This window comes from Dermacentor albipictus, chromosome 6 (assembly GCF_038994185.2).
Source record: "Dermacentor albipictus isolate Rhodes 1998 colony chromosome 6, USDA_Dalb.pri_finalv2, whole genome shotgun sequence".
Classification (NCBI taxonomy): Eukaryota; Metazoa; Arthropoda; class Arachnida; order Ixodida; family Ixodidae; genus Dermacentor; species Dermacentor albipictus.
Window position 1 is genome coordinate 86,720,853 of NC_091826.1, and position 216,565 is coordinate 86,937,417.

Genomic DNA, 216,565 nt, shown 5'->3' on the forward strand with positions numbered 1-216,565 from the left:
GTAATCTGGATGATGCCTCCATCACCCACCTGACAGATTATATCAATGACTGCTGGCGTAATGGTGCCATTCCGCCAGCCTGGAAAACAGCAAAGGTCATCCTTATTCCCAAACCTGGCAAACCTTCTAGCCTCGATCATCTTCGTCCCATCTCACTAACCTCATGTGTGGGAAAGGTTATGGAGCATGCCTTCCTCACGCGAATTAACACCCATCTGGAAGACACTGCAGTGTATCCTCACTCTGTCATTGGCTTCCGGGCCCACCTTTCAACCCAAGACATCATGCTACAACTTAAGCACCATATACTAGAAGATAGAACACGTAGTACTAAAGCTATACTCGACCTCGACCTCGAAAAAGCATTTGACAGCATAGCCCATTCCACCATTCTTGACCGCATCTCACGCCTTAATATCGGTGCGCGCGCTTATAATTACGTCAGAGACTTTCTCTCTAATCACACGGCCTTCCTTTCGGTGGGGGATCTCCACTCTGACGCCTAGACTTTGGGCAGCGCGGGAACTCCCCAGGGCTCCGTTATCTCCCCAATGCTTTTTAATTTTGTCATGATCGATCTTGCCAGGGAGTTGCAGCAAGTGGACGGTGTCACCCACACCATATACGCTGACGATATAACCACCTGGGCCCACAAAGGCAGTGACGGCGAAATAGAAACGGCACTACAATCCGCCATTGAAACAGTCGAGACCTATATCCATCGCACGGGCCTTCGCTGCTCCCCTGCGAAGTCCGAACTCCTTCTCTACAGGCCTACTCTCCGTGGCCGCCGTCCAGAATACTCCACCGCTAAATGCCATTACGAAGACATTGCGCTTCATCTCACGGATGGCAGCCCCATACCCCTCGTCACCAATATCCGTGTGCTCGGCTTGTTCATAGAGGCGAACCGAGCGAATGGCATGGCCCTCGCCAAAATCAAGAGGAATACAGCCAACACCATGAGACTTTTGAAGTGGGTCTCCAACCGCCGTGGGGGTATGAAAGAGGAGAATCTGCTCCGATTAATCCAGTCATTCGTAATTTGCCACATCACCTACATTGCTGCGTATCTAAACTGGTACAAGGCTGAACAAACCAAGCTCAACATCCTCCTACGCGGTGTCTATTGGCCTCGAGCTCCACCACTGGAAAAGCTGGCGCCACCGTCGGCGTGACGTGCTAGGAGGGATCACGTGGACATAGCAGCCGCGTCGGCTGCTTCGGGCGCGCCGAAGCGAGCTGAAAACGAGTTTAAATTCCCTCGTACGCTGCGGTTTTCATTTAGTGGCGAAATTTTCCCTCTTCGAGTGTCTCCTTTACAACGCTTGAAAGCACTACAATAGGTAGTGGCTGCCTTTGAAGGCGCGCAACAGGGTAGGCTACTGCTCAGTGCCGCAGGACCGGACGCACGTGACGGAGTCCGGTGTCGGCCTTATTCACACGTAGCCGCAGGACAAGAAGCTGTGTGAAGCTTGGCTCGCGAAACATAAAACCGGCAGTCATCGGCTACAACTCGGGTATGCAGCAAGCACAGACGCGAGGAAGATTTCTGCTACGGCGCCCGGTCTGCGATGTTCTGAAAACGCGCACTGAGACGCTCGCCTGAGTCCGCTGCCTGACGGTCATGACGGTTTGGTCTATGAACTTGTCGATACTATAGAGACTGCCAAGTTCAGTGGAGTGGAAAGGCAGCGGTGAGAAGCACATTTAAAGAATGCATAGCATATAGTCATGTTTGTGTCATGAATCAATGCACTGGATTACAAAAAAGGAGCAGCGGGAAATTGCACGCTGAGAACGCCGATAAACATACAGTGCGACGCAACTCGAAAAATAGTATTGAAAGGTCAAAGAATTTAGAAGAAAAAAAAAGATTGCATCGTCGCGACGGCACATCACAGTCCCCGTAGGCGTCGAAGTCTCTACAATGAAATTATTTTTGAACAGCTCTGATAGCGCCCACGCAACAATGGTTGCCTGTATACTGTCAAATGCTCATATTCTGCGGCCTAAAGCTCATGGCACGGTGCGAAAACGCGCGCGCGGAGAAAGCGAAACAGTGCGCGGACAAGCATGCAGACGCGCAGTCGGTCGCTGCGAATCTGCGCGATCGCTGCATTGAGGCTTCATTCTATTACGCTCCATTTAGTTATACAAACACTATAAGAACATATTTCACATAGTTTGCTCTCGGCGTTTACCTACCTTTCACGCAAGAAGCCGGTTCGGGAGACTCCACCGCGGCGACCGCGCGCAGTGGCGTTCACTGTACGTATTCGGTAAAGAGATAGCGACTGTAAACGATTGTGTGCTTTCAGCTTGCCCAAGATTATTATTTAGACAGTAAGAAACTTCTCTCGTTTCGAAAGTACTTACAGAAATGTCCGGGATAGCTCGCGCGTGGTGTTTTCAATGAGCGCTGACAGCAAAACCTATGAGGAGCGCGTCACGTGATCCCTCATACTACGGCATCGAGGCGCTTCCGATAGAGGGCGACTCCGTAACTCCTCGCCGCCAATAAACAAGCCCTCGGCCTCCCCGGTTGCACCAGCACTGACCTCCTCCTTCAACTAGGCGTCCATAACACACTGGACGAGCTCATTGAGGCCCAACGTCGCTCTCAGCTGGAGAGACTCACTCTCACAGCCACGGGTCGCCATATCCTCACCTCGCACGGCATCACCTACCACCATTAACACGGCCATAAGCACCAGATCCCCTCCACCATACGAGCTTGGATTCACGCCGATCTTATCCCCAGAAACATGCACCCCGAATACAACCACGCACGTCGCACAGCACGTGCCACGGTTCTCACCAAATCCCTTACTCGCAACGACGGTGTGAGATTCGTCGACGCTGCCGAATATCCCCACGGTACCTGCTTTGCAGCCGTCCCCATGCGTGGAGGGTCTCTCCAACATGCTATCAGCCTAGTAACCCCACACGCTGAGGAAGCTGAAGAAGTGGTCATCGCGCTAGCCACACTAGACCCAACATGCCATACCATCGTCTCTGACTCCCGCTCCGCCGTTATCAACTATATCAACGGCCGTATTTCACACCAAGCCTTGCGCATCTTGCAACAAGCGCCCCGCTCAACCGACCATCAGGTTACACTCGTCTGGTTCCCGGCTCATGCAGGCACCGTCCACCCGCACCTCCCCAACCTTAACGAGGTTACCCACTCCCTAGCGCGAGGCCTAGTTGACCGTGCGGGAGAAGGGGAGGCTGCCCCCACTGGTAGGGATCGCCTGACACGCTACAATGATCTTGTGAAGTCCTTCTACTTAGAGCGTAGAACCTTCCCCGGTCCACACAACAAACTATCCCGAGCGCAGGCTACAACTTTTCGCCTGCTACAAACCAATACTTACCCCTCGTTACAACTTTATAACAAGATCTACCCAGACATTTACCCCAGTCCCACGTGCCATATCTGCAAGACACAGCCAGCCACACTTCCACACATGCTTTGGGACTGTACACACCAATAACCCGACACTAACCCCACGACCCTCTCGTCGAGATGGCACGCTGCCCTGCGTAGCCCCAACCTTGACGACCAACTCTGGGCGACCCAGCAGGCCTGTGAGGCGGCGAAGAGGCAACACCTCGACGTCCCCACGTGGGAGGCCTAGGCCCAGCCACCATCTCTTGCTGGTTTCAATAAAGTTTATTCAGTCAGTGAACGGAGGACCCGCTTTCGCACAACGTTCGTCTGTTCGCCTTCAGGAGTCCCACCTTCCATGGCGGTCAGCTCAGGTAAAAATCAAGCACAGCCGTAGCACCGGGAGCACGTAACAAAAGGTCAAATTTCCAGAGCCGTGTTGACGTCACGTGAGTCACTAGTGATCACCACATTCAACTTTGCGATAATGAGGAGGTTCTTGCTCTTTAAAAGTAATGTCGTTTGATATGCATGTCGGCAGGTTAGGAGAGTGCATGGTTGGGTGAGAATCGTGATGACGTCATGGGAGTCACTAGTGATCACCTCATTGGCTGGGTGATAGTGAGCCGGTCATTACCCTTTATAAGCCACTTCGTTTGATATGCATGGCGGCAGTTTAGGATAGTGCATGCGTGATAAGCGTGGTGACGTCACGCGAGTCACTAGTGATCACGTCACTTGAGTCAGTGATAGGGAGCAGGTTTTTAAGCTTTGAAAGCTATTTCCTTTGATATGTTAGTAGGCAGGTTAGGAGAGGTGCGATGGCGGTAAAGTCGAGTAGGTCACTATAGTGACCTAATCATGTCACTCAAGAACAAGCTGTTACATTCTCAGAACCATTTCGTTTGATATGCATGTCGGAAGCATAAGAGTGCTTGCATAAATACAAGATTAGTGAGCTATATTGAATCGTTTAGTGATGGCACCAAGTGCCTGAGTAATGGTGTGCAAGTTCTTACCCTTGCAAACGATGTCGATCGATTTGCAAGGCGATAGGGAAGGAAATCGCATGTCATGATCGCAACACAAGTCGCGTAATATCCGTCACGATTCTGCCTCGCTCATGTCTCTTGTCACTCGGAAATGCGACTCGAAAAGGAGGAAATGAGCGAGCAGTGTAACACACGTAAGTGTTTCTGTAACAACCATGACAACACCGGTAGCGGGGAAACTGTGCTTCTGTAGTGCTGACGCCAATATAGTGATCACATCAATGAATAGACGGCATTCATGACGCCTGTTACGAGCTCTTCTGCAAGAATTATTTGTTTCTCGATCAATTTCCAACAGGATTAAATTGACTGGCACTGGGATTAAAATGTGTGGCACTTGGATTAAAATGGCTGGCGCAAGGATTAAATGAGTTGGCACGCGGATTAATTCGGATGGTGCTGGGATTAAATTGTTGGCACTGGGATTAAAAATGCTGGCGCTCAGATTAAATTGGCTGGCACCTGGATTATTTTCAATCGCGTTTGGATTAAACTGAGCGGGAAAACCTGTAGATAAATACACTCCTCAAAGGGTGTATTTTGATTGAAAAATACTTCTTGCAAACTATCGTACATTTCTCACAACAATCGCTAGTTTTGTCATGGCAGTGCGAACAAGTTGCTTGTTTGTCCTGAAAAATCCCGATGTAGTCGAATCAGCCAAGTCATTTGTTGTGTTTTCAACAAATGCTATTGGCCCTTTGCGTGCAGTGACTTATAAAAATAACTCTTTTTGTATGTGGTTGCTACAGGACTTTTGAAATGCCAGCAGGCCAACTTTATAACGTCCCACTATGTACTTCACGCATGCTTTGTTGAGAGACACATCAAAAAGGTATGCAAGTGCAAAGAGTACCGACGAATTATTAATTAGAGCGTGCATTAGAGAAGGTTGTCTCATAGTGTGAAAAATGGCAAAATGTCTCTAAATATTCAAAAAAATGTGCAAATGAAAATTAGCTGTAGTAGTGTTCCCCCATTCTTGCCGAAGTGACAGAATATAAGTAGTTAGGACCTTCGATAATAAGCGTTCTCGGGCAGAATAAATGCATTGGTCGTGTATCAGGCAACAGCACCCGGCGTAAGCCATTCTTCCTTCGTAGAGCACCGAAATTATCTACTCCAGCAGTTCGTCGGCTTGCATATTATCTAATCACAACCATGTAAAGTCAAGGAAAGCATAGGGAAAATTAACCCTGGTTGAAATTGAAGCGTAGGAAATAATGAGGAAAAAAATCAGTGCCATTCCACTCTCTGAAGGTGGGTGACCAACGAAACTGTTTAGCGCACGACACATAAGTAACCCAGAATAATGAACAAAGGTACAGACATACTGTCCTAACCTGTGGTCATCGTGGCGGTATAGATACGCACACATATTCGCGTATCACTGTTATTAAATCTGTCTGTCACGTGAGACAACGAATGGCTGATATCCTCTGAACCTATTAAGGGCCAAGAAAAATCTACCGGTTACATATCGTTGATTTTTTGTGTCAGACGACCTTTTCACACTGTAAATACATTGTGAAAGTCTTGCGAGTGGCGCTTTATAAAGTACGCTGGGCCTTTATGGCAGCAAAACCTGGTGTAGCTCACGAAATGTATGTGCTATATCTTGGAGCTTCCAAGAACAAAAAGGCTTGCGGCGAAGAGTCAAAGGAAATTTTCTGCAAGCCCACATAACCTTTTGGTAGAAAAATTAGCATTTTAGTTGGAAATAGTGTTGGTTATGGAGGTGTGTTTACTTATCACGTGTGTAACACGACTTCATCACATAACAAGGAAAGGCTTTGCTGCTGCTTCAGAGGTGCGAGCAATGCAAATATATTATTGACGCAGATCTAGACGCGATAATTGGTGATGAATGCAGGCATTCAAAACTAACACACTCGGCATCTAGTTCAGTGGTAATTAAAAGATTTCAAGAGACTGGTGACATCTCCTCCAGTGACAGTTAGTTCTTGCATTACAATCCTGTTGTGTGATTGCTAGGTGTCATTTTCGTTAGAATTTTCTGTCACTTCGATAGGTTGGGTCTACGTCTGGTTCACCAATCTGGGTAGCCCTACTTTTATTGCATAACTCATCTTGGTTGGCATAGGAATATACATATACTATAGTCTTTGTTTTCTGTTCCCTCCCACTCATTTTCCAATTTGTAATAAAGGATGCATGAATCATCTTTCTTTTTAAATATTCTTTATATGATATCTGAGTGGCTTATATCCATCTAAATTTACTCTAACACTGCTCGTTATTTTATTGACTGACAAGAGCATCATCGTCTTTGTCGGTAGCAAGAAAGGAACCAGAAAGAATAATAGCAATATTGATGTAATTCTAAATACATTTCTTTCCTGCAACACTCTCTGAAGTTCTTGTAGCCAGCAAAAAATATTTTGAGGAAATACATGTAAAAAACCATCCTGTGTGCTTCAAGATCAAGCACACTCCTCTAGCAAACACATAGGCCCAGAGTACTTTACAAAGTACACCTGCATTCAATTTCTTGCGACGGTATTTGGAATGCCAGGCGTTCATTGTCTACACCCTTCTTTTCTAAAATTTCCCAAAAATTTCAGCATCGACAAGTGTATGCTGTGCTTCACAAAAAATAAAGAAGCTGCATGTAGAGCAGCACCTGCTATGTTGACCACTTTTCCAAGTTTGGCGATGAATAGATCAAACACATTATGCAGGTGACAAAAAACGACAATGCTGCCGTCTTCGCAGGACCCTTCTTAGCAAAACAGCGTGCTAAAGGGACACTGTGTGTTTTGTCTTTAATTATTTACACATGAAAATGGTGCTTAACTTTTAAAAGTACGCTGGGTGCTAATGGGTTAAGCAATGGTTCATAACCCTGTAAACACGGCCTGCCCATTACGATGACGGAAGTGAAATTCTACGCTGGAATGATTAAGCGGCAACGGAGCCTTCTTTGGAAGACGACGACGACGAATGCGTCAGCAAACACGCTAGTGCCATTAATGATGATGATGATGCCAAACTCATCAAGGACATCATCATCATCATCATCACTAATGGCACTAGCTCATTTGCGCGATTGGTGGCAAGAACTGGTTAAGCCCTTTTTGATAAAGTTCTACAAGAAATTTTTTTTTTTCAAAAACGTTAATTTGTTCTTACCCTTTTGCTTGTGACCTCTTTGGGTCCCACGTGTGACAACGATAGTACAAGGGCGCGTTACAGGTCCCCGAGCCCACAGGGGTGCGTGCCATTGAGCTTGGACCCTTTGTGCACTATCACCGCAGGATCACATGACGATTTAGTTTTGCCAACATCTCGGACACTTTTCCAGATCCTACCCATAGGCAGCTTCGCTGCAAAAGGAAAATCGAAGTGGACGAAAAGTTAACATGCCGCCAGTGGGATCCAAACCCACGACCTCCGGGTTACGTGTGCATTGCACTGCCTGGTAGCCTTGATGCAACCAGCTAGGTATAGCATATGTGGGTTTATTAGCCACGTGCCTTCACCCGAAGTTTGCCTACCACGCGACGCCGTCGGGCAAGAGAAGTAAAATCCACATCTACCCACCTCGGCTGCGAGTGACGCTGGCTAACACTGCCAGGGCTAGATCTAGCACGCATAAATACCCAAGATGGTGACCGTGGTGCAAAAAGTTGTAGGTAACCCCAGCCAATTTCCCCCAGTGCTTTCCTTGGCATCAATCTCTGTTGGCTTTACATGGTTATTTTACCTACAGAGCTAATATATGGGACCCAGTCACGAAAAGTAATATGTATTGAAAAGCTAGAAGAGATTCAAAATAGAGCGGCTCTTTATTTACTATTGCTATGACCGCACATCAGTAAATGACCCGATAACAACAACACACTTGCAAGCTTTATCAAACGAAAATCGTTACTCACCCTTAAAATTCTTGTATCAGGCATTACCAGGCCATCTTAGAATGGATCCAGTTATTTCTTTTTCCTCAGATTACAATACAGGACAACGGTATGGACCCAACTCTAGCGCCATACCAAATGCATGGTAATTGTAAATACTGTTTTCTTTTCAAGAACGCTCAGGTATCAGAATTAACTAATGAGCAGGTATTGCAACCTGCTTTACCAAAGTTAATGTCGAGGTTGTTGGTATGACTGCCATATGCTTCAAATTTAGCAAACCCAATTTTTTTTTACGCACGTGTAATGTGTGTGTGTTTATTATGTCACAAAATTTCACCTTGTTTTCTTGTTTGCCAAATGCCTCACGAGTGCATTTGTTGTATTTTCTATGCAAACTCTGTGTAATGATCATGTATCCGACTCATTTCCACTCTATTAAAATCCAGAACGGAGATTGTAGTGTTCATAATAAGCAAATAAGAACAGTGTTGCTCTCAAGGTTTTCTCAATTGTAGCAGGCCTCTCAATGTAGTGTGCTGTGGGAACTGAAGTAGTTTAATGCAAGTTTTTTTTTTTTTTCTGGTTAACACCAGCCACTTCACAAAAAAGGACTTGAGTGAGTGCATGCACCAGAATGAAGTTTGGCAATAAAACAAGATGCTTTTCCAGGTTCAGACAAATGGCCAAGGAACGTGAGACATACATATGTCCTTAGCTTACAGTGCTACTACTGTGGTCCGTCTGCCAACAACAGGAGATTACCTTTTGCCTTTCACAATTTACGAGGAAGAGAATTAAATCGAAAGAAAACAAAACAACAAGTAACTAGATCTTCATACTGACTCCAATATAGCTGTCTTCAGAGTATGAAATGGGATGATCTTTTGATGCTTAATACTTTAGAAATATTAATTATTTGTGCAGGTTGCTGAACAAAGCTACAGTGGCTGACTGACAGGCGTCAGCTGCTTAGTTACCATGGCTAAAATTACGGCTTGTGGAGTCTTCCCTCTTGGTATCCTGCCACCATTTACAACGTGAATTCTCAAAGTTGTACGGAAACAAACAGCACTAAAACTGATGAATGTGGTGTATATTTGAGTCACCACAGACAAATCACGCAAGAATGTTGCAGACTGAAACAAAATTTTATTACAAAAGTTAAACCCTTCCACCCCCCACCCCCCTTCTGTCAACTGTCAGCTCTGCGATTCTCAATGCAGCCTTTGTTTTCATATTTAAGCAAGGCTGGTCTTTCACTTTCTTTCTTGCTACGTAGATCATATGCACAAACTCGTACTGTAAAGCAAACAAGAACAATAGACACGTCCAGTTTGATAAACACTCTAAACATTATCCACAAGAGGAACAAGCAAGCACAGTCAGAAATAATTAAACTTGCATGCCTATTAAAGGTGCACTAGAGTTTGAACTGCTTGAAACATTGTAAGGAACATGCATCAGTGCAGCACAGATTTTGCACATAGGCCATAAGCAACAGACATTTTTTCAACTGTGCAAGTGAAAACAGCATCCGCCACATTATTGTTTCAAGAAGGCTCTTGCCTGGCAGGTGAGAAGGTGGCAGAAGAGACATGGTTTTATGCACAGGGACAATATTTTTCATCCCGACCTTTAGGCTACCCTCTTCCTTTCTTAATGATGCCTACACAAAACATGGGCACCCTCAGAAGGGCATTTAGGCAAGTTTGTATTATTTGCTGCATTGTTTTGAACAGCCAGTTGGTTGTGGTGCTTGTGTGTACATGTGATCACTCATGTACATCTCCTGCAAGCCATTCAAGAGAATGGCTGCCCTCAAGCTAAAACTATTCTAGCGACCTTTAATTTCATTAGCCTTGTGTAAGCAGGTTTGACATCACCTCATCCGAACTTCCACAAGCTCCCAAACAGAAATTAAGTTCAGTTTTTCTAGCACATACTCTGTAAGAAACCATGCAAGTGGAAATTCAAAATTCCATTGTCATTTAGGTAAGGATATACTGCTGACAAATGAAGGAGCGCTAGATGGACGAAAGACAGTAACAAGAAGCCTACAACATGAGTGCTCCGTTTTGTTCTTCGGGTTCCATCTTTCTAGCACTCCTTTACTTATCGTGCATTACCAGCTCGCCCAGCCGTCTATCCTCCTCAGTTTCATTACTCTTTCTCGTGTTATACGCTAAGCACTCACGCTGTCGCCTTCCTGCTCCCATCTTTCATCGATCTAGCGCTCCTTTAGTTATCATTCATTTAGGTCAACAAGAAATGCTACAGTGAAAGTCTTGGGCAATCATTTTGTTCAAGTTGCTAGGCCAGAACGCGCTGTTAAATTTCTGGGCTCCTAAATTTTGCCCTTAATTGCTAACTGAGGAACTAAATTTCACATCAGAAAAATGGCAACACTCAGTCAAAGCAACTTGCGCTTTGCCTGACACGTTTGCAAAGCTGTTTTGCAGCTTGAGGATTAGTCACAACAATGCCAGGCAGGCAAGACGACTGCAGAGCCTTTCACATCTGGCAGCCCGAGACAGAAGGCTGTAGTTAATTAAACTTGCTATAAAAACAATACATCTCGTTTTGTGCACATTTTGTATAGACCAGTCCACAGCACGCCCATTTCCCTCCCGTTAACAAGAGATTGGGAGCAACTGCTGTCCAATGAAAGCAAACAGGCCTGAGTCACAGTGCAATAGTTCAGTACAGTACACCGTACTAACATCTGGTTGCACGTCCAAATGGCTTCTGGGCAATACGCACAAAAACGATACAAATATTTTTACACACGAACGCAGCTGACAAGAAATGTTACACTGCAAACAGCACATTTCAGAGCGCCAGCAGGCAACAGTGCTGCTGCAAGTCAACTCCGACGGCTGTTGCGTACAAAAAGCTAAAGCACTGTCCAGTCCCTTCTTAAGCGATATGGCCAGAGCTTGCCTTGAAGATATGCATGTTTTCCAGTAGACTGCCTACATTTATGAAGGTGACTCGACTCACAGGCTGCCTAGAAAGAAAGAAGGCCGTGGCAGTGTCAAGGAGTAAAAGTGAAACCACTCGGCCATGGACAGGTCACATCACGTGACACACTTTCAGAAGATGAGAACCGAAGGATGGTTTTTATGTCGCAACCATTAACAAGTGAGGGTTGCTTGAAAGAACAATGAGCCATGACATCGCTAACAGAAAAACATCCTAAAAAAAGTAGTAGTAGTACCTGCCCAACCTGATACGAGATACGGACACTTCCCCTGCGAACAGTCAGCTCTGCCTATGATTAGCAGATCTTACCAACTTCACCGATTAGAATGCACCTTTAGAGAACGTTTTTACAGTTTAAAAAATATAGGAGAAGCACCAAACACAGGCATCAGTGAGAGGACGTATTGAGAAATGTAGGATCCATGACAATACAGTCCACGAAAAGAGAGCAGCAAATGGTGTTCACCAATTAAAAATGATGTCATTGATGAGAGATCGAAGGCTGTGTTGGAAAGGAAACAGACGACGGAACCGCAGGCAACACCATGGAGATCTCGGTTGGCATAGTTCATCACGCAGAGCAGCCTTAGCATAGCTGCCCCCCCCCGGACAAAAGTGTCCCGACGTGACTTCAGTGGCAGTCACCGTTACGGGGTCACTAAAGAGAAACAACAAACGACTTTAGAGCGACAACATATTCTTCGAAAACTCTATTTCCATTAATTTTGTGATAATAGGCCAGTTATTAAAAGAGAAAAGGAAGGTCAAAATTCAATATCTTTTTATTTCGTGCCAATACACTGGCACCGGTGCGTCAGCGCGATGTCACGAATTTCAAATTACTTTTTCATACTTGGGCCTCGCTGGCTCAGTAAAAGTTCACAAAACTTGCCAGGTGCAATCTTTATCGCCTTTACGCAGTATATTTTTGCAGACAAACGATTAACCAGGTTCGAGCAGACACTATCAAAATCTATGATGTCACAATCAGCTAGTGCAGGAACTTCAAGGTGGTGTCGCCACCTGTCTTTTGCTTTCGCGGCCTTTCTGGCTTACCTCAGCTGACGGTAAGGATGGCTTTCTTATTTTTTATTGTAGAAGGGTAATTTACTAATACGGATGGAATGATTTTTCTCTTTAGAGTCTCTTCAGATCTTACAAATACATAGCGTGCAAGATCATGACGACATGGCAAAGTGAATTCCTCAACAATGCAGCACATTTTGTCAAATTCATAAACCCAGTTCAGTTCCACGTGCAAATGTATCACTCGCTATCTTTGAATGATCGCACTTGTCAGGTGCCTGCAGTTCCACATGCTGCTTCTGTCCGTGTGAATACAAAGGGACACAACACGCACTTCCGTTGCACGAGTTTCCAAGTAGTGAGCCTCTCCTGTGACAGGCACTAAGTATCTTAATAGGAAGGTTACAGAAAAGGAATAAACGCAACAGCACCACTGCTAAGCAGTCCCACAAGTCATGGGCGAGCAGAAGTCCGATCTCCTTCAAGTGCAGACGCCCCCGCAGAACTAGGACACCAAGTGAGTCGTGCATGTGGACGACCACAACGCTACGAAGAAGGTTTACACGCTACGCTCCACATCGAAGCGCAGGGATGCCGTCATGATGAGCCCTAGAGAATACAAAAATAGTCAAACAGCTAAGCACATAGATAGAGCCTACGGCAAAGTGACGGGCCCGTAAGCCTCGACGGTAGGCTACCGTCCTCACAAAGCATTTTCTGCCAGAAGAAAAAGAAAAGATTTAGCACAAATCGAAGCAAAGCAAAGTTTTAAAAATGCACGACTAAACCAAAAGCGGTACGTGCTTCTAAAACGGTCCGTGGGAGCCCTAGTTTGTCAGTCATTTTTGTCCAGGGAACGAAGAACAAAACAAATAAACTCCACTGTGTCACATCTCTTCAAACAAAGGCTGCCCTCGCAAAGCCTGCTATTGTAAAAATAAAAATAAAAAATACGCAAGCAGACCTGTTGCAAGAGATAAGGCATCACTTAAAAAGCGCTAGCACACAAAAGTAATGCGAAAACGCAACTCGCACACACACAATTGCAACTCATGTTCACATTGGTTCGGAGCACACAATGCACGCACAAGTTTGCGCACTTCAGCACGCCAGCGACGAAAGTGGTCAGCCGGGCACACGTCAGTTTGTCGCAGCTCACTGAAGAATGTATGGCAGCGAATGGCAGCGGCAGCGGCACCGGAGGTCACAGCCGTGGCCGTCAGGGGGGGGGTCCGAGCCCCACTCTCCAGAACGCACATGGAACATCACCGCTGTCGTGACGCTGACGGGTGAAGGAGAGAGAGAGACATCTTTCATTTTCGTCCTCTTCCTGGGGGACGACTAGAGTAGGGGAGTTGGTGGCAGCACTGAAGAAGGCCGTACCATGCACTGACGCATCCAGAGAGACAGAGGCCGGGGAAGAGGAAAGCTTGGCAGCCCAGTCTCATTACTTGCAAACACTTCAACCACTGCTCGGGTGTCTCTCGACAACACTGCACGCCTTAAATGACTTTACCATTAAGCCTCGTCATAACGAAACCACACACAATGCAATATATCTGACATTCATTATATGCATACACTACCGGCGGGCAAAAATTGGCAGTTCTTCACATTACTTTTGTTACCTCTGATAGTTCATTCTGTCTGTGTTTATTAGATCCAGATTTCACTGAACCATGCAAGGCTGGTGCACGCTGAAGGCAGTTTCAGAGGCGAAGGCGAGCTGGTCTGCTTACAAATTTGTGCCAGCAAAGTTCACTCACTCTGAACACTGCTACGCTGGGAAACTGTTGCAATGGAAATCGGAACAGGTTTGTGCCTTGGTACATGGAAAGCTTAGCTTGCAAAAGAGAAATCTGGCCAACTGAGCGGAGATAAACCTGCGACCGTGACAGGAGATACCGAGAAGGTTTGAATCTGCACTTCTGCCTTTCTTTCCAAATACTAAAACAACAGCTTACGACTACTAAAATAATTCAAGCAGGCCAAAAAGAGATTATCACGCAAAAAGAATAAGATATTTGCACTTGCTTTAATTATGAGACTGCATAAAATGTCAAGGGGCAGCACAATACGCTGTGCCCTAACTGTAATCGTATGTTATCCCCAAGCCAATAAAAGGTTTACATAAAAGTAAATAATGCAAGTAGCTCGGGAAGAATGTCGCACCCCCCACTGTAATAAGCAATGCCATGCCGCTGCAGAAGTAGATGTAGGGAGCTGACAGAGGAGCTGTCAATTCCTAGCAATGTGTGCTCAGCGACGCCCAGGTTTCAGCAACAAAAGCCACCATGGCTTGTGAAGGTTGCATGTTGAAAACATAGCTCTGTTTTGAAACGCCATAATATTAAGAAAAAGAAAGAGGAATTCCTTGGTCGGTGTAGAGAGGCACCAGAGCAGTGGTTGTGCAATAAGCACGGTAAAGAGTATGCCCTCAAGGGCACAAGCAAGGCCAGGGAGATGACACGAAGCCTGGCTGGTTGAAAGAAAACAGGAGGGTACTAGTTGTCCGAGGCAGTTGGCAGGCCTGTGGACATCTGGAGAAGATGTCCTGTGTCCACATCTGGACACAGGAAGATGGTCACTCCCAGATGCCTTGCTGTTGCCACAAAACTCGTGGTGCAATAAGCGGCTCCAGTGCATACAAGCCCCACCGGTGTGTCCGTTACTTCAGTTAAACTTCAGGCATGCATCTGGAAGCAGAGCTGATTGTCCGCTGTCTCGCCGGCACTGCAGGAACTTGAAGGATACGTTGACCTGTGGACCAGCCGGCCTACGGAGCCCCTGTCGGTTGCAGCAGTTGGAACAGGACTTGACGTCCTCGCTACGAATGGCCACCTACAGAGGTGGTACGTGTCTGCGAGTGTGGCCAGCAGGGGTAACTGTCAGCACCGCGCGGTGACAGCGGAACAGTCTGCCCAGATGCACCGTGAAAACGGAATGGCAGTTGCAGCAAGGCCAGTGGTGGGAGTCGCGCATGTCGCGCCTTTCTCTCTCTCTCTCTGCAGCATGTCTCTCAGTAGATGGGCGGCGTGGTTATCGCCTGTGGCTGGCAGCATAGCCCGCCACCAGAACGTCAGTAGGCCATGGCGGCCTCCTTGTACTCCGAACCCTCCATGGTAAAGAAGTCCTCGAGCTTCCACTGCAGAGTCTCAAAAGTAGGCCGCTTCATTGGGTCCTTGTGCCATGTCTCCAGCATGATCTCGTACAGCGCCGGAGGACAGCCTGGAGGGCAGGGCATCCGGTAGCCGTGCTCAACCTAAGGGGGTAAAGATTTGATTTGATTGATTTTATTTACCACACACAAGGTACAAAAGAAAATTGCACATGAAATGTGGTTGGAAAAGTGGGAAAAAAGTTATGCAGATTCCCTGCACAGTAAAGGTGTTGTGCGAAGCATTTTGCAAGTAGCTGGTTATCCAGCATTACTTGGTAATTCGCAAAGCATTACCAGGTGGACAAATACGTTTGTGTAAAGCGAGCAACTGTTTGCGTGAGTGAGCATGTGCGTGACGATAGCAGAAAGATGACAACGATACTATGACAGCAATGTAACAATGCCCAATTTTCTTGTACTCCACTGAAGAAGTGTTACAACCTTTTCTGTTACAACCTGAGGCAATCCCAAAGCCGGTACACTATGGCACAGTGTCTAAAGCACTACCTGTTACGAGGAAAGAACTGGGGTATAGGTAGAGATAGCATCAGGCTGCTCCTCTTAAGGATGCAGGATGGAAGCCAATGGTACAGCCCGGGTGAGGGAGTGGGGGGGGGGGGGGGGGGCATACTGGGCACCAGGCTGCGTGCTGGCAATAGTGTCTTGAATGAACGTTTGATGTCTAATGGCACAAGGGTGGCAATAGTGTCTTCTGAGCAGGCTTCTTCATCTGATGAATCACTAATTTCGAAGTCATTGCTATCGCTTTCACTTCCAGAAACGAAGTAAACTTTGGTGTCTCAATAATTATCATCCAAAGAGTTGGACGACGTCGGAAGGCTCCTTTTCTGCGATGACAGACCAGCAACACACGTGTCGCCTCCACCGGACGCCATTTATTGAAATAGAAGTTGCCCCCCCCCCCCCCTCAATGAAATGCGAAACGATGGTTAAAGAAGAAGAAATTACCTGCAAAGTGCTGCCATCTGCGAAGCGATGCACGAACTAGCCCACAAACGACCGTGTCTCATTCACCCTATCTAATTTTCCACTGTCCTCGACTGTGCTTCCCTTTTGTTGACACCCATTCTGTAATTCTAGCGGCCCACTGGTTATCTGCCCTACGCATTACAAGGCCTACCAGCTCTATCTTTTTTTTCTCTTAATGTCTTTTTCGTAATAGGACCCTTTCATAGTGCATGTGGATTATCTTCGACTCGTGTTTTCTCTCCTTCACTACTTCTCTCTGCATGCAAGGTAGAAAACTTGACAAAGTCTGGTAAAATTTCCAGTCTTTCTTTCATCCCTTCCCTCACTCTCTTGTGCTAGGCCCTCAAAAACACAAAATCGGTGTTTCCTTCTCCTTTCCTTCGCAAGGCATGAAAGGAGAAAGGTTTTGAAACACACATGGAAAGTGGACAGGACAGGGAGCCACTGTGCAAGGACAACCATTTTCTGTAACCAAACAACATCAGTTAATCATGTTTCCTTGAAAGGTACACCACTGCACCTGCTTTTGCTTTACCACTAAAACAGGGCAGAAAATATGCAATCTTGAGCCAAAAGAGGCGGGGCTCTGTCAAGGAAACGATCAGTACAGCTATGTGCACTGAGTGATGTTTACTGGACTGAAGCTTTAGCTCAGTGGGAGGCAGTGACAATTCAGTAGGACACATTATATGTCTGTTCATCTGAATAGCTTGTTCAAGTGATGTCCCATTGCCCTGAGGGTACCATTACAGTCTTGTACTTTGGGAACGTCTGTATATTTTCTATGCTGATTAACCTCAAATGTAATAATAATAAAAATCGATTGCTTGATTGAGTGATGTTTAGTCAGATGATATTGCACCAAAAAATTAACCAAACACTCCACCCTTCCGCTCCTGCTTACCTGGTGAAGAACCTCGGCGTTGGTCATGCCTGGGTAAGGAATGCGTCCATAGGTGACCAGCTCGGTGAGCAGAATACCGAAAGACCAGACATCCGATTTGATTGAGAACTTGGAGTAGTTGGCCGCCTCGGGGGCCGTCCACTTGATGGGGAAGCGGGCCCCTACACGAGCCTCGTACTCATCCTCTGCAAACAGCGCAACAATAGAGCTCAGTGAGTAACAGAACGTTTTAAAGGGTCCCTGAAATGATTTTGACAATTTTGCATAAACATACTGTGTCATTAGGGCAGGTCCTACCGCTCATTAAATGACACATCTAAGTGCTCCACGTAAATATGTAATTTATTATAAGGCTATAAAAATGTACATCACTGCCGATCGCAGCATGCCACTCGACTGAGTTTTCAGCTGCCCCTGACCATGTGATGCAAGGTGAGTATATGACGCCAGTAGGGCGTGTCATCGATAATTTTTCCAACTTCATGGCGGACAAATTTTGTTTGTAACAGTTGAAATGTTAGTTAATTTGTTTCCATAAGAAAGAAAGTAACAGAAAGAGAATTCACAAGGACAATTTATCACTACACTCAAGACTTCCGGCATGCAGCAACTGTCATCTGCTTGTGTTACAATGTGCTCCGTGTTGACGAGAGCTCTGCGGTCAGTGTTGGTCTCAATCTTTCTTTTCACGAGCAACATGGTTCTTCCTTGTTACGCTGTGGGCAGCAAACGTAGCAACTGGCAACATGTCAAACTGCAACATCGTGTCCCTCTGCAAGACAGCAGACAAGCGGAGTGGCTGCAGCGCATCAGACTGTCGGTATCCGATTGGCGCGAGGATTTGCATGTTTGTGCCCATCACTACTTTAAGCCAGAGGATTACTGCCACAATAGTGTTTCACATGTCTGGTATTCGGGTAAACACAAGCCCGAGCGGACTGGGCTTGTGCGTTTCGCGGGATGAACGGACGTGCAAACATGAACGGTTTGCACGGTGCAAACATGAATGGCCTGCACGGTGCAGCCACATGATGGCACATGAAAAGCGCCTGCAGTGGGGGAGCAGACAAAGCGTCTGCTCCCCACTGGCTCTGGCTCCAACGGGTCACCGAAACTCTCGATTACACAACCTTCAATACTAAATGTGCGGGAAGACTGCTTACATGATGCCACGCCATCTCGGCATGCTCACTCTTTGCATATGTGGCAGATTACCTCTCAAGCAGGGTGCGCAGCTGCGTGTGCGCTCAGCCGCGGTTACAGCCATGCACAGCCACGGCCGAGATGCATGTCAACCTAATCAATCGAATTACAACAAATTAATCAGTCGATCAATTAATTGACTGACTAACCAATCAATTAGCTAATTAAAATTGAGTGTGCTGTAGGTTTGCATTACTCATGTTACCTATATAACTGTGTAATTAGATAAATAATCATTTTTATTAATTAGTTTTGCTATCTGCAATCGAGTATTGATCCTGGGAGTTTTAGAAATTAAGTAGCCAGTCTCTTTATAGAATGTCCATAAATTGTTTGAGCGATATCTACATACGAAGGAGTAGGTTTTCACTGATAAATTTTTCCATGCGTGACATGTAATTGCAAGGATCACATGTGCATTTCCACAGTTGTTAATTTTTTGCAGCCTAACAATGTATAGGCAACACATGTGACTTCTACGGCTAACTATTGTATAACACTTGATTTCATACTGCCAAATTTTATGAAACGAGTTGGCTCACTTTCGTTTTCAATATGTTTAGCCTTTCTTAGACCCCCTCAAGCAATACTCCACCTCAGAGCATGTGAGGACCCTGAATAAAAAAAAATTTAAGCTACAAACATTCACAAGTGCAATCAGAACAACGAGCCCTTCTTGCAGACCCTGTGTTGTGTCGGGGGAGGGGGACATGGTGGTTTCCATACAGCCCATGCTGAAGTGGTGCCACCTGGTGATGTCTACGAAAGGAGCCTCAGCCACGTGCCCTCCCTGAACACACTACCCCCTTCTAATACACTGTGCCCCCACCCCTGACGCGCACTTGATCGCATTACCATGAGCTCACTCTCCTCCCCTCTTTATCTTTGCATGCGTGGGAAAGCAACACTCTTTAAGCCACCATCTTTCTTGTCTCACCCTCGTACACTTTCACTCGCACCTAAAGCACAAAGTGCGAGGGGCAAGATAGGCTCTTATCGCACTTGGACTTCATATGGAACATGATGGAGCTCCATTTTAGGGGTCGCTCTTGTCTGCCACATTAGATTTGAGAGGTGTGTTTTCAAGCAGCTGCTTGCAATTCAATCATTTGACCATCTGAGTCTGCCGAAGTTTCCATTGCAGCGGAAGCAAACTCTTGTTATATTTAAATCGCATACAAACACGTTTCATTATATTTAGGTTTTGAATACATGGCGTTTATGGACAAGAGATTATGAAAAGTTTAATACTTCGTTATATTGAGAATCTCGTTGGATTGAAGTTTGTTATATCGAGGTTTAACTGTACCAATGCAATTTCTTAAATACATACGTGAAACGTCTTTAACATGATGAGAGGGGGTCACTTGCCAAAACCAATGTAACAAAACATTTCACAGTAAACTCTCAGTTGTACGAATGTCGGTTTAGCGAATATTTCAGAATAATGAAGTGCCGCGATTGAAAACGAACAAGAGACAACACCTTGAGCAAGATGGCGGAACAGCCTGTTGAAAAACTACCCAACCGAAGACGTCTTCTTCATCTCTAAATTCCCCCAGTCCTACCACACGCAGTCCGTTAAAGCACATATCCTCATTGTCGTCTACACGTCTACATAGAACATGCATCATTTTCCCCTCTCTAAAAGAGCGCCGCCCCGATGCTAAGCAATAAAGTTCGCTTGGCGAAAAGGCAAGTCCGTCTACATCCGTCGTAAATGCATCGTACATGCGTCGTGCAGTCACTCGCTGACATAGGGCTTCATGCACACTAGGTGCAGAAGTTCAGAACGGTGTTGGCGGCACCTTGTGCAGTAAGGGCTATCCTTTATAAAATCCCTGACAGTTTTCCTATGCATTCAATGCAAACGTTTTTCAGTGAAACCAATTTCTGAATAGTGAATATTTCAGTTGAGCGAACTTGATCAGTGGACCCGGGCTCATTTCTGAAATCTGTTCAATGAAGTTTTGCGCTCTGCAGTGCTGGCGTAGCCGATGCCCGCCAGCCCCAGCAGCGGCCATGTGCAGTGTGACAGTCGGCTGGTTACCTGTGCTGAACTATCAGATCTGGAAATTGTTTCCAGTGTTCGTGCTGAAGAAGAAGAGTGTGACGAGGAAGATGCAATGGCAGAGGCAGATGAAATCCTGTAATTGTAGCCAAGGCTGTAGGATGCGCTGGAAAGTTGTGCGACTTCATGTCTCAGCAACAAGCTGTGCCAGAGGAAGGGCACAAAAAAAGACTCTCTGAACAGCTTTGTCACTTTTTGTGCTTTAAAAGCACTAGTACAAATGAAAATTACAGATTTCTTTTTTTTTCAATATGAGATAGGCTGCAACGTAACTGTCACTAACTTTGTATATACTGATGTACCTAACTCCATGAATTGCATTTCACACTTTTGACTCGACGTCTGCTGTGCCCTATGCTGTTCCGTATTCTAGTTCTAGTAGTTAGTTAGTATTCTAGTTAAGTGAACTATTTCCTTGGGTCCCTTGAAGTTTGCTCAAGTGAGAGTTCACTGTGTAGCATTGTCGCTTATATCTTTGCAACCACACTATCCATGCACATTACTTTGGTGTGGCTGCATTGTAGAGGAGAGAAGCCATTACTAAATCATGCATGTATCGCGTGCACAAATGGCACCACTGTCATGCCAAGCATGACAAAAATCATAGCAAAATCTAGCTTCTAACTCAGTGTTCAGGAAGGCATAGCTTGACAGTACGTTTGTTTATCCGAGCAGGAGTGGTCGCTTTTGAGAAAGCTGACTCAGCCATAGTAGGCATAATATATCAAATTCAAATCTGCTCGTCGGGAGTTATGAGGCCTGCAAATATCTCCTTCGTTGCGGAAATTTCACCTTTGCTCAGTTATGTCCAAAAATAGCACGAAGACTTGGGCAGCAAGACAATAGGGATATGTAACCCCCTTCGACCACAGTGGAACATGCCCATCTCCATAGCAAGTGCAAGGGTAGGAGACTGAGGCAAGCACATGACCCCCAACCATCAACGAGTGCGGCAGGATCGAGCACCACCGGTAAAGGGGTCATTTTTTTTTCACCATAGTGCGCGAACACCCTCTGCAAAAACAAGCAGGTGCACTACAAGTAGGGAGTGAGCACGATTACAAAATTAAACTGGAACACCTCCGCTAGCTATAAGTTAGATATGCAACCTTTCCAATGCATGAATAAATGTAACTTATGCATTTGGCTATGTCATATCTGAAGCCTAGTGCCCATATGCCGTCTGTAGCACACACAAAATCTTTCATGTACCCTGCTGCGGCTGCGTACTTGATACAGCTAACTAAAATCTTTTTCTTCCATCTTTCTCAACCCATCCTTTTACAGTTGTCAAGAATGGCGAGCCGCTGAGCAGGATTGCCACCTTGCCACCCGATTACGACAAGGGGTGCAAGACGCGCACCTCTCCTTCTCCGTCGCTGCAGCTGCGAGGCGTTCAAAGAAGCGACCTTTGCGCTGGAATCCGCCGCCTTCCTCCAGCCCCTTCGACATTGTGACGGAACTGGTTTGGTGCGTGAACAATGATTCCGGAGTTCCCCAACGCGGAGCTGATTTGACACGCATGGACAAACTGCCGTGGGGACGACGTATTTTGGTGTGTCTCACGTTTTGGCGTGGCACGGAACAACGAGCGACCCTCGATCGGCGTCGATAGTTCCCGGAACGGCACCCTGACAACGTCGTCGTCGGACATCAGAGCGCGGTTGCCTTTGTGTACGTAAACTGGTCTGCAGAGCAGCGGCGCGTTGGTGATGAGTAAACGAACAGTCGCCGCGTCGTAGGACCGGCGGATCGAGTGTATAAAAACTGTGGTTATGCGAATGCTGAGAACACTTCTCTTGAGCAGTCATGTTAGACTGAGTCACTTCTCTCATGCAGTCATGTTGGACTGTTACTCTTTTTCTCAAGCAGTCATGTTAGACTGATTTAATTTCTGTAAATAAACCCTTTTCCTCGTTCTCGATGAGAAACAGTTCTTCACTTCATCAACGATCTCAGCGTAAATAAGTTGGACGACGGCATGGGCCAGCTACCTTCGAATTCATGCCGTACTCCAATCTTGGCAAAGGACCACGGACGATGGGATTGAGCCCCCAATCCTGACAACTGGCTGACAGCGGTGGGATGGACTTTGCGACATGGTGCTGTATCTGCGGTGAGTGCTTGGTTTTTGCTTTGACTCTCTAGGCTTCATTTTGTGGTTGTTCTGTTTAGAACAGTAGGGAAGCTAGATTGTTGTGTGTTAGCTAGGTTGTGTTTTCCTAGCTAGATTTAGAGAGCAGAATCAAGGCAGTAAAGCAGCAGTCATGGAGTTAAGGACACTGCTGAGAGACGAGTTGTTGATTGTTGGTGAGGAACTGGGCCTAGAGGTACGCAAGGAAATGCTCAAATCGGAATTATTGGAGCTAATTTCCGAAAAGGCCAGAGAGGAAGAAATTGAAATGGGGTTTGAACTTCTGAAAAAGAGAGAAGAACGAGAGAGAAAAGAACAAGAGAGAGAGGAACGCGATAAAGATCGCAAGTTAAGAAAAATGCAACTGGAACTTGAAAGCAAATGTTTGGAGATGTCTCAAGGAAGTGAAGGCGCTCTGGGACGATCAAGTGAGGCAGAATCGTACCGCATGGACAGGCTATTAAAGCCATTTGAGGTCGGGACCGACATAGGCTTGTTCCTAAGCAATTTTGAAAGGACTTGCGAAAAGATGAACTTCGGCCCGAGTACATGGCCACAGCGGTTGCTGTCTATGTTGCCGTGTGAGGCGGCGGAAGTAATCGCCAGACTGAGTGTGCAGGATGCATATGATTATGCAAAAGTTAAGGCTAGTCTCCTGAGGAAATACCGCCTTTCAGCCGAAGCTTTTCGGCAAAGGTTTAGGAGCACAGGCAAGAAAGATAGCGAGGGCTATCCGGAGTTTGCATATAGCTTAAAGGCCAACCTAGTCGAGTGGCTTAAAAGCGCGGAAGCGTACGACAGCAGAGACATGATCATTGAATGCATGTGTCTAGAGCAGTTTTACAAAACCATCCCCCAAGCTGTGAAACTGTGGGTGCAAGACAGAGGTAATGTAAACACTGTGGAAAGGGCGGCTGAATTAGCCGAAGAGTACGCAACCCGTAGAAAATTGAACGCCGAGGAGGGAAACTGGGACGGTCGAAATGGACCGCGGAAACCATTTCCGTTCAAAAAGGGTGCGCAAACTAGACGATCCGAGCCTGTAGACATGGCGGAAAATCCCGCAGAAAAGAGCGAGGAGAAACTTAACGGAGAAACCGCACAAAAAGAACAGAAAAGAAAATTCGAATCTGTTAGACCAATTCGCTGTTACAAATGCCACAAACTGGGACATATAGCTGTAAACTGCGAGAAGTCTAGCGTAGTTTTTTCCTACGTGGAGGAAAAAGATGAGAATATGGAACTTTTAAGTCCATATCTCCACGACCTGCAAGTTAATGGAAAACCATGCCGAGTGCTAAGAGACAGTGCCGCCACACTGGACATTGTCCATCCGTCTTACGTGATGGTAGATGACTTCACCGGAGAAGTAGCATGGATAAAACAGGTTGTAGAAGAACACAGCGTGTGTCTGCCCATGGCCAAAGTCAAAATCAGTGGACCATTCGGGGAGCTAGAGACTGAGGCTGCAGTTTCCAAATTTTTGTCACTGCAGTATCCCTACATCTTTTCGAATCGTTCGAATCAGTTACTGCGTGACAGAGGGCTCAAACTGGGAGAGGGCATAGTACAGGCATTGACCCGAGGCCAAGCTCGTAAGATCGCGGCGCTTTCGGCTGAAAATGCTCAAGCTCCTCCAGCTGAAGCAGAAAAGGGGATAGCTTCAATACCCGAATCCGAGCTAGGCCCGAGGGACAAAAGAACAGTTGAGGAGAGCCTGCCAGTTGACCAGCTCAATGAGAGCGTAGCACTAGAGTGTCAGAGTTCTAGCCTGCAGGAAGAGCAAGCAGACGCGCTCACAAGCGAGACAGGGTCGTTATTATCACCGGCCTCAAAGAACTTTGATCAACTCTTACGCGTGGATAGAGAGTCACTGGCAGCTGAGCAAAAGAATGATGAGAGCTTAGCTAAATTACGTGACACAGCTAAAGAAGGCATTGCTAGGCGCAACGTAACGATACATGAGAGAGGAGGATTGTTGTATTGGCATTACAGAGATCGAAAGGGTAAGATTTTAGATCAGTTAGTCATACCTACTAAGTATAGGGAGGACCTTTTGAGTCTTTGTCATGGAAATGGGTGGTCCGGCCACCTAGGCATAAACAAATCAAAGGAAAGATTGCTTATGGAATACTACTGGCCTGGCTGTTTCAAGGATGTAGAAAACTTTGTAAGATCATGCGACGCCTGCCAGCGTTCTGGTAAACCAGGAGAGACATGGAAAGCTCCACTGAAGGTAGTGCCCTTAATAACAGAGCCTTTCAGACGACTGGTAATAGACACGGTAGGGCCTCTTCCAAAAACAAAATCAGGCTACAGGTACTTGTTTACCATGCTGTGTCCGGCTACCAAGTTTCCAGAAGCAATCCCTTTGAAAGAGCTCAGCTCCACCGAAGTAGTAGACGCGCTTTTGACAGTGTTTGCACGAGTTGGGTTTCCAGCCGAAATTCAGGCAGATCAAGGGTCAGTATTCACGAGCGCACTGACTTCCACATTCTTGCAAAAGTGCGGGGTAAAGTTAATACACAGTTCTGTCTATCACCCTCAGTCAAACAGTGTAGAGAGGTGGCATTCGGTGCTTAAGCGAGTTTTGTGTGCACTCTGTTACGAGCACAAGGAGGACTGGGAGAACTGTCTGCCGGCAACTTTGTTTGCTTTGCGAACGGTTCCACATGAGGCGACAGGGTTCTCACCAGCAGAACTAGTGTATGGGAGGACACTCCGGTCTCCACTGAGAATGTTAAGAGAGATGTGGGAGGAAAGAGGGGAGAGTCCAACCGTGGTTGAATACGTGCTAAATTTACTGGAACGGCTAAGCGCAACCCAAGAACTAGTCGGAAAGAACATGGCACTAGCTCAAAAGAACGCCAAATTCTATTACGACAGGAATGCGAGGCTTCGTACGTTTAACGCCGGAGACCAGGTAATGATCCTCAAACCTTCAAGAAAGAACAAGCTTGAAGTTCACTGGGACGGGCCCGTTAAAGTGTTGCACAAACTTTCAGAAACTAACTATGCTTTGAGAATGCCCGGTCGCAGGAAGGAAGTGAGGATATATCACTGAAATTTGATGAAGCCGTATGTAGAGCGGAGCGGAGTCGTTAACTATACTGTCAAAGAGCCGGATGGCATTGGTACCAAGTTTAAGGAGTATAGGGCAACCTCCAACTCTGAAATCGGCCTAGAAGAAGTAGTAGAACACTCGGTAAGCTCGCATGCTCTAAGACCCGAGCAGCTAGATGAGCTAAAAGGGGTGTTAGGGGAATATCTCGACAGATTCAGCGATCGGCCGGGTAGAACCGAACTGATAACGCATGAAATTGAGCTGACCTCTACCGAACCAGTAAGATCAAAACCTTACAGGGTGTCTCCAAGACAGAGAGAGATTATGGAGGCAGAGATACAGCGCATGCTAGAGTTGGGAGTTATTGAGCCCGCTGAGAGTGACTACACGTCACCGCTAATACTCGTAGAAACCCCTAACAAGGACCCTCGTCCGTGTGTTGACTACAGGAAGTTAAATGCCATCACTAGGGATCAGCTGTACCCGATACCCAACATTGAGGAACGAATTGAAATAGTTAGCGCTGCTAAATACATTTCAACTATAGATCTCGTGCGGGGGTACTGGCAAGTTCCCCTTTCAGAAAGTGCCAGCCGCTATGCTGCATTCATCTCGCCTGTAGGCACTTTTCGCCCTCTCGCACTCAGCTTCGGGCTGAAGAACGCGCCGTTTAGCTTCTCTAAGTTAATGGATATTGTCCTAAAAGACTTGCAGGAGTTCGCCTCACCTTATCTTGATGATGTAGCCATTTTTTCGGACAGCTGGGAACAACACGTATCGCACCTCAAACAGGTGTTCTCACGGTTGAGGGAAGCCGGCTTAACGATGAAAGCGGAAAAGTGTAGGTTTGGTTGTTCGCAGGTTACTTATCTGGGCCATGTTGTTGGTCAGGGCATGAGACGGCCGGCTGAGCTGAAAATAGTGACGATTGGAGATTTTTCTCAGCCGCGCACGAAAACGGACGTTCGTTCATTTTTGGGACTTGTGGGGTACTATCAACGGTACATTCCGAATTACTCGCAATTGGCAAGTCCATTAACAGACGCCCTCCGAAAGGGAGCACCGAGTAACGTACACTGGGATAAGGACAAAGAGAACGCTTTCCAAAGTTTGAAAACGCTATTGGTTTCTCGCCCTGTGCTTCGCGCGCCAGACTACACAAAGGAATTCATAGTTCAATGCGACGCAAGCGACAGAGGTATGGGCGTGGTACTTAGTCAAGTCGGCGACGATAACGAGGAGCATCCTATCCTCTACGCCAGCCGTAAACTAAATGTAAAACGGCCGCTTGCTCCGATGGAGCCTCACTCTCCAAGAGTACAACTTCTCCGTTAGATATAAGAAGGGAAAGTTGCATAGCAATGCGGATGGTTTGAGCAGGCTAATTTGAATTCTGCGTTTGGGGGTCCCGCCTAAATTTGAGGGTTACTAGTGTTAATTTTATTAAGCGAAGAAGATCCCCTCTCATTTGGCAGGATTCCCTCCATGGTTGCTGAATGTGTCAGCAGGAATTTGCTTCAGAAATTGGCATAGCGAAATGCAGCATTTTTTGTTTGCTTCTGCACTTATGTTGTTGTTGTTTTTTTTGAAGCCTAGCGAGTCTAAAGTGATAGCCAATGCACGCCATCTCGGCGCAGAGCCGTGTTGTGGGGTTCATTTTGCAGTTGCCTGTCCTTGTTGGATGTTTTGGGGCGGTGACATCAATGCACAAGTGGTCGCTGCGAGCCAAGACATCAATCCCCCCCTGACCAGCAGCCGTTCTCTTCCTGCCTAGCGGTTGTCTGCGCTAGACAGTCGAGATTTTTCGGGCCATGGAGGCGCTGTCAAGAATGGCGAGCCGCTGAGCAGGATTGCCACCTTGCCACCCGATTACGACAAGGGGTGCAAGACGCGCACCTCTCCCTCTCCGTCGCTGCAGCTGCGAGGCGTTCAAAGAAGCGACCTTTGCGCTGGAATCCGCCGCCTTCCTCCAGCCCCTTCAACATTGTGACGGAACTGGTTCGGTGCGTGAACAATGATTCCGGAGTTCCCCAACGCGGAGCTGATTTGACACGCATGGACAAACTGCCGTGGGGACGACGTATTTTGGTGCGTCTCACGTTTTGGCGTGGCACGGAACAACGAGCGACCCTCGATCGGCGTCGATAGTTCCCGGAACGGCACCCTGACAACGTCGTCGTCGGACATCAGAGCGCGGTTGCCTTTGTGTACGTAAACTGGTCTGAAGAGCAGCGGCGCGTTGGTGATGAGTAAACGAACAGTCGCCGCGTCGTAGGACCGGCGGATCGAGTGTATAAAAACTGTGGTTATGCGAATGCTGAGAACACTTCTCTTGAGCAGTCATGTTAGACTGAGTCACTTCTCTCATGCAGTCATGTTGGACTGTTACTCTTTTTCTCAAGCAGTCATGTTAGACTGATTTAATTTCTGTAAATAAACCCTTTTCCTCGTTCTCGATGAGAAACAGTTCTTCACTTCATCAACGATCTCAGCGTAAATAAGTTGGACGACGGCATGGGCCAGATACCTTCGAATTCATGCCGTACTCCAATCTTGGCAAAGGACCACGGACGATGGGAGTGAGCCCCCAATCCTGACACAGTAGAACCCCGCTGTTACGTTCCTCACTGCTGCGTTTTCCCGGCTGCTATGTCGTTTTCATCCGGTCCCAGCATAGCTTCCATAGGATCCAATGTATAAGAAACCCCGCTGTTACGTAGTAGCTGTGAAAACGTTCCCACATGATACGTCGCAACTTAGCACCACGAACCCGCATGGGCGAAGGTAGGCAACGCGCTCCAACCGCCATTTTGGCTTTTGACGAGTTTTGGCTGGGCTTGGCTGGGCTTGGCTATGTAACTGGCTGCAAGCCGCACACCAGTTCGAGAGGCAGCCATTAAGTGGCCATTCGTGAAAAATGCTCTCACTATCATCACTGCGATTACGGTCACCGCATGGTTGTTGGACGGGTCAACTCACGGAGGAAGAAAACTCAGGAGAGGCCCTGACATCACTTTTTGTGAAGCTAAAGTGAAACCGGAAGTTGGCGTTGCTCGTGGCGTTGCTCCGCCTATCGGGCCTGCTCTTCTCTCTTGTTTGCATTTCTCCCACGCCGCGCTGCGCGCAACCGGGCTGCTCGGACGAGCGCGCTCCGCAGCAATACTAAACAATCGTTAGCACGTTAGCATGATTACGTCAAAGAGGGCAAAATTTCCCGCGGATATTCCTTCGTCCGTTGCCATTGCTGTGGCGCGGTGACGACGAGGAGCACGAGCCGCATGATGCCGGGGAGTTGCCGAATCCTAGCTTTGGAGAAGCCGTCGCGACTCTGGACCTTTTCCGCAGGTACGTCGCACCTTACAGTGACGCTGACAGCAATGCGGCCTTCCAGGCCATTGAGAAACGTGTGGCGATTTCTAGCGAGCGAAAGAAACGGAAAGCCACCATTCTGGACTTTTTTAAAATCCTCAGCACTTTGTGGAAATAAATTGTCTATAGTGAAGCTGCACTTTTTTCATTCATTTTCGGAGCTTTCCTCACTGTTGCGTTTTCCCGGCTGTTACATTTTTTTCCTTCGGTCCGGTGAGAAGCATATGAACGGGGTTCCACTGTACACCTTTAAACCATTTCTGCAAACAGAAGCTATATTTTGTAACACTTGCTGCAACACTCGTGAAATCGTAGGACGAGCACAAATGTGTAAGCTTAACAACGAATTCTGGAGATTTGGCAGGTATTGATATTATCATTTTTCTTTTCTTCAAACTGTCCTCCCATGGGAGAAGAACTGTACAACCTGGGCGGGCAAATGGTATGATGGGACCGCCGTCCTCATCCCCAACGTCTACAGATGTGCGCACGACGCATCTTAGCGTGCCGAGATGAGCACCCCGAGGGTGGGAGGCCGAGCCGGAAAAGTGCGAGAGAGAGAGCGGGGGGACGAACAGGAGGAGCCGTGCCTTGTGAGCCCAGCGGCCGCAGTTGGCAGCAGCAGAGAAGAAGAGGTGAGGAGAGAGAGAGGAGGAAAGCGGCCCACTCACGCCCACCTTTGATGAGCCGCGCGAGACCGAAGTCCGCTATCTTGACCACGTTGGCATCCCCGACGAGGATGTTGCGCGCGGCTAGGTCGCGGTGGATGTAGTTCTGTGCCTCGAGGTAGGCCATGCCGGCCGCAATCTGTGCGGCCATGTCGATGAGCTGGGGCAGCTGCAGCGAGCGGCCCTTGCCCTGCAGGAACTCGAGCAGCGAGCCGTGCTTCATAAGCTCGGTGATGATGTAGATGGGCTCCTCCAGGGTGCACACCGCGTACAGCTGCACCAACTTCTGGTGACGCAACTTCTTCATGATCTGCGCCTCTGCCAGGAAGTCCTGCGCAAGCACGATTGTTACGCCCTTAGAGATGACAAAGATTTCGTTTGCACTGCGTGCCAACCTGCGAACTTTAAAAACTCTTAAAACTCCTGCCACGGTACCAGAGAGGAGGAAAGTGAAGGGAGTGCACAGTACACAGCTTTAAAGAGTTTTCCCTCAGCACACATGTTTGGTGGGATACAAACGCACTTTACTAGCCTCTTATATACTATGACAAATTGCACAAAAACTGATGAAAAGTGTGCTTAGAGTTTTCCCTCAGCACACGTGTTTGGTGGGATACAAACGCACTTTACTAGCCTCTTATATACTATGACAAATTGCACAAAAACTGATGAAAAGTGTGCATTATTTTTTTATACCTGCATTTTCTTGCAATATTTTTCTACAAAGTATGATACCGGGAATGCCTATATCACTTCTGCTGCTTTTGTCAAAGAGAATAGCAACATAAATTGTGTATTAATTATTTGTGTCTCAGAATTACAAGGTAATGCAACCCTTGTCATGACAAGTTAATTTGTCATCAGCAGTTGAGGGCTTAACAGCGATTTACATTTAGAAGCAGCCCACAAGGTGCAGCAAATTTGTAACAACAAAGACTGACGAGCAACATATTGCTTATATTGGTCACACTGACTTCTTCAGTGACTCTGCAGCTGCCAATTTTTCCTGCTACAGATAAGTTGGCTGAATACGCTATGCTTCAAGCAAGTACCCTCCTGTGTCCTTTCACCATCTCCCGAGGCTGTGGTCGGACACCGGCTACCTAAACGTTTTTGGCAAGCGATACCTAATATTCATAAAATAGTAAAATAATCCTGAATTTATAATGCTTATAAAAGATTCAGCAGGTATGCTTTTTCTTGGACAAGTGGGTGCTTAGGTTTGCTTGACAAACTTGGCACAGCATAAAGAGCATGAAAACGAGGAAATAGCACACACACATTGCCTTAAGTAGAATAACATACAGCGAACATAGCGTAGCCTTTAGAAATCCTCACTGTCTTCCATTGTCTTTCGCAAGGCGCGGGCCTCATTCAAACAACTATGCTCTACCCGGTGCGCCACTTCTGTCATTACAGGAAAAGAAAGCACAGCGTTCGCATCACCTCAGCGAAAAACGAAACCAGTTCCACTGAAATCTTTAAGGCAAAGAGTATTTTATGAAAAAGGGAGCTGCCACCCACCCAAAACCAGCACTAAGCTGCAAATGAAGCTCATACAGGTTTGTCAGAAATAAAGCTTCATAGCTGAAGAAAAATTTTGTGTTTGTCTGGGGACTGGGCTCGGTGTTGCTGCCTTTTCAGGGCAGTTGTACTGCGAAGTAAGCTAAGCAGGAGAACAGCAGTTAGTAAGGCGGAAGTGAATCCATCGACGACTTGAAACTTAAGGACACTATACTCCTTTTCATACATAGCAGGCAACGCTAAAAAGGCTAGAGAGAATTCTCTCGCTGCTCAGGCCTGAGAACAAAAAACATAGTGAGGCACATATGAAAGATAGTTACATAAGTATGTGCCGCGATTCTATGCGAAATTAAGTCTCATGCCCACACGTCACAAAATATGACGTACTTGTTACTCAAAAGGTGTCGGATATCTGATCCTATCTACCACCAAGTGAGTGAAGTGACAAGTTTGTGCAACCAGCAGCCACCTACCCTACCCTAACCTACCCTCGTGACCCAAAATGTAGTCTGTTGTCTATGCTGTAAGCGCAAACGTGCGCAAGTAATACAGGGCTCGTCCAAAAAGTAATGCCAGTGATTACATTGTGAAGCAACTACAAGTCGCAGCGCACTAGGACCAGTTGGGATTGGTGGAGTGACAAGTTAGCTTACGCATGCCCGGCCACTCTGTCGTCTGCTACCATCTGGAGAGTAAGGACAGGCTTTTCCGTGAAATTCGTTTTCAATTTCCCGAGCAAGCCATAATACAGCGCTTGTTGGAACAAGGAATTGCCATCAAGTTTTGTGTGAAACTCAGCAAGTCCACAGTGGAAGCAACTTTTTCTATGATAAAGACAACCTTTGGTGACAATTGTTTGTCGGTACGTCGAGTCTACCGGTGGCACAAGGCCTTTTAAAAGGTAGTGAAGGGGTGAGCAATGAAGCCCATGCTGGACGGCAGTCAATGACCATAACCAATGAAAATGTGATGCATGTGAGAGACCATTTGAACTAAGACCGCCGTTTTAATGTCCATTTAGTGGCACGTTCAGAAGATTTTTATGAATAATCTGCAGATGCAAAAAGGGTGCGCCAAGATTGTGCCCAAAGTGCTAACAGATGACAAAAAATGTGCCAGGAACTTTGGGACTTATGTGAAAGTAACCCCCACTTTTTAGACAATGTCACCACAGGTGACTAGTCTTGGGTGTTTGAATACAACCCTGAAATAAAACAACAAAATGCCGAGTGTCCCAGCTCAGCATCCCCTCGGCCAAGAAGGCCAGAATGAGAAAGTCAAATATCAAGACCATGCTCACAGTGTTCTTTGACATCAGGGGGCTGGTCCACCATGAGTTTGTACCACATGGTACAACTGTCAATGCCAAATTTTTCGTGGAAGTGCTCAAGAGACTCAAATAAAGGGTTCATCGTATCCGGCCTGACATTGCGGGAGATTGGGAACTTCATGACAAAACGCCAGTCCACACCACTTTCCTCAAGACCCGCTTTCTGGTTGATTCAAAGGTGCCAACGGTTCCCCAGCCGCCCTACAGTCCTGCCGTGGCCCCCCCAGACTTCTTTTTGTTTCTGAGCTTGAAAACTCCCCTTAAATGACGTCATTTCAGGACAGTTGATAAAGTCAAAAAGGCTTGCACCAAGGATCTGAAGGGTCTTCCAGAGGAGGCCTACCATGATGCCTTTGATGCCTGGAAATCTCGCTGGAAGCGATGTATCGACGCAAGAGGAGCCTATTTTGAAACCTTTTAATGCGTCGTATTCATCTGATCAATAATTTTTTTTAATCGACTCATTAACATTACTTTTCGGACATACCCTGATTGTGATCCGACATAAAATTGCGTCTACAAGTAGCTGCAATTAACCAGTAGCAGTAAAGTAACAAGTAATTTCCCCTATGTTGTCCTTGATGTCATTGTTTGTTGGCTTCTTATGATATGATTAATAAAAGTGGGGCCCCTCGGTTAACCCCTTCCTGCTTGTTAATTACATAACGCGAGTCTTGAATCTGGCAACACTGATGCCTTCAGGTAGCATGCGCGGGTTTACTGACCAGTCGCCTTCACCCAAAAAGATCCCGTGCTCGTGATGCATGCGGCAGAAAGGATGTTCCACATCCGCCGTCAAGGTTTGTGGGTGGTGGCGCTGGTTAACACTCCCAGGGTTAGTTCTAGTAATAGAACATAAATACTCAAAAAAGTGGATGGGAGAATGGCGCCGTGGTAGCTCAATTTGGCAGAGCATTGCATGCGTAATGCGAAGATGTGGGATCATTCCCCAACTGCGGCAAGTTGTTTCTTCATCCCCTTTCATTTCCATTAATTTATCATTTCTTTAACTCAATTAGTAAGTACAAGTAATTTCCCCTATGTTGTCCTTAGTATCACTGTTTGCTGGCTTTTTATGCCACAAGTACCAGATGTAATAGAGTAGACATCCATTTATCCGATTACATTTAATTAGATTTTTCAGTTAATTTCATCCTGACTGAAGGTCCCAGTCAACGCTTATGCATTCCTATGGGCCAGAAGTTTCGTTACTTCGATCCTAAAATTGGCCTGTGCCAGATAAGCTGAACTTGGCCAGTGAGCATGCATAATCATGAGCCCTATGGTGACCTCTTTGGGGGCAGCATGTCTCTGCAGAGCTGAGACATGCCATTGAAAACGCCTATTTTCAGCCTGCTCTTGGAAGATTTATAAGCAGTAACGGCAGCTCGCAATGTCTGATTATGGTATTTACCCGATTCTAATATGTATCTGTCTTTCTTTGTGAGAAATTAGGCCGAAAATCGCCCATGCTGTGCAATCGGACAGAAAATCGAAACTGTGTTTGCAATGTTTGTATGCTTTGCCGCACAGCGCAACTGTACTGCGGCAAAGCAGACTTTAAAAAACCATGCGGCGAAGCTGACTTTAGGAAAAACCAGCAACCATTAGATTTCACATTTTTCTTGCTAAAATAACAGGTTCACACTCGATTTATACTTTGTTTAGGAGCTTTAGTGTCAGTTATACGTAAGTTTTCAACTTTAGACGCGTAGAAGGGAAGGGCACATCTGGCTTGGAGCTGTGTTAGGATTGGGAAAATCTACTGCCAAATGAGTTAGCAGTGCATTTTGGCATGTTTCTGTAACTTGTTTAATTTGATCCATCAGATAACTTGATCAACCTCATTGGTCCCATCATGGCCACATTAACTGAATTCAAGTGTATACAAAGTGGGTATTTTGTTAAAAAAAAAAAAGGCTGCAGATCAAATACAACCGCATTGGGAAGCGCACGCAGTGAGACCTCTGTGGCCACATTACTCGCAAAACTCTTACACTGTTGCCAATTGTGTATGAAATGAAATATAAAAGCAAGTGGGTTCTACAGGATTCATAAATGATAAGGCCTTGTAGCTTTATGCTGCTATTCAAACTCCTCAGTGAACACAGCAGAAGAATGTCCAAATAAGCAGCAGTAAACAGCAGTGACATATCATTCAGACCTTGCAATTTGTGTGCAATGACAAATTGATAGCCTAGATCATCAATTGTTGCTTACTAACATCGCAATTTGCTCAAGCACTCGGGAATCTGGTTAGATAGGGTGTAAGGCAAGAACTGTCACCTGGATGGGAGGTAGGGCTTTCAAAAAAGTGATGTGCCTGGCACAAAGCCCAGATTCAAGCTTGCCTATGTGCAGCAACCACGTTGTTCTTATTCTTCTAATTATTATTATTGGCACCCCATTCCAAACCTCTCTAACAATGCAAACATTGGACGAGACCGGACGGCAAGCCTGAATTATGCAACTTCCTACACCAATTCTTTTTTACCCCTCCTAATTTGCCTTTTCCAATGGCAAGTCAACTGAGACTCATTGATGATAATAGGTTGCAACACTATCAACAATGCCTTGTGGGGATGCTTGGCTTTCTTGCATCCCCCGATGCTGCTTTCACTGCACGTCCCTCACGTATGCAGAAATCTGACATCTCCGCTAGCGCAGTAGTATGGAAGATGGTGCGAGTGTTCCAAGTCTAGCGCCACCTGACAGCGTGGATGCTCCAGCACAATAGGAACTTGTGTCCTCCTCTCTGGCTGTGGGAGACATTCGCGAGATTTCACCCATGAACTATTTAGGCAGTGGCCCCCTTGCAGGGGTGAACATTAGTCAGCGTGTCCCATTGGCATGTCCCATTCGTTATGTAATTTGGCTAGATGGTTTATTGTACGAAAGGTGCAATAAATGCCCTTTTGTTTTTCAGCAATACCGCTTACTATGTCCTTTGTGCACAGAGCAACTAAGAACTTACAGAATAGAAAGAGAATTGCACAAACCACACCAACCCTGCACTTCTCTTCTCGAGTGAGGTCATAAATAGACAGAAGGCAGATGCCCCCTCAAACATGCCGGCAAACTGCCTTACACTCTGGCCAATAAAGGAACAGTGCACACACCTTCGGGTCCATAGTCCCTGGCTTGAGCGTCTTGATGGCGACGGGCGTGGTGTTGTTCCACAGGCCTTCCCAGACCTCGCCAAACTGTCCCTGGCCGAGCTTGCGGACGAACTTAAGCGAGCTCCGTTCAATCTCCCATTGGTCGCGCGTGGAATGCGACAGGCCACTGGTCATCGGCTTCTCCACCTGCAGCAGACACGGCAAACGCGGCTCAGGGCGCTGATTGCAAAGCGCTAGGGAAACAATCTTGAAAGCACCAACGCTACCAGTGCATCGAATTGCGGTCACACATTTCGCAGCCCTTTGCTAAAAAGTAGATCCTGTCAGATGGGAAGCCTGCCTTACAAAATCATGATCAAACAAAAAAGTATATGTAAGCTACCCCATTGTTACCTGCTTTACAGTGTATAATGAGTTTTGCAATTTTATTGGCGGTTGCCCAATACTAAGTGTCATGCCCAAGTTTAAACAACTTGATGCGCATGGACAACACTCCAATATCAATCCAATACCCTCCACTACAAAGTGGCCTCCTGGTAGAGATAAAGATTCTGAAAGATATTCAGAAGCTGGTCGTCTGCCTTTCATGTCCTTTTAGGCTGCCAATACTGCTAAAGGAAAAGTGCCAAGGGACAGAATCCTATTGACCCTTTTTGCGGAGCAGTTTGTTTAAGAGAAACAAGATAGTGCTTCCGGGGGTGCACCCAGCGTCGCCTCAGCAGCAGTGCACAAATGCGAACCCATTACCGCTTCCACCTTGTTTCTGGAGGTTCAGCTGTCGGAAATGCAACTCAGTTTTCGCTAATGCACTGCGCTTCAATCATGCTGGATTCAATCACGTGGATTGGAGGCGTGTGCAGTAGTTGACTGCAAGAATAGTGACTGGCATATTAAGGAATGGAATGAATCTGCGTAGCCAAGTTTGCGGACTGTTGCTGCAACTGTCTGTACATGTTATTGGCACTTTGATATGTACGGCTTTATTCGAGAATACAGAAATTTGCTCATCCACCAGCATTGTATCGCTAACCTTCAAAGAAAGTGCCTCAGCCCAGGAACGTCGGCAAGAGTGAGTGCCGCTCGTTAAACAACGACAAAGGAAATAGCGCCGCTTCCTGTCGTAGTAAGTTTCACGCACAGTATCTACACACATCTACCCCAACTGGCACGGAATCTTAAGCCCACTCTATCGCCAACATGTCAACAAGTGAATGGGCGCACACTTAAATATATGTGCACCATATATGTGCAATAAATGACGGACTACACTGATAGCACATGAATGGTCGAAGGTGAATGTTTCATGATGGTCCACAAGGGTAAGCGAGTTACCAGCGATAATACATCATTGCTACAAGGTACTACAAGGTACAAAGCAGCTATGTTTCTAGCCTTGCATGCAGCAAGAACAAATCTATCGGAAGTGAGCACACCCACAAGTGATTAGGCTGAAAACAATAAGATAGTGACCACACCGAGGAAGTCAGAAATGTAACAAGCCGCTGCTTCAAAATATTTGCCAAATAAACAACGAAGAGCAAAACACATTAATCCTCATTCAATTCATGAGCAGAAAGTTTGGATAGCTTGGAATACATATCTAGCGTCGCCTTTAAAACAAGCACCATATACGCTGCTCGCATGATTTGGACATAGCCTAATCAGCTTCCAAAACGCTTCCGCATGTTCCCTAACACTGTGGCTAAAGCTTCGGGTCGTCCACCCAGTCACCGTCTACGATATATTCCGAAACAGAGGTTTGCTAAGCCGCACTGCTGTCCTACACACCCACTGTAATTGCAGAGGCAACGTCTCCGAGACAGTTGAGGCAAGCAATGGATGCGTCACCACATGATAAAACATGGCAGTGCCCACGGCATCGCCGCGAAAAGGGTCAATAAGTAATTTTCATGTCATAATCTGAGCATTTCTCAATCTGTTAAGATCCAAACAGTGACTTCTTCAACCGAGTATGCTGTTACAAATGTAAAATAGCCTAACAAGTTCGTACACATTTGTCTTTAGAAAGCAATGCTGCAGATGATGAAGGAACACAAAGACAATGCTATGGGTTTGACTCCCAGCTGCGTCAGTTGCATTCCACTGGTGCCAATATGCAGGAAATGCTCATTTGCTGTGCCTACGATGCACATAAAGGCACCCTCTGTGGTCAAGATTAATCCAAAACAGGGCACTACGTTGTCCCTCATAGTCAGTGTTGCTTTGGAATATTAAAACCAGTTAATCACTGAATCAAATATAATCAATCAAAAATAACATCTGCGTTCATGTTCCGTCATGTCCTCCAATGCCTATAGCACTGCTTTCTAACAACGAAAACACACCATAACAGCGTTCTGTTAATTCTGAGACCATGCTTAGTGTCTGCCCCATCAAACGATACAAACCTGCAAAACGAGCTCATTTCGCGCATCTCAAAGTGGACGAGCAGCTCACAAAACGATGCAGGACCAGACGCAACAACATGCGGTTAGCACACACAGGTGTAGTCTAAAGATAAAAACTTCAGCAGAAGTTGATTTCCCTCGTTCTATAACAAAATAAGCACAATGTGCACTCTTTAGAGCATCGACAATGATGGAGGTGCTCCCGAGATGAGACAGGACCAACGACAGGATGCAAGTGTGAAAGCGTCCATAACGAGTGCAACATTGAAGGACAGTTCATAAAAAGGTGGGCTGTGTAATTAAAGAAAAAGAAAGCAGACATGCTCGAATAGCCAGTGCACTTGCAAGACTTCCTCTATGCCAGATCACAAAGTGGCCTCACTAAAACTCTTGAATATGTTTTTAATGAGAATGCGGGAATGGAACACGGGACTACCTGAAAACAGTTGACTTGAACATGCTGTTCGGACAATAGGCACTGGGCGTCAGTGACGTTATTAATTAACCAGAAAAGTGCACTGGCAATGAATGCATTAGTGAGAATGTGTTGTGCCGTCTTCGTGCAACAAATTCAGTTGTTTTAGTTAGCCTCATCTCAGCTTCATGTAATACCTTTTTCTTGATAAGCTAGTCAAGATGAGCAGGTTCAGTGCCATGGACCAGTTTCAAATAAGCTTTGCCATAAAGACAGAGCTAAAGAGCAAGAACATATGGCTGAAACATATGGTTGGGCTATATGGCCCGTTATAGCTGACTATAATGCTATAGTTACAGTTATCAATTAACTACAGTTGGCAGGTGGCTGTCAACTGAGGGACTTTACAGGATCATGGCAATAATCTCCTTTTATCCGTCGTTATGCAATGTTACATTTCGTGACACAGTTTTAAGTGCTATTAGTTACCAAGCCAGTGTGAAAATCGCAAACAACTTGTCGCCACATGTATCCTCATCTTTTGTTCTCAGCAACATTGGGCCCGCAGTGCACACTAGAACGGCCAAGTGAGGGCACAAGGTCAAGCACCCTAGCGTTCACTCCCTACCACGGGTAAATACACCACACTGCAACAAAGGGCATGTGCAAATGGCAAGTATAGTTCAAAGCTGCAGACACAGATATAAAAAAGTAAAACTTATCTGATACTACAGTCATATTTTGATTTCACAAAACCGACCTGACAAATATGTTGTTTTTTTTATTGAACGAAGTGCTTTCAATTCACCCGCACATCAAGCCTGCACTAATGCATTCAATAGCTCGAAGCAAAGAAATAATGCAATGGCCTGCCTGATTCAGCAAGGTTTTTGAAGAAAATATTAATAAAGGAACAGGCCACGATAAACCTGGTGTCATCAAGATACTCTGAAATTTATTTACGTATGGCTACGGTAGACACATCGCAAACCAGTTTGAGAGGGGCCATTTTCCTTTTATCAAGCTCCCTGCAACATTGCAGTGGACGGCACTCAGCTTAACCTGGGCTCTACTAGATGAAGCCAGCTTCTCCGTTGCAGCTGAGTCGAAGTGTGCGTTGACTACTCTGTGCAGTCTAGTCCACAATGCCTTAGTCTGACAAAGCGAATGGAGGCAGAAACTGTATACATTTGTTTTTCTCTTGAACATTATGTTAAATTATTTACATCAGTGTTTTAGAATTAACAAAGTTTTGAATTTAACACTATTTCTTGCGTCTTATTGACTTCGTTATGAAGGTTTAACTGCTTGTGCACAAACTTGCATTCTTCGTTGGTTTTGCTATGCAGGTAGTCTGTCTACACCTTGGCCCTACAAACTTATAAAATACCTATGCTAACATATTTAATGGTTTGCTGAATTAGTGTTCGTTATGCGATGGTTTAAAATTAAATCTAGCAATGGCTCACTGCCATCCCAAGAACCACCATGTGCACAGCAAGCTCACAATGAAATGATGCAGCATAAATACAAACAGGTTCTAGGTGGCAGAACGGCAAGTATGAGCTCCCGAGTATCTTGAAACAACGATGAAGTTACAAACTGATGCTCATCAGGACAGGGCTAAAGTACTGCAAAATAAAGTTTTGGGAAAAAAAATTCGCACAGCAGTTTTGCGAGACCCACTGCAGCCCTTCAATATCCCAACTATATTAGGTCCTTCCAGAGGTACATGAACTCAGAGATGGTTAAAGTGGCCGTCACAAAGCAGCAGTGAGTCATTAATTATACATCAATCTGGCTGAAAAGTTTGAGTAGAAAGGAAAGGAAGAGAGAAAATGAAATTTCTATTTCAGGAATTGCTGTGCGCATGAAATAATGCAGGAGAATATCTCTAATATCCAGAGTAAGGCACAAAACAGGACAAGGGCCAATGCAAATCAGAAAGATCAACCAGGAGTTGACAAAACAAGGTACCACAATAATTAAGTTTGTTGGGCAACAAAAAAATCAGAAATCCAAGCCATTTCACTGGCTTCACTGGGTGCGTGTCCACGATGACCTCGACAGTGGCTTCTTATTACCAGACCTTCATTTCCTTGCTTCTTTCTTGGAAATTAACTGTGTGAGACATTAAAGAAGTCTTAAAACTACTCGCAAGCTTCAGAAAACCCCTCTCAAAAGCCCTACTTGCCGTCAGGGAAGTGAGAAGGCAGTCACGTGAGGTTGCCTCGACGAGCTTCAGGCAAACATACAACACAGTGAAGTTAGTAAAGGCGTGAAGCAGCGTGCCGCAATGGCAGTGAGAGAGAGAGAAAGCGGCAGAGAGTCAAACGTGTGCTTCGAGGCCAATGAGAAGACAAGGCGATTCATGCAAGCTACTGGGATCTATGGGAAGGCTTCTCGATGGTGCTGGCATGCGCCAAACGCAGCAGACGATGCGCAAACACAGAGCGGTGAGGAAAGCCAATTGTAAATGGAAAGACTACCTGCAAGACGCCTCGATAGAGGGTCCCCTGTTCGGAGAGGAGAGAGAGAGAAAATGAGCGGAGAGTGGTAACAGGAGGCGCAGCACTGAAAGGAGAAAGAAGGCTCAACGGCATTTTCCAACACTGCAAGCACCTCGGCACGCCATGACTAGACCCCGGAACAAACAAATCAATCTGAGACAAAGTCTTGCACTTGCAAGGTGGTGTGCCTAGATTACAGAAAGATAAACACACACAGTATATACAAACAGGAATGTAATCTTGCTGGGATGTGACAGGATAATCACCACAGCAACTGCTTTAATTCCTTTGCTTTAAATCAAACAGCAGCAGCTTCAGTTTGTTGACAAGTACGAACCTCGAAGGACCATTTAATTGTCCCAGCTTTGCCGTGAGGGACACTACAGAGTTTGAGGAGAATAATGGGGTGGTTCTGAATTGTTTTCTATCATCTAGGGTTCTTATGACTGATAAATTTTCATCACTGAAATCGGAGCACTTGAACGTTGTGTCATTTTGCCCTTGCTGGAAAATGCAGGCACGGTGGCAGAGACTAAACCGATTTCCCCACTTTCGGAGCAAATGCGTGAGGGTCCTGCCAGCACCGTCATAACAATGGTCCTCTCCATCTTCCCGCTGTACACACACAAACCAAGTTCAAGGCGACATGAAAGGGAATGTCGAGGGCAATGCCAGTGGCCAATGTGGATTTCTCTAGTGAATTTTAGGGGGCAGTAGAGGTGCGTGTGCGTGTGTCTCCTCAACATCACTCTTATTGTATAACTTTTTATGCTCACCTCCCTGCCTTTTGGCGTTGTTGGCTAAGTTGGTTTGTCATGGTTCAAGCACAACACGTGTCTCACCGCAAAAGCTGTCACAGCCCACTATGGGCTGCTGCTACCGGCACGCTTTGTAACGGCAGTGGCATAGTGAAACTCATAGAGAAATTGGTCTGCTGGACCTCTGAGCTTGTGCTCAGCAGCCAAATGCCACAGCCACAAGTGATGCTCACTTACTATCTGATTAACTAATTTTCTTGCAGCTGACAAGGCTTGGTTGACTGCCACTGCAGTCAAACCTCAATATAATAAACATGGACATATAACAAATTCTAAGATATAAAGACGTAAATTTCAAGTATGTGTCACTGATATCAGTGTGCAACAGTTATATGCTTATAACATATATTGTATATAGGAAAGCTATTTTTGCGTTCAAAATGACTTCGTATGACTACCGAACATATCTGATAGGTTTGACTGTATTAAGTCAAAACCTGAAAGGTTGATTTAAGAAAGGAAAGAGTCTTCCCTCTCTATGAACAGCAAATATGTAAAGCACATTTTTAAGCTATTCATAGGGCTGCTCTGTTCACACATACCATGCATCATGATTTAGCATGAAGCAGGTCACAAATGGCTTTATTGTATTTGAAGCTGAAGACAGAAACAGTAATGGGCTTGCGCTGGTACTCGTGAGTGCACAATCTAGCCCCACAATTTTGATCAGAGCGTAAAAATTTGGTGAACAGCTAACTGAGCTACTCAATACTAGTAGTTCCATCTTGACCACAATTTGAAACAAGTAACCACATAGGATCGGCATTGTTTTCTTGGACTTTCCCTGTGTGCTCCCATTGCTTTTTCACAGTTGCTACAAGAGTTTACCAAGATTATGAAACATATGGTAAACAAACATGTCAGGCATGTAAAAATGCTTCGATTTGGGCACTGTTATCACACATACCACTCCCTTTACTACCCCAAATAAAGCAGGGCAGGCATACTCAACTATGAATATGTCATCTTGTAATGGACAAGCTTTTAACAACACCAAGAAACTAGACTGAAAATTTCTACTGACATGTCTTTCTAAGAAGCCACATGAACTTTAAACACTTTGGTGTAGACATGAAAATGTGAGAGCATGAAGTCAACATCTTAAAAAGACATCAACAGCCAGAACCAATTAACTGCAACCAATTACCTGTAACAAAGAACATATGTTCAAAACAATGGTACGAACAAGCAATAAACACACAAATATGCAATGCACCTTGCTTTTCATGAAGAGTGCACAACATAACCTATTGTGTTCCACATTTTCAAATGGCCCTCTTCAGAACAAGAGGATCCACACGTAGCCAAGGACTAAAATTATGTTTGGCGATTTCATGTAAATCCTACCCTCTCATTTCACAAGGTGCATCAGCCATGGAGCTGAGTTGACAATTTGTGGGAATAGTAATGGCGTTTTTAAAGCTGATAGCACGTAGCTCAAAAACAAAGCCCTTCCCAACATGCTTGGGAAAGCTGAAGAATTTGCGAATGTAAAAAAAAAAACGGGATAGTCAAGGATGCAGGAGTGCTCACCTGAACACAGGGCTTGCGCAGGTTGACGCAGAGACCATCGGCCTCGTTGGCATAGTGGTCCACAAGCTCCAACAAAGTGCGGAATGTTGTCCGCCGGGCAATAAAAAAGCCACCCTCGTCCAACTGCCGAATTCGGTAGTGCTTCACCGTGTCACCGTCCCGAACTGCGCATCAAACATGGAGGCGTTCCAAAGATATGCCAGGACAGCACAAGAAATGTGCAGACAGAGTTGAAGAAGGCAACAGGATGAACGCTGGAATTATGACGCTTAAAGGAATGCCTGCAGCTTTCCTCTGTAGTAGTTAATGCTTTGCCACATAGCAGAAAATGTACACTGCCCGTCAAAAGTACGGGCTACAAAGCATGTGAGTGCGAGGCTGGCTACAGGCTGCTTAACCCTTTTCATGCCACGTACCCAGAACATACCTAGAAACTGAACTGCTATGATTACAGAATGCTGGCTGTCACTGGAGAGAAAAAGGCAAAAGGCAAGACTATGTGGCTGCCTACCCGAAAGAGAGAAGTCATTGCGGCGGCTCTCGCTGTCTCGTACCAGGAAGGCCCCGTGCTCGTTCTCAGGCAGCAGCAGCTTCTTCTCTGCCTCGATGCGCTTGATCTTGCCAAAGTACCAACTGCACCAAAAATGAGGAGGCTGCCTTAAGCACAAACTCAGTAACTTAAAAAATCACTTGCTCTTGCTAATTTCATAATCCACACTTTTTCTTAATGCACTCCTTCGACATCTTCAAGCTGCTGTCCCAACTTTTCTAGAAAACAGGCGGTCTTTGTTGCAGTACTTCACTGTAAATACATTATGTGTGAGCAACGATTCTGTTTCTTGACTATGTGCAAACAATGTGCATTAATGTGTTTCGCAGGAGTTATAACTTGCTGTTTACTGTGTTACAACTAACTATTAAAAACATTGCGTCTGCCTGAGAGTTTTCTACATGTAATGTAATCCTTTGCTGCTCTCTTTTGGTGCTGTTACCTTGGCTGTGAACGTGCATCTAATGTATCCAGTTCTTTGTTAGCTTTTAGCATACGTACTGACATTGGCTGCTGCATAAGTTGCTTATTTGTATGCACAGTTAATGGCAGATAACCCAGAAAGCTTTGACACTGGGACCCGCTAATGCATTACAACTGCATGCACATGTATGCAGAGTAATAATTCAATAAATTCCAACTTGAACTCGCAGCACAAGCACTGCTTGACATGCGCGAGGTGTTGCATCCAGTTTTGCTCATCATCGTCATCAGTTCTCATTAATCAAGTAGCACAGGATCAGTTCACTGCTCGCCTTTGGTCTCAGCGTGGCATTATTTAATAGCTTCCATTGTTGTCTGCTACACAAAAGTCATGTCTTATGCCTGCTGTACAGGTAGTGTGATTATGCATTTCATTAGCTCAGCACATGTTGCCTTATTTGTCGCTTCATATTTTGGTCGACTTCAATGCGCACTTATGCACCCAGTAGTAAATTTGTTGCCGTGATTCAGCACCTCATTTGTGTCCTTTTTCCTTGCCCAATACGCTGCTCACTCATGCAGAACACCAGCTGAATGCAACTGAACTTCTCCTGTACACAAGTTTTCACCTCGATCGGCCATTCATGAAAATGTATAGTGCAATGAGAGCAAATAAAGAGCTCACTCAGAAACACAGGCTTAATTTGAGATTCCTTGCAGTGCACATAATTACACTGATATAAATTATGGTGGCTGAAGAAGCAGTGCAGTAGGACTAAACCATGAGTGGTGGAACAACCATTTGCCTTTTTGGCACAGGTAATGGCACAGGCAAAAGTTTGACTTGGCACAGCAAGAAGCACTTCTTGGCTCAGTGTTCAACATACTGAAATACCACGGTCAAGACGACGCTTTATTCCAAGAAGAAAAATTTGCGCCGACGCAAAAACGAACACGAGCCGATGATTGACGATGACTTTGTACAGATGAAGATGAAGTCCGCATAAATGCTTACACTAATTTCCCTCATGGGCGGAAGCAGCCAGCCTGGCTGCATTAGACAGTGGAACGAAGATGAGAGGGCTTCAGGCAGGAAACATGCACGATCTCTGTTCCGCGGCAGCATCGCTCAGTTGGGGCATCAACAGGCGTAACGCAATAGTTCACCAGCGAGGTCTGCTCGATGACTTTATAGGGGCCAATATATAGAGACACATGTATGTGACACAAGGAGGAGGTTGCGGACATTGACAGACATGGTCACTAGAACACTAGCTCTATTTTTCATCTACCCCTTCTTTCGTGCACAGTCCTTCTGTCCGCCACTACACATTCACCCTCCCCTCAAGAAAGCGTGCGCAACAAACAACATGAGAAGGAGCAAGGAGAGGATAATAAAAACATGAGAAGGTGCAGTTACTACATTGTTCTGGCTTTAAACTCATTACACCAAGAAATGTTGCAGCAGTCTGACGATGTCCAGCAGAGCTCAGGTGGCCAAGGCTGGATGTTGTGTTCCTGATGACATATGCATAACCTGATGAAGGAAATCCTGTACACATGGCACCTATAGGAACTCGGATATCATGGCGGCTTGCAGACACGCAGTGTCTCCTGCTCGAACGTTTGGTGGACTGAGTTGTCGTCTCTGCGACGTCTCTGTTGGTCTGGTATGCCGTATGCCAGGAAAGTGCCTGTGTCCTTTTCCTTGTTGTGCACAACGCTGTCGCAGGAATTCTTGGGGTGGGAGCAGCCTTGATAGGCGATGCTGAAGGCCTACTCGGCAACATTTTTTTTCTTGCAAAGCGTCTTAGTAGAGTTCACCATAGGTTTAGCTGCTTTGAGCACAGTTTCCTTGAGCATCGACGTTTTCCTTGTCGCAACTGTGCTTTCAGCGACGCTCACCATCGTCGTCTATGTCGAAGTCGTCATTGAGGTAGTTGAGGTTGGTCTTGGAGTGACTGATTTAGGCCTTTCTGACGTGACTACGATGGCTGATGATAAAGAACTGCTTCTGGAATAAGCCTTCTGGAATAAAATTTGTGTCGCCAGTGGCGGGCAACTGACACAGTGCTTGCTTTCGCGTGACTTCTCTGATGACGAGATCAATCTGTGAGGTTCTTTAGAAGCCACTTCTAGGGCTGCCATCCATCATCTGAGAGGATGCTTCTGTTAGTCAGCAATGTGTGACAGCTGGTGCCCTCGATGCTTCTGCAATGTCAGCAGTTTGTTGAGGTCTAGTGTGTGCGAAAAAGCTTGAAATATGCAAAGCAGTTTGAACTCCATGTGTAAGCTATTCATCCACTGCTGATGAAGGAAAATGCTCTATGTTGCGAAGTGAACAAACAGAGCTGGTAGTTTGATTGTGGTGTCCTGGTGGAAAATAATACGGCTTAATCTGACTCGTTCTGTTGATTGCATCCATGCAGCCTGAAGTCCCAGGTAAACGAAACGATGCAGCGGATGTGGCTGCACCACGTGCTTCCAGAGGTAGGTCTGTTTCTATAAAAGTTGAGCTTTCATTTGTGAATGAAGCGATTCCGTGAAGCATGGGCTGCAGAATCAGTTTCATTGAAGAGTCACGTGACTTGAAACCAGGCGGTGGGTCGCACATACAAGACACAGTGAACACATCCGACGCATTAGCGATGGCAGGAGTACGACAGTGTGAGGAAGACGCACATATTGGCAATTCCTGCACAGAAGTGTAACCTGATGGAAGGTTTGGTCTTGAAGGAAAGAGACTTGGATATCGCTCAGCAAACAGAGGCTTTACTTTGTCCACTGTGTATGGTGAAATCGTAATAGGCGTGTGATTCTGTTTTGTCTTTTATGGAGGATTACTACATGAGAAAGTCGGTGACAATCTAGTCATATGTGGCTTTGGTTGGCACTGATAATGATTGCTATGTGGAGACTGTTGGTGGGTGCAATGACCCAATTGCAATGTCTCCAGCTGTTGGATAGTGCAGGAATCTGTAGCGTATACTTTAGATCGACGGATCATGTCTTCCTCGATTTTCTCCCACGATTCATTGTTTTCAAAGATGTGCATGTGGTAGAAGAGAAATGCCACACCGATGACGTAATCATTGAAGTTGACGACCATATCCCGTTCCAACCATGATGCAGAGGATGCATGGAGCTCGAAGCAACGAAACCAGTCTTCCATCGGCTCATCGTTTGCCGATCTGGTATACTTGGGTATGTCCAAGGGTTGCGGTGATGCGGTCATGATGCTGGTCAGTGTCAAAGGGGGAGCTGTGCACTCGGGGTTCAAAGCATGGCATGCAAGAGGTGGCTGTCAGTTCTTCATCCCGTCGACTTATGTGACACGAGCAGGAGGTTGCAGACATAGACAGATGTGGTCACCCGAACACTATCTTTATTCTTTATCTACAGCTTCTTTCACACACTGCGGTTACATATATGTACCAGATATTGTCTCAACTTTACCTGAAATATAGTAAATACGTAAAAGCTAAGACATGTAAAGGCCGAGTAAACTGCAACCATGAAACCTGCCCTTCTAATCGTGGGGTGTTGCACGGGAGGTTCCTATCCATAATTTCTTTGTTAGCGGTTGAGCACACATGTTCAGAGATATTTTTTACAAGTGGCACCGCGAACAGTGTGCAGTTAGACATTATCCGATCCTCCTTCAGCGAGCTCCGCACCTCACTGGTGCGAGGAACACCAAACGGAAGCATAAACAACATAAACCAAACTACCCTACAGCAGTAGTACATTGGGACGTCCACCAATGAGAAATTCAACAAAAGAACGAAAATATTGAGAGGAGAACTGACTATCGGCTACACCTATGGCGATGACCGTGCCGTTGATATCCAGAATTATAATGATCACTTAAGTGTCATGCTTCAGGTTTTAGTTTCCGTTATGTAACAGAGGCAGCAGAAGCGGAAAGAGGCTTTTGTTATGATGCTTAATTTGGCACAGGCGTGGCGCAACTTTCTCCTAAATTGCCACATTACAACAGGATGACGCGAATAACCACTCCTGATGCAATTTGGTGCAATTGGCACAGCTGCTCCACCCCTGAAGTATGAATTTGATAGCAAATGCAAATGGCTGATATTTGCAAAACCCACATATGTAGTAGTCCTCCATAAGGTTGCAGATATCATGGCCAGAAACACCAACTATGATCTCATGACTAGTCTCAGAACACCGTATTTATTCGATTATAAGGCGGTCACTATTATAAGGCGAGGGTGCCAGATGGAAAACCCAAGAAAAGATCGCCTTGTAGTCTGGCTTCACGGCATCGCAGCACGCGCTGCCGCAAAGCCACACTATCAGGCGGAAGTCGCGCTGCCATAAAGCCACACTTTACGGCGCAAATCGCGCTGCAAAATTTGCGTACGTGGCGGGGGGTGACTTCGAGGCTAAAGATTCTGGAAAAGAACTTCGCATTGTAGTCGAATAACTGCATCGACTGTTAAAACTTAATCTAGGCCACCCAGAAACTAAAGCAGCATTTTACCAGCTATGAATATCTTGACAACCGAGTTTCAGTGGTGCGGTGTTGTGTGCAATTTATTTTATTCACAGTTACCCTCATTCAGTCATTACATAAATAAAGCTATTGTAGGCACAGAAAGTCCAAACTTCACTGAAGGGAGCTCACTTTCTAGAAGCAGATGTGCCAGCTTTGATATCTATTGCAGTCTCTATTAGACACAATAGACGTTTTTGGCGGTTCCAGTAACTATACACAGCTCATCAATTTTCAATGTTTCAGCGAACGCATAACTGCAGTCAACAAAATGCACCACCTTGTTTTATCTGAAACCCACTTGCAAACACTCACTCCAATTTCAAATCCTCACACCGTCAGTGGAAGAACAACAGCTATTTTCATTATAAACTCACTTGAGCCTCATTGTCCAATTTTGAGAGAACTTTACAGAAGTAAACACAAGTGTAAGAGTTCCCTCTCATAACTTTTGTAAGAAAGTCTGTTGAACTCATGTTTGTTTGTAACAAAATATATAGCTCCAGACTACTACATACACGTTTTTTTACAGGTTGATGACATTACTGCAGTCGCCTTACTAATGGCTTGAAAACAGGAAAGTTTCTAAAAGAATGCCAGCATTAAAAGCAACCAATGTCGATTTTCTTGTGCAATTAAATTTAATACAAAATGCAGGCTGCATGTCTGGAGTAGGAGCAGTGATCTGAAGCCTCTTGAACAGCACAGATGACAGGACAAGATACAGGACAGCGCATCTGTCTTAACTCCATATCTTGCCTATTGCCCATTATCGGCCCTGTACGCAATTTTGAATGACGACCAACTCTCTAGCCCGCATTTTTACATTGTATATGTTATTATATTAGGAAGTCATGACGTACCACCTTTCAACTGCCAGTGTAATATTGATAGGAATGTTTCTTGGCAAACAAGTTCATAATAATTTTGTACCAGTGTGCAAATCTGTTAAGTATATGTGCTCTAGCTTTATTATTCAAACTTTCTGTCATCACTTCAAACTTTATCTCTGCAACATAGGAGTGTGAATAGTTGTCTTTTTTATTGGTTCCTGTACTTTGCTTACTTTCAACCAAATGAAGAGAATGCAACAAGTTCCTGAATATGTTGCCTTGTGTAGCGCTCCCAGACACTAATGCCACTGCTGGCTGATTTTTCCCGCGTGTCCCCAATTATCATGTTTGTGATTGATTGATTGATGGATTGATTGATTGATTGATTGATTGATTGATTGATTGATTGATTGATTGATTGATTGATTGATTGATTGATTGATTGATTGATTGATTAACTAGTTTGGCTTTCAGCTCTTGTGCTGACTTTCCGCAGCTTCAGCCGGCCTGCATGTTGTAGGCAGGAACCTGCCAGATTATGTGCATCAGCAGCAGCAGTCTCCCGCAGATGACATCACTCACTTGAAGGCATCACTTAAACTTTGGGACGTTAGTAATGCAGCACAGCTAACAGACAAGATCTACACATTTATCAGAAGTCAGAGCAAAGCAAAGAGTCGAAAATGGATTAGTCTAGATGTATGGGAACTTCACACCCAGGTGGAGAAACAATTCTTAAGTAGCCATTTACATCAGCCATTTCACTTTGCTTCCTGCTACACATACGTGCACCTGAAAGTAAAGCGAAACGCTTGTCCATCAGGATAGGCTGAATTTATCTGCAAAGATAACCACAACTGAAATTTGGACCACCCTGCTCTACGCATTGTTCATAGACAAACTGCAGCACCATTGGTGTCACTAAATGCTGTCCCACACTTCGTGGTCTACACTCAAATGCCGGTTATTTTGCTGCAGGAAAAGCCCACAAGATGTGTTGCGACGCTTACCTTCTACTACTTTTTTTTTTAAATATCTTCGCTGCCTAACAATCAACAGTTGACTTGCCTCAGCCTGCTGCAACAATGTGCAATGTCACCCTGCACAGCACCTCAATGACTATGGCCTTACAGTGCCGAGTCCAAGGTCCAAGGCTCAACTGCCACTTACACTAAACGGGTTACTGCAGGAGCAAGGCGCAGAAAGGGCCAGATATGAAGATTTTAGTGTTTGTTGAAAAGGCATAACGTGGCAAAGACTTACGTGGAAACTCTGCTATGGCATCTATCACAGCCCAGTCATCAAGCTTTAGGTCGTTATTCGAGTACTGACGGAAAATTTTATTTCTTTGTTACGTAGCTGTTAACCCAGTAATTATGCTACAGAAGTTTAATTTCTCAAGAGCACAACTAGTAATTAATTACATTATCTCTTAATCCTTTCTGTAGTGCTGACGAGCATAGTCGCCATGAAAATGCCTGCTACATCAGAATGAAAGTGTGTGCCAAAGGAAGTTCTCTGCTTTGCTCCAAAACAAAAAGTGGTGTGTTCTACCTCCGAGGACTTGGCCGATGACGGTTATGTAAGTGGACCGGAGGTTCTCACCACAGCCTGTGTGTGTCTCCCCTACCTACTATCTGTGTCTTTGGAGCTGCAGAAAAGTAGCCACCATTCATGTGCATGAGTCTTGCACCATTTAGATTATTTTCTTTTTGTATTCACTTTTTTTCTTTTATTCACAGAGATCAAGCTGCTGAGGGCGCTGTGCCACAAGACCCTAGTGTCTTGCAGAGAAGCCTACTTCATTATTTTATTTTGCGCAATTTCGGAAATAAATAAACCTTACTGAATTGAAAAAAACGGTACCGCTTTGTTCAGGAAGAAAAAAACACTACAATGTAAGCAAAAAAGAATTCGGTTAAATTTGGTACGATTTTCATCATGTTCGCAGCACGGAAAGGTTTAATCTACAACCATTTCAAAAGTCACGCCGAGTACAGTGCAGCTTAAGACATGAGGAAGGGGACGACTCCTGCCACTGAAACCTGGTGTGGTAGTCTTAAGGTGCTAGGCACATCTGACATATATACACACACGCTACAATGGCTATGTCCATTCAGCACTGGAAGCAACGAGAGGGGAGAGCAGGTTTCTTTGTGCTTCCAAAAGAAGTGCACAACTGGAAGGGCCGATTTGACCGCTTTCAACGACACAAGTCATTTTGTGGCCTTTGACTACAACATTGTGCAAGGCGGAGTGCTCTTGAGTTGTTTGTGACACAATGTGATCGCCAACTTCCCTTTCGGTGATGTGAATAGCCTCCTTTTTCCCCCTTCGAGCTACGCTACAGCTGGCATGTACTGAATCGCATAAATGGTGCTGCAATTATTTGTGCTGCTACTGATGAATTGAAGTGTCATGCCGTAATTACGGTGTCAACAGCTACCTAAATAAGCCAGGAGGAACACTAAATTTCTGCATCAGTATTCCTTTAAAGCTGACTATGAGCTTCATGGAAGGTTGTTGCAAAAACAAAATTTACACGCCCACCTTTCCTGTATTAAACACAAAGCTTTCTTTATCAGTCGCAATTCTGTTTACACTGTTTCCCTCCAGCTCTCTCTACATTCTCTTTTCTTGTCCCCTTAACCCCGTTCCCCCTGTGTAGGGTAGAAAACTGGATGCAGGTTAACCTCCTTGGATTTCCTGTTCTCTCTCTTTATAATATATATACCATTTCCTATAGAACACCAAAACACTCTTGCATTGCTAAAGTAGCCTATCTTTTGGGTAAAGTCATCTGCTGCCAATCTTGCTTGGCGCAACCTTTTCTTCTTTTCGCGTACCCTCAACCTACTCGGCAAATGTAAATGTTCGGCGAGCCAAAGTGTGTTTCCTCACAAGATGCGGCAAAGCTCGGGTTGCCCGAAAAGTGGCAGACATACGTGCAGCAAACAACTAAAAGGTCAGGCTGGCAAGCACAAAAGACGGCAAGGCAGGCTCATGCTTGCCATTCATCCTCCTATCACGAAAGACAACAGCGCCGACGGTGCACAAGGCAGCGACGGGCAACATGGGTAACACAATGTGCAGTGTACCACTTGCACCGACTGCAAGAGGTACGATTCTCGACAGGGAATGCCACCCACCGCAGATTCTCTTTGCATGCCATTTCCTTGTGCAGTCTAATTAAGCATAAGCGCAACATAACAATGAAGAAACAGTGCAGCTAAACTATATGTCATGCAACACCGACAATATGCCATCAGCATGAAATCAAGCACAAACTCCGAAGAGTGAACTAGAATGTATCATACATCTGGTTATATGATGGCACAGTGAGGCACCACAGAGTACGCAGTCACTATACATTCATCATTATCATCATCAGCCTACTTATGTCAGCTGAAGAGCAATGGCTACTCGTAGCAATCATCAGTTACTGTGTTTTACAAAAGTTGACTCCACCTTATTTAAGACCACAAATTTACTAACTACACCATTCCACTGGAATGCCTGCTGCCTTTGACTTTGTTTCTCTTCTGGCACCTACTGTTACTCCAACAGACCAAGGCCACTATTTTGTAGCAGTGCTTTTTTAAATGTCAATGCCTTTTTGTATTTTTTGTGTTCATGAGTGGTCATGCTTGGCACCCTGACCACTCAGAACACAAAAAGCGTGAAAAAGCATTAGCATCAAAACGGGTATAGCAGCCCAGCAATTACCTGCTCTATGCATTACATGACTTGCCTAACATCACTTCTTAATCTTAACCAGAACATCAGCTGTAGCGTTTGCCTTTGAATCCGTACTGCCACCTTCCTGTATCAATGCTATGCCTAGCATTTTACATTACATTACTCGTTGTATGGTTCTTAGCTTCTTCATCACGTTAACTTGTTACCTCACAAGCTTTGGCTACACTTGTGGTTATTAGCAGCACATTGCACATTATGTGGTAAAGTATCCCACACTAAAATACACCTATAAATGCACTCAATGCAATGCCTTTCCTTGCTATCTACACATCGAACAATTACCGCCTCTCAAATGTGTGAATTGTATTCAAGCATGCGTCAGTGGCCCAGACAAAGCAGGTAGACAGTGCTTTACAAGAGTAGCAACACCGCTTGTCAAAATAGTTTTGCCAAAGCATTTGCTCACATCAAAAGCATTGCAGAAGCACAGATATAAGTGAGAACGGCTGGAAAACACTGTTAGCACCAATTACAATGTACCGATGTGTACACTCTTGAAAATTGCACACTCCCTCTGGTGCAATGTTGTCACACAGCAATATCTGTTCTCTGGTGTGAATTTGGTGTGCAATTTCGTAAGAGTGTAAGCAGTGCATGCTTGCATGCATAACAATGTGGCAGCTGCAGTAGCATGCAGAAATGGTGCCTGGTGCCTTCTGGTGCCCAGAGCCATGATCGTGCAGGCGATGCAGGTCAAACAAGACGCGCTCACAGACATACGCACACGCACACATACAGGAAGGATGAGAATGCCGCACATACGTACCTTATGCCCCTTTAACGCGTGACAAGTTCAAGTGTGATTAGAAAGAGAGAGAAAGAGGGCGGGTGGGGAGAAAAAAAATTCGTGGTGTCAGCGTCTGGCAAGGAAGATTGTTACGCAATGAAAAAAGAAGGGCAAGGCTCTCTCTTGCACGCACACAAACACTAGGCACGCCAGAACAGGTCACCACAAACCACACACCAATGACGACAGCCAACAGACAGACAGACAAACCACGACAGAAGCAAAAGAGAGAGCGGGGAGCATTGCGAGGTTTCTAAGCCGGGAGAGTAAAAGGCAGCGTAACAAACCAAGCCACGTAAGAAAGATCTTGATCGGACAAAACAAAGTAGCTGCTGATTTAGACCAGTAGGAAATAATAATATTTGGGGTTTTACGTGCCAAAACCACTCTCTGATTATGAGGCACGCCGTAGTGGAGGACTCCGGAAATTTTGACCACCTGGGGTTCTTTAACGTGCACCTAAATCTAAGCACACGGGTGTTTTCGCATTTCGCCCCCATCGAAATGCGGCCGCCGTGACCGGGATTCGATCCCGCGACCTCGTGCTCAGCAGCCCAACACCATAGCCACTGAGCAACCACGGCGGGTCAGTAGGAAAGGGGGTTGCTGGATTGGTTGGAATGGCTATGTAACTTGTGTTGGTAGTTAGGTGCAGCAGAGCAAGATGGTTACCACAGGCTAAGGAAAGGTTTTGCCCAAGAGCAGGCTGTATCCATGGGCTAGACAGAGCCGCCAATACGAAGACCTCCAATATGCTAGACTGAACTACTTTCTTGGTGAATTCGGAAAATTAAATGGCACAAATAGTGAATAAGCCAAAACTATTAGTCCCTCATGAAACACTATAAAGCTTTTATTACAAATATTCGTGAGCCAAGCTTTCTTACGATCGTTAATATGTTTTCGTCATTGAATCCAGAAAAAATAATCTTAAGCTAGGCAAAGTGCTGAATAATCTGTTTGATATGAAACAAAGACATGCATGAAAGCAACAGAATGCCTCAGTAGCCACTGCGCTTCAATGGCTTTGAGTTAGCATGCATAAAACACACAATATAATGTTTTGTAATATTGTGCAATGAACCAATTTGGTTGAGTGAACTACAACTGCTTGCAGCAGCAAAATGGTTGTACAATTAGCTACTTCAAGTGTATGCCAGGGAAACAGAAAAAGCTGCATAGCACATCATTATGCGTCATCACATTAAAAAAGCAGCACACCTAAGTAATCATTGTAATTCAATGGCTTTGAGTTAACAAGTATAAAAGATGCACAATTCTGGTTTCAGACATGTCAGTGCAAATCTTGTGCAAGGGACCAACATAGTTTACTGAACCACGAGTGCTTGCAACAACCAAATGGCTGTAGTTAGCTGTTTTACAGATTACCAGGGAAGCAAGAAGGTAAACATGCCTTCACATATGTCCATTTCTCGTTAATTTTGTCTCACTGCGGACACACAGACTGGCCCATAGAGGCAGGGAAAGCTTCACACCTGCTATGCTTGAGATCAAAATCAAGCAAACTCGGATGAGATCAGTGTGTGCACCTATCAATGCTACCACTAAACAGTGCAAAGCATGCTCCCTAACTAAATATGACACACTCACGACTGAAATCCGTGCATCATTGTAGAACAGTAGTGGATGCTTTCATTGGGGTCACCTAGTCAGACTATTAGTTATATGTCACTAAACACGCACTCGATCTGCCGCTTGCAGCATTGGTATGGACGAGGTTAGCAAGTAGACTGAGCTAAGGCATGGACCGACTATGGTCCCAAGAATAGCTACAGTGACATCGCTCCTGATGAAGTGCCTTAGCATGCTGGCTCAAGATAAGATCACAGACAGTATTTATTTATCCGTTATTGTTACCATAACTTGATGCATATTAGCATAATAAAAAAAGAGACGTTGGGTTGGTGCGACCTCCAAGATTTTATCACACACCCCCAATCTCACAGACTGTGGTATTGGCCCGTTGGTGTCGTTCTTGGCCACCACATAGCGCCACTGCCCTTTCAGTGGTGATATTTCTTCATTTTTGCTACTGTCAGAGGCACTGCCGAATCCCAATGTCTAAGAAAATCTAGCCAAGAGCCAATATGTTGGCAAGTGCACAGAAAATACAGAGAGAGTGTCGGATGGTGTACTAATCAGACTACTGATTATGTCTGGACACTATGTACCAACAGCAGTACCTATTCCTACACCTGAATCTATTATTATTGCATTGTTACGGGGACACATTCACAGACGAGTTTGTTTACACTGTTTACACAGAGACAGCAAGTGGGGCCATAGCAACTGCCTCTTTCGGAGGATAACTGACTCATAATGACATTATTATTGAAAGCACGAAAGATTTAATGAAAGCATGAAACGTTGTCCCAAATATCAAAACAGGAGGAATAGGCAGAGTGGAATAGTACGGTGTGACAGTGTGTGCGGCTCATGCACGCTTCTCGTGGACTAGTAGACTCCAAAATCCAGGCTCCTCCAACATACTCGCATAACTTTCTGCAGAAAGCTTCTGGCCTTACATAGGTGCATTTATCTTTTATTTTTTTAAGTTCTTACTCAGCGCAGCGATGTATATGCGTATAGTCTAACGTCCCTTTTCAAAGCAGCGCTACAGAGGTTTGTTAGGTAGATTAATAAATGTACATTGGACTCCTGGAATACGCAGACACAAACAAGGCAGCCTTACTGTGAGTGAAGAAGACTTTGGTAGGCCAGAAAAAAAAAAAATGTAACTATGAAGGGTGTGTGGACATCCCACGTTGACTTTCTCACACCAGCTTGCCATGCAGTCATAAATTTTTATAGCTTACACTTGCGACTAGTCCATGATTTATCAATAAATAATGGCTGCACTTCATTTAAAAGGAACCAAGGAGTCACCTCAAAAAGTTTCCAGAACACTTAATGCGACACTAATAGCCTAGAATATGCAAAAATATACTAAAAGCAGTACCATTCCGCTCATGGGCCGGTGCGGCAGCTAGGACACGTAAATTAACAAGGGGAACTTCAGCCTTCATTCTGTCTATCAGCGCCCAACCCTCTTCCGACAACTAAAGCTCAAATAAGGTATTGAAAGAGTACTCCAACATAAACAGAGCTTGTGTCACTCTTTTAGTGTTCCTTTAAAACAATAAGTGAAAGGGAGTGGCCATCACCAGCATAGAGAGGAGGACGCCTATGGCTTTTACCTCAAGAAAAAAAAACACACAAAAGAAGAAACAAGTGTTGACTTGAATTAGACCCCGAAAGCCTTCCTCCATTCTTTTCTCCTTCGAGCACTCAAGCGTGACAGTGACCAAGCAAATCTCACTCTCGACTGCAACAAAGTGGAACCAAGCGTGTAGGGGAGCAGCCGTCAAGTGGTCCCTGACATGATTCCAGAGAAGGCCAGGAGTCTGCTGCTCAGCCGTGCAGAGCCTTATTGTGCCAAGCAGTTCTCATTTAGTTGCCCTGGGTAGCCAAGCTTCCAGACAAAAGGAGGCTTGACGGGGCTAAACACTGCATCACTTTAAAACAACTCGCTCAAATGAAGGGGCCTTCACACCAGAACACAGAACCTACATGTTTGCATCAAGCTGTTATTTTTGGGGAGTTGGACAAGAGAAGTGACCTTCAGGAATGTTTACTTTCTCCGACAGCACTTCTGCATCTCAAGCCACGGGGTGTGGAAACGATGGACTTATCCTGGAACAACACAACCTAGAACTCAAAAACTGCCTTTCACTCAAAAGTAATAGACACTATATATATTTGCTCGAAGATGCTGTTGGTTGAATGGCACCTGAATGTATGCGTGCACAGGTTCAACATTTTGCATTCATTTGCTGTTTTTTTCAAATGAAGATGCCACTTGTCATTCAGTCCTCTCCTGTGAACTTCTCCCAGCGTTTTTCACCATGTGTGTGTTTCAATATGAATGTCAACTCACCTAATTGCCTAGGTTTCCACATTTAAAGGAGCAACAGCAAGATAATATGCATGAGAAATGAAAAAACAAAAAGTGCATGCCTACAACACAATGTAGGGTGCATGGGATATGGAGACTACAAAAGAACATCTAGGCCAAGCACAAAGCAAAATGCAGCATCAAGAATTTGATCCCATGCACCTCTTACCAACACAAACACACACGCACAAAAAACAAAGATTAACCGCTTGTCTAAAAAAATGCAATTTATTACAGTGACCCAGCCAGCAGGTGGACATAGTGCAATATATATATATATATATATATATATATATATATATATATATATATATATATATATATATATATATATATATATATTGTTGAAGGTGCTTAACATTTTTCTTGCCATTTCTTGGAATTTCTTGGTTAAAGTCATTTGTCCTCTCAAAGATATATATATATATATATGTAAGTTCCCCAAGCGTGCTCTTCGAATAGCAATTAATTTGCCTTTCCTGTCGTAATCCTGTCAAACTACTGCTTTCACTTTTTTTGCTGAACCGGCACAGGCGAGTTAAACCAAGACATGGCAAGAAAAATGTTAGGCACCTTCAACCATGCACTTGCTTTAGCTGAAACTAAGAAATGCTAGCTTTGATCTTGGCACCAGACTAACCGGTTCATGTCGTCACTGTTTTCGTTTGTCTTTGCAGTTTGTCTTTGCATTTCTATTTAACAAAATAGAAATGCAGCAATCATTGCATACTTTCACATACAGTACGTCTGTTATTCTGCCTTGTTTTCTCCCTTTTAGCAGCAACTTCTGGTCTATGAATAAATTATAAATTCCCAGCTCAGTCCTAGCCTAATTCAAGCTTTGAGTGTTTGTAGTGCAGCATTATGTCGAAATTCGTGTTTATATTAAACACCTTAAATGAAGATGTTATGCTTACCACTGCTTTGTTTTTGCCAAAATTTTCCAACAAGATTGCCTCTTTCTTTTCATTGAGCACAATGCAATGAACTTGGTATAATTATCTTGCCGGTTTGTCTGCACATTTTATTGCCTGCAGTGGTAAAACACAACTACAGCACTGCAACAGCTCACTTCACTGACGGCCAAGTCCACATGAAATTACGATTTCTTTTTTTTTTTTTACACGTTTTCCAGATGAACCAAGCAAGAAGAAGAAGATGCATTTACTCAAAGGCAAGGAACAAAAGAAACAATGTTGCTGTGAAATTTGCAAGAAAGTGAGGAAGTGGCAAACACAAAATATTAAAGTTAGTCAAGCTGCAGCGTGGCCCACCATTACTGAGAACAGTTGTTTGGATACTTAAGGCTCAAATATGACATGATGGCATGCACATTTTTAATGCATAAATGTCAGCCTGTCTCGTAACAGCCATTCTTTTTATCTCAAGGACATAGAAGTGTGCAAGTTATATTTATTGCCACTTAGATGTTCCCTTTAACAGTGGAGCATACTGCATGTTTTCAGCATAACTGCTGCTATTTGTGGTCATTGAAGGTTACCTTAATCATCTATATTAGAATGCTTAAGAGAGATTAAACTAAAATAGAATGGTATATTACAGATCTCGAATTACAAAGAGGTTAGCACGGTGTTGGTATGCAAGAGGAAAAAGATGAATAGCACATGACAGCACGCCCTTGAAATTATCCCCCAACTTGATGTCATAGATTTTAGTAATGTCTACTCAGGGCTACTTACTAGTTTGCTAAGAAAATAACAAGCTTAGTAAATGAAGAATACATTCTGAACATAAATACTTCACTCTGTAAATCTCTCTCCTAACTTTTCTTGCAGATAAAGAGCTTGGATGTTCAAATATATTGCTTATCCATGACAATATGACAACCTCACAAGTGCCACTCCTTGGGCACAGAACTGCAAATAACAGAACTACGTCATTAATTCTGGTGTTGCAGATTTTTTACTGCACGCGGGATGCGATGTGAAATTTCCCATGGCATCTTTTTTTTCTTGTTAGTACTCTAGTGTGTAGAATACACAGGATATACAAGGAGTACTCAATCTGCATAAGATCCCTCTTTCTATGTACTGTTACTTTTAAAGGCCAAGTGCCACAAAATTTGGGACCACATAAAAAGCTTTATTTATGATAGTTTGGATTTAAGATTCTGTGTGCTATCTTATTTTTGACATACGAGTGACCAAAAATCTTAAATGCAGGTGTAACTTTTCTGATTCCGAAACTTGAAAGATATGCTGCCATTGTAGATCACCAGAATCCAGAACACTGAGAATCAATGCCCACATAGGCATACAAGGAAACAGTTGTGACAGCAGCATTAGCACGAGCGCACAGTTTGGGGACCTGTACTGCATCTGCTTGGCATTGGGTGACCGCACTGTCTGCTAAGACTCCACATAACAAAGGTGAATAACTCTAAAAATTAGACTATTGCCAGACCTGCTGCTTCGGCAAAGTTACTCCGGTCATATACTGTACCACTAAGTTATAACCAATTTATCCAAATCAAAATTTTCTAGCAGTTCACTTTTAAACGTTTTCAAAGGAGGTTGCTTGCTAGAAGCACCTCACACAACAGAACAAACACCTCGTGCTGAAAAATTTCATGCCCCACACTCATGACACAAATCGCAACAAAAAAAGACAAGTGGAGTATTTCAACTGGAGCAACGATGTGGCAACAAACCTCCCACTTGGAGGAACAAACGTAACAGACCTCTGGAGGAAGCATGCCCTAGACCTTTTATCACAAAGCAGGAACTGTACTCGGCTGTCAAGTGCAGATAGCACGGCTCTTACGCCTTTCCTTTCAGTGTTCGTCGGCAAGCTGGTAAGGGGAGAATGGAAATTGCAACCTCTGATTTGCGGAGCACACAATCTCGCTTCTAGCTGGGCAACCAAAAAAAAAAACAAGGACTTCTTCAAATGCATATGAGCATGCAAGTAGGAGGTGCAGCTGTGGTTGAGACGCATTACTGTTTCACAAGTTCAGGTGGGCGACATTCCAACTGGAGTTGGCCAAGTTGATTATATTCAGGATGTGAACCAGCAGACTGTCCTTTTAAGGCATACATGAAGCCTTGGAGACCTGCTAGTTCTGCCAGAAGTTGACAGGCTAGTGCGATGAATGAATGAGAAACAAAATAAAGCTCCCCATGCCATTAAGCCTATCAGAGAATTTACCTCCATACAGCTCGTGTGCGTGTGCTAACAGGAAAAAAAAAATTATGCGATACTACATACTGCACTAGCATAGTGTATAAAATATGCACATGCTGTTGAGAAAGCAAACAAGATTCCCGGTCACATGGGCAAGTGGAGTTCAAAACGGCTTGTAATCCATGAAACATATAGACTGCATCGTTTAATTATGCTAAACGTTAACCTACCTGTTCAAAAGGTCCCAGAAGAGAACCACCAAATTAAAATCAGTTCGGGCTGTTTAAGTTTTTCTTTAGTATTTTTTGTAATTTTACGGTGTTAGGTTGATTGTTTGATGAAAAATTAAGGTCAGCTTTCGGTGTTTTTTTTTAGTTTTTTTGCCAAAACCCCCAATGACCATAATCAATGTACCTTATGGATTTCAATGTATTCTCTCTTTCTCTGCCTTTTGGTGTTGTTGTTGCATTTGGCTCCAGTAAAAGCGCTCAAAATTTTCTCAAGTTCAATTTTTGACTCCCTTAGAATACAATGTGCTCCATCTTTACTGATAAACATTAGCTCGGGCTCAGCAGATCCCATCAAAATTTATGACATAACAGTGAGCTGGTGCGGAAAGTTCAAGGCAGCCACCCCAATCATTGTTCATTGCTGCATCTTTTTTAGCTTAAGAGGCCTGCTGTCATTTTTCTCCTTAGTTTCCCCTTTGAAGATGTACTGACACACTCTCGACTGTACAATGTTTGCATTAAATGAAAGCCCAAGACTTTCAATCACTAGAAAAATGCTGGCAACCTCGGAGCACCATAAATAATTTAATTAACAGCTTTTCTACAGCCACCTTCGGTTTCCGTCCTCCTGTGCCGTCGCATCACGATGCAGAACGTGGTCACATGGGAGCAGGACGTTGCCATGTTTTGACACTTGCTCTGGCTTGTACAGTCGACTGCTATGCTGCTACATTGGCCCTCGCTACGACTGAAAAAGTTTCACCCTCTAAGCCTTAGGAACAATACCAGCAACTATCAAAGCGTGCTATAATTTATAATATTTGTTCCTATGAACCAGTTGTCATCATTAGCCAGGCAAATGAAAGAGAAATTAAGTGGCTCTATCTCAATGGAAGCTTGGTGCAGGCATCGCCGAAGTCCAGTGCCAACTGACGGCGGGTTTATCAGGCCAATGCCCCGCATCCGGAAGGGAGCCATATCAGATGCCCACTTCCTGTCGTGCCCCTTGCTAGAGGAATGGTGTCATGTGCTGGGGAAGAAATTGCCCTGAGCCGAATATTGCCTTGTCAACTAATATCAACCTCAGATCTGCATTTAGTGACGAACTCTTTTCTTAATAGGACACAATAAAGATAAAAACAGAATTGGTTTTTATTGGCCCAGTATTCTTGAAATGCTACTTCGACTTTCCTCAGAAGTTTTAAGTGCTTGCACAAAAAACATGCAATCTTTTTTTTTTCTTTTTTGAAGCTCAACGGCCACTCAACCAGTAAAAAGAAAAGAAGTGCTGGCAAAGCTTACAGTGCCCTAAACAACATTTGTTAGTGTTATGATGCGAAGAGCTTGAAGGAACTCGGACATGGAACGAGCTGAGTCAAGAACAAAAGAGGAACTGCCTTTATTCAGGGCAGGATGTGTCGACTTAAGACGCACGGTTGGTGTGAGCTGTCATTTAAGAACATGAGTGGTGCGAACTGTCAGTTAAGCCGAGAGGCAATGCCTGGATGGCAAGACAAGAAGCAACGCTCCCGTTGTGCGCATATGCAATAACAGTTATTTTAACAGTTGCTTCTACGACTATTTGCCACAACAATTGTTTCTGTGAGCTAGTTTCGGTTTCATTACCAAGAACGTGCATGTGTCATGACATCATGATACTCTGGCTGACTCTGTTCATATGATGGCTTTGGCTGCCGCACATGAGCACAGCCAAAAAATAAAATGCGGGCAGCATTCCGCTATCATTGTTTAAGAGCATCGTCATCATGCCTAGCCTTATTGCTACACAATGTCGGCTAATTTTGTGATGTGTCATCACACCATGACTAATGCTGATGACACCAGGATCAGCCTTTCGAAACCAACTTTAGTGTTGTATTAAAATACTAGTACAGCCGACTCCCATCAATTAAACCTCAGTTAACACGGCCTTTCACTCAATTCAAATGCACTAGCAAGTACCAGCGAGAAACCATGGGTTGCTATGGAAGGAAAAGTCATTTAATTCAAAATCGAAAGACTGCCGCTTCGGTTCGTTCGACCCCAAACAGTGGCCCAAGTTTCAAAGCAAAAGTTCTGCTGACGGTGCTATACCATTTCCCTAGGTGGGAAGATCTGTTATCTTATGGAGGCTGATGATTTTAGTTGAGCTTCAAGAGCAAGAAACAAAATGCCATTACACACTACTTCAAGGAATAGGAAATATCTTAATTTGTTCATTCTGCCATATTTTAATTTGTTCACTCTGCCATCATTCATTAATTCAACCGAACCTCACAGCTCCACAAGGGTCGAATGAAACAGAAGTCAACCCTGTGTCCCAACCACCACAGTAAATGTGGTCACGTTACGTGTGGTCCTTTGACATGCAAGACTAACACGGTCAATTTTAGAAACTTCAATAATATGTTAGGACTCCTTTAATTCATGCTGGCAGCACATTTATGCAGAGCTGATTGACCTGTAGAAAGACAAAATGTTTGTATTGCAGAAAACTCGCGAGATCAGCTGTGATCATGAAGCTATGCCCAGCTATTCAAAATTATAGATAATAGATTTGCACATATAAGCACCTAATTGGTCAGAGAGTCTCAGACCTTTTATGTAGGATTTGACACCCTTGTCATAACGTGCAATGCAGCTCAGTGTATGGTTAGGAAACATCTAATATCCAACGAAATGCTCACAAGCGGATGCTGCTATCTGAAGCGGCGTGTCACTCCAAGGGCAATGTTTCATCAAAGAAAGCATTCATGTGGGAAGAAAGCTGATAGCAGTGATTACTCAGCAGACAGACGTGCATAACGAAAGGACCGTGACAGAGATAACTGAAAGAATGCCAGTGATAACGCGCGAGTCTGCCAGTGGAATTTCACACTGAGCATAGTAGCAGTGCATGCGACAGGTCTGCCACCTCATATTCACAGAGCTTAGCTATCTTAAAACTGTTCTTCCTTTTACTGAACTCATTTGTTCTAACGAAATTTATTTTCTGGACATCTTCATTTACACTCTTCATGCAGATCTCCAACATAGAGGGCGGCACAGTGGGTAAAAAGAAAATTCACGAGCCATTTCACTCTGTGAAGGTGAATGACCAGCAAAGTTGTTTAGCGCACGACACAGAAGCGACCCAAAATATCTAACAAAGGCGTGAACACATTTACTGTCCTAATCTGTGGTCATCGTGGCGATATGTGTATGCACACATATTCATGTATCACCTCTGTTATTAAACGTGCCCATCGCATAAGGCAATGAATGGCTCACACCCCCGTAAGCACGGCCTCCCCTTTCGACAGAAGAGAAGTGAAATCGTACACTGTAATGATTAGCGGCAATGCTGCCAGCTGTGGAAGATGACGACGCTCGTACCATTGCTGATGGTGAAAGTTTTTTGCACAGCGGAGACAGCTGTGGAAGGAGATGAGGACCACGAACGCGTGCGCGAGCAGGGGCATTAGCGTGTCTGCACGGTTGGCACCAATAATCTTTTGAACAGTCCTTTTTGAAAAAGTTGCACAGAACATTTTTTTCAAGAACATCTGTTCTTACCCTTGTGCCCATGACCTCTTTGTGTCCCACGTGTTGCAAGGGCAGTTCAAGGGCTTGTTACAGGTCCCTGAGCCCACAGGGGTATGTGCCATTGACCTTAGACCCTTTCTGCACTATCACCAGGATGGCCCACATGATGATTTGTTTTTGTCATGATCTCGAACACATCTTTTTCCAAATCCTAGCCATAGAGAGCTTCGCTATAAAAAAAAAAATGCAGACACCGATCACAAAAACATGAATTTAAAAAAAATGAAAACATCTTTCGGCCTTTTCAGTTGTGTAAAAACCACACCAGAGCACAGGGCTCCCAGGCGCAGGCACAGCAAAGAACAACACTTTATGTGTTCTGACTTCCTTTCCGAAGCTTCAGATCAGTGTCTGGATCTTGTTTCGCCAGTCCTTCCTGGTTCAGTTCTTAGCGAGAGTGAGTGAGAGCGTAGTGAACATTCCAATGAAGCGCAAATTTCAAGACACCTCCACTTTGCATAATAGCCAGGCTTGGCCGATCTAAACACAAGTTCATGCTCCTTGGTGGAAAAGAGGACGACAGGGGGGCAGAAGGAAATATTGAGACAATCAGCCATTCCACCTCCCCAACGTCTCCCCCTTTAGACTAAGCCACTTTTGTTAGAGAGAGAGAGCTGTTCTGCATTTCGAGTGCCTAAAGGGCCTTGCAGTGCAGCACAGTTGCCACTATTTGCTTTATCTTAATGGTGGGCCATAATGGTATTACAGAAGCAGCCACACTCCAGACAGAGTGGACAGCTGCATGCCAGTGATATCAGGAAGACTTACCTTGACACAACTATCATAAACACTCATTCATGCATCCACTACGATACAGCAAGCGCTCCCCATGTTGTGAGTATTCACGCCCATTCACAAGTGCTTAAAGACATTCAAAAGATATCTAGCTGCTGCAGCCAACAGCCATCCCTCACAGAATAAGCAACCTACCAGTTCAGGCACAGGCTATTTTCAGGCATGCAGGCATGTGTAGTTTTTGCAGCACAGGTCAGTAGTGCATACGTGTGTTATAAATATCTTGCAAGAAGCTGAACATGAAATCTAGGTTTGGTGAAAACTTGTGTGCTCAGGGATGATCATGCAAAAAGGAGGTGAGGCGTGCAGACAGGACACAAGAGTAGAGAAGCGTACAACACGAACGCCGACTACCACCTGAAGGGAGCACTGAGCCGAAAAAAGAAAGAAGACGCAAAACTCACGTACGTCCCTCGGTTTCGAGGGGGATGGACGTGGTTACAGAAAGCAGTAATAGCAAAAAAAGAGTAGTGGCTATTCCGTACATTCATTCAGTGTCGCACAGGCTTAAAAAAGTTGCAAGTAGATATGATTTTAATGTTGCTTTCACTGCTCCCAATAAGCTAGGTAAGATATGCACTGCCGTGCAGAGGAAAACGGAGCAGGCAAAAGGCAAAAAACGAACAGATATTAGTCCAGTGAAGCACAATAAGAACAACAGGCTTACTGACTGTCGTATGGGTGTGGTTAATAAAATTTCCCTTAGCTGTGGCCAGCTCTACGTAGGGCAAACGGGGTGGTGTATCAATCAAAAGCTAATGGAACATAAAAGGTCGTTAACCGGCAGATCACCTTCTAATCTTTCCCTACATTGCCAAGATTGTAACTGCACGCCAGAGTTAGATGAATGTGCGATATTGTACAGGCATAAGAATGAAGATAAGCGTCTTATGGTAGAGGCTTGTCATATCTATAGTGGTGGAAGTGTGTGCGTGAGTCAGCCTTCGATTACCTTACATAAGGAAGAAATTAAGTGCCTGAACAGTTATCTCTCACGTAGACCGACACATGTACCCGATTGACACGTGGTGATACTATTTCTGAGCTTGCGCAGATGAGTTTTGTGTCTTCTTTCTTTTTTCGCCTCAGTGCTCCCTTCAGTTGATAGTCGGCGTTCGTGTTGTCCACTTCTCTACTCTTGTGTCCTGTCTGCACGCCTCACCTCTTTTTTGCATAATGAATCTTTACCAACTAGCTCAGCTTTCTGTCATTCTAAGAGATGATCATGGCACAGAAAAACTGACACCGACCAAAGAAATAGAAGTTTACAGTTTAATGCAGAGCATACATTACTAGGTGTCATGTGATGCTTAATTAGTTGCTGCATTCGTGTGACACATTACATAGCTGTCACCTTGAGGTGCAAGGCAACCACCTTACCAAAGTAATGAAAGGTTTCCCCATAATAGATATTAGATGGATTCTTGCGACAGCTGTCCCACTTTCGCCTTACCTTTGTTTTCATCAAACCAAAGCATCTTTGTTGAAACATGCACAAAGTGGACGACATGAAATGAAGCTATCAAACAAATGTTATACCATTTTATCGAATTTTCCAGTTTTCCATTACTGGTATGATACCACTCACATATGTCTGCTGTAGCACCAGTGGACGATAATTGCAGGCCACTGTGGGCCACTAGAAGTGTTGCAAAACACTACTCCAAATAAGCAGCACGAACGTACAAGCTCTGTGGGAGAGGAGAGAGCCTTGCATCCCACAACTAAAATTTTCTGCTGTCGCAACATTGCTGCTGTCAGCATACCAATTTGAATTTCATCGCATGACAAGTGGTGTTAAGGTTATAAACAGGGATAAGGTGCCTCAGAAAGGCTGGCCAATGTTTCGAGAGGAGGACCTACCTTCGCGAGCCTTTCAGCAACATAGATTCTCCTATTGAAATGTTGGCCAGCCTTTCTGAGACACCTTATCCCTGTTTATAACCTTTATACCACAATGTGCTACTCCATCTGTCAGCCCCATTGTCGACTTTGGAATCCCATGACAAGGCCATTCTGTAAAGAGAGACATGCCAGGGGTGCGATGGCTGGCAAGTACATGTGGAGTAATCTGTGTGTGTGTGAGAGTCACACAGGCAGCACAAGCAGCAATGTCTCGTTAAACATTTTTAGGATTCATTATTGCATACAAATTACGCTTATTTTCGTGCCTCATAAGAACACGATGCCATTTTACTGTGCAGACTATGGCAATTGCAATGCAGCTGCAAATGATGCCGCCGAAACAAAGTCTTTCTTAAATGGACCAGGTCCAATTTGGAAGGTGATGGCACACGCACCGGGTGACACATAGGATGGGATGAAAGGCGAAGGCACACACGAATGTGTGCAAGCACGCCTAGCAACGGGCCAATTTTGCTGCTAGTGCGAATTTCACTAAGCAACAGTCACATTTGCTCGCGTCTGCTAATCACTACCGGAAGTACAAAATGGCACTTACGCTAAATGTTCATAAGCAGCCGCAGACAAACGCAGAAGTGTTTCTGCGTGGAAAGTTCAAAAGCGTAACTCCCTCCCCCCCACTCCCCCTTACCTCCCTAGCATCTCGCGAAGCAATTATATGGTTGTTCAAGGCACAGCATGGGAAAGTTGGTCTATCGGGCCATGCGCGGCCGACAGACCATGCGTAGACGCACAAAGAAAGGCGCCTGCGTGGTTGCGCTAGCCGTCGTCAGAGCACCACCGCGCTAGAGTTACAACGGGACACTTTCGCCGACGAGCCAAGAGGAAGGAGAACGTGCGCCTAAAGTTATTTCGCAAAGGAAACAGCACAACGAGCGCGGCAACGGCCTCGCAAAAGCCACGGAAAACGCACGCTCACGACCCGCCACCGCGGTGTGGGCCAACATGGCGACCAACGGTCCCGACTCGCCACGAACGGGGGTAGATTGTGCGGGTACGCACACGCGCGGGAAGTGTTCTTTCTGGACGCTGAAAATCTAAACGCGCAGGGGGACGGAGGAAGTGAGCGCGCATACAGAAGAAATGGTCCGGGAAGTGTTACACATGCGGGGACGCCGAAAAGCGCCTACATTAGCCGCGTTTCCGACTGCCGTGCGTGTGTCCCTGTACCACGTACCGACTCCCGCGATTCCCTCGTTTTAAAGCACTCCGACACGATGTGTGGAAGAAGCAAAGAATTCGAGACACGAGGAAGGCGAACGGAAAGGGGGGGGGGGGGGGGGTCACGCGCCAGCGGATCACCCAGCCGGGTACATGTATTCAACGCGCGCAACGGTGGAACAGCTAGGCGGTTTCAAAACAGAAGCTCAAAGCGAGTAGCACGCTGCCGTTACAACGCCGAACGCTTGCGAAGTCGTGCCGGAACGGCAAGCGGATGGGCACGCGCTGCGAAAAGCACCGCCGTGTTTACGCGGATGACAACGGATGCGAGCGTGGCCTCAGAGATCGCACCGGCGCTCTCTGATCCGACTCTGAGGCACGCCGTAGTGGGGGACTGAGAAATAATTCAGACAACCGGATGTTATTTAACGTCCATCTCAATCCAATTACACGAGCGTTTTTGCATATCGCGCCCGTCGAAATGTGGCCTCGAACCCGCAGACCTCGAGCTGTTCTTTTTTTTGTTTTTGTTTTCCTCCATGCACTTACGGCAAACGCTAATGAATGATGCTACGAGATTTCACTTCAGTAATATTAGTAAAGGAAAAACAATATTTATTGGAGAACACCATATGGAGCCAGAAATACTCGCGTGGAGGAAAGTGTTCGGAGACGTTCCGATTCGCTGCCAGGCTCTTCCCTTGGTTACCACTTTGGCCTATCTCATCACTGGGATGCACTGCGAGGATTACCGACAATCTTTTTGCATCAGCACCCTTTCAAATGGACAGTTAAGCAAAAAAAAAAAACATATCGACTTGACTCATAAAGTATTCATACAAAACTTCAGTTTTTTTTCTTTTCTTGTTCTTTTTTTTAATGTCGTGGCAAGATTTCGTCCAGCGAAAGCCGAGGAACAGTGGGACGGGCGAGACCGACGTGGAAGATGGACTCCTGAGCTACGAGCGTGTCAAATATGCCCAGCACATCCACCGAGTGTAAGGCCATTTATTCGGGCCACAGAGCACTGGGAAACCCTGGCGGTTCCAGCCATGCACGAGCTCACACCTCGCGCAGAGGTCTCCTTCTACGTTGCAATTCATTTATTCGTAAGCTACAAGGCACCTTTCGAGTACGCGACGTTTCGGCGCAGTCCGCGCCATCTCCACGTCTTGCTGCTTCGTGCCTTACGGTGTCTCTACGCTTGTCGCGCTATCATGAGAGAGAGAGAAAAAAAAAAAGCAGACGGGGAGCTCGGTGCGAGATAGATGGGGGTTAGTACGGTACTCCTTAGTACCCACCTTGTTCTGAGAACGATAGCGGAGGGAGGGAAGGAAAAAATATTCATATTCCACGCGCTGTGGGAATCGATGTATGCGAAGCTTTGTCTGCTGTTTGCGTTCATTGGCGTTATTTGGCGGTGATATATTGACGGCATGCGACAGTCGTGACGGGATGTGAAATGTTACCTTGCCTGCTCCGCTCGAGGCTTTATGCGAGCCTTCGCCTCGTCGGCACCAACTGCATACTTCGGCGCCATTCTGGGTTGTAGCGTTGTAGCTCCACAAAACTGCCTCCCCTCTCTCTCTCTCTCTAGTCCCTTGTTAATATTCTCCCCCACTTCCTCCCTTTAGTGTCGTTGCTGTGAGCCCGGAGACAAGCGCGGCAGCTCCTGCACAGCGTTCGGGAGGGGTCACGCCTGGTTACGGCGTCCAGAGGGCGTTGTGCTCGCGGCGTAAACATCGAGACGGGCTTCCACTGTCGCCTTTCCTTTGCACGACACCCCTGTCGCGCACTAACGCGACAGCGTTAAGGGCCCCGTGTCGCAGAAAATCCGGTGTCGACGGCGCGGAGCGTCGCAATGCGCATTCCGAACCACAACCGCGTATGCCCTCCACGAGGCGCATACACTGTCTTAGATGATGATGATGATGCGTGGTGTTTTATGGCGCAAACATTGTCTTACATTCTTCACAGAGTTACTTCTCGGAATTTCGAGAATGACAGCTCATAAACAAATGTCAGGAAACAAAACACCGACAGCGCACGCCTTTTATGTTTTTGCGACATGGCCACATCTCGACCACGTACGTCCCGACGCGGCCATCGTTTTCGTGGCGTGCGTCTCGATTACGTCCTGGCGTGGCCGGCGTTACAGCAGTGGGAAAGTCGAAGGAAGAGACAAAGAATGGATGGATGGATGGATTGATGGATGGATGGATGGATGGATTGATGGATGGATGGATGGATGAATGGATGGATGGATGGATACAACTTTCTTGCACGTCCGGCAAGGTTTAACGCGACCCGGGCTCAGGTCTCCCACGGGGGAACGTCAAGGCCCTGCCTGCCTCAACGCCGCCTCACGGGCTTGCTGGACTGCCCACGTCTGGTTTCAGAGGTCTGAGCTGCGCAGAGCCGCACACCCACCTCGACGACAAAGAAAGCTTCGCTTTAAGAGGTGTGTGTATGTGTGTGTGTGTGTATGTGTTTGTGAGGGGGGGGGGGCTACCTCTACACTGCTAGGTGGCGCTGAGATCGATCCGGAGAAGGCGCTGTCCAGAGAGAAGGCGCCGGCAAATGGGGGGTGAGAACAGAGCGGGTTGGACTAAGCCTGTCCGCCACGCTCGCCGATCCGCGCGCGAGAAGCCGCGTTCCACTTGCCTACATATTCGTCGGCCTGTCACCCGCCACGACCTGCCACGTGCCAAGCGTGTGCCCGCGGTTCGACGAGCTTTGCGACCGGTTCGCGCTGACACCAGTCGCGTGCCGCTCTCTTCTTCAATGGCGGCGACCAAAGCGGCTTACTAATCCTGCAGTCCAGGCGCCTGCCTCATCGGGGCTCGCGTGCCCAATAGGCACCCTGCAATGCAGTTTGCCTGTACATGTCGCGCCACCTGGCAGCGGCGGTGAGCACCCGCGGGTAGGCCCTCACCGTCATTTCACCATTGCCCGTGGTGCACTCAGGCCCACCTGCAAGCCTGCTTTTCCAATTTTCCAATGGATTCCCCGCGGCCTCTTCGCAGCTCCTTCGGGAGAAGCATGAACAAAAAGAACAAGCGCAGATACTGCTGCGTTAAGGACTGTCACAACCGCCAAGGGGATGTCGGCATGAAATTGTACCGCTTCCCTTCAAAACCAGGGGAAGCAACCCGGCGGCTGAAGTGGATCGTCGCAGTTCGTGTCGGTCTTGCGACTTTCTGTTAAAAGAACGAAGACATAAGTGCAACAACAAGAAAAAGAAATGAAAAAGAGCCAGCAGCGGCATCTTTAAAACACGCAATAAAGCGTCAGCTGCATAAAAACGCGTGAATTGATTCTGGCTGTTGTAAATCAGTTTTGATAGTTGTTTAGCTCGTCTTGCTCCAAAGCAAACGCGCAGTGGTTGTTAGGTGTCAAATCTAGCTTCGTAAGCGCTCCGTGCTGGAGCTTTGTATGCGCTGTGCTTCTTCCTGCGCCAAGATCAAGACGCAAATGCTGGAACCGAGCTCATTCGTGCCGATGTTTACTCGCGCTTAGAACAACTGAACTAAGGTTGGAGTACACTGCAGAACACATCGAATATTCGAAAATTAGCATTTCCCTCGCACACACAAGCGCATATTTGTTAAGTCTTCACGTTGTTTATTCTCAGCTGATTGCTATCTATGATGCTTCAGCGGTAATGCCTGTATCTCACATTCGAGCCCGAACGACAACACCATAATATGCTCGATGCACTTTGTCAACGGAGAAAAAAAGCACTTACCGGCCAATTCGCCAGAACCTCTACAATGTGAGGTGCAAGGCACGCTCCAAGTAAGGAAGCGAGAAATTACAGTTCAATGACGTCCACGGCCGTATCTGCTCACTTAAGTGGCATAAAATAATGATTTGTTAACGCACTTTGAGATCGACGTCGTAAGCATACTTACTTTGTCCAGATAAATACTTCGCGACCTGCGGCGGTTGCTTAGTGGCTACGGTGTTGGGCTGCTGAGCGCGAGGTCGCGGGAGTAAATCCCGGCCACGGCGGCCGAATTTCGAGGGTGTCGAAATACCAAAACACCCGTGTAATTAGATTTAGGTCCACGTTAAAGAACCCCAGGTGGTCAAAATAATTCCGGAGTCTGCCGCCACGGCGTGCCTCCTAATCAGATCGTGGATTTGGCACCTAAAACACAATTTCATTTAAGCACCTCACTATAATGTCCGTGCTGTTTACTTCTTTGACACGGTATACGTGGTTGCAGTCGTAAATTTGACGTCCTTTCTCAAGCGTCGGTGGTAAAAAATGGGCCTCGACGTTTTCGATTGCCTTAAAACTGGAATTTAAAACGTTCGAAATGCTTCAAACGAGCGCCGCAAAAGCATGCCTCCGCAGCAGCGGCCGCCTCAGTGTTTCGCGCAACTGACACGGTGGCGCTGACGGCTGAGCCGATCGCCGCGCCGCCTGACCATTGCAGGGAGCCCATACGAGGTGTCCTTCAGCGACTCCAAGGTGTCCTGGTGCACGTTTTATAAGGGCACACTGAAGGTCAATGCTAGATCATTTCAGGCTGAAAAATAAGAAGTATTCCTTGAAAACACTATTTTTTGTTAATTTCTCGGTAATAAGTTATATACTGGAGAAAAAATGAAGCCCACACTTTCTTTTATTTCAATTTCGCGCCTAAATGACACTGTCGCTATCTCAGCTTTAAGTCACGGCACGATCTTTAAAATTTTTTTTTTTAGGCGGGCGATAAAAGTCAAAACTTGGTAAGTTTAGCCTGTAGTCTTTAGAATACAGCATAGCCCCTCTTTACAAATAAAGAATTACCTATGCCCGAGTCGACGCGGTCAGAATCTAGTCTTTATGACTTATCGCGCCTCCTCTCGGGGTGAGACCTTTTTTTTTATTTTCTTTGTGCCAAGGTTGATTTACTAAATACAGCTCAATTATTTTTTCTTTGCTATCGTTAAAGTAATTGGTAGTGATTAATGATCTAGCTTTACCATCAGTAGATTTGCGGTCGCAATGCCAATGTGGGGTTTTGTCAGTTCGTTTGAAAATATCCCTTTCTAGCAGTTTCCGTTCCTTTTTTTTTTGCTTTTTCTCGGGTTTCTCGAGCGAGGCGGAGCCAGCGTCAAAACGTCGCGATGTTCTGCTCCCACGTGACCACTGTCTGCACCCATGACGTCAGACGCACGCACATTCTGAGAAACAAAATAGAAGCTAGCTGGGTTCGTACGAAAGCTATCGTCGTAAACCATTTATCAAATCAGGCGTTTTTGTGTATGTACCCCTATGATTGCTAGTTATGTGTATTCTAAAGTCTAACTTCTGTTTTCTCTATCTTAACTGCCATGTAAAAGGGGGCTCGAACGCCTGCCGAAAGAATTTGTTTCGCTTTCGGTTCGGGCCTCCATTTTTTTTTTTTCTTGAATGGATAAATAAATGTTCGTGTTCTAAATTGTTTACGGCGCTCTGAGGCGTCCCAATATCTTTGTTTATATTTCGGGGGGGAGGGGGGAGATTCAAGTCCAGGATTTCATTTCGAAAATGAAAAGCCGAAAATGTGATAACTATGACTTCTGCGCTAACTTGCTTACACGCAAGCACACCAGGGCATTATAAGTGTGTTTGCACAACCAAGTACAATGTTTGCCCGCTGTCTGAAAATGACTGAGAGTTTCACCGCGAGTTCATGTTTTCAGAAAAAACAGGGACCACGTTGTATAGCTGGTGTGCGCGCCAAATTCAAAGGCATGCGGGTTAATTACGGCCTCGTCAGTAAAATTACCCCCCGCAACACTCGAAAGCGTTATACAAGCACTGTGAGCCGGTTTCCCAGGCGTCTCGGAAAAGTGAAATGCGCAAGAAATGGGTGTGGTCACAGACCAGATCACATTCACGGGTACGCCGTAACAAGTGGTCTCCCACGAAACATATAGACGCACCCCTATATATTCTATAAAACGTGTTTTCTAACAAAGGATTTTTATTACCCTCTCAATCTCGTTCCAGATGTGTTCCAGTAGCTAAGCGGAACATCGATGAATGTCTGTAGGCAACACACCAGAAGAAAAAGAAAAAAAAACTTCCTGGCTGAGGTTTGGCTTTGAGCACGGAGTGTTTGGCTCAACGTCTTGGGCCGACATTGAACGACATGCAGTAAGCGTCAACCGTTTGATTAAAGCAGTCACAGAGGGCGGCTAGTCAAGAGAAATTTGGTCTGCGACCTCTGTTTCACGTCCGGTGAGAATTGTCCGCACAAGTTGCACACCAGAGGCCGGCACATGTGGCTTGGGGTGAAGCTCGCTTCCAGTGTTCTGCTATCTCGCTTATCATTGCTCGAACGCCAAGTTTATGTGCGTCCGCTACAAAGAGAAAAGCACCGAGCCATCACCACTATCATCCAGAGGTAGATAAAAGTGTGCCAGCCGGAGGCCTGGGGGTTTGACGGAAAGTAATTAAAAAAGCAAAAAATTCACAAAACAACGACAGCTGTGGTTACAACAAGAGTCAGCGGTTGCCCGACGGCATTGTACGGCGTTTCCCGGGATGCCTGGAATTGGATGCACATTGAAGCGGGCGGAAGCGTGTATCAAGAGCGTCTGCCCTGGAACGGCACACAGCGGGTCCCGGAGACTCGCCGGGCAAGTTCGCCCGGGATGAACGACGCGAAGATAGCGGGACGGCCGATGTCTACAACGCCCTTCCCGCCGCGCGCGCGAAGGACGGGAGAGAGGGAGACGGCGTCGCACCCTTCTCACCACGCTCCCACCGAATGCGCCGTAGCCGTCAAACCATGGTCAAACACGCGAAAGCGGCGGCGAGGCCCTGCCTCCTCTCCCTCGGCGACGCGCAGTGTTGCGCGAAGGAGGGGGAGGACGCCCGGCGTGTTTACCCATAAAACCGAAGTGCGAGGTCTGCCGCTGCAGGACGCGAAGACGAGCGATCGCGTTCCCCGCCATTCAGGCAGCGGCGAGCCAAGTCGAGCGCGCGAAACGACCGGGGCGAAAGGGAAGGGGGGCCAACGAACCCGCCGCACAGACGGACGGACAAGCAAGGCGCTCGCAAAACATCGTCGCGTGTGTGCTCTTCTTTCGTTTCCTCCCCACCACGAGAGTTAGGGGAGAGAGGGGCACAATGTTTCAGGGGAGGCTGCAACTGCAGGAACAGTTTTTTTTTTTTTTTCACGTGAAACTCACGCCTCACGCGATGCGGATGACATGCATAAAAACTGTCCAGAAAAAAATCGATTCCTTATAGTAAGTTAATCCTTAACGCACGTGATAACGCAAAAAAGAAAAACAAAAAGAGAGCCAAGATGTCTGACGATGATTTCGGCGTTATTGTGAACTGAAACAAAATTTTCAACCTGATTCCAGGCGTTTCACTTCCAGCCCATACAACGACCAGCGGCAAGCGTGCGTGCTGTGATCTCGAAAACATGATTCCGCGTCTAATACCGGCTCTCGTTGACGATGAATCACCCGTCGCGCTCTAATTTGACTAACTGTACATTTTACGTCACTGTTTCTACGGTTAGCCTAGTGACAACCATTCGAAAACGAAACAAACGACAAACGGAAACAGCAGCTGTCGCATCGACGCCGCCTATGAGTGAAAGAGAATTCAGCCAAGCCGCGCACCGTCACTTTGTTACCTCTCTGCTCTGATGAGAGCGACCCAAGAATCAGAGGTACACCGCGGACATTAGACCAGGCCAGACAGTTGGGCGTACTATATATTGGCGAAAGTTTTTCGGTGCTGCCCGATTTCAATTCATTTATACACTCCGAGGGCCGTAGCATCACAGATGAGGCTAGGGGGTTGCAAAAAATATACAAATATAATGCGAGGAGCTAACGAGCGAAATATATAAAACATAAGATAATAAGGAACAGCAGCCTGGAAGTGTTTTACATCGCGTGTGGAGGCGACGAATGCTGAAGTGGTTCCATCCTGCATATGCTTGCATTTTGGGACGAAGGAATCGAAGTTCATGTTGATGCGGCTCGCGGGGAGATCAACACTGAACTGGTGGTCATTATGGAATGAAATGTATGACGCAGGCAAGAAAAGACAACGGAAGTTCGGGTTACAGTGTTAAAATTTTACGCAAAAGACAGACGTGAGACTTTTCCAGCGCAATGAAAAGTTAGGCGGGTATGATTTACTTTAAAATAATTTGTTATCTCTAGCAGTACGAAAGCAACCACATTGTCGATATAAAGCGAGCGGTTCGACTCTGAATGGCGACTAACCGGTTTGTGGAGTTTGACATGCCGAAGCGACATATGGACTATGGAAGACACTACAGCGGGTCGTTCCCGATTAGCTTGATCAACTCACTGTTCTTAAACGTGCACACAAAGCACGGTACGCGAAAGTTTGCGCACCACAGCCCACATCGCAATGCAGCCGCTGCGATCTTGTACTCAGCCCGCACAAGGCCGCATTGTCAGAGGACCAAAGTCTACTATTATCGGCAGACCATTTATTGGTCACTACTGGGACTACCCGTGGAACTAGCGGATATACAGAAAAATTTAAGTGGGAGAGGGGGGGGGGGGGGCTTCTGTCCCCTTTACCGAAGATACGGCGGCATTTACTTCGCACATGGGTGGTTATTTGCCTTCGACACTGAGCGTGCATTACAGCGGCTTAAGTCTGCATTAGATCGACGCGAGCGGATCGAGAACAAAGTCGAGCGGACCCAGCTCAACCCGGCCCCGTTTACAGGCCGATTGCCGAGCGGGGTCGGTCGAGTTTACCTATTCCTTGCACGTGGGTTGATCGACCTCGCCTCGGAGCTCGCAACGCCAGTGATGCCCAAATGAACATCAGGAGGTACGCAGTGGCAATAATCGACACGAAAGCACGGCAACAATTTACGGCTTCCGTTAGGGCAGGTACTCCCGCGGCTGCCGAAACTTTCGCCGTGGCAATGGCCCTCGCTCACGCGGAACGCACGCAAAAGAGCGTCACCATAATAACAGATTCACAAGAAGCATGTCGTCTTTTTCTCAAGGGCCACGTGACCAAAACATGTCACTCAATAATACCGACGAAATTTGCCCATCATCACCGGATCCTATGGTGTCCAGGTCATACAGGCCTTGAGGGGAACGAACTGGCCGATTCGCTAGCCCGAGGTATTATTAACCGGGCCGACTCGACTGGGACGGTCCCAGGTAGCCACTGTAATGACCCCAATCCAACGAATGCCCGGGAGATTCTCGCTCATCAACGTGCAACCAGAAAAAAGTACCCTCCCCCTCATCCACAACTCAGTGGAGAGGAAGCCGCCAGCTGGCGCAAAATTCAGACTGGGGTATTCCCCCACCTTAAACTACAGAATGCCATGTTCCCCACTCGCTACAGGCCCGACTGCCCGTGGTGCGGAGGCATACCAACATTACAACACACTACTTGGGATTGTGAATCACACCCGTTTGATAAAACACACCACACAATGGAGCAATGGGAGGCACAGCTAACCAGCTCAGACCTGGCGGGACAACAGTCCTTCATAACACAGGTCAAGCGGGCGGCCGAGGCCAGCGGGGCCTTGGACTAAAGGGTCTCCGACCACTGCACGTAAATCGTTTGTCAATAAAAGTTTCTCTCTCTCTCTCGCTCCGTCGCACGGCCCCGGACCTGCGCTTGCGTGAAGCCGTGGACGACGGGGTTTCAAACCCCGACAAGCCAACTCGACACGCCTCTGTCGGGATTCGAACGAGACAGGAACCGCTCGCGCGAACGCAGCTGCTAGCTAGTTGAAAGCAAAACTGCCTAGCCGAAGGCTGACGCCTGAAAATCGGTTAGCACGGAGGTTGCGATAAAAAGATGCGGGCAGAACAAGTGAAAGTAGTGATAGAAGGCGGGAGCGATGGAGCAGACGGATATCTGCAGTGCACTGTGCCGTAATTTTGGGCGAGCAGGTCGAAGTTCACGGTTAACGCGCCGAGTTGCAAAGAAAGGGTAAGGGAAGAGAGAAAGTAAGGCGAAAGTTACACTCACGCGCACGGCTGCGCGTGTTTAGCTCATTAGCGCCACCCACCCACCCACCTATCCATCACTCGCACTCGGTGCTTCCGGGCTGCATTTTTAAGCACTTTCCAATCGCGAAACGAAACATACCGCGCTGACATAGAGCAACAGTGAAGCAAAATGGCGCCGTCTGGCGCGTGCTCGAGCGACGATGCCCGAAACTGCAAGGTGAGGTGGAGAACGCCCACCGCTGGGGCGCCCCCCATCCTTTTTCGGAGCTCTCACCGTCCGGCGCGAGGAGCGTCCGCCGGGCGATGGCCGAGATGGGGGTGGATGACGAACCCCCGATTACTCTCTCTCTCTCTCTCTCTCTTTCGAAGGATCGCAGAAGGCAGCGAGCCGCACCCGTCCGACGCAGAGCCGGCGTACGACGAGAGATAAACGGGAGTTGGATGGGGGGGGGGGGGGGGGGGGGGATATTCGGGAGCGCCGGCGTACGTCGCCCTGCGAGCACCGCGTCCTCCAGCGACTCCAACACCGCCACCGCCCCGGTTGTTCTCGGATGAACCTTTTCGGAGGTTTTTGTTTTCTGTTTGGTTGCAGAAACGTGGGGAGGAGACCTCAAAGAAGCACAAAAAACACTAAGTTCCCAATAATGGTTGAGAAGGTTTGATGCGGGAAATTCCTTGCCTGTTAAAAGAATAATAACGATAGGATAGGAACGACATTCGGCAAAGTAAGGAAAAGAGCTTGGTGGCGCAAGTCACCACCCTGTTTCAAAGGGGGAGCCCACGGTATCCATCCATCCATACGTCTTCTCCGCTTTTACCCCTCCCAAGCGCCACGGCTATGCGTGTGACGGACAGATCTCGCGTATTTTGACCAGGATGAGTGGCCGGCCCGGACGAGTTGCGCCCATGCCCGCCCGCGAGTCGCACTCCCTCGATCGCTCGCTGCCCGATTCATGCATCAAAGTCAAGCGAAGCTGTACGCGGGGGCGTTCTCACATAAATCGTGGGGGTCTCGTTTGCCGCTCTAGCCTCGAATCTGCCCGAGACTTTCTAAAGGGGTCACGATTATGTCTACCAGACAAAAGTCTACCACTGTCAGCAGACTACCTATTCGTCACTGCTTGTGGCTGCCTGTGGTACTAGCGCAGTCGCAGTTTACTAAACAGAGGGGCCAGTATGGATACGCAGACGCACGCAGACACAGAAAAAAAAAAAATAGGGCTCTCGGCGCACATTTTAAACGAACATTAAAGAGAAAAGGTTATATGAGCTGCACTTGTCAATTAGCCTTCTGAAACACACACAAAAAAGGTAGAAACAATCCGCTGTTCCCGTAATCAGACTTAATTAGCCTGAAAACAAGCAAACACGCACAACGCTTGCGATGCTACCTTGAAATTTTGTGCTCCAGCTCGCGCTAACGTCACCAAGTTTGAAGACGCCTGCTCGGTCCTAGCCAAATCATTTTGCCGCGAATAATGACTACACTGTGTTCTTAATGAGTCAATGGCTGATCTTAGCAAGTATCAGGAACCTTTATCGAACTACACCGGCCCAAATATGAGGAAAACAGTTCGCAATCCGTTGCGTCACCCCGACGTACCGGCGCGGTGGTTCGGCGCCAAATTCGAACGATTAACGTTTCGCATTAGTAGGACCTTGATGAGGGCTAGTTGGTTCATATTTAGAACTGAGGTTAAACAGCGCGAATAAAACAAGGACACGAGCAAACAAATACCACGGACAAGCGCTGTCTGTGGTATTTGTTTCCTCGTGTCCTTGTTTTATTCGCGCTTTTTAACCTCAGTTCTAAACCTATCGCCTCCGTTTCCTATTATAATAACCGTTCTCGTAGAGCGAAATTAACGAAAATTGAGCTATACAAGAACGTTCGATCAAGTTTGAACTAATCCCAAGTCTTTTTATCTTTAGCGTGCCTTCAAACGTTTCACTACGTTCGAGCTTTAGTACTGCTGCACTATCCCTCACGTCAGGACCGCATGTCTGCGTACGCTTCGCCGGTTCCACCGACGAAGCTGTCCGGCTGGGCTTTTCCGACGGCGCCCGGTCATAACTCTTCGGCAGCTGCGTCGGTGCTTCAATTCCGACTCCGCCACAGAACAAAACCCACGACCCACGTCTCAACCGCAATCGGAACGAGGCTGGGGAGCCAGTTTCCAACGCGCAGCGATGTCCGCACCGCAGCAGTCTAGTAAAAAAACACGCACCCACCGCCTAGCCAGGAAAAACAAGCGTGCTCAAGCAGTAGAATGCGCCGATAAAAAAAAGGCCGTTTGGCGCATTACAGGCTGCGGGCCAGTTGTTAAACCACTGGCCGAGACGAGGCAGCTTCTTCTCCTTCGCCGCCGGGGAATCGCGACGTCATTAAGCGGCCGCGGGGTGCTGCATATAATGACCACGAGGAGACGGGCAAGACGACAATCAACGCCCAGCCGTTTCTATCGGGCGACAACCACGACGAGGAAGACGGCCGTCAAACGAGGGCGAAATAAAAACAAACAAACAAAAACCCGCGCGTATGACTACAGGGGGGAGGAACAGCGGCGGTGGTCGTGCGGCAAAACGAGACGCGCGGTAACCCACTTTCGCCGCCCCCCCTCCCCTCCCCCCGATTTGCCGAGCCAGCCCTACACAGTTGACGATCCTGTTTAAAACTAAGGAGACTGTATATATAACCACGGGGAAAGTGCGCAAACCGCGAGGGCACGAGTTAAGCGAGATGAGAGAGAGAGAGAGAGAGAGAGAGAGAAACAAACTGGAACAGGCGTGCCGCCGACGGACGCGGGCCGCTCAATTTCAGGCCCGAAAACAAGAGCGCCCTCGGCGTAATCGCCAGGCGTGAATGAGGAAGGCACCTCAATAAACATTCTTTCTTTTTTTACGAGCGCGGCCGCGAAAGGACCCGTGCGCTTGATCCTCCCTATCAGCGCTCTTATATTTTTTACGTTTTTCCCCCATATAACTGTTTGCGCAGCAGCCGGCCGTGGTGGGATAACAGCATACGCCACGCGAGGATTCGCCAGAGCGGTTGTGTTGCACAATCGGAGTCCTTTCCGCTACAGGAGAGAGCGCACGTCTGTTGTCTCGTGGCTTATGAGACCGCGATGAACACAATCAAGTTTTGTCTTGTCCCCCTGTACGTTTTACCGTTAACGCGATATCAGAGACGCAGGCGTCAACAGCATAAAACAGCCAGGCGGCGGTGTCGTCGCCTTACGGCGTTCGGTTTAGTCAGGGCGCATAGGGCCTTACTTCAATGACAGCGGGTACATGTGCAGTTTTAGCTACAGAGGTGTCGGCAGCAACACAATCCCGAATTTATTTATTTATTTATTTATTTATTTATTTATTTATTTATTTATTTATTTATTTATTTATTTATTTATTTATTTATTTATTTGTACATACTCCAGAGCAGTAAGCGCTATACCAGGAGTGGGTTAACACTGGGAAATTACACACCGAAAAATACGGTCCAATGATCGGGGTTTTGTGCTAGGACCTTTCATCTTGGATGGAGAGAGAGAGAAATAAACTTTATTTTGAGACCAGGCTTCTTGAGCCCAAAGGTGGGTGGCCTCCTCAGTCCAGGTAGCCATGGCTCGCTGCCGCCGCCCGAGCCCTGTTCACCAACCGCAGCTGGCTGTCAAGGTCTTGCGTCACCAGCAGAGCCTCCCACTGGTCTTTCGATTCTTCCTCCATATCCGCTTCCTCCTGGTTGTTATCGCTTGGTGGCGATGATGACGGTGGTACTTCGCGGTTATTTCTGCACTCCAGCACCATATGGCGCAAGGTGTTCGGCGTGTCCGGCGGGCAGAACTTGCAGTCTCGCCCGTAGATGCCCGGGTACATGGCGTGCAGCAGTGTTCCGTGTGGGTACGTTCCAGCCTGTAGTCTTCTCCAGGTTACCTCTTGGTCCCTACTCATCGTCTTATGCGCGGGCGGGTAGCGACGCCTCTGCTTCCTGTAGTGCGCCAAGATATCCGAGTACTTCTTGGATATGCGTTCTTCATCCTCTTCACAGTCGTCGGTACGCGTTCTCTGCGCGTCGGAGATGGCTCGGCGTGTATGATCTCGAGCCGCGGCGTGCGCCGCCTGGTTCCCCGTGAGAGACTCGTGCCCCGGTGTCCAGAGGATTTGTGCTGCCTCTATCTTGGTGGTGTTCAAGACCTGAAGCGCTGCCTTTCCAATCCTTCCGTTCATATACCTTCGGCATGCTTCTTGTGAGTCCGTCACCACGGTAACCATGGCCTTCTTGCACGTTGCGATGGCCAGGGCTATGCCCACCTCTTCCGCTGTGCTCGCGTCCTTGGCACGTATGGATGTGGCTGTAAGTTGTTCGCCCTTCTCGTCGACCACGCTGATTGCGAATCGGTCGTTGGTACTGTACGCAGCTGCATCTGTATATCTGACGTTTTCTTCTTTGCTGTTGGTGCGTTCGAGTATGCGCTTGAGCGCCTGTGTTCTCGCCTGTCTCCTTTCCTTGTCGTACTCGGGATGCATGTTTCTGGGAATGGTACTTATGTGTAGCTTGTCTCTGATCTCGTGTGGGATACGCTGAGGTAGGTGCCTTTCATCCTCTACTTGGTAGCCCAGATCTTGCAGCAGGGCTCTTCCCGTCCTTGTCAGCTTTAGTCTTTCCAGTTGGTTGACGTTGTGCGCCTCCACGAGCTCTTCCCACGTGTTGTGGACTCCCATTTTGAGTAATTTCGCTGTGGACGTGGAGGGGGACAGACCCAAGGCAATTTTGTATGATTTTCTGATGAGGGCGTTTACTTTGTCTCGTTGACTGTTCTTCATGTCAACGTATGGGGTACCGTACGTGACGATGCTCGTGAGCAGCGCTTGTATCATTTTCGTGCAGTCTTCTTCCTTGAGTCCGTGGCTTTTGCTCGTCACTCTTTTGATAAGGTGGGTTATTTGTTGCACTGTTCTTTGAATTTTTTCCAACTCTGCTCCCCCGGCCCCGTCCTTTTGAATCAGGAGTCCGAGGATGCGGAGCGTCGTAACCTGCGGAATCATGATGCCTCCCACCTTTACTACCGGGTCTGGTATCTGCTGCGGTTGTCGGCCTCTTGTGCGCTTCCTTAGCACCAAGAGCTCCGATTTTTCAGGTGCGCACGTCAGTCCACATGCTTCCAGGTACTTTTCCGTAGTGTCAACCGCTTCTTGCAGAGCGTCTTGCTGTTGACCTGTCGACCCTCCCGTAGTCCAGATAGTGAGGTCGTCAGCATATATTGCGTGACCAATCCCTTCTATTTGCTTCAGTTGCTTGGGTAGTGTGCTCATCGCCAGATTGAATAGCATCGGCGAAATGACGGAGCCTTGTGGCGTTCCCTTTCGCGGTATGTCGAATTTCTCAGAGCGTAAGTTGCCTATCCCCACTGTGGCTGTACGTTCTTTCAGAAAAGCTTTGATGTAATTATATACTTTTTCACCGCAGTTATAAACGTTGAGGTGCTGCAGTATGGCTTCGTGTGACACGTTGTCGAAAGCCCCTTTCACGTCAAGTGCGAGGATGGCTCTTTTGCTGTGCGTGTCCAGCTTGTCGATGACTTTTTCCTTGATTTGCAGCAACACGTCTTGTGCGGACAGGTGAGCTCGAAATCCGAACATAGTGCTTGGGACGTGTTCGTTGTCTTCGAGATAGTCGCTCATGCGGTTGTGCACCATGTGCTCGTAGAGTTTTCCAGCACACGAGGTTAGGGATATAGGTCGAAGGTTCTGCACGCTGATGGGCTTGTTGGGTTTAGGTATCATGGTTACCTCGGCATGTTTCCATTCCGGTGGTACTTTACCTTGTTGCCAGCACTCGTTGATGTATTTTAAGAGCGCGTCTACAGAGGGTCCGTCAAGGTTCCGGAGTGTCTTGTTGTTTATTCTGTCGTACCCCGGCGCCGTGTTGCGGGTGAGCTTGCTCAAGGCCCTCTCGATTTCTGCTTCTGTGAAGGGCCGATCCAGTTCCATATTTGGCTTGCCTCGATACTCGTCGAAGTGCGAATCTACAGTTATGTTTCGCTCAGTACCGAGGAACTTCTCCTTCACTTCTCTGATAACGTCTTCCTCTTTCCCCGGGTGGTTGTGTATGAGTCGCTGCATTTTCTGTTTTGTGGCGTTCTTGTTCTCCTTCTTTGATAGGAGAGTCTTGAGCACCGCCCAAGTGCGCTTGCTGCTTAAGGTACCTTGAAGCTTGTTGCATGTTTCGCGCCAGTTCTTTCTTTCAAGTTGTTCAGAGTACTCTTGCGTTTCCTTGATCAGCTTAGAGATTCGAATTTTGAGTTTCCGGTTGCACTTGTTACGCTGCCAGCGTTTGGCGAGACCCCTCCGCGCCTCCCACAGGTGGAGTAAGTGCGGGTCGACCACGGGGGTGATTTGCGACAGCTGGATTGTCCTCGTATGCTTCTCGGCTCTTTCCACGACTCCTCTGATCCATATTGTTATGTCGTCTATCGTCGCATTAATGGCACTCTCATCTTTGCGAAAGGCCTGCCAGTCCGTGATCTTGGCTTTTCCTATCTTCATCGTTGCTTTGTGGTGCGGAATGATCGTTTGCACTATAAAATGGTCGCTACCAAGATTCTCGTCCATGCAGCTCCACTCATACTGTTTGAGTCCGTGTACGAATGTGAGGTCGGGGCTGGTGTTTCTAGATACACTGTTGCCGATGCGCGTGGGTGTGTGTGGGTCGTTGAGTAGCGTGAGGAGGTGTTGTTGGGCTACGTTGTGCACGTCTTCTCCTTTTTTCTTTGAGGCCGCATAACCCCAGGCCACATGGGGAGCATTAAAATCTCCAACGACTATCAGCCCGTTACCCTTGCTCAGCTTCTTCACCTCTCTCATAAGCTTGTCTAGATCCTTTAGGTGGTCCTTTGGTGGGCTGTACACGTTTAACACAAAGAGGCTTTGCTGCTGTTTTTTCTCGGGTACGATTTCGACGAGGGTGTGTTCAATGCGGTGTTGGATGTCGTGTCGCTGAGCGTTGATGGCTTTCTTGGTCAGGATTGCTGTCCTCGTTTTACCGTCAGTGACGTGAGTGAGGTAACCACTGACCTTGAAGTCTTCTGCTTCGGTTTCTTGTAAGGCTATAATGTCTGGGTCAAACTGCTTGCAGAATTGTACAAGGTTGCTTCTCTTACTTCGAATAGAATGACAGTTCCATTGCCAAATTTTGAGCCGTGGGTGTTGCTTGTAGTCATCTTCCTCTTTAGATTGCCTCGCCATCTTGTTCGCTTAGGGTCTGCATCATCTTGGCTTCTCGCGCAGGGTACTTAGGTTTCTTGCGAGCATTTTCTCTGTCTTCTAGCATGTGAATGCGTTGACTGAAACTTTCTCCGGATTGTGTCATTTTGGTCTGTAGAGCCTGAATCTGGTTCTCTATATCGTTCTTGAGAGATTGGAAGCCAGTCTGTATCATCTGTGTTACCGTGTTTTGCATAACCTGCGTTACTGTGGACAGTGTGGTTTCCATCATGATGGTCACGTTGGCGTTGATGCGGTCTTCAAGTGTCTTGAGGTCGTTCTGGGTTATCACCGCTTGGTTCGACAGTGTGGATGGCTCTGGTCTGTTGACTTGTTGACTTGTTGTTGATGACTCTGTTGGTGATGGTGGTGGGGGTGGGGATGAAGGCCGCGGTAGGGGTGTTTGCGATTGCTGGGTCTGTTCTCTCCGTAGTTGTTCTATTTCTCGCATCAGGTACTCGAGCTGTTTTTGTGTGCGGGCTTCCTTCTCTTGTGTCTTCTGCTTTTGCTGTTCTAGCTCTCGCTTCAATTCATCGTTCTGTTTTCGGAGAATCATTATCGTGTCTTCGTACCTCGAGTGTCTTGTGGTTTGAACGCCATTATTTTCTTTCGACGTATGAATGTTCCCTCTGACGACGTTGGCCCAGCTCACCTTGCGCTGTGTGTTGTCGTGTTCCACGCCCGTTGCCGTTGTCCGGGGAACGCTCTGTTGTCTTTCCCTTGATCGCGATCCCGACTTGGATCTGGATCTTTTTGTCTGCTCGGCCTCATTCGGTGACTGTGGCGATGGTGACATGGTCATCATGTGCTCGTTGTCGTTGTTAGGTACCATGCTGGCCTGGTACCAGAAGCGTCTCTGTCTCGATCTTGACCGCTCCCTGACTCTCAACGGTGGCGGGGCTGGTTTCAGCTTCCTTCGACAGTCTCTACCCGCCGTTTCATGGGGCATTCCGCAGAGCTTACATTTCGGTTCGCATTGGTGGTTATTTGGATCAGCGTTGTTTTCTCCGCAGTTGTCACATAGTTCATCGTTTGGATTAGGGCAGACGTCTTGTCTGTGTCCTATCTCCCCGCAAGATCTGCAGTACTGCACTGACTTTCGGTAGGGTCTGCAGCGGGTAAGCGTACATCCAACTTTAACGTAGAACGGAACGTGCGGGCCCTCGAAGGTGATCACTGCCGACGTCGATCTTCCCAGCATTCTAGCGTATAGGATTTTGCACTTGTTGGTTGTTGCTAGTAGATCTACTAGCTGCTCGTCGGTGGTGCCTTCCTCTATTCCGTGAACAACGCCACGTACAGTGCCCGGAATTGGCTTGAGGTAAGGTGTGACTTCGTATGTTGCGTGTCCTATTTCGATGCGTGTTATTTCTGCTAGTTTAAGTGCGCAATCCTCTTCTTCGGTACTTGCCAGAATTAAGTTTTGTTGCCACTGTGTCTGTATGATCACCTTGGCGTAGAGCTCCTGGGGTGTGACTCCGCATGCTTGGGCTAATCCTCTTGCTATCACTCCGTCTTTCCAGTTTGACACTTTCACACCGACTTTAGGTCTGTATACAATCTTGTAATGGTTTTCTGGTAGCGGTGGGGTCGTTGGCAAGCGAGGCCGTGGCTTGCTTGCGTTGTTGTGGCCCCATGGCTTTTGAGGGGCTTGCCGTTTTCCATCATTCGTGTTCTGTCCCGTGCTGAGTTCGCATGAGAACTCCTTCTGCGTCTTCGAAGTTGCGATGGATTCTTTCTTCTTCTGTTGTCGCGCTAGTAGCATCACCCATGGTCCTGTCTGGCGTAGTGTTTTTCCGCTGTTGCTGTCGAACGTCGGCTCCGTGTCGTTCATTTCTGCTTCATTATTTGTTATTCCTGTTATGGAGTTCGTTCGGTCAACTTCCATAATGCTAGGTTGCCGCTGCGTTTGAAGAGGGAAAAAACATTTGAAAAAGCCGTTGTCGGGCGGCCCGGCGTGCACGTGGATCTCGAGGCACGAGGCGCGAGGAGCGGAGCCTCAGGCAGCAGGGCTCGGCGATCGCGAGTAGGCTTAGCTGGGCACGGCCGTCACCTTGCAAGTTTCAGGATTAGTATTTGCGTGAAGAAGAAACTCACGGTGGTGTGCGTGGTCTCTCTGAATGGCGCTTCTTGAGCTGAGTCGAATGCTGCGGACAGTCAAGCGTTGCGAGGGGGCGATCCGCAGGAATTGCAAACTGAATCGGGAGCCCACGTAGAGCAAGTCTCATCTTGGATGGAAGATACAAAACTTCCGCATTGGAATGGGGTATACACCGATGTGCGACTCTTGTGGAACCACAAAAACGATTGAACACATCCATGTCATCATCATCATCCTCCTACCCACGCCAACTGCAGGGCAAAGGCCTCTCCCATACTTGTCCAACTACCCCGGTCATGTGCTAATTGTGGCTATGTCGTCCCTGCAAACTTCTTAATCTCATCCGCCCACCTAACTTTCTGCCGCCCCCTGCTACGCTTCCCTTCCCTTGGAATCCAGTCCGTAACCCTTAATGACCATCGGTTATCTTCGCTCGTCATTACATGCCCTGCCCATGGCCATTTCATTTCTGGATTTCAAATAAGATGTCATTAACTCGCGTTTGTTCCCTCGCGTGTTAATCCTGTGTATCTGTCCCCAATACGACGTCGAGCGTGAAGCTCTCCAGACAGCACTGAACCAGCTGGACTCTAGACCTGTTTCGATAATGAAAATCCTTGCTGCTGCCGCTGCCGCTGCTGCTGCTGCTTGGACCATGGCCGTACGCGTTGATGGCAGAGAAAGCCACGGAAGCGCTGCTGAGATAGCTCAAGTGGACAGGTCTCGGCAACCGTATGTAGACTCGGTGCGAACCTTCAACTGTGGGCGAAACTGTGCTCTCTCTCTCTCTCTCCTCATCCCCATATCCCCTTCCCCCAGTGCAGGGTAGCAAACCGGACGTGCGGCTGATTCACCTCCCTGCCTTCCCGGTCTCTCTCTCTCTCTCTCTCTCTCTCTCTCTCGGGATGGGCATGAGCGAACAGACCCATGCGGGTAAGGAATGCCAGTCTCGTATGGAACTAGGGAAAAAGCTGGATTTAAATATGTTAGTGGCGTGCAAAGTGTGGGGCATCAAGCTTAAGTTGTGACGTCGTCTCGTCGACGACTCTGGCGCGAGGTTAGTATAGTTCTTTTTTTTTAAGTCTAACGGAAGAAATGACGATGCTGTGCAAGAAATCTAACCATGCTATGCGACGACGCGAATAGAGCGAAGTTAAAGTGAAGGAACGAAGTCCTGAAGAGGGTGAGAAGTCAGGATCATAACGGTGACATATAAACCTTACAGCTTTTCTTTGTTTCCTGAATTGCTTCTAGCCTGTTAATCTCTCACTGCTTATAAGGGTTCCAAACGACGGATGCGTAGTCAAGAACAAGACGGATTAGCGACTTATATAACAGTAGCTTAGTGTATTTGGGAGAGTTGGATAGTGTGCGACATAGGCAACCCGAGTGCTTTGTTACAAATGTAATCAACGTGATTAGACCACGACACATTATGCGTAAAAATGACACCGAGGTACTTATACTCAGTACCCTACACACAGCGCGGTTATTGAAGGAGCAATGAAGAGGAGGAGGAGATTTTTGACAGAAGGACATTAGGACGATTTTATGAAAGTTAATGTTCATTTGGCAGGTGTTGCACTAAGTGCAAAACCTAGCAAATCACTCGTGGAGGCGGTAATGCTCATTACAACAGGTAATCACTTCTTATAAAACACAATCATCGGCATAAAGACGAATGTTGGATGTTAACAGGCAAACCATTTATGTAAATAATAAAAAGAAAAGCAGTGGCGCAAGAACGGAGCCTTGGGGCACTCCAGATGTCACATCAATAGCTCGGTCGAGCTGTAAGAGACAAACTGGGAACGAAGTGAAAGAAAGCTTGAAATACATTGAACTAGTTGAGGATTATTTAGTACAGCGTTAAGTTTAGCAAGGAGTTTTGAATGTAACACTGTGTCAGATGCTTTAGAGAAGTCTATAAAGATAGCGTCAACGTGGTTGGCAAGATCAAGGTCGTGGAAAATGGCACGCGCAAACTCAACTGCGTTGTCGTACTAAAAGCCAGCCTAAACCGATGCTGTATGTTAGGTGACAGATCAGATTGTGTGATACAAGGAAAAGCTCTGTGAATTCGTGTGGTATTAGGCTATATTGCACAGGGAACGCTCAAGTACCGCCATCTTGGACTGTTAACGCTGTCGTTTTCTATCACTGACAACCGAGCGGACGTTAACTCAGTCGATCAGTGCGCATGAAACTGGCTGCATACGAATACGCTCGGTGCTTCAAGACCACATTTATTTGACCTCACTGCACACTATAGTGAGAAATTGTTAGTGCAACAGCCAAATATGACTCCGCCCGTATATATATATATATATATATATATAAACGAGAAGAAAGGGGGTTAACCGAGGGACCCGATAATTATTAGTCATATAATGAGAAGCCAACAAACACTGACACCAAGTACAACATAGGGGAAATTGCATGAGCTTAATAAATGAAATCAAGTAATGATAAATTAATGGAAATTAAAGTGGATGAAAAAACAACTTGCCGCAGGTGGGAACCGAACCCACAACCTTCGCATGTCGCGTGCGATGCTCTACCAATTGAGCTACCGCGGCGGCGTTTCCCCATCCACTTTCTTGGGTATTTATGTGTACTAGTAGAACCCTGGGAGTGTTAGCCAGCGCCCCCACGCACAGACCTTGGCGGCGGACGTGGAACGTCTTTTTTGCCGCAGGCGTCACGAGAACGTGATCTTTTTCGGGTGAAGACAACTGGTCAATAAACCCACATATGCTACCTGAAGGCATCAATGTTGCCGGATTCGAGACCCTCGTTATGTAATAAACGAGAAGAAAGGGGGTTAACCGAGGGACCCGATAATTATTAGTCATATAATGAGAAGCCAACAAACACTGACACCAAGTACAACATAGGGGAAATTGCATGAGCTTAATAAATGAAATCAAGTAATGATAAATTAATGGAAATTAAAGTGGATGAAAAAACAACTTGCCGCAGGTGGGAACCGAACCCACAACCTTCGCATGTCGCGTGCGATGCTCTACCAATTGAGCTACCGCGGCGGCGTTTCCCCATCCACTTTCTTGGGTATTTATGTGTACTAGTAGAACCCTGGGAGTGTTAGCCAGCGCCCCCACGCACAGACCTTGGCGGCGGACGTGGAACGTCTTTTTTGCCGCAGGCGTCACGAGAACGTGATCTTTTTCGGGTGAAGACAACTGGTCAATAAACCCACATATGCTACCTGAAGGCATCAATGTTGCCGGATTCGAGACCCTCGTTATGTAATAAACGAGAAGAAAGGGGGTTAACCGAGGGACCCGATAATTATTAGTCATATAATGAGAAGCCAACAAACACTGACACCAAGTACAACATAGGGGAAATTGCATGAGCTTAATAAATGAAATCAAGTAATGATAAATTAATGGAAATTAAAGTGGATGAAAAAACAACTTGCCGCAGGTGGGAACCGAACCCACAACCTTCGCATGTCGCGTGCGATGCTCTACCAATTGAGCTACCGCGGCGGCGTTTCCCCATCCACTTTCTTGGGTATTTATGTGTACTAGTAGAACCCTGGGAGTGTTAGCCAGCGCCCCCACGCACAGACCTTGGCGGCGGACGTGGAACGTCTTTTTTGCCGCAGGCGTCACGAGAACGTGATCTTTTTCGGGTGAAGACAACTGGTCAATAAACCCACATATGCTACCTGAAGGCATCAATGTTGCCGGATTCGAGACCCTCGTTATGTAATAAACGAGAAGAAAGGGGGTTAACCGAGGGACCCGATAATTATTAGTCATATAATGAGAAGCCAACAAACACTGACACCAAGTACAACATAGGGGAAATTGCATGAGCTTAATAAATGAAATTTCATTTATTAAGCTCATGCAATTTCCCCTATGTTGTACTTGGTGTCAGTGTTTGTTGGCTTCTCATTATATGACTAATAATTATCGGGTCCCTCGGTTAACCCCCTTTCTTCTCGTTTATTACATAACGAGGGTCTCGAATCCGGCAACATTGATGCCTTCAGGTAGCATATGTGGGTTTATTGACCAGTTGTCTTCACCCGAAAAAGATCACGTTCTCGTGACGCCTGCGGCAAAAAAGACGTTCCACGTCCGCCGCCAAGGTCTGTGCGTGGGGGCGCTGGCTAACACTCCCAGGGTTCTACTAGTACACATAAATACCCAAGAAAGTGGATGGGGAAACGCCGCCGCGGTAGCTCAATTGGTAGAGCATCGCACGCGACATGCGAAGGTTGTGGGTTCGGTTCCCACCTGCGGCAAGTTGTTTTTTCATCCACTTTAATTTCCATTAATTTATCATTACTTGATTTCATTTATTAAGCTCATGCAATTTCCCCTATGTTGTACTTGGTGTCAGTGTTTGTTGGCTTCTCATTATATGACTAATAATTATCGGGTCCCTCGGTTAACCCCCTTTCTTCTCGTTTATTACATAACGAGGGTCTCGAATCCGGCAACATTGATGCCTTCAGGTAGCATATGTGGGTTTATTGACCAGTTGTCTTCACCCGAAAAAGATCACGTTCTCGTGACGCCTGCGGCAAAAAAGACGTTCCACGTCCGCCGCCAAGGTCTGTGCGTGGGGGCGCTGGCTAACACTCCCAGGGTTCTACTAGTACACATAAATACCCAAGAAAGTGGATGGGGAAACGCCGCCGCGGTAGCTCAATTGGTAGAGCATCGCACGCGACATGCGAAGGTTGTGGGTTCGGTTCCCACCTGCGGCAAGTTGTTTTTTCATCCACTTTAATTTCCATTAATTTATCATTACTTGATTTCATTTATTAAGCTCATGCAATTTCCCCTATGTTGTACTTGGTGTCAGTGTTTGTTGGCTTCTCATTATATGACTAATAATTATCGGGTCCCTCGGTTAACCCCCTTTCTTCTCGTTTATTACATAACGAGGGTCTCGAATCCGGCAACATTGATGCCTTCAGGTAGCATATGTGGGTTTATTGACCAGTTGTCTTCACCCGAAAAAGATCACGTTCTCGTGACGCCTGCGGCAAAAAAGACGTTCCACGTCCGCCGCCAAGGTCTGTGCGTGGGGGCGCTGGCTAACACTCCCAGGGTTCTACTAGTACACATAAATACCCAAGAAAGTGGATGGGGAAACGCCGCCGCGGTAGCTCAATTGGTAGAGCATCGCACGCGACATGCGAAGGTTGTGGGTTCGGTTCCCACCTGCGGCAAGTTGTTTTTTCATCCACTTTAATTTCCATTAATTTATCATTACTTGATTTCATTTATTAAGCTCATGCAATTTCCCCTATGTTGTACTTGGTGTCAGTGTTTGTTGGCTTCTCATTATATGACTAATAATTATCGGGTCCCTCGGTTAACCCCCTTTCTTCTCGTTTATTACATAACGAGGGTCTCGAATCCGGCAACATTGATGCCTTCAGGTAGCATATGTGGGTTTATTGACCAGTTGTCTTCACCCGAAAAAGATCACGTTCTCGTGACGCCTGCGGCAAAAAAGACGTTCCACGTCCGCCGCCAAGGTCTGTGCGTGGGGGCGCTGGCTAACACTCCCAGGGTTCTACTAGTACACATAAATACCCAAGAAAGTGGATGGGGAAACGCCGCCGCGGTAGCTCAATTGGTAGAGCATCGCACGCGACATGCGAAGGTTGTGGGTTCGGTTCCCACCTGCGGCAAGTTGTTTTTTCATCCACTTTAATTTCCATTAATTTATCATTACTTGATTTCATTTATTAAGCTCATGCAATTTCCCCTATGTTGTACTTGGTGTCAGTGTTTGTTGGCTTCTCATTATATGACTATATATATATATATATATATATATATATATATATATATATATATATATATATATATATATATATATATATATATATATATATATATATATATATACACGTTTTAAGGCGTTTCTTTTTTTTTGGGGGGGGGGGGGAGGGAGCTTCACACAATGTCGCGACCAGAGTTGCCCCTGTCGTCCGTTATCCTGTAAGCCTGTATTGCATTCCATAACACGTTGTAAGAATAAGCCACACCTCGGGAAGTTTGGTTTGTGGTAAGGCCTCTTCAGTCACTGTTAGAGGGCATACACTACGGGCAAATATGAGATATCCGACACATATGAATGACGTGGAATATTTGAAACGTGTCAATTACAGAATGTTTTCGTATAATTGCCGCCTATACAAACTCCAGAGGGATGGAGCTCTCGTCGTTGGGTAGGACGGTAAAGGACCCGTTTGCAACCTTCAGCGAGTCCATACCATCGCCACATTCATTCATTCATTCATTCATTCATTCATTCATTCATTCATTCATTCATTCATTCATTCATTCATTCATTCATTCATTCACAAAACTTTATTAGTGTCCTCAAGCCCAGTCATTTCAGACCAAGGCGGGCCGCGTCCACGTCGGCACCGCCACGCCAAGCCTTGTGGCGTCATCGTGGACCCTCTGGACAGCCCGTAGTTGATCTTGATATGATGAGCTTGGTATCATTTTGTGCCAGTAAAGCCATATTTCTTCGGGGTCGGCGAGAGTCGCGGGATAGCCCGCCAACATGTGTCTCATGTATGCCATCGCACACGTAACATTCTTTCATAATTTCTCTTTCGGGGTGAATTTTATTTATGAAATACGGAGTGGGGTACGTCCCGGTTTGCAGTAAACGTAGCGTGACTGCCTGAGCCCTGTTCAATTTTACGTGTGGCAGTGGGCATTACTACTCGATCGTCGTCGGGAGGTAGCGATCATCGGTGCAGCACCAACTTTGCGTCAAGGTACAGGGTCTGGCTACGGGACTGAGCTATAGTTTCGAACTCGCGTCATATTGTAGGGTAGCTATACTAGAGCGCCACCGGCAGCCACCAGCGCTACACACCACTGCACGCTCCTGTTGGCCGCTACCGTGCAACGTATACGTACGCACCACCAGTTGGCAAAAGAAGAAAAAAAAAAAGAAGCCGGCCGCGGAGCAAACGACGATTCCGGATACGGCTGCGCCGCGCGTAGCAATACGTCGTCCATGCACGCTGATCACCGGTCCCCGGAACGAGTTTCCATATAACGCCGCCACGAAAATGGGCAATCTGGAGGAGAGCAACCATTCTCTCTCTCTCTCTCGGTCTCTCTCTCTCTCCTTCTCCGGCCACTTTTTCCGCAACGCAAGAGCGCCCCGGGGACGTGCATCGATCGGCAAGTTGCGAAGCCCCCACAAAATTTCGTCATATGCGAAGCGTAACGAACAAAACAAAAAATTGAAAATTATAGTCGCACAGCGCGATCGAAGGCGCCCCGCGGCCAGTCACAGAGGGAAGGCCCGCGCCGACAGAGGAGGGCTTCGTTTGGGGAAAGCGCTTTTCTTTCTTTTTTTTTTTCTGGAGTTTGCAAGCTTCACCGAGGACGTTTCGAAACGGCGACTCGACGCGGTTCTGCGCAATCAAGGGAGAGCATTCGCGGCCTGCAGAGTACGCGGAACGTTGTATCCTCGTGTAAGGTCGCTCTGCACATTACGATGCGCATTGTCTTCAAACCGTTCTTTTTTTTTCTTTTTTCAAAATTAGGCCCGGAGACGCGGTTACGCGAAATATTCGTATATTAGATATGCGGAAAATTGGATGCACGTGCAGCGACTACATAAAAGTGTTCTAACATTCTCTTGGGCTCAGCTTTGAGAGAGAGAGAGAGAGAGAGAGCAACTTTAGTGCTCCCTCCACGCAGGGAGGACAAGCTTCGTACCGCGACGCGGCCACTACGTCAGTCTCGTGCATTGTGCTCCTCGAGGGATCAGCTTTCTCGCGAAAAAATATTGCGGAGATTTAATCTATCTATAGACTGTTGGGTTGTGACAAACGACGAAAGAAAACATTTAACTTTTGGGGTATTTAAACGCTAAAAAGCAACACATAAGAAGGGGGGCGGGGGGGGGGGAGGCGTATTCTCGGAGGGTCGCGCTTTCGGCGCTATCCCTTTCAGTGCGCGCTTTATTAAAGCTGGTTGAGCACTAATTACGTCACGCAAAAAAGTTACACCGTCGCCAAAAGTGGTCGTCCGGGAATACGTTCCCCGATTACGATGCAGGGCGCATGGCAGCGGACTCCGGATTAATTTGTTTTGACCATTCGGGGTTCTTTCACCCGCGACAAATGCACTGTGCACGAGCCCCCCCCCCCCCCTTTTTTTTTTTGCCTACCATCGAAATCCCTCCAGCATCCCATCCCCGCGGCCGGGAGTCGAACTAGCGAACTCGTGCTCAGCAACGCGAGGCCACAGGCTCACCGCTAAGCCACCACGGCGGCGGGTGAGAGACGACGAAAAAAAGCAGCTGTGAGGTTCGTTACGAACACCTCGGGATCGAGTTGACACACAAACATGTAGGAGCGACGTAGTACCACTACCTCTCATATGCACCACCCCAGCGACCAGTACAGCACTTGACGGAAGGCCGAAAGCAAAGAAAATGGTCTCGCTCTGTCTCGAAAGGGTCACGAGGAGATGCTTACACATTTACCAAGACGTAAATGCTGGGGCTGCCATCTACACCTAGAGCGAATTAAGAAAGAAAGAAGAAAACTAGGCTTTTCTCGCGTTGGTAACGACGGTAATGCGAAGCGACTTTAAAAGCGGCGATGCTCCCCGGGCTGTCGTGTTTCGGCTCGAGGAGTATGTGGCCCAAGGTTCCACGAAGAAGACGCCGACGCGCCGTTACGGCAACACATTTCTCGTGCCACTGCACAAGAGAGACGCAACAGGTACTTCTGCAAGAAGTGTTGCGAGAATGCCTTTCTCTCTTTTTTTGTACTCTTCGCAGACGGTGCACTGAGAGAAAGAAATGCACTTTATTGCAGCAAAGCAAGAAGACGCCTCCCGCATCGCGCTTTGCGGGCTCGTCGGAGAAACAAGGAGCGAAGCCCTTGGAGCACGCACGCACTCTGCGAACGTGGGAAAAGCGATCGAAGACTCGGATGCGGAATAAAAAAAAAAAAGAAAGTATCCGAAGTTACGTACGCCTCGGAGCGAGGAAGGCGGCAAGAAAAGAAGATGGAAGTTTCACAAGAACGCCCACCAACCGACTCGCTCCCGAGACCTTCGGCGTCGCGGCCGTGGAACAGAGCGCGCATTCGCGAGCACCAGGAAGGGTAAAAAAAAAAAAAGAATGGGGGGAGGGAGTTGAGATGATGAAAGCACGAAGAAAAGCGGAAAAAAAGAAGAGACAAGAAAGAGGCGCTCCAATCCGTCGCCTGCACAACCGAATCAGGGATGCGTGGTAGGTAGCACGGGAATCAGAAAAAAAAGCAGCAACACAATCGCGAAAGAAAGAAATACGCGGCGCGCAGGCCAGGCACGTATCTGGGCTCGCCAAGAGGTTGCCTTGCGTTTCTCCTTGGAGCACGGAGGACGGGCTTCTCTGCGGGAAGCGGGATCAGAGAAAAAGAACGGGGGCGGCGGAATACATTAGAAACGCGGCGGCATCGCTCGGGCTGGTGCGCCGACTGGCGCTGATCCGTCCCGGCGACGGCAAAGCAGGGAGCGAAACGGCGCGATTTATTTCTCCCAGTAGAGACCGGTGCCAACCGCGCCAAACCCACCTCCGTCGCCCCGATGCGCCGCTTCTCTATAGCAGCCCGACGACTCTCCCTCGAAGCTCGCTTCTCCACAGACGAGGGTGAAAATGTGGGGCATACGAGCGGCGGCGTTAAAACAAACAAAGCAACGAGAGGAGCAGCAACAACAACGACGACGCCAGTGGAAAAAAAAAGAAGGGGGAGAAGGGAGGCACGGCAGGTGAGCGCGGAAAGGGATGAAGAAGAGGAGGAAAGAAAAATAAAGAGCTTGGCCACAGGCGGCGTGTGCGCGCGGCAAACTAGCTTGGACACGCGCGCGCGCGTACGCACGCACGCAGTAAGGCACAAACACACAACGCCCGACCACGCAGACCAGAAAGGCGGGCAACTCTTCGGACACGCACGAAGCGCGAAGCTTCGTCCGTTTTCTCCCTGCACGACGAAACGGCGGAGCCCACAGCCCCTCTCTCCCCCTCCCTCATACAGCAGGTACGAACGAGGAGGAGGAGGAGGAGGCAAACAACACTCGCCGCCGCCGACACCCGCGAGAGGGTCTTTTTTTTTTTGCAGGCAGCACGACGAACCGCATCGAGAGGAGGAAGAAGAGTGGGCGAAAGAAAATGTAAAAAAAAACAAAAGAAAGCAAAAAAGTTTAGGATCGCGCGCCCTGAGCGCCTCGTCAGTCATTACAGGGCACGAAACTTTCGTTTCCTCGGCGTGACCGCAGCCCATCGGCGCATCTTCTTCGTCCCCCTCCCCCTCTACTCTCCCACTTCGTCGTCCGCGCGCCGCGACGCTCCCAACGGACACGCACGCGCGCGCTTTTCGCGCGCCAACGCGCAATCAACGCCGCGGCATTCCCTCTCTCTCTCTCTGCCGCCCACCGAGCTGGGCAAGCAAATGCAACAGCACCTCTTCCTCTTTGAAACCACTCTCCCCCCCTTCTCTCTCTCTCTCTGAAGCAGTGGAGACAACAGTAGAATGCACCGTGCTGCCATCAGAATCACGAAAAAAAGAAAGGAGGTCGGAAGGAAGGCCATTGTGCACACGTGCACATGCCAGCTGCCCATCGGTCGGCCGGACACTGTTTCGAAAAAAAAAGAAAAAGTCGCCGGCGTGACCCGCGGAGCCATTCTTGCTACGTTTATAGTGCCGACGATAGCGCCGTTGCCGTCGCTTCCAGCACACCGCCGTCATTCCGGGCAGCCATAAACCCGACATCGGCGTGCGACAACTTTGAGGGGGCAGCACAGACGCGCTGACAGATCATCGCCGTCCTCGTGGGCGGCGGGCATGTCGTCCCGAGTTCGGTTCGGAAACGACTGCGATTGTTCGAGTTTTTTTTTTCTTTCTTTTTTTCTCTGTCTATTTTTTTCACGCGGCCCGAATGAGAGCCTCGGCGCCGTACGTACGAAAGTCATCAGACACTCGCCCCGGCCGGCCTCGATCATTGCGGCGTCGAGAGTGCCAGGTAGAAGAGGAGCGACATAAAAGCGGCCATCACACCTGAGCGTCGAGCTATGGAATCGGTCGACGGCGACATCGACCCATCGTGGAGGCGTCGTCTCGGCAAATTCGCGCGCGGTCGTTGTTGTTGTTTTCTTTTGTCCCGTTTCTGTGTCAAGCATTCACAGGGCCATCGGTGAACGCTAGCGGCCTCCCGACTGTAACCGCGCAGGAATGGTCGCGAGTAGGACAATAAACGTGGAATCCTCAAAGGATTCCGTATGATCTCGCACACGAGAAATAAAACCGAGCGAAACCTCACAGGGGGACACTTAGACGGAAACGGTTGAGACTGATGCAGATGCACTAAGAGAGCGAAGGCAGTTTCATTTCTTTCATTTTTCGCCGTAGTGTGACGAAACAAAAAACTAAAAAAAAATGTTCCTTTTCTTTTTTTTTCGTACGGTGGTAGGCTGTCACTCAGTCAAAATTCTTTCAAGTTGTCTCATTCAACTTTTTTGTTTCTCTTAGAACACGAACAAATGGAGTCGGACCGTAACCTCTGAAAAAGAAAAAAAGAAGATAGGCCTGACAAGGCGGCGTCATGATGACGTCACGTCGAGTTGGTGCAGGAACTTACACGTGGTGTCGCTACACGTCTTTATATTTAATCGCTGAAATGAAATTATGGGGTTTTACGTGCCAAAACCACGATCTTTTCATGAGGACGCCGTAGTGGGGGACTTCGGAAAGTTAGACCACCCGGGGTTCTTTAACGTGCACCTAAATCTAAGTACACGGGTGATTTCGCATTTGGCCCCCATCGAAATGCGGCCACCGTGGCCGGGATTATTTTTAATCGTTTACCATGCCTATTCTCACGGTAAGCGCCTTGATACTTTAGAAGGGTCGCGTACTAATATGGTTCAAATAATGCTCCTCTCTAAGCGTGCATTCCATTGCATTTTTGCTTTCGCGGCCCTGAGAAGTGTTTACTCAAAAAAAGAAAAAGAAACAGCGCGATTTCGACACATATTCTAGAAGGCGTGCATGTGAAAACCGGTGCCGAGTATGGGATTCCCGCTAATTGCACGTGGCTTCATTACCGCTCGGCTTAGATGCCGCATTCGGGACACGTGCCCTGAAGCAAGCATCTACACATAGGCAGCTAGCTCAAGTGAAATGTTGTGAAGCCAGCGAGCGCGGAAATCGAACTGCAATTTGTCGCGCATGTAATGTCCGCCTCTTTAAGTAATACAGCTCACGTGAGAGAGGGGCGCTGTCTACCGCAGCAGAATTTTAATTAGCCTTTCCATTACAAGAAAGATTAAAGGAAGAATAACATAGAAACAGCAGCTTGTTATCGGAGTAAATGTGCCGCGAAGTTCTACAAGCCAGGACAAACAAGAAAGCGCAAAAGAAAAGTAACAAAAGTCTAACAAATAATGACAAAGGGTCTTTCCATTATTTCCTTTTGTGTGCGCTAATTCGTTTGTGCGACGAAACTAAACGTGGAGTTGTCGCTTGCTGGCGACAGGAGTTGGCACATAAACATATATATATGTATATATATATATATATATATATATATATATATATATATATATATAATGAAAAACGTCTTCGTAATTATTCCTCAGTGGTAAAATTTCATGATGAGAACGGAATAGGTTGGATGCAGTTAACAATGAAAAAAAAATTTTTTTCGCATAAACTTTGTCTACAGATTACTAATCTCACTTCTTTTTTGTGTGTGTTACTATTTGCTTTTGTGTTGCTTGCGTACCTGCTTGGTCTTCGGCTGAAGACTGCAGCACGTTGTAAATAAATAAGACAGATGGTGTCAAATCCACTGCACAATTTGGTAGATTTGTCCAGGGAACGATTATCGGTTATTAACACAAAACAATAAATAAAGAAAGGCTACTTCTCGCAATGGGTGATACTTAAGAAAGCAGGAGCAAATGTAGTACCTTCACAAAGGGTGGAAGTCAGCCTCGAAACGTTTCGGCTGAAACAAAGCGGCGCGGATGTCTGAGGCACGTGCAAGTTTTAACTTGCACGTGCCTTTTAACTTGCACGTGCAATTAACACGCTCACCGTTGCGAAGTCAACGTTTCCCTTATTGCCAACGGGTTTATGCGAGCAGCCGGCGCGCAAGACCCGCTATTACAGGAGACGGCGGCGGACCGTATTAAAAAAAAGAAAAAAAAAAGAACGCGGGCGCCCAGATGTGCGCGACAGATAACGCGACAGGTTTATACGGGCCCGGAAGCAGTCGCCAGAAACTGGCACTGCAAACGTGTGACGCCCGGCGTTTCTAAAGCTGCGGCGACACACCTGTTTTCACAATTCGTCCGGCCGAAGCGCCACAAGCCCTATCTATACACATGCCGCGCGGTTCGCGGCCAAATACCTTTCACTTATTTTACCGCGCTATAAAGGCTAACGGTCGGGCAGCTACTGATACCTCTCTCTCTCTCTCTCTCTCTCTCTCTCATGTATATATTCAGTGAGCGACGCCGTCGCAATCTGCGAAGTCGTTTTTACAAGTGCACATAAACAGCTCGGAGCCAACTCGTCGAAGTCGCCCGCCCGCCCCGTCGGACGGCACGAATGAGAAATTAACTCCGGGTTTATTGATTCGTCTTCCCGCCGTTTACGACAAATTACCTCCTCGCGTGCGCACCGATAATAACGGCGCCCGCCGAACGCACCGAGTGGAACAAACGGCGTCGCGCCCGCTCTTCGAGCACGGACAGCCACGCCTTGCGGTGTTGCCAAACTGCGGCTGAAAGAAAGAAAGAAAGAAAGAAAGAAAGAAAGAAAGAAAGAAAGAAAGAAAGAAAGAAAGAAAGAAAGAAAGAAAGAAAGAAAGAGAACGCGCCGCCGCTATATAATCGAGGTGCAACGAAGGACGAACGACGGTGGCGCCAGCTCGAAACCACGGCTGATCGCGGCTCAAGTGTCAGCAGACGGCTGTTGTCCTCAAACATTACCAACTGTGGGGAAACACCGATACAGATACGGCCTCATGAATATAGAAGTTAAATTTCACTTGCCACACAGTTACACCGCGGTAACTTCGTTTCGCCTACTTTCCCTGATGGCACATGCCCACTGGGGGAAGGGGGGGGGGGGAGGGTATTGGCCAATGTTTGAACGGTTTTGTTTCGGGAAGAAACGAATGAAGAAAAACATTGAAGCGCGAAGAACTTATCGAGAAACTTGCCTGAAAGAACTAAAAAGTCATCCACGTGCTGAGCAAGGATATCTGCCAGAGTGTCCAAGAGAGGAGGCTCCCACAGAAAGAACGCCCGCAATGGAAAAATTTATGCCAAGTTGTCTGAAGAGCGATTCTGGAATGTTCCTCGACGAAGAAAAAAAAAAACCGGCCGCAATATACAATCAAGTGATCGTTCGTCCACCTCCTTCCCAGACTGGGCACTGGGGCAAGGCGCCAGACCAGCCCTGTGACGATAAATGTATAAGGCAGGTATCCGACAACTTAATCGGGCGAAAAGCAGTAACTTCCATTTCTTCCTGTTGCGTAAAAATCCGATCACTACTACTACGCCGAAGAAGTCAACGGAGCGCATGGAAGCATTGACATTTGCTTCAGTAAGCGCCTGGTATTTCCCTATCACGGCGAATTCTGCAGCACATGGATGCCCGTGGTCTACCTCACAAAATTACGCAGGCACATTCTCTCCGTGAACTTTTGCTTACACACGTCACGCTTGGTGCCCTATCATCGACGCTCTTTGCGCACTGATGAACAAGCACCTATTTACATCTTGTGGTTGCTTCAATCTTACAAGAAAAATACCTTGAAAATAAACCACTCTACGCAGACTTGACCTGGACTTTCACAGAAGATCTTTCGTTTGGGGCCTCAGCTCGGCAATCCACCCTCAAGAATGTTAGCTCCAATGTCCAGGATTTCCTTATTTAGTCGACCAAGTGTCCCGTTAAATTTGGTTACACTCAAACGCCTTTATAACTAAACGGTCGGGTCCTCCAAAATAATTCGTTATACACGACACTTCGCTCTAAAGGCGGCGCAAGCGCACAGCTCGCAACAGAACCGGGACAGAATTCCCCCTTCGTTACACAGGTCACTTCGCTGCAGAGGCGTTCGACGGTATTTGGTTGGCCTCTACGGATGCGTGCCTCTTTTCTTATCTTGTACTTTTTCAATTAGCGTTACTCACTGCCGTTGTTCCGCTCATTTTAGCGCGATTTCGACTTTCAAGAGCATATTTTACTGTACAGCAGTCTCTCGAAAATCTTGCTTCTCATAATAACGTGGTACGATTCAACCATTTCTTGGCTAGTCCCCCGTAGTGGGTGCGCAGCCGTAACAACCCACGCGGCAGCATCCAAACGGTCGCGGCCAGACGACAACCGTAGGGAGGCAGACAGTTTTAGCTGGTCGTTGCTACACGCGCACCTACACGCTCACGGCCACTGCAAAAGCGCACAGCTGCACCGAACTGGGTTGATTTCGGATTTCTGACAGGCGCGTAGCCCAGACAGGCTCGAGCGACGCGCGGTGAGCTTCGATGCAAAACTACGAAGAAGCCAAGCGGACGCCCCGAAACGCTCCGCTCTAATAGGTGGCGCAGCCAAATCCGCGCGCCCGAGCGACGGCTCCCGCCGAGTAACAAGTGCCGTACCAATGTGTTTAAGTATTCATTTTTTCCTAACACGATTAGCGATTGGAATGAGCTCCCTAATGAAGTGATGGCAGCTTCTAGTTTTGAAAATGCTATTGAGAGCCATATTCTTTGATTGTTCTGTTATTCATTTCTGCACATACGCAACTTTTTTTTTCTGTTTTGTTAGTTACTTTGTCACTCACTTTGTTTTGTACTTTCGTAGTTTCTATTCCGCTTTTGCGAATTTCAGTGCTTAAACTATGTTGTATTTACTGATGTATTCTTTTGATGTTGCTAAATATGTTTCCATTGTGACCACCTGTATTTTAACCCCCCTACGATAATGCCGTACAGGCGATGTAGGTATACCGAATAAATAAATAAATAAACAAGAACCAACCTCGAAGGCTACGCTTTTACCGACCGCACCTGCCGGAAGCAATCGCAGTGCCGGAAACACGTTTGCACGCCACGTTTTGGACACAGCCTACTCGAACTCGTGGGATTCAATTGGCCAACCCGCAAACAGTGGGTACGAACAACTCACGTTAGGCAAGCCAAGCAATCCAATCGACTCGGCAGCAGAGCGAGGGCACCCATTTGCCTCCCGCTGCCCGCGCGAGCGTCGTGCGCATGCGCATTGGCGTTCCCGCTGAGCGGCTGCGTGCAATTTGTTGGCCACACCGCTCCGTGAGGAGTGCACCATAAACGCTCCGGCTGAAGCTGATATATTTCCCTTACATCACGTTTTTTTTCTTTAATTTATCCATCATCGCCAGCCGATGAGTGAAGGAATATTCTTTCCTTCACTCATCGACTAACATACAGCTGGGTCTCGCTGTACAAAATCGACAACTGCTGTATCATCATCAGCAGCAGCAGTCAAGTGTAGGCCCACGGCAGGATGAAGGCCTCTCCTAGAGACCTTCTAACACTCTGTGTCCTCTGTCGGCTAACCTCAAAAAAAAAAAAAAAACGAGAGAGAGAGAGAGAGAGAAAACTGGTGTTTTCGGTACCAAAGTCACGATATGATTACGAGGCACACCGTAGTGGATGACTCCGGCTTAATTTTAACATCCCGTGGTTCTCTAACGTAGAGACTAAACCTAAATAGACGAGGATTTTCTTTGCGTTTCGCCCCCCTTGAAACACGGCCGACACGCAGGGACCGAACCCGCGACCTCGAGCTCAGCAGTGCAGCACCATAGCCGCGAAGCTACCGCGGGGGGTATCAGCCAACTTCGGTATCTGAACTGCAAAGTTACTACTAATCTCGTCGCACCGCCTACTCTCTCATATATCTCAGGAAACTCGGTCGTCCTCGACTCAGTTTCCCTAACATACAACCCTGATGCCCATTTATAGTTACTCTATAATAGAACACCAGCTACCTACTGTGTACGTATAATATGGACCCAGCTCAGCACCATTTCTTCCTCCTTATGTAAACTAGACTGTTGGCCGCCCCAGGCTGCTTTCTATGGTGTGCACCGCTGTCTTCCCGTCCATTCCGTCACCCGCAGCGCGGTCCTTACAGCTTCCCAAGCTTTTTCATTACAGTATTTTCCGGTGTATAAGACCTTTCTCCGTTATGTTTTCAGTATTTTTGTCGGTGCGTCCTATATATGCATAAAGGCAAGTTCGCTGGCGCGACCAATAAGCGCGTCTTTTTTTCACGAGTACAAGAAGCCGCGTGCGGCGGCATTCTGAAAGAAATTGGATCTTCTTTTAACAGTGGAACGACCGAGGAGACAAATTTAGTGGCCTGAAATTGAAAAAAAAACGAGCGTACAAGCGTGCATAATCGCGTTCGATCACGGCGACCCGAGCTAAAATAAGTGCGTCTTATGCACAGGTGCCAGTTCTTTATTCGAAAGTCGCGAAAAGTATGAGCGGGAGCAAGGAGGGGGTTGGAAGGGGCCTTACACAGAGGTGCGAGTTATACACCGGTAAATACGGTATATACCGAAGTTCCTGCCTCAAATGTTAGTACTATAGTAGAAAGCAAAGACCGCACAATCTTCTTTTCAGAGGGGGCGCCGAATTCTTTCCGACCTCAACGCGTCCTATAACCGTCTACCAAAAGCATAATACTTCCATTTTACGCTGTTTCCGAATTATAATCTATTATCCGGGGTGGGGAGGTTGCATTACGTGACGCCTCTCCTCTTCACTGTTAAGTCACGAAACTGGCAAATGTTCAAAAGCAAGAACGGGATACAGCGTCCGACACACTCCCTTTCGAAGCACTTGACGCTGCTTTCTGGCAACGTGGAAATGGATATCGCGCCTCGGGCCTCGCCTGCAAGAACAGCTCCTATCTCAGTGCGGGGGCTCACAGCATGTCTCGGCGTCGGCGCTTGAAGGACCAGTCGTGTATGCCAGCACCCCTTATCGACCCTCCCCCTCTCCACCCCCTACCCCTTTAAGATTCATGCAAGCAGTCAAAACATCCGGTGGCGACGAGCTTACACGTCACGCTGCCCTGGCCATGAAACTCACAACATTCAAAGCAAAAGGGAAACGTAATGAAACGAACGGACAACTCCAATTTCGCAGGTGTCAAGGCGCGAGTGAACAGACAAACTAACAGTGCAAGGTCCTTTGATTATTTTATTCATTACGGCCGAATGTGCGCTGATGTTCGTTCCGTACGATGAAATGGAAAGCCCGACTTGGGGGGGGGGGGGGGTGGACTATTTGCATAATCAGCACAAACACGTTGCGCTGCACGGTAAGGAACGCAAATATTCGAGAACGCCTATTCGTCAGTTCATCTGGTCTGATTACTCGGTTAAGCGCCATTCTTCGGAAATTATAGACAAAGCACGTTAGCGCAGGCAGACAAGGCAAATAGGGAGAAAAGGCAACGTACCCCCCCCCCCCCCCCCCCTTCTTTTTAGCCACCTGCTGGCGCTAAAGAAATGCTTTCCAAGTTTACCAAAACGCGCAACCCGCAACTGCACACTCCAGCTCATATTATTTTGTTCCTGCAGTTTTACGTTTTTTCCTACGGGTCTGTTCCATTCGTGGACGATACTTACCGTGTTCCCCGCAACCAATTAGTTCCCGACTCGTACATGTTTAATAGGATCACCATCATCAAATGAGAAATAACTACCAACAGAATGCGCTTCGTTCGTTCTTGTCCATTCCGTATGCTCCGTTATAACGCGATGAAGCGTATTTGTGATCTTGATGCTCTCTGCCACAGCGTTCGAAGCTGCCGCCACGCATTCCTTGGTTACACTTCATCCAATGATTGATGGACTAATTGACCGGTTGCTTGAAGCAAGGAAGGAAGGAAGGATTCGATGCGCGCACGCGCAAGGATGCAATCCTACTCGCGATTTCAGCTCGGTCTCGCATCACGTCGGAGCTCGGCGCAAGGTTCCCTAACCTGCAGCCTATTGGCCTCGAGCTCCACCACTGGAAAAGCTGGCGCCACCGTCGGCGTGACGTGCTAGGAGGGATCACGTGGACATAGCGGCCGCGTCGGCTGCTTCGGCCGCGCCGAAGCGAGCTGAAAACGAGTTTAAATTCCCTCGTACGCTGCGGTCCTCATTTAGTGGCGAAATTTTCCCGCTTCGAGTGTCTCCTTTACAACGCTTGAAAGCACTACAATAGGTAGTGGCTGCCTTTGAAGGCGCGCAACATGCACTCTAAGAAAAATCCCGGGGAAAACGGGAGTAACTGCGCCGTTAGTCCTAAAAAGGGCGCTTTCGTCCCTCAAAGGACTAACTGCATGAATGTGCGTGCCGTGTACAAATTTCGGAGAGTAAGTGTTTAGTCCCTGGTCGGAAAGAGAGCAATGGGAGGACGAACGGCAACAGTTACTCCCCAGGCACTTCGCTGTTTTCGTCCGTGTCATGGAGCGATGCGGCGAAAACGGTATTGTCTATAAATCGTGAATGGTTCGAAGTTCGTGCATTGTCTATTGAACTACGTGCAAAGCAGCACCTTGCCTCTTCGTGAGAAAATTACGTGAAACTTAAAACTGGAATGTGAAGAGCCATGCCCTTCGTGCGTACCCCATAAGTGAGCGATACACATTAAATGCGCAAGTCATTATTAGACGGCTAAATTTCCTTGGTCAATAGTACCTAAGTTCCTTCCGTTCCAAGGAGGTTGCGAACTGAAGCGATGTGTAGCTCAAATGGCACACGCTAAGCGACAGAGAAATTGGCCTTCTCTGTCGTCTTCGGTGCTCCGTTTGAGCTCGCTACACGTATACATGGCGTAGTGCCTCAGTTTATATCACCCTAAGAATACTCGGGCTGATTTCTTTTCGCCGTCGCCTATGGTTGCAAGTACACTCAACGTTAGACTCTCACTGCATAGCTTGCGCAAAATACGGAGTCGCTTTCATATTGCCGCACTTGCGTTCCCATGCTTAACCTTCGCTAAATTTCCCTTCTTGTCAATCAAGCGGCGTGGTCAAGTTGATCACTAATTTGGCTGTGCAATTAGTGATCAACAAAGAATTAAGTATGTCAATTCCTGTGCGGTCGAGTGTGAAACAAGGATGTGCGTTGTCCCCTCTACTTTTTGCGATATACTTGGAGCCGTTTTGTTTACGTTTGCTTGCAACACCATGTATTCGAGGCTTCACTTTTTTCAGCAGTGAAGTTAAGGTCTTAGCGTACGCGGACGACATAGCCGTGTTTTGCACTGATGCTAGAAGCGTGCAGGAAGTTGTCAGTGTTGCTAAGGCGTTCTGCACAGCAACTGGTAGCGTGATCAGTTGGTCGAAATGCCTTGGATTTTGGCATGGCAACTGGCAGAGCACCCCCGAGGTGTACTGTAATATGAATTGGACCGTCTCCCCCGGAAATTACCTCGGTGTCCCGCTAAATAACTACCTCAATGCTGATGAATATTGGTCTGAGGAAAATAAACGCGTCAAAAATGCTACCGATAAATGGGGTGGCCATAACTTTTCAATGTTCGCAAGAGCTTCCGTTTGTAATATGTTTTTAATTGCAAAAGTGTTCTACGTGTTGCAAGTGATGGCCATGGCAAGAACTTCGGTTCAAAAAATCCACCGAGTGTTTGCGACCTTTATTTGGGGATCGCAATGGGAGCGCACAAGCCGATGCAATTTGTTTCACAAGGTGAAAAATGGTGGACTAGGGCTCTCACACCTGTTTTTCAAGCAGCTAGTAAGCAGATTCTTCTTTGTGCGGGACCAAACTGATGTGTTTTTGAGAACTGTGATCCAAGCACGATTGCGGGATTATCTATCTGACTTTGTCGTGTCATCTGTTTCTTTTGGAGCTGGACCGCTCAGTCCTTATTTGCGTGAAGTGGTTACTTCTGTACGCCTGCTCAAGGCAAGGTTCTCATATGAATACTTGTGTGATGTCACGAAAAAGCGTTTGTATTCCGATATCCTCGATGTATTTTTACCATTACCGGTTTACCGAGCTGCCTACAGGCTAGGTCCTGAGCGCGATGTGCTAAAGCGCGTTAAAAAAATGCCAGTGAGACCCTCTGCTAAAACGTTCTTTTTTCAATTACATACCGACACTCTCCCTGTAAAGCCATGGTTACAAAGCAAAGGTCTTTTTGTACCTTGGTCGGTAAACTGCTTAATCTGTAATAAGCCAGAATCAATTGAGCATATTTTTATTGACTGCCATGACGCCGTATTTCTGTGGGACGTCCTACAAAGAACACTTAAAAAAGAATTGCCGATAAGCCCTTTTGGAATCCGGTTTCTTCCACGTGCAGAAACAGGGGAAGTGCCGAGTGATATGCTAATGCTGCTTTGCATGCACAGCGTATGGAAGACGAGAATGGACATCAGACATTGTCATATACAGGCTCAATCAGCAAGACACTATTTTGTTGAGAGCATTGTATACACACGCGACTTGTTCAGAGCACTATGTGAACCCCCGGAATGGCTTCCTGTACTAGACCAATTGGCTTCTGTGAAGCCCTTCTAAACACCTTACACTGGCCGAGCTGTGGCTGGTGTTTTTAGAATATGTACATGTCGTGTAATTGATCTTTTTGTTTGCGTTTGTGAAAAGGCAATAAAGAAAAAAAAAAGCGGCGTGGTCAAGTGGTTAGCGTACCTGACTTGTGGGCGAGAGGGCGTGAGTTCGAGTCCTGCCCTCGGGCGCGTTTTTTTTTTTTTAGCTCAAGATTTTTTTATTAGGGTATAAATGCCTAATTTCATTAATTCCACCTTTGCGGAGCATCGGAACGAATTACCGTTACTCCCTTGAGGAGCATCGGGCAAGGGCAACTGTTAGTCCCCGAAGGAGTAAGCGCATGGGGAGTAACAGTTCATCCCATGTCAGTTCGTCCCCAAAACGACTAATGGTTGTGGCAAATCAGTTAGTCCCCAAAAGGACTAACGTCCCTACCCCTTTTAGTCCTTTTTTTCTTAGAGTGTGGTAGGCTACTAGGCTACTGCTCGGTGCCGCAGGGCCGGACGCACGTAACGGAGGCCGGTGTCAGCCTTATTCACACGTAGCCGCAGGACAAGAAGCTGCGTGAAGCTTGGCTCGCGAAACATAAAACCGGCAAACAGTCATCGGCTACGACTCAGGTATGCAGCAAGCAAAGACGCGAGGAAGATTTCTGCTACGGCGCCCGGTCTGCGATGTTCTGAAAACGCGCACTGAGACGCTCGCCCGAGTCCGCTGCCCGACTAATGTCATGACGGTTTGGTCTATGAACTTGTCGATGCTATAGATACTGGCAAGTTCAGTGGAGTGGAAAGGCAGCGGTAAGAAGCACATTTAAAAAAAGCATGGCATATGGTGATGTTTGTGTTAGGGATTAATGCACTGGATTACAAAAAAAGGAGCAGCGGGAAATTGCACGCTGAGAACACCGATAACCATACAGTGCGACGCAATTCGAGAAATAGTATTGAAAGGTCGAAGAATTTAGAAGAAAAAAAAGATTGAATCGTCGCGACGGCACATCACAGTCCCCGTAGGCGTCGAAGTCTCTACAATGAAATTATTTTTGAACAGCTCTGATAGCGCCCACGCAACAATGGTTGCTTGCACACTGTCAAATGCTCATATTCTGCGGCCTAAAGCTCATGACACGGTGCGAAAAGGCGCGCGCGGAGAAAGCGACACAGTGCGCGGACAAGCATGCAGACGCGCAGTCGGTCGCGGCGAATCTGCGCGATCGCTGCATTGAGGCTTCGTTCTATTACATTCCATTTAGTTATACAAACACTATAACAACATATTTCACATAGTTTGCTTCCAGCGTTTACCTACCTTTCACGCAAGAAGCTGGTTCGGGAGACTCCATCGCGGCGACCGCGCGCAGTGGCGTTCGCTGTACGTATTCGGTAAAGAGATAGCGTCTGTAAATGATTTTGTGCTTTCAGTTTGTCCAAGATTTTAAGACATTAAGAAACTTCTCTCGTTTCGAAAGTACTTACAGAAATGTCCGGGAGAGCTAGCGCGTGGTGTTTTCAGTGATCGGTGACAGCAAAACCTATGGGGAGCGCGCCGCGTGACCCCTCATACTACGCCAGCGAGGCGCTTCCGATAGATGGAGACTCCGTAACTCCTCGCCGCCAATAGTGCGGAGGCAACAAAAGTACATTCTACGTCCAAGAAAACCGCCTCGTATGGGAGAGAGCCAAAGAAGGAGGAAAGGTGGAGAGGGCACAACAGTGGTCACGTCCGATTGGCCACCCTACTCTTGGGAAACGCCAAGAACGAAAAGAGGCAGCGTATCCAGAACAACCGCAGCAGGGACGTTCACTCGCATGGCCGTTGGCAGTTCTAGTCGGGTATACACGTATGCGTTGGGTGCCTTCAATTAACGCGTTGTTTTTTGCATCCGGTTAATCGAGTCGTGTGCGTAAGTTAGCACACAGTAACGCATTGAGGTTTTTCGTTATTTATCGAACAGCCTTCCTCGGATTTCTGCGTAATTTTCGTGTCGACGAATCGCTTTAGTGTGCGATACGCTCCTTCATTTTATTGGTACCGGAATGAATCACAATTAGGCCTAACAATCAGGCGCGTTCAAACGATATACTTTTGCTAATATTTCTGCTGTGAATAAACACCAACGAATCAATGCCATAGTCGGCGTGCTTATTTCTGTGCCGCAGAATGGGCGGGCGCACATAAGGGTGTAGCCCTAGTTGGAATAAAGCTTGTTCTGAAGTCCACGACGGCGTATGAAGAAGTCCACGACAAAGGTGCGAGGGAGGTGCCCATGAGAGCGAGGTGGAGTACGTCAGAGATTACGGTGGGAGGGACGGGAACACAGACACAGATGGGAACTCTCTCGACCCCAACGGGTTACTTCCAAACACGCGTGTATTCCATCCAACCCTCGGATAGACTGTCGCAGTACTCCTCTGAACTCTTCGCTGAAGCATCTGGAGTAATGATAAGCGGCACCAGGACCTCTTCGGCGCTCCTTCTCTATCTACCCACATACTCTCAAGGACAGAGTAGCCGCCTAGAGGAGGCAATAACGTCAGCCTTCCTAATTTCTTAAATTTCCTTTCTATCTCTCCTGCCACTTAGAAGATCATTAAGTTCAATCGGCAGTCTAGGTTAGACTTCTATCCAACACATCCACCTCGCCGTGAGCCACGTCTTGGCGTGTCAGGAAAGCCGCACACACAGAAGGGCACGTGCGACGGGTGGTAATTTTTTTTGTTGGTGTTCCCTACGTTGCGATGCAACCCCCCACCCCTCAAATATCACTAAGAAGACCTGGAAATAAGTGACGTCACACTGCCACGTAGGTGCGAAAGAAATGAAAAATCTGCTTATTATGCCATCTAGTAACCAACTCATGCGTTATTTTTCTTTTTTTCTGTCAGTGCAACAACGCAAGCACAAATCGGGACGAATGCCCGTCCAAAACTACTTCCGCGAAATTCTTCGGTGGTCCTTCGTGTCACAACTCGACGCCTTACCGTCGCTTCGCCTTCGGCAAAAGAAAGAAGAAAACAAAAACGAGAGAAAAGAAAGAACCGAGCAAGTCGAGCAGGTCGCGCCAACATCCCGATATCTCTAAATACGTGCGCCAAGGACGTGACGACGAAACAACAACAAAACGGAATATAGAAACAGGGGAAGAAGGAGAGCGGTTTCTTTCTCGCGTGCAAGGAACAGACACGTATGTATGTACTACACACAAAGCGACACAGGGAGGGAGAGACAGAGAGACACCACGACGGTTTTTCTCGTTTTCCTTTCCTTTTTTTTTTTTCCCCTGCCCGAACGGTCTTTTACGTCCCTGCCGTTTCTCTCGGAGCTGGCGGTCGGTTCACCCGGCTCTTCCGGCCGCTATTTTTGAACGCCAGCCAAGGCGAGAAACGAGAGAGAAACGAGAGAGAAACGAGAGAGAGAGAGAGAGAGAGAGAGAGAGCCTTGTCAGTGCGGTGGCGATAGAAGGCGGAGGAGTGCGAGCGGGGCGAACTACATAACCGCATTCCAGTGACGGCGTAATACCTCGCCGTCGCGCGCGACACATGGTGCTGCTGCTTGACGGGCTGTCGCTTTTTTCTGTCGTCTTCCGTTCGGCTCATTAGACTGGCGGCGAGTTAAGCTGCCTCGGTTATCGTGACGTGCCCGCGACAAATGGCGTTCTGAATGAAGGCGGTTAGAAGGCGTCGAGACGGACACGCCTTGGCGACGCACTCGCGCGCTATGCGCATGCGCGGACACCTAACTGAACGCGTCACCTATCAATAGCCTTTTTTGGCACTTTCACTGAAAAGTGTTTTTCCTATCGGGAGTAAAATAACATAAAATTAAAGGTGAGGGCGAGCCCGGACGATCGGTTGGTGTACCGTGCTTAACGCCAGTTATGAAATAACTGAAAAGGGGCTTTCCAAATTAAATTACAATAAAAAAAACTAATTAACCAAGAAATAAATTAGAATTCGGAGGCTACCAGCAATGAAAGGCAAAGGGGTGATATGCGCAACGCAGTAAAAATGTCCGAATGGTTATGACAAGTAATTTATAGTCGGCCGATGCGTTGCTCCTAAAATCTATATCAAGGTATCGTGCCGTAACGTCCGGGGTAAGTATAATTTACAAGTCGTTAGAATGGCGGAGTAATGCTCGGCAGCTGTCCGATGGACCAGTTCTGCAAATCTTTATTAGCGCGATGCTAGATGTTTGTGTAGTATTAGAAAGGGCCGTTACGGATGATGGACGCACGCGATGGATCCCTGCATTAATTACTACGTCAGGTGCGCGACAAAAATGCGTCCGTGCGTCGTGACCTCCGAGATGACAGTTGCGCGCACGGGCGTCGGCCATCCGATCTCGGAGGCAATGACGCTTCGCGCCCTGCGTCGCCGGAAAACGCGGCGTCGCGTAAGCGGAGCGGCGTCTCGGGTTCAGTGAAGTACGGTGGCGAATGCGGCGCTTATTTCTTGTATTTTTATTCGATTCTGCACCAATACGCAGCGCCACGGTTTTCCGAACGTCTTGGCAAGCGCGCATCTGAACTCACTCGACTACTTGACATAAAAACGTTTACAGCGCAAACACATGCAACCACAAAGTAAGGGACAGGACACAAGCGCTGACTGTCAACTAACGTTTATTAACGGAAGACAGGTGCCTTATATAAGGGGAAGGCATAAGCGAAAGGGGAAGGGAGTGATACAATCGGGGAAAATGATGATGCGCATCGATAAACGAACGTGCCGGCAGTCAACGCATTCAGGCGCGAAGAAACAAGAAAACGATAAAACTAGACAAACACTAACAAAAAGACGAGGGATATTAAGATACAATTAAATCAGAAAGCAGCCGCTTCCAAAAAAATGAAGCTCTGCCGCATCAATTTCCCCGATTGTATCACTCCCTTCCACTTTCGCTTATGCCTTTCCCCTTATATAAGGCACCTGTCTTCCGTTAATAAACGTTAGTTGACAGTCAGCGCTTGTGTCCTGTCCCTTACTTTGTGGTTGCATGTGTTTGCGCTGTAAACGTTTTTATGTCAAGTATGCACCAACTCGCCCAGAAAGAAGTTTTAATGAATCACTCGACTACGGCGCGCGTCATCTGCACGCAACACTCCAGTCACAAAGAAGGTCGTCCCCATGCACCCCGACTGACGTCATCCGGGTGTTCCCCGCTCCCGCTACAAAACCGTGCTTGAAAAGACTAAAAATAATGCACAATACGTAAGTAAATGTTCGAAAGCTACCGACAAACGCGACAATTGGCAGCGCTTTCTATAGAAGGCGCTGCTGCTCTATCGGGATCGTTAAAACCTGAACACCTGCCGACCGAAGTTTTGTAAACACCGCCAGCCGCGAACGACAAACAAAATACGCCCTCCCTCCCTCTCTCTCTCTCTCTCTCGTGGCAGCTTCACTTACGAAACTGCGCGCTGTCGAAGAGCCGGAAATCAAGATCGCCCGAGACGCTTTTTTTTCTTCTTCGAAATCTATCTGCAGTCCGAGAAGTGAGCCAGTCAATTTCCTCTGTTAGGGCAGCGGCGGCAATCGCCATACCAGTGCCGCTGCCGGTTTCAAATTTCCCCGAGGAGCAACAACAGTGGTCTGCCCGTTTCCCTGGCAGACACATACCTCACTCACTTCCGCAGTTTCCTTGCCACTGCCGCAAACACTGTAACTTATAACGTTAGTAGAAACACGCCCCGCTTCTGAGGCGCAGACAGTCGCCAATGGCAGTGAATAGCACCTATACACTGCGATGGGAAACCTCTCGGCACGCATCGACTACAACCGGGCATCGATTGTTCGGCTATGCACGGGCGTTCCATCAGGGTGACGCTGCCAAAAGCGAGCTGCCAGCGCACGCAATGCCAGCTTTGCCGGCGTCGTTCGACGATTGCCGGTCGCCGACGCAACCCTTCGTATCCGATTCGCTTCGGCTCTCCTTCCTGCTTTGCTCGACACAGCTCCTCCTCGCGTGCCTCGCCAAAGCGTGGCCTCCGAAATTCCGCAGGCGCACGTTTTGGTGGTTGGAAATCACGGAGGCCACGTCCAAGCCAGTAGAGTCTCCCGCGAATTTTGGGTAGTCTCCACAGCATGGCCACCGTGACGGCGTTTCCGGCGACGGCGATCGATTCCGCCGCTTTTGTCACGCAAATGCGTGGCCTTCGAGATTAGCTTCCGATGCTCAGAGAGAAGGTCGCTGCGTGTACAATTTGGGAAATCTGGCGCTAGTTCATTTCGTGCAAACGAGTATGGGTATAGCGTATGGCACACAGATTTGCGTACAGTCTTCTTCGCCCTTCTCGCTTGAAACGATTTTCTGGTCTTTGGAACTCGATTGTTTTCAACAAGATACTACTGCGTCGAAAAATGCAACAATGCATATTCTTCTGTGCATGTGCGCACAATTTTATTGCCTTCATACGCTTGAAAGTAGATTACGATTGCTAGGCCAGCAAAATCAGATAAAGGCTTCCATACAAAGCCACGAGGGCAAAGTTATGACGAATGCACGCACTGTCTATCATGGGCTGGGTTCCGAATACTTGCCGTAGGCGGATAAGTAGTGCAGTAAGCGAAGAGCAGCGATCTTAAGCCTCATTAAAATTCTGACGAAGCCGGCAAAGGAGACAGTTTCGAGAAGACAGCACGGAAGTAAAAAAAAAAAAGAAAAAACACGATGCGGTGTACTTTGCTGCCCGAACAAGATGGCGGCTGAGCGGAATGCTCGGAAACTAGACAGGAAAACCATCTGAGCGGGTGCGCGCGCACACACACACACACACACACACACACACACACACACACACACACACACACACACACACACACACACACACACACACACACAAAACGTCACGCTTACGCGCTTGGTGTAAGCTCTCCGTTGTGTTTTTCGTAGGCTCGCACACGCAACGAGTTAAAATAGTGCGATAACACGTGATCTTTCTTACGCTTTCTTTTTGTTGTTGTTGTTGTTGTTCTTGTCGACGTGAGGTGCCTGGCGTCATGTCACGGAGACCAATGGTACGAAACTCCATCGCACAGACCTCTTCCCATTCAGGCAAGCTCGAAGCCACCTTCTTCGCAGCGGTCAAAAAATGAGACTGTCTTCCCATGCTGTCCAACACCGGAAAACGCACCCATTCTCGCGCTATCTAAGCGATCGCAGCACCAGAAGAAACTCGAGCGGTCGAAGCCAGTGCGGGGACAAAAAAAAAAAAAATGTCAGCGCCGAACCCCGTCGTCGCCATGGCGACGGGAGACGGTGGACAATGCGACGGATCTCTCCCCCGTGCCCCAGCGTAGGAGAGAGCGCCGGCCATCGGACACTCAACGGCGATCACGTGGTGGCACGTCCCGACGTGTCGCGTTGCGCTTGGCGCACGGGAGGAACAGCACGGCACTGCGACTAGGACGGTGCCGCTTCCTAACTTGAAAAAGATGAGGCAGGTCGTCAAGCTCTACACTTTTCCCAAGTCTCGTTCGCACGACTCCCGTCGTGGACGCCGCACGTTCAAAACCGGCAACGGACCAGTTGTCGTTCGAAACGTCAAGGACGCCACATGACAGCGTTCTGTTTACAGCGCCGTACCGCTCGCACCACGGAAATGACACTCGTGTGCGCACACGACATCTTCCCTTTCGTGACACTTCCGCCACCTTGCGGTATTCTGCAGAACTGATCTGTCTTGTTCAGTAAACAGAAAGTTCGCAGAAGGACATGGCGACGACGACGGATAGGTCCTAGGATAGTCCCAGAAGGAACGGCCGCCATGCTCTCCTCTTTTCCCACTTGCGTCGCCAGCGATTTCGCGTTTTACTTAGGCCCAACGTCGTCCGCACCTCTATCGTACCGTGCCAACGGAATAGGCAACGGCCAAGACTCAATAGCTGATCTATATTAGGGCCTAAACCAGAGAGAGGTGCTTACGATTTCAACATCTATACTGAGCGTCAAGATTTTTCTTTCTTTTTTACAGTACACAGATCTTTAAATATAGCTTGAGCCACGTGGACAACAGCAGGATTCTAGTACTTGAGATGCATTACTCAAAGAGGCTGATATTACTTTCACGGGAAATCATAAGACGTAATCCCCAGAATAAAAAAAAAATAAACATTCCTTAATGGACTATTTAACTAGTAACTTGCACGTATTGCGAAACTTGCGAATTGCAGTCGGCGAGTTCGCAAGACGTATCCACTCGCCGCCAATTCTGCGGAAGACACCAATTTCGAAAAGTTAATTCTGGAAGTGTACTACAATATACATCGGCGTTCCAGCTATTCCTGGGCTTCAATCCGTAAAACGGCGCTTCGTTTGTTTGTAAGCAGAACCACAGCATACGTTCGAAACCGGTGACATTCTCAGAATTGGTTCCGAGTGAATATGCCTTGCAATTTCACCGGTAACAATTATTAAACTGTTATATGTGCCCTAATTTCGGGCTAACGGCCGTAAGTTAAGAACTTGGCGAAACTCTCTTAATTACGGCGACTTTCAGGAACGCTGTTAAAACAAAAATTACACCCGGTATATTCTGAAGCCAAAGGTCAGCCAGCTAAGACCTTGTATACACGGGAACGCTAGCCTTTGAGGTCACGTGCTTAGGCGGTGTGTACGCCGATACAAAATAGCTATGGCAAAGGACGCAAACGCCGTTGGGTTTGCAAAATAGGAAAAAAAAAAGGAAATCACCGGACTCGATCAGCGCCCTTTCCCGATCAGTCCCAAGTTTTCCTGCTCGACACCAAGGATAGCACGAAGTGTGACCGCGCCCGAGATCGCAATGCCGACACATCTTCAACGTCGGCGCTTGAACTCGGCGGATAAAAGTTTTTACAAATCTTATCAGATTATCGCGTGCAAGACCTCATTTGCAGCGCGCTGACCGGAAAAAAAGAAAAAAATCAGATTTAAGTCCGAGACGCGAGTACCGACTTGTAAGACATCGACAACATTTTGTTTTGTAAAGGTGACTCCCGCTCGTGTCATATAAGTCTAAATCAATTCACTGAACTGTTATCGTAATATAATTGTTAATATGGCATTGTGGTACTTTGACTGCGCGTCATAGCTTTTAGCATCGCCGTTTATTTTATTTCTCTCCTTCTTTCTTCAAAATTTTCATACCTACATCGTATTTTCGTCATATCGAGAATCGATAACTCTACGTTTCCCTTCGCGCGGCGCGTTCGCGTTGAAAGCAGAAAATTACAAATAAAAACAAATTGTTGGGTTCTACGTGGACAAAAACCACGATCTGATCATGGGGCACGTCGTAGCAGGGGGTTCCAGATCAATTTTGACCACGTGGGGTTCCTTAGCGTGCATCTAAATCTCAGCACGCGGGCGCTTTTGCATTTTGCCACCATCTGATTGCGGCCGCCGCGGCAAGGGATTTCATGGCGCGACCTAAACGACTAAAAACCGACCAAGACTCCCATGATATAAAAGTCACCTCCGTTTATCTAGATCGACCTCATACATACTGTATTTCGATGTATATATCAGATGGGTGTCAGCCGGTCCTCATTGAGGTTAATTAATGCTTCCGACAGAGTGCGCTGCTGGCGTCGACGACAGTGGTGCAATGTCATTCTGCAGTGTGTCAAGCGAACTTCTACTGGGAGTGCGACACCTAATGAGTTCATTCAAATTGCTCGCTTGTTTTATTACCTCGAGTATGTAGTTCTCATCTCCACCGGGACTAGGCTCTCGTCTGCAATGTACACGTACTCCGCGAGTGATGTGATGCGTTTACATAGTTAATAATAATAATAATAATAATAATAATAATAATAATAATAATAATAATAATAATAATAATAATAATACAAACATAGGCCAATTATTAATACCCCACGTACGTATGATACGTACCTTGAGGCCACAACAGCACCAGTTCCTTTTGTCCTTGAACCGACGTAGTGTGGCAATAGATAGAAATAACGCTGCCCCCCCCCATCCTTCTCCACCCATCCCCCCAAAAGAAAAAGAAAGAGAAAGAAACATACTTTGTGGTGCAAGTCTTTTTGAATGCCCCCAATTCCTTGCAGCTGCCTTCAACGTCGCTCGAGCTTTGTCAAGCTAGGCCAAATCATTTGAAAGTTTCCAGCGATGTTTACAGTTACGTGTAATCTCCTCCGCCTCCTCTGCTCCGAACCAGTTTTACTGCCCACTATCTCGAAGGAACTTTCGCGCCGCTATCGGACTATCTGCCTGCTTTTTGTATATCTGCTACACAAAATCTGTGACATCCGCACACAACACGAGTCAGTTCACAAGTAAGTAGCACGCGCTGATGCGTTTTGACCTATTTCGCGAAAAAGTAAGTACTCGCCGTGGCCGCTTAGTCGCTGTGGTGTTGCGCTGCTAAGTACGAGGTCGCGGGATCAAATCCCGGCCGCCTTTCGATGGTGGCGATATGCAAAAAAGAAAACGCCCTTGCGTCATGCATTTGGTGCACGTGAAAGAACCCCAGGCGGTGAAAAATTAATCCGGAGGCGTGTATACTTCGGCGTGCCTGGTAAACCAGAGCCTGGTTATGGCACGTAAAACCGAATAATCTGAGACCCCAGAACGCTGTAATCGGCCGCGGTGGGTGCTTTCCGGCTTCTTTTGTGGATCCATTGTTGGCCTCGAAGTTTTTAGATACACTGGCTACCGGTATAACGCAGCGATCGTCACCACCAGCCTCTTTTATCTCCCGCTGCGGGACGAACGCCTCTCCTGGCAATTTTCGGTTACCCCTGTCCCGCGCCAAACTGCATTCAATGCGTGCGAATTTTTCCCATCTCGTCGCACTTATCCATTATCTCTCATTCCGTCCTGTATGCTGCGTTTTCCTTCCCTTCGCCCGTTTATTTGCTCTACTCGCAGATCCCCGACTATCTGGTCTACGTATTACTGTCAGAAAAAGCAATACATCGGTCTTGTTAGTTCGTGCTGATTTTGCGAAGACGCTGACGGCGCAGAAACATGCACTCGCACAACAGAGAAATCATGCAAACGTCTGTGTCCGTCTGCGCGCTCTCAAAATCCACGCATTAAGCGACCACTCCGACTCCATTTCCTTTTCACCTGCAGCTATAGACCGTCCCCCACCGACGTTCGGATTTCCAGTCCAACCCCTCCTGTCGTCCTTCCCCTTAGCGGTTCCCTTTATTTTTTTCCCTTCGTTCCATCATTTCTGGTTCGATCGCTCGTTGCGTGGTACCGCTTAGCTCTTTCGCAAGCTTCTTCCGCATGCGGCGAGTCTCAGCCCCACAGGTTGGTGCTGGTATGTGCAGAAGAAGGCATTAACGGTGCCTCACGACAGACTCTAAGAATGCCGCCCCCTACCGCTGTGTACTCGCTTTGTTCGTGCTCGTCTTCCTTTCTTTCTGTCTCCCCATTCCACTCTGTTTCTCTTTTTATCCCCCTTAACCCTTCCCCCTGCGCAGGGTAGCCAACCGGAACTACCTCTGGTTAACCTCCCTGTCTTTCTCTGCATTATTCTTTCTCTCTCTCTCTTAACCGTGCGTACTCTTCCCTGTACAACCGACGCCCACCCGCCGTGGTTGCTCAGTGGCTATGGTGTTGGGCTGCTGAGCACGAGGTCGCGGGATCGAATCCCGGCCACGGCGGCCGCATATCGATGGGGGCGAAATGCGAAAACACCCGTGTACTTAGATTTAGGTGCACGTTAAAGAACCCCAGGTGGTCGAAATTTCCGGAGTCCCCCACTACGGCGTGCCTCATAGTCAGAAAGTGGTTTTGGCACGTAAAACCCCATATATTAAAAAAAAAAAACCGACGCCCAGCGTAATGAAAGCGCGAAGCGAACGCTCATCCACGGGTGGCAACCCGCAGCTGACGGGAATGCGCGGCGACGGGCGATATCGGGGGTGGAACGCCCCCCTCGGCCAGCAAGCTGTCGCGTGAGGTGACGGGCTGACGCCCAGCACGCTTCCGCCGGTCACTTCCTGGGGTCGCTCCTGCGAGAGTGCGACCTTCGAGTGGAATCGATACGCCGACATTTCTCTACGCGCAAATTACTCGCGCGTTATCTCTCCGCAAGTGAATGTAGTCGACACGCATTACGTTCGCTCGATCGGGAGGCAAGGAATTCTGGGGTTTCGGGTGCCAAGGCCACCACGCCGCGATTATCACCGCAGTGGGTGACTCGGGGTTAATTTTTGTCCGCCCTTAATCACCCCCTCGGCTCAACGCCGACTGAAGGGAAGCTCCGCGAAGGAATCGGCAGAGCGCAATGACATAAACCCCCCTCCCCTTCTCGGGACACGGCCCTTGTCACGACGGCGCTATCGTGTCTCGTCACCTGACCAATCTATAGTTTTTGACGTTGGTGAGGTCACGCGCTGGACTCTGCTGACGTCACGACTGACGAAGGGGCCGCGAAAGCCCGGAGAGGAGCACGTGCGTGTGTGTGTGTGTGTGTGTGTGTGTGTGTGTGTGTGTGTGTGTGTGTGTGTGTGTGTGTGTGTGTGTGTGTGTGTGTGTGTGTGTGTGCGTGTGTGTGTGTGTGTTTGCGCGCGCGTGTTGTGTGATTTGTAGCATTAATTTTGATCTCCTGGGGTTTGTCAACGTGCAACCCAACACACGGTACACGAGTTTTTTTTTTTTTTTTGCCATTCGCCCCCATCGGAATGCGGCGGCCGACACCTGGATCGATCCCGCGACTTCCAGCTCGAGAGCGCCGCGCCACAGCCACCGAGCTAACGCGGCGGGTATACTTGTGGCTTCCCTGCGGAGCACGCGGAGCTAAGATTTTCGCCAAGAATGATGGTCGTAGTATTCGCTATACACGGTGTTTGCGCACACTCTTTCCCCTTAAAAGGTCTTCGACGCAGTCAGGGATGACTTAAAGCTTACATCAGACATGCGTTTCGAAACCTCGGACGGTGCGCGGAACAGAGGGCGGCAGGGGCGACGTCGCCAGCCCGCACGTCGGTAACTCCTAATCACGATTCCAGCCTGATGTCCGCCATTTTGGTTACACCAAGCTAAGTGAGCGGAGAAGCGCGCTTGCAGGTTTTGCGTATCATGTATGGTTCCACTACTTTCTACGAACCAAAAATGCAACGATATTTCACGTCTGTTATGAAAGAGCAGCGGTGAAGCTATGGAGTGAAAGTCATTGAAGCAACCTCGACAAAGCTGCAGGACTGGTAGTTGTCTAGTTTCCAGCTTATTAGAGGCCTTTAAATGGCACGGAAGAAAACCACGCGGGCTCCTCTCGATTAGCGAACGTGACGAGTCGGTTCTTCTTTCATTTTTTTTTTCTTTTACCGATGCAAAATTTACTGGCAAAATCCCGCCAAGAAGGGAAGCTTCGCCGAATATTTCGCGATTCGAAACTGACTTATGCGGCTGCTTTTTTAGCGCCCATTTCGTTTCAACTTTCTCCGCCAGTGCCCAATATTTTTTGAGCCGAAGAAATGAGAACGCGAGAGTTTTTGATGACTACTTAGTACAAATTCATTTGGCGTTTCCCTTCAGTGCCCTCCTTACACAGAATTTTCGAGACTTCTTTGTTGCTTTTGGACGCGCTTGGAGTTCCTGGGAAAGTGCTAGTGAGTTTCTTTTCTTCATTTTCATCTTTCAACTGTTCTTTTTTTTTTTTCTGAGACACGACCTAAACAACTTTCCACTGGACATACGCACTGGGATCTACCATCGCGTTCCTCCACGACGCAAGTCGGGAAAGTCGTTGTTTCGGCCGTTTTTGACTTTGCCTCACTCTTGTTTGCTGTTGGAAAAGTCTCGCGACAATCAAAGATCGCACCATTTTGTCAAACTGCCATGATGAGCGCAGCGCGCTCGACTGATAAGAGAAGCATTCCACATCAAGACAACTGGCGATGCATGCCTAAAAGCTACGCGTCCATTTCTCTTCACTCGAACGAGACATTTCTGTCGGAGTGATTTCGTGCCACAAGATCACGTCCACGCATGGTTCTATATACCAAGAGGTTCTAGTTATCGGGAGCGGATACATTACACACATACTGCTTGAAAGAATTGAATATTAGGATATATATATATATATATATATATATATATATATATATATATATATATATATATATATATATATATATATATATATATATATATATATATATATACGGGAGACCATAGCGCTCGGTATGGCCGGTCTCGCTGATAAATATGCTATTCACGCCGCTGTTTGGGTTTGCGCGAGGCGGCAAATCGATAGCTCACGCTGCAGCTTGCGATAACTTCGCTTTCCGAAGCGCCTTATCGGTGTAGCAAAAAGAAAAAAAGAAAAACAAGATGTCGGGCGCTGAAGGTTATAGACGCGACACTCGCCGAAAGCAGGAATTTCGCCGCTACACCCAAGATAAAAACGCCGTCTAAAATTTTCGCGCTAACGCCGCACAAACGAGAGTACAGGCCGCAAAATAACAGAGTGGTGCTAAGGGGAATAATAATAATATATGGGGTTTTACGTGCCAAAACCCCTTTCCGATTATGAGGCACGCCGTAGTGGAGGACTCCGGAAATTTAGACCACCTGGGGTTCTTTAACGTGCACCTAAATCTAAGTACACGGGTGTTTTCGCATTTCGCCCCCATCGAAATGCGGCCGCCGTGGCCGGGATTCGATCCCGCGACCTCGTGCTCAGCAGCCTAACACCATAGCCACTGAGCAACCACGGCGGGTGGTGCTAAGGGGAAGCTTTCTGACCAGACATATCTGATCTCCGCCCCCTCCCTCAACCCCACAACCCGTCGGCTGCTTAGTGCTGCTGTCTCTGCGAATAGCTCCTCACCCCCCCCAAAAAAAGAAAGAAAAAAGAGAAAAACATTAATTGCGTGTCCGATGGTGGGATCAAACATTGGTTCCTTTGCTCCGCAAGCCCCATGTTCTACCCATTAGGCCACAATCGCGTTTTCTTTTTCTTTCGCGGTGTTTATTACGTGTATAAGACATACAAAAAGCGCTTGTATCGTCTACTTCCTTTGTCATTCGTCCGGGTTCCACTGCCCACTCCTAGGAACATGTTCAGTCACCAACCCTGCCCAGCTTGCTGGGATAAAAACATACGTGCACAAGTTATGTACACGGCAGGCGAAACAGCCATAGCCGCGTCTACTAGCACGAAAAACAAACACTTGACAGTACAATTATCGAAGTATAAACAGTTTTCAGAATGGAGGCGAAAAGACGATACACTTCGTCAACAATGGGCACCAGCCCCGGTTGGAAGTCTCTCTGATCATACAAGTCTTTCAATTGCGAGATCGTCTGAATGAAATGTGACTGCGAAAATACAGTCGGTTCACGGCAGTTTCTATTTTACGCCAAAGACGCAGGAACGAAATGGTCAACCTTATGGCATTTGATTAGCCGTTTCACGAATGCTTCGCGTCGCATAGAGTCCAAGAGATGCGTTGGATCTCTATAACTTTTTTCTCTCTTCCAAGTGTGTTCTGAATTTGATATATATATGCTGCGAATGTTTTTAACAATTCGAGTTACCCATTACAAAGCAGATAAGACATACATGTTTATACAGTTCTGATGAGCGTTACCTGGAACATCAAGGCACTTCGGGACAGATCTTGTCGGACGTATTTCTACGAATTCGAGCTGCAATTAGATAATTTCTCATAAACGGGACTTCATTATTTCACGGCTTCAATTCCACAATCCATGCGTGCCCACTAAAGTGAACAATTAGTAAGTTAGTTTGTGAGATACTAAATTAGGCAACGAAACACCTCGAATTGCTGCGCAGTTAACGTTCGCCCTTTTAAGTAATCCGGCTGATGGGAAGGAATTGCGCTATCTGCCATATATAATGTCTAACGTGTGTTTCTATTCTAAGAAAAAAACAGTAAAAGCAAACGCCAGTTTATTGAGCCATTATATATATATATATATATATATATATATATATATATATATATATATATATATATATATATATATATATATTTCAGTACGTGTGTCTGATGCCCAAAAGCGTCGCCAATTTCCGATGAGAAAATAAAGTGGCCAAAGGCAACTGTAATCCCATACCGTAAGCAAAAAAAAAATGAATTTAAAAAAGCGGTCTATAAAGAAAGCAACGGGATAACGGCTTACGTATCCGCAAGCGAGGAAACACGAAGACTCGGTTGTGGGTCAAAGCCCGCAATATTTGGCATCGGGGACCCCTCACGCAATCCGCGCAACACCCCGACAGACAGACAAACAAATCTTTAAGAAAAAAAAGGGGGAGGGGGGGGGGGGACCGCGGTCGTCACAGCGGCAGTGGCGTAATCCCACAGTCGAAGGAAACCCGCCGACTAGAAAAATGGAAGTGGGGTGGGAGGTGCTGGAAAAGAAAAAAAAAAGGGGGGGGGGGGGCTGCGGATCCCAAATTTGACAGGCCGTGACCGGCGTCCCCGAAGGAATCGACGAAGGGCTGCTTAGGCGCGTGTAAGTACCGCTGTTAACGTAGTCAAGTGTGCTTACTTTACGGAGAACTTTCTCTCACGGCGGTAACCCTCGAAGCACTAAGAGCGAAGCGAGGCAAGAAAAGAATTTCGAAGAAGGAGACAAGCAATGAACCCGGTTGACTCGCGAGAAGACAAGAAAAAGAAAAGTAGGTGGCGGAGGAGGCAGACGGCAATGCACAAACCCGGTCGCACACGACCTCGAAACGAAAGCAGGCAGCCAGCGACAGAAACGGGCAAACTCGGGCACCAACGCAGGCCGCAACCAACGCGATTGCTCGATTTGCCTCTCGACCGAGCACCGAAAACAGGCACACAGACACACAGACATATCTATATATTTATATATATATCGGAAGTCGACGACGATTGGGGAGCGACAGCGAGTGACGCAAAACAAAACCGAAAAGACAAAGAGAATGGGGGGGGGGGGGGGTGCGGTGACTTTTTTCTTTCTCTGTAGACAGGGGAGGGGGGAAGACAAGAGTTCTCCGCGAATTGCAGGGCAACCCCCGGAACGGAAACGACTACCATGAATAAGGCGAAAAACAATAAACAAACAACCAAACTAAACCCCGAGCGGGAGGCAAACAAGATCGACTCACGGTTCGGCTTCGATGGACTTGAGCTTGGCCACATAGTTGGACGGAATGTAGCCTTCCTGCTTGGTCGACTTGGAGCGGGCGAACCACCAGTCACCCTGGGTGTCGTTGAGGATCTCGAGGTGCTCGCCCTTCTTGAAGCTCAGGTCCTCGTCCGTGCGCGCGTCGTAGTCGTAGAGCGCGACGAATATCTTGGCACCCGAGACGGGCCCCGCCGACGTCTCGACGTCGGGCTGCACCGCGATCGGCACCGTGGGACCATTGCGACCGATGCCGCCGCCTCCGCCGCCGCCCGCGAGCTCGATATGGTGCACGGGTCGGCCCGACACGGGTTCGTGGGTGGTCACCGGGCCGATATTGATCGAGGCGACGTCGCCCCGGTCGACGGGTGCCTGCACCGACTCCTTCTTCGACGTCGACTTGGAGCCCGCCGATCGGCTGAAGCAGCTTCCCATGATGGCGTCCCCTCCCGGTTTCCCCTAGCAGACGATTACGGCGACGAAGAGGTGCAGGAGCCGACCGCTTCTCTCGCGCTCGGTCAGCGCGACGGCGCGGTGCCCGCCGCGTTCATCATCGACGGGCCAACACCGTCGTCCATGGCTAGATAGGCCTGGCACGGCAGCTCACGGAGCGCAGCACATACAGCACGCACGAACACATGAAACACGGCAAGCATCAACACACACACGCACAAGCGCCAGCCACGGGCAAAACTACACCCAACTACAACACAGACCACCAAGCTAGCAGCTCCGAGCTGCGGCCCGCACGGAAACACAGAGCGCCGTCCGGCTAGGCGAGGCTAGCGAGGCGCTGGTTGGTCGCTGAGGCCGGAGGCAGATGAGGGTATCCCTCCGCAACAAGATGGCGTAGTGAAGTAGTTCGTTCTGTAAGAGTGCCTAATTCTCATCTGAGCGCTCAAGAGCTGAATAACTAAACGTTTGCAAACTAAGCCGCAATATTTGCTTGCAAAACGTTAAGCACTCAAGTTCTTTATTTAAGTATTTGTAGCTCACTCAAACAAGAAAGCGGACGATTATCCGGAGCGTCGGTGAGATGCGGCTCGCTCAGCGTTGCCCGACGAGCCGTGCGGCCGCCGCTGCTAATGAGAAATGTCGAAAACGAAACCGGAAACATTTTGCTAGACTACTCTGCGCTTTTGTTTAAAATGACTGAACAGCTAAAATATATCAGACGTCCTTAGCGCGGCAGCTTCCAAAATAAAAAACCTCGCGCGACGACAGCGTGGAAGAGCGTCGTTTTTCGTCGTTACCATGCGCGCGTTCATTGGCAACATTAGCCAAAGAGCAATAAAGAAATGAAGATGAGCGAAAGACTGCGTCTTTTGCTTCAATATGCTAATGGCCTCGGGCTAATTAGCTTTCAGGGGAGCGCTGAGGTCGACGCGGAGGCGCAAAATGTCAAAAGGCTACAACACCGCATCCCGAGGCGCAGCGGCGTTATACTCCCTTCGCCGCCGCTACGAGCGCCCTAGAAGCTTAATACGTCCGTGTTTTTTCCCTTTAGTTCTTTAATCTCTCTCTCCTCTCTCTCTCACTGGGCGCCGTTCAGTGAAGTGGCGCACGGCCACGACATGACTGCTCTCGAACTCTTCGGATCGCTGCCGGGCGAGCGGAAGCCCTAGGCAACCGCCAAGGTAAGAACGAAGGGCTCATCAGCATGGCACAGATGTTTGCGGGAGAAGCCCAATCCGAAGTCTTCGGACTGATTGTCTTTCAACGTGAGCCGTACGGGGGAAACCGAGCATTCTCTCGAGTGTCTGTCCGTGCTTGTCAGACGCGGCGTAAAGGTTTCGATCGCCTGTTGATATTGCGTAGGCGGCATATATTTTCGCGGATAGCCTGAATGTCAATACCAATCCGCAGGCGTCCGCGATGCAAGATCGTGTGGGTTTTTTTCTCATGGTCGACGAGGCCGAACACAGCGCGGTAAGGAGAAAGGTGCCCCTGAATATTTGAAGGTTGACTTCGCTGCATGCGGGCAAGCTGTTGCGGAGAAGCAGTGCTACTCAATAAGGCTGGCGTGCGTGGCTTCCCACTAGCACGCACTGTGGCTCTTCGTAATTCGCCTAATCGGCCGGGGCTGCGGGCTTGCCTTCCGTCGGGGATCGATGAGTTTTGCAGCGCAGAGAAGTGTGTGCGCGTTCGACAAGTGGTTGCCGCAAATAACGCGCGCTGGTGATTTCTAGACCCGACACGACGTATTACATCACTCGCAGTTCTAGCTTTGTTTTTCTCGTTGCAGTTCCGAATGGACTCGCCGAGCGAGCGGTTGCTGCTGAAAACAAATCACAAGGTAAGTGCCTCAATTTCGTTGCCAGTCTGCAGCGTTAAAATAGTTTCTGTTGCGCTTTTCTTTCTTTATTATTATTATTGTTATTATTATTATTACTATTATTGTTGTTATTATTATTATTATACTTTATTTTTTTGTGCGGGAAACCACCTCATAACGTGTAACATGTACAGGGTGGCGGAAATGAAAAATTGCAAAACTGCTGCAGCCGCTAAGCGCGGTCGTTTCGCGTTATTTCCGTTCACTTAGACTATCAGCGATTGCGTAATGACAGCTGCATAGTAAACACTATGGAGCGGCCCCGCTTACTGTTTTCATTACTTATTTTTAGTGTCCCATTGGTATTTCATATTCTTAAAAACCATAATGGCCTAAAATGTAGTGTGCTACTTTTTAATGTTAGTACTGAGGGGAAAAGATTCTGGAAAGTAATCTGGAAAGTAATTTCTAACTTCGTCGAAACACTTCCGCAATGTAAGTCCTTCTTTGTAAATTTTTCGTCGCTGTGTGTGTGTGTGTGTGTGTGTGTGTGTGTGTGTGTGTGTGTGCGTGTGTGTGTGTGTGTGTGTGTTTTGTGACTTGGAAATATAGATGTATCTGTTAGTGACTGCTCTCATTTCTTATTGCCATGTTTTGTTGCTATGGTTCTCTACTTTGTATTTAATTTGTTTTCTAAAACGTTATTGCAGCTTTGCCCATATATGTTATTTGCCACATTTTTTTAAAACCTTTTCTAAGCGAATGCCTTCCTTTCGTTCTTTCGCCCATCTTCGTGGATTGATCATCGGCGGCGGTCGGGCTTTCACCGCTCATGCCAAGGGCGCGATAGTCAACGATAGAACAACAGTGAATATATCAGATTTTTTTAAAAAAAGAGTCTTCGATGCAAACCTAGTTCTCACAAAACTCACGAATTCTATCGCAGAGCACTTGCAACGGTGAAAGAGAGATTTCTTTTTAAAAAATCATTACGCATCCGAGGCCGTTGCGTAGGTTGTGTAAGATGGGCAAATGGCCGACAGTGCCAAGGTCGAACTCGGCTCCTTTGAAGACCTGCCTTCGTAACGTCTTGCGTCAAGCGTTATAACCGAGTCGTGCGGGTAAAGCAATGCACATATGCTGTCACGCGAGAACCTTGGGGTGGAGCTCTCGAGAAGGACAGGCATCCTCTTCTCCCGCCGCCCTCTCCCCCTCTGCCGACTGCTGGAGTTGGAGCTGGAAACGCTACACATGTGCCGGTTAGTGGTTCTTTAATAAAGTGAACGGCCTCCCCAAAGAGTTGGGCTAGTGGATTAAATTGTCAATCATTATGGGTGGTTTATGCGCAATTATTTCCACGACTTATCTTCGCCTGTCACTTTGCTTTGTTTGTGCTTTGTTTTATTGTGTAACATTTTGGTCCCCGTGAAGCTCGCCTTATTCTTTGTGTATATGCCCCCCGCCCCGCCATCCAATACCCTTTCGAGAGCATTTAGAGGTATTGTGAAGTAAAATAAGTAAATATCAGAAACAACAAACAAACAAAAAAAGAAGATAACGTGCAGATCACGAGGACTGGAGGAGGAGGAGGAGGAGGAGGAGGAGGAGGAGGAAAAACTTTATTTTGGTCCTGTACAAGGTGTTGCCACCTGCCTGGCTAGTTCCATGTTGGGACCGGGAGGTCAAGCCTTCTAGCCCTATCACGGGCGTACTGGACAGCCAGGACTTGAGGGATATGATCAGGAGATCTGATCATTCCTAAAAACCGATTCCGGGAAATGCCAGGGCCGAGCGACCCACACTCCCAGAGCAGATGTTCAAGCGTGCATATCTCCTTTTTGCATGCTTTGCATATAATATTCATGTCTGCAATGTTATACCATTTCTTGAGGACTGAAGAAAGACGAGGACAATGAGTGAAGTGTGTCAGTAGGAACAGAAACGCAACAATGCAGGTCGCACTAATTTGTATAAAGTTCATACACAGCTGATACAATGTCCACAAGTCTCGTCACTCGTAAACAAACAAACAAATAAGCAAGCAAACATGCGCTACGAACGGGACGCTAACTGAGTATCTCTTGGAATAAACTAAAGAGGGGCCCGATTGCGTCGCGATGCACAACCACTGGGACCCGTGCACACATCCGTCGCGGTCCGCGCGGCGCAGACAAATTAAGACCACATCCCCCCCGCAGTACGGACGTACGCTGCTCAAGGAATGCAGGACGCAATCCTTGACCCTGAACGCGGGACGGAAACGTTCCATCTGCAACACACTGCATATGTAGCCTGGGTACTGCGTGACGTGGTACAGCGACGAATCAACAGACGGGCGTCGTCGAGCCTACGCAGAATTTCCGGGCACTCGCAGTTCCTTGTGGACACAAATTGCAGCCAGCCGACTACCTATTTTATTCTTCTTTTTTTTTCCGGCGATCCCTATACGTGCGAAGGTGTCCACTGCATGGTTGTCAGGGGCGACCCCGTATGGCCCACGAGGTGTACTTTTATTAGCAGAGTCAATAATGCTCGACGCACAACTTCAGCGTCGCCGCTCTGCTGTCTGCTACGGTCAGCGCGGGAGTCGGTGATGATGCCAGTTTTCGGCGAGATTAGCTCTTCTTGCACGTACTTCGTTGCAATATATCACTCGCTGCTATAGCTCCACAGTTGTTGATGAGGCTGGACGTGGTATGTAAAATACATTCGTATTTCAGCCGAAAGGCAAAAGAAAGCTTCAGAAATGCCTTGACCGTCGCTTTGTACAGATGCATCTGTGAGATAACACGGAAATCTTTCGAGTTATATTGACTGGATCAATTGAAATAGCACCGAAAGAGGCAGTTCAAACTAAGTTCTTTGTATTTAAGAGGTTTAGATATAAATGGGGGAATACGCGCGTTTGTTGATAACGTTCGGAGCCGTAGCTGAAGCAACACCTTCGTAACTGCCAGCGATGGTTATAAATAAGACCGCCATTGTTGATCCAATTCAAGAAAACGGGTGGTGAATCAGTCGATCAAAGAGCGATTGCCTATCCCATGCGGGTTGCAGACTCTCACTACGACGGAGAGAGCTCTTTGGTCTACTTGCAGCCCACGGACAACTGATTCTCCCAGAGCATTTTTTTTTTTTTCCAATTTGAGGCGATTTGCACATATACAGCTACACATAAGCATCCGCAGCGCGTTCGCATAGTGTCTCTGTATAATCTCAATTTTCGCCGTGCCTTCGAACACACGAGGGCTCCTTTCGACATAGCCAATTTAGCCAATAGTTTGCCAATAGCTACTACACTGTACTAAACAAAACACAGCGATAAGCGCACTCGCGAGCTCGCTGATGCCCACAGTGTTAAATCACACAAGGCAGGCGTCAGCCGTGCCTCAGCTCAATTCATTCACAAAAGAAGAGTGCTTATGGACAAGACCTATAGACGTGAGGATATAATCTTGACTGCATTTGCATGCCAGTGCGCTGATTAAGGTGTGTTTATTATGTCGCTGCGTGATTACGTCGGGAACGGAGCGGGTAATTGGTACGCATGCAATGTTAGTAGAGATGGTCGCCTCGTATTACATATGCGAGCTGTCCTGTGTCGAGCCTTGCCGGGCGATGACGTATAGCGTCCGTGAACTTGAAGTCTGCGCAAAACTTCGAGAAAACAAGTGCTTCCGCGGGAAAACGAAAGACGGGAGGCGAGGCCAATTGAAGTTAACCCCAACCATACAGCTTACCGTGACGGCACAAAGTTTGACGTCGTCTGCTCAAGCCTAGTTATCTCCTTATCGGTAAAGATGGACTATACACTGTGTTAGCTAAGGACTGAACTTGGCAAGTTTCAAGAACTTTTGCTCAGCCGCAACGGCCCGAATGCGAGAAGGGGCGTTGAAGTCACGGCGACGTCATACCAAGTGACGTACCCGCTCTGGGGTTCCGGCGCGAAATTTAAAAAAAGAAAAAAAAAGTTGACGGCGCTTTCTTTCTTTGAAGATGATTGGCGACGTTAATGCGACAAGCAGTCTTTCTTATGATGGTTGTGAAGTGGGGACAGATGTGGCGTTTGAGTACACAGGTTACGCGAAACTGCTGCAACGTTTACGAAGGCTTTGCAAAAGTCCCACTGACAAATTAGTGGTACGTTTCAGACTTGTGTATAATGATCATATTTGGCCGCTTTAGATGTCTTAATGACGGAAGAATAAGGATATTGTCTTTGCATGTTGAGATACGGAGCTGTAAGCTTGATATTGCAGTTTTCTAATATTTGGAAATGTTCAAGAATTTTTCTGACGAAATCGATGACCAACTTGAGAAAAAAATACAATTGCCTCAGCCTGCAGGTTTTAATATTTGCTCCTAATGATGCAACAAGTCCATCAAATTTGGTGGTGTGGGTACCGAAAAAAAATGAATTTTCCGTTACCATGTATTTAAATAGGAGCCGCTGATGTAAGGAGGCTTAACTTAAGATTGTCACCATCATCATACATTTATTATAACTTAAAAGGAATCCGCGCATAAGGAGGGAGCAAGTAATAGAAAAGAGAGAGAGATATCAAAGAGAGGAAAGGCAGGGAGGCCAACCAGACGAGCGTCCGGTATGCTACCCTACACTGGGGGTGAGAGAAAGGGGGAATAGAAAGAAGAAAAGAGAAAGGAAGTGGATGGCTATGTGGGCAGTGAAGCACCGTGACAACAAAGTGGAGTTCCATAGCTGGTGATCTACGTTGATCACATCTGGGACGACCAAAGGGCCAGTGGTCCTTGCACAAATAGGAGGCGGCGGGTAAGCTATGGGGCTTACTCGAGAGTTGCAATCACTGGATTAAAAGCATCTAGTACTGCACTGCACTTCACTGCTAACGGAGTATGCAACTTGCTGAAAAGTACACGAAGGGTATTTATGAGGGACCGAAGCATCAAAACCCCTTGCTGGTCTTCTTCGGACAATTTATCAGGAGCCGGCATTGTGGACTCTGCCCCGGTGCACTGTATCCTTTGATGTGACTGTGGCTCCGGCTGTGACATCGGTCGTGGCTCCGGCTGTGGTTTCGGCTGGGACTCCGGCTGCGGCTCCGGCTGTGGCTTCAACTGTGGCTTCAATTGTGCCATTGGCTGTAGCTCCGGTGTTTTCTTTGGCTGTGGCTTCAGCATTGGCGGGGGCTATCGCTTTGGTAGCGCGGGCCAAGCTTTAGCATTGGTGGTGTGCGGCACGACCTTGGACTCGACTCCGCCAGGCCTAGCGTGCAGAGGAGGAGGAGTTGTCGGATGTGGCGGGCTCTTCACGGAGGCATATGTGTTTTTTGAAGTCCGGCGGCGTCGGGAGCGTCGCTTCTGGGCCGCAACTCGCCATCTGCGTCAAGACCTCTCTTTCTTTCTTCATTTTGGGACAGTCCTTTGAGGTAGCATCCTGGGACCCAATGCAATTGGGGCATTTGAGAACCGTGGCTACACAGGAGTCTGCAGCGTGGGGCTCTGCGCAGCGCGAGCAAACTCTCGTGTTCTCGCACACAGCGCTCACGTGGCCCAGCCATGGGAGTGGCATTGGAGTGGCCTTCGGATGAATGGTCGCACGGGGTGCCTAAAGTGACCCACCTTGACGTATGAGGGAATAGATTCGCCCTTGAAACTTACCTTCACACAGCGGGATTCGCCGAGTCGAGACACGTGAGTTATGGCGAAGCCATCAACGGGTATGGCTTCACTAGCATAGGCAGGTCAGCGCCGGAGATGGAGACGGCCACGTCTTAGATGACACCAGTAGTGGTGTCACTGTCCAGAGGAATACACGAGCGTACCTTCATGCCGGCAAGTTCCGTAAGTTCGCTCAAAGTTCGCAGCGCAGTCTCATGTACAACGTCAATAGCCAATACATTTTTTCGTGTATTGACTCTGACGTCCGCGACTTTATTTGGCGTCACTGCTTCAAGCACCGAGACAGACTGTCTGTTGAGTCGTCTCAGGTAGGAGTCGGTAGCGACTTCCGGTGCAAACAGAATCATACTGGCTGGAGTATTCGAAGTTGGTCCCATAGTAGGCGTGCTTGAAGGCAGGTATAGGCTCTTCTAGCTCAGCTATTTTCGCCTGACCTTTGTGTATATCACGGGGCAGCCGGCATGGACTGTGGCACGGATGCAACTTGACGTCCCCGCGCCTCTGCTGGGGATGGGGACTTCAGTGGTGGCTGAGTTTTTAGGAAGCGAACAGGCCTCCAGAGCGACAGCGACCGCGACGATACCAGTGTCTGCTCGCCCAGCAGTGAGGACTTCTCCGATGATGACTTTTAGCTTACGAGGAGCCGCTAGGCGAAACGAAGAATGCAAAAGAAATGTCGTAAAACGAGAAGTGCAAGAAAGACGCAGGCACAAAGCTATAGAAAGAAAAAGGTTACAAACCAGAACGAAGAAAACAACAGGTTACAATAAACACAAAACAATTAATATACGTACGTACAGCACAATACAGAATAAAGCATAGTAACACTTTTAATGTGTAATAACTATATATCTTCGAATTGCTCGGTTTCCCTCTCACTCTCATTAACGACGTTGTCCGGGATTTCATTCCAATCATCAATGGCAGCGGGCATGCAACCCAACCAAAACCGAAACGTCGAGTGTGCGTGGACGTTATAATTATTTCAAACGTGAGAGTGCCGGTTATACCCGCGCTATTCAGAAAGTGTGGCGCCTCCGTGCGAAAGGAAATCGTGTACATAATGTACAGGACTGGTGGGGCAGACCGCGGCCCCCTCGATTCCTTTTGATGCATAGCACTGGGTCACCTGCGGTGCGTGCATGCATACTGTACATGCACAACACATCGCGTGGGCGGTGCTACGCACGGCGCTCGCTTGCACGACGGAGCTGCGGGAGCAGGAACCGGAGAGGCCACGCGGGCCGGACGGCATACGAGAAGTGCACAAAGAACCGCACCTTCCGTTCCTGCCACGAAGAGGCGAAGTATTCCATAGGGACGCCTAATGGAGGCACACGGTACGTGCAATGGTGCGCTGGCGATGAATTGCTCTATTCTTTTTTTTACTTTCTCCTGACTTGATATGTATCCCAGATCTACATACGTTAACGTACAGTGACTTTAATCCAACACGGTTGTCAAGTAAACAAATACCAACTGTAACATGCGTGTTTTCGCGTTCTTGGGGAAGAGTAAACTTATAGACGCGAGGAACTGTGTCGGTGGCCGACATCTTGCGACGCTGTGTCTCATCGGCGCGGGCAGAATTTTCAGTGCGATGACCGACCGTGTCTCGAACGTGAAATGTACTTCTGGCGTAAACTGTTCAACAGCGAGGTATTCATCGCGAAGTGTTTTTGTGGAATCGAGGCGATAAGTTCGGAGACCATGGTAGCGCTACTGTACACTTTCTTTTACGAATGCTAGAAGAGACGAGTGGCGTAACAGCGCTTCCAGTGTGGTGTGGTTGATCGCAGCTCCACGCCACATAACCACCGGTCACCACATAGATGGCTCCATGGCGCTGTTTCTGCAGGGTGCCGTTTCTCGACCAAAGTAGCTCACACGAGCTAGGCGACTATCGCGGCAACTCTAATTTAATTGGTGCGATGCCACTTTATCATCATCGTCGTCGTCTTCCGCCAGCAGTTCGGTACGCGTCTACAGCATGTGTCTATGATGCGTAGAGAGAGAGAGAGAGGCAAAGGAAAGACAGGGATGTTGCAACCAGAGGATATCTCCGGATGGCTACCCTGTACCGGGGAAAGGGGAAATGTATGTAGCTCCATGTTGGCTGAAGTACATGGTAGGGTGTCGTACTGGGATCGCGCTGGGTTTTCGAGCGTGTCGAGTATCACACTTGTCTAATACACAGCGGTCGAGTGCGTCGGCTACGGATCAGCTAGCAGCGTCGCCTGCTGGGTTCGACAATCTGAGGCCCTTATATTCGGTTCTAAATAAAGTTATCACGCTGGAAAACTCATTGTCACAGCATATGCCGGCTAATCGGGATGTACGACGTATTTTTAAGCGAAGGCGGCCGGCCAATTATGGAAAGCGCTAGTAGGGAACTAATTTCACGAGTTGCACCGCGCTACAGCTGCCGCAAAGCATGTCGGTAGTATATACTATAATGAATTCTTAGTGGGCAGAATGACGACTACGGAGAGAAGCGTGCGGTGTTTTTACCGAGGAAAGCCCGCTCACCCCTCTAAATACAAATGCAGAGGTGAGAATGAAAAGATTCTACCATATGTTTATGCATATACGAGTGTGGTTGAGCAGACGCACCCCCCCCCCCCCCCAACCCACACACACGCTATAATTGCCGCTTAACTCCACTGGGAAAAGGCCCAAATACTAGAAAGCAATTTAAAATCCATGACGTCACTATGGCATACCGGCACGAAGTTCTTGGCGCGAAATGATAAAAAAAAGGGCACCTTGGATTTCGTTTCTCTGCGCTATAGTAGCCAACCGTTTCCTGCGAAATAAATAAAAGTAGCTTTGAAAGAGAGCTCGAGCAGTGTACACTTATTCAGTGTTATTTGTTTAGGTTGTTATACTATAAGTAAAACTTGTGCTTCCCAACAGAGCCATATTGTAACCGTGACAGCACCGGCACGACAACAGTGGGCACGAGTTCTTTTCTTTTTATTATTAATTTACTGAGGTCTACAGACCAGTCCACCGAACATATATGGCCGTCTCCGCAACATAAGCCACGCGTGGCCATTTCTTTTCGCGCTGCGAGGATTAGCGGGAGCGTGCGCTTTCGCTAATCCTTCGGCTAATCCCCACACTCCCGGGCAGCCATTTTATATGAGCGCCATCTTTGCGCTGCAGCTTACATCGATCTCGCTGTGTCCTTCGACAGTCCTCTTTCCGTGCCGCGAGGAGCACGGACACGCAGTCGACATGACTAAATCATGCGGCGGGGGCGCCTAACTAACCGTGTACCAAAGGGTAACTGCATGGCTTACAAACGTGGAGGACGCTCGTACAATAATTGAATTTGTTACCGCGGGATTGCCTCGAGCCTGTACAATTTCGTTCAGAAGAACGGAAATTCGGGCCGTTTCGTATTTGTTAGCGTTGAAACAGCGCGTAATGCGCACGGATAGAAGTGAGGCGTGCAGACAGGACACAAGAGTAGAGAAGCGGACAACACGAACGCCGGCGTTCGTGTTGTCCACTTCTCTACTCTTGTGTCCTGTCTGCACGCCTCACTTCTATTTTGCATAATGAATCCTTACCAACTAGCTCAGCTTTCTGTCGTTATGAGCACGGACTATACGCACGTTTACGAGGAACGACACTGACAAGCGCTAAACTATATAATGCATGATTCTTGAATTAAACTTCCATTTGTATAACATAAACCTCAGAATACAAGCAGAATCAACCAACGGCGTGATTTTGTGATGAGACTACGGAACCGCATGCGAAAACTATTGTATGATTATGATAAATGTGCCGTCGCTAAAGTTTGGAAGAAAAAATAACCGTATAATAAAGCGTATTTGTTTTACTAGTAGTTATTATCGCGATCGGATATTGCAGCAGCAGAATAAGGAAAGAGAGCGCCTAAAACACTTCAGCGTACAATCATAATTACGGAGAGTCAATGAGGTAAAGATATTTTGTAACGTTTATGCCGTATCAGACAAGTAAGGTCAATGCAAGACTGAAGATTTGTTTAATAAGTAGGGGAGTGTGCGAGTGAATTGCAAATACTTCGATTGTTTGAGGTGCTGGAAGAAACTGCATGTTTCTTGAGAACGTGTACTGTGTGTAGTAGGTGTAAATTTTTTTTTAATTGACACGTATACATATGAAATAAGTTATTGCCCTTGTTAGCTATGGAGTATGATTGCGCGTGGCGAGACCTACAGAAGTCATTATCTTACGTTATTCGGAAGCGATCGAAAATCTCTTGCGTATATGAGAACATTAATACGCTTAGTAGATATCTCCTGTAGAGGCCACGACTGCTGTAGAATTGTGTGAGGCAGCACAAAGCAACCTACAACGAGGAAGGTGCGCATGTTCTGTACACCAGCTCTTTCTTGGCACGAGGAGGAGGAACAATAAGCGCTTACTTTGGAAACAGTATACCGGGGTGAGCCCCGGTTCTACTCTAGGTGAGATTGTCTCCTCAATCGATCCAGGAATCTCCTGGCCTTCACTGCCTCCTTGGCCGTGACGACCAGGCGTCGTTATTTTTCCAGGTCCTCGGAGACGAGCTTGGCCTTCCACGTTTCGACGAGGTCTTCGCTTTCTTGTCTGGCGTTCCAGTCTTTCGGTGAAGGCGGTGCTTCTGTGTCTAGATGCCATAGGCACTCGAGGATCAGGTGCGCCAGGGTGTGCGGTACGCCGCACATAGGGCAGTGGTATCCTTAATTGTAGCTTTGGGTAGAGTCTGTGCATGAGTATTCGGTGGGTGTTAGTGTTACTCTGAAGGTCTTCTGAGTATGGTACTTTATTCTTTGTTGAGCTTTGGTGAATTACTGGGTGCACCATGCGTTCCAGCCTAGGATGTTGAAGGATCGCTTGAGTAGGTGATGGGCATGGTCTCAGTCCCCGCAGACGCAGACCCGGCGCCTGGAGAGTATACGAAGGGTTGGCCCGGCAGGCGTGACCTTGGCCCGCAGCATGTGCCGCTTCGTTCCCCCGGAACCCAGGAACCCACGTCACGCATGTGTACAGGGGATCGGAACGCTGCAGTGCTTCAGTACCTTGAGGGCTTCCGTCGACACGCGACCCTTAGCGTAGTTCCTGACAGCTGCTTCAGAATCGGAAAAAGACGACAGCTGCGTCCATTCTCGCGGTAGTTGCTGGGGTGATCGCCGCCTCTTCTGCAGTCTCGGGGTTCTGCGCGAGGACTGTGGCAGACGCTTCGCCCCTGGGAATCTACGACGCTCAGGGCGCAGGAGTTTCTTTGCGGGCATTTGGCTGCGTCGGTGTACCCAGTGTCCGGATATCTCGCCCGTGTCTTCGCCGTAGGGCATCCACTCGGGCTCGTCTTCTTTCCTTGTGGTACATGGGGTGCACGTTGCACATGCTACCACAAGTCACAAATTTTAAGACATTTCATTTCATTTCATTTCATTTTATTTGTGCCCATTTACAAGCAAATGGAGGGGGCCAAGGTAAAAGCTGCTTATTGGCAGCTTGAGTGGTCCCTGGCCCCCTTTACATATTGGCGGAACGGTGGCAAAGAACACTTTCAGAAATGAAAAAAATAAAGAACAGTGGGTTACATCAAAATAAAAACATTTCTTTCATTGAATGCATATGGTTTTACGGAATCATGGCGATTTAAATGGTAGTTTTCACCAGACAGATGAGCTCCGATGGTGTCAAGGCATGGATGTCAATGCCGGCTTCTAGGTAATAATTTAATAGCCGTGGCAAGGTATTTGCGACCATTTGATGGCCGTAATTTGTCCTCGATAAGGGTATGAGCCATTTTTCATGGCTGCGCGTCTCATATGTAGGTGTATTCTCTTTTAAGTTTGCTATATTTGTAATTAAGTTGCTTCTATTTTTTACCTCAAAGTAATAGGTGCGTAGGAGGGTTTGTTTGTAGAGATGATGACTTTTTGTTATGTTGTACTTGGTAAAAAGATTCTCAGTGTGTGAGTTGTATGGCACATTTGCAATAGCGCGTATTATCTTTTTTTAAATCAATAGTATTTTAGAGTGATTGGAAGCTGATGTCGTGCCCCATACAAGATGGCAATAATTTACATGTGAGGCTAAAAGTGCATTATAAATGAACAATTTAACATCTATCCGGGGTTGAACCGATACTATCTAGATAACCAAGAGTGAGAATTAAGTAATCTCCGTGAATCCGACAAGCCCTCGAGTTTTGTTTGCATCGAAGAACTGCTCGAGTCGAAAAATCAGGGCGGGGGAGGACAGTGCATGTTTCCGTTAAACACAGCTGAGCACGAGCTCGAGGGTGTGAAAATGCCACCGTCCTTCCGCTGCACGCTAAGGAACCCCAAACGGTCAAAACTAATCCAGGGCCTTTCACTACGGCGCCACTCACAGTCTGAGTGCCCAGCATCAGGAAAGCTAAACCTCAGTAACGGTCATTATTACAGGTCAGCTCGAGCTTCTCCTCGATCACCAGCGGTCGTACCCACCGATCGCGAGCCGACCCGTTGCACTCTACGAGGTTCCTTCGCCGTCAAACGATGTGCTGGCATTAAGAAAATAAATGACGTAATAATAATAATAATAATAATAATAATAATAATAATAATAATAATAATAATAATAATAATAATAATAATAATAATAATAATAATAATAGTGATGATGATGATGATGATGATGATGATGATGATGATGATGATGATGATGATGATGATGATAAACATACAACGAAACTAAAGCGCGCTTCCATCAACAGAACGTATCTGATCACACCTGCCCGACGAGCCAAACGTGCCCGTTAATTGACCCTGTATTAAGACCGCTGGAACGCCATCAGGCTGTTCGACGTAGACATTTTGCTGGCTCATTTCCGTACTCATTCTCATAACGAGCTTCCAACCACTTAGATGCCGCAAGCCGACTTCATACGAAACTATCACCGACACCGCGGGCACGAAGGTCGCGCTTCGCTGGATCATAAATATAGGAGGCTGTGGCTTGATGTAGGCTAAACCGGAAGTGAAAGAGCGACCCTGTCTCCCGTCCGACCAGCGAAAGCCACGGTGCGGCATGCATCATGCACGGCCCGCTATATCGACCTGTACCCAAGTCGATAAGCGCTGGATCGATCGCCGCCAAATCGCTTGAGACCAAAGAGCGCCTGTCCATCGTCCAAGACAGCTGTACCGCTGGGCTGATCGATTTGCTGTCCAGACGTTGGTATTCAAACAGCAGCATTAATAAAAATAACGCAATGCATGAAATAAAGCTATAATTTTATGCTCCGTCGCGACACGCAACGGACGTGCTTCTTGTGTTTCGAAACCACACGGACATTTATTCTGGAAGAATACCGGGTGACCCACGCAACTTGAGCCAAACAGCAAAAGTACGCAAATGCCACGCACCTAGCTAGGACAGAGCTAAGATAAGGTTGTTTGCCGTCGCTTGGAGATATGCAGATTATTTTTTTTTGCATTCCGCCTAGTTACATAATTGGTCTTACATAATTAACCAATTGATTTCTCAAATATTATATTTCGATTAAATTTGCGGCAATTTTTTGTGCATTCGCGGGCTTCTTTCGTGCTTAGAAAAACACTTTTATGTAGCGCATACTGAGGAACGGAAAGCTGTATCGGGAGTTTTTCATGTTGCTCTGCAATTTTCTTATTGACACTTTTAATCTAATTGTGATATTTGGGAAGTTGGTTAATTTATGTACGCGAATTGTGTAATTAGGCACAATTCAATAAATAATATGAGTATCTCCAAGCGACGACAAACAACATTACCTTGGCTCTGTCCAGCTAAGTGGCATTCGCATATTCTTAAAGTTTGGCTGGAGTTACGTGGGACAACCTAAATACCACTGTCCTTACCAAAGTGAGTTTGCTTTAGTTTGTTATTATATTGATGGCGCGTACCACTATGGGGGATGGAACAGTAGGATGCTATTAAGAAAGACGTTTGAATCCTACTTTAAAACAACGGAACTTTGCGAAGGAGAATAAAAGGAATGAAAAATAACACATGAATTTAGCAACAGAATGACCTTGAAACCGGTGCAGCAACCATATATTTTGGACAGTGTCCAGAGAAATAATTTTAGAAGTAAAGAACTTCATATAGATAGATAGATAGATAGATAGATAGATAGATAGATAGATAGATAGATAGATAGATAGATAGATAGATAGATAGATAGATAGATAGATAGATAGATAGATAGATAGACAGACAGACAGACAGACAGACAGACAGACAGACAGACAGACAGATAGATAGATAGATAGATAGATAGATAGATAGATAGATAGATAGATCGATAGATAGATAGATAGATAGATAGATAGATAGATAGATAGATAGATAGATAGATAGATAGATAGATAGATAGATAGATAGATAGATAGATAGATAGATAGATTAATTATTGTCTTGGCACCGCCACAGTGGGTGGGAGGGAAGAAGGAGGAGGGGGAGAGCAGACGTGCCCTATGACGATTAAAGGCAAAGGCCGCATTGCAGTAATCAAGTGCAAACGACTTAAATTTTTAGGTTGGGAAATACATTTTTCAATGGATTCTGCTTCTTTCTTCTCTTTCCTTTCTTCACAAAAACTCACGTGGGCGTTTCATTATTGGCACAGGTGTGTGAGTAGTGGGCGGAATTGGTTCTTTACGCTACTGCGAGAAGTGGGCGTGGCGGAGCGGAGAGGATGATGCAAGTCTCCTTAGCGTCGTCCATACGTCCATAGCAATTACGAAACATGTTGAGCCGACAGCTTCATTTAGGGGGTGTTCATCCTAGCCGTCTTTAGCTTATGACGTGCCCTTAAATGTATTGCCCTTTGTGGAATGCCAGGGTTACTAGAGACGCAAACGTGAGCAACCGGGTTGGTAGCGCCACCTGGTAGTGAAGTGTTGAACCAGAAAGGACACATTGCTATATCCAAGTTATTGGCCTCGAGATCGAACAGAGTCGGCTCCTAGCGGCGAGGTGACGAAGCTCCTAAGTGTGGATGCCGGTGGCCCGTCGCCGCTCCAGCCGCAGTGCGCGCAGCGACCGTAGTTCGCGAAATCACGATGGATGTTGACGAGGACAGTTTGTTCGATGGTTAGTAACCTCTCAACGTGTTATTCTTTCATCTTTGTAACGGAAATTAATAAAGTAAATCGCTGTACGTTTTTAGTGTACTGATGCGAAAAGCATTTGCTTAACGCGACCACACCATGTGCGCTCGTCTCCTGTCAACGTGTTGTGAGGTTAACATGCGTTCTTTTTCCGTTTTACAGCACCCTTGCCTCTAAGCACAATTCTCAAGCATGTTAGGTACGGTGTCAGGTGTCTCGTCGAAGACGACCAAGTCGTTGCGGCGGGCCACATCATTGAGTGTAGTGCCGTCGCTTCCGCCTGCTGCTCTGACGGTCCTGTGCACGTTATCGCATTCGTGCTGCAGTCGTCCGCGCTTAGTAAAGACCCACACCGAGTCGACCTGAATTTGACCGACGAGACAAAAATAGCAGAATTGAACTGCACATGCCCTGCAGGGTAAAGTATTGCCTCAAGTTGTTTGGATGTAGTTGGTCGCGGCGCGTATCGCGATTTGTTTACATTACATCACACTAAGCTGACTCGCTGATTTGCGATGTGTTTACGTTATGCGATAAATTTAGAGAACTTATGTTGCTTTATCAATTTTTGTTTTTAGCCAGACCTACGAAATCGCGAGTTAGTTTCAGAGTGTTACTACCATTGTAAAATGTTTTCGAGTCGCTTTATAACCAGTTGCAGCCAGACCTACGAAATCGCGAGTTAGTTTCAGAGTGTTACTACCATTGTAAAATGTTTTCGAGTCGCTTTATAACCAGTTGCAACCGTTACACGAAGTTCAAATAAAGCATGCAACGTATAATTTATGTTGTATCATAATCATTAGATCCCTTTAATTACTTTCGCATGCAGGCACTTGAATTTGCAGTGGTGCTTGAATGCAGTGCATCGGGCTTCAATTTTTTCCGCCCCCCTATAGAAGACAGAAAAAAATATATCAATATGAGCAGTAGCAATAAATTAGATCCCTTTAATTAGATCCCTTTAATTACTTTCGCATGCAGGCACTTGAATTTGCAGTGGTGCTTGAATGCAGTGCATCGGGCTTCAATTTTTTCCGCCCCCCTATAGAAGACAGAAAAAAATATATCAATATGAGCAGTAGCAATAAATCGCTTAATGGACCATCCGCTGTTGGCTCGCGAAACGACACTGTTTAATCTGTACGAGATCATGCATACACACTTGCCGTGTTTCGGTGCTCGTATTTACACTTCTGAACACAGAGAACAGTTCCCGTGGCTGAGGAAAGACAACGAAAAACGCGACAACTAGTCACGCTCGGTGACGGTCGTTTAAACGGACTCGCAGCTGAGCGCGAACCTTGAATTCACTGCGCAGGCGGCGCATGAAGTTTATAAAATAAATTGCATGCGTGGACACACGGTTAATTTACTTGCGGAAGTATATAAAAGCACAGGCAACTCATTACTGGCATCCCAGGCCACGCCGACACGAACTTTCGCGGACTGCAACGATCTTCACACGCACAGCAACCACACAGCAATTACGCATGCAGCAAACATTAATGTCCAGATTGCCGATTAGGATTCCCAAACGTGATATCAGATTGGACTACTCGCCATCCTTTTTCGTCAGCGAACGCTTGAACGCACCATCGTCGAAGTGCTTACTGCACACCATCGCATACTTGGAAGGCGCCTTGCCGTGCCGAAGCCTGACGAGCCATTCTCGGCGACGTGCCGCGTCAACGGGATAGTAGTGAAAGCTTATCCCTGGCACTGAGCAATATGTGCTGCATTGCCGAACCGAACAAAATCTCACGATGGTAAATGAAGCGTTTTCTGCGGGCACGGAGCACAGAATCGCGAAATGAAAACAGTAGCTCCCAGTAGCCGTGGAACAAAAAGTGTCTAACACTTTGTGGCTTGATAAACCGTCACATCCCTCACTACATCCGGATATGCAGTGTAGTTGTCTTCATATACACTGTAAACCAATTTGCACTACTAAGTGTGCGAAAGGATGTGAATCGATCTATAATTCGCACTCTTACACCCTTTTTGGCTGTACGGGTGTGGGTTATGGACCGATTTACACCCTTATGTACTTTAATGATGTAAATTAGTTTACGGTGCAGAAGGATATGCGTTGCAATCGGCAACGTGACGAATGTATGCAGTCTTATCGAGCCTGTGCTTTTGAGGCGGCAAACTCGCACCTAACGCACGTGTTCTTCCGCTGCACTGACATACGTTCAGCGGATAATCATTACGCTTTGTAGTAAATCCGCAAGAAATCCGTGAAGCTATATCGATTTTACGGGGGTTCGCTCGAAGATGCACATATCTTCTCGTGCGAGCAAGCAGAATGCGGCGCTTTCGGAGACATCCGAGGGAGAAAAAGCCAATGGTAGCTCTTGACGACCGAGATATCGACCTTCGAAACCTAACAGTGCGAAGTCGTGTTCGGATTATCTGAAAAGCCCTTTGTGCTGGCACGCAGATGCGTTTCTTTTTCTTTCTTTTCTTTCTTCTTTTTCCAAAGGCTGTGTGTCAGGAAAGACTTTGTCCCGAGAATACTCTCTGTCGTTTCGTATCTTTTCTTTGCCCCCTTTCCAAAGATTCGCCATTGCTGTCTTAATTCGCGGGCCTTGCAACGTGTGTTGCCCTTTTCCTTCTCCGCTTCCTTATGCACTGAATAAATGTTTAGTTTACGACAGTAAGCGCTCCCATTCTTTCGCGCATACTTCCTTCGGTGTACAGGGTCGACTTGAATAGAACGCCATACTGAAAGGAGGCGAGGAGCTGTGCAAGAAGAATGGCGGCAGTTGTTGAGGTACAGAATACCCCTTTCAGGATACTTAAGAACACGATAAGGTCCTCTTTAGTTGTCCCTTTTATAAACCCGGTAGAGTCGGCATGAATAGCCGGCGACGTCATGAAGTTCCTTTACCCGCAGGTCTCGCTCTCTCTCACTCTCTCTTTATAATCACCTGAAGGAAAATTGAAAGGTAGGCTTTTTCCGGAGCAGGTTATCTCAAATTTACGCAAGCCTGAACAGCAAAACTGCACGTCATCATCGCATCGCATTGTGGCGCTCGTCGGATTATAGTGTTCTTATTGCACGCTTCGTCCAAAATGGCGCCTCGCATTTCTGGAAGTTGTACGCCCCCGATCGTGGCACCACTATTCCACCACCAAACGCCGCAGGGATATCCAGAGTCATCAGTGCGGACCGTTCATAGCATGCTGCGTCACGAGAGACTGCGTTATGAAGTCGCCTACAAGAGTGTTCGTTGTACATCGTGCTGCAGTATTTCAGCGCTGGTTTCGGAATCGAGAAAAGCGCAAATTGGACCCGGCTGGTGCGAATTTGTCTAATTGCTATTGCTTTGCAGCACCGCTTCCCCGGTTGCCTTGCAAAACGCTTTCAATTGCAATACACGCACGCCAGATAGATACTTTCAATGCGCCACCTATCGCTCCTAAAATGAACGGAATAAGTAAAGCGAGCTTCTCCACACGGTGAATCTTATTGAGGAGAAGCCAGCTTTAAGAAACGTCGGCGTTTTCGGGAATATTTTACAACAATAACACGTTAACCGAGCCTCTGTAACCTCACCTGCACGGTCTTTTAGACCACAGTATATTTATTCAGTTATTACACGCTGGAGGTTCTATACGGGCCCAAGCAGGGTAGGCAAAAACAAAAAGAAAGAGAGAGAGAGAGAGAGAGAACAAACATTGCAGGGTAAAAGACAGAACACAGATAATACTTCAGAAGGGTTACACAGTGTGAATATTTGGTACATTTCAGTTAGTCGGTTCTACTCCGTTATTGTTCTAGGATAGAAATAGCTGTGTAACGTATCCTGAACGTAATAAAATAACAAAAAAATAAAAGCTAACTTCCGCACCGCGGCGCGTTCCCGACAGGTGAGCGTCCCCTGCCCCGTGCGGCCGCCCGGACGGCGAAAATCGAGCAGCCGGCGGCTGTTCGGCGTCCGCTGCCACCTGCACCGCTTCTACGCCGACTGCCCCGAGGGCTCGCACGGGGGCTCCGGCTCCGGCTGCGGCTCCGGCTACGGCCACGGCCACGGCGGCTCGTCGTCGTCCCGCCGCCACGCGGCGAGGCGGTCCGCCCGCGTCGCCTGGAGCGCCTCCGTGTGGCTGGGCGCGCTGCTCTTCCTGCTGGGCGTCGCGGCGCTGGGCGTGGGCTACGCCGCCCCGCCGAGCCTGGTGCGGAGGCCGCACCCGTGGCGTCTGGCCGGCCTCTGCATGTTCTGCAGCGGGGGCTCGCTCCTGGCCGCCGCGCTGATGCTGGCCGCGCTGTGCCCGCGCTGGCAGGACGAGGAGCCGTACGCCCCCGTCGTGGGCGAATCCAGGGGAGCGCCGGAGGAAGAGGAGGACGACCTCAGGGTGCCCGTCACCGAGAAGATCACCGCTGTGCAACCGCTCAGGGACTGAGTGATGCGCCCGAGGCTAGGACTCGATCGTTCGTTTGAGACCGCGGCCACTTGTGGCGTGCGATGCTGCGGTCGTCCGGTGTGCGGGAACGGGTAACCGATGTCGCTCACGAGCCTGACGCGTGACCCAGTGTCCCACTGTAGTTGGCGGCCGAAAGCGGAAGTCTCTGGCAGAGTCATGTTCCTCGAGCTTAGGACACGCCTACGGGCATTTGCTCGCTCCTTCTGAATTACGCAAACGAGAGGGATCGAAAACGAATTGTGCCTGTAAGAGGGCGTACTAGCCCAGAGGATTAGGAGAGGTCTACATTCGGGAGGCGTGTGCGGCACAGTGCTTTACCTCGTTGTGATCTGTGGACGGAAACGGGAGATCGGGAACGTTGTCGAAAACCTGGCGTATAAGAGCGTGTAGCGCACCCGAGCCCACCATGCGCGTTTCTCGGTGGAATTAAATGAAAAATCTTGGTAGTTAACCCTGCCGTAACTTGGCGGTCATCGCCGGTACAGTAGCCGTGTTTCCCGCAGATGTTTCGCGAACGTGTGCCGGAATCGTGATCACAGACGGACACCAGAGAATGCGCTTTCAAGCGAAAGTTATCTGTCAAAATCAGTTCGCGATGTAGTTTACGCCTGCGACAATGAACCTTCAACAGAAAAGAAAGTAAAATAGCGAGTCAATTATGGGCGTTCACCAGACGTACCTATACAATACTATAACGCCATGCCCAGACAAAAAAAAAGTTAAACGGCCGATATTCGTGAAAACCTGAGACAAGGAAGCAAGAAAAAGAAGATAAATAGCGGAAGGTCTGCTTGCAAGCAGGAGTTAAGCGTGAAGCTTGCAAGCTCGGTTATGTGTTGCTCCGTGGTGGCAGGCGGACGTACGCGGACCATTCTTGTTGGCACCGTTCGGCTGCAGGTGTGTCAGTGTCGTGCTAATCGTCGTGGAGTGTGCTACGTGTTTACGACCGTAAACGGTGACTGTCTGCACAGTTAGCGAGGAAAGGCACCCGTAGCAAATGCGAGGCCATCAGCCGCAGGCCGGAAAACGCAACGCAGCCTTCGATGGATCATAATGAGCGCGTAAAGCGTTTGTTTTTCGATCGAGGACTATTTGGTGGCCAATTGAATTACGCACGCTGCAACGAACAGCGTACGTGTAACCGCGTTTGATGGTCCCTACATTCTGTGTTTGAAATGACCGTTTGTCCCTCGCTGGTTGCCTTCAGTAAATATATATAGCGGAATCGCACTCTATAGGCGACGCCTGTTGCACCTTACCGACGAAGATCGCGTTGAGGTGGCGTGGCGTTCTTCCAAGCTTGCACATGACGTCAGCTATTGGCAGATCCATCGTTCCGATAGCGGTGAATGGGCGAACCCATGTTATAATAGAATCCTATAGCTGCTGTGTTTTTGGATGGCGTGTCGTACCGCGTAGGATGTCAGAGAGAGAGAGAGAAGTAGAACGGCCAAAGACAGAGAGGGTAACACGAGATGTTATTCTGTACATCGTCGAATTCCGCCATGTTGGCGTTTTGGGCCAATCAGAGGGGCCCCAGCAAGCCCGTGAGCCAATCAGAGCTGACAGATGGCGGAATGGACAATACGGCGGAATTTGACAATTTCCAGAGAGAGAATACGGTTTGCTAGAGTGTCAGAAGTACGCAGATTCCTCGTGCGGCGTTGGACCGCACGTCTTTACAAACGAAATTTTCCAAAATACAAACAAAGCGCGCGTCTCGGGACGAGCGATAATGTGAGGAACAGCGATAATTTGGGAAGAGCGATCTGGCGCACAAAAAATTATAATAATAAATAATAATCTTCAACGCACGCGTGAGCAATATATGGTATTATTGAATACGGAGGTTACATGATTTGTGTTCTTCTAACAGGGCGGAGCGAATTGTATTCTCTAAAGCTGCCTCACCGGACAGTTGACGTCTGTTAGGGACACACATTGTTAGGGAATGCAGAGTTATTAGACTTGTACATAATACAGTGCAGCAACACGAAACGTACAGGAGCGGGCCCACGCATGTACACCGCTGTGTGCATGTACTCTTCTGTTTTTCTCGTATACATGTCTCTGCACTGTACTAACGTCTAACCGCGCATCACGTCGGCCATGTTTGCAGGCCCTGCCAATATGCGCTACATATCGAAGAAAAAATAGATAAGACGCACCGTGACAAGAGCCATGTTCGTGCCACCGCGCATAACAAAATGTAGTCCATGGGATGTCGTACTTGAGCGGTGAATGGGCGTACAGGTTACCGTGGTTAAAGCAAACACTGCACAGTGTACAGGTATGTGCTGAGCCGTTTCGAAACGTGCGCAAGATTTATTACTGATGCGACCTCTTAAATAGTTTGAGCAATCATTTGGCGGGCTCTGGCAAAAAGAATAGATAACGTACGTATAGCTGTTTCTAGAGGGTACACTTCAATTAAACGTTTGTGATAATTTATGCGTTGACTTTTCTGTACAGATATATGCTATATTGGGCTCGCCTCATGCCTCGCTACCGGCTGTAGGATTGAGCACCACACTCGATGGAAAAAAAGAACAAAGACGACGGATGTTCGTGAACAACATGAAAAATGACAAGCGCGCCATCTGAATTAAGGCTACAAAGACAATGACAAAAGAAAGACCACACACAGAGAAGCTCATTAAGTGGCCCTCAGTGCTGCTCGTACGTCGGATGTTTGAGCGAAAACTTTCACAGTTCTGTTCAAATTGCATGTGGCAGACGGCACAATTCTAGTCCACGATGTGGTCTGCTCGAAGAGGCCGCGGACATTACTTGCACAAAGAATTGAAATGCATAATCGATTAACAAACAGCTATTCACAAATAAAGTTTTTAACCAATTACCTTACGGCACTCATTGAAATTCACGAATTCTAGCCGGGCAGTTCTCGAGGCGGATCCACTCGGACCGAATTCTCAGGATGACACCAGGTTTCGAAATATTTATTCGCGAACTTTGCAGAGAAATGCATTCACCTTCCGGTTAGTTTTGTGCTTCAATTCATAAAACAACGTTTTGTTAAGAAAGTAAGTGGAACGGCAGTGAATTTTTTACCGAGAGTTTGACGGCGCATATCTCGTAAATGGTGTCATCCTCACAATGCCTTTCAAGTGGAAGAGCCCGGCAGTTTCCCCCGCTGGAATTTCTAAATTGCAGTACGTGTCATAAGGTAATCAGTTAAAAACTTGATTAGTGATTGTTGGTTAATTAGTCGAATGCGCATTTCAATTTGTTGTGCAAGAAATGTCCGCGTCCTCCTCGAGTAGACCACACTGTAGACTATAGAATTGTGCCATCTGCCACAGGCAAGATTTAAAAATTTTTGAAAGTGTTCGCTGAGACACCCTGTATTTTAATGCGGGGGCCCGTCGGCTTTCACGGCGTCGACAGCAGTTGTCCAAGCAGCACGCGTGCACAACACACATACAATCGTTTCCCTCCGCGACGAGTACTGTTGTTGACAGAGCCAACAGCAAGCGCAGGAGGTGGAACCCGCTCCAGAAGTATGTCGTCTGCTATATAACTTTTGATGGAGTGTTCATAGATGTATAGAACTGGTTTAATGTTACGCCTGTGATGTGCCATTGCCGATTGTTTACAACCTTTGTATTTTTATAATTATTTATCACTGTTACTTGAAACAACAAGCTATGGCCTTTAATGTATAGCGTCCAAACGTACATTGTACGCATAGCTCTACGAATCACCAGCAATTAGGCGACCGAAAAGAGAAGCCGTCGTTCGCAAGCCCTTAAAACTAGGCACTACATTTCAGATCGATTTCGCCTGAAATTGACGACTATATATGAGGGATCGAACGACGTGAAACAAGGCCCATCTATGATTATTTAATTGTTGCTTACGGAGCCTCATTCGGTGTCCGTGTTGGGTGTGCGATACGTGCTATAGACATACCACTTCTGACCGCAATTGTTGTATACGTTATTGGAGTGAACAAGTATGTACACGTTAATTGTCAAGCGTAAAACTGTTGCACATATTGTGGATTAGCGCACTTTTCTCCGGCTTCTAACGCACGTTCCTGCGGTTCTTGTCCGCATCGTCACAGCAAAGGTCTTCGCTGAACGCATGGTCTTGTCCAGCGGAACAAGCTTCCAGGAACACCGTCATTAGAGCGCATTCTAATAGGTGGCGCCATCTTGTGTTGCTTCTGTAATTATGACACGAGGGTAATTTATTTGAGTGAACGGTTGGTCGTGCCCCAGTTATCTGCCGGCGTAAGACAAAATGGCGGCAGCGACATGCATGATCACTGTGAACGAATTTTGGACGCTCTCTTTGTTGAAGCACTCCCGCTAGATATATATAGTGTGAGCTGTTCCTTCCGAAGAAGCGATATCATGGCTAAACGGTGAGATCCGGGGCACTTAAAGATTTCACTTATTCGCATAGTGACTGCAATTTGCCTTCGCAGTCAACGACTATAATTGGTCGAACCGCTGATCAGCCTCCACGTCGGCGTTTTCGCAAAACATAAAAAAAACGAAAAGAAAACCACGGATGTGTTCTTCGGACGTGTATTTTTCTAGCTCGCGTACATTTTCGTTCACAGAGTTTGTATATGTTTCTTTGAATGATTGCCTTAAACGAGGTACAACTTGTGAAATAAATGTGGTGCTGGTTGAAAGCATAGTTTGTGTGTGACTTGCTTATATTTTGCGCGTTTGCATTTATGCAGTTCAATTGAGCATATTGAGTGACGTCGAACTATGCAGTTAATATATGTTTTTTTACGAACAAAATTTTAGGCTTTGATGAGGAACGTACGCTGCAACTGAGCAACTTCATATCAATCTCGACCGCTTAAAATGACACTAATTGGGCAGCGACGTTTATACATTCATGTTGAAGTGCTGTTTCAGGGATCGATCTGCCATCATTTGGATATCCGGGCCTTTTCCCCAAAATTATTCGTTCATACAAAAAGAAAAGTTACCAAATTTACTAGAACGTGCCCTTGGTTCCTTTCGAGCGCAATTTAGTCCGAGCAAACGATGCCCCAATTTTATGACGTCACGTGCAACGAGCGCGGGAACTTCGAGCCCATCTATAGCTTTTGCGTCTTCTTGTGGCTCTATACGACTCCGCTCTAAGAATGTCACTTCTGGTATTCCGAAAATTTAACTCGGCACTCCAACTTAACGCGCGCCAAGATCTCAGCGCACGGGATTTCTCCTATTCTGTCCCTGTCGTCGCTCTCGTGCCGCGGCCTGGATTCGAACATGGCGACATGATTCGTGCCCTACAGGTTACATCACTGCAAGTAAGAGAAGAAAAAAAATGGTTTCTTGTCGTCATGGAAACCAGGTCTAAGTTTACAGACTAGCCCAAAGGTTGCACACATGTCCACGTGTTCTCACCAGCGCTATCACAGCAGTCATGGCGAGGGACATCTAAAAAGGCGCTGTCCACACTGTAAAATAATTTACACCTTTAGAGTGAATAATGGTGTATATTAGACTATAACTCACACCCTTACACCTACTTTTCTTTAAGGGGGGGGAGGGGTGAAAAGGACGTAAGGGTGCGAGTTATACAACGATTTGCACCCTTAACTTTTGAAGGTGAAAATGATTTTACAGTGCACTACGACGTACAGTGCGCCACGCAGCCCTTAAAGGGGCCCCTCACCAGGTTCGGGCATTGCATGACAAGCGCGTTGCGTAGATATCCCGGGCCGACGATCGCTTCTGCAAAGTACCGAACGGCTGAACGACGCGAAAACCGCTGACATTTCAAACCAAAGCGAGACTTGCGAGTCCTTCGAGAGAGCCTCGCTTCCTGCGTGAAAATCAGTCACACGCTTCGATGGCTCTACGCAAGACGCTGTCCCCGCAACGTCAGCGGTTATTGGCACGTGGTTTAGGGAAATCATCCAATGCGAAGCTGTAACCACTACTGGAAACGCGCCGGCCTGAGAGAGAGAGAGAGAGAGAGAGATTTTGTGCGCGAGCGACGGATAGGGCCGTCGAGTGAACAGATCGCTTGGTCTTGCCACGCGATCGCTCGGTTCTGCAAATCTAGAATTCGTCGCTCGTCGCCCGGAAGTGCTATGAGCGACTAGCCAATGGCGCGAAGCCGGAACTGGATGTACACAACTCAAGTACTTCCGATTGTAGCGCGGAACGAGCAAACGATTGAATTTTTATACGTTCAAGAATAAGAACCTACTGCAAGACTTTCAGAAATATCTAATGCTGCTTTTTACAGTAAAACACATCAACTTAAGTTAATAAAGCACGCGTCACGCTAGTTTCGGCGCCTATATTTCTGCTCTCATATCGGCGACACTGGGAAGACCTCGCTCGAAGTCTTCGCTCGCATTGGGTACGACTTGTACGCCACGAGCGAACGCGACAGCCATCTCCATCGCGTCGCTTGTTGCTGTCGCGCGCGAGATCGCTTGCATGGGGTTTATACTTCGTAAAGTTATACTAGCGACATTCTCCTCCTCCACCTTCGCTCCTCCTCGTTGCTCCTCTTTTAATCTCCCTCCTCGACCATGGCGCCGCCTACACTGCTCGAGCGTAGCAACGGCGCCAACATGCGCTCCTCGCCACTCCGTAGACGCTTCTCGAGCAAAAATGGCGCTTGTGCACGGCGCGAGAGCCCACGTGATGTTATTAGGCCAATAGCGACGCGGCGTCGGCCTAGGCCAGAGTGCGCGAGGAGGAGAGGCATTCTTCAAAGCGTGGCAGTAGTTTACGAAATTTAAGGGGTTTTAGGCTCGTGACGTAAGCGTTGCGCTATTCCATGGCGACGCGACATTTAAATTTCTCCTATCTTCTCCGATCATTTATCAAACTGGTCAAAACCGATCGTAACAGTTGTGACTAACAGCAAATCGTCGCGAAAAACATCGCAATAGAATGACGCAAACACCTCGTTCGGCTTGCTTAGGCGGTTGGTTCCGACCTTTTATAGATCTAAAAAAAAAAATAGCCTGATCGAATGGGCACGGGAGACGGCCATGGTCCGCGGCTACCTGGAATAAGGAGGCCGCCCACCTAGACCACACACTGCACTTGCTCAGAATAAAAGCTTATTCTCTCTCTCTCTTTAACAAATCTGTCCTCCAATATAATTTCGTCACTTTTCAACATGTGGTAGCTGCGCAAAGACGCGTAAATTGGTTGAAACAAGTATAAGTGGCACACAGTTTATGCCAGCTTTATAGTGCAATATATATTGTGTAGAAATATCTATCTTTAAATGTACACCTATAGCCTATAGCGAGTAGCTCCCAGCCAACAGTGCGCTTAGCAAGAGACAGGCTGAAATTCAGCGTGTAAATTCCAAAATAATGACACAAATTTCTTACTATTTCCAACTTATCTATGCGATTCCCAAGCCAAGTGTTTCATATCGCGCATATATATTCTAGAAGTGGGCGTACGTAGGTTCTAAATACGAAACCTTGAGTTTCTTTAACAGCAGTAGTAAATGCTCATATACAACTTCCACCAGGCGGCGTGGGGATGATGTTATGAATAATTTATTGCCTCTTCGCTGCCTGCTCCGTGTTCTGTGACATTACAAATCAACATTCCAAGCAGGAGAGAGGGCAAGCGTATTATAAATGCGAGGCATTTCTTGGCGAACACTTGCCACTTTGACAGTATCTATCTAGATTTGAAAATTGTTACAGCGCTAACACATGCATCCCCACAGTAACAAGGACGAGACACCGGCGCCTGCGTCCTTGTTGCTGTGTGGATGCATGTGTTAGCGCTGCAACAATTTTCAAATCAAGTATGCACCAACTCGCCCATAAAGAAGTTTTGATGAATTATCTATCTAGCCGCCTACGTCTTGGCGCTCTCATGTTCGTTTCGTTAACTTGGCAGGCTCCCCGCACACTGCTTGGCTTAACATCGATTCCCACAGGGCATGGGATCGGCCGGCTTTTGTCATGCCGCTATTACTGAAAGCGAATAAACGCATGCTGGCGGTGCGAAAGGAAATCCGACCCCTGTCGACAGAGCGGGAGACATATTGGCTTTGCAAACGCAAATATGCCTTCTGCTTTCGCCTCGACCCAATATGTGGCTCTTGGCTATGATTACAAGCGCGGCTTATAGATAGCAGAGGGAAATTCGAAAGGTCAGATATGCTGTACTGTGTGGCCCTCTGGCATAAGTTACACTTACTGTATATGTACCCCTTGGGAGCCTCCCGTAAGTAGCATATATAAGAATTCTAGCATAACCGAGGTACGCGACGAAAGGAAGCAGTTCAAGCGCAGGCCTTGCCACTACTCGTCTCTACAGGAGGCCGGAACTTCAGACAAAAATGCCCATTATTTTTTTTACATTCCTATTGTACCTTTGTAGCATATTATAAGTACGAACTATGGGTCTAGAAAACTTTTAGCCGTACTTTTATTGCGCCTATAAATGCCTCATTTCGATGTTTGTGCCTTTAGTGAATTTTCACAGCCTTCAAAATGCCTTTTTCTGTGATTCGTCCTAGCCTTATTTTGTTTATGTTGTTAACACACGCTGGGGTAATTTGGCTTAAGACGGCCGATTATTACCGCGAACATTTTACTGGTGTAAAGGCAGTTCTTCACAGCTGATCGGACTCACTTGTTTTTTTGTTTTTTTTTAAGAGACATCACCGAAAAACTTAAATGCTCGAGCGCAACTATGGTCTGGAAGGTTCGGAAAAGGGATCGCCACCATCCCCAATGGACCTGCTGCTGACAGAGTTAGTTCTAAACTTCAGCCTGTCTCGGATAAAAATCCCGTGTTTTCTGGACTAAAATAACTGTCAAGGGTTCTGATCGGCGAACATTGTGCAATAACAGAGGGCATTGGTTCATCCAACGTTCTAAAGTACAAGTATTTGCCACCAACTTCGGTAGATTTTGAGCGTTCCCTTTCTTCACGCTAAATAATACTCATCAGAAAAAAAAAACACGGCACTATCGAAACCTCAAAGCCTTGGAGTGGTGCTCCTTTGTCTCCGCTTTCACAAATTTTGATGTGGTGTTTAGTCACACTAGATTTCAAGTAAAACTTGTAACCTATGCAACCTGCATCATCCCGTTTTATAGAGAAAATAAAATGAACTTTGCAAAACAGGGGTTTGGTGGGCTGTGTTCCTTGGAAATTCATAATTTATCCTCAGACGCACAGAAAAAGTTCTTATTAATGGAACCTATACATGCCTATAGGGCAGCAATTGGTGCCTATATAGGCCTTAAATGACAGCTATAGTACCTCCTATAAGTGCCCAATACAGCAATTTTTAGTGCGCAATCATCCGGTCTCCTTTGAATGAATTCACGAATCACTCGGGAATTAAGTCGCAGCTGGTTTCTTCAGTGGCTCACAAATCCCAATTCCTCAGTAGGCCAACGTGCCACCCTCGTTGAATAAAAACTTCATTAACATTCGAGGCTTCACACTATCAAAAGTAGCCGGAGAAGGAAAGCCGCAGCCCGGATCCAACGTTTCTACAAGGAGATCGACTTCGACAGGGCAACACATATGCATTCCTAGGCAGCGTTTGTGTGACTTTCTCCACTGGTCGATGTGGAGAGGACCCTCCTCCCTTCCTCTTCTCTTTCTTTGCGTGTTTCGAAGAGCCCCCCCCCCCCCCCCCCCTCTTATGGCAACCCTTGATCTACCTCTCCTCAACGCCTCCCCTCTCTCCAAATTGTGAGAGAAGGCAAGTACACATATAGTAAGGTGTTGGTCGGGTAAGGGAAGCCGAGCTGTTAAAAAGAAGGATTTGTTGTAGCGGCAGCTAGGACGAGGAAATACTTTCAGTAACTATACCTTGTCAAAACTTGGTGAATGACTTCGAGTTATTGGTTGTTCAAATTAAACGGCGGATCTCAAATTTCCAACATGGTAAACATTTCATTTTTCACTTTCTTAAATACTTTGTTTAGTGTTCCTTTACTTGCGCTCGGAACGGGCATTGCCAAACCTAACATTGGTACAGACGTACTTAAATAGCGTAAAGCATCTTGCGTTTGTGGACGCCATGGTTCCATCGCGTCGTACTTCTTCATCTTTGCTTCTAGGGTAATTTCGTGATCTACATTGTCTCAGAAGCAAAGACAATGAAGGTCGAAGTTGAACGACTACTTCCTTACAGGTCTAGCTCCGCCTGTCATGAAGGCCCAAGAGCAACGCTGACAATGGGTTCTTATACCCGTTATCGCCAAGTAGAAGAAATCCGCGAATGGAGCCGTACGGCGGTCGGGTGGTGCTTTGTGTGAGGATTCCATGTGACAATATTATGTGGCATCAAAACTTCCCCCACAGAAAAAAAAAAGGAAAACTATGGCCCATACGCAAGAAAGTCAGTTAAATGGTGCGCGAAACGCGAGGGCTGCTGACGAAACCGAAACCGAAATGGTAATGCAACAAAGATAGAGCAAGATCACACAAAAGTTAGAAGCTAATTTGTATGCATATATACAATAAGCAGTTAAATTTGTGCCACTGAATGACCTTAAAGTAGCACTATATTTTGAATTGCAAGCTCTGGTGCAGTGGCACGTCCTACCTCCCGTTTCATCGAAAAGACTCGAGGCATTATTATCATTCCTCTCCGTACGCAAAGCGCAATCATTCCTCTATACTTACATGCTGTTTTGCTTTCGTGCGCACGTTTTCGATGCTGTTCAAGTTGCCCGAGTGATTGAATTGATATAGAATATCCGAGCCTTTGAGAATCGCTCGGCGATATTCAAGACTCGCGGGAATGAATGTGCTTGCGTTCGCTGATGCGTGATTTCTTGTGCATTCACAACACGGTGCTCTATGGCGGACATTCGCTCGAAGGTTCTGCAGTACGAAACCTTCCTGAACGACGTGCTAAAGGAGGACCTGAGGTTCGTTGTTGACAGCTGTGTTACGTGTCGTTGTATCAATGTGTGTTTGTTTTAAAATCCAGGAAATGCCTCGAGGAGCGCGATCGCATCTGCGCGAAGCTAGCCGAGCTGCTCCAACTACGGACTGTCGTCGAAAGAATTCAGGCAAGCTTTTGCAAGCGTACGGGGCTGGCGTTTCACGTAGCAGTTCTCACTTATTGTACCCACCTCCGCAGGAAGTCGCAGCGAACAAGGAGACCTTTCGGACGCAGGTTGATCTGGGCTGCAACTTCTACGTCCAAGCCGTCGTGTACGTAAGCCAGTCGTTTGTGTAACAGATTAACGATCCATACGGAAAAGAAAAAGAAAGAAAGCGATGTCTTTGCGACATTTGAGCAAAAATAATGCAGCGATGAGCTCGAAATCTTCTTGTAAAGTTAGTGTAAAGGAACAAGACCCTGTATGCTTCCGAAGTAGATGCATATAATTTATGTGATACGTCACACGTGATCCTTGCTGTGCAAACAATACGAGGTAGTTACGAGCAGCTGTTGGTGGACTAGTTCGCTGCCCATTTGTAAAGGCAGCGCACCTCTAGAGACGGGCGCTTATTTATATGCTAGATTAAAGCGCATGTGCAGTGGCTGGAAAGCAGTGAGGGGACACATCAAAGTGTTTAAACATTACGGCAACGAATCCAGCCACAACATCACCAGACACCCAAAGAAACAAAAAAAAGATGGAATCAAGTCATCGTTATCAAAATCAGATGCGTAAAATTCGATTGACGAACCAACAAACCAGCAATAAGTATTTAGTTGTAGTTCAGCACCTGTGCTTGTCTCAGTTTTCGTATACCTTACAGCCACATTTGCCACTTGCAATCTGATGGGCGTCACGTGAACCCATTTCAGGCCAGACGTGTCGAAAATCTTCGTGCAAGTCGGCATGGGCTTCTTTGTGGAGCTGACACATGAAGAGACGCTGTGGTTTGTGGGCCGCAGGGAAGCACTGCTTGAAGCCGAGCTGCAGCGGGTTTCCAAGGAGTCGGCCAACATAAAAGCACACATCCAGATGGTCTTGCAGGTCAGTACTCGATCGATCGAAGTGTCTTTAGCCGTGGCCCTAGTGCCTAAATGGATAAGTTAGGCTGCATCAGACAGACGAGGGCGACCAATGGGAATGCGAGGGACGAAATGCAGTGCGTTACAAGCACTAGACCAAGATGCTGATGTCCTCTGAGGACAGGATCTGGCTGCAAACGAATGCTGAGGACAACACACTGTGGAGTTTTGTTAAGCAAGATTTGCATAGTAGGATGTAAATATATTCTCCTGTGATGGAACAGGCAGCAACAAGTCAGAGATGTGAGGACGGTTCACTCGGTTGACGAATTCATGTGTGCATCAAGCGCTGCGCTGTCTTTAGTCGACAAGTGAGGTTACAGTCATTTGAGCTGCACAGCTCGAAGCTGTCCTTCATTGATGGAAACCACTGTCACACCGTGGTATGCCAACGTTGCTGCCATGCGCGAGGTCACAGGCTGCTTACCCAGTTGCAAGTGCACATCTTTTCGACCATGACGCAAAAGCACTGGTTTGTAAATATTTCAGTGCAGATTTTAAAGGGACACTAAGGAGAAGCACTACATCACTTTATACTGACAGTTTATACTGGAATTTTTTTTTTCTTCAAACCTCAGTTTTCATTGATATTACGATAAGAGGTTGATTCTTAGAAAATAACATGAAGATCAAAGTTCCATTTCTTAAACTTTGCACTGCATCATCAGTGCCGGTACTTTAGTGTGATTTCACAGATTTAAAGTTTTTTTTCTGTGTTTAAGATGTTGTGATGCAGTAGAAGTTCCTGCAACTTGCCAAATTCAGTCTTTGCCTTTTCTAGAATATGATGAACTACATCCTTCCTGATAAACTTTAACTAGGCCCGAGCAGTTGCCGTCAAAATGGATGAATTGTGGCAAGCAGGTGCAGAAACATTGAGGCGGTGTTTCCACCTGTGCGATATTTCGTTTTTATTTCTTACCGTGCCTTTTGTGGTGTTTTCCTTGATACTGTGGAAGGGTAATAATATAGCTGGAATTATTTTTCTCTGGGGGGTCGAATTTATTTCGAAGCACTCCACTGTGTCACACCCCAAAGTCTATTGTATGTAGCGTGGGCTAGAAATATGGTAATTTTTCTGTTTTTAAAGTGCGTGTTCGGTCATGCTGCGACGTTGATGCTATATTTCTTGAGGTTTAGATAGGTGATACAACAGTTATCATTGAGTCTATGATATGAATAAAGGTATTCAGTCAGTACAGAGGCTTGGAAAAGTAAGAAGCTGCCCCATTATTGCTTTTTTATCAAACCATTTTGCACTAATCACTGCCCCTCAAGCTGTGTAAATGCGCAAGTTTCTCAACAGATATGATACCTCTAGCATATTTTATCAATAGCAGGGGACTAACTTACGTACTTTCACATGGAGATTTTGTGAGCTCAATTTTTTTTTTGCCAAGTTTTTGGAAGTAACTACTTACCAATAGTAATGGACGAACTGACATTCACGTACATTGCTTGTGAGCTTGATACTTCATATTTTTGACCTACCCTTTTAGAGTAATTCGTGAGCACATTATGCTAAATGGAAAGACTGCAATATGTGTCGATTGCAAATGCAACTTATTCTCAGGCCTAACATATCTTCTCAGGCTGTTCACATCAAACACGAAAATTACATTCATGCTAAATATGGGTAGTGTGCGGTAATGCATACCTAGCTTCTTTATCATTGCTCCTGTGCTTGTGTTCCTGGACAAAGGGCAGCTGTAAACCTTAATTAAAGGAGTCCTGCAACACTTTTTGAAGGCTGCGACTTTTGCTTTAGGTTTGCTTTTAGCATTCCAAGAAAGAAAGAGCAGGTGTAATTATGAGATATATAATACACACAAACCTAAGTTACCGTTGACTGAAATTTTTGTCGCTGAGGATGCTACGGTTTACTCACCCATGACTCGAGTGAACTACGGCAACTAGTAGCGGCAGTTACATAGTGGTGCGCCATGGTTGCCAAACACTGCTCCGTTTGATGATGGTATGGTTGTCGTGATGATCGGATGACAATTAAAATAACTAAAACGGAAGGTCGTAGTTTTTTCGCAGTACTCGTGATATTTTGCAAAATGCAAAATTGTACATTAAATTATTAACCGGCAACCATTGTGCAGCAGGCTACTCACGTGTCCTTTGCGTGAAGTTTGCGAAATCACCTCACCACGTCAGTTGCACAAAGTGGACAAAATTGCCAAATAGTCATGATGCGATCGGTGATGCCCCGCAAGCTTTCTTGGGTTGCATTGCTGGGCCTCTCTAAACTCCATCACTCGTCAACAGTGTACAAAATAAATAAAGCACCGTGAAAGATGAATGCTAGGCAATGGGTGATATGCGAAATTCTGCAAATGTGCGTCCCCGTACATCTAGTAGTTTGACCTACACAAGATGCTGGATGCTTCTATAGGTGGAGATAAAGCAGGAGTTCATACCATCACCTCTGCCACCATCCCTTCCTTAATACATGGTAGCCATTTGGAAGCCTACCTTCGACTCGATGGTGCTACGAGCTTGGCAGTCGGCCATCTTGTGTAGGAAAGCCAAATTTTGTGGAAAAGCCTGCATCCTTGTAGTGTATGCCCCATTCATGTATCCCCTTTTGTAGGACAGCTGCAGCTTATCATCTCTTCTTCCTTTTACTCCACACTTATTTCAGTAAAGGCTAAATTCTATGACAGGTGTGTAGCATTTTTCATTTTTGGACAAACACTATTACTGCTTCATCACATATTGTATTTTCAGGGGCTGCGTGAAATCCAGGGCCTGCCAGCCAATCCTGACCAACCCAAGCGACGGGATGTATTCTGACGGCATCGTCACGTGTAAAATGGCCATGTGCTCAAGTGTGTATAAATTTGTAAATAAACGCAAAAAAAATCACACTTCTTGCTCAGAGAAACGAGCACTGCAAAGGTGCGATTCCTTTGGTCGTTATAACACATAACTCATTGAAAAAAAATACATATTGTTAATAAAAGTTATACCACCCGACTCTGTGGCCTCTTTGTCTACTTTAAAAGCTGGCCAAATTCATTCTGCACATAAATGAGGTCATAATAGTCGAGGCCATCATGCCGGCGACAAGGCAGAAGAGAAAAGGGGAAGCTGCTCCCATTGTTTCATACCTACCCTACCGATCTTAATACCCATTGTAGTTTGCAAAACCTCTTCTAGCAGGAAATTTTCTAGTGTTATGCGTGCTTCTTTAGCAGGGCTTCAGCAAGAATGGGAAGAATAGGAAGTACAAGCATAGGGATTGTCCCAGCTGAAGGCATGATACACCATGCAATTATGGCTGGGTGCTACATTCTTTTGCCAACAAAAACCCAAAACATGCCAAAACGTTCAGTTCTGCAATTCCTGTGCAAATTTCATTGCCAGAACTGTAGCACATGCAGAACTGCCATGAAGTTGCGAGTTTTTTTTTTTTGGTCATACTGTCTGCTGGCTGAATAAATAGTACGAGTGCCACCTCTGAAAAAAAAAAGTGGCTGAAATCGCCAAGCCTGTTATAATGCTGCGTTTGCTAGTGGCCCTTACTATTGGCTCACTACAGATGGCAACACCATACCTGTATTAAAAGTGAGAAGGCCCTTCTCGCAAGATATTGCAGCAGTGGCAGTCTGAACTAACCATCCATGAGCTAAATAATGTACCTGTCGAGTCTGATGCCATGAGTCAGTCAAGGGAAAGCTGCAGCGGTGGAGGTTCTGCACGAAGTTTTCAGGCATCGTCCGACAGCACTTCTGCCGCACATGGAAGCTGTGCTGATTTAGCATTTTTTGCAAGATATTTAATCGGCAAAGTTTCCACGTGCGATGGTTTTGTATTTTATCCAAACACGGAAAATAAAAGCAGGAAAAATAAGTCTAATTTAACCCTAATAGGTGTACTTGGCCTTTTTAAGCAGTTGTTGACGAGACGTTTCTTTTCCCCAACCTAAACCAATGCAGACAAGAATGTGGAACTTTCTTCTTTTTTTTTTTTTTCAGAAACGCTTTTATTCATGTGCATTTCCCCCCCTAGCCACCACTGCCACAGAAAGCTGTCTGTGAGTCGAGTATTTGTTTTTTTTAAAAAATAGCCCACATTCCTGGGCAGAACCAAAGCAGTCATTTTGGAGCTAGTGTGAGCTGGAGGCTGTGCTGCCGTGGTGTAGCCAGGAGGTGGCACACCGGTAAGTCAATAAAATCTTTTGCAGACTCGACAGTAGTCGACATCTTCGTAATGCAAAGCATTGCGCAAGTCGTTGCAGCACGAGGAGCCGACGTGCGAGAGAGGCCTGAGCGGCCAGTGACGCGCATTGCCATTTTCACAGCTTCAACACGCTTATGTTTGCGCTCCTCGAATTCGGCCTGGGTCAGCAGCTTTTTTGGGAGGGATATCTTGGCGGGAAGTTTTGATACGCCCACTCGGAGAGAAACCTTGCAGTAGGAAACGCCGACAGGCATTGAGCCGGTGATGCCCGAGCAGCCCAGTATGTGTGCTGTCATTATCCAATTGTGTGGCGCTTTGAGACGGCGATGCCCCCAGCATGACATGACATGCAGCCAAACATGACATGCACATCGCACCGTCTGCAGCAGACAACAGCAGCATGTCTGCATAGGTTATCACCTACTAAATGCGGTATGTTTCCAAACGGCACTACGCCACGCACACTGTGAAAGAGGTAAAGAAGCTTATTGCTTAGCTGAGAATGCAACAAGCGACGAACTGCAAGGAGATTTGCTGGTACCGGAAGAGGAAATCGAATGCGTGCCAGTATTTTCACGTGACATGGGCTGCAGAGGAACTGCCGTGATGGGCGCCTGTCTGCATGTCTGTGGAACTTTTTGTTGGTGCCTACTCCTGTTGATCATGCATGCCTTGCACCCTTTTTTGTTCACACAGGATTTAGTAGGCGGAAAATGTATCACAATCACAGTTTGCCAATGTGCGTAACGTTGGTGCAGAAAGACCGTGTTTTCCGAGAGCATATCAAGTGACAAAAAAGAAGCATAACTGCATTGGGTCAATTTTTGTGTTCTCAATAGTGAACGTTGGTGTTGGGAAATTATACGAAATGGGATCCTATCTATGAGGTTCTATATTCAACATGAGCCCACGGAGAACTCGCAACACAGTGAATGCAGAAAGAAAAAAAAAACGAAGGCGGAAAAGCGAGAAAAAAGAATACATCGCCTTGATTCAGCAATAGCAAGGCTTTCATTGAAAGCCTTAGGCTGAGCTTTTTATTTCTTTTTTTTAAAGTCAATTACACCACATTGGGCGGCGGTAAAAAAAAAGAAAGAAAGAGTCCAGTTTCCCCCGTTGCCCTGACACAACGCCACACGAGCCATCTTTCACTCTCTCCTGTCAAACTGGTCGTAAAAAGCCAGCCATGCATGCTGGGTATTCAAAACTGTCTTTCTGCGGCTTTTATTTATACAGTCTAAGCTCCAGTCTCTCACGATGTCTTCGAAAGCGCAGCTTAAGAGGTAATAATAAAGGGGGTTGGGAGTAAAGGGAGACGACAGAGTGACACTGGGGGGCAGGAAGAGGCAGCAGGCAGGCAGCACTGGTGTTTCGGGAGGTGGCGACGGCGGAAAGGCATCTTGAAAGTTGGATTCCCTAGCGGCTTGAAGATCAATCCGCTTCCACTTCGAGTATGCGTGGTCCATATAGCAGTACGTACGCCGTGTGCCAGTCACCTGAAGAAACACACAAATAACAAGTCTTACACTTACAGCTCTGCACGGGCTTGGAACATGCAGGTTTTAGGAGAGACTGTAGTCATAGCAAAAAAAAAAAAACTACTGACATAAAAAAAAAAGACTCTTCACATAAAACCGCAATCGAAAGGGCTTGCGATGGTAGGCCCAGGCCACTCATGCACATGCAGTTGAACCTAATCGTATCAGAGTCGCATCTGACCCAAAAATATCTTCTTTATACCCGGTATTTTTTACACAAATTGGAAATGTTAGCCAGAAATACTTGTTACGTTTTGATATTGATATTGAGCCAATGACTCGTCAAGGATACATCAGCCAGTGCCCTTTGTGAGGGCACAGTATGATAAAGATGAAGTGAGAGTGGTGGAACAATATGTTCCAGCAGAAGGCATCTCACGAAGAATGACAACGTTAATGCGATTAGCATTAAAGCAATGCAGTGATGCACTGTTGTACCAAAGCTGAAACGCGTCATGTATGAAGCGCATGTGTGCCATTCGGGCTACTCTCGTGTGCTTCCCGCTAGACGCATTGCGCCATCTAGAAGCGGCACCGGGAAGTCTGTCTGTGGCATGTGTGTCAACTTACAATCTGACAAGATTGTTTGAATATACAGTAGACTTCTGTTATTGACCTTGACGGGACCGACGGAATTGGTTGAATTACCCACAGGTTTGAATTAAGCAAGATGCAGAAAAAGCATCGAAACACACTGATTTATTTGGTAGCATTTTGTCCGATTCTAACATGCCTTCACATCGAATGTATGCCTGCTAATATGCTTTTTAATAAATTTTCCTTGCTAATATGCATCCAAAGTACAAAACTGATGTACAAATGGCATTAAAGCTCCTAACAAAAGTAGAAATCTAATGTGCACCCGACTTTTTAGAACGAAAAATGGTAAAACGTCTAATGTGTGTTGCACGATGGCGGCCGGTTGCCTAAAGTCAGCTTCGCTGCACTGACTTCCAAGTGAGCTTCGCCGCAGCAGCCGTGTTATGAGGCAAAGCATACGCATGCTGCAAAGGCGGTTTTGGTTTTGTATTTGACTGCACCAAGCAGAAAATTTTCTGTCCAAACTGAAAAAAAGAAAAGAAAGCGAAAGAAAGAAGGGGTGCGTTAAAATTGTAATCAGACAGACAATGCGCGACACCGTTATTGCTTGAAACTTTCCTAGGGCAAGCCGAAAATAGGCGTTTTCGATGGGAGATGTGTGTTCACCGTCTCCTAAGCTCCTCCGAGACATGCTGACACTAAAGTGGTCGTAGTGGGGTCACCGTAGAAGTCAGACGTGTGCATGCTGACTGGTCAAGTTCAAATTATTCAGTGAATGCCAATTATAGGATCAAAATGAAAAAAAGTTTGGGCCCATAGAAATGCATGGGCGCAAACCAGGACTTTCGGTCAGGATTGTAGTCAAACTAACAGAAGTGCATCGTATTACTGATGTGGGTTCGATGCCGGCCAACACCGGAGAAATCTTAAAGGATCTTTTTTTTTTGTCACTGATGAACGGCACGTACGCAGTACCACGTGCCCACTGACCTGAATTGGCGTCAATGGGTTCATTGATGAGTGGCACATAACCAATCACTCAACTTGGTTTCAAGAAAGCGGCGCATTCTCAGAGTCACATACCCAGTGTCATATAACCAGTGACCCAAGTAGGTCTGAAGGTTGGTGTATAGCCAGGTTCCCTCGCTCTAGCCATTAGACCACGGACTACACAATGACCCAAGTTGTCAGGAAAACGGTTAGAAACATGGATAGATAGGTAGACAGACACCGGAAAGTACATGAAGTATCCTAAGAATGCTAATACCATCAAAAGGCTTGGTTGACGAATAATCATGGAGCACCACAAAACAGAGTATAGTAGAAAATACTAGGAGAGTTCAAAGTGGCGAGTGAATATATGAGGGAGCGTGAAGCTTTTCCATTGAGCAGCCGCCCAAGGCGCTGCTGTGATAAACCTGAGGCATGTCTCTGCTCGAGGAAGTGGTGGATGTCTGCTACTCGCTTGATTCTTTGCACAATGCAACCTGGGTTATTGTGCATAAGCACAATAACCCATGTTTTGTTAAAGTGGATGTCACTGCAAAACAATACCGTAGCAACCAGCCATACAAAGTAGGCGCTTGTGTGCTGTCAGCAGTGGTAATTTATACATTTCCTTCCATGAGTCCAATGGACTACCCACTTCAGCCATCGCTGACTGGCTGGAACTGCACTGTGATGAGGAGACGGGCAACCCAAGCCAGCTCTTTTTTTCACTGGTCTGGGGACTGCCACTTACATTCATCGAACCTGCGGTATGGGAAGTGTAGTTTTCATTCTATACTTTTGCTATAAAGAATGGCTTCGTGTAGGTCGACGGAGCTAAACTTTTTCTAAATCGATTGAAATAAAATGGCGACTTCCTACACTGGCTACATTTGAACAGCCAGTGTAGGTAAAAAAGATAGCCCTAGTACTTCTCCATATTTAACAAATTGTGGCTCAGTAAAGGTCTTTGAATCTTGGTAACCTCGGTCTTTGGTTCTTTTAGAATGCAACATAGTCTATCTTAGCTGATAACATAGAGTTTCTCACTATAACATCTAGAGGGAAATCTGGCGCCACCGTCTATGGGAGGTTCTTAAGGGGGCACTGTGCCGTCATGGGAATGACGGTACTATATGTGTCTGCGAGGCTGGTGCTGGCTGGTGTTGTAAGAGGCTTCGTTTAAAACGTGGATATGGCTACACAAATAATGCATTCTCAAAGTTAAATCATGAAATTTTCCATTCACGCATATTACATCTTTACTTACCTACAATGCATGACCAAGCAGACAAAAGCAAGAACAGATGACAAATTGTTTCAAAGCGAGCTCGAACCTTGTCGTCTGTCCTCCAACTTTAGCGGCCCGCTGATACTTTTTACGCAACATATAATCGTACATGCAATAACACGTTCTCATAGTTAAACAAAACATGTTTTTGCGTAATAATAAAGTTAAAACAGCCTTTTACATGCTGTTTTAGTAGAGAATGAATCATTGTGACAGACGGAACGGTGCTTGCCAAGTGCGTCTTCAAGGTGTCCTGTCTCTCCGAGAACGATGCCAATCCGAAGTCACAACATACCTGCATTCCCATGCATACCACAGCGCAGCAGCGCCAGATTTCCTTCTAGGTAATGTAGTGAGAAACTCTATGGTTGATAACAAGCTGACTAGGCCCGAGAAAAGGTAGTCAAAATCCATGATGTCAGGACGAACTGGTGCAGGAACTTCGAGGCGGTGTTGCCACCTGACTCTCACTTTTGCGTCATTCCTGGATTACCAAGCTTCTTATCACAGTAAGAGTGGTGTTTCTGGTATTGTAGAAGGGTAATCTACTAATACATTTGAAATTATTTTACTCTTTAATAGGGGGTTTGCAAATACTCGAATATCATTGAATTGAAATAGATAGTGAACACGCCAATAATTGGATTCGCAAATAGAATATCTGATATTCAATCTTTCGAATATTCGGTATAGAGACCCACGCAGTGCCGCATTTTGCGTGCGCTATGGAGCCCCTCATACGCCTCATTTCATTGTTCTTGGTGCAAATTGAGAACTGAGCACATAGTGCATGGGCCAACCTGCCCCAGCTGACACGGTTGCAGAATTTGGCTCTGTGAGCTCCTCTGCCCTAGTGCATACACTCCTCAACGTTGGCCCAATGCGGAAATACTGCATCGCAATATTTGAGAGTTATTTGCGACTTTGTCTCGGTTCTTGCACAGCAAGCATAGTGGTTTTTACGAACGCCTCCCGAGCACCACACCCCCGGAAAGCCGGACGCCTGGCGGGTAGACTGCTTGTACCTGTTTTATAAACCGGTGGGTGTCCGGCAGTGGGGATCGAAACACGCATCCCGTGCAGCCGAGCTGGGTGTCCTACCCACTGGGCCGTGACTGCGGTATCCCGCCTGAACACCACAACAGGCCGAACGGCGGTGCATCAGCCAGAGTCGCCTTTGTCGGTACAAGGTTAGCCATGTCGACAGGACCGATTGAAATGATAATACAACGCCAGACAGAGGGAACAGCAACAAAAGCAGCACATGTTACAGAAACCGTGGAAGCTCGTGCTAATATCGAGCTGATCAGCTGCCAGAAGGCATGTAGATTGTGTTGGACATGTACGCATGATCTCTGGACTGATCACTGAAGAGCCACCTGTACGAACATATTAGAGGCAAGCATTCTATGACGACTTGCGACGCATTAACACATTGGCCAGTGGCGAATTTTTATCATGGCCTTACTATACTGCCTAAGCCATCAGGTCTACTTTGGCGCTGCTTCACGGGGCATTGGCGACTGAGGTTAGTTTTGTGCTGAATCGACACAGATATATTTGCAACAGCCACACGACACTCGGAAAGCCGACGAATCACATCGCATATGAAAGTCCAGAGTCCAGAGTTCGCAACAAAGTCGCTCACGGTCACCATCTTTGCGACACATCGTACGGTGGCCTCTCGTTCCCGATGCTGTTTGTAGATACACATCAGTCTGTTTGCGTAGCTTTGAGCAATCAGTCCCAAGAGAGCTTTGGATTTACACAGCAGGTGCGAAAGTGTCATGTGACCATAACGAGATGACTGCCCGGCTGCATACATTTGCGTGGACGGTGCAAATGTATGCAGCTGGGCAGTCATGTATGCGACTGTCACGTGAACTTGCTGTGACACTTCACTTCACTTCACTTCACTTTATTACCTTAAAAACCCCATTAGAGGGGTATTACATAAGGGGTGGTTAATAAAATAAACATTAGAAACAGGCGTTCATCTTGAGATATGGGTGACAACAGCTTCAGTAAAGGCAGATGGGCTTGTAATGGCTGCGATGGCGTGTGGAAGGCCGTTCCAGTCCCTTGATGCTCAAATAAAAAATGATGCTTGAAAAGTGGTGGTCCGGGCACGTGCGCGTGCAACTTGAAGCGGATGACCGGTGCGATGAGATATGTATGAAGGGGGCGTGATGTACGGTGGGTGATTTAGGGAGCTGAAAAAAAAATGAGCGGAAGAGAGAGAGGGTGGCAACCTGTCGACGGGCAGAAAGCGTTTCCAAGCCAGATTGCGCTTTCATCGATGAAATGCTGATATCGTATGAATATGAAGATTGAATGAACCTAGTAGCGCGATTTTGCACAGCCTCAAGTGCATTTATGATATAAATCTGATGCGGATTCCAGATGGGAGATGCATATTCAAGTTTCGATCTTACAAATGATTTATAGGCCAACGCTTTTACTTGTTGTGGGGTATGACGCAGATGTCGTCTAAGAAATCCCAGTGATCTATTAGCAGCTGAGATGATGTTAGTAGCATGCAAGCGCCAGGACAGATCACAAGATAGGATGACACCGAGGTATTTGAATGATTGGACTGATTCTATTGGAACATCAGCAATTGAATAGGTAAATGTGTGGGGGTTACGGCTGCGAGTGAAGGACACGAGTTTACATTTGTTAGGATTTAGGTTCATCAGCCAGCGATTACACCATTCTTGTACATTATTGAGATCGTTCTGGATGAGTGTGTGGTCAGATGTGTTAGTAACTTTGCGGTAGATTACGCAATCATTTGCAAACATGCGAATGTTACATGATACATGCGTTGGTAGATCGTTAATGTAAATTAAAAAAAGAAGAAGGATTTACACTCTCAATTTCAGAATATTTGACAAGTGGCAAGTTAAAGGCAATCCTTACAATGAAACGGTACCTGCTCTTTAACGGGGCTGCTGACCGCTGTCGACCCGCACAGCGCCAATGATGGCTGCGCGCGGAGCGGTGATCGACTCACGTAATATGCGGTCCACGTTTTCGTATCCTGCAGTTTGACCTTATGATAACCCACCTGCCGTAAAGATGGGAAAGTCCTTCCGTATTGTATTCTGGAGAAATACAAGTTGAAAGCGAGACTTTCTATGCCATTGAAGACTGCGATAAAACACAGGTTGACTATTAAACTGAGAACCTCATGGGTATTCAATACAGCCTAATGTCTCTAATTCTTTAGCTTCAGAGGGAAACAAGCACTTGATTCTGTTTAGCAGAGATTCTATTGACAAACAAAAATATTTTATAGGCCCTCCTAGAACCGAGCTGTAGTTAGTGTTGGCACACTAATTTGAAGTTCCCTTTAATAAGAGTATACGGTACTGTATATTACTTTGTACCCAAGTTACGGACTGCTTTTCTTCTACGATCTTGCCATGCAATGCCAGGAGACTCCCAAGGATGTGCAGCATCGTGTTTTCTTTCCCAAAATTTGTAAGCATTCAATTTGGTAAAAATTTTGGAGAGATTTGATATTCGACTTTCAACATTCTTTTCTTGATTAAATTTTGATCATTCAATTTAAAGATCTGCTACTTGGCATTCACACACCTCTACTCTGTAATGTCCCTTTAACACAGCTGTTTTTTGAACAACCTTAACTTGTTCCAAACACTCCACACTACAGCAGGCTGACAATGATGAACTCTGAAGGGGGGCCTGCACTTACCTCCGCCAGATAGCTTGAGGATCTCCTCTGTTGTGACCACGGACACCTTGTCATCGTCACACTTGAACCACTCATCTGCGTGACAAACACGACCCAACAGCATGATCAATGCTCCATGATAATCCAATAATGCTTAAGCATGCATGCAAGTCACTATGCACCTTCTAAACTGCATAGAAAAGCAAAAACATGCATCAATGTGGACTTCGAAATCTTATCGCTGCCTAATATCTGTTAAAGGGGAAAGTCTGTCAAGCGATTTTTCTACCGTGCCTGACATAAGCGGTGGTTCTGGATTCCTCCTACGCCCTGTCGCATGTAATAAAGTTCAATTTTGTGTAAGAACGTAGCAGGGCTCTCTACGCAATGAGCGGAAATTCCGCCCACTGCTTCAGTTTACCGTGCCACCATTCTGTTTTACCACCCACCCCTTTGAGGGAGGACTCGGCAATGGGAGAGGTAGATTTGATCGAAGTTTCTGATTGTTTGCCCCTGTGATTGCCATGTGTTCCCTTACTGTGTAGAAAAATCTTAGAAAGAAATCTAAGCATAAGCTGAGAAAATCACACTTTCTAGTGTGCTTTTCTAGTGTGCGGAAGGTTCTATCACACTGTGGATTTGCGTGGCTATCCATAGACGCAACATCACCATCTTGGTACCATTGCAAAGAAGAGATTGGAGCTACAGACAGCAGCAGTGCTTCATCTTGCCACGCAAAACTAAAAATGAAAGAAGCATGCGAAAAGAGGACAAACTGGCGTTGTGATTCGTTACTTTTGTAACATGCACACAGGAAGCGCTGCTATTGGTTGACACAGGGTTTAATCGTACGAGCGTTTAGCATACTTTTTGACAATGGCAAGCTGTGCATTTCATTATCCCAGTGAGTTGCGGCAATCACAGTAAGCTGCATCGCTGGCTTGAATTTCTTTTGTTAATGCGCCCAAAATGCAAAACTGTTGAATGTGCCATTCAAAATGGCAAGTGGGGAAAAACAATGCAGGAAAAAGTTTATTTGTGTGTACTAGGAGTAGCCGCCATGAAACAATGTGTTAAACTTGAAACCAATTATAAACGCTCTTACATCGCACAGTTTCTTGGCAGTGAAAATATTCTGGACTCCTGGTTAAATGTTACGTTGCTGCCAAAGCTTTTATGCTACCAGATAAGCCGAACACAATTGATCACGGCAATAGAGCCTTGCACAGATGTTTTTTTTAAAGAAGAGCTCGCCAAATGACAATATCAGTGCTGCTGCCCCAATTCTGACCCCTCAAGGTGGCTAGCAGAGGTAATATGAGGGTAGGCTTGATTGTGCCCACCAATCTAAAAAATTGACTTGCAGAAGAAATCATGCAACTAGCAATACAGATTTCATTAAAAGCTTTACACCTCAAAAAATTACCACATTTACCCTTTATCTGGAGTCATGCTAGTGACAGCTCAAGATACTAGAACTCTGTCATCTGTCTATTGTAAAGAAATGAGTCACGATTGCAAACAGCGCTTCTCATGCTCAACGTAAGTAATTTGAGAAAACAGAGAAATGGAACATTAAAGGCAAGTAGGGCAGGTGCAAGTTAGAGCTAACAACAGTGCATTCTTTCATTTCCGCTCTCGCCACTTCACATGAGGCAGCCATCAAAAAGTCACAGTTTTGCCTCAAAGGCAAAGCATTGATTGCGATAGTAAACTATTAGACAGGTATATGCAGTAAGGTTAGTAGTTTCATCAGCTGTATAAATGCCTGCAACATTTCGCTTACTAACTAAATTAACAAGCATGATGCCACATATACACACAGGCAAACACGAACACATCTCACTCTATGACTGTGAACACTTGCTGTTAGAACGCTGGCACGATGAAGAACAGCAACGAGTGAATTCCCCTTCATGCTGCCTCTTGCTTTAACACGAACTAGGTGCGCAAAAACACAGCGCGCACAAAGCCATCAGCTATCCCGGGCTGGCTAGCCTTCGAACTCACCACACATTACCTCCAAGATAGGATGTGCACAACCAGGGCCAGAGTAGAAGCAGAGATATCATTTGCAATTGTCTTGCACCAGGCAACTCCACCTTATGCCTGCTACTAATTTCCTAATCTCACGACACCATCTAGTCCTCCCTCTAAGCCTATGACTGGACCTTCTGTTACCCCATAACAGACCAATGGTTAGCCGCTTCACGCACCAAATCACACGCTGAATGCGTCTTCCTATGCCATCTGTCAGCATATACTGATTTGCTCCCAGCACAAAGTATCATGTAATCAATAGTGGAGGAATAAGAGAAGCCTCAGCCCGAAGCCAACATTCCGACAAGGAGACTCACCTTTGTGAATCACGACAGGAGTGAAAATGAGTTTTACTGGGCTTCATGCAATCAAGCAAAAGTGAATCAACACGGCCACACGCTACTGCTGAGCGCCAACGCCTCCAATGACTCCTATGCGGCCCACAAGACTCACCTTCTTTCCTACGGATCCAGGCGACGTAGTGACCGCTGGACGTGGACCGGCCTTTGTGTGTGAGCACAGCCTGGAGCGAGTAGAAGCCGCTGTTGTTTGAGCCTGGGTCTGCACATAACATGGCAAGGAGGACCTCTGACTGAGTGCGTGATTAATGAATATCAGCGCAATACAACAAAGCTTCTACGAGAGATGAACACAAGGCAGCAGTCTATAGGTTTACACTAAGCAGTTAATACAAACTTTGACTGTCTCATGAATTTTACAACTCATATCCACGGATGAGCTACAAAGAATGCACGCAGTAAAGGGCTTGAGATTAACTTAAGCAAATAGGGCCTAGATTTGCAATGTTTTCTTTTCTTGGTCCCCCAGATCATAGGCTTGCATACTGCCATGCTGCTGAAATCAGCAAATCGGCGTGGCAGATAATGAAGAATGAACAGAGCAAAAAGAAAAGAACTGTTCTGAAGTGTGGCCTCCTAGAGGGGTTCATTATGTGCTGGAACCTCTCCACACTCTGTCTTGCATTCCAATCAAACTGGAGCGAATGCAGTATGGCTGAGACTGCTCGGCATTAGAACCTATGCTATCACCCTGCACTGTTCCAGACTGACTAATTCTTTGAAATAGTGTTGAACAAGACGCTCTACATCTATACCTTTAATTAAAGGACATAAGGCAAACACTATATCAGTTTAGACTGATGAGATATTTTTTAAAAGCTACACTTTCATTAATTTCATGGCAACGGATAAATTGTTAGAAGAGATAATGAACACCAAGATTCCGTGTTCTCAAACTTGCACTGAAACTTCAGCGCTAGTACTGATGTCACGAATTTAAACTATTTGTCGCATTTAGCAGATTGTGGCACAGTAAAAGTTCTCGAAACTGGCTGAGTTCCGTCTTCGGCTTTTTTAGAATATTACAATGTAGTGCATCTCTAGCAAGGAAAATTTAAGTACGCGCGGGCACGTGCCGTAAGAAACGCAAGAAGTAATGCGAGTTGACGTGGGAGCTTCAAGATGGCCTTGCCTTCAGCTATTAATTTTTTGTGCCTTTCCTGGCTCACCAATCCTCATTTTGCGGTAACAGTGACTTTTTCACCATTGAAGAAGGGTTGTCTACTAGTACAGTTTAAACGGTTTTTTTCTTTTTAGTGTTCCTTTAAAAGTTTTAAAGGGACACTAATAACACTAACCATAGAATGAGCCCAAATTTGTAAACATGAGAGTTGGCAGGTATGGTATGAATATACATTCCGGAAAGGCTCTCCTACCAGCCTTTAAGCGATTTAGCAGTGCTCTTTAGAGATTCTTGAAGAAAGGCAGCATAAAAAAATAAAAAAAATTAGGCAGCCAATGAATTTCCACACAAAACACTGCTCAAAACATGCTTGTGCCCACCATCTGGAAAGGAGAACGGCTCCTGCTTGGTCTCCTTGAGTGGCTTGTTGGCATCATCAGGGTGCTGCAGCTTGAGCTGCGACAGCAGGTGGGAAAAGGAGGTGACAAACGTTTACACGTCACATGTGCAGCAGGTCACGGGTTGAAACAAAACTCCAACTCCAACACACAAGTGCACTTGAATCTTCTAAAAAACATGGCCACTGTAACTGCACCTATGCCATTTCCTCTTTAGTTATATGCTTTCACCATGCCATCAACTTTATGGTAGGTAGATAGAATTTGTTGACAGGAAAGACAGAGAGGTCGACCTGAGCTAGTGCGCTCTATATTCTGCTACTCTGCACTGGGGCAGAGAGAAGGGGAGTGAGAGTATTGGGATGGATGATGATGATAAGAGAAGTGGTGAGTGCTCAGGTATATTAGACAATAACAATAACAATGACATGAAGTGGTGAACACATGTAATAAAACCTTAAGGGAGTTCCTTTGCTATGCGTACTATTGAAGTTGAACAAACTTTACCACATGCTTCTTGCTGTTACAGGGACTGCACTTAGCAAGACTGAAGGTTGGAAAATTCTTATATTTTAGCTTGCTACTAGCCACACTGAAATGCCAGCCCTGGCATCATGGAGAATATTGACGCGTGTATTTATATTTATCGGGCGACCAGGTTTCGCCGCCTAACAAATTTTATCGCACAGCGCGGGACGCGCTTGCATGTATCCGAAGTTTCTGGAAAGTTATCGATGCTTCTATCCGCAGTCTGTTATCGCCGAACCTTGTGTTATCTGATTTATTCGCCTGACGTGAATGATGTAGAATTTTATAGAAGGCACGCGGGTCCCAACGATTAGTCTGGAACATTCGACGACTCTGTATAAAAGCCGACGCGCTTGACCCGCTGATCAGATTTTCGCCGATCGCCTACTGTGTTCGCCGCTATCGTTGTGCTTTAAGTGTAGCCTGTTTTGTGGGCACAGGTTCGCCCAATAAAAGCTAGTTTTGTCTTTCACAGTACTGCTACTGTGTCATTTAACGTCACTACCACGTGACATCTGGTGGAGGTGCTTGTGTGTTCATGTACCGAATGCCCCCACAAAGCCGCGACCCAAGCCCGAAGCCCGAGGACAGAACCAACATCCCCCAAGACCAGCGTGCTAGCCGCGGACTGCAAGGACTGCCCCCAGAGCACGGACTTCTACCTGAGACGACAAAGAAGATCGTGGTCAAGACAACCCCAATGGCTGCCCCAGCGTCCCCTGTTATCCTGCAACAACCTCGGGACCCACCAACCTTCCGTGGAGCAGCGACTGAAGACCCGGAATCATGGCTGGAGACCTACGAACGAATTGCAACATTCAACAACTGGGACTCCGACGAGAAGCTGCGGCATGTCTACTTCGCCTTAGAAGACACTGCGAGAACTTGGTTTGAGAACAGGGAATCGACCTTGACAACGTGGGACCTGTTCCGTAGCAGCTTCTTACGCACCTTTACAAGCGTCGTGCGCAAAGAAAGGGCTGAAGCTATGCTGGACGCCTGAGTGCAGCTACCAAACGAGAACGTTGCCATTTTTACGGAAGAAATGAGCTGTTTGTTCCGCCACGCCGACCCGGATATGGCCGAGGAGAAGAAAGTCCGCCTGCTGATGCGTGGTGTAAAGGAGGAACTTTTCGCCGGGATGGTAAGAAGCCCACCGAAGACCGTCAAAGAGTTTCTTCGTGAGGCGACGAACATCGAGAAGACACTCGAAATGCGGAACCGGCAATTCAACCGCCGTACAAGCTCTACCCACTACGCAGGAATTCAATCACTGGCCACGGACGATCTGCGCGAGACCATCAGGGCCATTATGCGCGAAGAACTGTGCAAGGTCTTGCCTTCGTCGCAGCCTCAAGTGGCCTCGATCGCCGACATCGTAAAAGAAGAGGTGCACCGATCGCTTGGAGTTCCTGAGGTGCAACCTCAATTATCGCAGCCCCAGCCGGAAGCGATGACCTACGCCGCCGTCGCCCGCCGTCAAGGTCCCTTCCACGACCGCGCCAGGGCCCCGTAACGCCGCAATTCCGTCGACCACCACCGCCGCCGCCAGCACGCCCACCCGTCGCCCAGCGCAGCTACCCGAGGAAGAAAGACGTTTGGCGCGCTCCTGACCACCGCCCGCTCTGCTACCACTGCGGAGAAGCAGGTCACGCCTACCGACGATGCCCATACCGAGAGATGGGACTGCGAGGTTTCGCCGTCAACGCGCCGCGTCCACAGCTTGGAGAGCGCCCACGTGACATCGCCGACTACCTCGCCGCTACTCAATGGAGCTCTCGACGACTGTCGCGTTCGCCATCACCAGGCCGCTACCTGTCGCCGCAGCGCCGACCATACACTGGCCCAGCCCGGAGCCGGTCAGCGAGCCCATATCCGGAAAACTAAAAGCAGCAACCGATGGAGGTGCGATTGCTGTTCGTCGAACTGACGAAGATCCTCCGCCGCCGCCGAAGACAACGAAGACGACGAAAAGACCATCTCGATGACATAATAATCCCAGACCATCTCGCCGCCATCCCGACAAAGTCAGGTAGCCAAGACTACACCGACTAAAGACGATTTGACGAAGCGACGGTTCCAGCTTAAGTTCAACCCGACGCAGCCGTGATCCGACGCCAAGACCTAATTGCAATGCCAGACAAAGAACCACCGACCTCGACGTGCTTCTTGACGGCCACGCAGTAACCGCTTTAGTGGACACAGGAGCCAATTACTCCGTCATGAGTGGAACCATCGCCGCGCAGTTGAAGAAAGTTAAAACTGCATGGGAAGGCCCTCAAATTCGGACCGCTGGAGGACACCTCATCACGCCGACTGGAATCTGCACGGCAAGAATAACCATTCATGACCGGACTTACCCTGCCACCTTCGTTATCCTCCAACGGTGTTCACGAGACGTCATTCTCGGTATGGACTTCCTGAACCAACATGGCGCAATCATCGACCTGAAGTCGAAGTCAATAACGCTGTCGGAAGATCAAGCGATACCGCCGGAGAGCCCTCGTAGTCACCACGCCTTGAGTGTGCTCGAAGATCAAGTGAGCATCCCGCCTCGCTCCAGCATTGTCATTTCGGTCGGCACCAAAACACCCGCTGACGTCGAAGGCGTCATCAAAGGCGACCAACGTTTACTGCTTGACCGTGAAATTTGCGTCGCAAGAGGGATCGCTCGACTGCACGGAGAAAACACGAAAGTGTTGCTGACAAACTTCAGCCAGGAGTTCAAGCACATCAACAAGGGCACGACGATCGCATACATCGAGGAAATTCAGGAAACCAGCGATGCCTTTGTCCTCTCGGATTCTGTTGCATCTACCCCGATGATCTTAGTTCCCGAGCCAGACTTCAACATAAATCCAGGTCTCCCCGTGATTAAGCAGCAACAGCTCAGAAGTCTGCTTCGACGATACAGAGACTGCTTTTCGACGACATCAAGGATTCGACAAACACCAGTCGCAAAGCATCGCATAATAACCGAAGAGTGCGCTCGACCACTACGCCAGAGCCCTTACCGAGTTTCGACGCGAGAACACGAAGCTATAAGACAACAAGTCGACGAAATGCTGCGCGACGACATCATTCAGCCGTCGAAAAGCCTGTGGGCGTCTCCAGTTGTTTTAGTGAAGAAAAAGGACGGAACCCTATGTTTCTGCGTCGATTATCGTCGACTGAACAAAATCACGAAGAAAGACGTATACCCCCTCCCACGGATAGACGACGCATTGGATCGGCTCTGCAATAGTAAATACTTCTCATCGATGGACCTCAAGTCTGGCTACTGGCAAATAGAAGTCGACGAAAGGGATCGCGAAAAGACCACCTTCATCACGCCAGACGGCCTCTATGAATTCAAGGTTATGCCATTTGGACTGTGCTCGGCGCCTGCAACGTTCCAGCGCATGATGGACACGGTTTTAGCAGGATTGAAGTGGCAGACCTGTCTTGTTTACTTGAATGACGTCGTCGTCTTCGCCGGAAATTCCGACGATCACCTTAGGCGGCTTGCAACAGTACTAGAGGCCATCAAATCATCAGGGCTCACTCTGAAGCCAGAAAAGTGCCGCTTCGCTTACGACGAACTTCTGTTCCTAGGCCACGTCATCAGCAAATCCGGAGTACGCCCCGACCTGCAGAAAACAGCTGCCATCGCAAAGTTCCCGCAGCCCATCGACAGAAGGCAGTGCGTAGATTCCTTGGCATGTGTGCCTACTACAGGCGCTTTGTCAAGGACTTTTCACGCATCGCTGAGCCGCTAACGCATCTAACCAAATCTGATGTCGAGTTCAAATGGCAAACGCCGCAGGCTGACGCATTTCAAGAACTAAAACGACGCATGCAGTCACCGCCTGTACTCGCACATTTCGACGAAGACGCCGATACCGAAATCCACACTGACGCCAGTAGCCTAGGCCTCGGTGCCGTCCTAGTCCAGAAGAAAGACGGACATGAACGGGTGATATCTTATGCTAGCCGGTCGCTGTCAAAAGCGGAAGGCAATTATTCTACGACTGAAAAGGAATGCCTCGCCATCATTTGGGCTACAGCAAAATTCCGCCCTTACCTATATGGCAGGCCATTCAAAGTCGTCAGCGACCATCACGCGTTGTGTTGGCTAGCTAACTTGAAGGACCCTTCAGGACGGCTGGCGAGGTGGAGCCTCAGACTGCAAGAATATGACGTCACGGTGATCTACAAGTCCGGACGAAAACACTCAGACGCCGACTGCCTATCACGCGCCCCCATCGATCCCCCGCCGCAAGACGACGAGGATGACGACGCCTTCCTTGGAATAATAAGCGCGGAAGACTTCACTAAACAGCAGCGAGCCGACCCGGAGTTAAAAGGCCTCGTCGAGTACTTGGAAGGGAACACCGACGTTGTCCCTAGGGCATTTAAGCGCGGGTTGTCTTCGTTCACGCTACAAAACAACCTGCTCGTGAAGAAGAACGTCTCACCAGTCCGCGCCAGCTACCTTCTTGTTGTACCGTCAGCGCTGCGTCCAGAAGTACTGCACGCCCTACACGATGACCCAACCGCTGGGCACCTCGGATTCTCCCGGACGCTGTCGAGGCTACAGGAAAGGTATTACTGGCCGCGTCTTACCACCGACGTCGCCCGTTACGTCAAGACATGCCGAGACTGTCAGCGGCGCAAGACACCACCGACAAGGCCAGTAGGATTACTACAGCCGATCGAACCTCCTCGTCGACCATTCCAGCAGATTGGGATGGATTTGTTGGGGCCGTTTCCGACGTCAACATCTGGGAATAAGTGGATCGTCGTGGCGACGGACTACCTCACCCGCTTCGCTGAAACTAAAGCTCTACTAAAAGGCAGCGCAGCCGAAGTGGCGAAATGTTTCGTCGAGCACATCCTGCTGCGACATGGTGCCCCAGAAGTCCTCATCACCGACAGAGGAACGGCTTTTACAGCAGAGCTCACCCAAGCCATTCTGCAGTACAGCCAGACAAGTCACAGGAGGACAACTGCCTACCATCCGCAGACGAATGGCCTCACGGAGCGCCTGAACAAGACCCTCGCCGACATGCTAGCAATGTACGTCGACGTCGAACACAAGACCTGGGATGCCGTCCTGCCGTACGTAACATTCGCTTACAACGCGGCAGTGCAAGAAACAACACAGATCACGCCGTTTAAGCTGGTTTACGGCAGGAATCCGACGACGACGCTCGACGCCATGCTGCCGCACGTCACTGACGAGGAAAATGTTGATGTCGCTAGCTATCTCCAGCGCGCCGAAGAAGCCCGACAGCTCGCCCGCCTGCGGATCAAGAACCAGCAGAGGACCGACAGCCGACACTACAACCTCCGACGACGCTTTGTCGAGTACAAGCCCGGTGACCGTGTTTGGGTTTGGACCCCTATACGCCGACGAGGACTGAGCGAGAAGCTTTTGCGTCGCTATTTCGGACCGTACAAGATCATCCGACGTATTGGTGCACTGGACTACGAGGTCGTGCCAGACGGCATTTCGCTGTCACAGCGGCGCCGCTCACGACCTGAAATTGTCCACGTTGTGTGGCTCAAGCCGTACCACCAGCTTTGACGAACTTTGGGATTTCACGTAACTGACCTTTGGACTTTGTTTCTTTCCGTTGTTTTGTTACTTATGTTTAATAAGTGTCCTTTTGTGTTTCGCTCTCTTTGTAGCATCGGGACGATGCTTTTTAAGAGGGGGGTATTGACACGTGTATTTATATTTATCGGGCGACCAGGTTTCGCCGCCTAACAAATCTTATCGCACAGCGCGGGACGCGCTTGCATGTATCCGAAGTTTCTGGAAAGTTATCGATGCTTCTATCCGCAGTCTGTTATCGCTGAACCTTGTGTTATCTGATTTATTCGCCTGACGCGAATGATGTAGAATTTAATGGAAGGCACGCAGGTCCCAACGATTAGTCTGGAACATTCAACGACTCTGTATAACAGCCGACGCTCTTGACCCAGATTTTGATCAGATTTTCGACGATCGCCGACTGTGTTCGCCGCTATCGTTGTGCTTTAAGTGTAGCCTGTTTTGTGGGCACAGGTTCGCCCAATAAAAGCTAGTTTTGTCTTTCACAGTACTGCTACTGTGTCATTTAACGTCACTACCACGTGACAATATCATGATGTCAAGAAGACAACAAGATAGCAATGGTGTAGCAATAAGGCTATGTGTGATAACATCGCTCATGCTGTGTGGGTTTTTTCTGGCTGAGTTTGCATGTGACAGCAGCAGTTACTGCTTTAATAGAGCAAGCTAATGTACTGCGATGTCATAACGTGCTCATCTCCTGGTACTGAAAGTGAAATCGGTTCATAGAAAACAGTGTTACAGTGTAAACCATATTTAGGGTGTTCTGATGCTTGCCAGTACTGGTTCAGAGGGTTTGAAAATTCACTTATTGTAAATAGTAATAATAATAAGTCAAAAATGTCATACTTATTTAGAACAGCACTCTGGCAGCTACCACTACACTGCAGGCAGCTATGGTGCCCAAGTAGGGCAGGTTATGTTGATACTGTCAGTCATAAACCTTCAAAAGCAAACATTTGAGGTGATTAACAAGCAGTACAGACAGACAACTGCATTGGCATTTAACATTCGAACGAAAATCTCTAGTAAAGTACCACAATACCTGCATAATAAAGACAAACAACTTTTGTAAAATTTAGTTTTGTAACGTTTATTGGAAGAAACAAATGATAGCAATTGATGCCAGTCTTGTGGTGGAGCAAGTAAAAATTTTAATAGTCACATCTTGATGAAAATAGAGTTAGCCAATTTACAGCCATTTTAGGTCGCTACAAGCTCACTGACTAACTGACGGGATTTGTGGACCATGTCTACAGTGTGTGGTGTCGGAGAATATGTTGTATTTCCAAGCAGTCTGTGACCACAACCAGTGAAGCCACGGAGAAATAAAAATAGCCACAGGTTACAAATAAAAATACCAAGCTGCGAATGTATTTATTCTTTTATGAAATTCTGCAGTCCGTCAACTCTTGCATTTGACTACCTGCTTTATGTGGAAGAGGCCATTATGGATTGGATTTGTAGGCTAAACTCTAACCACCACACGTTTATGGCTGTGCTTATGAGACCAGCCAGGGTGATAGAGTGGTTATGGCATTGCAGTGAGAAGCAGAAGGTCGTAAGTTCAATGCCTGGCCACATTCTGATCTGGACGGAAGGCAGAAACACTCATGCACCGTGCTTTGGGCGCGTGTTAATGATTCAGAGGTTGCCATAGTTACTCCGGAGCACTCCAGTATGGTGACCCTCACAAGCGAATGTGCAGTTTCGGAAAGTTAAAACCTTGTAACTTTTTATGGTTGTGTGGTTGCCAGTGAAGCTCTATACCCCACCAAATTCAGCAGCTCCTATCAAAGTTTGTCTTGTAGAGCAGGCTAGAGCAATCCTGGTGGTTTGGAACAGGATGGTGCAATTAAGTGCACATCAATTTCATTATTTACGCAAGTGTGAACTCTCAATCGCTATTGCTGTAAGTACCCAATGGCTATCACTGTAAAGACTCAAAGGCTATCGCTGCAAAGCAAGAGGGAGTTAGAGAAAGTGCTCTGAACACGTACCTTCTGCTCGACATCCATCTTGCGGTCCTCGAGCTCCTTGAACTTGGTCCGCATGGGGACCAGCTTCTGCTGAAGTTCCTCCGAGCAGAGTTCGAACACGTCCAGCTGGAGCGGGAATTTGATGTCCTGCGGCGGGGAAACAAGCGGATGCAATGACGAGTGGACTGAGAAAACGCCGCGCAAGGACGAGTGCTAAGATGTGTGGGCGTTGCTCACCTTGAGGATCTTGGCATTGACGGCTCCCTTCTCCTTGTAGAAGAAACGGACAAACTGGACGGCCAGGTACGCGGGAAGCCGGCTGATGGTGCTCTGGAAGCACAAGCACTCAGTTCATTGCTAAAAGACCTGCTTTACACTGACTGGTGCTGCCAAGCTGTCCTACATATGGTGACCAAATCAAAGAAAGAAAAAAGAGAAAGAAAGGAAGAGAAAAAGAAAAGAAAGGTAGGCATAGGACATTCAGAAGCAAAGGAATGTGTGAGTGCATTCTCCGACTGAGCAAATGATAGACTACTTTCTTGGAGCAAGCATAGGCATGGCCATAATACACAGTCCTGATCTGCATTACAATCTCTTTTTTGCCTTGCATACTCCGTCTCATACTTAGCATGACACTCTGGGGAAGCTACGCAAGTGCAGTTATACATGTCTCATTATGCACGTTTCCAAGTACCATTGTTTTTAATCTGCGATGCTTTCCTCAAAAATAACTTAATATGCAACTATCACAAGTTGTAGTTGTACTAAAACTAGGGTGTCAAATTGAACCCAAACTGAAAATCGTACCAAACCATAAATTTAGCCGGAACCAAACCCAAACCGAACCCAAACCGAAAAATATAACAACGGTTAGCGGTTCAGTATGAAATGATTCAAGCATATAATGTGCTTAATAGACAATCAATTCTTTAAAACATTTACTTCTTCAGCCGGCACACCCCACAAGCAGATTGTTACGACTCATGAGTTGTACTGAGTGCGAAAATGGTAAAAGACCTAGGCAGAAACACTTGCACTTCTGAACTTGGCCATGACAGTTCCAACCCACGACTGAAACATTGCTTCAGGGGCTCCGCAGAATCACCGTTTTTAATAAGTGCCCAATTTGGCTGTTATAGGTCAACTTGCTACTGTTACTAGATACACCGCAAAACACGCAGGACACACGGAGAGCAAAAATGACAGCATTCTCGAGAAGGCAAAATAGTAAAACCAACAAATGCATCAGCACGGCTTTTTGTAGCAATAACAATGCAACCCTAAATGTGGATGCCGTCACCATCTTGGTGTACGGCAACAACGGCGCTTGAGGGCACAGGAAATGTGCTTTTGTTGTGTGCTATGGTTCAACATACAAGCGCACTACAACGCTCTTCGACTTTTAATATCACGGCAGCCCAGTGCATGCTGCTGTGAAGCCTGACTTGAAAGTAAAATTAACCCATAACCCACACACCGACCTTACTGTTAAATCTTTTGAATATTTGGTGCAGGCTATGCACACCTAAGTTCAGTGCACTTGCAACGGGAGACGGAAGCAGCAGCCAGCGCGAAGCCTCACTGCCGGGTCCGAAGTGCCGCGGTATGTTCGAATTATCATCACAAATGCTTATGAGTTACTGCGCATCCTTACAGGGTGAAATGCACTTAATTTTGATAGGACCACCGCATCAATTCAAGTAAACTAGAAGTTTGAATTAAGCCGGTTCGAATTACTGAAATTTCACTGTATATTTTTTTTTCCGTAGGGTGGTGCTACATATAAAGTAAAATTTGCATCTCTGGTGACCTCATTATAAATGGTCTATACTGTAAGAACAACATATGGTAAAGACAATGACTTAACACAAAAAGCCTCCAGAAACCAATGTTTTGATGTTGGTGACAAACATTAAACCGCCGGGCTGTCCAAGCTTACCGTTTTCTTGTATTCACAATCCTTGTTCAACGTGGGTGACATCTTGTTAATAGTTTCAGAAAGTTTCTGTGAAGCCAAAAGAGAACAGATGGCAAGTCAGGAGACGGGCAAAATTAAAAGGAGTACTTGAAATTCATACAGAAATCCTGTCACCGTACTCACACTTTTAAGGCCAGCCATCATGTACTTGACATCTGAAAGGACAAGGAGCGTAGGACAAGTGTGAGATGGCCAAGCATATAATAATAGCCATGTGACCAAATCTCGGAAGGGCTTTCGCGCTATTTCAATGTCTCCAACACCACTGCAAAGTGTAGTCATTGCTTATACAGTCAAACCTTCATAACAACAAACATGGATGTAATATTCCATAATATTGAATATTACAAAGTAAATCTAGCATGTTTCTTGCCGATATAAGCTTGAAACTAATATACGGTTATCACGAATATAAAGTATAATGAAGGTATTTACATGTCCTTATAACAAGGCTCAACTGTAACTACAATAAGACTAGTACAAATGAAATGAATACTTTTGTATCGAGCTGTTGCGGTACAACACCAATGACAATTGACAACATTCCACAATGACTCTGAGACAACAATGACACGCCGCAGACAACTTGCAATTTTGCTCAATTAAAACACACAGCAGTCTTGGGGTCAGCCTGCAACATTTTCAGTGCTTTCTTTTCAGGCCTTCACTTTGGTCAAACCTTCTTTCTACACGTAGAGTGGCAAAAATATATTGCAGTTTTCTCAACCAAATGACGAAAGAAGACATCTACAGAGCACCAAAATATAAAAACATGCTAGTAAGGAGAGTGACTGCTGGCTTCCAAAGCAGCATGACACCATGAGAGGTGCTGCTCTGGATGGCTCTAGAATCGGGAGATTTAGGTTTGGCACCACGCAAAATTGGGGACACAAAAGCCTGGACTTACAAAAGAATGCAAGCAGGTCGTAGGGCTTTGGATACGCTAACAAACTTGGGAACGCTAGCTCTTTAACTCGTAATTAATTCCGACCACATGGTATTTTTTTTAGGTGCAGTATAACGTCTCTACTCAATAATTAAAATTCATGCAGAAACCATCGCAGGTGTTCATTTAAGTGAGCGAATAGCCTGGCCTCACATCAACGGGCGTCCACCACACTCGTTTGCCGAGCATGACATTCTCATTCTTTGACATTGCGCACCGCAAAGCCTATAGCATAATATGGTGTATCTTGACATCTTGAATGCACCCTGCAACTGTCTGTCCAGATCCATCACCACTACTGACCATAGTATCTTTGGCAATGAAAGAGCGCCGCAACTCCCCTCCTCTCCCACCACTGCCCTCTCCCTAAGCTCAGCGCCGACACTCACTTTTTTAACAGTGACATTAGTTCTGACAGATGTGCCGACGTGGGCCAATTGCGGAGTGTGGCGAGGACCCATCAACAAGTGTTCCCTTCTACTCCCACCTCCACTGCTAATGATCGCCCTTTCCCTCTGGAAAGGTGCCCAGCCACCGGCACCCAACCAGGCAAAACGGAAGCCAATAAAAACCCATTTGCTTTATTGAACGCTTCAGTTGCTTGATGTGGGGCTTTGACCAGCCGAGCATTCAGTGAGCACAATAAACAGCAAACGGAAGTGGTTTGAAACTGTGTAAAGCTATGATCTGATGTATGCACCTTTGGTCTGCTCAAATATGCAATACTCTTTCTTTTCCTTTTTTTTTTGCAGCCTACTCTAGAAACATAATCATTGGACTGATACTTTACATATTCACGTCAAAACATAAGCATGAAGTGTTTGTGGTATTTTTATTAGTTCGAAATAAAAAAATTCTGTAAGTAATAAAAAGTTCTGCTACATGCAGGTGGTTACAATAACCAGTGTGCTGCACACATTGTTTTAGGGTTCACTGCAATTGTGGAAAATAGGAATCCTGGGTTTCCTTAAGAATTAAAAAAGTATGAGTGTCATTATGTTCCACAGCACCAAAACAGAACAGTGCCTCCCACAAAGAAAGGCATTTAACTGCACATGAATGAAAAAAGGCAAATGGCTTAGTGAATGCACCAACACCAGCAATTACGATCCTGGGATGCTATTGGAGATGCACAAATTCTGTCATATCATTCTTAAATTTTGCCATGTCTGCATTTAGAGCCAATCAAAACAGGCGCCCCCACCCAGTGAGCCACTTGGAGCAAAGCAAGTCTGACTGTGCCTAGAACAGAGCCCATACTAAGATGACTAGGTAGACTGCCTTGACTTTTGGATGGCATCAACTTTATGGCCATGTCGTCACATTAAGAGGAAGCTTTAGCTCGGGTGCTCCTGTCTAAATACATGCAAAAGGAGAACTTGTTTTTCTCAGCAACCACTGTACCAAATTTGGCAAGGCTTGTTCCATTTAAAAGAAAAACTTAAAATCTAGTGACTGTTGGTTTCAAGTTTTTTATTTAAGTCACCAATATTTTATTAAATATTGGCAAAAAGCGAAAATTTTCAGAAAACGAAGCTATGAAGTTTAGAACTCTGTAAATTGGCAATGAAAAATGATATCACAATTCTGTTAACTGCATCTAATAGCACATCTAAAGCGGACAAAATTGATATATTACATGTTAATCTAAAAAAAAAATGTAGTAATATAAAATACAGCTGTTGCAGAACCCTTGTACACAACGTAGAAAATTCATGTAAGATATAAAATGACATAAACAATTTGTCCACTATTAATGATCTAATGGATGCCATTTACAGAACCGCAATATCTCTTATTGGTGCAGAGCTATTAATTTGTAAACTTCGTGCTTCTATTTTTTTCAAACTTTCGAATTTTTGAATATCTTAACAAAATGCAGGCCCTAAATCAAAATTCCGCTTCCAACAGACACTAGAATTTAACTTTCTCGCTCAAATGCAACAAATTTCACTAGGATCAGTTCAGGGGTTATTTCAGAATAATGTTTTTTTCATTTTACATGTATTTGAATAGGCCGCGTCAGAATTTGGTCCGAGCTAAATCTTCCTCTTAAATCTGAAGCTTAGCATACAAAAATTATAGAATTTTCAAAGCTCTGCATAGCATTTAAGGGCCTTTAGGGCTTAGAAAGTGGTGCTTTGATATTGAAAGGCATTCAAGGCCTTCAAAGATCACTACGAATTGTACTAATAAAGTTTACTGTGCTAACAAAGTACTGAACCGTACTAATAAAGTGTGCCTGTAGTCAGCTGAGCTGAAAACTACTTGCAAATGAACAGGAACCTAGCAAACAGATGCTTGCACAAGGAAAGAAGTGGAAGGGAAGGAGCACGTCACATAAGAAGGCTGGGCCATGAAAGATGTGCGAGTGTACCATTGCTCTTTTTCACAGAAAAAGAGCGCAACCATTTTGACAGTAAGTCAGTCCGATAATGTCAATTATTTTAGAGTGCAGCTCTCAGGCGGCCGTTCCTGCGGCGAACGTCGGCATTGTCCCTCGTAGCCGAGTGAACGAGCACAGCGAAGGATGAAAGCGAACGCGAAGCATAGCAGGAGATGAAAGACTGCGACTGCGAAGAGAGCTTGAGGCAGAAAGCGGAGGAGAGCATGACAAAAGTGCGAGAACGAAAGTGTATTACCATGTAAGACTACTCTGCAGCGACCATGGCTACAAGATGGCGCCAGAGCCACGCATGTCATCCATATGGAAACAAAGCGCTGCAGGAGTGGAGGTCTGTCTGTGGTGGCAGCTGTGAATCGCGCCCACTCGTCAAGCAAAAAGGACGTTTTCGTATTTGTTATTGTCCTGGTTCTGCCCCTAACCATTCAATGTACCTCTATCCGTAATGGTAGCTGTTTTAGTCAGGCAGCTACACTGCACCTTTCTTGATATAAATTGTGCCGTGGTATGGCTATAAAAATTTCAACTTTGCTGCACGTACAGACTGGTGGTTCCTGGCCCTTAGAGGGTCGATTTTTGGGATACGGACAGACCAGCCCACGGACTACAAACAGTTAACTATGGATGACATGTTTCACAGGAGGTGATGCATACTTCTTCTTCAGGAAGGACCGTACGCAATTATTTAAGCATAACATGCCCTACGAAAAAGGGTGCAGAAAAAAAAAAAGATCCAGTACTCGTACTGCCCACTCCTTTTGCATACCCATATTTTTTGCTGCTTTCTTGTCTATTCAAAAAGGTGCATAAAACCTGCCCAGCAAAGAACTTTGATATGAACCATTTCAGTTTTCTTGCTTGGAGCAAGCAAAAACACGCAGCCTCCTCGGTTTACTTGGTGTTACCTTGACAAGAGAATATAGCGCCCTCTGTGCTGACCTTGAGAGATGAAGCAGCTCAACTGGAGAAAGTGCTCTTTGGTCCGCGTCTCGGGCTCCTCCTCGGACTCCATGCACTTTAGCCTGTGCCATCATGCGGGTCCTAGCCGTCAAGGTTGAACACAATATGGCAAAACCAGCAACTCTGCAAATTCCATTCTAACGACACTTTTCGATTTTCACTATATATGCGACTCGCAGATTCATCAATCAGGTGAGCCGATGGACGACGATAAATGAATGTAACTGGAGGAAAAGAGCCCTTACAGAATATGGTCCCCTGTGACAGTTACAGGGAATGCGCCAGAGTGCACGTGGGAACCAGTTCGTGGCATAACACTCATTGGCATAACACAATGGCATAGACAAGATGGCAAGTGAAGCACATGGAACATAGTGCCAACTCTCTGCTGCAATCTCTCTACTGAAGAGAGATTGACAGCATACTTATGCAAGACAACCGTTTCTGATAAAAACAAATGACTGGGTAAATGAATAATTCATCATAGCCCAGCCAGCACAAGACAAACACACAAGCACTAAAAGACAAACGGTGTCCACACTTTTGTCCTTAAATGCTTCTGTTATTGCCAGCTAGCTGGCTACGAACTCTTTCTGGTTTATCAATGATGCAGAATGGGCACGAATGAAATTCTAGAAAGAGAGGTTTGGCCTAAATTTTCTTTTCTCTACATTGATGCCCTCCCCCCTTTATGTGCTGAAAAAGTGAAAATAGAGTTTTAGTTGAACCCTCTACCTCTCTGAACTGAATTATAGTTTCTCTACAGTGCCCCTTTATCTAATGGGGGTTCGATATTTCAAAGTTGCTTCGTAAATTGGTTTTGAAAATTGCCCATGTATTACAATTTCTGCCGTGTCAGATCAATTTCCCATATTTTGTTTGTCTCTCATAATACAAATCAGGGAGAGGCAAGATTTCTTTCGTTTGTTTTTTTAAAATAAAAGTTGCGCACACTTTTGATTTGAGCACAAACTTTTTTTTTTTGAGCTTATAACCCACAAAATTTTGGGCGCACATGGAGGCAACATTAGAATCAGGCAAGTACGACACAAGTTGTGCAATGTTGTTGCAGCTTTTTCAAGCCTGTCTATTTTTGCGAGACCAGTGTTTCATTAGCTGGGAGAATGTGAACAGGCAGTATAAGACATTAAAGCCTGACACTTCCTGTTTTGCTGTGGCTCTTGAGCAACACAGTGGACTCTGTTGTAGCTGAATGCATTGTAATGGCACAAAGGGTGGAAAGACACAAAGATGACATAGCTGGCACTTTCACATTGCCTTCGTTGGCTTTCAACTTTTTTTAAACTGTTAAAATGCCATCAGCAAGATGAACTAAGTTTCCCAGCTTAAGCTATTGTTGCTTCTGCTGCTAGCCACCTCTTCTGACGCCATGTTGCAAACATGAAGGATGCACCCAGGGACAAAAGTTTGTATGGGCCTTTCTAACATCGCCATTCTAATGGAACACAGGGATGAGGTCGTGAAGTGAAGCGGCGGCAGTGACATGCTGAGAGGCTGTTCTTAACCACACCTAATGAGACTGCTCTTGAAAGTGTGCTGTTATCTGTTGGCACAGAAAGGTTTCTGGAGCAACTAAAACTTCCTAAATGCAGTTCTTTTCTCCGGCAATGCACACATTTGCAATACTGAAATCAGCAGCACATTATGACTTGAACAACACCTGGACCAAACGCTGTAATCAGTTCCGTCACTTGTTTTTCTGTCTGGCTGCTCCACGAAAAGTGCAGTTCTGACGCGCACACGTACCGCACCACTGGCAGTACCGGCCTACACCTGATCCACGGCCCGTCACCTGAATTCGCCATCTGCTGCACCAAGCCCCAGCATCACAGCTGTTACCAAGGTCCTCAGGCAATGTCCGACATTGCATAAACTACTAATTGCTCTCTGTGTGCAAGAGGGTGGAGGCAAGGATACGTGACGTCGAAGACGCCGCCGAAGTACTGGTCGATAAAGTTGGTGTACTTTTGCACTGGTGCGGGCGCGGTCTCGGAGGCCGGCTGGTCGATGGGCGGCAGCTTCTGCTGAAGCATTCGCACCACTTCTGTCCAGCACTCGTTGGCATCCTGCAAAGTTGCGTCACACTCGCGTCAATGAATAAAAAAATCTATGTTTCTAGCACAGCGGTGTCCCGTTTCTCTCCCTGTTTCATTGGTGGCTTTTTGGGTAGCTTCCAACATGTGGCCTTGAAGAGACACGGAAACAATTTTGACAATTCTGTAGAAACGTGCTGAGTTGTTAAGGTAGGTCCTTCTGATCATTTAGTGACACATTCAAACGCTCCATGTAAAGCGTGTAATTTATTACATGGCTTTAAATATGTGCATCACCACCATTCACAGTGGTGCCGCTCCCCCGAGTTGTCAGTCACCCTGTCATCATCTACGTAGCAGGTGTGCATGACGTCGGACGGGGGAGCTATCCGAACGGCTACCCACATTGCTTCATCGATAATTTATTCTACTTCATGGTGAAAAAAATGTTGTTTGTAATAGTTGGAAAATTGGTTCATTTGTTTCTACAGAAAAAGTAACTTAAAAACAATACGCAACGACAATTTATCACCACACTCAAGCACTTCCGGCACACGGCAAGTGTCGTCTGCTTGTGTCGCAACCAGCTCTATGCTGACGCGAGCTGCATGTTCAGTATTAGTCTTCTCGAGGTTTCTTTTCGCGAGGACCCCGAATCACCCTTGCTGTGTTGTGGACTGCAAATCGAGCAATTAGCGACATGTAGAGCTGTGACACTGTGTTGCTCTGAAAGGCGACAGGCGAGCAAAGCGGCTGCAGCAATCCGGGCTGTCGGTATCCGAATGGCACCAGGATCTACGCATTTGCGGCCCTTGCTTCATGCCGGAGGATTACTACCACAATAAAGAGCTAACACAACAAAACTATCTATCTGTTACTATGCTATTTGTTACTATTCTATTTGTTACTTATTCATTGTTATTGAATGGAGAATAACCTGAAAAAAAAAAAAGCTAGTAAAGCAGTAACCAAGTGTAATCGACTTTGCTGTTGGTGTACAGACCCTGCACTTCAAGACCTTCCTTATTAGTTCTTGATTGATTTTGATCAAACTTGCTGAGTTTAGTATTCAATGTGTTAATTTTAAATATACATTCAGTTTTATTGCACAGCAAGTAACTTCCTAGAAATTAAAAAAAAATCAGTTTTTTTTCTTGACTAGTTTGCATGTGAGCTATTTACGAACTATACATGGCATAATTAAAACTGACATAAGAAAATAATGTGGAACTAACAAAGAGTGCAAATTAGCAAGAACTGTGTTCTAACTGAGAGCATTCAAAGCTCAGAGACAGAAATGCACCTAACTACTAAAAAAAAGAATAATTTTTCAAAAATGTTTTGATAAATGCAACAAAGTTATTTGATGAATTTACAATCTCCAAAGCTGTATCCTTCTGGCAAAGAAAAAGAAAAATAGAAGAAAGAAAGAAAAAATAACGATGATAGCACAAGTAGAAGCAGAGACATTGTACCTCCAACATGATGTCATCATCATCATCAAAATTGTGGTTTTGAGAAAACAGAAAACATTTCGCAACTGATACATTGAAAGAAAGGCACCAGGTGAATAATACAGGTGCATGATGTCATTGCTTTCGTTTTACGCATCTTTTTCAGTGCACGCAAAGCTGCATGCCTCTTAGTATAGCTGATGCTATGACGCAAGTCCCTTCCTGCTGCTTTCCCAGAGCCTGTTCTTGGCAAATTCATGTTGAGTCCCCCTAGGATTGCTGCTGCTCAATGCTGGTCGCCAGTGTTGAACCGGAAGACAGCTTCAGCAACTCCAGCTTTTACAGCAAACAGCGATGAACGATTCTCTTTGGCAACCAAACTCCAGATCACAGAGTGAAAACTCTCGTTTGAGTTCCGAGTTTGCCCTCGGCGGCATCTTTCCAGCAGGCTGCTATCAGATAGGCACTTGTACACAGCCAGTAGTCCTTCAGCTACATCCTTGAGCAAGTTGCACCTCTGTTTTGGCGTGAGTTCTCCTCTGGCTGTAGCAGCATTGTGCCGGCACCAGGACTGCTCGTCACTTAGGTGGAGACTGTGGTAAGGGCACTCGTCTGTGGATGTGACGTAATAGCAAATTGCCATCACAGCTCGCTGCATCACGTCCACATCCCCTTTATGCATTTCGAAAGCATGCCCATCGTACAAGCTCAGTTTTGTTAACAGATCAGCCGTCAGCCTACCTTTGCCTCCAAGACTTCGCCAATCTTCAGTCTTTTGCTTGTGCACCAAGTTCCAAAGTGCAGTACCCATTCTCTCCTGCACATGGTTGATGCAGTACTCCTTTCTACATGTTAACAACGCCATAGGTCCTGGCTTGGTATATGCAAAAGTGCGACAGACGCCACGGCACAAGATGGTTGTGTATCAGAGGTTGTTTTTCTGCAGGTATCTTTGAAATAAAATGAGGCCTGCTTCCACCTCTAGCTGCCCCGATTTGCTTTTGGTACTCGTCTGGCATTGGTGCCTTTCTTTCCAGACTTCATGGCCCTTGGGGCTGGGCTTTGGAGTTACCTTGTAGCCCAAACAAAAGTTTGACAAGACTTTATAGTCTAACACATAGCCTGAGAAAAATTCAGTAACAGCTCCAACACCTATGTGTGACTAATGGCCCCGTGTCATCCATGTGCCATCGTAGCATATGGCAATGTTGTTCTTGTGTCAAAAGCACAAATCTTCATAAATCATTGCTGCTTCACCCGTGCACCCTTTCATTGTAGTGTTAGCTGCTTGCATGGCAACAGGCTTCAGTGCAATTTCCTGGTGCTGTTGAAAAAAAATTTTTTTTTGTGCATTCCTCGACAGGACAACCCCACAGCCGCAAATATATCATTCCTGGCCGTTAGGCTGTTGCCAGTCAACAACAAAGTGCGCACTGCAAGTGCATTCATTCAAAAAGAATTACACTTTTTCGAGCTCTCAATTCTCCATGAGCTTCATCCCAACGCAACTTCTTCAGTTCTCACAAATTACAGTTAGTTTTGTCCCAAGACCGTAATCCCATTCACTCTGTGGAAGTTTCACAGAACCACCGCAAGTAATGCGCATGAGAACACCGAGAAGAGTGTTCACTGCTGCAAGTTCGATGACAATGTAAAGAACAGCGGGCTCAACGACCGAGGCTGCTGCACTATCAGCGGTGGGATCTTCAACAAACCGCCAAATCTCTTGCTCCTTGGCCAGCATGCCCATATGCTCTTACGTTATCCACTTCCTCTCCAGCTACGACAGTCGTGTCAATTCTTTTGTGACTAGAGCCGGCGTGTGGGGATGGGTGACGCGGTAGAGCAGTCGAGGTGTCAGTGTTCGGTGGTGGTACAACGTCAGCAGCAAGCTGCCGGGTATCCTGTACCGACTGCGACGACAGAATCGCTTTTGGAAGTTTCCTCCATCTTGCACGTTTCCGCCTGTAACGGTGCACGGAACGAAGCTTTGTTGGACGTTCAAGCACATCCAGTGCCGCACTCGAGAGACCGAGACAGCACGGCGGCTGTATTCGTCGTTTCATCGCTCATGTTCCTCAAAGCCAATCATAACTTGCAAACTTGGTCACATGCTCAAACTGGCCAAGAGCCACATGTGCGGTGCATTTATTTTGCTGTTGATCTCTTCTGTGACTGCAGCACCAACAATGTTGCCGACCAATGAATAAAAATGCCACAAATGTGAGCTTTCGAATAATACCAAAGGACGCTGGCAGAGTGTGTCGTTACCAAGTTATGCGTAACAGGACCAGGTACAATATTCCCCCAATTTAAAAGGCAATGCTCGTGGACTCACAGATTCAGATCGCAACAACGGAAGAAATATGAGGTATTTTGTAACCAAATTTCGGAGATAGGTGCCAAAACGCATCAGGAATGCAGAAATTAATAAACTGAAAATTTGATTTTTTTGGGCCGTTTCCTGGTCCCAAAGAGCCGGGTACCCCTGAAGGATTTTCAAAGCCTTGAAAACACCATTTCATTTTTTTTAGCTTTTCCGGGATGTTTCAAGGACTGCTAGGAGCTTCAACAGAGGTGCTCTTGCAAAACATCCGAATGACAGCCCCTCGCTCCCGCTTACCTGCTGGGCAAAGCCACCCTGCTCGGACTTCTCGGCAAACCGGGGGAAGGCCGTGTGCAACACCTGCAGCAGCACAATGGGGGGCACCACAGCCGACCGCTCCATGAGACCTTGGAGGTCGCGCAGGGCAGCAGTCACGGACTGTGGGCTCACGCCAGAGGACCGCATCAGGAACAGTTCCCCCTGGAACCTGCCAGCACGACATTTAGGCATGTCCATTAGGTCCCCGGCGCCATTCTATCAATGCAACATTAGGAACCTGCCAGCACAACATTTAGGCGCATTCATTAGATCTCCGGCGCCATCTATCAATGCAACATCAGGCGCTCAATTTCTTGCGTGACCTCTAACCTCTAACTGTGTCAGCACTGAAGTGAGAACTCGTATACAGAAGAACCTCGTTCATACGTACCGGAAAAATATGTGAGAAAAAAACGTACTAACCGGGAAAACACACAATCCAAAGTCAATAAATAATTTGGTCAACTGTAGTTGACATTTACGTAAAGTGAAGCATTGCAAGGATCGTTGCAGCACAAGATGCCCACGCATGCTGAGCTGGATGGGTCCCAGCAGCCCGAGAATTGTTGCTGAAACTTTTCAGGCTTTTGGGACCGATTAACCCAAGATGCACTTTGTTGTTTTCCTGTTGAGGGCAAACAAAAATCAAAGCGAAATCGAACTGTTGAGCGACACCGGAATGCGATACCACCAGAGCCATTGTGCTGCCTGCAGCAGGCAACTGCGGCATGTATGGGTTATCTCGCCTATGAAAAGCGTGCAGTATGCTTCCAACGTCACTAAGCCACACGTGCTGTCAAACAGGTGGGTGAAGATGCTTATCGCAATAGGGTTGGGGGCAACAACTGTGAATGCAGCATGCGACGACTGGCAAGCATATTTGCTGGTGTTGGATCAAGACACGCCTCCAAGACTGCTATGGCGGAAGTCGCAAGGACTTCACTGTTGCGAGCGCTAATCAGCCGTGAGATGACGAGAACTGCAGCTTCCACACTGCTTTAGTGCAAAATAGAAACAAGATTTGCCGATTCATTCAATAAAAAAAAGCATGTTGATGTAGTAAGTGTTTGTTTTCTTGATACCCTCAATAATTCAGCATTCAATTAATTTGGACATTTCTTTTCGTACCGTGAAATCCGAATCAATGAGGATTTACTGTGTAAGAGATATAGTTGTTTGGTAGACGATATAGTGGATCAAAAAGAACTCCAGTATGAAACACATGGAATGAACTTTTTATAACCACCCAACTTGTGTAGCTTTAGCAGTGTTACCTGCTAAATATGAAACTAAGTACAGAAGAAAAATGAGAGGGCGAAGCTCAATTCGAAATATTTTGCACCAAAATGATAGCATCGGAACATCAGTCTGACATCACAGATTTAAAAGCTTCTTTTTCCCATGTTTCAGCAGTTATGGCTCGGTAAAAGCTTTTGAAGCTTGCTAATTTCAGTCTTTTGTTCTTTTAGAATACACTATAGTCAACCTTTACCAATAACAAAATTAACTACGCCTGAGCAGATGCTGTTAAAATCCATGTCACAGCGCTTACACTGAAACTTTAACTGAAACTGAAACTCTTTCGTTTTTGCATCTTTATTCATTTATGAGAAAAGCCTCTCACACAAAGAGTGGCTTCTTTTAGTATTCAGAGTCAATGCTGGCTTGGAAAACAAAAGTTCAAGGGTTTTCAAGGATGGGTCTTCGCATATTCACAGGCTACGTACACGGTACAATGTGTTCCATTAGTATTCTACATTTTGAAACACAGAAATTACCCTTTGGTGCACGAAGTAGGTCCAAAGAGCAAACTCTCATTGCATCTAACAAGAGGTGACATTGCTGTTTTCTTATTTTTGAATTCTGATGCCAAAAATTTCTTGGTCTTCACCTTTTAGCAGCATTCCTAAAGCTGTTGGATTTACTGACAGACTGTCACTGGTCACTTGTGTCTTCTCTGCATAAGCGTTTGCTAACGCTTTCTATTAGGAAGCTGTTGCTTCCTTTTCTTCAGGTGTTCATTACCCTCATATGCCATGCACCTTCAAGCTGCAGTTTTCTCTTTTGATTCCATGAAGGCACATTAATCATGCGTTGCAGAGGACACAGCCATCTTAAGTTATCTTATAGGTAGAAACATTCTGAATAAAATATGGCAAGAAAACAGAGCAAATAGAACACATTGTTGAAGCCCTCGCTTGTGTCGTGTCCTTCCTCAGTGCGTGTTTTATTTCCACTACAGTCGAACCCGCTTAAAACAAGTTCCATGAAAAGTATCTGTCGTATCTGTAGTTTGTTACATGTGAACTCAGCCTGTAAAACGCAGAAAGATTAACGACACTGAAGCTGGCATCGGCAGTTACGGCTCCACGCAACTTTGGTCGAAATTTTTGATTTTCTGCATCTTCACTTTCGTTTCCGGCACTTTCCCGCACCTAGTCGCAAGTTTCCGTTACAAAGGTAACCTAAAGAACGATGTGCAGCTTTGTAGCCTTGAAAACGGAACCTGGCTGGTTCAGATCACGAGCCATTTCGAAACTACGAGCGATGCCGCCAGCGTTTCTTCTTCGAGAGCTTGTGGCATATCTTACTGCCAGTAGGACACAAGTGGATTCTGCATGTGACAGCAAAGCGTTCTAGTCGGCTCCAATTGGAAACTACTGCAGCACGCCGGTATTTTGCAAAGGTCTTGCTGTCATGATGGCAGCATCAGCTACACATGCGTTGGGAGTTGCGAAGTTACGTTTTCAATGTTGCTGTGGCTGAAAAAGTGCTCAGTTCAAAAAGTAAATGCCATCGCGAACTGCTATCAGCAGCGACTTAACCGAAGCATCGACGAACCTTGATCTCTCAATAATAACGGAGCAACCGCTAACTCTTTGCAACTTTGCGTGACAGTGGGACGTCATCCTCATTCACAATGAAACGTCTGTAATAAAATGTTTGTTATATCTAGGTGTAATAGGCAGGGTTGGAAAACCATAAATGCAGTAAGATGTGATCGTTATAACCTATAAATAGTTATGTGTGGGGTCGTTATAAGTGGATCCCCGGCTGCATTTCCTTGTAATATCATCCTCAGCACGCTGTGACGACATAAACACCAAATTACTTAAAAGCACCATAACTCCCTGTACTAAATTTTTGTACCTTATATTTAATCAATCCTTAAACACAGGAAACATGCCCGGCGATTGGAAAAAAGCGAACGTAGTTCCCATTTTAAAGCAGGAAGGTGCAATAACCCTACTAATTACCGTCTGATCTCTCTAACCAGTGTTCCATCTAAGCTCCTTAAGCACATTATAGCATATAACCTGATGAATTACCTAGAATCAATCAATTTTTTTTACCCTTTACAAGACGGTTTTCGTAAATGTCTGTCTTGCAAAACTCAACTAGCCGAATTTACGCACGACCTACTACTACACATGGACAATCACCTTCAAATAGATGCAATATGTATTCCTGGATTTTTCAAAGGCCTTTGATCGCCTGTCTCACAACCATCTGCTTGCAAAATTGTCCTCCCTTGGCATCCACCACGAGATTATCAAATGGATTGAAAGTTTTTTTAACAGGATGCATTCAGTTTACCTATGCTAACAATTTTCAGTGTAACAATACCAGTGTAACTTCAGGTATTCCCCAAGGCGCAGGTTTATCTTTTCTATTGTTTTTGATTTGCATAAATGACCTTCCTACTAACATATCAACGAAGCTGTGGCTTTTTGCAGACGATTGCGTTCTTTATGGCCCCCTTCATACATCTAACGACACAATCGCCCTACAACACGACCTTGACACTATCGCTTCTTGGTGCGAAAAATGGCATGTGCCTCTAAACCTCACTAAATGCAAAGTAATATCCTTCACGCGCAAACACACCACCATACACCACACTTATCGCATTAACTCTGTTCCTATTGGCCACACGTGAACTGACACATATCTAGGAGTTCATATGGAGCCATCACTTTCATGGGTGAAACATACTCAAACAATTCGCTGTGAAGCTTCATGCACACTAGGGTATTTGCAACGTAACTTAATATCACCATCGCCCGAAATAAAAAAACTAGCATATTTAACGTATGTGCGACCCAAACTTGAGTAAGCATCATCCATCTGGCATCCCTCGCAAGCTTACCTCACCGATGACTTAGAAGCCGTACAAAACCGCGCTGCTCGCTTCATTACGTCACAATATTCAAGACATGTCAGCGTAACCACCTTAAAACAAACTTTGTCTCTTCCACTGCTTGCTTCACGGCGCGTAACTTCTCGTCTTTGCCTTCTTCACACTTTCTTTTATCTCACCCAATCAGGACACGCTCTCTTAAAATGCCCATTCAGAACATCATCCTGTTTGTCTCATACTCGCCCCTTGGCAGCGATAAAGTGCCGGACAACGGCGATGAGCAGCTCATTCTTCCCCCATGCCACAACACTTCGGAACGCACTCCCGGATAACATTGTTTCATGCAGCGACCGCAAAACATTTAACGCAAAACTAAACGATTTTGATAATGCCAACATAACCACCTAAATACCCCACTTGTCTTATTAATATTTACTTAATGCCTCGTTGGTACTGTGTATATGTTCCGTTTTCTTCTTTTTTTGTAATTCTCTCTTTTTTTGTACCTATTACAATCAATGTGCACTTTCTTATGTTACTTTCTTATGAAGCTGTACAACTTTGATGCACACGCCCCCTTATGTAATGCCTTCAGGCCCTTAAGGTTGAATAAATGATGAAATGAATATGTTTCACCCACAAGGCCGTATCCTTGCCAGTGATAATGGCGACTCTGGTGACTGCAGTGCATAGCATACGCAGCGATATGTGGGAAAGTTTCCTTTCAAGGGGGATGCGGGGAGAAAAACCGTGATTTTCACCAGAAAAGCTCATTTTATAATTTTGTTCACAATGGATAAAGAAGTACATTGCTAAGCTGGGTTGCAATCTGCGCTGTGGAAAGGAAGAAAATGAATTCTGTTCTCCAGACAGTGGCGCGCGTTCGCCGTCGAGAGCGCTCATGAACACTTTATTCAAGGCACGGCTGCAGAACAGGCAAGAAACCGAACACGGAGCGAAGTTCCACGTTAGAAAGATCGTTTTTCACACATTTTAATCATAAGGGACCTTCCATCGAGAGTAAAGCAGACTGCAAACAAAAATCTGATAGAAGAGATAAGGCTTAATTCTGGCTGCGATGCCCTTGTTTGCGAGTGCAGACAAGAGCGCTGAACTGCTCCAAACCTGGACAAAAAAAAAAAAAAAAAAAAACGCGAAGACAATCTGAAGCAATTGCTGCAGAGCAGGTTCGAACTGAAGAGAAGGGTCTAACCTATGGAGCAGGGCACTTTAATTACTTTTGGTCCTAAAATAATATAGCATGTTCTGAAATCTTTGAGCTCATTTTTCTCAGTTCGCACTTCTTGGCCCAACAAAACCTTTAAGAAAACTATCATTTCCAAACTGCTTTGCCAAAACCTGCTTTCAATGTAGTTTCTGGGCTGGAATTTTCGCAGGAACAAGATGAGGTACTTGTTGTATTTCAAACTTTTTTTAAGACAGTAATTTAATACATCTCTGACATATAATGACAATGAAAAAAACTGAACTTAGCCTCAAAGTGATGACACTGTCACAGAAATGTAATGAAAAACTTGCCTTATCCTGCCCTTTGACCCCCCCTGAAGATGTTAAGCGCAAAGTGGCAACTCATAAAGAGGAGAATACTAGGTTACCATGAAAGAGGGGAGAAGGGAGCTTCAACATGCAGGGGTGTGGAGAGAGCAAGGCCATCTAGGAGAAAACGAAATTTTGAATGGCGAAGAACCTTGCCTTGAGATATGGCTCCATGGCAGCGCGAGCCACACCTAAAGGTGAAATTCGCATATAATGTGCACGCTGACTTTACTGCTAAATAATTTGCATATTTGGCGTGGGTTATACACATAAAGATACAGTAAATACAGTCAACGACCAGATTTTTCGGACGCCCAATTTTTTTAACATGCCTGCTAATTCACATGCCTCTAGCATACCGCCGCATACTCCTTCATCTAATATATAAGGACACCAGAAATTTCAGATGCTGAAACCCTTGATCGTCTGATTTTCCCAACTTTTTGCTGTGACTATACGTCCGAAACCACCAATTCAAGCCTCCACCGCCGCCATTTTGATTATCTTGCTGCCTCAAGCCAACACCTTCGCATGACAATCTTCTAGCAGCAGTAGCCAGTCGTAACCACCACGGCCATCGTGTTACACTCGTTAAAAAGCTTCGTGCTGCTCGGTGCTGTGTTTTTCGTCAAAACAATCCGCTGCTGTCAGCAATGGTGCCGACTCCACCTTCACCATTCTTGCCAGTAGCGTCGAAGCGCAGAAAGCAGTTCAAAAGTCTCAGAAGCATAGCATAAAGTCGGTTTCTAAAAGTCAGCTTCGCCGCAGTACAGCGGTGTTATGCGGTCAGGCATATACAACGCATTAAGATGAAGCATACTAAAGGCGCATTCACACCGAAGGCGGGGCGGGCAAAGCGGGCAGGCGGAAAGCGGCGAAAACCTCCTCGCCGAGCGGGCAAAGCAGGTGGAAAACGCGGCAGGCAGCCCGATCGCTCTCGGACCGATTTTTTCCGCCCCGCTGGAGCTTCCCGCTTTCCCGCAGCCAACCAGGGCTCGAGGAGACACGCCGACTCAAAAGGCATCCACCGAGACAGCTGGATTTTGCGCTGCACTTTTGATCGACACCATTAAATGTTGCGCGATGGTATGTGACAAGAGACATGGCGTACTCAAGGACACTGAATACAAGCATCAAAGCACTGGCATGACCAATTCGCTCTCGTTCTTGCAAGGCGGGGCGGACCCACCAGCGGTGTTGGCGGGCGGTCTTCGAGCTTTCTGCTGCTCGTCTTGAAAAGCTCCTGAAGTAGCGGCGAGTAGAATGCCAACTATTTCGTCTTCTTCGTCTGAGCTGCTTCACAAGTGGTTAGCAAGCACGAGCGGCCGTCCAGACGACGGTGGCGCGGTGACGACGCTCGCGCGCGCGTTGAGGACGGGAGACTGGTGCCAAGAGATGGCGACACGTGTGCCACGAAAACGCCGGATGCTCCGCCTTCGCTGCCACGTGGGCCGCCAGGCAAGCCGTCTGGTCTGAACAGGCGCGCGCGCTCACCGCCTCGCCGCGTTGAAAATCCGCTTGGCCGCTTAGACGCTCCGCTTTCGGTGTGAATGTGCCATAAGAGTGGAAAGGGGCCACTGCCACGAGACACATTATTGTATTTACTCGATTATAACGTGACCTTGATTGTAACGCGCACCCATTTTCCATGACCACAAGAAAGGAAAAAAAAAAAGAATGCTCTCGATTGTTACGTGCACCCATTTGCCGTGACTTAAAGAAGAAATGTCCTTTACAGTACCGCGCACCTCATTCTTTCATACAGAAATACAACTTTCTCTCAGTTGGAAGAGACTAAGGATTTACTCCCAATGCACTAAAGTTGCGATAAATAAAAAAAGTTGCAGTTTCGCCTGAAAGGTGAAGCATCGATTATGATAGCAAATTAATAGACAGCTATACGAAAAGTAAGGATAGTAGTTGTATCTGCCGTATAAACTTTTAAACATTCACTCACTAACTAAATTTACAAGCATGGCGTCAGGCACGCACAAGTAGACGTAGACATAAACACGTCTCACTCAATGATTGCGAAAACTCTTTAAATGCTGTAGTAAGGAAGTGCAGTAGCAGGAGCGAGGGAGCGAGCGGTAGTAAAAAGCATGCATTTGTTTTTTGGGACTGCCCGATTTTTCAGACGTTTTCATCGTGCCTCAGGAGTACGGGAAATTGGACGTTCACTGCAACTACACGAATGGAGAAAAAGCAGCAGGCCAGAGTCTACGGAACAGTACTCACTTCTTGAGCGCCTCCTTGAGCTCTGGCACGGTGAGGAGGCACTGGACAGTGGCGTTCATGTAACATGTGTTGCCCAGGTTCGTCAAGCCTGCCGGCAGGTCCAGCTGCGATGATAACACAAGATCAGGCTCACGTGGAATACTCCCGAAGTGGTACTAACACGAGAAAACGCTCGACGAGGAAGGGAGCACAACATCATGAGCTGTCATGCCATGCTTTGTGCTTCTCCCCCGCTCGCACAAAAACTCTAAGGATTGAGGGACGTCAATGTCGGCAAACGATTTTAGCAGCCTATACTCTTGACCTTGTGTGTACGCACGAGTGGATGCTAGGCGGACGGGTGCGCTGTGTTTAGTGAAATGGAAAACAGTCACTTCGTTGTTGAGTTTTGACATGTAAGCAGGTGTTTGTGCCACTGAAGAACAATTACTGTGAATTGAAAAGGGCTGCCAAGCACCAGCGAAGGCTGCGGCTATTTCAAAGCATGGTGTGATAGGTGCTAGGCTACTCAGTAAGGCATTTACCTGCTGTCTCCCTCACCAAAGGGAATGTACAGGTACTATTGCTATTTCTCTTTTGTATGTGTTCTTTCAAATATTTAGCCACCTCATCCTTCAACACTTCTTCATAAAACTTGACAACATTTGTAATATCATAACTTTACAAGAAAGTTGGGAGACTTGGTAGGTATGCATAGAATCTACATTCTCTAACCTTGAAGAGAACTCCTAGAAAAATTGAATTTTCTTAATCTATTCTGTGGCTGTGTGCCTGTAATTTAGAGTTTGAAGAAACGTGAAACTAAACTGCCAATCAACTGAATTACTTGGCGCCTGAAGGGGTTAGGAAACGTTTGGTCGCCAAACTAATTCTGGCTTCCTCCCGTGGCCTCCCCAAACACAGGTAACGTGCTGCGCAAGGCTTACCGCAGTGGCCAGCTCACTCTCGGACATGTCCTCCATGAAGACTGGCTTCTCGGCAGGTTCCGAGGGTAGCGCTTCCTTGGTGCCCATGAGCAGCACCACAGCACCCTGGCAAATTGAAAGGCACCGTATTTTGCAGTTGGCAGGAGGAACGCCAGAAGGGGTGGATGAATGCTTCAACCTTTTGCATCATCATCATCATCATAATCACTATCACTATTGTAATCATCATACTAACATCAAATGCAGGGCAAAGGCCTTTCTCGGCAATCTGCAGTTGCTTGTCAAGATGCTGGTGACAATGCCTGCGCGGGATCGGCTGAAAATTCGGTAAAACTCCTGAAAAACCTATGGTATTATGCGACCCTTCACCTCCTCAGATAGATTTTGGAGTGGCGAACCGGGGTGGGTGCCCTCTCCTAGGACTCCGAGCGCAGAACATGGCCCCAACACCATCAGGGCAACATCACACAAGCCTCACGCCTGCATGAATCTCCCACTACTTAAATACTTCACCTTGTATGACCTTGCCTCCACACATTAAAACGCTGCTTATTGTAGCGTGAAGATATCTCAGGCTTGGATGAAAGCTGGCATCCAAGATAGAGTTCCACTAGCTACTGCAAGGTGCTGGTGATGCTGCTTAAGCGCATGTCATGCTTCTTCGCAACAGCCTCCAGAATAAAAGAAAAGAAAAAGCATTCTGGCAGCTTAAAGGCAGGACATCACAAGCTGGTCATAAGAGCCTTCTTCCTCATATCTCTAGATGATTAAGCCAGCTCTCATGACTGGATGGTTGACATGAGTTCAAGCCTTTCCAATCAAAACCCCTTATAACATTATTCAAGTGCCAATGTAATCCAACTGTTATAACTGGGAATTGTTATAACCAGGTGGCATGGAAAAATCAGAGGGGGCAAACATTCACGTTTTAATTAAACAGAAAGAAGCACAGTGAAACTCACTTAAAGCATTACTGATTTTAACTATACCCGTACTAACAATGAGCAGGTCCTGCACTGTGAACTTTTTCAGTCTTCTATGGTAAAATAAACTGCTCACTACACTGTTCCCATGCCGCATTATTGGCTATACCAATTAAATCCGGCTACTGGATGTCTGTGCCGAAAAGAAAAGGAATGCAAAATCTAGAAAAAAAAAGGACGTAGAAGCCACTTCGCCATATCCGCCTTCGTGCTCAGCACCCTGCCTTTGTCGCCCCTCTCTGTACATCCCCCCCGGCATCAGCGAAAGGGTGGAAAGAAGAAGAGGAAGGGCGCGAGGCTGACAATGCGATGTGATGAAGGCATGCCATGCGGGGTGCATTGCACAAAGGCAGGTCTGGCAAAGCGGCTTGCATTCTTTCTTTTAATGCGACAAAGTGTCTTGCGGGGTGCGCAACACGCAGGCCGGTGTGACAAGTGGCTTGCAATGTTTTTTTCTCGAGAATTTCGCTTTCTTTTCCTTTCAGCACACACACACACACACACACCTAAAAGCCATATTTAGTTGTTATGACCAATAACGTGGCATTGGAGCATTGTAGTCAGCGGTTTATTTTATGACAAAGCACATACAAAAGTTGACAGTGCATCGGCTGCTTGTTGTTATATCCGATATATTGTTAAACCCAATATCGTTATAAGTGGTTTTGACTGTACTGAACAAAGTTGGCAAAGCAGAGGACAGCTCCTAATTTTTTGTATCGGACCTTTAACTAGCCTTCGGCTACAGGTCCAACAAGTGATTGTTACTTGTGTATAATAACCTGGAATAAAAAAAATGGACAACATGTAGCCAGCAAAATATTAGGGCTCTGGATACCAGCAGCCTAGCACGATGCTGTTATCAATATCTCCAGTGCCAAGTGAAGTCGGATTTGCTGCTACAGGACGCAGGTGGGCTCTCTTGTGTACTTGCGATCTCTAAGCAACGTGTCAAGTAAAATCATTTGGCCAAGATCAGCAGCAGGTGCTCCACAAATTGCATCTGTTCACACAGGACGTACACACTTGTTTTGCAGTCTGTTAACTGGAGTGCAAAACACACGACAGACTGCAAGAAGAGGAGAAGACAAACAAGGCAGGAGACAGGAACTTACATCTTTGAGCTGCACATTTCCCCAGTCATGGTCCTGCAAAGGTACAATGCGATGACAACAATGTAGCGACCCATAGCAGTAAACAGCAGTTAAACAACAGTCAGCAACAGGTTAAGAAAGACGGAAGATGAGGCTAGTTAAGGTTGAGACAGGTTAAGAATGCCGCAGCAAGTGCTTGTCAAAAAGGGACTGCTACTCATTCACCAGACAACTGTTGTCCCCAATTCATCGTCACGAAGCGTGTGCCTGGGCATTCTGTGCATTTTTCATACACAAGCCAGTTGTAGTTGCCAATTTGTGCCACTTCCTAGAGTGCTAGTTGTCTGAACTCTCTTTGCAAGCATCACATCAGAATGCCATTTAGTGAGGAGTTTGCTGTTTTGAAGACATGCAACTAGCTCTTGCTTTCTGTGTACGTTTGTGCAATCTTTGCCAAGTACTGGGCCACTGTACTACCTCTGTGACATGTCCTGGCTTGCATTGCTCACTGCTACCGCCTTTTAAAAAATTTCTGGTCTGGAGCAGCATTCAGAAATAGCAAAAGTGACACGGCAAACACCTGTTAATTGATTGCAACTTCTTTTTAACGCTTGTTTTATTCTTTGCCACCTTCCCATAAATGACACTTTACTATACATTTATGACTTCCCTCAATTTGTCTTCCCCTTTTACTTTTGCTCGAGGTCACGGGTAGGCCTTGGCTGCCACAGTCCGACGTGGGCAAATGCAAGAATGACCCCGTACTTCGATTTAAGTGTGTGTTGAAGAAACCGAGGTGGTCAAAATGCCTCGTAATAAGGCTACAATTTTCGGAACAAAAACCACAGAATTCAACTATTTATAATTCTGAACAATTTTATTTCGGTTGCATTTTTTTTTAACATGTACTTTACCAACAACCCCAGGACTGTACAGATTTCGTTTTTAAAACTTGCATTAGGAATTTATCTACATCTAACTTACAGCCACATGAATTATTCACATTTTGTACAGTACAGCCATCATGAAAACCTACACAACTTGCTGTGAAAAGGTACATTAAAGCACTTTGAGTCTAGCCTATGTCATTATTAATTCTTACCATTTTGCGACATGCAATGAGTGAGAAAACATGTAAAGCTTGTCACTAACAGCTATTAATAGTACACTCTAAGTGAGTGATATAAACCACACAAACACTTCACAACAGTCACATGTCCACAATCAGTGTTCCACTAATAGGTGCACCAAGTATACTCGACTCCCCCAGCTAAAATACTAGCTCTTTTGAGCTGAAATTTTAAACGGTAGCATTCTGCCGGGTCAGAAATGCTGCTGCATGACTTGGCACACCACCAAGAGCACGGTCAGCGGGACAGCATGTTCAAATTAGCCATTGAAATACTTTTGTATTCAAATTACCATGACTTTGCACACACTGGAATACATATTACTGTGACAGGGCCACAGCATATGCTCGAATAAACCAGAAATTCGAATTAGGCAGGTTCGGATTAATGAGATTCCACTGCACCCAAAAAAGTGGACAGGGGCGATAGCATCCATGGTAGCTTATCCGGCTTTATTGTCTGATTCCTGCATTTGGTTGATTATATCTGCTGATTCATTATCTTTTACATTAAAGTTTTACTGTATTTTGCAGTTTCTGTACCCTCTCAGTCTTTGTAAAATCTCATACTTTCTTTTATTTTGTATATTAAAGGGACACTAAAGTGAAACAATAAATCAGTTTAGACTTATAAAGCATTGCTTGAGAACCTTGCAGGCAGTCATTTAAAAAAAAATAGTTTGATTATTAGACAAGAAAATGAAGGTCCAAGTATCAGTATTTGAATTTTGCGCCAAAAACCCAGCGCCGGTATGTCAGCGTGACGTCAGGGATTCCAAAGTATGTTTTCGCATTTGGGTCGCGTTGGCTGAATAAAGGTTTCCGAAACTTCCCATGTGTAATATTTGTTTCCTTTAGAACACAATGTAGTCAATCTGTACCACTATATATAATTAGCAGGCCCTAGAAGATGCCATCAAAATCCAAGACGTCACAGAGCCCAGGTGCGAGAACTTAAGTAGGCGTCGCCACCCGTATTTCGTTCTTGTGCTTTTTCTGGCTTACCAAACGTCTTATCGTTGTAAGAGTGGCATTTTCGGTGTTGTAGAACGATAATTTACTGATGCAGAATAAATCATTTTCCACTTTAGTGTCCCTTTAACTCACTCCTCTTTCCGTTCCTCCTCCCTCTCCTCTTGCTGCTGATTACTGTCTGGCCTAGCAAACAACTTGGGTCGATGGGTATGCGCGGATTCTTGACCAATACCCAAAGACACATGTGGCTCTGTGACACAAGAGGTACGAAGCTTTAAGTGTATTTACATATGTTGTGTACTTCTCTGCACACACACCTCTCATCAACATTTTTTTCTTGCAACAAGCGCCATAGGTCGTCTTCATCCTTGTGATGCGGATAGCTAACAGCTACAGGCAATGACACTGCGGTCGTGTCGTCTGCTACTGCTGCTACCTTGCTAACAACACTGTGGTCAAGTCGGTCAAGTCGTCTGCTACTGCTGCTACCTTGCTAACTCGAACAAGCCTGGCATCACTTCCAACATTGCATCCGATTGACATAAGCTTTTTTTTTTTTTGCTCCCCGAATAAGCAGTCAGTGCTACTGCAAAGGTCGCTTCATTATGAGTGAAGGGCTAGATTTCAACTGTACCTTAAGCACGGAGCCCTTGACGAGCACTTTCTGACGGTCAGGTTCTACGCCCGTGAGTGCAAACAGCTGCGCCTTGAACAACATGGGCTCCTCACGGGTGTCCACCTCCACATTGGGGTACGTCTCCTTGCCCCATTTCACCTTGACTGTAACAGATTCGTGCAAGAGTATGAACACAGTCAATCATCATCGTCACCACACAATTTTATGTCGACTGAAGATGGCCTCTCCCGGCCTTCTATCTATGTATGTCTTATGTCAGCCGATACCATCCTATGCCTACAAATTTCCTAACCTGATCACTGGTTAGGAACCAGTGCATTACCTAACCCTTTAACTGTCGCTGAATAGTGTTTATCGTACAGAAATTGCAAATACCCTTGAAAAAAAAAAGTGCTGTTCACTGATGTCTACTGCTGCTCATTTTGATCGTCAGTGACACGGCACACTTGTTCATTCTACTTTAAAGAGGAACACAAAATTTGTGCTTCGCTTTTTTGTTATATAGTCGCTGACCTTATAGTATGACGCCTCAATTCCTTGAACGTGCAACAAATGATGAACTTTATCATCCTTTAACTACCAGCTTGGCCCCCGCTCTACACTCGGAGACGGTGCTAGTACAACATTTTTCTGCAATTGTTTCTGGTTTTGCTGCACGATGTAGAGTAAACATTCAAGGCAATAAAATTTGTTGAAGTGACTGTTGTGGTGCTTTCTTTGTTTTCATGTGTTATGCACTGCCTCCCAGCCAAATATTAGCTGCCTGATGCCTGGGTACTGAATACAATATAATTGATAACACAAGAAAGCCTGCTTGTTTCATTACTTTTTTTAATCCTTGCCTTGGGTTGCTCCTGCTGTTTAGCATGAATGAAAAGATTACACACATATCAATGAATGAAATATTTATTGATGTGATGCTACTTCAAACACCGGACAAGAGGTGTGCAAGAAAATTTTCTAGCATTTTATTATTAACATTTTTTTTTCTCTTCTAGGCAACTTCTTTACTGTACCCACCTAAAGAGCACCAAGTCTGTATATGAAGGCAATGAACGAGTTGTTCCTGACAAGTTCATATATAATGCCAGCAGTGAGCCGTTACTCAGGTGTTGTGATGACCACTGATTGTTTCATTGTTCGATCTTGTCCAACACACAGCATTGTTTTGGTCATTTATAAAAATTTGCTAGCTTTTAACAAGCCATTTAAGGCACGAAGAGGCGCTGCTTTTGTATACATGCGCCGTATTTTGTAAGCCGCCAGAGCAAACAGTGACAAAAGCTTCATTTGTGGAGCTCGCTAACTTGACGTATCGATTAATGGGGTCAGTTTCAATGAGGTCGGCTTTAATGCACTCCCAACTACACACGTCCTGCAATAATCAGATGGTCGTCAATTTCAAAGACTTGAAACGGTGACCAGCTTTAAAAACAGAGGGAGACACAAACAAACACACGAAGCAAGCAGACGGCTAAAGTACTACCGACAAGCCAAACCTACTGTGTGCTCAACGCGGTGTCACTGAAACCGTTACGTTTCGTGCTTGATAGTGACAACTCACGCGCATGCTGGTCACAGTTCTGATGGCTGCGGGAATTCATCAAGGCCAGTAAATATCGCGTTTTCATGACATCGCACGATTTTCAACGCGAACAGTTCGCCAACTTCGCGCATTTGGTGCCCCTACCTGAAGAGCAGTAGTGTGCAAACATGCCGCAATGTCGCAATCGATTAGAGCTGCCTCATGCTTACGTCAGCATTGTTATGCAGACGCACTAACTGCAGTTGTTGATCCCGTAGGATCCAAACAACGGATCAATTAGTGCGAATTGTCAACAAGCGTCAGAATTCTCGCCTGGACTACAACGTAGTTAGGTTGTTAAATTTCTCGTTCGCTAGCCCAATCTTATACATCGGGCGACTTAACAGAAGGTCGAACGAGTACTTCGTGGGAAAAATAACGGTACGAAACGTCACCGGCTTCCAAGAAACTGCCGCGACAGGCGCAACCGTGACGCTTCACAAGAAAGAAAGCGGTTCCTCCAAACCTTTGTACATCGTCGCCAAGGTTGATGAACCGTGTCTATGCTGCTTTTGATATCGAGACCGCTGCTAGTGCGAGCAAAATTTGGTGGATGCGGTCCTTTTCGAAGCGGCGAAATAAACTACCAAGTCATGTAGGTTGCAGCAATGCAGTTGTCTTGTCGGCACGCCGGCAATCCACTCGCCGTTATTTTCGCGGCGGGCTCGTGCGAGGCGAGGAAATACAACCGACGAAGAGTGTATGCACTGGCGTTCGGGGTCGGGCAAGAAACAAGTCACGAAACAGAGGCAGCGTGAACACACGTTTCACAGAAAACCACACAGTCACTCCGCCACTCTTCGGTCTCCGCGCAATCAAAAAGTGAATTGTCGCAGTGACAGCGACGCCGTAGTCACGCCGACAATACTCGTAACAAACTTGGAGCAAGAAGCTACGTTAAGAATAACATACTTGAATATTTTTTCACTAATGTAGTAGACGACAAAATTTATTATTTGTGAAAGGAGTATGAATATTTGTTTTCCGCAACCATGTGACATTGTACATTAGTACGTTTCTAGTCAATCCAAGTCACAGGTAATAAATGCTTTAAATAAAATAAAGCGCGTGAGCTCAATATATTAATTAGTAAAAATAATGACAACTATGAGCTTGTGATATACATTTCACGGTTTCATTTTGGAAGAATAAACGGTATTTATGTATGACGTCACTAGTCCATTTGCAATGACGCCAGGGGGCGCTACGAGCTACTGTTGAGCCACGCGCGCAAAATTTAAAAAGCGAAATTTCGCAATTATAACTAAAACGCTCTCAAAGAAGACCGTATTAGACAAGTAAATGAGGCAAATAAAAAGAATGCCACATTTTCGAATACCTTAAAACGCAGAACTCGAAGATATAGGGAGAAATGGCACTCGCGGTCTACTGCGTCATGTTATACTTTTAGTGGGAGCTCTCCAGGGTAACTTGCGCCGTCGGCGCCACCTTTGGCGTGATGTTCCGCATAAAGTACTAGTGCGATAAGATTCTGTTGTGATCTTAGTGCGCCATGCGCCCCGTACGCTTTGAATGCGACGGAAAGCGAGAAGGTGAGTCGAGAAGTATGACGGCTTGGTGCGCACCGTCTTCCCGCGCACGCAATGTTGTAGGTCACGTGTATAAGCACACGCTAAGAGAAGGGGGGGGGGTGCAGTTGAACAGGCGTCTCTTCCTCCAACCCGGCCGCGGTTGCACATAGCTGTCCGCGCGGCTGAGCGCGTACGCCGCCCGCGCGCATTATCTTGGAATTGATCGCCGGCTGGTGCAAAGATAGGCCGTGACCGAGAGACGACGTACGTTGCCGTAGGTTGGTGTGCTTTGTCCGGAGAAGGTATTCTGTAAGAGTCCACCACAGTGGACATGTCCGTTTCGTTTGCTGCTGATGTGATGATTGGCTGTGGCACCTCGCTGCTGCGAACGCGCAGGCAAGCCCAGCCGATCAGAACGCCAAAAGCAGATGAAATGGACAGGTGGAATACCTCCTCAGGTTGTCATAGCAGAAGGTCATTTTTTTTCGCGGCCAGATTCCAGTACACTGCGTAAGAGAAACGAACATTCTTAGAAACAGAAAGAATAATTTAAAGGGGCCGCGACACCAAATTTTTGAGCGTAAGTTTTGCATTTCATGCTAAGCCGTACGCTTTCCAAAGCAAGCTGCCAAAATTTGAGTGCATTCGGTGTAGTGAAAAATTTTTATTTGAATTTTTTTAAATATCGCATTTGAAACGTACAGCAGTTTAGAGGCACTGAGGGGTGACGAAATAAATGAGCACTCCCGGAAACGGTTCCCTCGCGCAACAGAAGCCAAGTTCGAAGGTTATGCTTTTGTGTACTACAAACACCGGAAGTGATTGCAGGAGCTGGAAAGACGTCATGGCCGCCATGCGTCGTTTCGTTTTCGCATGTGCGTCTCGGCAGATATGTGATTTGCTACGGCTTTTTACGCGCAAGTGACAGAATCGCGCGTCAGTAGCCCTTGCGTGCGGAGAACGTAACGCTCAGTTGCATGCTTATTGAAGTTGAATATTCCTTGATATTTTGTGCAAGCGGTTACGATAACGCTGTGTTGTTGCTGCAGGTGATGTTTAGCGGTTACGCCTGGCAGTCAATGCCGGCATTTGGGCTATCCATCGCTGGCGGTGGAGCTTGCGCTCGCCTTGTGGAAAGGTGCGCGTCAAACGGTCGCAAACAAGGGAACTCCTTGTGCAGCTGAGGCGGATGAAACTCACACAGAGCCTCATCTCCCACCTTGGAATCTGTCGCAGTTCTTGCAGTTCACGATAGGGCCCGTCTTCCTTCTGTCCTTACACGTTTTAAATAGTATAAGGCGAGCGACGGGCGGCTGCTGATGCCTGCTTGCTCCCGACTCAGAAGGCAGTCAATGGCAGGGCGCCTGTGTGGCGGCCCCTGGTGGGCAATGTGCAGACCGCTCGCTGTAACAGGTCCATCCCACCTAAACTTTATATAGACACACTACACCACCTAGCTTGAGCATTCGGTGTGACGCGGGTTTGATTACGCCCCACACTAGATAAATTTTAGCTTTTTCTTTCAATTGAAGAGCGGCACATACTCAGTAGCACATACCCAATCATTGAACCAAGTTGGCGTGAAAACGGCTACGTATATACGGGCAAACATATTCATACATACCACAAACTCGGTGACGTTCTCAAGGAATGGCGATCACATTAAGAAGAGGGGTAAGTAGTACGTTACAAGAACAGCCAGCACATAGGATTACACGTTCGATTACGGAGGGCCCAGTCACACTATTGAATTGAGAAGCACAATTCGTGTTTCTCTCGAGTTGATGATATATTTTCCTTTTCATGAAACTTCCTCCACAATGCAGATTTCCACAGAACTGATTTTCCATTCTAGCACACCATACCATGGATTCGGTAGCGTGCGTACAGCCAGTGGCGTAGCAACAGGGGGGGCCGGGGGGCCGTGGGCCCCGGGTGCAAGGAGCCAGTGGGGGGGGAGGGGGGTGTCATATACGTCTGAAGACACCCGGAACTTGTTGATATCCTCGCCTTCCTCGTCTACAACCGGGGTAGGGGGGGGGGGCAGAAGACCTATGGGCCTCGGGTGCCAGACGACCTAGCTACGCCACTGCGTACAGCTCACTGTACCAATAATGATACGATGGTTCGCATGGCTTCCTGGAAGTTTGGAAGTTTACGGCGCTGACTACGCAATCGCTGCTTGGCGCGTACGTACGAACCGGGGATTTGTGTTAATCTCGAGCGCAGCTACAACCCTGATGCCAAAAAACTACCTGCCTCTTATCTCG

At 46.7% G+C, this 216,565-nt stretch overlaps 4 protein-coding genes across 5 annotated transcripts; 2 read left to right on the forward strand and 2 right to left on the reverse strand.

The window, feature by feature from the left end:
* Window positions 1–12,068: 12,068 nt before the first annotated feature.
* On the reverse strand, window positions 12,069–128,087 carry Src42A (Tyrosine-protein kinase Src42A). Of its 2 annotated transcripts, none has more exons than XM_070540992.1 (7): window positions 127,280–128,087; window positions 44,067–44,188; window positions 43,556–43,719; window positions 35,872–36,057; window positions 29,902–30,229; window positions 17,390–17,574; window positions 12,069–15,597 (listed from the first exon to the last, which is right to left on the reverse strand). In XM_070540992.1, the coding sequence occupies exons 1-7, from the start codon at window positions 127,729–127,731 to the stop codon at window positions 15,415–15,417; spliced, it is 1,620 nt and encodes a 539-aa protein (XP_070397093.1). In that variant the 5' UTR covers window positions 127,732–128,087; the 3' UTR covers window positions 12,069–15,414. The 2 variants fall into 2 exon arrangements, with proteins under 2 accessions (XP_070397093.1, XP_070397094.1); XM_070540993.1 differs by having other exon boundaries at window positions 29,908–30,229; window positions 127,280–128,086.
* Window positions 128,088–128,738: 651 nt separating this feature from the next.
* Window positions 128,739–153,451, forward strand: LOC139061272 (neurensin-1-like). Its single transcript, XM_070540994.1, has 3 exons — window positions 128,739–128,933; window positions 129,542–129,592; window positions 148,240–153,451. The coding sequence occupies exons 2-3, from the start codon at window positions 129,548–129,550 to the stop codon at window positions 148,768–148,770; spliced, it is 576 nt and encodes a 191-aa protein (XP_070397095.1). The 5' UTR covers window positions 128,739–128,933; window positions 129,542–129,547; the 3' UTR covers window positions 148,771–153,451.
* Window positions 153,452–159,393: 5,942 nt separating this feature from the next.
* Window positions 159,394–163,661, forward strand: Uxt (Uxt prefoldin-like subunit). The gene is made up of 5 exons (XM_070520883.1): window positions 159,394–159,682; window positions 159,745–159,826; window positions 159,898–159,971; window positions 160,576–160,747; window positions 163,522–163,661. Exons 1-5 carry the CDS (start codon window positions 159,612–159,614, stop codon window positions 163,585–163,587), a joined length of 465 nt encoding a protein of 154 aa, XP_070376984.1. The 5' UTR covers window positions 159,394–159,611; the 3' UTR covers window positions 163,588–163,661.
* A 2,307-nt stretch (window positions 163,662–165,968) lies between these two features.
* On the reverse strand, window positions 165,969–213,607 carry Usp14 (ubiquitin specific protease 14). Its single transcript, XM_070540995.1, has 16 exons — window positions 213,230–213,607; window positions 211,176–211,321; window positions 208,459–208,491; window positions 206,361–206,465; window positions 205,435–205,538; window positions 197,478–197,667; window positions 193,285–193,433; window positions 191,326–191,408; window positions 187,160–187,191; window positions 186,998–187,063; window positions 185,296–185,388; window positions 185,080–185,205; window positions 176,935–177,010; window positions 175,526–175,633; window positions 173,054–173,128; window positions 165,969–166,472 (listed from the first exon to the last, which is right to left on the reverse strand). The coding sequence occupies exons 1-16, from the start codon at window positions 213,237–213,239 to the stop codon at window positions 166,408–166,410; spliced, it is 1,461 nt and encodes a 486-aa protein (XP_070397096.1). The 5' UTR covers window positions 213,240–213,607; the 3' UTR covers window positions 165,969–166,407.
* Between the last annotated feature and the right edge of the window lie 2,958 nt (window positions 213,608–216,565).

Bases quoted from the DNA above. Each gene is read 5' to 3' on its own strand.
- Src42A (XM_070540992.1), bottom strand. From the start codon at position 127,731: ATGGGAAGCTGCTTCAGCCGATCGGCGGGCTCCAAGTCGACGTCGAAG. The intron at 43,720-44,066 runs GTAGGCAGCCAC...TTTGATGCGCAG, and splicing joins CAATGACTTCTCTCTTTCGG to TTCGGGACGGTGACACGGTG. The intron at 30,230-35,871 runs GTGTGTGCACTG...GTGCTTGCGCAG, and splicing joins CAGGGACTATGGACCCGAAG to GACTTCCTGGCAGAGGCGCA.
- LOC139061272 (XM_070540994.1), top strand. From the start codon at position 129,548: ATGGACTCGCCGAGCGAGCGGTTGCTGCTGAAAACAAATCACAAG. The intron at 129,593-148,239 runs GTAAGTGCCTCA...CGTTCCCGACAG, and splicing joins TGCTGAAAACAAATCACAAG to GTGAGCGTCCCCTGCCCCGT.
- Uxt (XM_070520883.1), top strand. From the start codon at position 159,612: ATGGCGGACATTCGCTCGAAGGTTCTGCAGTACGAAACCTTCCTGAAC. The intron at 159,827-159,897 runs GCAAGCTTTTGC...CCACCTCCGCAG, and splicing joins CTGTCGTCGAAAGAATTCAG to GAAGTCGCAGCGAACAAGGA. The intron at 160,748-163,521 runs GTCAGTACTCGA...TTGTATTTTCAG, and splicing joins ACATCCAGATGGTCTTGCAG to GGGCTGCGTGAAATCCAGGG.
- Usp14 (XM_070540995.1), bottom strand. The intron at 197,668-205,434 runs GTGAGTACTGTT...TCGTGCTGGCAG, and splicing joins CTCAAGGAGGCGCTCAAGAA to GTTCCAGGGGGAACTGTTCC. The intron at 193,434-197,477 runs GTAAGCGGGAGC...GCAACTTTGCAG, and splicing joins AGGGTGGCTTTGCCCAGCAG to GATGCCAACGAGTGCTGGAC.